Source organism: Magallana gigas, chromosome 8 (genome assembly GCF_963853765.1).
Source record: "Magallana gigas chromosome 8, xbMagGiga1.1, whole genome shotgun sequence".
Classification (NCBI taxonomy): Eukaryota; Metazoa; Mollusca; class Bivalvia; order Ostreida; family Ostreidae; genus Magallana; species Magallana gigas.
In genome coordinates this window covers 9,816,475-10,104,832 of record NC_088860.1, presented here as the reverse complement: position 1 = coordinate 10,104,832, position 288,358 = coordinate 9,816,475, and the positions used below count along the sequence as shown (strand labels likewise).

Genomic DNA, 288,358 nt, shown 5'->3' with positions numbered 1-288,358 from the left:
ATTCAAATAATGTTTTTAATTAAAATATAGTTTGAGAATAAATTAGTGAAATGAAAACATGTAAGATCAGAAATTCGACATGCGGCGCAATGTCAAAAACAAAAATTTAAAATCAACATAATGAAATGAAAATTGCGAGGAAAAGTACTTTTCGAATGAAAAAATTCAATAAAACATACATTGATATTTGATAATAATTCTATTAGTTACTTAGAAAATGTTTTGGCTATAACAAAACTTTTAAATAATTTATAGCGCTTTTTGTGACAAGTTGAAAAGTTAACTCGTAATAAAATGACGATGTCAGCGTTTAAGGCGGCGCAGCAGTAACTAATACAATTTTGTAAAGACCATGAAATAAATCCTAAGCTTTTTTGGAAGTAAAAGAAATTAACAAAATCGATTAAAAATGCGTTTTGTGAATAAATAGTTAAACAACATTAAAAATATTTGAACAAATATGATAACAAAACCCCGAAAAAGAAACCCCTAACGATATCAATGGACGTCAAAATGCTGAACGACACATTTCGGCAAGACGGACGTTAGACAACAAATAATACAGGGCAAGTTTGGAGCCGACAGATCGTTTGTACTAAGAAAATATTAAAAGAAAAAACAAAACTAGAAATACATGTTGAATGTGTACTCAGGTTACTTTTTCAAAGATAATATATATATAAAACTTTTTCGGAAATAAAACGTAAATGTTATCGTAAACGATGTGGAGGGTTTAGCAACAACGTAAAACTGGAAATTTTCGACGTCGCACATTGCGCCGTGTAACAAAACTAGTTGTTACTAATTATTCATTTTCTCGAGAAATAAAGTACAGATTTGAATTTTTCAGTATTGTTTGCCAAAGAGTCTTTGAAGAAAACATAGAAGTCTAATGAAATTGCAGTGAACAGATTATAAATTATGTGTCCTGTCTTCGCTATTTTGGGACAACCCTCGTATACCTAGGGTACGACTACGTTGATTATGCGCTGAATTAAGTTTACAAGAGCTTACACTTTGATTTTTGTGAACTCTGACCGCACTTGAAAGAAAATTGCATTATTTGCTATCGCTGTTTAAACCTGAATAAGGAGCATGTGATCAAGCAACAAAGATATTCACTGAATGCGTGTGTTGTCAATGAATCATGATTTTAAAAAAAATGAAACATTAGAACATTAAATATTTCTTCAATAGTATGCACTGTTCATTTCCAGTAATTAGATCTTCCAACATACATGTATTTGTAATATTAAACCCGTTCGCTGCCAGAAGAATTTTATCGATAATTTACGAGATAGAGATATTAATTGTATGTACATGATACAATGACTGACTTGCTAGAAGATTTCTGAACAAATGAGAGATAAAAATAGCTAGTCCCATTGTGTATGTTTGTTCAATGTTTTAAAAAAACACCAGAAGAGTCAAAGATGGATTTTGGTGGGAGGTCCAATTTGCAATAGGATTTTAGCTTGTATTTTATCATTTTCTACTCTTTTTTATGTTTAGCATGTCATTCACCATTGCCTTGATTTTTTATGTTTTACTATTGGGGGTCAAAACAATGCATAAAATATTGTCAAATACTTTACAGAGTAGTAAGTTGAGGTTTTTTTCTCTGCTCTATGCGGACCATTTTGATGATGTAATTTTTTAAAAAAATTGTCATCTATTTCAACCTATTTCTTCTGCCATTTTCATAATTTTCCCCTTTAATTTTCATTTGCTATATCTGGCGTGTATTTTGTTATATTCCACCTTTTTCTTCTAAATATATTTGCGTTGTCAAGTAAATCAAAACTGTTTTGAGAACAACAATGGTTAAGAAATGGAAGGAAACTTCAACTCAGTTGTTTGAGATATGTAAACTAAGTTAAAGGCGATTTTTTTCAAGACCTTTCTTGTTTCATTTTTGATTTTCATAAAAAAAAACAGATATATGAAGCACACATTGATTATGAGTGCCCTTTGGAAAGATAATCTTTCTCACACTATCAATGTTGCCCTTAATTAATTAAAGGCACTGCTTGTTTGAACCAACATCAAACACAGTCTGTGGCATTGTATTTAATAAAATTTCTAACGTGTGCACATTCCTTATTCATTTTGATTAACAATCATAAATGCATGTGATATGACCTTCACTCGTTGAATCTTGAAACGCGAACATATATTTCTAACACAAATGTAAATCAATGCAACTACTATTTACCACATTTTGTGACATTGTTACAGATTACTCTTTGTAGAAAGGGCGAAAAGGTCTTTTTGTGAACCTCCAACAATAAACGAATACAATGATAATCACCCTTTTAAATGACTTTTTTTCTTAAGAATAATCGAAAGATATCGAACGATGAAAAGGGCGATAAGACTGTTGCGTTAACAAGTATCAAGAAGGTTATCCATATCAAAATATATGCTGATGACAAATATTTACACTAGATTTTCGAAACAAATCGAAGCTTAACATTGGAATACGTATATGCTAAATCAAAAAGATTTGACACCAGTTTTTCAACTTACCTACAACTTTGTACCGTCACGAATGAAAATAAACCAACACGTACTTCAGTCTATAGGTAATAATTGTTATCAACAAAAGTTGCAAGCACTATCTTTAATGCAAACCATGTGATAGCGTGCGCAAGCGAAGAAAATGACACTTTACACATATATGGGTTTTGTATGTTGAACCAGATTTTTGAACATCGTTTTCTTTGAATAATGTGTGTCTGAAATTATTTTTTCATAACCATTTTTTGAAAACTTAAATTAATCAAAGTACTGAAGTACTGACGGGTGATGATTTTATCGATTATCATTTATTCAAAATCAACAATATGTGATTTTGCATGGCAAGTAGTATCAATAATCGAAATATTTCTGAGAAATTGTATGGATCCAGGCAAGATTGAACTCTTGTCTTGTTCAACCAAACGCTCCGCTGTCACCGTTTATCTCCCACAAGCAAGAGAGACTCTGTTTTGTCGGATTTTAACGGAGACAGCCAAGCGTCTGGTTGAACGAGACTACATTGAACTCTACTGAGCGTAGGAATACATATGACTTTAAAAAATATCTAAACTGTTTGCACAATTTAAAATCTTATTATTTTCATGGTATTAATAAATAATTTTCTTGAAAAACAATGCTTCAGAATACATAGCATCGAATTTATCGATTATTTACAAGAACTAAGTGTTATCAGCGGTATTGAATTGTGCTTAGGTCCAAACACTGTTTCACTTTCGCTTTGCCTGAATAAGTGCATAGGAGAGTTGATTAAAATCAACTCCCGAAAAGCAACTGATGTTGGTATTTAAAGTAGCAAACAGGAATGGAAATCTTAACTTAATTTGATAATTTGTTGTACAATTTCTTTTTGTTGCAACTGACTAAAAATTAAAAACTTTTTTGTCCTTTATTACCATTTCTACAAAGAGTAATATGTAACAATGTCACAAAATGTGGTAAATAATAGTTGCATTGATTTACATATGTGTTATAAATATATGCGTTTTAAGATTCAAGGAGTGAAGTTAATGTCACATGCATATGCATATTTTTATTAAAAGCAATGCCACAAACTGTATTCGGAGTTGTTTCAAGTCCAAATACTTGGAGATAAACGTATGTCAGGTGTCCCATTTAAGGCGGGGTTAATATTCAAATCTCTTGTATTTTTTACGGGCACGTAAAAAAATAAAATATATTTTTTTCATATCTTGTATCTTTCTTATGCGATTGACTAATTCAGCGTAATTTATGTTAATGTCCTATCTTTTAATAAGTAAGGAAGCAAATAATCCGATTTTATTTTTGTTATTCACTAAAAATACGCCACATATACCTTTAAAAATATTAATTAAATTTCAAAAGTCAGTCATCTCACCTAAAAGAATTACCCAAGCCCAACCATGATCAATAGGAACCACATTCTCGTTCTTCATGATCTTTAATTTTTTTGATACAACTGTGATTAAAATGATTAGCAATTTATTGTAAACTTTGTGTTGAATGTTTTATCAGGAAATTGTTGAAATTGATAAATGAATGATATATTAATGATACTGATGATATTAGCATACTTTTTGAAAAAATACCAGTGTACAATCAAAATCGGGATGAGTGACTAGCATTTTCTAAAATGTAGGCCATTTAAACAGGTATTCTTCTATTGAAATATAAATGTATTTGTATTATACTAAAAAAAAAAATAAAACAGTAAAATCAATATGGCAAAACGGAAATTTAGAGACGATCTCGTTGCAGTCACGGAGGAACTATACTGGCATACCAGCGATTCTCGCCAAGGATTATTTCTCTCCACTGCATTGTTTCGTCATTTTATCAACACATAAAATTATATGCGAAAAATGAATAAACAGTGCATGCGTACTGGCGAGAAATAGTCCTCGACGAGAATTGGTTGCACGCAAGAATGGTTGTATTTATAAAGAATACAAATTAGGATACTCACTTGAAAGTTTGCTTACCTTGTATGATTCGCTGGAAGTACAACAACACGGTCAAAAAATACCCTTGTCCAATAATTATACTAGTCTGAGGTTGATAAATGATTGAGAAGGGAAAATTCAAGAAGGGGGATAGAAAGGGAGTGCTCGTTTGCTGGGTTTAAAGTTAAAGGCACGTGCTGATGTACAGGAATGAGAGTACCAATGCACTCGATGTTGACATCAGAGGAAAAGTTATAGAACATTGTAACACGGAATAAATGGTTAGGCTCAGGCGATTGGCTGAATTCAGGTATGTAATTATTTTCATTTTAAAGCCAAAATATAAATGTTTGAAAGAAATGATGGGATGAGGGAATATTGCAGAAAATACAAAAATGCCAGATGAGATTGTAGGAGTGGGGGTTAATTTTTTATGCAGGGTGCCATTTACTGCGGATCGCTGTAAGTTGTAAACAAGTGCAAATTTGACCTATAAACGCCACGGGACCATGTATTTTTTTTGGGGGGGGGGGGATTTCTGAAAGTGCTTAAAATAAAGTTTCAAATGATACCAAAGATTTGGCTGCTATTGTCATAGTAAAGTACCGAGAGGTCCCAAGGTTTGTATAGAGTTCTATGGGAAAATAATTGGTAGGCTTTTGCCTATAGAGACCCAGTTTTTGACATGTCATGTGACTTTAAAGAAGAAAGTAGTTATTTTTAGTTACAGAATCCATGATGGAGGACGTTTTTAACAAATTGAAAAACAAATTAGAAGCAAAGAGTGAAAGGATTTGGGGTCTGGGGGTTGTGTCATATGGAAAGGGGGGTTGGAAGAAATGGTTATGGGTATATAAGGGTTTTTTGGCCAGATGAGGGGAGCAAGGTTGAGAGAGTGCATCGGGTAGCTCTTATGGTGGAGATGCTTCTGACGAGGTCACAGTAACCAGGTGCAAACCTGGAGGTCAGCCATCTCCGCCATAAGAAGCTGTGCGTCAACCCGATGCACCTCTCACTGGAGCCTCATGCCACAAATCAGGAGAGGATCCATTGCATGCAGCAGGGGGTATGCAGTGGGGCACACCATCCCCATCCAAGATGCATATTTTAATGTAATTTGATGTTTTTAAAATATAATCATAGAATTATTGATCTTGTTTGGAATAATTGTGTTCTTATGAATTTATTTGAGTGGTAGAATGTTTACATTGGATATGCCGACATGTTACTTAAATTAGAGTTAACAATGGTAGACATAAATATTTCCGGAATTGAATTATAAGCATGGTTAAAAGTCGGTATTTGAATTGATTAATGGGATGTTTTCATGTGTTTAAAAATACATATAAAAAATACATATACAGGTTTTTTTCAAAATACGTAATTATAAACACAAGTAATTCGGACATTGTCCTTAATAGTTTTTAGTGTAAATGAAGAAAATTCAGTTATTTTCCGGAGTCACTTGGATCATCTAGTTTGTTAACAAGGTCACAAACCAAGTTTTCCATGATGGAAAAACGGGCTGGGCCAATATGCGAGCGCCCCATCCATCGCGTCAAAACAATTGCAACGTCGTTGATCCGATTGTCTTGGAGGTACCTTAGCATTCTCTGTCCTGCCCCATGTTCCCGATCGTCGTGGTAATTTTCGATAGTTTTTCCACTTTGGTCGCAAAACCTGTATATGAGGATTCTGCTGTCGCAACTTGCAGCATAAGGGTCTATTGATGTTTTTTGTAGATATTCAGGGCCTCGTCCGAGGACTGAATATTTGCACCAACCGCCATAAATTCAGACCCGTGTTTCTTCCCCGGTTCCGCAGAGACAACCACAACGTCGTCCAAGGACTGATATTCCTCAGAGGAAATTTGCAAGGAGTCCGCACTGGAAATAAGGGGCACCTCTTCCTCGTATTTCGTACCGTTTGGCATTATTATCTCGTTTCTTTGAACTTTAACATTAATGTTCTGCTTGCGAAATGAATCCGCTTTGTCAAAAAGTTTATTTCTAGCGGAGGTAAGGGGTGTGGGCTGTTGCGAAGTAAAGAAGAAGGGTAAACGCTGTTTTGCTAAAAATTTTTGAGCCTCTGCGTGTTGAAAATCTCATCCTTTTTTATTGCGATCCTTCAACTTAGCGGTTATTGTGACCGGTTTGTCGTTGAACCGTGGGCGGACCCCGTTTCTGTGGATGCGGACGAACTCAACATCGACACCCAGTGATTGCTTTATAACATTGGGTATCGCTGTGGCCAAGTCCTCTTTTTGGGTATAAGGATAGTTGTGAATCAATATATTGTCTTTCATCGATCTCAAGCGAAGATCCGTTATGTCATCATCCATGTGTGACAGTTTTCTGTCCATTCTAATAACAACCGACTGCAGGAGATCAAGTTCACGCCTAAATTGAGCATTTTCGGAGCGCAAGGTCGTAATTTCGATGTAATTACACTCGTCCTGGTCCGATATGGTTTTTAGTTTGTCACATAATGGACCCTGGTCACGCTCTGCCGAATTTTCGGTTTGTTTGGCTTTGGGTGAACTGTTATCAGAATTTTTTTTTTTTGATATTCTTTTGTTTCGTGTTTCCATGTTTCAAACCAATCCATGTTGAAATTCCTCTTTTTTTCAAGTATATATCAATACAGAACACTATTTGACACACAATAAATCAAAATAGAATCCCACTTTGTATCAAAAAACACCTCAATAAACCAAAATCACCAGCACCAAAAATTTACGTGGTCATGGCCTCGGGTGTCACGTGACTGTCTCTCTTGTGTGGTTTTTATTACATTTGCTGCTTTTAAATGTGTTTATGAATTGACGATGTGATCATCAGTAACAAATAAATTTCCATAAGTTTCTATTACTGAAACTGTATGCTTATTAAAAATAATTTCAACTACGTTCGATGCATTTCTGTGCCCGCTACGTCTTTTAAGGTGGAAGGCTACATCGTCACAATATGTCTGACGTCCGTTTGAAACGCCATTTTGTTCCGGATTGATAGCATTATCTCGTGGTACAAAATAGCTATACACCGTTCAATTGAACTCTTCTAACGAGGGAGATGAGACAGGAATGAAATCATCAAAACGCTTAGAAAATATGTCAATTTCCTTCGTGATTAAAGCTTTTAACTAACATTGATTATCAGCTGTTATGTTCAGACAGCGTGAAATCGAAATAATATACTGTTTCTCTGCTTTTGGCAATACATATTTGTCATGTCATCTGCAACAGACGATCATATATATGTGACGGATTATCGATAAAAGTGAGCAGAATAATTTTTTTCACTTGAACCATATTAAATGCATGATTAATATGAAACTAAAGTTCCGTAGTACCGTATCTCGTATAATTGATCCCAACTTCGCAAATTTAAAACATTTGGGGCCCGTTTCTCAAAAAGGCGTAAATCTGGGCCTAAGTTAGTCCGACTAACAAAGTTACGCCAATATTTAGTCGGGTCTGAAAGAGGCGTAAGTAAGGGTTTAAATATCGAAGAACTTAGACATCTCCGCTGAGTACTAAGCATGCGCATATCGTATTTTGATTTGCTTTGAGGCTATGCTTATAGTGGTGGATCAATTTTCCAATTCATAGTACATGTTGTACCCGAAAGTACGCATGTTATACTTTACCACTGAATGTGCATAGTTCAAGTTGTTCATAACAGTTTATATTAATGAAAGTAGAACAAATGCCTATATACACTTCATAACATAACGAAATTTAAGGGAAAACAGTTGATATAAAAGAGGCATATCTTAAAGGTTTCAGAAACTAAATATATGACAATTAAATGCATTGTAGATGATACTGAGGCACAATCGTAAATATTAATTGAACGAAACAATGCATAGAAATTAACCCCAATGTTCGTGTAAACTTCAAATATTTATAGAATACATGGACAGGGTACAGTAGATAGGCCCGCATAAATCTGCAGAATGATAAGTATGCTTCATATAAATATTTAGACACTTTCAGTTGCTGGGATAAGGCTTGATTCTTTTTTACCATATCACTATATTATTTATAGAAAATAATATGACCATGAGTTATAAACAGCAACCAACTGAAATCTAAAATATCTACTGTATAAATAACATTACATGAGCCTTGTCCATGTCTACAGAAGGAAGAAAAGTTCCATCATTTGTTCCAATATCGAAAGAATGTAGACAATGACATGGAAACAATTCTTGATTTTCTGCGATTAAAATGATAATAATTTTGAAATATATTGTCAACAATTATCAAGACAGGAATAATCAACATTTGAGGCCGGGGTCTCCCCAACTCCCTTTCCTGTTTTTGGTTTAATCGATTGATTGTTTTGTTTTGGGTTTTTTCGGAGAGGGGGGGGGGGTGAAAGTAATATATACTGTAAGTATAGAGGGAATTATTCACCCCGTTTAATTTTCAATCATTTAACCCTCGTTGTCAGCGGACAAATTTAAGACTTGTTGATTTTCACTGTCTAATATCAAGTAACTTAAGTAACAACTGTGACTTGGTGAATTCACAACAGAGCGAAACTGTTTGCAAGTGTAGAAGGGCGGAAGTTACGCGAGACGAAAATAACCCTGTACACAGTATCTTGATTAAGATAAAAATATAAAAGCAGTCATTTGAGAACACCCTACCTATCTGAAGAAAGTTTTATAAATAAAAGGTTTCTAAAAGTTTAATGGAAAAGACATCTAAATAATCCCCCACCCCCCTCTGGCTAAGACATTCTGCACCTTAGCGGTTTTAACAAGTGCATTTGAGTTTTACTTTTTTCCCTATCTGCTTTGGGTTATTGGAGTGGGGGTGTATACAATTCTTTATATAATAAGTATGACAAATGCAAGCTAGTTAAATGTGTAAATAATGCACACTGTTGTAAAACTTCTAATACAACGCTTTTGTATTGTAAGTCGACAACTTCGGGGAAAAAACATCCCTTGATATACATACATCTTAAATATGATGAAACAAAACTATCATCAACTCGAGTAAATAAAGATCTATTCAGTTAAATGATACAAATAAACAGCACATACATATGCACGAAGATCATTGATAGTACAAGTAAACCATACCTATTTAAAAGAATTACAATCGATGTTAAATATGAAGGCAGTTATTCACTTAATCCTAGAATAAATAAGATTAATGAATTTGATTTCCGAAAATTCAAGGAAGTGTGAATGTGAAATTTTAGAATCTTGACAAACGCTTGTCAATAGATCTGGAATTGATACACACTCTGCACGCTTTAAAAACACATATTTTTAAGTAATATTTTAACAAAAATTGTACATGTTTCTAAATGCGAGTTTATAAACAATCAAAATACATAAGTTGTAAGTAATATGGGTAAAAAATATACAACCACACACAAGGACAAATTACAACTGTAAACGTTTTGCGTTGCTCCTATTCAAAGGAATATTCTCAATATTTTGAAATCGGTTTCGTTTCATAGGTTCAAATTTGATTAGAAACATTAAATTCTAGTCTATGCTTACTGAGTATTGATTTAAAAATCAATAATCTATTCGTACATATGTATACATCTATCTTGTTGGGGAATACATGTTCATTTTAGAATTATAGCATCTTTTTAATTATTGTGTTTATATCATTTATCGGGGTATACCCATCTTTAATTCTTCATACTTAAAGTAGATTTCTTTAAAGAGTAGTAATGTATATTACACGCTTTTAATAAGGTAAGCCCATTAATTATCAAATTGATTTAATCTTAATTTATTTAGAAATAGGAACAGTTATCGAACAATAGGTATTTTTTTAAGTTTTACGTACATGTACATGTACAAATATTTCGATAAAGGAGAATTAATAACACGTAAAACAAACCAAAAATTTAAATTCTCTGTTTATTTTGCCTTAAAAACAAAACACTCGCCATTTTTGTGCACAGACTAAGGACTTACGCCTACCCATAAGCAGGCGTAGATTTAAACCCAAATTTAGTCCCGACTAAGTTTCCGCCTTTTTGTGAAACGCAACTTAGTCTGGTTTTGATGTTTAGTCCCTGATTTAGTCCGGACTAAGCTTACACCTGGACGTAGGCCTTTTTGAGAAACGGGCCCTTGGGAGTATAAGACTTGCATTGAAAGTTTGACGCTTAAATAATGTATTTTAATTAAAATAGATATAGCTAGGTAGTAAAAGTAACGGAAGCCCGGATTTGCAAGCCAAATGAGGGAACGACAGAATCATGAAAAAGAGCATGATTTTATTACCACACGTACATGTGTATCACTATGGACATCTAATGTATGTATAAATATGCATATGGTTGCTTATAATTTGTATTGTATATAAAAAAAAAAAAGTAAAAGGCAATGTAACTACTTACATTTTGTTTTAAAGAGTTAAATATAGATATAATGCATTCATTAACAATATATAATTTTTCAGATTCAAACATTATCATAAGCACTCCTAACCTTATTTCTACATTTAAGCATATACTTGTACCTTTTTAAAATTTTCATTCGTGATTTTTTTTAATTAGAAAATTGGTCCGAAGATAAATCAAGAAAGACAACTCTTAAACAGGATCTTTCAAACCAAGATTTTTGCAATAATTCAGTATTTCTTTTAATTTTTCAATTTTATTCAATTTCTTATTTTTCATCTCTTTAACCAACAGATATTGTTTCTATTTTCAGATTTTTGTGGGATTTCATCCAGCAGTTTGCCTTAAAAGAATTTATTAATATTTTAGTTTCATATTTATGTGGATTCCAATAAAAATCATACAAACTTCGAATTCATTAATGATTATTTTGTTTTTCATTTTCAAACTTTATAAAATTTCACTTTCTTAAGAGTTTTAGAATAGAAATGTTTAAAAATTAGATATATAAGGGGTTATCTGGAAGCAGACTGATATTTTAAAAATTCTCTAAAAAATAGAGTATTATACTTTGAGGTCTATTATTGTTGAATACTGTGCATATTATTTGTAACAAATGCATGCAACAAAAATCTCCTACACTTATTTGGTGTAGACATTCCCCTTAATAACACATCTCGATGGCTATTGCTTTTAAAACACGTAAATTAACGACATTAAAGCTGAAATGAATATGTTGCAAATGTTTCACAGATTGTACTTTTAGGAATTGTTCCTACATATATAGTCATTGGCAGGCGATGCGCAAATATTTAGTGAGTACGAGTAATATTAATAGTCTACACGCATCTCTTAACGCCTGTTATCATACACCGTAAAATAGATCGCTGTTTCATCAAGCCGTTCACTTTCATGAATAAAAGATTACTTTACTTTAAATGTAATGGATTCATAATGTGAAAAAGTACTTGTCCTCAGATTTAGGTCTCTTTGTAAAGAAACTTGGTACACTAAGACTTAGTACTAGAATAACACTATAGGACTTAATTGCTTGAATACGTAACCACATCAAATTGGAACAGACCTCAAAACAGTGCTATTTGTGATAGAACAGGTTGCAAGTGATTTTAATTATTGGTTGTTTTAATAAATTTATGATTGCTGCCGTATGTTTCCATATTATACAGTTTTATTCAAGTTATTTATTTCGTAAAGTCACTTATGGGTTTCCATACATGTTGTAACAATCACTTGTATACTAGCACCAGGCTAGCTTCGTTACCCTTTGATTTTGTAAGGCGGGTTACCCTTAATTCTTTGCAAATGCGCAGTCAGGTAGAACCGCTGACACCTGGTCATTCCCGGCTTGGCTGCCGTGTGACAAGACACGATTTTGAGGACAGCTCTTGTTTGCTCTACTGAGCGATATTGCAGTATGCATTGTGCATGAACCATGTTAATAAGTGGGCACGGATAGCAGATCATGGTAAGTATATGTTATCAGTTTTATTCAGTATTTTTGCGTATTCGGCTAGTAATTCTTGTTTATTGAGCTAAATATAACCTTGGCCAACGTTCACCTCTTAAACTTACCTGTGTGAGCAGTCGAGCGTATCTTTTGCGTGGAAGTTTAAATACCAGTTTTATGTTATCGATAAAGCCCTGTATTAGAATTGTATAGCTTTGAACGTTAGTCTAGGCGTATTTTTGTTTGTATTTGATAAAACTTGCTGATTTATTTAAATGTCTTGGGCGGAAGTGTTTCTCCGGAACTTATTGACCGGAAGTGTGCGCCATTTTTATTTTGTTATTTACATGTTGATACGAAACATAACTTTGTTTACACATTAGTGCCAGACACTTATCATATGATTATTTTCTTCAATTACCATCAAATCTTGCCACACTCAGGTTGCCTACATGTATTTATTACTGTAATAAATTGTAGCGTTTTGACTTGGTCATACAACAATGAAGGTCCAGTGGGGATAACCACACCGATGTTCAACACCACCACGGTACCTAAGTTCTAGGACTACAGCCCTGAAGGATTCCACGGTGGGGATACTGAAGAGAAGTGAAGTCTACTCCGTGACATCGGCGATGATTTGAAATAAAAGCAGATATCCGATCGAGATAAGTGATCGCGTGACTTGGAACACGAGTGATATGATAGATATTAAGTGATTGATATGTGAACAGTTGAAAATAAGTTTTGGAGTGGCAACCATGTTTAGAACTTAAAGAAAACTATTATATACCGGTTCGTCTGTCTGTCAAAAAAGGGTTTTTTTTATATTCATAGATAGTATTTTTTTTTATATAAGTTTGTTAAAGTAGGGTTATTAATTACTGCAAATTGAATGAGTATGGGGTGTGAGCGAGTATGGGTGTGAAAGTGTTATTGTAAATATATTTCATTTGTTCTTTTGTAAATAAATTTATAAAACTGAAGTTGTCTTAACTGTTATTTGGAGAACGCCTGGCTCATCCACGTTACACATGTAAAGTAGAGAGTATTCAGATTGTTGTTCATGGTCTAGTGATTCTTAACTTTGGTTGGTTGGTTTTAAGGTGAAAGGTTGAATTCTTTGAAGGTAGAGTGATTTTGGGTGTTTGATTTAATTTCTCCAGTGACTACTGTTGAGAGCGGTCTGTTATATTTCATTCTATACAGACTTGGACTAAGACCTAAAGTAAGAGAGTTTATTAACTTTATTAACTTGTGTGAAAGATAAATTATAAATTAAAATAAATGGTTTGAATGCTTTTTATTTAAGTAATTATTTTATCAGTAATCAATTATTTATTTGGTTGATTTGTAGAGTCATTCCTACATGAGTAATTTACAGTGATGTCAATTGCAGAGGTTCTGATACCGTATATCTGGTAAGATCTATGTTTTGTGTGACTAACATATAAATGTATGTGGTGTCTAAATTGTCTAAACTGTGTCTATATTTATTTTTGACATTTATGTCTAAAAGTCATAGTTATGCATAAATATATGCATATTTATATGTGATAAATTTACATATTGATCATTCTTAATAATAATGATGAAATATGAACAATTGATTGGATTTTAATTTGATCTATTTTCCATTTCATTAAAGTAGTAAATGTGATTGAATTATGAAGTGGAATTATTGTACTTGATATATATGTGTTTGTGTTGTCTTGTGATGTGTATGTTTATGTATGTTTGTGTATGTTACAGAGCCATATATCATTCATCAGTATCTGCAATAAAACCTGTTACAATACATGTGTCCAGTGATTAAATCTCGTAACAGATTCTTCATCAATGTAGACGAAATTCTGCGACCTCTGTCAGTCGGAACGGGATCATTTTCCACGTGCCGAATATCCCTGAAAAGTGCATAAGACCCTGATGACATTACAAAATGTCAGTAAGAAATGCAACTTTGCAATGGCCTACAAACCTAGAGGTTAATAAATTCATACTCATGCAATTCTGGACAATCTTTTATTGAATTATTCATTTACACCCATGATTCTGCACACCCAGGATGCCACTTAATGGTTTTGAAATTACAGTCGTGCAAACTGTTTTTTAAGTAGATACCAGGTCAGCTGATCTCGGGAAGTGTGACTACAATATTCAGATCTTAAATAAAGATAGATTTGGCTGCAAGTTTCTTGGAAAGACTCGGGTTAAGTTATCATACTCGGGAATCGAGGAGCATTGAGGGGCGAAGTCAACTTTAACTGTTAGTCATGTGTGTTGCTTTTGTTTTTATGTTGAACAAATTTGTTCCAGTTTTTACTCTGATTGGTTATTTCATTTCTTATGAACTGGTATAAACCAGTGTCTATCAGAACTCCCGCACCGACCTAAAGCAAACTGTTTTGTTATATATAGAATTTGCTTACCTTAGTACATGTGGATGGTATAATCATGTTCAACTTTAGGAAAAGTTCACCTTCATCCGTAGATAGAGGCTGGGCCTGGATAATACTTCTGGGTGGGTATTGATGTGTATTATTGGTAAATAATTTGCTATCTATACATCATTTCCTAAAATTTTGCGTTAATTGTGAACAATATTTTGGACTTATTTCGGAAATATAAAATTTACTCAACTTGTTAATAAAATTATATATTTATAATTGTGGAGAAATGACATGCTATTAGTTAGAAAAAAATCCGATTTTTTTAGGGCGACATTAAGTAACGAGCTACTAACGAGTAAATTTTAGGATGTCGAAGGAGCTTTCCGGAGTAGGGAAAACAAAGATGAAGTGTATAACAGTGATATGTCAAATAAATGTAAAAATAACAACTGAAAATAATTTTTCATAGAAAAAAATTTATAAGGAGCAGAGTTTAATATTCAATTCATGTTGTTCATTTAAGTGGATTGGACTGATTTCAAATTCAAACACAAACCTCTAATTTCAAATTGTAAAATTGATAATGACCATCTTGAAAATCGTTTAAATTTTTTTTCCTTTAAGTTGTGTTACAAACAATTCATCCACGCGGTTTTTATACTTTGTAGGATGCTTCGTGGAATACTTTGTCGTTCTTGGAATGTATAAATCGTTCGGGATATTTTTTGTACAATATCAGAGGAAATACAACACAAGCGCCTCTGTCCTCTCCATGATTTTATCGGTTCAGAACATAATAACAAGCATCAGTTGTAAGTACTCAATGCACCTAGTGCTATTAACCATCCCGTTTGTGTTCAAATGGATGTAAACGGAAAATTGATACGGAAAGAACTATTAAAATATATTTAAGACAATGTTATTTAATTTTTTACAAATTATGGCTTTATTACATTGGTACTTAATTTTGAACATTTCATCTTTTCGCCTTTATTTTATAGTCATAAAAGTAGGAACTTATTATTTTATAATGGTTTTACTTCGTTAGTACTTAATTAATTTTGACCACTTTACTTTTTAGCCCTTATAGTCATGGGAGTAGGAACTCGTTATTTCACAGAAAGAACAATGGTAATGAGTGGAGGACTTATAGGACTAGGCTGTTGCATAGGAAACGCCTTTGCTCCGTCAGTAGAAGTTTTGTTTTTTACACAGAGTTTTCTGTTTGGTATGTTTGTTTTTATTTCCCTTTACTTAATAATATGTGTGTGATCTGTACAAGAAAATCAATTTTTCAAATTAAATCCATTTTTTCTGTATTTCAAAATTTGTTTCAAATTCTACATTGTAATTTAGATAAAAGGATCTAAAATATCGCTTAAAATACTAATATTTTATGCAGGTTACCGTTTTTTGTCGGTGAAAAAAACCCAACAACAATATTGAATTCAATATACATGTACATGTATGGTGAAAACTCTTAAATTGTTTTCTTTCACACATTCCCTCTGAATATCAGAAGAATTTTACGGGAACAAAAATGCGTTTATTACGGTGATTTAGGATGGAAAAGTTCGACATCTTTAATCCTTTAAAAAATTATCGAGGCCCTTTGCACGTTTTCTTCCATTAAAATTCGGGTACTTTTCATATCATTAGCAATGAAAAATACCGGTAGTCTTTTTTTTTTAGCTGTTTATGGAAACCTTTTGCGATAGAAGGTGATTTTAAAAACAGAATAAAAACTTTTTAAATTCTAGTGGGTGAATGTACCTTGGGCGTAAAGGTGTTTTTGATTTGAAATATTAAGCACATCGTTTAGAAGCATTAACTTGGAACAGGATATTGTACGAATAGAAATGATCTTTATCTTCCTTCATGAACCTAGTTAATTAACAGTAAAGTGGTTTTTTCTTTTGTTATCACTATTATTCAAATGCTTATGTACAAGGAAGCTTAAATAATCATTTTTTTTTTAAATCTTTCATTTCAATAATTTCTAAAATCAACATTGGTGGCTTCTGCGTAGAAGAGGTGGTAATAAGAATAAGTTAAATTATTGGAGAAGGAGCTTTGCTTCTTAAGAAAATAACAAGCAAATCACAAAAAACTAATGTCTAATTTGATATTCTTTCAATTTTGTGTGTACATGTAAATCTAATGATAATTATCTTCAATTTTTGAAGCGGTTTCAGCAATGGCTGCAACTTTACCAGCAATGTTGATGGTCGGCAAATACTTCGAAAAAAGACGAGGAATGGCGAATAGTATTGCCAATGTTGGAGGGAGTTTAGGGGGCTTCGTCTTGCCCATTTTCTTGACTTTTCTATTCAGCGAATACGGCTTAGAAGGCACGCTTATAATTGCTGGAGGGTTATACCTTCAGTTTTTACCTGCAGGACTAGTAATGCATACCATTGAAAGAGATTCGGCTTTGCATGAAGACAAGGAGTTTACAGGCAGCCTTCTGTCAAACCAAACAGACAAGGAGAATGTTATCGAGTATGAAATCCAAGATGCATATAATGGGTCAAGCACTTCGCTAAATAAAACAGTAAACACAGAATTAAAAGCGAAATCCATGGTTAATATTAACTCGAGCCAGAAGAACTGCTCATTAAAATCATCCGCACTACACGGAAGTTCACTAGATATCGAAAGCACCGTATCTGTAAAAAACATCAATGCAGGCAGGTCACAACATTGTTCATTGTCAACGCTGTCGGATGCGAAAAGAAAATGTCTTAAATTTTTATTTACATTATTCGACTTTGCTTTGTTCAAAAACCCAAAGTTTATTCTTCTTATGTTGGTAGCATTCTTAGTAGCGCCCGGAAGTACCATAGTCGTGACTTTTATCGCGCCTTTTGCTATAGACAATGATCAGTCCATTAACATGATCGGGTACCTCCTCACACTCTCTTCGGCAGGTGACTTGACAGGAAGACTCCTTTTTGTATTCATCTCAGACAACAAAGTTATTCAAAGGTATCATATGCTATCAATAGCGATGTTGGCAAATGGTTTGACATGTCTTCTGGCTTCATTTTATGATACCTTTGCAAAGCTCGCAGTCTTTGGATTCTTGCAGTCTTCTTTCGGTGGTACATACTATTCATTGATAAATGTACTGATTGTGGATTTTATTGGCTTGAAGAATTTGCATCATGGATTGTCAATGACTACGGTTATGCGGGGAATATCAGTGGCTATTACTTCATCTGTTATTGGTAATTAACTTGTTTGTGCTGCTATCAAAATCATCACTTGAAAGAAATCAACTAAAATAAGGCTTTAAGTCGATATCTATATTCTTGACTTGCAAAAACTTAAACGGTTTTAGATCTACTATATATTAATCAAATGTTAAAGTTGATAAACAGTGAACAGCAACAGATGATTGATGAATCAGTCGTTATTTGCAGGTTATAACTCTTGTATATCAATATATTTTTTTAAATAGAAATTTTGTTACTTGCAGGTCATCTGCGTGACCACACCGGGTCATACGTCAGCGGATTCTACCTGATGGGCACCTGTTTGGTGTTGGGTGGTTTGCTTTTGTTGTTTAAACCCTTGATATCAAAATAAAGGCGGGATTTGTCAGAATCTTAGAGAATTTAATGTGTATTCAATTTGGGATCTTTTTTTATCAATGGTACAAATTTTGACTAGTTCGTTTCTCAGCATTTCTCTATGTTTTAGAACATCCTAAAGACCCTATATACGATCTATCATTAGCTTGCATTATGTGTTAAGGAAATGCAGTTTACATAATCGATTTCGTGAAAACCATTGCAAGCATAATTATCCCACGAATATCTACACAGTATTACTTATCAACTATAAAAAATGATATATATATATATATATATATATATATATATATATATATATATATATATATATATATATATATATATATATATATATATATATATATATATATATATTTATATATATATTGAAACACAATAAAATCCACAGTGGTCGGCGAGTTATAGATAAAAATTAAATAAGAAAACACGAAAAACGTTCAATATAGCTTAAGCGCTTTCATTTTAAAATCTTCAGCTTCTGAAGATTTTAAAATGAAAGCGCATAAGCTATATTGAACGTTTTTCGTGTTTTCTTATTTAATATATATATATATATATATATATATATATATATATATATATATATATATATATATATATATATATATATATATATATAAATACACACACACTCTAGCCTTTGAGCCGTGCGTGCACGGGTTGGCATTGCATATGATATCGGACATTTACGAAAATAGATACATCGACACACCGTATTAATTGTTGACATGTACATAACCAAGCTTTAAGCCTTCAATAATGCTATTAATTTCACTGCACTCTGCTTAGTTATAATAATCTAACTGTGTCTCGGTACAGGCCTTTACCCCAGTAAAAATGCCTCCGTGTACCCGTTATGTAGCAAAACATTGCAGAATCGCTCCGAAACGATTTTGGAGAAAATGAAACTGCATTAAAAATAACAGTCAAATTATTCATTGCAAAGTTGAAACCATTTTGAGGCTGTAAAAACCTTTAATTAAAAAATTTATTTCATAATAATAAGAAATTCAACACTTTTTCACCACGGTTTTTATACTCGCTTCGAATTTATGTTGACATTCGGAACTCTCGGAATTTTAAATAATAAATGCACAGAGTTAGAGTTATCTTCCGTAATCCCTTTGATTGACAGAATATATGACATATTTAAAAAAAAAATTACAAGCATTTGTAATATCGTTTCTGAGTTTATCCATGCAAATATGATATTGTGGGAACATAAACTAAAGAGCCTCTCATGATTAAGCGTGAATGAAATACGCATGCGCAAGATTGTAAAATCAAAAAAATTCAGACATTTGGTTAATTATTAATTAGCGAAGCTTCATTGAGAGAAATAAAAACAAATTGGTAACCTTCAAGTACTAATGATGTTTAAAATACATAAAACAAAAGACGGTACTATTCCGATTTCTTGGTATTAAAGCCCAAAAATTCGAGTCTTTAAGAAATGAAGATAATAATTTTTCTATTGATCGACGTATCAAAGAAAAAATTGACCGGAAAACTTTTTCATCAATGCGCTACAAATTTTTTCTTTGATACGTCGATCAATAGAAAAATTATTATCTTCATTTCTTATCATTTAATAAAACATTTTCAGATCAAAAAATGTGAAGTGTCATTGATCAAAAATGTAAATAATGTAAATGAAGCGGCGCGTATGAATACAAAATAACAACAGCAACAATATTCAAAATGGATGCGCCTTCAGCTGATGCAGAGCTATTGAACTGAATTTAATGGATTAAATACAAATAGTGAGTTAAAATCTGAACCGTTTGAATTGAAAACGAAAGGAAAATACATGCGATAGCTTGTGATATTATTCACTGTGCAGAAAAATTCGTAATAACACTAGTTTTCATGTGAGATCGATGGAAAATGCAACTGGACGTAACCATCCAAGGAGAGGCGATCGTGGACGAAAATAGTTGATATGTCGACAAAGAATAGTATGTATAAGCGACTTTTGTAAACATTGTGGTAACTATATAGCCAGTGATGTACTTAAATGGTATACTATAGTATCTGCCGCTTGGAATGCGCCGAAGGAGTTGATGCATTGTACTCAAAACGATGCTTATTCTGAATTTCTGATGACCGATCATGTAGGGTACTGTGTCAGTTTAAAAATCATCGTTACCAAGTTTGAACAGCAGTGTTACCGTGAAAGTGTATGGGCCTATATGTTCGTTATGGTTATTCTGGTAAAGGAACAGCCAGCCTCGCAGTAATGTTGATTGATCTGTTCAAGCAGACGAAATCGTGAGAAGACGCTTAATTTTCTATTTCGTGAACAAGATATTGTGTTTTGTTTATTTTTGAAGGTTAGACTTTCAAGTTTTTATGTTTATAAAGTTGTATTTTATTTGCTGACAATAAAACAGACACAACTTTACACTTTGTTGACAGTGTTTATTTTGGAAATTCCCGTTCTATAAATAGTGTTAGATCAGAACAGTTGAGAAAAGTAGATCCGGCGAAAATTTTATTGATGCAGGTATCAAAGAAATTTTTCGACCAATCAGAAGCGCCGATATCTCATCAAACGAATAAATATTAAATGATATTATTTTAATATAAAAAAGCTATCTAATATTTAGATATTCATTTTTATGCGTCATTTCCCTCAAAGCGGCTGTATATCAATATGTGTTTGTAAATATTGAGCAGCAGTTCGTCTTATTTCCATCCGTCTGCATAGTGGTTCCAGGAAAAGAATAGCACCACTGATAATCAAAGTTGTCCCCATTAGGTAAAATGAAGCATGAAATGATCCAGTCATGTCTCTCAGAAATCCTAAAATGAAGAAAAAATGAATGAATAAGGTCCTAAAATTAGCTTTAAATATTTGTTGAATTTGAAGAATCTCAAACTATTTTTACCCAGTATTGGATTTGAAATAGACAGTCCCAAGCCTTGCATTAACATGTTGATAGCCATGGCACCTGAGAGATGTTCTAATCCAACGAAGTCAACAAGCACCGCCGGAAAAAGACCAAAGTAGACACTTCCGAAGACCCCAAATATCACTGACAGTATGGTCATTGTCACGAAGTTCGTATAGAACGATATAAACATACAAGATATTCCAGTTATGATCAAAGATAGGGCAATCAGAATGTGCTTGGGCATTAAATTGATGTATATAAAGTATGCTAATAAAATCTTTGAAATAAGGTTTGAAGCCCCGACAATGATCACAAGGAGAGTTATATCAGTGTCTGAAATCTGAAGATCTTTTGCATGCGGAGGTATGAAAATCACGATTTGTACACATCCTATTATTCCCAAGAAGCACACCGGAATCCACATTCTAAATAAAGCGTTTTTCAGAACTTTGAAGTGGACAACTTTCTTGCATAGATGTTTTGTTGTTTGTATTCGTTTGTCTAAACCTTGCAACTTCTGCTTCTGAGTCGAAGATGTCTGAATGATATCACTGTTCTTTACTACATTGCTAAGATTGTAATAATTGATTGGATCAGCTTTAATAATGTGGTTTTCTTTTTCATCATTTGATGGTATTTTAACGTTATTACTATCATAAACATCACTGTTGGTTGACCAAACTTTTTGGCCATGATCTATTTTATCAGTCTTGTCTTGATAAAATGTCACTGGTCTCATTAAGGCACCAGCAACACAGAGGTTTAACAGTATTCCTCCAATCACTGCCAGAGCACCTCTGAGTCCATAGGAATCGAGTAATAGTCTGATGACTGGAGGAAACACCAAGCTTCCACAGCTCACGCCCATGTTTCCTAAACTTGTCGCAATGCCCCGTTTCTTGTCAAAATACCTGCCAAGAACCACGAGGGCCGGCCCGTAAGAAAATCCATACGCAATACCTGTAAAACAGAGAAAAATATATTATTCAATTGGCAGGGCTACTTTCGCTTTCATTATTATTTTTTTAATGTAAAACTGTTTTGGTGGAGATTGTATCCTACAGATATTGATTAACAAAGATAAATGTGAAAAATAAAATTGTAATCGAATGTGAGATAACAAAGAAAACAAAACATCATTAAAATGTTATATTCATTATCTACATGTCTCATTTCCCTATATAACAGACTAAATGGAGCACGAAATACTCCTTTCTTCATTAAATATGAATAAACTTCTTACCAAATATCACACCTTGGGAGAGTATCAGATATGAGATGTCTTTAATGACGGCGCTGATTAAATATGCAGAACATCCGAAAAGTCCGCTAAGGATGATATATGTCCGATTGGATGCAAGACTTGATCCGATATTCAATGCAAATAAAGCTGAAAGATTGAATGAATACATTTTTACTTATTTTACGTACAAAAAAACAAAGATAAGGTGCAAAGTTGTAATAAGTATGGTATTCAATGAAAATCAAGAGCTTGATTATATATTTTGGAACAATGAATACTCCTTTCTGAATATCGTCATTCATTTTACTTTACGTCTTGGAAATTTTATTTTTGTAATTTACACGAGTGTCTTCGGTGTATACGTGGCAATTTGTTTGATAAATGGAAGTCATTTTTATGTTAGAATTCTTAAAATACAATAAAAAAAATCCAAGATTGTGGGGAATTTAGGCCGTAAATATATAAGTCATTATCAATCAGTTTGAGCTGTAAATTAATAGGATTTAATTCGGTTGACAAGTACGGTATTTATGTCAGCTTTAACATTAAGTACATACAGGACACACTGAACACAATGGTTTGCACGGAGAGCGCTATGGTAATACTGGAAGCAGGTGCCCGGAACTCGACCATAAACTCCGCAAAGAAAAGTCCAAACGATGAGGTACATCCGATGACCAGAAATACAACCATGAAGTTACCTGTTAGTAAAAAAAGTTTTGTGTAATGCAGTAGTAGCCTTGTCGTGTGACTGATTATGACATTGGTTGTGTGACATCCCTTATATCTACATACATTGTTGTTTATGTTAGAGGATTACGGTACGATGTAAAAGTGATTCAAAGATGTGGTTTATGTGAATTACTGAAATATTAACGGTAATGAATGCACTTTTAAAGATTTTCTGTGGCTGCAAAATGTTACCATGAGGAGTCGGCATTAGAAATTAGTTTTGAAAAAAAAACTATTTTTTGAATTATAGGAATGTAACTTTGATTGAATATTAAGCGGAAGGAGTCTTTTCTGGTTTTCGACTTGTCAAACGTAAATTTAATTGTTCATTAAATCAAGATGAAAGGAAATTAAAATAGTATATCTTTCTTTCTTTTTTATTATCATACAACTTGGCATAGAAAAAGTAATCAATGTTTGAAATCTAACAAGGACTATATTTTTGGCGTAACATTGGCGTAGGAAAATATCACATGTTTCGCAATTCAGAATTGCTGCAGATTATTGAGTCTGTTTTAGCATTTTAAAAACAATAACATTAATGTTGGATTTTTTTTTACTAATGTCAACTAATGAAATGATACTTGGGTTTCAGAATATGTTTTTAAAATATGATTTGCCTATCAAATTACATTTTATAAGCTTTTTAAAGCGCCCATTCTATACATTGATTTTTCTGAAAAAAAATAACTAAAATCAGTTTTTCTCTCTTATTAAACGGTCAATAATATATAAGCTTTTCTGTCAATTTATATCTTTATTTAAAGTCTTCATTATACATAAAAATCAGAAAAATTTTGTTTTTGGAAGCGTATATAAATAATCAAAATTTCTTCAAAATTTAAGAAAATTAGAGGAAATGCCGGCTAAGAAGTATCAATTTTAGTTTAAATATTTATTCCAATTTAGCAGTATAAGCTAATAGGCATTATCATATTCTATCATTTCATTGAAGAATAGAATCTTCAAATCTTAAACAAATGTCTACAGAACTACAAAGAGCTACACTTATTTTTATCATCCTTTACGTTGAGAAAAAAAGGTAGTGACCTTGACCTGACCTTTATGCAAAAACAAAAAGGTCAAATTTGATAAAACTGATAAAATCATTTGGTAATATGATCCGTTTGACTGGGTAAAAATTTTCATGAATTGCTTGTTTGATAACGAGAAGACTCCTTCCTTAAAGCAAATACTCGGTCATAAGGTCTGTGTTTTATTATAACATGTTCTGAAATACTAAAATGAATATCATGGCCTTTTCTCAACAAAAGAGATTTCTGTGCCCTGTAGTAAAAGACCAATTTGCTTCAAAGAAAAACATATTATGCTATTGTGCTTCCATCAGAACCACTACATTGTTTATCTTTCAAAAATGAATATAAAGACATATAATGAAATTATAATTTTGTGTAGTCTTTGTCGTAGGAAATTGCAATTTATTTAGTATGTACATGTATATACTGTTTTTTGATCATGACAGACAAAACCAAGAAACAAAAGCCTTGGTACATTGAATATGATTTAATCATTTTAGACATTATAAGCATTCTTCTCCTAGGTTATACATTTATGTTCAAATTTTTATCACGATGTAAAGGCATACAACAATTGTTTTAGTTATGGTAAGGAAAACAACTACCGTCAGTTTACCTAGAAGTATGATCCAAGCCCACCCTCTGTCTACGGGCAGAGATTCCCCAGTCTTCATATGCATCCTCTCTTAATGTTTGAACACGTAGTTATCTGTGATTTGTTGCACTGTAAAATCTGTAACATTTTGAATTTTAGATAATTTTGTTTTATCAAAAACCTAATAAAAATAATAATAATAATAATTTTTTATATTGTTTATATATTTGAACGAAACACTGTTGAAAAAAGGACCACAGAATGATCTTATGATATTATAATCATTGGCACAAGGTAATAAAAAAGTTCCGATAGCGTGTGATGAAATTAATGAGACAGATTAATACATATCCCATTCATGTTAATAGTGACAATTGATCTTATTATATTTACTTAAATATTAAAATTGAAGAAACATACATTATCAAAAAGAAATAGATGTCTACCTATAAGTATGTTTTTGAAATCTATGGCTTACACAACGGGTTCATATACAAAAGGAAAATTACATTATATTCCAATATATTTTAGGTAATATTTATTTTTTTAATAAACAAAAAATTGTGTTAGCGACTCATTTTCTAATTAAAAAAATTATTTGTACATTCAAATCAGTAATTATGATGTCTAAAAGTCAAATTCATATCAGTCATCCACATGAGTTGACTTGACAAAATTCAAAACAGCGTCGAACAAAAAGTGATAGTATAAAACAATGTTGCGTAAAAAATAATAAACATATTCAAAATATATAAAATATCTATAAACATTTAGTTTTACATTAAAATGTTGTAAAATAAATATGCTTAGTTTTAACATATGATATTTTATATATAGTCACCTTATCTTGTTTTTCTTACGTCCTAAGGGGGAAATACTGCCGTTCCTAGATGTCTAACTTTTGCTTAAATAAAGTTGCTGGGAATTTTTACACTAAATTGGTAAACCTAAACCTTGGCTTAAAAATAACCTTTAATTTTTTTCCAAACTATTAATTAATCTTTACAAATTCCTATTTCATAAATTTTGCACAGGAAAAACCAGGCATTGCTGTAAGCCACAGTAGAGGTAATGCTAAGTAATTATGGTAATTACCTGTGCGTCAATATAATTGATCAAAAGAGGTCGACCCTTGTCATTATTTGTAAAATATATTATATCGAATACACTTGATAAAAATTAAATGAATAATGCATGTGCTGTTGTTTAAGCGTTCCAAATGAAAGAGTGTGCAAAAAAAGTACAATTAATTAAATCTTCATATCGTGATAGTTACGTCTTGTGTTGCATAATCCCGCTCATGATTCTTGCTCATTGAAATCATTATTTAGATCCGGGCCGAAAATATCACCTCATAATACTAAAAGAATGATTCCTTATTCTTTAATAAAACAATGTTTGCAATCTAGAAAGAATATCAGATGTGTGAAAATAGATGCTATAAAAATCATGCTAAATAATACTCAAAGAACCATCGTCCTGGTAATGAATATACTTATATAAGAAATTAAAGTATATGATTAAAATATAACTTATAAAGTCTTGATTAAAATTTGTTTAAACATTACTCCATGATAATATATGTTGGACAAAGGAGGTAAGGAAAGTTTCTAACATACAAATATCCGGTCTTAAAAACTGTTCGTTTGGAAAAGTACATATATTGACCGTGTGGTTTCTGTCCTTTTTTGATTTATTTCTCAAAAACACGTGATTTTGTATGTTTTAATCATTTTTGTATATTATACATTGTTGTATGTTTGTTGCAATGTAAGCTAGTTTTTTGTAAACTAATTGTGCTATCCTGAATAAATACAACAATATTATTATCGCCATAACTGGTAGACATTAGCAGTGTGTGATGAATGATGTTTAAGATCGTTTCCTGTTATTTAGCGGTCCAGTCTGATTAATGAATTCAGGCTCGGTTTACGTGCACGTTTTAAGGTCATCAATACTTTTGGGAGCAGTCAAACTAAACTAATAAAAATTATACTGAGATATTTTATACTGCACATATCTCCACTTTTAATTTCTGATTAATAATCTAATAATACTGCACTCTTACTTTAAATGACTCTCTATGCGCACATTAAAATTAGTTTTCAAACTTTGAGAAATTCATTTGCTGTCAGGTAGCTACGTTCTCCTAATTCATTTTAACAGAGTTGATGCTATTTTAGAAAAGTACGTATGAATGAAATCGGTTATCTTACATCTATAGGGGGAATACCTGGTTGATATCTAATTAAAGTTCTCTTTTATACTTATATTGGCTTAAAACTAAGATCAACACTCCCCCCACCCTCTTTCATTTTAAACCAAACAGCTCTAAATACCCCAAATTACACTGAAATCTTTGTTTATTGTACAGACGTTCTCTGGATTTTAACATATCATATCATATTAATGCCGTACATTGATTATAAAAAGCAGTTTGATCATACATGTATTTAATTAATACTCGGTTATTATTAAGTTATCAAAATGATGAATACAATAAAGTTACATTAAACAAAGGGTTATTTCATTTTTTTATCCAGCACCATCCAATGACTGTCATAATCTCAATTTAAAATATCAGACTGGCGTCTGTTCCGAAAGAGACGGCAGTCAGAATTGTTCAGTCTTAACGATTCTCCCTGCCATCAGATAACGGTAAGTGTAAACTAACATAGGAGCTCATCTAAATGCAATTCCTAAAATCAACACTTGTCAATACTCACTGTTCAGGCCTTTTACCAACATAATACCCTCATGCTTTATCCAAGATGTTTTAACGAATTAAAACTGCGTTATACATCCACAAAAATCGTGATCTAGGTCACATAATTGTCGGATTCAGGAGAGACTGTACTTATTATGCTGCACATAGCAGGGATGAATGTGTTGCTGCGCGCGGCGCACTGTGTGTGTGTGTGTGTGGATGTTTATACATACGGTTTTTTTTTTTCGAAATAAATAGTGTCTTTGTTTCAGAAAATTGTAGGGTAAATAGATGCTATCTAAGTAATGAGAGTACATAATGCAATTTTATGGACATGACTGAAAAACAACACGACAGTCACTCACTATAATCACTACCAGTTGTAGTGATTTTTATATATACACTGTACCATTCATTTTTAAAAATTGATAATAAGATTTTGTTTCTAAATTTCAATGAAAATAAAAGATTATTAGATCTGAGAATTTAAAAAAAGCTTGTAATAGTTTTAAAAATCTCTCGAGATAAGTAAATTTATATCTATATGATATTGCATTTAAAAATGTTTTTGTTTGTGAGGCCTGTTTCAGAAGGTGCCAATATCGTTTTGGTTTGATAGTTCTGGTAATGAAGCGAAAATGTTAGTAAGATAGGCAAGTAGCTGCAGCTAGAATAAATTCAGGGCTAAGAATAAACTCATATATATCTGATTTGTATTATAAACTCAAATTTAGTCTTATCAAAAAGCAGATAAAATATCAATCGTCAACTTATATTTTCTATAAAATAATTCATGGACTCGCTCCGATATTTACAAAGGTTACTATTATACTATGTCAGCAACCTCTAAGCAAATTATCTAAGAAATCGAGAGTGTCTTACCTCAGATAAAAACAAGTGCCCAAATGAATGGAGTTTTTTACGTTTGAGACTAAATACCTTTATAAATTACCATTTTAAAATCCTGTTATATTGTCACGATTTTACAGAAATGCACAAACTAAAATATCGCACTCACTCGGGGGTTCATCTACATCATAGTAGATCATTATAGAGAGATCGCAGCAAATCGGGGGATTTTGGTGGCACTTAACAGGTTACTGTGACTCAATAATTTAGGAAAATATTTATCTAGCGCTTCCAAAATGAGAGCGCAGCATTGTAATAATACTACAGTTTAAGCTACTTATACATTTATGTTCATTCATATCTTAAGATATGTACATGATTATATTGTCTTGATATGTCCACTCACTTACTGCACATTGCACATTTGTATATAATTTTATATGTATTATAATTTGTATTCCGATGAGTTGTAAAGCTCAAGGATAATAAATTGAATTGAATTGAATTGAACAAGGGGAAGTGTAAGGCACGCCAAATTCACAAAAAATGGGGCTAACCATAGTTTCCTAGTCTATAAACTAAGTTTATCGGTTGCAAACTATAGTTTACGAACCGTAAACTTTAGTTAATAATGTTAATCTATATTTCACAGTTGTAGACCTTTGTTAACGCGATAATCTATGTTTAAGACTTGTAAACTAATTAACACTGAAAATCATCATTAAATTTTCCTATTTCAGCTTATCTGATAAATAAATTTCACGCGTTGTGAAACTATGATTAGCAACTCTTTACTAAATGTATAGTTAACTAAATAAATGTAAATCAAAGTTTACAGATGTGAACTGATATTTATCAACAAAATCTATCGTTAACTTTTATTTACAGAAAGATTAACTTGGATAAGCATTCATAAACAATAATTTACAACCGTTATGTGTGGTTTTACATATAAAAACAATAGTTAATGAATCGTGAATCATAGTCAATATAATTATCTAGTTTATCAAATGTGAATTAAGTTAAGCCTATTTTAAGAATTTGGTGTTCCGTAGCACCATGTTCACAAAAATGAGTAAAACATAGTTCAGCAAAACACAATGAAAAAATCTTAGTTAATCTGCTGTTAACTACATGTATGTGTAAAGACGTGAATTTAAACTTCACGTCTTTATAGTTTTGCAATCAGTGAAACTATGATTATTAATTCTTAACTGTGATTAACAAATGTTAATCATCGTATACAGATGTAAATCTATACTAGTTTCTATTAGCAAATATCTATTACAGACAGATAAACTAAGATTAAATTTTACAAACTGATTCTATTGTCTACATCGTATGTGCGGCCATCTTGTACATTTGAGGATAAAAATGCAAGCAATTCTTGAACTGTCTTGTTTTTTCCCAAAACTGGCCAAAACTGTTGTCAAAATATGAAAAAGCAATCAATATGACGTTCTACATGTTGTTTTGTATGCAGATTAAGCATAAAAGAACAGAACAATGCCTTTTAAACACTTAAAACACCCATAGAACTACGCAGTTGCAGACTTAACGGTATTTTGAAGGTTTAAAAATCTAAAAAAAAGTAAGAAAGAATTTCATTGATGTCCTCCTTATGGTTTCAGATAAATAGCGATAACAAGTATTTCTTATATTAAGGGAAATAACTCTATAATTATTTCAAAGTTAGACTGACAACCTACTAAATTTTCAAATGTCGTTAGATGTTATACCTCATCATTGAAATATTTTTGGATACCTCTTTATTAATAAGAGACATGATAACTCAATAATTCACCTACATTTTTATTTGATTACCTTAACCTTTGTCATTTTGAACGGCCAATGTAGATACTAATCTTCAATAACTTTACGACATACAGTTAAAAGGTCGCAAGTGTTAGAAGGGAATCTCAACTCCTTTATGTATGAATAGATTGAAGTACTTTCGTGGCTTTATCTCTTTTGGTTTCAGATGAGTAGTAATCACCAGCATTTCTGACAAAAGGGCAATAACCTTATAAGTTCTGGTAGTTATAAAACAAATGGTCAATTGGTGTCATAACTTTTATTGCCAATTACATTAAGAAGAAATTGTTGTCATGTTTTAAAAAACGACTCACACGAAAATCATATTTTTAAAATCAATGATATTGTATTTCAATATTTTTTTTCATTTTAGCCGAAGTTCAGTAATAAAGTAAATCATACCCTATATACCATATAGGTAAAAACCATATATAAATAGATCGAGAGTTGACGGTTAAGCGATGAAGATTATGATTATTCTTTGGTGTGTAAATTGTTGGCATTTATTTTAAAGTGCTTTGATATTTAATAACTCAACGTTATCTGATTTTTTTTTCAAACTGTGTTGTTTTTGTCCCAAAGTTAAAGTACTTGAGAACATCTCACAGTGCGCTGTAGCAATGGAGGCAAACATTTATTTGAACATGTTTGTAACATTACATCTGTGTGTGTAATGTTTAAGTATTAAAATTAAAAAGGGAGGGTGTGATAAAGTCATAGTATAAAAAGGAATGTCTGATTGGCAACATTAACATCTTTACTTTTAAATCCATATCACTAAACATTAAATTAACTGACCATCATGCTTTACAACATTGATTTATTGTGAAGACAAAAATCAGTCGCAATTTTTGTGACATTTTCAAAATCGTATCAAACAATTATTGACATCATTTAATCGTTGCTGTAGTTAGTTTCTTCACCTCTTTGGGTATTTCTTGAACGTTCTAATTTTATCGTGTAAAAGTGGAAAAGTCCAAGGACAATAGGATCAGCTTTTAAAATCAATCATTTTCGTGATTTCTATCTTAAGTTTTTATCATTGATAATAATAATTATTTTTTTTTGGGGGGGGGGGGTCTATTGTTTCATTTTGGGTGTTTTTTAAAAGGTATTTTCTATAGATTTTAATGCTATGCTTTTGAAAGATTTCTTGTACGTGTAACTACCACATACAAGTCTGAAAAACCTTAAAAAATGATTTCAAATATAGTACATATATCTCTAAATGCCGTTAAACCAATAATTGATAAATTAGATGAACAATTTTATTTCCTGTAAAATATATAAACAATAAAATAAAATTCAATCTTGTTGCAAATCATCATCATGTTAACCATAGGAAACAAGTAGGTTAATTTGACACGTGTAGACTGACAGGCGAGGCCCCGGGCGGTGCTTGTTAATGACAACCATGCTTAAATCTTTGCACGCGTATGCTGTTTAACAGAGAAAGGACAGCCATATTGTACTCCATGACGAGGTTCGTTGTTTCATTTTTTATTACGTGTAGCGAATATGGGGAGATCGGTGTTTATTTGAATATTTGTGACAATGAAAAATGATATCGTGCACTATTAAGTGTTGTTTTTACCTTGTTTTTAAAGAATGCTCTTTTTTGTTTTTCTCAGCATGCATTAATGAAAGGGCAGCCTACAAGTTTTCTCTAGACGTATCAAGGTACAATATTAATGTGCTTAAAAAAAAAAGATAAATATCTGCCTCTTGATAATTATTGCAGTAATAGTTCATAATATGTAAGGATTGTAACATACATGCTATTATTTAAATAATGAAAGGCTTAACAGTGTAAAGAAACTAATTATCTTTGACCCACAGTCAATAATAGCGGAAATAAATGTTATCAACTACAACTGTACAGTATATCAAAAACGAAACAGAAACTTACAGAGCTATTAGTGTTCTTTATTCACGAGAGCTGGATGGATGTAGCCTAAAGACCATATTAAACTCATTTAGCAGAGCTCTTTATAAACATATAAAAAAAAACATTCAAATTTGTAATCTAAAATATTTGGATTTTTTTCCACACTTAATAATAGTTTATGGTAAAATATATCATATTTTAAAAAAATCTTATAGGTTGACTTGTTGGTCATCCAGCCTCTTTAATACTTGTTCGCCACTAAGTGGTTCTCAATTTAGCAAAAAACAAAACTTTACCGAACATGGCATCATGAGCTACAGTTTCATTGTGACCACTTAATAATGCGCGTTAACAAACTATTGTTAAACATGTCATATAAACAACCGCAATTCATACATTAATCATACTCATTAGAAATGTTATTAATTTTTGTTAAGGTATTTTTTTCAGAAGCTTTGTTTTAAAAATAGTCATTAGGTAGGCTATTAACAATTTGATTGATCATGATGTTATACGAGTAATGTTAGGTTTGAAGCCTCTTTTCATGCAAGGTAGGTTAAAATGCAATTTTCCACGATAAGAAATGTAGTATTTGCATGTTGATTTTTACATTGAAATCAAAACTGACATATATATTTATAGAAAAAAGAGATGGTGAAGACTGTACCATTGGTTATTGGAGCAGGGGTCTTGACAGCCACCATTCTTGTACTATACAACATTAGCCAGCCAACCAACAACGTTATAAAGTTTCTCCGATTCAATCTAACGAACAATGACAGGAATATTGTCTCTGGGTCGAAACCGAACATTTTAGTGCAGGAATTCCGTCCACAATTTCCCAAGTCAAAATCTTTGGCACAAAAATTGTTTGATAAAGAACTTTCTAGGATAAGCAAGAACTTAAAGGATGGGAATATTGCAGACTACGACCCCGAGCCCCCCTCTGTTGTTTATGTGAATTCAAACGACGCTAAGATTGGGGGATTCGCCCAAACCTTTCAAGATTTACAGAACCATATTGCAAATGGACAGCTTAATGGTTTCGAACCTCATCCGCAACTGGACCAGAACTTTCACTATATGCAACTGCCAAATATCCCCGATAACAACCAAAACATTTATAAACCTGTTCATGTACTATCTGCTCCCAAAGACCAGAACTACCAAAATAGCCAGTTAACGAATGAAAATCTACAGAATCCGTCGCCAAAAGTCCCTATTGAACAAACTAACCAAAATGTTCCTGTACAGCAGAATAATCAAAATGTTCCTAATGACCAAAACAACCAAAACGTACCGGTAGAACAGAACAACCAACAGATACCGGTTCAACAAGACAACCAAAATGCACAGGTGCAAAACGATCCTACTCAACAAGGTTGGAAAGTTGTAAATACAGAAGAGCAGGTGCCCGAGAATCCAGAGGGACCTCACAAAGATCAGCTCCAGATTCCAGCAGCCGAGTCAAACGGACAGAGGCCGCCTGACCAATTCCATTACGGTCCTCAGTCTCAGGGGGTGTGGCAAACGATGAAACCGGCCTCCCAGCTAGCTGGTCTCGTCCAACAGGCTGATGCTGTCTGACATGAATTATGGAACTTTATCCAATTCATTAAAGCATGTCGTGCTCCATTTTTGAAAAAATGGTGTGACTTTTTTTACCAGCTAGATATTTTTTTAAGGCTGTGAACTTTTTTTGTAGGATAGAAGTTAATTTTCCAGGCCCGATGTTAAGCCAACAGCTATTTATTATAAGTGTTTAATAATTTGATTAAGAGTATTATTTCTTGTATATTTGTTGCATACTACATAATGAACGTAATATTCATCTCCGTTTATCGCTCGATCATGACCTATTTTCCAACTTCTATTCAAATATAGTTTGAATAGTCACCCGAAACTACGATTAGTGAAAGATTTCATTTGCGAAATATTAAGGGATTGGCCTAATGTTGTAGAACTTGTTTCAAATCCTTTTGTCAATTTGTTAATTGACAATTTTATTAATGTGATTTCATTGTGAATGTCAAAATTGTCCAAAAAGATGAAATGAACAAATGGAATGAAAGAAAAAACATTAAATCAGGGGAAAACATCATTCAATAAAAAAATCGTGAATCAATCACATTTAAAAGTGTTAACAACTCGCAACGGTCTACTTGTTGCATCGGTAAAAAATTTACTTTCTAATTATATAACGTGACAACAAATATTTTTTAACAAATAGAATCGATGATGTTTTATCCTTTGAGGATAAAAATTAATTCTATGCTTAATTATACGTGTGTGGGAGGACTGTGTGAAATAGGCATCTAGTCAAGGTCAAGAAGTAGAACGCCCATTTTTCTTGTTTATAAATTTGAATGAATTTTGATTTCGAAATCATCAACTCCTGTAATTGTTGGTAGGTGTATTAAGGTGTGGGGGTATTCAGTAGATAAGATATCAGTAACTTTGAGTTTTTAGATTCCGAACCATTTCGTGCTGTGTTCCTCGATATAAGGGACGATTAGTGGATTTGTCAAGTTTCTTCAAAGTTTGCGAATAAGAGAAATTTTCTAACATTTATGTTAGACCATAAATTTCACTGAATGCAAATACAGGTATCAAAAGTCACCGATAGCAGCTAAAACATTTACATAAATACTTAATGTAAATGAAAATAAACTCAAAATAACTGCTCAATTTATCAAAAGACAAGAAAAAATATCAAGTCGTCCGATTCACAAATCAACACATCATACTCTAGCGAACGATTTTCAATCGTCTTTGACGAAGTATTTGTATATTTGTTGAAAGTGTGTTTAATTTTACAGGTATCCAATTGGGGTGAACGAATTATATCAGAGACAATTTAATATCTTATTTATATACTTTGTCACTTTTATGTTAGTATGAAATTTAAAATTAGGTGTCATAACTAGATTTCCTGTACAAATGCTCTATGATTCTGTTGTTAACATATCACAGTATTCTATTTATAGAACTTTAACATGCATTTAACATGTTTTTAACATGCGTTGTCTTCAGGTTTGTTTAGAGAGAGAGAGAGAGAGAGAGTGTGTGTGTGTGTGTGTGTGTGTGTGTGTGTGTGTGTGTGTGTGTGTGTGTGTGTGTGTGTGTGTGTTTGTAAGCACCTGAATACCACTACACTAGTATGAATACACACGTTTTATCCCACTACATTTTTTCTTCCCACTACATGCACCCGTGTAGTGGGAAGTAAAATCATTCGGAAACGTTATTTCTCATCGTACTTGATTCAAAAAATATAAAATCGGACTATGTTTGGGTTTCCGGTGTGTATGTGAATTTTTTAACACGCATCTTGGAGTCCATAAGAGTACTTTACACACTTTCCTCCATTGGATATAAATAGCGCATGCGCAATCGGAACTTCCTATTCGAAGATGGAAATAATTGTTTACAGTAAGTATCATTTTTTTCTTCGATATCTAGGGAATTATATCACTCTATTCTAATAGATAAATCTGATAAACGACTATAACAAGGTCAGGCATTGTCTTTCCTGTTAAGTTTTTCACTGATAAGAGAACACGAGATCTAATTTTGACATCATGCGATTGCCATATTCATAATCAAAGAAGGGATCGTAACTTATTTAGAATTAAAATGTGTCTATTTTATTTCAAGATTTATTTAATTATGGAACAGATTATTACTTATATTTAAAGGGATATATCAGTACCTTCTTAGTAGTCGAAATTCGGCCCCATTCTTAATCAAAAATAGGTGATATTACTCTCAATTTAGCGGTATTTTTTCCCAACTAGTTAACACTGAGCCTATATTTAATTTTTTTAAATAAATAATATGTATTAAAAGCAAAATATGTGATCTTTTAACCTCAATTAGCAAAGCTTTTATCACAATACCTGTTTAAAAACATTCTGTAAACAATGCCAACTTTTAATCCTAATTTCCTCTATCTTTCTAAAAAATCGTAATGCTGTGTTCTGTGGAATCGTTATGCTGTTTCCACATACATGTACTTGATTGAAATTTGAGTAAAATAAAATGAAATAAGCATCATGAGTTATTTTGGATATAAATTTGATTTCAATTAGTGATATGTATTCTTTCATCAAAGGGCAGTACATATACATCAACGATTTTTTTTTCTGGTTATTAGAATCAGATTTCTGGTAAAATAACTTTTCAATTGTACAATTTCATTAAAAATACGGATGAATTACGTTACATATATTAATACAAACATATTAGGGAAAGTTACTTTAAAAAAGTGATTTAGTAGGAAATACTGATTTTTATCATTAAAATGTATGAGTTTTCTCATGGGGTTAAATTTCAAAATAAATGATATTTTACTTAAGCTAATGGTGATTATTTCTTTATATTAGTATGATCTAAGATAATTTTGGGTACAGATAATGATCAAAAAGATTTAGAGAGTTCCCTAAGTGATTAAGTGTACAGATTGATTTTAGAACGTTAAAATGAAAAGTACAGGTTTCCTCATTGGGGTCTAAGTTCAATAGAAAAGGATTTTTACTTAAACTATTGATGATTATTTCTTAACATTAGTGTAGTTTAGGATAAATTAGGGTACAAATATTGATTAAAACAGATTTAGATGGTTTCCTAAGTGAATAAGTATACTGAATTCATAACGTTTGAATTAAAATTATGGGTTTCTTCATGGGAGTCTAAGTTCAATAGAAAAGGATTTTTACTTCAACTAATAGAGATTATTTCTTAGTATTAGTGTAATTTAAGATAAATTAGGATACAGATATTGATTAAAAAATTTAGGGGGGGGGGGTTCCTAAATAAATACTATACTGATTTTAGAACGTTAAAATGAAAATTAAGGGTTTCCTTATGGAAGTCTAAGTTTAATAGGAAAAGAGATTTAACTTAAACTAATGATGATTAATTCATAGTATTTGTGTAATTTAAGATAAATTAGGGTACAAATATTGATTGAAAAAGATTTAGGGGGTGTCCTAAGTGATCAAGTATTCTGATTTTATAACGTTAAAATGAAAATTATGGGTTTCCTCATGCGATTCTAAATTTAACAGGAAAGGATTTAACTTAAACTAATGGTGATTATTTCTTAGTATTAGTGTAATTTAGGATAAATTAGGGTACAAATATTGATTGAAAAAGATTTAAGGGGTTTCCTTAGTGATTTAGTATACTGATTTAAGAGCGTTAAAATGAAAAATATAAGTTTCCTCATTGGGGTCTAAGTTCAATAGGAAAGGATTTTTACTTAAACTAATGATGATTATTCTTAACATTAGTGTAGTTTTGGATAAATTAGGGTACAAATATTGATTGAAAAAGATTTAGATGGTTTCCTAAGTGAATAAGTATACTGAATTCATAACTTTAAAATGAAAATTAATGGTTTCCTTATGGAAGTCTAAGTTTAATAGGAAAAGATTTAACTTAAACTAATGATGATTAATTCATAGTATTTGTGTAATTTAAGATAAATTAGGGTACAAATATTGATTGAAAAAGATTTAGGGGGTGTCCTAAGTGATCAAGTATACTGATTTTATAATGTTAAAATGAAAATTATGGGTTTCCTCATGGGAGTCTAAATTTAACAGGAAAGGATTTAACTTACACTAATGGTGATTAATTCATAGTATTTGTGTAATTTAAGATAAATTAGGGTATAAATATTGATTGAAAAAGATTTAGGGGGTGTCCTAAGTGAATAAGAATACTGAATTCATAACGTTTAAATTAAAGTTATGGGTTTCTTCATGGGAGTCTAAGTTCAATAGAAAAGGATTTTTACTCCAACTAATGGAGATTATTTCTTAGCATTAGTGTAATTTAAGATAAATTAGGATACAAATATTGATTAAAAAAATTTAAGGAGGGGGGGTTCCTGAATAAATACTATACTGATTTTAGAACGTTAAAATGAAAATTAAGGGTTTCCTTATGGAAGTCTAAGTTCAATAGGGAAAGATTTTTACTTTAACTAATGAGGATTAATTCATAGTATTTGTGTAATTTAAGATAAATTAGGATACAAATATTGATTGAAAAAGATTTAGGGGTGTACTAAGTGATCAAGTATACTGATTTTATAACGTTAAAATGAAAAATATGGGTTTCCTATTGGGGGTCTACATTTAACGGGAAAGGATTTAACTTACAATAATGGTGATTATTTCTTAGTATTAGTGTAATTTAGGATAAATTAGGGTACAAATATTGATTGAAAAAGATTTAAGGGGTTTCCTTAGTGATTTAGTATACTGATTTAAGAGTGTTAAAATGAAAAATATAAGTTTCCTCATTGGGGTCTAAGTTAAATAGAAAAGGATTTTTACTTAAACTAATGATGATTATTTCTTAACATTAGTGTAGTTTAGGATAAATTAGGGTACAAATATTGATTGAAAAAGATTTAGACGGTTTCCTAAGTGAATAAGTATACTGAATTCATAACGTTAAAATGAAAATTAAGGGTTTCCTTATGGAAGTCTAAGTTTAATAGGGAAAGATTTTTACTTTAACTAATGAGGATTAATTCATAGTATTTGTGTAATTTAAGATAAATTAGGATACAAATATTGATTGAAAAAGATTTAGGGGTGTACTAAGTGATCAAGTATACTGATTTTATAACGTTAAAATGAAAAATATGGGTTTCCTATTGGGGGTCTACATTTAACGGGAAAGGATTTAACTTACAATAATGGTGATTATTTCTTAGTATTAGTGTAATTTAGGATAAATTAGGGTACAAATATTGATTGAAAAAGATTTAAGGGGTTTCCTTAGTGATTTAGTATACTGATTTAAGAGTGTTAAAATGAAAAATATAAGTTTCCTCATTGGAGTCTAAGTAAAATAGGAAAGGATTTTTACTTAAACTAATGATGATTATTTCTTAACATTAGTGTAGTTTAGGATAAATTAGGGTACAAATATTGATTGAAAAAGATTTAGATGGTTTCCTAAGTGAATAAGTATACTGAATTCATAACTTTAAAATGAAAATTAATGGTTTCCTTATGGAAGTCTAAGTTTAATAGGAAAAGATTTAACTTAAACTAATGATGATTAATTCATAGTATTTGTGTAATTTAAGATAAATTAGGGTACAAATATTGATTGAAAAAGATTTAGGGGGTGTCCTAAGTGATCAAGTATACTGATTTTATAATGTTAAAATGAAAATTATGGGTTTCCTCATGGGAGTCTAAATTTAACAGGAAAGGATTTAACTTACACTAATGGTGATTAATTCATAGTATTTGTGTAATTTAAGATAAATTAGGGTATAAATATTGATTGAAAAAGATTTAGGGGGTGTCCTAAGTGAATAAGAATACTGAATTCATAACGTTTAAATTAAAGTTATGGGTTTCTTCATGGGAGTCTAAGTTCAATAGAAAAGGATTTTTACTCCAACTAATGGAGATTATTTCTTAGCATTAGTGTAATTTAAGATAAATTAGGATACAAATATTGATTAAAAAAATTTAAGGAGGGGGGGTTCCTGAATAAATACTATACTGATTTTAGAACGTTAAAATGAAAATTAAGGGTTTCCTTATGGAAGTCTAAGTTCAATAGGGAAAGATTTTTACTTTAACTAATGAGGATTAATTCATAGTATTTGTGTAATTTAAGATAAATTAGGATACAAATATTGATTGAAAAAGATTTAGGGGTGTACTAAGTGATCAAGTATACTGATTTTATAACGTTAAAATGAAAAATATGGGTTTCCTATTGAGGGTCTACATTTAACGGGAAAGGATTTAACTTACAATAATGGTGATTATTTCTTAGTATTAGTGTAATTTAGGATAAATTAGGGTACAAATATTGATTGAAAAAGATTTAAGGGGTTTCCTTAGTGATTTAGTATACTGATTTAAGAGTGTTAAAATGAAAAATATAAGTTTCCTCATTGGAGTCTAAGTAAAATAGGAAAGGATTTTTACTTAAACTAATGATGATTATTTCTTAACATTAGTGTAGTTTAGGATAAATTAGGGTACAAATATTGATTGAAAAAGATTTAGACGGTTTCCTAAGTGAATAAGTATACTGAATTCATAACGTTAAAATGAAAATTAAGGGTTTCCTTATGGAAGTCTAAGTTTAATAGGGAAAGATTTTTACTTTAACTAATGAGGATTAATTCATAGTATTTGTGTAATTTAAGATAAATTAGGATACAAATATTGATTGAAAAAGATTTAGGGGTGTACTAAGTGATCAAGTATACTGATTTTATAACGTTAAAATGAAAAATATGGGTTTCCTATTGGGGGTCTACATTTAACGGGAAAGGATTTAACTTACAATAATGGTGATTATTTCTTAGTATTAGTGTAATTTAGGATAAATTAGGGTACAAATATTGATTGAAAAAGATTTAAGGGGTTTCCTTAGTGATTTAGTATACTGATTTAAGAGTGTTAAAATGAAAAATATAAGTTTCCTCATTGGAGTCTAAGTAAAATAGAAAAGGATTTTTACTTAAACTAATGATGATTATTTCTTAACATTAGTGTAGTTTAGGATAAATTAGGGTACAAATATTGATTGAAAAAGATTTAGACGGTTTCCTAAGTGAATAAGTATACTGAATTCATAACGTTAAAATGAAAATTAAGGGTTTCCTTATGGAAGTCTAAGTTTAATAGGAAAAGATTTTTACTTAAACTAATGAGATTTAATTCATAGTATTTATGTAATTTAAGATAAATTAGAGTACAAATATTGATTGAAAAAGATTTAGGGGGTGTACTAAGTGATCAAGTATACTGATTTTATAACGTTAAAATGAAAATTATGGGTTTCCTATTGGGGGTCTACATTTAACAGGAAAGGATTTAACTTACACTAATGGTGATTATTTCTTAGTATTAGTGTAATTTAGGATAAATTAGGGTACAAATATTGATTGAAAAAGATTTAAGAGGTTTCCTTAGTGATTTAGTATACTGATTTAAGAGCGTTAAAATGAAAAATATAAGTTTCCTCATTGGGGTCTAAGTTAAATAGAAAAGGATTTTTACTTAAACTAATGATGATTATTTCTTAACATTAGTGTAGTTTAGGATAAATTAGGGTACAAATATTGATTGAAAAAGATTTAGACGGTTTCCTAAGTGAATAAGTATACTGAATTCATAACGTTAAAATGAAAATTAAGGGTTTCCTTATGGAAGTCTAAGTTTAATAGGAAAAGATTTAACTTAAACTAATGATGATTAATTCATAGTATTTGTGTAATTTAAGATAAATTAGAGTACAAATATTGATTGAAAAAGATTTAGGGGGTGTACTAAGTGATCAAGTATACTGATTTTATAACGTTAAAATGAAAATTATGGGTTTCCTATTGGGGGTCTACATTTAACAGGAAAGGATTTAACTTACACTAATGGTGATTATTTCTTAGTATTAGTGTAATTTAGGATAAATTAGGGTACAAATATTGATTGAAAAAGATTTAAGGGGTTTCCTTAGTGATTTAGTATACTGATTTAAGAGCGTTAAAATGAAAAATATAAGTTTCCTCATTGGGGTCTAAGTTAAATAGAAAAGGATTTTTACTTAAACTAATGATGATTATTTCTTAACATTAGTGTAGTTTAGGATAAATTAGGGTACAAATATTGATTGAAAAAGATTTAGACGGTTTCCTAAGTGAATAAGTATACTGAATTCATAACGTTAAAATGAAAATTAAGGGTTTCCTTATGGAAGTCTAAGTTTAATAGGAAAAGATTTAACTTAAACTAATGATGATTAATTCATAGTATTTGTGTAATTTAAGATAAATTAGGGTACAAATATTGATTGAAAAAGATTTAGGGGGTGTCCTAAGTGATCAAGTATACTGATTTTATAACGTTAAAATGAAAATTATGGGTTTCCTCATAGGATTCTAAATTTAACAGGAAAGGATTTAACTTACACTAATGGTGATTATTTCTTAGTATTAGTGTAATTTAGGATAAATTAGGGTACAAATATTGATTGAAAAAGATTTAAGAGGTTTCCTAAGTGATTTAGTATACTGATTTAAGAGTGTTAAGATGAAAAGTATGAGTTTCCTCATGGGGGTCTAAGTTCAATAGGAAAGGATTTTTACTTAAACTAATGGTGATTATTTCTAAGTGTTATTGTAGTTTAGGATAAATTAGGGTACAAATATTGATTGAAAAAGATTTAAGGGGTTTCCTAAGTGAATAAGTATACAGATTTTAGAACGTTAAAATGAAAATATGGGTTTCCTCGTGGGAGTCCAAGTTTAATAGGAAAGGATTTTTACTTATACTAATGATGAATATTTCTTACCATTAGTGTAATTTAGGATAAATTAGGGTACAAATATTGACTGAAAAAAAATTTAAGGGGTTTTCTAAGTGTAAACATACTGATTTTAGAACGTTAAAATAATAAGAATGGTTTTTCTAATGAGGTCTAAGTTCAATAGGAAAGAACTTTTACTTAAACTAATGGTGATTATTTCTAAGTGTTATTGTAGTTTAGGATAAATTAGGGTACAAATATTGATTGAAAAAGATTTTAGGGGTTTCCTAAGTGAATAAGTATACAGATTTTAGAACGTTAAAATGAAAATATGGGTTTCCTCGTGGGAGTCCAAGTTCAATAGGAAAGAATTTTTACTTAAACAAATGATGAATATTTCTTAGCAATAGTGTAATTTAGAATAAATTAGGGTACAAATATTCACTAAAAAAAATTTAAGGGGTTTCCTAAGTAAAAACATACTGATTTTAGAACGTTAAAATAGAAAGTATGGTTTTTCTCATGGGGGTCTACGTTCAATAGGAAAGAACTTTTACTTAAACTTATGGTGAATATTTCTAAGTGTTAATGTAGTTTAGGATATATTAGGGTACAAATATTGATTGAAACAGATTTTAGGGGTTTCCTAAGTGAATAAGTAGACTGAATTCATAATGTTGAATTAAAAATATGGGTTTCCTCATGAGAGTCAAAGTTCAATAGAAAAGGATTTTTACTTAAACTAATGGTTATTATTTCTTGTTATTAGTGTAATTTAGGATAAATTAGGGTACAAATATTGATTGAAAAAGAATGAAGGGTTTCCTTAGTGATTAAGTATACTGATTTTATAACATTAAAATGAAAAGTATGAGTTTCCTCATGGGAGTCAAAGTTCAACAGGAATGGATTTTCACTTAAACCAATGATTATTTGTTCTTAGTGTTAATGTAATAAAGTATAAATTGAGGAATAAATATTGACTTAAAAATATTTAGGGGGTTTCTGAAGTGAATATTAAGTATACTGATTTTAGAACGTTAAATGAAAAATATGGGTTTCCTCATGGGACTCTAAATTTAAGAGGAAAGGATTTTACCTAAACTAGTTGTGATTATTTTTTAGTATTAGTGTAATTAAAGATAAATTAGGGTACAAAAATTGATTGAAAAAGATTTAAGGGGTTTCCTATGTGATCAAGTAAACTGAGTTTAGAACGTTAAAATGAAAAGTGTGGGTTTCTTCATGGGGGTCTAAGTTCAACAGGAAAGGATTTTTACTTAAACTAATGGTTATTTTTTCTTAGTATTAGTGTAATTTAGGATAAATTAGGGTACAGATATTGATTGAAAATGATTTAAGGGGTTTCCTTAGTGATTTAGTTTACTGATTTTATAACCTTAAAATGAAAAGAATGATTTTCCTCATGGGTGAGTAAGTTTAATAGGAAAGGATTTTTACTTAAACTAATGGTAATTATTACATAGTATTTGTGTAATTTAGGATAAATAAGGGTACACATATTGATTTAAATAAATTTAGGGAGTTTCCTAAGTGATCAAGTATTCTGAATTTATAGCGTATAAATTTACTCATGGGGGTCTAAGTTCTAGTAGGAAAGAAATTTTACTTAAACTGTTATGGTGAATATTTCTTAGTGTTAATGTAATTTAAGATAAATCAGGGTAGAAGTAAAAATCCAAGAATATTTATGAGGTTTTTGGAGTGTGAAAGTAAACTGAATTTTTAACGTTGAAATGAAAAGCATGGGTTTCCTCATGAAGGTCTATTTAGTTCAATAGGAAAGGATTTTTATTTAAACTATAATGGTGACATAGGTTTTTTTTTAAATAATCAATTACATGTACATAATATCTACTGATTTTTTCAAGTTAAAAGCAAAAGATATTGGTTTCCTCATGGGGGTCCAATACTATACAAAAGGATTATTTTATATACTCACGGTGATTATTTCGTTGCATTAGTGAACTCAATATGTAACCGATATTATTCTTCTTTTTTACATTTTCTTTTAGAGACTCTCAAAACCAAAAATTTTGTTTGCAAATAGTGACTGATGTGCCTTATGATGTAGATCTTGGATATTGTGCTTTTCCAGGTAATGAACATTTTTTTTTCTTATTGTAAACAAACACATGCTTAAGAGAGAGAGAGAGAGAGAGAGAGAGAGAGAGAGAGAGAGAGAGAGAGAGAGAGAGAGAGAGAGAGAGAAATTAGATTGAAGGGGAGAAATAGTGAGATGACTTAATACAGCTTATTTGTATAAATGAAGTAATTTTTTTTATTTAGATATTTTACCTGAATGTCACTACATGCGTGTAAATAACTAAATGTGATGTCAATTTGAAAGAGAAAGAGAGAAGTCGATAGACACTAAGTTTGATTTAAAGGAATTAGATTAGAAGGGAGAGAGGAAGAGAGAGAGAGAGAGGAATTATTGAAAAAAAATAAATGAAGCATTTTTTCTATTTAGATATAATACATGAATGTCACTACATATGTGTAAATAACTAAATGTAATGTCTATTTGAAAAAAGTCAGAAAACTTGATAGAAAATAAGAAACAAAGGAATTCGATTGGAAGGGAGAGAGGAAGTGAGAGGACTTATTACAACTTTTTGTTTAAAGTGAGGCAATTTTTTTCTATGGAGATACTTTACCTGAATGTCACTACGTGTGTGTAAATAACTAAATGTTATGTCAATTTGAAAAAGAGAGACAGATAACTTAATAGAAAATATGAGTAAAAAAATCAGATTGGAAGGGAGAGAAGAAGATAGAGGACATGTTTTTTTGTTCAAATGAAGCAATTTTTTTCTTTAAAAATGTTTGCCTGAATGTCACCACATGAGTGTAAATAACTAAATGTGGTGTTAATTTGAGAGAGAGAGAGAGAGAGAGAGAGAGAGAGAGAGAGAGAGAGAGAGAGAGAGAGAGAGAGAGAGAGAGAGAGAGAGAGAGAAGTTGATAGAATTAGATCAAAAGGGAGAGAGGAAGAGAGGGGAATTATTAACATTTTGTTTAAACAAAGCATATTTTTCAATTTAGATATTTTACCTGAATGTCACTACATGTGTGTAAATAGCTAAATGTGATGTCTTTTTGAAAAAATTCAGAGAAATAGATATCAATTTAGAGATAAAGGAATTAGCGAAAGGGAGAGAGGAAGTGAGAGGACTTATTACAACTTTTTGTTTAAGTGAAGCAATTTTTTTTATGGAGATACTTTACCTGAATGTCACTACATGTGTGTTAATAACTAAATGGAATGGCAATTGAAAGAGAGAGAGAGAGAGAGAGAGAGAGAGAGAGAGAGAGAGAGAGAGAGAGAGAGAGAGAGAGAGAGAGAGCTTAATAGAAAATTAGAGAGAAAGAAATCAGTTTGGTAAAGAGAGAGAGATAGATAGAGGATGTATTAAAACATTTTATTCAAATGAAGCAATTTTTTTCTTTTGACATTTTTAGCCTGAATGTCACTACATGAGTGTAAATTACTAAATGTGATGTTAATATGAAAAAGAGAGAGAGAAAGAGAGAGATGTCAATAAGAAATAGAAGATAAAAATGTCAGAGTGGAGGGGAGAAAGGAAGTGAGATGACTTAATACAACTTTTTTGTATAAATAAAAGAATTTTTCTATTTAGATACTTTACCTGAATGTCACTACACACGTGTAAATAACTAAATGTGATGTCAATTTGAAAGAGAGAGAGAGAGAAGTTGATAGACACTAAGTTAGATTTAAAGAAATTAGATCAAAAGGGAGAGAGGAAGAGAGAGGAATTATTAACATTTTGTTTAAACAAAGCATGTTTTTCAATTTAGATATTTACCTGAATGTCACTACATGTGTGTAAATAGCTAAATGTGATGTCTTTTTGAAAAAGTCAGAGAAATAGATATAAATTTGGAGATAAAGGAATTAGATTGAAAGGGAGAGAGGAAGTGAGAGGACTTATTACAACTTTTTCTTCAAAGGAGGTAATTTTTTGTTGTTTATTGAGAGACTTTACCTGAATGTCACTACATGTGTGTTTATAACTAAATGTAATGTCAATTGGAAAATAGAGAGAGAATTTAATTGAAAATAAGAGAGAGAGAAATCAGTTCAGTAGAGAAAGAGAAAGATAGAGTGTGTATTTAAACTTTTTGTTCAAATGAAGCAATTTTTTTGCCTGAATATCACCACATGAGTGTAAATTACTAAATGTGATGTTAATATGAGAGAGAGACAGAGAGAGAGAGAGAGAGAGAGAGAGAGAGAGAGAGAGAGAACAAAAGGAAATAGAAGATAAAGAAATCAGCTTAGGGGAAAGATAGGAAGTGATACTTAATACAACTTTTTTGTATAAATGAAGTAATTTTTCTATTTAGATACTTTACCTGAATGTCACTACACGCATGTAAACAACTAAATGTGATGTCAATTTGAGAGAGAGAGAGAGAGAGAGAGAGAGAGAGAGAGACACTAAGTTAGATTTAAAGGAATTAGATCAAAAGGGAGAGAGGAAGAGAGAGGAATTATAAAATTTTGTTTAAATAAAACATGTTTTTTAATTTAGATATTTTACCTGAATGTCACTACATGTGTGTAAATAACGACATATGATGTCTGTTTGAAAAAGTCAGAGAAATTGATAGAAATTAAGAGATAAAGGAATTAGATCGAAAGGGAGAGAGGAAGTGGGAGGACTTAATTATTACAGCTTTTTCTTCAAAGGAGGCAATTTCTTTTTTATTTATTGAGGTACTTTACCTGAATGTCACTACGTGTGTGTAAATAATGAAAAGTAATGTTCATTTAAAAGAGAGAAAGAAGTTGATAGAAAATAAGTTAAAGATAAAGAAATTAAAGCGGAAGAGAGAGAGGAAGTAAGAGGACTTATTAAAACATTTTGTTTAAATCAAGGGATTTTTGTTCTATTGAGATACTTTACCTGAATGTCACTACATGTGTGTAAAGAGAGAATGTAGAACATAATAACAGCTACAATATTTGAACACTTTTATAAAGGTTAATTATACGTTTCTAAAAACTTCCTTGTATAACAAAACATAACCTTTTTTTATATAGAGTAAAAAAAAGTAAACAAAATGTTTTTTTTTATGTTTATTGTTGTCTTATGCTTTCAGGAAAAATATCCAAGCGACATGAGGTTTCCTGAGAAAAGTGTTTGTCTCACATGGAAAAGCCATTGTCTAAGATTATACATATTAAGGTAAATATATAAATTAAATGTTCTTTCTTAAAAAGAAATATGCACGAGAGAGAGAAAGAGAGAGAGAGAGATTATTATCTATATTATATTGTATTATTTATATATATGTCATAGAGTGTAGAGCGGATACGATGCCCCTGTGAACTGAGTTAAGGCATTAAAAAAATTTGAGAGATAGGGAAAAGTTAAAATAGAGAGAGAGGGAGATAGTGTGTGAATTTAAAGTTTAAAGTGAATTTTTAACTTAATGCCTCTACATGTGTTTTTCATTGATAGTTATGAGAGAGAGGGACAGAGAGAGAGAAAGAGAAAGACAGATAGAGAGAGAGAGAGTGAGTAGTGATACCTTTTAGTGCATAAAATCTGAAAAAGTACACTTAAAAGTCTTGCTTTACAGAGATGAAACACATTCTGAGAATTTTTATTTTGACAAGTATTTTTGTGTTGCAGCACCAGTGTTCAGACAAAGGTTAACTTCCTAGATAGACGATTGAGGACCAATAGTGTCAACGGAAAAAAATCTACGCCATGAATATTGCTTTAATCAATACTGGTTTAGAAATGATAATGAAATTCTGGTACATTTTTTATTGATCGTGTGGTTTCATGTATTCTCCCAAAATGATGATATGAGAGAATCAATACACTATTTACGTGTACATGTACGTGTAAATTGACAGACAGTAGCATTGAAAGTTGGGTTACACAATGTACATATTTTGCTGTTTTAATGTTCCTAAACGATCATATTGCCTTGTTCACATTAATATTTAGATGTTTTAGTAATACTCAATAAAAAGTCTAATGTTATGTCTTAATTACTTTCATACTCATTGATATTCATTTTTATTTAATGTATCAACATCACTACGTCAAAAAAATACATGCGCGGATCAAAAAAAAACTTCAGGGGGGTCGGACGGTTATTTGAGTTTGTCCGGAGGGGGGGGGGGGGGGCAGGCATATTTTTGGTAATTTTATAACGTAATTTAAAGAAATTTGAATTTTGCAAGGGGGGGGGGGGGGTCCAGACCCCCCTGACCCCCCCTGACCTCCCTCTAGATCCTAGCATGAAATAAGCTTAGCTAATGCATGATCTTGTTTTTGTATATGCCTTGCAATATTATGTAGAAATAATCCATGTGATTGAGCATTTTGGTGTGAATAATTGCATGAATTTTTATATTATAATCTGTAATTTCACCATTAAAACTAGTGTTCTACTCAGTAGTTGTGCCGTCAATCTGTCTTTAAATAACCATACAGCTTTGGCTGAAAATGAAAGATGATGGATGCTTGTATATGCGTGTGATATACATGTACATGTAGGTAGAAGTGGCCTGTGATAGGATTTCTCTTTCAATAACTAAACTGCCACGGTCCATTAGTTGTTCTAATAACAACATTCGATTTTAGCTATTCAAAAATTAAAAAAATAATTGAAAAACAAATAATTGGGTTTATTCAAAGATTTATAGGTTTGTTACATGCACCTTGAAATATTTCGCACTTTGAAAATAAATCAAAGTGTGTTACTAGTAATTTTGGAACCAGTTAAACGCGCTTTTAATTTTTTTTCAAAGTGCGTTGATATCGTCGATATTTTAAAAAACTGTTCAGAATTTGGTCCAAATAATTGATACTTTTATTGAAATACAATAACTGATTGTTTTAACCTTGGTTTGATATTGTTTAGCTCAATGGGATATATTTAAAAAAAAAAGAACCCAATGCATTCTCAGCTTACTTTATAAACAGTTCTCGATTAGAATTTTTTTCTCATAAGCTTACGTAGTTTGACAATTTACACAAGAACAAATCAGGAGTTTTAAATTATCCAAATATGACATAAACTGCATCGCGTAGCAATTGCATTTTCCTTTTTTGTCTATGCAGCAAAATTAATGTACTTCTTATCTGATACATTGGGCTATATCAGAAACGTTTACTTCAAGTTGCTGAATATCATACGTTTTGGATAGAAAGATAAGGGGTAGGCAACCTTCTTCCTGAAATCAATTACTAGTAAATGATGCACTGGTAATTGACCTGTATGATTGGTTAACCCACACCCACCCCCGTTCTCAAAGACGGTTAATGAGATTTACTAGTGTTAACAATTCATCATACTATCAGCAAATTAGAAATTCAATTCCAGGTTTTTTTATTTTAACATATTTTTTCAAAGTGCGTTAAGTGTTTCGATAATAAAAAATGTTGAAGTTCCTTCATAACGCACTTTGAAATTTTTTTTTTCAAACTGTGTTTGCTTAGTCCTAAGTATAACGCGTTTTAATTTTTTAAGTGTGTACTTTTCTCAAAGTGCGTTGCCACATACGTTATTTAAAATCCACTATCAATCACAAAACTTGTGTGCTATAATTCTTTAGAAACTGTACAAAGAATGTATGGTGTATCAAATCATTTGATAATGAGAAGATGGGACAAATAAGTAAAATTAATGTAAGTAGTCAGTTTCATGTGTGTATTTCAAACCTGACAATGTAGTGAGAATCATGTGTGTCTAAATGGTGGGTCACGTGGTCTGATGTAGTGGAGTTCAGGGGGAAACCCAAATTTTTAATATAATGTATTTACGAATTATCAGCCCCCTAGGCTAAAAAGAGTAGACAGTCTTTTATAAATTTGCTCAAATTTTTTCTTCACGACCCTTAGAAAATAGTGTAGTGACTTTCTGGTGAAAAGTCATGTGTAGTGAGTTTCATGTCTTTACAAGTATGTGTGTGTGTGTGTGTGTGTGTGTGTAAACCACTTAACATGTAATGCATATTTGTAAATCTATCATGGTGTCATAAGTTAAAAAGTTTAACTAAATTGGAGTTGGAATGTATATCGGAAAAATAATGTTCAAGGGCAAATGTATTATTTTCATTGATACCTCATGTACATACAATCTGAAAACTAGATCTACTGTTGCATTATTTAATTCAAAAGAATTTGACGGAAAAAAATAAAATAATAATGATGACATGTTTGTTATGTTTGTTATGACAAGATTTCTTCAAACATATCTCTACCATAGCTGTATGAATCAGTGGTATAACAATTAGTTTAAATCAAATCACATGAAGAAATACCAGCTCATTTTCATATATTTTGTCAAAGATGAATAGATTGTTGATTTCGTTAGTATTTATTTATTTATTTATTTATCTAAATTAATGGTAGTTGCTTCATAGTTAACTTGTTTTTGGGGAAAAGACTGATTTTTATATAGTTTCGGGACATCGGTCTTTGTAGGTTTGTATTGTAATAAACTGTTACACAGTATGTGATTACTGAGGAAAGTACTATACATGTATAGTGTTCTCGTTCGCTTACACCTCGTGGTTGTGGATTTACCGAGTTAATTCTTTTTTCTTTTCAACTTTCCTTTCCTGATTTGTGTATTTTCCAATTTTTAACTAGTTTTTTACAATTCCCCTCCCTGGTTTCCTAATCATATTTTTTTTCAAAAACCCTCTCGATTAATAAAAAAAGATGCGTTCTCTTCGCTCCTTTATACAATTACATGAATGCATTGATTTTGGAATGTGTGCAAGAATTGTTGTAAAAGCAATACACACAAGATAATTTTTCCTAAACGTTATTGATAAAACTTGATCGATCATTTGACACGTTCAAGCCTGAGGCATGATACTAGAATTTCTATGTATACATGCACCCAACTCTTAAAGTTTCTCACGAATCTATTAATGACTTTTTTAGTGTCAATGAAATTTACCTGTAAGCATGATGCAATGTATGAACATATGATTATGTAATTACAATGAACACGTGCTCTTCATACATTCGACTGGGGTGGAAGGGTATATGATTTTATGAAATTAAGTTCTTTAATCCAATATTCATATTACAAAAAGTTTATCTAGAAACTTGGGTTGGGTAGGACGTTTAAGTTGATAACCAAAAAAAAAAAGCAAATTTGATTTTGAGGAGGCTAGGCGGTCTACTAGTTCACCATCAGATCTTCGTAAAAGTTAAGTTGTAATTTGTTTGGCTATAAACTAATACTAGTAATTTAATTCTGGTTGTAACGCGGCATTTGATTGGCTAAAAATTTTAAGTTAAATTTGTATAACCTGGTGTGCACGTCACAATACATCAACGTCAAACAAGAGGCCCATGGGCCACATCGCTCACCTGAGGAACAATAGGTATGATAAAATCAGCTTAATGGAGTCATAATACAAACAATCTGGACAATTTACAATAACACATGTAGATCCTGTATAAATAAAATCCATTTTCCCCCTTGGAACTCGGATAGCCCTGATTGCTGCCAACATTTACAAGAGCAGACTTTAATCACCGCTCCTGCACATATATAGGGACTCAACGTTACGCAGGCAGGGATGACCACACACACCTACGCAACTCAACAGGTACCAACGTTAACACAAGCAGGGATGACTGCACACTTGCGCTAGAAAGGCCAGAAAACCAGCAGGGATGACCATATACTAGTGCTCCACCGCAACTACCACCAATACAAGCAGGTTTGACCGCACACTCGTTAATCCAATACAGGGCAAGAATGACCGCACACTCTGTATCGTCGGTTAGAAAACACAAACATTAGACAGAGCAGGGATGTCCACACACTCAAGCTATTTGTACCTGTTCAAGTTTAACCCCAAACTGTCCCTGTTAGAAATGCAATAGACACTGTCCCTATATACGTGCCGGCCTAAAATAATTCATAGTATCTAAAAATTGGAAATAAAAAATAAACAAACTAATCTTGCCTAACCCAAAACTACTTATGCAGAACAACTTATATAGATTGAATATTTATTATTGTATAAAAATAATCATCACAGTAATTGGTTAACAGTGGATGCATTAATTAAAATAATCAAGAATCAATAAATCAAGGGCAATAACTCAATACAGTAATACAAAAAGATCCTAATGAAAAAATAGCTGCCTGCTTCTATTTTATAGTCATATCACATGTTGAGTATTGCAGTTCTCAAAAAGATCCTTTACAATTGTTTATATATGGGATATTTAGCTACATCATACTCTGAACCTTCTTGTGAGGCCGAAGAATTGTCCTGGAGACAAAGTCTGAACAATTATAAAGAATCATCTTGCTGATTAGTTTCTGAGAAGAAGATTTTTAAAGATTTACTCTATATATTCCTATGTAAAACTTTAACACCTCCCCCCCCCCCAATGTGGCCTCACCCTACCCCCAGGGATCATGATTTTCACAACTTTAAATCTACACTACCTGAGGATACTTCCACACAAGTTTCAGCTTTCCTGGCTGATTAGTTTCTGAGAAGAAGATTTTTAAAGATTTACTCTATATATTTCTATGTTAAATTTTAACACCCCCCCCCTAATGTGGCCTCACCCTACCCCCAGGGATCATGATTTTCACAACTTTGAATCTACACTACCTGAGGATGCTTCCACACAAGTTTCAGCTTTCCTGGCTGATTAGTTTCTGAGAAGAAGATTTTTAAAGATTTACTCTATATATTTCTATGTTAAATTTTAACACCCCCCCCTAATGTGGCCTCACCCTACCCCCAGGGATCATGATTTTCACAACTTTAAATCTACACTACCTGAGGATGCTTCCACACAAGTTTCAGCTTTCCTGGCTGATTAGTTTCTGAGAAGAAGATTTTTAAAGATTTACTCTATATTTTCCTATGTAAAATTTCGACCCCCCATTGTGGCCCCACCCTACCCCCAGGGGTCATGATTTTCACAACTTTGAATCTACACTACCTGAGGATGCTTCCACACAAGTTTCAGCTTTCCTGGCTGATTAGTTTCTAAGAAGAAGATTTTTAAAGATTTACTCTATATATTCCTATGTAAAATTTCGACCCCCCCCCCATTGTGGCCCCACCCTACCCCCGGGGGTCATGAATTTCACAATTTTGAATCTACACTACCTGAGGATGCTTCCACACAAGTTTCAGCTTTCCTGGCTTTCTAGTTCTTGAGAAGAAGATTTTTGAAAATTTCTCGAAATTTTTTATTAATTTCTAATTATCTCCCCTTGAAAACGGGTGTGGCCCTTAACTTTCACAACTTTAAATCCCCTTTGCCAAAGGATGATTTGTGCCAAGTTTGGTTGAAATTGGCCTAGTAGTTCTTGAGAAGATGTTGAAAATGTGAAAAGTTTACGGACAGACGGACAGACGGACGGACGGACAGACGGACGACAGACAAAATGTGATCAGAAAAGCTCACTTTAGCTTTCAGCTCAGGTGAGCTAAAAACGTACTAATCTGCTTGACGTTACTTTTGAATTTTGAACCGATTATTATCATTTTTAAAAATAAAACGCACTCAACTTGTACAGTAAATTACAGAAAATTAAATTCTTAAAATAATCTAATTCTGTTTGTAATGCGACATTTGATTGGATAGAAAAATTAAGTTAAATTTGTATAACCTGGTTTGCATGACACAAGACACGTCACAATGCACTAACGTCAAAAACGATCTTATCCACTTGACGTTACGTTTGAATTTTGAACAGATTAACATCATAATTAAAAGTAAAACGTACTTAGTTTGTACAGTAAATTACAGAAAATTGAATTATGAGAAATGAACTCAATATCTACCAAACTTATGCTCGAATGTTTTATGAGAGCATAAAGGAGATCTGATCAGTCTAAACATGCCCCCCCCCCCCCCCCAAAAAAAAAAGTTATTCTGATGGTTCGCAGTTAGTGGGACCTGTAATCGTGTTCTCAAATGCGAATTTTACGATTCGCCCTATATTTGCAACTGAAGTATATTTAGTCATTACCCATCAAAAGCAAACCGGTTTTCTCTTATTATTATTGGGCTTTTAAATTTAGATTTTCATCTTTGTTTTTTTTTTTTTTACATTCATTTATTTTTTTTGGTCAGGCTTGGAACTGTCTTTGAGGGAGGAAACCGGGTAGTTTTCGTGATGTTTGTACGTACCAGGTGGGTTTAGTTGTGTAATGGGGTGAAAAATTGGAACGATGAGTTAACTCTCTTGTGTCGTCAAATTGTTAAAAAATAAGGAGTCGTCTGACTTTATCCTTCCTTAAATTCCAATGAATTCTACTCTTTGTGAAGATGAGCAGTTTGGCATTATTTTAACTGGATGGGTGGTGAATGAAAATTATTGCAACATGACATCCTATTTTTAAAGTCAAATGCATTAAGTGGACATTTGGTGACATCAAATTAATATTGAGTCAAATGAAAACATGCAATCTAGAAATGATCAGAAAGCTAGCCTATGTAGATAATTATTACTCTGACCATTTGTATAATTCACGTGTTAAAGAATTAAAGAATTGAATACGGGTGCAATTGAATTTCCTTCATATGAACATGCGTATTTCTTCCTCAAATATCTACTGATTATGGACTTACTGACTTTTGAAAATTGTTTAAAAATTACTAAAAGATCAATGGTATGGGCTAAATATAGCTTTAAGACAACGTGCTTTCTTCATTAAGGACCCCGGCCAGGATGTTACAAAGGATAATCGGATGGTCGCCCCTTAAAATAAAAAAAAAATAAGCCATAGCAAGAGAGAACAAAATATTTTGTCACCAACTGTCAGCAACTAAAACAGCAACTATGGTCAGTTTTTATATTTCCAATTCACCCCCCCCCCCCATTCCTATCCACATACAATTAAATTCCAGCAAACTTCCAAATGACAGTCCTTAACCTTATTTACTTAACCCTTTTTTCAACCATTGACAAGCATCAATTGGTGTCAAATGTGTGAAACTCTGCCTCAGATTTCTTTAACTGTTTTGTTGCCAGGTCGAAGTAAAATCAAAGGACTCCGATTTCCACAGGTAAATGTCCGCAAAAGTACTCTTATTGAACAGACTTTGTTTTGTCAATTCAATCTTATATTTGAAACAGCGGCGAATTGAGGATGGGTGGGTGAACTAAAATATCTTCGGCCATGAAACACAATAGATAGGACAGCCAACATGAATACTTTGGGGATTTATTGAACAGTCAGAGAGTCATACAAAATGCACACAACTGAATGCAGTTATCATTTTTGGACATTACTTTTTGGGGGTTCCGTCTCTGGTCGGTTATATATACAGTTTTACTCATATACGAATTAAAAGAGAACAAACTATGAGTGGCAAAATGCGCTTTGTTGCTCAAAGGGCAATGAAGAAAACTGTATTGCCAGAAAAATTATGAAACCTCCATGAAATACCAAAGAATAAATGATAAATAAAGTATAGTAAACAAAGAAATTGTTTTGAGTTTAGATCTTTGAGCGATAAGCTCCTTTCCTGATGTACTTATTACAGTTTTCACGTATTTGTTGGGAAATTAAGAATGTGAAGATTTGTGAAGTATTTTTATTTCTCTGTTAACAAGTTCTTTGTCATAGTGACTATATCGTGTGGCAGTGTTTGCATAAATCTACTCGTGTATTATAATGTCCTGTTTCAACTAATGTTTAAAAACGAAAATTCTCTATGATTCATTAACATGTGAGGGTTTTAAAAATAGTCTATAAGAATGGTTTGATCACGATCTTCACCGGTCTCTCTTTAAAGGTCCCAAGTCAAAGCAGAAAATGCTATGTTCTCATTCACATTCTACTATTTCACCTCTAAAACAGCTGGCAAAATCTCACATTTTTCTGTTATATATTGTTCCTGATTATAGTCATGAGTACATGTTTGATTCTTCGTGCATATAGAATTTTTGCATAGTTTTCTTATTCACACAAGTTTTCTCTTTTCAGATAAACTTTCTTAAATTGATATTGTTATCTATATTGGATAAATGATACGAAGTTAATTATCCTACACATTTTGTATGTTATGAAATTATAACTGGTATATTATATACATTACTGGTATATATAACTATTTCATGTAAAAACTTAATTAATATTCACTTTATTGATTCAACCGCGTGATTTTGTTTCCGCTAGACATTGATAAAGGGATTGTAAAAAATTGTTGTTTTGTTTTATTTTGTAAGTAAAAAAGTAAAAAAATTTTTTGCAAAAGACCAGTTTAAACGAATATGAACGCATTTTGCAAAAGAGAGAAAACTTTGTGTATCGTTAAGTAATATAGTTTATCCCTCTCGTGGTATTCCAGTTAATTGTGTTTGTGTTATGATCAATATTAAAAAAAAACAACTTTTAAATAATTGAAGCAGGATTCGGCGATACAAGTTTTTCATCCACAAGTCTGTACGCATTCGGACCATGCATTCGGACCATGTCAGGTTTTCCTTTTAATCTACTCCTAAGTGTCAATATTGACCATATCAGTATATATGTTCTCAATGATCGAGCCTTACTGACATAAACAAACTAACTACACCCTCCAGTAATCCTGCATTTCAAAATCCAGAACTACCCCTTGTACACCATTATACTGAAAAGATGTAGTCGCGCCGAATCAGAACGGTTCACAAGTACCCCGCTCTTCCTTTTAAATTGCGAGAAGTGGCTCCGTATAAATTGAGTCAACCTGTTCTATAACATCACTCCCGCGAAGGGTATCGTATCTGTGGGGTGTGGGAGCTACTGCGGGTATATATATATTGACCATAGCTTGAACTGAGCATCTACGGGAGTAGTTATCGATAATGCGGGTGAAGTCGGTGCCCCCCTTGGCGGGGATTCTGTGTATCGGCCTCCTCTTTTCCTGGGCTGCTGCTGCTGCTGAAGATGGCGAGGATGAAATGGATGATATGATGGAGGATTATTTTGAGTATTATATGCGAGAGTCAACTCGATCAGGTAACCCATGTTCTAAACTTAATTATCAGTGCATTTTCCCCTACTCTTATTTTTTTTTCTTTAAAATTGCGGGTCCTCGATCGGAAAGGATTCGGTCTCTAGAACATTTGCTTTATCTCAGTTGCTTTAATCAGGCTGTGCAATTGCTTCAAATGCCAAAAAAAAAATGTCATCAGAAAAATGGACATTACAAAAATAAAGAAAGACAGAAAACGGAATAATATATAGATAGTAGTAATGTAGAGCAGACATCGCTTGCTCGTTGTAAAGGTTCTTTTGTCCGCTTTCCGTGAATATTTACATTTGAAATTTTAAAAGTAGGGGGTGCATTGAATTTGTATTGACATTATAGAATTGTGTCCAGCGATTAAGGGTCAAGGCAATGGCTAACTTGATTATAAAAGCCCACGGATGAGTGGCTTGCGGTGGGAATCTGGCGGAAATATCTTTATTGCAATTTAATGTGTTTTCAATGCTCAAATAGCTCTGCATGACTGGCCAAATCTTCTCCTGTGTGAAATCAAAATGTTTAAGTATTTTTTGAAAATGTAAAATAAATACATTTAATTGAAAATTATTTTTTTCAGATTCTTATTCCCTTCCTTTACTCTGTATATTTAAATGGGCAAGGGAATGGTATCAATATATTGATACCCTAATTCATAAGTTTATGAATACATGTACAGTTTAGGGTTAGGTGCAAAATTATACTATATTAATAACTTTTAGAAACACATAAGTATATTTTCACAACCGAGGGTTATATACTATTATCATTTCTATTTAAGTTGATGCCACCATAACGATAAGTTATTTTCACCCCACAGTTAAAAGTTTGTATACATTTAGTGGCCAGTTGGAAGCACCACATATTGCTTACAAAAAGCTTAAAATCTTATCAAAAATATGTACGCAGTGTAATTGCATAAAATTAACACCGTTCTACTAAGTTACAGAACTGTAAAAAATAAACAGTTATAAATCTATACAGATACTGCATATTGTCAAACCATTAAATTAGAAAATAGGAAATTACACACCTAAAAATAGGGACCGGGGGGAAAAAGATGTCCTGAATTATAAATGTATCATACATGTAGTTCTTCTTGTCTCTTCTAACGTTTTTTATCTATTTCATAAAAAAATTAAATTTCTAAACACCGATAACGATGTGAAACTATCTTCCTTATGGTTTCTTCTAACATAATTAGCTACAGATCTGTTTTTCAAAAAAATTATTACAAAAAGTCGGTCAGGTCTCAAGTCTCGACACGGTTTAAATAAATGTGAGAGGCCGACTAACCTTCTGCGGAAAGATCTTTAAAAAATGGTATGACATAGCACCTGGCGAAGACAGTCAACTTGGTCTAGGCTATGACAAGTATTTTTTGTTGTATAAACTTTCAATCTCGATCTTCACTTCTGTAAGAGTTCGGTGCATTCAAACTGTATATATATACACCCCCCCCCCCCCGGTTGAAAAAGTTTTGCAATCTTGACACGGTTCAGTCAATAAATACATGGACAGGCCCTTGTGTACTACAGCTTATTAGCAAGTTAAGCAGTTGTCAAAAACATCGATTTTTTAAGAGGGCTCTATGTTCAGGGCCATTTTTATACTATATTCATCTCCTTTAAAAGAAAAGCTCTAAATAAAATATAGGAAAATTTCAACGTCAAAAGTTGTGGGGTTTTTTTGTGTTAATAATTTAAGTTTGTAGGTAAACAAAGCATATCTTAATTAATTTGGTAGACGTTATGGTTAATTTGTTGACTGATCCTTGAATTTGGAAAATGTTTCTTTATATCTATCTATTTAAAAAAAAAAATGAATTAAGAGGAGGTGGGGGTGGGGCGGGTGGGGTCAATGGCTTAGAGCGGTTTATTTCGACACCGGCATGTGTTATACAATATACATCCAATAAATGTTATACCCCTGAAATGTGAAATTAAGACGACAATTAATCGACTAAAGTGTCCCCATTTTAATCTCCACAGTACATACTCATCGACTCAAAGCCAAAAACATATTGACATATATGTTCAAACCAAGCAATGCACTAGTGTCTTGTTTGATGGAATGTTTGTTCGGGGTAAAGGCTGAATGAGGTATTTGGATTGGATGTACGGGGGGTTAGAAATGGAACCTAATGTTCTTTTATAAGTCAGGACGCTCATTTTAGAAAACGTGATTTGTCAATTTGTTTTGAAGGGATAAAGATTCTGGGCAATGGTGCAGAAGTTTATAAAATATCAAAGTCTATATATAATCCCCGTAATTTTAATCAAATACAGTAACACACACAGAAGCTAAAGAATTGAGACAGACAAATATCGGAGAGTTTTTATATTGAATATACATATTATTGTTGTTCAATGAATAAACTACCACCACCCCACCCCCCCCCCCCACCCCCCCCTCCCTTCAACCTTTTGAGCCATATAACACTGACACCAGTTATAAGTATTTTTGCGCTTACATGATAAGTTATTTAAGCAAATTTGAAGATGGGGGAATAAGATGGCGCAACTGCCCATTTGGTTTAGTCGTAAAATACAATTTCAAATTCACAACAAAGTGCGTTGTTTAAATGCTACATGAAACGTTGGCCACGAATTTACGGACTTGTATTTTTTCCCCGTATTTTTTCTAATTGTTTTTAATTGTTGGGCTACAAAATGGTATTTTTAAAGTATAGTGGGTCATCTCTCCCCATTTTTGTTGATTAAAATCGGTTTAAATTCCATTTAACCGCGTTTAGACTATGACAAAAATATGGAGCTCAGACCCACTCTATAAAAGAAAAGGCATTGAAGTTTTTAAAATGACACTATTTGGAGGTTTTGACACGCATACTCCTGTTTAAAATCAACCTATTGCTAGTAATTAAAATATTTAAGGGTTACAAATCGATGTTACGTTAAATATACATTGTTTTCAATTATTTCTTTAAAAAGTATCAGATTTAATGATATTTTAATTTTGCAGTATCATGCATTCCTTATATGGGCATTTTACACGCCTTATATTCACCCATCTTCTTTCCTTTTTAGTGATTATTCTCTTTTTTCGAGATGTAAAGAAAGCATCATTCTGTCGGTGTGAAAAAAACCCCAAATTAATAATCAACACAATCCCTCGGAAAACTTTTTCTTCTTCAAATATACGATGTAGCCTCATCTTTTTGCGTATTTTTTTTTTAATAGAGGGAGGGTGCAATATGGAACTTGCCAGAATGTGTTTCTTAGGATTATCGAATGGTACTCTGACAGCAATGGTATCTAAAAATAAAGAGAGGAGAAAACATGCCTGCGAGTAAGTATCAAGCGCTGTGATAACTTAAGATGTGAAGAGAGAGAGAGAGAGAGAGAGAGAGAGAGAGAGAGAGAGAGAGAGAGAGAGAGATGAATCAATTATCAATTGCTTATTACGTTTTCTCTAGAATGGTGTGGAAAACCAAGATGTGTCTGGACGGTGTGATGACGTCATGTCCAGAAGAACGTCATGGAAAGGACAAACTCCTGGATCCATTTGTCCCTCTTCTTATTTCCGTTGCAGACACCGTTTGCGACAAAGGAATGAACGCAGAAAATGATGGTTGGTTAAACCTAAAGTATTTTTACTCACATGCTCATTTCAAATTTCTTCTTCTAAAGTCTTTCTGCTATCTAACGTTTACACTCAGGTGCCAAAAGTATGTCAATTTTGAAAAGACCTGGATCATAAATTCAAAATTTCTCTAACTTTTTGGAATCATATTTAAATATTTTCTCAACCTTCTGATTCTGAGATTTCAAGTTTACAATCCAAAGTAAAGATTTTTTTTTTTTGCTTGCATATTGTTAAAGATATATAGTAGAACTCTTTTAAATATCTTCATGTTGTGTTTGAAACAGCAAATTTTATAAATGAGTCTAAATAAATGTCAAAAATTGCAAATTGAATCTACTTTAATCGAAGTAAATTTCTTTAAACATGACAAAAATTAACACCAGAAAAGGTTTCAAAAATAAGTCTTGTTTTCAATGAAATATAATGGGGAAAAAATGACATACTTTTGAAGTATACCAGTAGCCCTTTTCACAAAAAAACTTACGATTAATTTTTATTGTAAGTGAAAACTTAAGTTTTTGTACATCTTATGAGATTCTTACGTGTAAAGTTTGTAGTAGAATATCTTTGGAACGAGCTAATGAAAAATCGGTATCACGTGATCTTCTGATAGATGGCGCGGGAAGTTAGACATTGTAAGAAATGTAAACAAAATATTTGACTGTAGGTTTGTATTTTAAAATCAACATTACAAACATACTTATGCAAGATAGCATTTATATACATATATATGGTATATGTAAAACCAACGGTATTTAATCAAAAATGCACACGATTATGATAGTAACGTTCTACCAGGGACCCTGATTTTACAGCAGAAAATGTTCATGACAATTATTTGACATCTACATATTTTCATTTTGTTTATTTCATATGTGACTGCCAACATAAGGCTACATATTAAATCTCGCTAAAGTATCTGTATGATTTACAGTCAAGTCGTACACAGACCAACTCGTATACAGGTCAACTCGTATACAAAATTTTCCGCATAAAAAACGAGAAGTCAACTCGTATGCAAAAAATTCCGCACATAAAATAGGTAGGCAATAGATTGCTAGCCGTATATCTGTCTGTTTAATTTTTAAAATGTTTTTATGGAATAGGACCAAAGTCACATATATATATAATTATTTTTAGAAATTTCATATGTGACTTTTATATTCACTTTTCATTTTTCACTCATTATATGAATAAACAAATTTTTAACTTATAAATCAATGGTATATTACTTACAGTTCGTCGACAGGAAACACACAGGTGTCGTATCATGTTGAAAGAAGTTTGGGAAATTACATATAATTATATATAACAGCAGAAAGTTGGATATATTTTTTTTTCAAACAAAATAATGAGGAGTATTTTAATTAGCCTTTGAGAAGTTTTCCGTTATCTGTTTGGAGAAGCAAGAAACACGGCGCTTGTTGTTTTAACAATTATTGTTTTGATGTTTAGAAATAATTACCAAATAATAATGATTGGATTGACACAATGAATTATTGTTATTTTTATTTTATTTTTTGTAATTTCACATCGTTACCGAGTTTAATGATAGTGCACAATTATACCTGTATGAATTTTGCAATCTTTGTAATAGTTGATAACATCCATTTTATTCTTATATGTCCTTTTTACGCTGAATTACGGAAGCAATATATAAAGATATTTTATTACAAGAAACCAAGTGTTTTTAAGTTACTTTTAAATTTCTTTTACGTTTTGTTTCTAACTTTTTGTATACGAGTTGACTTTCGGTTAGGTATACGGGATTTTTTTTGTATACAAGTTGACTTTCGTTTTTTTATGCGGAAATTTTGTATACGAGTTGACCTGTATACGAGTTGGTCTGTGTACGACTTGACCGGACACCATCTGTATTACAAGATTTGTGATAGTTTGAAATCTACATGTATGATCTTTTAAATGCATGTCAATTTGCATATTTGTTGCATGCTAGTACTATAGTCTGTCCCAAGATATTTATGCTGCACATTTGGACGATTTTTAATAAAAATACACTTACCTGTGAAAGAAGTGCAATTGAAATAGTTGAAAGGGATATTTTCCAAGATAATGTCATTGACACATTATCATCTTTCACTCGGAAAAATTCACAGGAACGAAAACAGATTCCTTACGGAGATTTACAATGGGGAATGTTTACATCTTTTCTTCATTCGGAATACACTCGGAATACATCGCGCAATATTTCAACGTTATCATCCGGGCTTGCTGCAATGCAAAATCTCCGTAGACATCACATTTTTTAGCATTGTATTGAAACCTGATAAGTTAACAGGGGCGTTTTGACTGAGAAATCTTGGAAATTTTTCATACTTTTGAATGAACATCGTTTGAATCCTGAGGTATTTATAAATATCAAACAATTATGCCAAACGTGAATCCAAAATATCTTGGGACAGAGTATAGTGTCATTTCTGCCACAGTCATTAAATCTATATTGTTGAATAGTTTAAATAATGATAACATATGATATGATTATACATGTATTGGAGAAATTTTAGGAAAATTAAGCATTTTTCTTTTCTTTTTTGGGGGGGGGGAGGGGGGTAAGGGGTGCACTGAATGTAGGTCACTTAATATTCAGAAGAGGGGAATATTAAGGACATTCTTGTCAAGGTCATCAACCCAGCCAACTTTTGAATTGCAGTATTGTATTTCTTCAGACCTTGTTCTGCTCTATGTTAATGTGGTCTATGACCCAGGAAAAGGCAATAGACATTTAAAAGTGCTTCAATGCACCCAGACAATGAAAGACTATCCATCAGTCACGATTTTCATGTGATATTTTCTCAAAGCAAGTTTAATTTATAATTGTGACTAAATAAAGGTAATTTTGAAAGCTGAGGTACGTGTTTCAAAACTTGAGGATTTGAACATTTCCAGAAATATTTTGAAGAATTGTGAAATTGTTTTTTTTTTTAATCCATGCTGAATTTTGGTCATTTTTATTGTTTATAATGCTTTCAAAAATGAAATGCATTTCTAATGACAAACCAAAGTTTGAATGTCAGTTGTAGAGTTAAAAGCAAGATGCATAGCTCACAATTGTTTGTCATGTAAACAAGGCTCGTGCCCTTACTATTTTTGTTTACATTGGTTCAGTTTACCACTAAATTCTATTTCAAGCTGATTACTCTCTGTTCTAATCCATTTTAAGCGTGAATTAATAGTTCTTAGCATTTATCACATTCATTTTGAGTCTAAAACTGGAATTTCTACTTTAACATTCCAAGCGTAGACAAAAACATGATGTAAACTTTGTTTGCATGACTAATGATTTTGAGCTTTTTATCTCACTTAACTAATAAGATGAATGATGCTCAAATTTTGGATGACTATTAGAAACGACTTAGAAGTGCCTTGGAAACATTATAAATGAAAAAATAATTTTTGACCAAAATCGCAACCGTGTCCTTTCAACCCTTTGATGACAAATAAAAGAATAGTAATTTTGTATGTGCCATTGGAATATAAGGCATAATTAAGATTATTTTTATGTAAGTGGATGTAATTCTTTGACAGAAAATGAGGAAGAGGAAGAAGATGATGAGAATGATAATGGTGTTGATGATGATGATGATGAGGAGGAGAGAGAGGGAGGAGGTTTGGGCTCTGAGGGTGAAGACATGGGCTGTGACATGGAGATGGTGGGGATGTGTTTCTCCGAGTTCTTCTACACAGCAGCCGGCCTGTCCCATCTCACATCACCCTTCGCTTTCACTGATGGAATATGCTGGTAATATATACAGTTTTATATTTATGCATTGTTTAGCAGGTTATTTTGGGCAGGTACAAATATTGATGATTTTAAATGGTAGGAGTTTGTCTTTTAATTATTATGTGTTTAAAAATTTTCCCCATTACAAAGTTTTCATAAGCATTATTTTGGAAAAATACTGTTGCAGAATTTAGCATAGCCAGTAATTTTCTTCTGGTACATTAATTTTCGTTCTGAGCTTATTACAGTATTTCTACTTCACAGGCAAGCTGGAACTAGCCTGTCATGTTTGTCATCCACAATGCCAAAATGTCGTGATGAGAAAGTTAGAAACCTTGTCGCCATGATCGCAGCTCAACTCAAAATCACTCAGGAGTCTGCATGCAAGAAATCAAAAGGATGTAACTTTGACAGAGCTATGGAAAACATGAGGGCCATGAAAAATGCTGTAGACTCCCCTTTAGTTCAGATGGAAGGATCCCCACTTTCATGCAGGTTTGTAAATAATTAATTTTGATGTTGTTTTCATGTTGTGCAAATTTATTTTTGACTAGTGCACTAAACTTGCCAATGTACAGAATATGTCTTTTATTTCAATATCACTTTTCTGAGTAATAATGCTATTCTTAATATTTGTGGACAAGTCTTTGGTTGCAAATATATACGGTAAAATTAAACCATCGATATGTCATATATTTTACCCTCCCAGCATTTTATATGTCAAAGCAACATCTTTATTGAGCTTGTTATTTTGTGCATATTTTGATAAGAATTATGAATTTTTGAGTTTTAACAGTTGCATGTTGAATGCCTGGTATCCTAAAGAATGCTTTAAATTACACATTTAAGTTATTTTAACGATGACACAGAGCAAAACTGCAAAACTTCACAACTCCAGTTGAAAATGTAACAAATTAAATTTTTAAAAATTATTTCAGAAAAATCATGCATTGAATTCTGTTTCAGTATTTTTGATGTAACATTGGGAATGGTTATGGATGATTTGAAAGACTGTCCACAAGATGTCTACTCAAAGGTCAGCGGAGGGATTTTTCTGATTTCAAAGACCAGAGAGGCGTTGTGTGTAGGGAAGCACCCCTACATACCTGTACCCCCAGTCCCAATGCTTGATGAAGTGACCACCCTGGGAGCTATAGTCAACAGTCCATTTGCAACAAAAGAAACAGTTTGCCCGTGAGTTTTAAAATTGTAAAAATGTAATGATTGTTGTGAAAACTGCAAACATTTATGTTACTTATTTGCATTTAACAACAAAAGGCTCAGAGTTACATTTGTATCAAAGCCTGTGTATTTGTAATGCATATTTAACACCATTAATTGCTTATTTACAAATAGTTGTCTATATGATAATTGCAATGTGAATGTGCAGATTAAATCAGGATTTCAAATCTTTACCATTAGGATTTCTTCTACTTTGGAATCATATTATTCATGGTGGCTCACTTTTTGTGGTATTTGTTAGTAGCACTCCCCGACGAATTTACATTCTCGACAAAAACAAACTTACAAAAAGTTATCTTTTTTTACTGAAACTGAAAACCAAAACATCCACAAAATTTCATTCCCACAAATAAGCAAAAAACCAAAAATCCTTAAAAATTTGCCCCCCTAATTTTAATGATTCCACAGTATTAGGGACATTTAGCATTACTGTCTTGTCAGAAATAATGAAAACTTGGAAGATTTAAAGGCTATGTGATGCTAGCAAAATGTATTTGTATGATAACCTAGCTAACATCTGTGTAATTGCTGTATTGTAGGTTGTTTGAAATTGCCATGAAGAAACTGATGACGATGAAGTCCGATGATGTCTCCTCCGACACAGTCATGCATTTGATTGACAGTAGCATGAGAATGATGGGAGAACTTTGTGCGGATGAGCAAATGTGGGCTCACCTGATTAATCTGACCATGATGAACGACCCCACTCGACCGTGCTCATTTAAAGAGTCAACCATGTGTGACGTGGATCGAGCACGGGTGTGCGTCAGACAGTCTCAGCTCGAGTATCTAATGGGGGATGTGGAAATGTTTGGTTGGGAACCAGTTTGTCAGTACGTCAAGTTATAAGTTATAACTTAAAGTTATAAGAGTTGTGAAAAAAGCATGTAGATGCCTAAACCTTTACACTTATACTATGGTCGTGTGCCATTGTTTATTATTACACAGTTCAGCATACCCATGCTGGGAAAACTTTAATAATATAAGGATATGATGGAATTCATTTTCTGTAATGAAAGTTATTTCTCCTAGTAGAAAGACATCTAGATTTAATGTGTAAAAATGTTTCATGTTGACTAAAGAGTGTATTTTTAATCAAATGTTTCACTTGGAACTGTTAGTATCTGTCAAGTGGACACACATCACAGATGCATGTAATCTTATTGTTTAACTTGTATACGCAAATAATTGATGATATAAAGGATATACGTAAACTGCTTCTGCTTAAATTTATTTTTGATTTTGTGCATTTCTTTAATATAACAGTGGAATTGAAAAGATGACCAGATGTGTTCAGTATATGATAAATGGATGCAAAAATCCCTCGAATATGACCATAGAGAAGATAGATCCAAAAGTACGGCAGATTTTCTCCCTGGCCGCGGATCACTGCCCAGTGAAGAGCCTGTTGGAGATGAGGGGGTCCTGTTACCCCAGTAAATGTGATATCAACCAGGCCCTGGGCTGCTTTGCGATTCCAACAGAGAGTGACATTGCCTCAGGACAGACATGCAGGTAGATATCAGCTTTAATGGAGAATTATTGTATACATTTAATGTTCTTTTCATCTAGTTTAGCAGTACTTTGTTGACTCAGGTCAGTACCGTAATGTTGCGTGTATAACACACACTTTTTTTCAGCCAAAATTTGATCAAAAGTGGGGGGTGCGTGTTATACATAGGACTAAAATTTTACCCCATTCTTTCAAGCTTGATTCTTAATACCTCGGGAGACGTGAATGCCGATATAGCGTGTTATGCAAGTTGTATGAGTGTATATTTTCTGCTGATATAGCGCGTTATGCAAGTTGTACGAGTGTATACTAAATACTAAATTTACTGCATCAGAAATACCTTATTCTTAGTTTTATTTCCATGTATTGAAATATTTATCCACTCTCAACACTATTTCTTGCATAAAACAAGTTACGTAAGCAATCACCTGTTGACTCGGCGCGTGGTCAATGTTTGTTTAACAATTTCCGGTGTCAGAAGCATGCACCTGTCTTGTGTCGGACTTCACAAGGTGTTTTCAAGTGCATGAAGATTAGCGATTATTCTGATTTTATTAAACTTGATTGCTTCGTGTCCAGTTATGCAGTTAAACGTTATTGCTTTACAAAGACACTGCTAAAAATACATCGATCATTTGTACGACTTGATAATGACGATATACGACATACATATGTTTCTTCAGAATGTTTATTTAACTACAATCAATGAGTTTGACTATAATTAATCAATTAAATCATTTCTTTTGATGTTGTTTTGGTTTATATCTGTAAACATTATAACTTTTAAGCTCGGTTGCGGTTCTTCCCTACGTATGATGATCTTCAACTTTTCCACTGTTTTACGAAGTTTCTAATGATATTTGATACCGCCCATGTAAATCATGCCGTCCTTTTTAAGTAAAATTGTAAGAACTTTGACTCTAATATCGCTTGGGCAATGTTCCGATCACAAAATTACAGTAATTGCGCTTGGGTTACAAAATTATCATTAAACATCGATAGTTATTTGGAAAAATGGCGGCCGTCGATTTTCATCATTGTGCTATGTTCCGATCACAAAATTAAAGAAATTGCACATGGATGATAAAATTATCACAAAACATTGATTGTTTTGGGGGAAATTGCGGCCGTTGATTTCGCCATTTTTTGGGTGCGTGTTATAAATAGGACCTGCTGTTTTTTCGCTATTTTTTGGTCAACTTTGGGGGCTGCGTATTATACACGAGTGCGTATTATACACTATACATTACGGTATGTTTGTGCACACTATTAAAGTAACAGTATTTCTTTAGACATCAAAAATTGAAAGTTTTAGAATTTAGAATGATAAACATATACACAGTCTAAAGTAATAAATGTATAGATATTTAAATAAATAGTTTTACAACTAAGTTTATTATTTTTGAATTGTCTGGTTAAATTGAATTATCTGCATGTATGGTATTCTGTTCATAGAATATTTTTCAAAATATAATTTTAAAATATCCAAATTTAGATGGAAAATTTCAAGCCAACATGAAAAACTTGACTTTCAAAACTCAAGCTTAATGGAAGACTCATTTGCAAATCTATATTTTAGTTTTATGAATAAAACCCTATCCTGTATAATGGAAAAGACCAATGGCTGTGGAATGTTGGAGGCAGCCCAGCCAGTCGCCTACGCACTGAAGCAGTACGTTGATTGGTTGAAGCCCTACTGTATGAATGTGATGGTCGATCAGATGTTACAGTCTTTACCTAACTGCACGGTTCAATACCTGGATGGATTCAATTTCCTCCTGGTCCATTCCACCAACTTTACACAAGACTTCTGTGCCCTCCATATGCATGTTTCCAGCCATTGTGAAGATACGAAGAATTTGCCTGCACTACCAAGATATAACCAGGCCAAAATGTACGCCAGGGGTGCTATGATTTCGTGGATGTGTGAGCGCAGTAAGTCAGTTAAGGAAGGAAATGTGTAAAGTTTGGTGTAGATTTTGTCGAATGGGGCAGTTAGCAATACCAATTGAAACTAATATTTAAAGAAAAAATCTAAGGTTATTGCTCAAATGTGGCAAGATTAGAATTCATTATATCAAACTACTCTTAAGCATTCTTTGAAGTAATGTAAATCACAAGGTTAAATAGACATTGTGCATCTGAATTATGACAAGTGTTGAGACCTTTGACCTCTTTTTTGTAGAGGGATATGGTAAAGTGATGAATGAAACAACGATGAAGAAAAGAATAGAGGAGCTATACATGGAGTCCAAGGATCTGACAGGTAAATCTACTGTAGGTTCCTAATTAAACGTGAGGAATTAATATCCACACAAAATTGCAAGAAGCCCGTGCACATCTCGCAAATTTTATAATCTCGCTTTTATTTTTCGAGCATATGTAAACTACATGAAACTTTGAAAAAAGATTTAGCATTCGCAATTTTAAGATCTCACGATTTGATGGAAAACGGTTGAATCGCGGAATTAAGTTCTCACGTTAAATAACGAATCTACAGTATACCGTGGTTTCATCAATATTTGTTGAATACCAATTTTCATGGATTCAGTTATTCAGTTGATCCAGGAAATTAAGTGTTCATTAAAATGCAATTTCTATTTACATTTTGTATTGATAGGGTCATTGACCATGAATTTACTTATCCTTGAAACTGTGAATTTCACTTTATCCACGAAAATTGATACCCTTGAATATTAATGAAACCACAGTACTGCAGTTGAAATTGTGTAGCATCCTTATGCATTATTTTTTGGTTTTTGTGGCTTAAAGTGATTGAACCAATTAGCCAAATTATTGCAGTCAGTACTTGTTATTGTTGATATATTGGGGAAGTAATGAATTGCAATCATAAAAGAAATTAGTATTAAACTATTTGATGAAGAAATGTTACATGAACAGGATATTTCAAAGAAAGTTGTGCTCATGTCATTGTGAAGCTATTTCTATAAGGTATCAAATAAAACATTCTGACTCTTTCAAATTGGTAAAACATATGTAAGTATTCATACCAGATGCAAAATGGATAAATTGTCACAATGACCAGAAATGTTATAATTATGTTCTTTAAATGTAGAAACGGAGATGATGAACTATGGAATGGCTGGGTCTTGCTTGGTTACATACTTTAATCGACTGATGGAGTTCACCTCTCTTCCCATCCCACAACGCAAAGGACTTTGCAGGTATAAACTCAGTTTTATAGAATTTACCAGCATATTTTACTATAATTTACAAATCAAGGCATCGATAATTCCGGTTGACCTCCCATAGAAAATAGAAGAAATACAGACATGCATTATTATATATGAATAATTTGTATTTTTTGTCATTCACAGTGGCATAGAGTACACCCAAAAATGTGTCCACGATCACTTTGCTAATGCGACTGAAGCCAGAAAACGGACAGCGATGGATGCAATGAGTGTGGTGATGATGTTACACAAGCAGGTCTGTCCGGTGGAGATGATGGATAATATGGAGATGATGGACAGAATGGACAATAGGGAGAAGATGGACATGGAGCCCACCTGTAATGTCAACGCCAGCATGTGGTGCCTGGGTAAACTTGGTCAGTACCTGTCCACCGCCTCAGCCTTCCACCCCGACGCCCAGTGTGGGTAAGTCTAAGGTCAAAGACAGGGGGGGGGGGGGGAGGGGGGGCACACACTTCAGGAGGTGTAACTCCTCAAATCCTTCTCGACCAACTTTGTTATCAATATTCATTATCATGGTATACAATATACAGAACACTGTTTTGTGTACTGGTGAGCAATTATGGTTCATTTAAGATTTTAATGTGCATTTTCAACAAGTTATCAGCCAAGAAAAATGCAAGCCATGTTAATAATGGTAATGATACCTTTTATTCATTATGATATTAAGTTACTGATTTACATTAATCTATTGCTCATTTTTGTAGGATTTTATTTTTGAATTATGGTTATGTACATATATATGTACCTTTTGTTTCAAATACAAGTACCATAAGTAACTATAAATCAACATTTCAGAGCTGTGAAAATGGCAATGCATTGTGTTTATAACAACGCAATGAACTGTACCGACTCTGAAAAAGCAGTGGTAAAAGAAGCAATGGATCCCATTCTGAGCCTGTCTGGGTCGTACTGTAAGGCCGACATGGAGGAGGACTGTAATATAACCAAGGCTCTGGTTGATCAGTTCATTCCAAAGACATGTGACACGACCGCTGTTGACAATTGCTTGAACTGGTACAACAGTGCGAAGGATTATTATGCAGCAGCCAATAACACCAAAGCTATCTGCAGGTAATGGAGAGTCCCATAAATCACAGTAACTGCAAGGTTATTGGCTATTTATTGCCCATACATGTAGATTCAATTAAAGTTTATGTAAAATTGTTCATTTTTTAAAAAAAAGGTAAACAACCTATTTAAGAGAAGTGAAATTTGCAGAAAAAATAACCTGTTAACTTTTAGTTTTGAATCTAGCAATGAATGTATGACTTTATTTTTAAACATCCTACACTTTTAAAATATGAAATAATTCCAGGATTTGTTTTTTGACAGCATGGGGCACCAGGCTATGTTGTGTATGCAGGTTCACTCCAGAGGCTGTGAACAAGTATACCTAACCAACATTGTAACTCCTCGAGTAGAAATCCTAAAGGCAGAGCTACAGCCCAAGTGTATGGACATGATGAAAAATGAGTCGAGTGAACAGAAAAATTCCACCCAGAAATGTGAGATGCAGCCTGCCCTAGTTCCATGTGTTGGTGATATTGAATTGTGTTTCAACAGCATGGATCCAACAGAAATATGCTCGTAAGTACAATCATCACACTGGCAGAAACAAAGAATAGGTCTCTCTCAACATGTACCTGTATGGAGATTCTGTGCACAGTAAAATGGTCAGGGTCCATAGTTGACCCAACAGTAAATTGTTTTATTTTCGGCCCTTTGGGTTGTTAACCTGCAGATTACGTTTTGTTTTATCTGACCCAGTTGCAGCAAAGCAAAGACCAAAGATTACTTTTCCACTTATTATTAAACTCTTTTAAAGTAAACTGATATGGCAGAGAATTTTGTTTCTTTGTTGCAGAAATCAAGCACATCTAAAGTCTTGCATCAGCTTAATGATGAGAGGCTGTGACAAATACATGGTGTATTCCTACTCAAACTCCATCAAGATGAACCAAGAGTCACTGGAAGCTGTCATCAATGGATCATGTGACCTCCTCCCAGCATCCTCTCTTCCCACAATGCCAAGCAACTTCTCCCAAGACATGAAGTGCATTGCAGGAAATCATGTTTTTGAGAAGTATCTATTCAATAGTTCTGCATCTCAGAAGAACTTATGTGAAGTGTTCATGAAGATGTCAGATTGTGTCCTGGACAACAGTGGCTCTGTGGCTCTTCCTTGGAGGAAAGCTTTAGAGTCTGTCAGCCATTTGGTGAAGAAGCAAGTCTACTTCAGATGCAAGGTTGTAGGTGAGCTCAATGGATACAAAGGAATACAATATGAAACAATTTGCTTTTGAAGCTGTCGTAATGTTCATTTTAAATCAGCTCAACTTTTTCCCATTTATGTTTTATCTGCATTGTTCTTTTGTATAGATAATTGCATCTTCACTAGCCAAGGGTTTACGAACCATTATGCTCTCTTGTAGAGAAATGGAATGGATTGTTAACCCTTGGTTAGTGAAGGTGAGATAATTTGGGTAATTACATATAAATGGAGTATAATATTGTTGCATGTTCATCAAAGAACAAAATACTTAATTTCTGTGATTTACTTTAGTTAAAAAAGTTTGGATATTTTATTTTTTCTCTTCAGATAATTTGAAATTGGCATACCAGGATGATGGACTGAATGCAACTGAATTTGAAATTCCAAAGAGTATGTTTTTAATTTGATTATTTGATTTTTTTCCTGAAAAAAAAAATGTATTGTTGGTTTTATTTTCTCATTCATAAGCATAACTATGACTATTAATGCTACTAGAGAAAATTCTTACATAGCTTTTTTTTTATTCATGTTTGAATTGTAGTATTGTTAAATGTTGTTATCTCAAACTAGATGGGACTGGTTGAAAATTTCATGATATATGAGTACTCGAGATATCAAGGGTGAAATAATTAAAGTATAAGTAATTTGGACTTAAAAATTACTTTGAATATCCATTGTATTTTTGAAATCAGTGTTAGAGATCCCAAGTTCAACTTTATGTAGTCAAAACAGAATGCAAAATAATATTCATATATTATAATGTAATTTTACTGATTGATATGAACATTGTATAGATGCCTCCTGTGATGTCATGACAGCGTCAATGTGTCTGAACAACTACGCCGCCTCCAACATCTTCCCAGCATTCTACCCAATCAAGGAGAGGGAGATGACATGCAGGTAAATCGAAGATATTGGAATAAGAAATCAGTTTATTGTCTGCATAGAAAAAAATGAAAATGGAAATAAAGTGATGGTTATTGTTTTAAATTCTTTTTATCAAAGAGAAACAATAAAGAAATATAGTTTGGAATGCTCGAATTTATTTTCCAGGGATTTTAATTATGATGACAAAGTGTTTTTGTTGGAAAAAATTTTTTCAGCAGAAATGAATTCACTGTGAATGTATATATACTGAAATACTGTGCTTCCTGTTATTTTAGGAAACGCAAGTCAGACGTAGCCTGCATCCAGAAGAGTTTATCAGGCTGCCCGGCTGCCATTAAGATGAAGACCCTCCATGTTATGGACTGGTTCAACAGCATCGGTAAGAGTGGGGGAATCTGTAACGAGGAACCACCAAGGAAATGTCAGCCCAAGGAGGCCATGAAATGCGTGAGCATGCTCAGTGAAGGGGTCATGAGATTTGGAATGACAAAGGAAGCGCCTGCTGTCTGCTCGTGAGTAAAATGAAATCACTGGCAAGGAAAGAATGCAGATGATGATCTCAGTTCAATGCTTAATAAAGTTTGATCATTTGTCAATGTCTCTTTCTTGTAAATCCTAGTTTGGATTTATAGTTTGTTATACAGTTTACGTCTAGAAGTTATTACAGATTAGATGAAGTATTGTAAATATAATTTAACTTTTAAAAAACATTAGCAACCTATGAAAAGGGTTCTAAACAAGTTGATGCCGCAGGGGTGTATTTTCCACTGTATAATGATGTTAAGCATATTGAACAGCTAATTAAGTTGATGTTTGTGATGTTTTTTCTGCAGAGGTATATTTTCCACTGAGATGTGTGTGATAGAGTACACAATGGGATGTGAGGCGGAAGTCAGAGCTTCTGTGGAGGACGCTTACAGAGATGTGTCGGCCATTGCTGTCAAAACCTGCCAGATGGACGGCGAGAGACTGAAGGAGGTCACAGTCAGAGGTCAGCGGAGACCCAACCCTAATTATCTTCATCTTACACATATAAATAAGCAGATAGAAAATATGTATCTCATACAAATATGTTCAGGTAAATATTTGATTGACATGTTATATTTGTGGAATTGTAGAAGAAATGTGTGATATGAAGAAAGCCAAAATGTGCTTGACTGGAATGTTTGATGCAGTTGCTATGACAACTGTTGCTACGGAAGCTGTGGATAATAAGAAACTTTGCAGGTAATTCAAACACATTTCATAGTTAGTCTACTGTAAAGTCTTGTGTATAATATGCACCCTTTTTTTCAGCCAAAATTTGATCAAAAGATTGGGGGGGGGGGGGGGGGGGGGTGCGTATTATACCTTTTAAGAACAAACTTTCACCCCATGTTGATGAAAATTTTCTTAGAGTGCAAATTATTCAAAGGAACAGCAGTTTTTTGAGCATTTTTCACCCAACTTTGGGGGTGCATATTATACACGTGCGTGCCATACCTGAGACTTTACATAATTAGTATATAGTGGTCTATGATCATTTAATCAATATTAAGTAAACAAAATTGGATATAAGGAATGTGTATGAGAAAGTGCCAACTTCAATTACTCTGGTATATTAATTGTGTTTAACCATTAATTTGTGATTCAGTGAGCTGCACATGATGGCTGAGTGTGTGGAGAGGAGCAGCATGAGTTGTGGGGAGATGGAGAGGATGAAGATCTCCGCCCACAAACCACTCATCATGGCTCTGCTCATGGGAACCTGCTCCGAGCAAAAAGGTGATTCATTCAGATTGTCTATTTACTCTCTCTTTTAAGTGGCAGAATTGATATTCTGATGTCCAAATAAACGTGTTATGTTTCTAGCTTTTCTGAACTTCTCTTGCTTCTATTTTCAGAGGAAATGGAGACTTATGGTAGGATACCTGTAATTTTAAGTTATAAAATATAAACCAGAGATTATATTGATTTCAAAAATTTATGAAGCAATAAAATTGCTGAATTATCATTGTGAATAGCCTAGTTTTTGCTGTTACATATAGAGTACATGACATTTTATTCCAAGCACCTGTTGCCTTTCAGAGTCTGGCCACTGTAAGATGACCGCTGTGCGGTGCCTGAGGGATTACATTGAGATCTCGGCCATGGACTCTCTCTCAGACTACTGCAGGTAAAAACTGACACACAGCATTGTATCAGGGTCTCACCATGAAGGGTCTCAAAAATCATTAGGAATTACTCGATGAATGGAGATTTCAATGGCTTGCTTGGTAACATTTTGTGCAATTGTGTATGTGTACAATCAAGTACGTACTGGTATGCTCCAAGATGAAAGATTAGAAGCATTTAGATTTTGATCTCCCCTTTGGTTCATGGACTGTTAAGGGTGAATCATTTGGCAAAAGTCAAGCTTATTCATCAAGATCAAAGTTAAAATCATTAATTTATTTACCAGAAAGGTTTTTCCTTGATGTATCCAATATATTGAATTAATATCGAACAACTGTATTTGTTTTTTTCTTAATTTAAGACAAGTGCCCCCCACCATGAAGTGCCTGTCTGAAGTGATGCCGACCTGTGACAAGAAGATCAAGGGCCTGCTTAGTATGGCGGTGGATCACATCGGGGAGACATCCAGGGGGCTGTGTAAGTCCGAGGGCTGTAACATGGAGCTGGCCTCCATGTGTATGACAGAGGTGGGGGCCCTGTTAAAGATGCCTCCCCAGACCTATGCCGAGTCTTCTCTCTGGTGTGGGTAAGTATCGATGGAGGAACTAAAAATTAATGATGGTCTGTTGTTTAAGAAGTACTTTGTCTCAGTAGGATGATTTTTGAAGTAATATGGATAAACTGTACAAAATATATTGTCAAGTAAAGAAGGCAAAATTCACTTCAAGTGATATTTGATGGAAATTAACATTAAATTCTTATGGGTAATAAAATTGGGGGTTTGAAATGTTTATACTAAAACATTCTATATACTGCACTAATCATGAAAACTTGTTTTGGTCAAGATGTGGGTTAATTTTGTGCATATAAGATACTATACCTAGTATACACAAAACAGTATAAGAATATACATGTAGAATAAGAAGAAAAGATTTTTCTAAGTCTGATTATTAGTGGTTTGTTCTATAGATTTGTGAAGCAGGCCTTGAGGTGTACAGAGATGCATGGACATTCCTGTGACATGAGACGGAGCCCTCTGTCCGAGTCCTGGTACAACTCCAGTGTGTGGATGGTCCATGTCCTCTGTAAGGACGACCCTGACCCTAATCCCATCCTCTCTGTGGCCCCAGCCTACCAGCTGGAGGGACTGTTCTCTCTCCTGTCTCTGCTGGGAAATCCCTACTCAACTAAAGAAACCATTTGTCCGTAAGTTGCTCAGAGTCAATGTTCATAACTTTTATATGATTAAAGACATTTGAATTCTGAACAACTTTTTGATAGGTATAAATAAGTTGAATCTTATCATATTTTATTTTATTGAATTATTCATGTTGGAGTGTCAAAGAAAACAAGTAAATATAAGATGGTTGATCATAAATCTTGATCAATTTCCAGGCATTACAGGCAGATGATGATGTCAGTGTATGAGGCGGGCTTTGTCCTGAGCCCCGAAATGTATGCCCAGATGATACAGGTTTACAGTCTCCCAATGAAGACAGTGGGTTACATGTGTACCACTGGAGACGATGACTATGTCATGTCAGACAGGAAGGCCACCTGTGATGTAAAGGCTGCCTATAAGTGTGGGGAGGAAGCCACGCTCCATTCTCATATCACTAACAGTATTTTCTTTGGCTGGAAACCAGTTTGTGAGTAAGTATGCTTTTGATTTGAAATTATAAATTAATTTGTCTTCAAAAATATGCAAGGTTTGTAAAAAAGGCATTCTATATACTTTAAAAAAAAAAAAAAAAAAAAAAAAAAAAAATACTCAGCTTGACAACATAAAATTTTTATAATTTGTAGATTTGATGGTCATAATTCTTAGTAATAAATTGTTTGTAGCGCTTTGGAAAAAATGACATGCTGTATTCAGACCGTGACCAGTGAATGCATGGACCACAACTCGGTACTCGCCGTCAGCTCAATGTACCATGAGATGTATGCCATTGTCGGAGATAAGTGCTCTCCTCGAGACATCTCGGCTCGAGTCATGAAGACCTGTCCTATCCCTATACCAAAAAAGTGTGAGGTTGCTAATGCTGTGAACAAGTGTCTATTGAACATTGTTTCTGAGGCTGATAAAAGACAAATCTGCACGTAAGTTTGTGAATAGTTGAAAAAATGTAGAGTATCGGTAGTTGATCTTTGCTTTAAATTTAAAGTATGCAATACTGTGGTATTGTTCGAATTTATGATAGACCAATGTTTTTGGATTTTGATGTTGCCCAGCCCCTTTCCACAAATTTAGTCCCTTGTGAATTCTTAAACACTACATTTTTGTATTACTGAATGATGAACCATATAAGAAAATAGTCCACCAATGAAGTATTGTCTCAAATAATTTTAAAACTAAAAATGTTAAGCATTAATCAACAGTGATCTCCTCCCCACAAAATTAATGTGAAGGGGTTCCTGGAATATTGTACTAATGAATGTAAGGGCTTCAAACCTTATCTTTGAATAACAGTGCTGATAATTTTGCAGTGAGCTCCCAAATGTTATAAAATGTGTGAAAGAGCACACGGAGGGCTGTGCAGCTACCCAGAATGCCCCTCTGGAATGGATCGTGAGGAAGTACAAGGAGTGGCAGCAGTCTTCTTGTGACCTAAGTCGTGTGGATCCCCAGGTGATGGCCAAGGACGACACTTCAGAGCTGGCCAACTGTAGCATGATATTCATGGACAGCTTCTACAAGGGTCTGACTACACGAACCGACATCATGCAAGCTTTCTGTATGGCCATGGAAGAGGAAGAGAAATGTTTGAGACAGGCCAAGCATATCCCCCTCACTATACAGTTCAACCTGGCAGAGGACATGAATAGACATTCAGAGTACAGGAAGATGTGTAATAGGAGCTTCAGTAGCCAGCCCGCTCCTAGTGGTAGGTCTATAAAATTTTGTTAATCTAACCTTTCATTGTAGTTTGGCATGGAGACATGCATATTTTAAAAAAATAGTGAATATTCCTTTCATTGGTGTTTTGAAGCTATAAGTTCAATCAATTCAACAACAAAATATTGACTTCATTCATTTGTTAGCGTATTTGAAAGTTATGGCACATGTATGGTACATGTATGAAAAATTATGATGGATTGTTTTAGGGCATATACAAGTTTTTTGTTTTTTAAAAAGGCCTCAATATACATAAACTAGTCATTTCTCTTCACGAAATGTGCATTTTTATGTTAAGGCAAAAAAAAAAACTTGGATGTTGAGTTTAAACATTTCTAACCATTGCTGTTGTAGAACCAGCAGGCTGTATGGTAGACATGGCTTCCCTGTGTTTGGTGTCGTATGGCACAAGTCTGATGAACTGGAGGATGGTTCCAGTGTCTGACCGGGTCTCCATGTGTGGGTAAGGAAGATTTTTTAGCATTGAACATTTATTACACATATATATAAAATAAATTCAGAGCATTCATTACAGAAGTAAATGTATTATCTACATGCAGTCATTATTGTAAAAAATATCTACCGAAGTAAAAATTATTCAGAAAAAAAAGAAATTGTAGCACTATGTAAATGCGACAATTTGAAAAAAAGAAGCTTATGTGACATAATTTCTTCACAAAAATTATTTTCTTTTTGAATATGCAAATTATCAAGAAATCAACAGTATGATAAAAGGATGCTAACAGGACATATATTGTTTTGACAGAAAAGCTCTGGACATCTACGGCTGTGTCAATGCCAGCGTACAGGCGTGTTCCCAGCAGAGACAGGACTTGTTTAGGGAGGGCCTGTCCACGCTGACCGACCTCCATCTTGAGGTGTGTCCCTCCATACTGCCGGCCATTAAAAAGATGGACTATGTCTGCAGCCCCGATGTGGCCTCCATGTGTATCCAGCACTATGGAATGTACCTGAGTGGGGCCACTCCCAGCAAACAAGGCGAAGCATGCAGGTAAGGGATGTAGGATACCCCTTTGTCTGTTTCTTTTTATAATCTTTCAGTGAATAATGTATTTAGGGAACAAAAGATTTGTACATTGTTCCTTAATTTGAAGGTCTTTAGTCTCTATAAAAGATAGCGAAAATCTCTTTTCTTTAGAAATATTATTTAACAAATTTGCTTAAAAATTCTTATTGTATGCACTTATTTTCAGTGACATGTTTTAATCCTTTTATGTTGATCAATATAATTGATATTTTCCTCCATACATGTATACACTGTATATCATGAATATGGCACCAAGTGAAAATGATTCAAATATGTGTCCATTTTGTAGTAAATTCCACAAGATCTTGGAGTGTGTGCACATGTCCACTAAGAACTGTTCCGAGGCGGTCAAGGAGTCGTTCTCTTCGTCTCTGGTTCAGGCCCGTAACATGCTGGGTAACTCCTGCCCATTGTTGTCCAGCGTCATGTGTAACATGGCCAGGTGGGAGACCACACTCAGTCACTCCAGGTGTGAACCGACCAAGGCGAACCATTGTATGATGGATCTGGAAAGTTATTCCAGGGCCAATATGACTAAAATGGACGGAATGTGCATGTAAGAAACATTTATTTAGTAGAAAGCTAATTTTTAAATTTGCTGACACAGTACTTCAGACTTGATACAAAATTGTATAACATACTTATATCAATATCAATTCTGAGTTATTTTGTTAATCAGGAAATATGCTGCCACAGTCGAATGTGTTCTACAAAACACTATGACCTGTGACCCTGATGATGTCAAGGAAATTAATGTCACCATGCATGTGGTCATGGCGACCCTTGGTGAGGAGTGCATGAAGCTTGCTGCCACACAGACAAACACCGAGATGCCTGAGGCAACCTTCCCCTTGCTGACAGCCCTCCATGACTGTCGCCCCGAACCAGTGTGTACCACGCGGTGGTTGGACTGTGCTCCAGATATGAATGTCACTGTTGTTTGCAAGTACGTAACTGTTAATATTAAAAGATGTGATCGTAGAGTTTAGCTACTCATTTGAAAAAGGTTTTTTGTCTAATGAAAATTGTTTCCTGTAGTTTATTTTGCTGATTATAATACTGTAAAAGTGGTTATATATGCATGGAGAAAAATTACTCTAGTTACGCAGAAAGCTTAAAACTGCGTAAAGCACCCACATGTGTATGGTAAAAAAAATCTAAGATTTAGTGTAGTTATTCATGCATTTGCGTATTTAGTGCCGGCATGTATAGTTTGTCTTCAGACAAGTTTAACACATACGATACTTAACCACCAGCATTAATAACCACATTTAGTTTTTGAAGCAGATAAATCTGATATCTTACGTTATGAACAATTTCATCTTGCCTTCTTTTATTGAAAGTTCTGACGAATCTACCATCTTCTTTGAATTCTGAGGATTTTTATATCTTAATTTCTTGATAATGATATAGCTTTTACATAATTGTACATCTACTTTTATCTCAATTAATGCAACTTATCTTCTAGAATTGAAATACATATAGACTTCAAATTCAGGTTGTATATGATGTAATTATGTGGTAGAAATTTTATTTTGTGTATTGATAAAGGAATGTAAAGAAGATTTGTTACCATGAACAAACTTTTTTTGCAGTAATGGAGAGGAAATTGCCAAATGCATGTTAGAAAAGACTGTCGGCTGTGACAATGGAACGAGGTTGTCAATTGCCCAAGACATCCGTATGTTTGCTGAAGAATTGGGGAAATACTACAGGGGTGGGCGCTGCAACTTCTCAGAAATTGTAATGGAACATACCAACCCACTGGTTCCCTACATGCACACCGACACCTGTTACCTGCGGTTTGCTGACAACTTTACTGCCGTCATGAAGAACTCCTCCGCGACTCACTGGGACATGTGTCAAGTTCTGAACCAGACCAGGCACTGTCTGGAGAGGGAGAGCACGTACTTACCTCCCCTGCTACAGGGTGTGTGGAGGACAGCCGCACACAAAATTGACCTCAACAGTTGCTATTCTGGATTTGGTAAGTATTAAAAACAAACTATTTACAAACATGAGTCATGATTCAGATGAGCTTTTTAGTAATTAAATTTTGCTATTTTATCAACAGACAAAATTTTATGAAATGCATATGCGTACAAAAATTCATACTTATGGAGAAAGCTGTAATTTCATGCTTGTTTACCTTAAGTTTGAATTGTTTAAGTGAAAGTGTGAATAAATATATACTTGATGATATTTCTACTTTGTTGTCATATTTTGTAGCTGAGGCGATGATGAAGATGAATATGACAAAGGAAGAAAAGAAGATGATGGCTATGGAGAACTGGAATATGTCTCAGCTCTTCAACAGAACCATGAACGGTAAACTCTCAGATTTATATGCTACAAATTCAATGTTGTGTTAAAAAAGATCACACAATATTGCTAAATTTCATGTAATAGCTTCTTTTTGTTATAAGTGATGATTTAAATTCAATGCCACTGTGACATTACTCACAGATTCTTTTAGGCAGTAACCTTCCTAGTGGAGTAGAGGCCAAAGATGTTTGTCAGTAAATATTAACTATTCTAATTGTGTAAGATTGAGGTAAAGTACATTTTTTTTCAGAGTCATCCTACTGCATGCAGGAGGAAGCCTCTCGCTGTACGGAATATCTAGGAGCCCTGGCTATCTTTGGTGGAGCCAACCCCATGGTAGATAGGAAACACACCTGCAGGTAAAAATTAAAGGGGGCTGAGTAGTCAATGGTCATCTTCAACTTATTAAAGCTACTTTATTTATCATAATTGACATCTTGGTACAGTGAGAGTCACTCCATTGATTTCAAATCTTCTTTGAAGCCTTTCATGATTGTGCTTCAAATGATTTTGCATACATTACTCACCAATTTCATACACCATTGGGCTATTTAACATTTCTACCTATATGTATTTCTATGTATTTGAAAAACTTTCATGAGTGTATTTGATAGTTATAATTGCCTATATTACATTTTTGTAATTTGTAAATTTGCATTTTATCTTTGTTTTGTCAAAAATAACCAGAACAGCTGTACATATCTATATTCACATATTTATTTAATATTTTACCGATTTTTATTGTAGAGACATTGAGTTCTTGCAAAAATGCATCCTTCGGTCAACCATGCAGTGTTCAACTAAGATGCGCATGAAATACCTGAACACTGCCAGGACCTTGAACAACCTGGTCCAATCCCAGGGCTTCTGTCTGGAGAGCAAGGAAGTTGCCAAGGACTCCTTCAGGGCTGAGGTGATGAAGATGGAGTGTAAAGAAAAAGAGGCTATGCAGTGTCTGGGCATGCTCAGTCTCTCCATATCCCAGCAGTACTACTTGAACTCCAAGAGTGCTGTCTGCTCGTAAGGGAACAATTTTCTCTTTTTTTATATTTGATAAGTACAGTGTCTTTAATGGTTGTAAAGAAATAAAATGGATTATATTGAAATGAGTTAAGACAGAAGAAGCTTTTATTCAACTAATCAATGTGTAATTGTATAAAAGGTTAAATATGATTATGAAGCTTAATAGATAGTAAAAAAAAAAATAAAGGGAAAATTTAGTTAAAGAATACTATAGAGAAAAGTGTTTAATCTATACTCCTAAAGTGAATTCAGATCAACATTCCTGTCGTGAAACTGTCTAAATATATTTTTCTTTCTCAAATAGGCATCTTCTTCCAGTTGAGATTTGTATAGCAAAAAACACCGTTAACTGTATGCCTCACGTCAGGAAGAACATTGAAGCTACCTACAGGGACCTGAAGACCATTGCTAGAGGTCTCTGTAGCGCTAACCGTAGGACCGAGTCGACAGCCAGGGACAATGACCACTGCCTGGGTGACATGCAGATGGAGAGCACAATGTGCAGTGTCCCTGATGCTTTGTATTGTTTGAATTCACTCCATACCAGAATGCTCCAGACAGACGATAAGGAGTCTGTCTGCAGGTAACTTTCTTGACAATACTATAAATTCCTTATATTACACGAGTACTTAGTTCCGTGATTCTGCTGTTTTGTGTCAAATTGGGAAAATATGAAATCGTGAGCACAATTTTTTTGTAATAATTTTCAAAACTGTCTGAAAAATAAAAGCAAGATTTTAAAATCCGCAAGGGTTGCTTCTTGTGATTTTACAAGGATATTAATTAATCGCTTTTAATTAGGAATCTACAGTATGTTGATTACAAATCCTTCTGAAACTTTTACAAATTGATAAATAGTGACAAGGTAAAGAATAAATTAAAAGAATGGTGTATATATGTAGCATAAAAGTTGTTTTGATTTACAATGTTGTGGTATGCATGAAACGATCACCCCATTTATTTGACCATTTTTACTGGCTATATTTAAGCAAGGTTTACTATTCAAATTTTTATATGTTTCAATAAGTCTCTTCAAACACAGCTGTGTACAGGAAAAAATAGAACAAAGCAAAATCTTGGGCATAAATAGCCAAATACAGAGTAAATCAAGTTTGCTTCCTGTGCTTGATGTGTTACCCATGTGACTGATTTCAGAATGTTGCCAGAGTTGAGGCAGTGTGTCTGGAGACACGCCGGAGGATGCGACAAGTGTCAGCGGGACTCTGTGTACTGGACCATGCACGACGTGTTTCAGAGGCTGACCAGGCTCTGCCCCACCGCCACCTGTGACCCCTGCACCGCCCGCTGGTGTGTCGATCAGTTTAATATGACCATGAGGGAGGGGGACAGGAGTCAGATGCCTTGTGTGTGAGTAGACGTCTTTGTGTAGTCTCATGTTGAAATTGTTACAGTCATTATTGTAAACCATAATAAGTTTTATATTGTACAATTTAAGTATTGATACATTGTATATTTGATACATATTGCATATTCACTACATATGCTTGTACCTTCTAGGCTAATACAAAAATGTTTTAGAAAATAAATCAAGCTTATAGGAAGAAATACTCATGAAAGAGTCATGATAATAATCTTCTGTGAGCTAAGATAGAAACTTTGTTTTGGTGATAACCATCGATCATCATGTTACTTTGTTTGTGTTGTGACAGGGATGTGTGGAAGACTCAGCAATGTATGGACATGAGTCTGACTGGCTGTAGCAATGAAGAGTCCCACCATGTCAGGGAGGAGCTGGGAAAGAGGCTGAAGCCTCTGGTACCCCCCTCATGTCACGCCGAACTCAAGGCCTCCGAGTGTGCACTCCACTTTGCCGTCATGGCCCAGAAGATCTTAGGAGTGTCAGAGGACATGATGCCAGAAGGTGTGGTATAGCTACTGTAGGAATAATCATTGGTATAATTGCTGAAGAATACATGTAAGTGCTTAAAGAAAAACAGCATGGGTATGATTATTGCAGGAATAAGAGGTTATGCTCAGGAAAAACTGATATCAGGAATTTGAGCAACATCAGGGAACTTGTTTATTGAATGGGAGAAGGTTGGTTTACTAGTGTTCAAACAAGAAATATAATAAAAACACTCAGTCTGTTTTTAGCTCATCTGAGCTGAAAGCAATGTGGCTTCTGGGCCTCTTGTTTGCTATTGTAGGTTTACTACAAAATACTGAGTGATTTTACAAGTTCTATCATTCTTTGGACATATAACAATCATATGTAGATTGGTAGATGAAGAAGTTTTTCTTTTTTGTACATAAACCTATTGCTACATGTATTAGAGGTGGATATATTGTATTATCTGTAATTAATATTTCAGCTGTAACATCAGAGGTAAAGAAAATGACTGAAGAATACATGAAGAACATGCCAAAACCTCCATCATACGCAGAGCAACTGAAAGCCCTGCAGAGACTGGTGAAGATAGTGAACAGCATGGAGAAATCGGAGACCTGTCCCCAGGAGTCAAAGGGCTGGCCCTGGGGTCTCCCAGAGGACCGACCCACACAATGCAAGGAGGCATTGTCAGCAGCAGCGTGTCTGGGGACACACATACAACAGCTCCCCAAGGAAAAAATACCAATGGTCAATGCCTCACTGCATCTGATTGGTCAGCTTCTGATGGATGAATGCGATAGTAAGTAAATTATGATTTATCTGTTAATCCATCATTGAATTTACTTTTGTTTTAAAGATAAGTCTCGATTAAAAAATAGTTATAACGTTTTCAACTCTGGCTGTTTTTTTTTATTAAAATGATTGCATATGTGAAGATTGGCCAATATTTCTTTAACATGATTTTTTGCAGAGAAACCATTAAAATGCTTCAGTTGTAAGAATGCCAAATCAAATGAGGAGTGTAATATGCAGCCAATGGAAACATGCAAAGGGCATAACCAGGTATCTGTGATAGCAAATGAAACTGATAAATCCAACTATCTTACATACACTTAAAAAATGAGAAACGATACTTAATGGTATTGAAACAAAATAAATGTGTTGAATGATATACTTAATATTTCCTGCTTGAAATTAATTTCATGTGTATGAGAATATGGTAATATTTTTAATAGATGTGTTACACTGTAACCACACTGAAACCAATGAATGAAACTGATGACCGAGCTACCAACGCCACAAATAACAGACAGAAGAGGCAAGCCGTGGACCAGAGGGTCAAGCCAGAGGAGCTGGGGTGGATCAGTAAGGGGTGTGCCCGGAGAATCCCGCTCCTGAATCAGGAGACGCAGTGCTTGAGTGGAGGAAAGTGTGAATACGCCTGCTACAAACCCGACTGTAACTACATGTCTCACTCAGCCATCAAAGGTTAGTAGAAAGTGGGAATGCTATGTGCATAGATCTGTGCAGCTAGACCTGGTCATATTGCTTCTTGTACCTAATAAAGGGAGATTTTTATGCATGGTTTGATTTCTGTTGGCATTTAGAATTATTATTATTATCATTATTAGAATTATTAGATATTTTATTTATACAAATGCATAATTATAAGACCAGGCCCAAAATGACATTAATTTGGTGCTTACAGATGACAAGACCTGTGATCCAAAGATGGCAGCTGTTTGTGGAATGCATGCAGTGAGTGATTTATTTTCAAAGGAGAACACAGACTGTAGGTAAGTTATCTGCTTAATTACTAAAAATCAAACTGCATGATTCTAAAATACTTAATATCAATAATGAGTTACAGAATCAGATGTTTATGTTTAGAGGATAAGCATGTTTAGAATATAAATAACATGTACCAGTTACATGTGTCAAATTTAGCATATCTTGACTAAACCATTTATACAGACTACAAAGATATCAGATGAAGGGTCAAACTGTTATATACCTCCAGTTGGTACTATAAACATAAAAATCTAAATAATCATGAACATCCAACTTTGTATAAAATTGTAAAATTTTAATGTACAGGTAGTATTTACAGGAGATGGGTTCTTTACATACTTAAACAAGCTTCAAGCTAGTATTAAATATCGACAACTTTTACATTGCAGGAGAATGAAACAACTGTTGCAGTGTATGCACCACCACACCTCTAAGTGTGTGTCCAGCGGTGGCCAGCAGATGTATAAGCATGTCCTCCAGTTTGCCAGTACCCACGGAATGGTCCGCTGCTTCGCCGAGCCAGAGATGTGTCAGTGTGGCCGATGTCTGACCCTCGTCTTCACCAATCTGGCTCAGAACCCACTGCTGTCTCAGGACCAGATCTGCATGTAAGGCTTTATTATCCATCACTGCTGTAGATGTTATGTTTACATATTACAAGATTGGTGTAACTCTATCACATTTTAGATTTTTCCATCGTACTGGTGTCTGACCAGTTCTTGCCGAGTACCATTTCTGGCCAGTGCATTGTTACATCATTTATCATGTATTTTTATGAGTTGATAAAATGATGTTACAATGCACTGGCCAGAAATGGTAATCGGTGGGAACTGGTCACATACCACGCCAGAAGTATGTCATATTCAAAGTTCACTCACATGTTTTCATCTCATACAGAAGTTAAAAACTTTAAAAAAAAACCATGTGACAAGGGTCAAGGTCACTATTTGGCTTAAAACCTGACCATTAAATTGAAGTCAGGGTAATATTGATTTACTGTATGCATACTGAATTTGAAAATTAAACTTGCATTGACATGGGACAACCAATTGACTTAAAAAATAAAACTTTGAAAGATTTAATAATGATAATTTACTTTAGATAGTCTTTTGAAGCCCTCAAGATCAATTTGTATATCTTAGTATGCCGCACTTTAGCTATGCAAGTTTCGTACAAGAATGAGGTTTAGATGTCGATATAGACGGTTCGTGAATTGTTTTCAGGGCAGCAGCTGAGGCTCAGTCAGCCATTGTGAAGTCAGTGATGACACAGGAGTGCACAATGGAGGACATGAATAACCTGTACGAGGCTACAAAGATGGGCGTGTCCTTGCTCGGCGACTCCTGTGCTCCTAAATTTATTGGCAGTAAGATATATTTTTTTAAGTTGATAGACTTTTTTTCTAGGTTAATCTTATATTTGGTCTTTTATTACCATAATTTTTCTTTTCATTCTGAATATTTTGTCATGGAGAATTTATTTCTGTACATTCAAATACAGAATCACTCCTCGTGAGTATTTTATGTCATGATATCAACAGAAATATAGTTGATGGTTTATGACGCGATTTTATATGTATGTTTTCTGTAGCCACACTCGGGATGCCCAAGTACAACAAGACCTGTAGTATGAGAGCAGCTGAGATGTGTAAAAACTCCACACCTTGGGAAGAGAGTGCTCGACGAAACGACAGCCGTACATGTGGGTAAGTGACCAATTGACCAATCACTGACAAATTAAAACAGGAACTTATTATAAATGTATTTATACATGATAAATTTATTATACATTTTTAAGGTAATGGAAATGAAACAAACTTTGCTTTAAGCCGGAATTTGATGTGTAATCGCTGTAATTTTGGTTTACTTTTTTTGTTTCCATCAGCATGGTGGGGAGGATGTTCCTCTGTGTCCACCTCCACACTCAGGACTGCCCCGTGACCCGGGACGAGATGATGGCGGCCGTCAGCTGGATGTCCTCTGTGGTGACGCCTCTCAAGCCTCTGTGTGAATTCTCCACCGTAGAGGCGGCCATTAACGCCACCCTGAAGAGCAAGGACCAGCTCACTGCTGATCAGATGAAGACGAGGATGATGGAGGCATTTAGAGAGCAGTCAGTGAGAGCCAAAGGTAGAGGCTTAGTAAAATCAAACATTTTAGTTTCTTTGCCAAATTGTCTTCTTAGTGTGTACAGATACCTGATGTACATTATTATATACATGTATATATGTAATGTAGTGTACTTACTGTAGATATACATGCACAGTTAATTTACCATACTTTTAGATATACAAGTACATTTAATACATTACATTGTTGTAGACATGCTCAGCAACCTGAAGGTCCTACAGAAGACAGTGGATGTTATGGAGAGGGAACACATTTGTAAGCCGTCACTAGCCATGCACAACTGCTTCTTCAATCTCGAGAACGTAGCACAGTCCCAATTCTGTGGGTAAGAAACCATACATGAACATACACAATGTACTTACTTACTGATGTTATGATCACTGGATACCCACATCCAATGTGAAATTGAAGAAATTATATTTGTGATCGGGATCAAACCTTTTAGTGCTTCTTTTTGATTGAAATTTTCTTAAATTGATTATTAGGATCAAATTGATAAACAAGTATTTTTAAAATGCTGTTTCCTATTTCAGAGAAGCTAATAAAACCCACACCTGTATAGAAATAATAACTCGGGATTGTAACCCAATCCAAAGGGCACCTGTCAGCTACGTCTTTGCTGATGTTCTGTTACGGGACCCCAGGCGGTGCGGCATTCCCAAACCTAGAGACCCTGAGGTCGCTAGAGATCCCCTGTTTCAGCTGTCAGTTTGTGCATCCAGCTACAGTTTGGCTGTACAGAAGGCGTACTCTACCCCGCCCACCAAGAACCAGACCCTGGAGATGTGTGCAGCAGCAGTGGTACTGGACAGGTGTGTGTATTACACAGAAGTCACACCCTCTGCCAAGGTCATGGCAGGAAGCATGGGCATGCTGACTAAAGCTCTGATGGACGTGTCCTGTAACCGAGTTCCTATGGGTAAGTTGTGTTAATTTAGTATGTATGTATGTAATTGTATCAATTTCTTTCGGTTGAGATTAGCAGTTTTTAAATATCTCTCAAAACATTGTTCTTGTAAATAGTGAAGCTAGTTTTGTACTCTTTGGAATTCATTGATTGTACAGAATATGCAAACAGTTCATGAAGAATGTCCAAAAAAGTGTCTATACCATAACACCAGAGTGCAGCAGGATTTTGCCTTTGGCTCTAAGATACAAAAAGATAATTAAGTAGCATTCAGTTTTATGTGATGGTTTGTTTACTGTATTTTCAGACTGGACTGGTGTGGTTTGTGATGAGGACGATGTTGTCTGTAAAATAGCAAGGAACATGTCAAAACCAGTGGACTGGCAGGAACCGCCCCCAGGTCTGTTTCTAATCTGTAGATTCTTAATTGAATGTGAGGAATTAACATTTACATAAAATCATGAAAAGCAACCCTCACAGATTTTAAAATCATGCTTTTATTTTTCAGTTTTGAACTTTAGGAAATTATAACAAAAAATTGGTGCTTGCAATTTTACATTCTCGCGATTTGATACAAAACAGTTGAATCGCAGAATTAAGTACTCATGTAAAATAAGGAATTAACAGTTAGTAGTTTTTCTGTTTGACCAAAATTGAAGTCTATACTTGAATTTCAATTTTTGTTTACAGTTAGAACTGAATTATGGCATAACATTAAAGCATGATGATAAATGCTGTTCTAGATGAAGAGTTTTGTACATTGTTGCACAGAGAAGATGCATGGTCAAATTTCATGTTTATTGTGCTGTTTCAAGCCTGTTCTGGTTTGTTATAACATTAGTTGGGATGTTTCAGAGCCCAGTAGCTGTGAGTCTGCCCATGCTGCAACATGCATGGCTAACTACGTGATGAGACTGCTGACCTCCTCGTTCGCTCCTATAGGGGAACATGATGATATCTGCTGGTAAGCAATATGTATTGAGTATCTTTCTAGATACCCATTTCTTTAAATCTACATGTATATGAATATTTCAATTACTTTAAAACTGACCTCTCTTTAAGTTATAATTCATTATAAGCATGTTCACTGTAACAGTACTGTGTTTTACTTTTATTAATTTCTTTTTTCCCCACTTAAGCCAGAAAATGTGATGAGCTGAAGTAATGATATGTTCTGCTAATAAAGTATATAAATTAATTATATGAGACCCTAGTCTCACTCTGTCTGGGAGGGACTCTACATATATTGATTCTACAGTACAAAATACATTAGACTGGAGTGTTTGTCTATTTCAGGGAGAGGTTGTACATGGAGGAGTGTGTTGTCAGTAAGACAGCCACCTGTACCTACAACAGGAAGCAGACGTTCCTGTCAACTGTCGACTGGTTCAAGAACGTGACCGAGCCCAGCTGTTCTGTGGTGACCAGCCTTGAGATGCCCAACTGTTCCCTGGCCCACAGGTGTGTGGAGAGAGGCCTGCACTACCTGACCCAGAGAGAATCATACCAAGACATGGACCAGTTCTGCTGGTAAGACCCAATAGATGATTTGTTGTTGGTGTAATGGGATAAGAGAAATGATGACAAGATCATGATTTGAACTTGAGCCCCCTGAATCAGTAGTCAGGTTCAATACTTACCAACTGAGCTATCTGGCACCAGTGATCAAACTGGCCTGACCATCACAAATTCTGTGAATAATTGCTGTAATAGTTCCCAATTGCAGAAGAATGATATTCTTGATATCATATGGTTTAGTTTATCCATTGGCAAATAAATTTTAGGTATAGATCTACACAAATTCCTTGACTTCATTGGTATTAATTAATAAAGTATATGATAGTTATGTATAAAATAGTAAAGTATGATCACAGATGATATGGTCTATATATTTTTAAAACTGCCCTGTAGGGGAGCCTCAAAGATTGCCCAGTGCATTGAACAGCATGCACCTAACTGCACACACCAAGAAATGATGAACGTGAGGGAGGGAGTAGAGATCATGGGCAATGTGACCCACTTCTACTGTCCCCACCTGGATGCCATGATGTGTCCCCTAACCAAGATGGCAGGCACCACTCCTGGAGCCACCTGTCAGATCAACAACATGAGGATGTGTGTGAGCAGGTTCTACGAGCTGACCATGGAAAACTCGGCCATGACTGAACAGAAGTACTGTGGGTCAGTAGCTGTGAACACTTACTGGATTATTGTTTTATAATTATAGCAATATCTCAACACTAAACAAGTTCTGAAGGCAAATAATTAACAAACACTGGAATCTATGAACTGAACTGTACATGTAGTATGCCAATCTCAGATACATGTATCTTGAAATAGAACCAGTGTATCAAAATGTCAACATGGATGAGAAAAATACAATACTATAAACATTACTATTTTAATTTTGATAAAATACTGACTGCCGTATATTTTTACAGACTGGTAACTGACACCATCAACTGTGTAATGAGGAACTCCAGTAATTGTCATCCTGCTTCTGTCCATGAGATCCAGGGGCTGCTGCGGCCGGGCATGCTCATTGCTAACTACAACTGCTCAGTACTGGCTCAGGTCTACGATTCCTATACTGTGTGTCCTATCATAGGAAACTGCTCCATTGCCATGGCAATGGAGAAAATTACGGACGCTGTTGCTCAGTCTACAACAATGACTGGTTCCCAATGCGGGTAAGACAGATCTTATGTAAAGAGATGAATTAATGTAGATGAGATGAAAAAATGATTTACTGTAATGATTGAGTGTAATGTAAAACATGCCAATATGGAAGTGCCAGGAACGGGCAATTGTGTTTTGTTTCAAGCATAGTTTGTTTCATCTGTCAAGTTTTCGACATGTAAGAAAGTCACGGTGAATGAAAACAATTTCGTTGCATGTGTCAATTCATTATAAGCCTGTTTGTATAACCATGTTTCAGTGTATTTTGTAAAATATCAATTACGAACGAAACAATAATTAAATGGTTTAACGTGTTCAAACACCATGGTGGTGTAAAGATTCTGCCGTATGAGTTTATAATTTTTGTTTGTATATAACTCTACAGCATATTTTCTGTAATTGTAGTTTGTTTAATTCCGTTCAAAATGAGCTGTCCAGGCAGACCTGTTTCCCACTAGAGACCTCCATCATCAACAAAGGTCTGCTTCAGTTCGCTGATTACCTTACCAGACACTTCAACTGCCAAAGGCAAACCACAGGGCTGTATCAAGCCTCGGGGGTGACCTTTGACAATAGCGACCTGGCCAAATGTTCCGATGAAATGGGAGTGAGCTTAGGAAGCGCCCTCACCAGTCCAAAGTATGGAGTGTGGGATATCTGTGCATCAGCTCAGAGGTATCACAGCTGCCTGAAGTCTTTGTTCAGCAAGGCCAAGAGCACCCGAGAAAAGTTTATCATGATGACCATGAAGAAATCATACATGGATATTGAGGGCTTTGTGAACGGAACATGTGCTAAATTAAGTAAGTTATGATGATAAATGTTAATCAACTTTTATATGTTAATTGGAGGAATTTGATGTTAGGTAGTGTACATAAGATATACTTGTGGGTTATAACACTGAATACTTTCGATGTTTTACATTTTGGTCTCTTTTAGATATGACCAGACTCACACCCTTATCTGCTAATGCTGCTGATGGTGAGTTAAATACTTTTATCTTTATTGCAATTCCTGTATTATTCTAAATGAATGGAAAGATAATACATCTTTGTTCAATTTATAAACACATTACAGCGAATTACAGAATACCGGTAGAGTTTTCAATAGCTTGTTGGATTGCTCAATAGGGTATTCAATTTGGTCAGCAAGGTATCACATTAGGTTTAAATCTAGGTCATGTGATTACTCAGGTATGACAGCGATAAAGTGAGTTAATCTAGTAAACATTTGCACATTTGGGCCTTTTTTGTTTCTCCCTGTTGTCCTACATTACTGCTATAAAAGTCTAAACTAATTAAGCAGTCACAGCACAAAAATACTCTTAGTGCTGTATGTTGCACCAGGAATTGTGGAACCAAAATGTCTAATGATTTTTTGCAGGAAAAAAATATCTCCGTAATTCTTAAAGTTATGCTTTTCTCTTTTGTTTGTTTCTTCAGAAATGTCTTTTGAATTACATTTTTTGAAAAACAAAATTCAAATTACTCCAAGCAGAATTGATGCTCTATAGAATCCAGTGCTGTTCAGGTGAACATTCTGTTTAAAGGTCTATGAATAGAATAGCTAACAATAGGAGAGAGTGTTCTAGAGGTTTTCTTTGTGCCAAATGAATTGGTTGCGTGCAAAATAACAATCTACACTTCGGTAACCACAGGACCTAGATTTAAACCTGATGTGATACCTTGCTGACCAAATTGAATACCTTATTGAGCAATCCAACAAGCTATTGAAAACTCTACCGGTATTCTGTAATTCGCTGTAATACTTTTTTAGATGCAAGTATGTATTGAAATTATATTATTAAATGTAAATTTTTATTGTAATTTGATAAGATATTGGTTTGTATTTGCAGAACCTGAAACATGTGCTAAGGACTTGGCGGTGGGCTGTGTATTGTCCTTCTCAATGCAGGCGATGCACATCGGCCAGCTAAGACCTGCAGACACCGAGGCTTTGTGCAGGTTAGTAAATGGTGGCGGTCAATACAAATCCTGTCAAACCTCCTGATATAGTGTCAAATTTATACCATTTGACTCTCAGGAAAAGATGAATTACACAGTATTTTTCATTCTGTGTGTTTTTCAGGTATCGAATGGGTTATTATCAGTGCATGAAGAATGCTTCAGCCACATGCTCGTATGGATTCACCTCACAGTTGCAGACCATGTTCGAATTGTCCAACTCCATGCTGATGCACTCCGAACAGTGTCCAGATGATGTCAGGGAACAGAACCAGCGCATGTATGAGGAGATGTATATGGACATGATGTATGGGGAGGCCAGGAACGACCTCTCTATCAAGCTTGTGATGGGAATGATTGCCGAGAGGGTGCATAGCAAACAGGGCTCTGATGGAGAGAGGGAAGAAATGGACAAAGAGGAAAATGATATGATGAAGGATAAAGATGAGAAGGATGATAATGAGAAGGATGAAATGGAAAAGGATGAAATGATGAAAGACGATGATGATGAAACTTACAAAGAGAGGTAACATAAGCAATGTCTTTGGTATGACATTGTTTAGAAATAATCGAACATTTCAAAGAGCTTGACTTGGTTTTTTCCTTCAATATAATTATATGTATATTAAGACTTGAATTTTATTTAATGAAAGAATGATGGATGAACCTGCTATGGAAGATATGGATGAGATGACAGAGGATTGTAATCCAAGACATGCATCCTGGTGTATGATGCATTTCTCCTACTCTATCCTCCAGATCAACAAGTCCAACATCATGCATATTTGCAAGTAAGTTAAACTTTGTAAAATAAAAGTAGAAAATATAATTTAAGACTATTGATTCTTAGTAATTAAGGTTTTATATGGTATTCATTTCTTGACTTGTGTAAATGATGTAAGTCCTGCTTTGTTTCTTTGTACTTACTTAAATTGTTTGACTTGTGTTTGCAGAGAGTTGAAATATGCCAGTCCATGTGTTTGGAAAAATGTCAAGGGATGCAGCCCCACAGTACAGTTCATGGCAATGGATACGATCAAACAGGTGATGCATTATGGGAAGGGAATGTGCAAGATGGCTCTCTACAGAATGTCAATGTCAGAGGAGATGTCAGACAAAGAGAAGGAAGAGGTCAGAGAAATGATGATGTCCCAGGGCATGCTGGAAAATATGATGGAAGACATGGAAGAAAAGAGGGAAGACTCTGAAGAAGACTCAATGAGGAGAGACATGATGGAAGACAATATGGATGACATGCAGAAAGCAAAGATGGAAATGGAGAAGATGCATGCTGAGATGAAGAAGATGTTTGAGAGCTCTGATTATGTTTCTGAGATACAGAAGAGGGTGAGGGACTTTATGTCTGAGGGAGGAGCCATTAGAGAGAACATGGATGCCCTGATGAAGCTCATGAGTGTGGCCCCTGAAGATGGATTCTGCGTGGACCAGGCCAAATACCGTGAGTTTGGTCGCTGTGATCCGGCAACTGCCATGGAGTGCATGCTAAGTATGGACAGGGAACTCTTAGACCCAATGTCGACTAGGGATCGACTCTGTCTGTAAGTGGACAAGGCAGTGTTTTATTGAAGTCTTTCTTGCATGTTTCATTTGGTCAGATGTGATGTTCTTGCTCATATCTACTCAAATCCAAGTCTGAGAATTTTTCAAAATAGCCAATATAAGAATAAAAATGATTCATCAGTTTATTGATTTTGGTGATTATCAATATTAAGAAATGAATTGCATTTCAAAGTGAAAAAATCTATTGTCAATTTTTTTGGTAAATACCACTGGTAGAGTAGAATAAGATATCAATGATATTATATGATATGTATTGGCCAAAAAATCAATGTGCAATGAATTATTATGTAGAGGAGGTTTTGGAACTTAAATGTGTAGTCAAATTATGAATTGTCAATAAATTTTCTTTTTCAGAAAACACCATGTTGCTGTCCGTTGCTATGCAGCCATGTCAGTTGGTTGTGATCATATGACCAGCTCCATGCTGGGCAGCAATTTGGCGTTGATGATGTACAAGGTGGGTGACAAATGTGAGACAACATACACTTCACCTTGTCCCAAGATGGAGAACGCAAAGTGTGAAATGAAAGAGGCAGAAGAGTGTTTGGAAGATCTCCATCAAGTAGTGTTGGCGGGTCGTCACTTCTTGCCATCCTCAGCCACCAAGATGTGCATGTATGTAACTAGTTTAAAATTCAATTTCTGCAAAATATATTGAACATGCTTAATATAGTATGTTTGCAGCAGACATTTTAGAAAGAGAAAATTTGGAGAAGTCCATAAAATCAGAAGTTATTTTATTTCAATTTTACATTAATTGACTTATTTCAGGGTTGCTACAAAGACAAGAAAATGCTTAATGGACAAGCTAGCTCACTGTGATGTGAAGACTAGCTATGGTTTCCATGATGCTCTGAGACCAATGATGGAAACGTTGGATAATGTTTGTAACAGCATGCCAGCCCTTGGTTGTGTCACTTCCTTCCTCTGGAAGACAGCCTCCTCAGTGCTCCTGACCGCTGATCTAGCCAAGGTGGGCTCTGTGGTACAGACCATGAAATTCTACAGGGACCAGAATATGAGTATTCCTGATGCAATGAATGAAAGGTTGCAGAAGGAGATGGAAGATAAACTGAATGGATCCAGAAGCGAGGCGATGACAATGTTCGCTGGATGGCTTGGAAGAGTGGTCGGTAAAGCTCCAGAGTGCAAGAAGGAAGATGAAGGCAATCATGGAATGGAAGATGTGCTTATGGGTGTTTCAGGGTTGATCAAGCTCACCATGATGGAAGGAGGTTTAGTTGCTCCAGACATGGCATTCGTTGAACACATGGAAATGATGATCAGTATGGATGACAAGGACAGCGTAATGAGGATGGCCATTGAAGTCATCAACAAAACTCTAGTGGAGCACAAGATGCATCTCAATCACTCTCTTCTGATAAGGACAGCTGTCAAAGAAGTAATCCAGATGGGAGACAGTACAAAAATGCTGCAGTTCTTCTATGCCAAGATGACCAAGGCCATGTTAAAGAAAACCATGGAGAAGATGGGACTGAAAATGAAGATGGATGAAGAAGCTGAGGAAGAAATGGACATGGAAATGCAGAGATGGATGATTGCAGAATTGGGAGAAAAAGTACGTGAGATGATGCCCAACATGACGAAGATGGTCTCGCCTGACTATACTATTTCTTACTTGTCTAAGTCAATGGAAGCAATGAAGATGAAGAAATGGGCTTCCTGTGCCGAGCTTGCAGAGACAGCGAACTGTCTGCAGCAGCATGCTCAAATGATCCCATCCGAGTCCCAAGCCACGCTCAACGTGACCATGAGTGCACTGTTTGCAGTCGTCAAAGAAATCTGTGAACGTAAGCAGCATATCCATTCTTTACAAACAGCAAAAAATAATCTATGGTAAACCATGAATGAATGCCAATGATATTTGTTTTTTCTTGATAGCTTCCAAATGCTTCCAATGTAATGGGATGACAAAGAATGAGGAATGTAACCAACAGGGGATTGCCAGCTGTGAGCCTGGACAAGGGTGTACCACCACCATCATCCAGGGAAAGATCTACAAGGGCTGTTCCTATCCCGCTGATGACTACAAGGATGACACCATGAACTTCATGACCTGCTACGGAAGCTGGTGTAACCAGCCTTTGATGACCACACACAAAGGTAAGGATGGATATTGATGGAAATTTTTGTACACTTTGTTTACTAGGTATTCTATGGCTTTCATCAAACATTGGCTTTTGAATATGTGAATTTTTCAGAAAAAGATCCAAGGTGTCAGCCATACACAGCCATTCAGTGTGGCATGGACCTGGTGCCCAGTCTGGTTTTGAACAGGATGCCCAATCTTAGGTAAGTTTCTGACTAGTGAGAGTTATATGATAGTTTAGGATCTCCTTAGTACTTTATTGTCTATAAAATTATGTTGATTAACACTCTGATGGCAATGATTTATTTCTAATTCTAATTGATTTGTGATGAGCATTAAGAAGGACATATCTTACAGTATTGGCATTTTAGTCTATGGAATTATGCGATTTAACATGCTGATTGCAATATCTATCTTGTCTACTAAATAATAATGATAAACATTAAGAGGGACGTATTGTTCTTTATGTGATCTTACTCTTTGATTCCTACCCTTATAAAATGATGATGGTCATTAACACAGGGATGTGTATAAGGCTGCATGGTGTATGGACCAGCACACTTCCCACTGTATGTACAGACACAACCAGGCTTCCGGTCAACTTGGACAGATCATAAAGCGGACCGCTCTAGAGGGCGCTTGTGCCGGTGACGAGTCTCAGTATGAGTGTGGACTACGCAGTGTAATGGCTCTGGCCACGGCCATCAACAAACCAACAGTGTCACGGGCAGCTATCTGCTAGTGAGTGTTCCTTATGTACATATTGTTTGCTCGTTGTTAATTAATGTGCACTAGTCTCATATTATTATATTCAAGTAATCCCATAAAGAGAACATAAATTGTGATATCTTGATACAGGGTTTGCATTTGTATAATGTTTCCAAATACTATGTAAGGTTTTTTTTATATGAAAAAGTGGAAATGGGGTCAATATTCTGTTAAAAAAAGAAGAGAAATATCTATTTAGGATTAATTTTTTTATTTTGTTTACAATTATCATCCAAATTTATTTCTAACAAAACATTTATATAGTCATACTTTTAAAGTTTTTCTTTTTAAACCAATTAAATTATATCCTTTTAAAGGATAATTATTATTTTTAAACCTTACAATATCTGCAAGAAAATTTCTGCTTATAAAGTTATTCTTTAGATATTCCAAGCTCAAAGGTATTAAATTGTTAAGAAGATGATTTTCAGAATCTTCTGTTTTCTTACATGGAATATTTTCTTTACACAGTGAACTGAATGCCACTCTGGCTATGATCAGGACAGCCCAAGCTTACAACAGGTGCGGTGAATACGACTCCATTGCCGTGTACGAGGGACTGAAAACCATCATGCAGACCCTGGGCTACGATTACTGCCCCGGGATGATGGCCCGAGATAACGCAACCTGTGAGAGGATGAGCCAGATGATGTATGGAGATCAGAAGGAGGCGCAGTGTGAGGTGGAAGATGTGGCCGAGTGTGTGCAGGATCATCAGATGTTATACAGCCTGGTGATGATGTCAGACATGGAGAAAATGAAAGCAGCCAAGGAGGCTAGGCCCAGGGATTATGATCAAGTGTGCATGTAAGTCTTCTGAGATGAGTTAAAGAAAGCTGAAAAAATTTCACTCTATTGAGCATGTAAAGCTTATTCATTGCAAGTTCTCTCTGTCATGATGAAATTCTTTTGGGATAGATAGGGTTTTTCCCCTTATAATTATGTGTTTGTACAGGTACAACCACAAGCATTGCTTTATACGTTTCTATTTAAAAATATAAAGTTTCATTATATTTTTAATATCACCAACTTAATCCATGTATTGTGTTACTTAACAGGGAGTTGTTCTTGGCCTCACAGTGTATAGCCTCCAAGGTCCGGGGCTGCAGTCAGCCCCTACAGAACCAGGTGATGACCAATGTGACTAAGAAGCTTGGGTTCTTCATCAGACACTGCCCCATCTCCAACATGATGCATGAGATGTGTAGCCCCAACCCCCATACAATGCCAGTCTGCGATATTGAGTATGCCAACATGGCTTGTCTTAGGAGGTTTGATGTGGAAAGTGATATCTGCAAGTAAGTATTTACCAGGTGTACTTTATATGTAATGTGGTAGAGGAAAAACTTGATATTCAAAAAAGATATTGTGCCACAGTCTGTCAGATTATATAATTATGTAGATAATGTCTTCAAAAATAAAATGTTGCCCACATATTAACAAATACATGTATTTTATGTGCAAAAAGAGCTTAACTCGTAGCTTTAGTCATAATGAATAAATATGTAAATGAAGACATAAAAGTTGTTTATAGAACATTGTCAGGTACATGTAAATAAAAATTTACATTGTCTTTAGTTACAATATTGCACTGATATCTCTTATTATACAGAGTGAACAGTACTCACCTGAAGACGACCCTAGAGTGCCTGTACAATCACACCACCGGTTGTTCAGCGGTCCAAGGCCTACCTGTGTTCAACAAGATGTTTGACATCATTGCCACCATGACCATGAAATGTTCTGTCCTCACCAAAGTCGTCCAAAATGACCAGGTACTGAACTAGTGGGACACCATTATCAATACCATATTTACGCCAGAACTCTATTCCTCACTTTTTTGACTGTTTTGTATCGAATTGCAACTGATAAACTTTCAAAGATCTTAAAGTCTGCGAAGGGTGCTTCTTTTACATGGATATTAATTTCTTATGTTTTATAAGGAATTTACAGTACTTTGCAAAGATTTCTGGTGGTTTCCCTTATCTTGAAATTGATATAATTTCATATTAGGAGTAATACTTGAAAATCCTATTCACCATAGCATGGAATGATTTCTGATAATATTTATTATTGTGAGAATAATGTTTTTAGTTTTTGTAAAACTCTCTATTGTAGGCAATGTACAGGATGGCTAAGGAAATGATAGCCAAGATGGTGATGGAGTACAATGTGATGATACCCGGGGACAGTATGAGGGACACCAAGCCAATGTCGGGGGTCCTGGAGGCCATGTTAATGTCTAAGTATGTACAGAAGACCAACAACCTCACCGGGGAAGTCGTGTTTGCCAGTATGTCACCCATGTTGATGAATGTCACTCTTACAATGGAAAGTGCAGCACAGTAAGTCTCCCATCTGTAAAAAGTGTGGCTTTATTCTATAGAGTTATGAGATACAATAAATATGAAATAACCTTTGCAACATTTTACATGTGAATCTTGTACACAGATTTGAAATAAAGCAGAAGTGTAGCATGTACTTTATCATGAAGTCTTGCATGTCTATTTACTATTAAAAATGTAATTTCAGGATGGCTTTGTTTGGAGATGAGACCAAAGGAGTAGCCGCCTGTCTACTGGACCATGAAGCCAGTTTCCGTCGGGCACTGATGTACCCCGACTGGTTTGGACTATTACACTGTGAGTCTCTGGCTGAGTACCAGGCCTGTCTGTCTCGCCAAAGCCTCTCCCCCGTGGCTCAGATCAACGTCATGAACTCGCTTAACGAGGTGAACCAGTTCATGGACATGGCATGCAAGGACTACTCCACACAGGTGATGTGGAAGGGATGGATGCTATGGAATATGACCCAGAGTATGGCCAAGATGCCAGTGTACAAACAGTTGGAGGAGCTGTCGAAGCACATGGCCAACGGTACACAGAAAGAAATGAACCTGACAGCTCACCAGGTGGCCAGCATGCTGAACGCCAGCATTGAGGCTGTGGTTGATCGCATGCTGCATGGTGAGTTCTAGTTTCTATGTAACTATTATTCAAATTATTGGTATTTGTTGGGTCTCAATTTTAGTTCATTTTGTGGGTGTCCTATTACCCATGAATGAACATCCCCAATGAATAGTATAAAAAGTGTCAATTCACAGAAATAGACCAAGGAGGAAATAAATGCTTCAAGTTTTTATCCAGTCAAAAAAAATGCATAAATGAATAAATGATTAACTAGAGGATACCAAGGGGTCTTTTATGCTGCAAATCTGATTTATTAGGGTTTTCACTGTTGTTTCTAGGAGGAAATGAGACTTGTGATATTTATGCAATTGCCACTAAAATCTCTGAATTCTCTGTACAACTTCTTGGTCCATTCACACCAAGGTCACAGTATCCTCTCCTGTGCGAGTAAGTTGCAATTTTAATTTAGTTTCTTCTTTGTAAGTATTAATTTGCAAAACTTGGAGTATATTTTACATACATATCCTAACTTTTAGATGAAAAATGAAAGATTTTTCAATGATAATTAAAGATTTTTCAACGATAATTAAAGATAATAAATATTTGATATGGATTGCGCCAGTTTGAAAATTCAGAATGTTTGTTGGTTGGAATGAATGGATTTACTGTTTTCCAGTATGTTAAACAACTCTGTTGTTCCGGAGTTGGAGCTTCTGATGAGCAGGTGCTCTCCCAGTCACCAAGGACTGTACAGGGCCATCCTAGGAGTCATAGTCAATCAGACCAACCCGATCTGTCACCAGCCGGCCATGAACAATGTCAGACCCCTGCCAACCTGTCAGGTGGATCAGGCCTTCGCCTGTTATCTAGGAGTATTCCCCTACCTCAGTGGTGTCAATGCTCCACAGGATAAACTATGCAGGTAGGGTAATGCCTAAAAGGTGGGGATATTTCATGGCAGAAAGAGTTGCAGAAATGCCACTTGTCTCTGTAAACTCTTTTATCAGTCAAAAATATATTAGCTGGTTATTTTGTTCAATCGGAAATTTCAAAGGAAACTTCCAATTGAAAGTACATGTGTGTAGTAATTTAGTGATTGTTAAAAGTTTATGGTTGGGATGATTTCAGAGCTTACCACTACGCGATGGACTGTGCAGAGAGACACACAGCTTGGTGTAGCTCGGACCAGAAACAGGGCCTGACCTACATTCAGGATTATGTCCAGAGTGTGGTCGGGGAGACCTGCCCCTTTGTCCAAGCTCTCAAGAAATGCTACACTGGCATCAGTAACAATAATGAATGTAATATCAGGAAGGCTAAGGAGTGTATCTCTGTTCTGGGAGACTACAGTAGAGGAGTCACCAAACAAACCTGCAGGTAAAGTAAAGTGAAACATGCATTCACCTAAATATGTCATGTTTAGTTTTTGAAATGTGTAATCTTTCTGTTCAGATATTTCCATCGCTCTTAGTCAATGAACGGTGATGACTACATGAATAAATTATATTATTGATTTTGTACAAAAGATCAGAGTTTGAAAATAAGTTATCCACTACTTCTGTATTTGAAAAAAGAGTTAAACTTAACATATTCTTTTTTTTGGCAGCAAACTTCCCCAGATGATGCAGTGCTTCAGCAGTCAAACAGCGGGCTGTTCATCGTCTGAGACTCACGATGCCGCCTCCTACATAGAGGTCCTGATGCCCGTGTACAAGGTCTTCCCCGTCTGTTACAGTCAGGACGTGGCCACTGAACTCTATCAATCATGCCAGGCCCCGCCCACTTGTTCACTGAAGGAGGCCGGACTATGTTACGCTTCTTTACTGAACAAGATGACTTGCAGGTATGGTGTAAAATTGTTTCGTATTCATTGAATATTATTTGCTGTCAGTTTAGAAAACATGAAAACACTTTTTATTTCAAAAATTAGCGAAATTGCTAATGTAATTATACATTATTGATGCGTTTTCCTATAGATACTTTAATATCTGACATAGTAAGTGTTGAAACATTGCATGATTATATAATGTTTTAAACTTCATATATGTGTTTACTGTAGAAGCACATATATTCGTTGGGTTAAAACTTCGTTGTTTTTAAACCAATTAAAATTTCGTTCAGATTTAGTTTTGTCATATCGTAATCTCTAAAATGTATTACATATCAACTCTGTATTTATAAATACTTGGGTTAAACAATCGTCATGGATTTAATTTTGTTGATAAATACTCCCAACAAAAACAATGAAATTTAATCCCCAATGAATATTTCTGCTTCTACATTATACATCTATATACTTTTATGGAGTTGCATGTTACAAAGTTGCATATTTGAGCACAAAGATGTTCTATGATTTCTCAATACATGTAATGTATGTTCATGCATGAATTTAATATAGGTTTGTGGCATGACTTCTATGGACTGTTAAAGGATAATTTTTTTTAGAGGAAATAAACTTGTAAATGAGTAATTGGAAAAATTTCAGCTAATTATTTAAGCCAAAAAATGATTGATTCACTCATACATTACTTTGCACAGTTCTATTAAAAAATAAGTTATTTAAGGAAAATAATCTCTCATTTCAGAACAATGCTCCTTTATATTCTTATTAACCTATTGATCACATATGCATTAAGTTTTTAGAATACCATGCTGCAATAGAATGATAGATATATTACATTATTCATATTGCTTACTGATAAATAAGCATGGTTAATATTACAAATAAAAATATACATGTATCTATGGTTGATGTGTTCGCAGTGACCAAGAGGCCAATAGCATCAGAAGCTGTGCCACCAGCCATCTCCGCGGCTGTAACCTGATTCAGCTTGAGATATTCGACTCTCAGTTATGGCTGGGCCGACAACGTATGCCCTCTTGTAAGGCCTATACCTTGGACAGCTCTCTCTACCCTCTCTCCATGACCGCCGAGGCTCAGGGCTTCAACCAGTGTAAGGACACTTTCCTCCAGAATATCACCTCTGCCCTGGAAACTGGCAGTAACAATGTTGAGAAAGTCTGCTTTAGTGTGCTGATGATGTATGAGTGTCTGATGTACAACCAGCCTCAGGATGCCCGGGATTTCCTGACCGCGATGTATGGAAACTCTTTCCTCGTAACCAGTACCCTCACCCAGCAGATCTGTATGGAGGTGTATCAAGGAAAGGCCCCCCCTGAGCAATATTCTAGTAAGCTGAGAAAATCTTGGTTCTTGTTCATCTTGTAGCTAAATAATCAAGATTTAATGTGCCATCAAATAAAAACATGTACTTTTATGTCTTTAGAGTAGCAAGGTTTCTTAATTATCATTTCATTCTTGTACAATACTTTTTAAAGTAAACCTAAAACCTTATTAATTGACATATAGTTGAACTTTGATATCTCGAACACTGATATCTTGAATGCATTGGATATGTTGAAGTCATTTGTATATTTCAATCACTTATTTTACCTTCAATATCTCCAATACTCAGACATCTCAAAGTTTTTGAACAGTCCCATCTAGTTTGAGATAGCAAATTTTGACTGTATGTAGCAAATATTGGTTAATCGTACTAGAAGATACTTGCAGCAATATTTGTCATGCAAACTTACATGGAAACTTGTGAAAATGTTGTGTATGCATATGTATTAGATGCAAAATGTCAAAGGTTTGTATTGATTCATACACTCCTAAAATGCTTGGGTTTGAATTATGAATTGGCTGATGTTGTAGGTGCTGACTCATCCTGCGACACTGTGGCAGCGGCTCAGTGTTTGGCCACTTACTCCGTACCAGTCATGTTCTCTGCCAGCCTGAACAGAGACGACAAGACAGCGTTCTGCTCGTAAGTAGCAATTTATTACTGAAGGCTTATTCCTTGTTAGTAGGTCCCTATAGGATTCCAACCAATACTGGTAGACTGACAGATTTCTAAACTAGAAGTTTTAGAATTTTTAGAATTCGGAAAATGTTTTCTTGTTTTTAGCTTGAACATTAACTACTAGGTAATTTTAAGTTCAGTGTGTCGGTATTTGTCCATGTACGCATATAAAAAGAATTTTTAGGAAATTGCTAATGCTAGAAAATACTAATTTCTTACTCATCATTGAATGCATGTAAATGTTTTTTGCTGCAGTGACGGGGCCTTCCAAACATGTTTGTCTGTGGTGAAATCCACCCTGGCTGGATGTACTCATGCAGAAACGGAGCAGCTGAGTGCTTACCATAGCTATCTGGAGACCATCAGGGAGTTCTCTGGAGTGTGCGAGGGCCACTTTGCCGCTTGTGTTCCAATGGACGCAATGACTTGCAGCATGGAAACATCCGAGAAAATGAAGACCATGATGGCTAGAAACATGACTCGTGATCAAGAGAGAAATCTTTACTGCAGGTAATGATCAAAGTTTTTCATATTTCTCAATTTTCTCAAAAGTTTACAATATTTTCAGTATTTCATTTAAATTTTTTTTGTTGTGAGTTAAAGTTAATGGAATGATGTTACTTTTGACAAGAGAATTGTAGGCTCCCTGCAATTTTTTATTCAAAATTTTTACAGGAAATCTGGCTGTAGTTTATTTATCAATACTTTAAAAACCTGGATATATAGAAATAAATGTATCTTCTGTATTTTACTTCTTTTGTTTTATAGTCATTTTGAATCCACAATGAATTGCGTAAGATCCACAATGTTTGGATGTGCCAAGGAGATTAAGATGGAGGTTCGTAGCGCCACCGAGGAAGGATTCTGTATTGCTAGCGACATTCTGAAGTCATGTGACATCCTTGAAATGGAGGAACCTAAGATGGACTTACCAAGCTGTATGAATGACAAACAGAAGATGTCTTGTAACATGACGGCAGCCTATGGATGTCTGAAGCATCTGTACTGGGAGTTTGAAAATCCTTTTGTTGATTGTAATACAATGCATGAGTAAGTATGATACATAATTAAATCAATATTATCAGAGAATAAAAAAATAATTATTGTAATTAAAAGTACAAGAATGTAGAAAAATTGCTTTTAATGATTTGCTTTGATTATTAACTTGAAGAGATATTGAAGTCAGTTTGTTACAGATGATAGACAGAGTAATGATGAAAATTAATTTTACACTTATTCAAAGTACATCGATAAAGATTGCCTTTTAATTACTTTCTTGAATTATTTATTTGAAGAGACTGTTTTATGCTGCTGTTCTGATAAAATGCTATCTTTAAAGTCACTTAATTTGATTTTTTTATTCACTATTTATTTTAGACCATACACACATGCCATGCAGTGCTACATTGAGAACATTGGTAACTGCTCCATGGGACAAATGATGGTGGCCAACAAGATGATGGGTATGATACACCAGCAGGTGGGCAATATCTGTCCCATGATTCCTGGCCACGCCTGCCGTGAACCACCGAGCTGCGAGGCTGATGAGGCGCATTACTGCATTGAATCATTGGATCTCTTGTTAACCAAAGGAGGAGACATGGAAAATAATCACATGTGCCTGTAGGTCTTGATTGTATTTTTATGTTTTGAAACTCTTTATGTTCTAAAGTTAAAGACTTGCTGAAAAGAACGAGTCTTATTCTGCCCAATTTAGTCTGAATATTTAAGAATGATTCAAAAGCAAATTTTAACATATTATTAGCGTAATAGTCATGAAAAAATGAAATATTTTTTTAAAAGGGCTGTGGAAATGACAGAGGCTTGTGTGTACGACAAGACCCGCCACTGCTCTATGTTCAGTAAGGGGGCACTTGATATGGCTCTGACAGAGGTCAAGGACAAAGCAGCCATCTCCAGGAGGTTACAGTGCTCCAATAACCTTGACATGTGCATGAGCAAGTTCTACTACTCTTCTCTTGGAGTCCTACAAGGAGAAATCATGATGGCTAATTTATCTAAGTTACGGGACCACGTTACATCACAGGTAAGGTTAAGGAGTGGTGATTTAGTCAATATTACATGTACTAAAATGTTTTAGCACTTTTGAATTTTATGACATATAAATAGAAATATACATGATTGTACAATAATTAAATATTGATGTATACTATGAAAGAGATAACAAGTATGAAATTCAAATGATGAGAGTAATCTTCATTTGCTTTACACATAAAGTTCAATTAAATTTAAAAAGAAACTTGAGTGGATTGAAATTATATCCGTTTGATGGATTAAATTCTCCATTCTATTTGATTGTAATTCCTTCCCCCTTTGATTGTTGAACTTTGTTCGGGTTCCCTACATTGTGTACTATTCTTTCTTGCAGATGATGTTTGACATGACCATGGGCATAGACCCCATGATGAAGATGAGACAGTGGAACATGTCCCTGGACAATGTGTCCTCCTCCATCATCCACATGATGGCTAAAGAAACCAAAATGTACATGGATGCGATGATGAAGGACGGCATGAGCAGCGAGGAGAAGATGATCGCCTTTGACATGCACGTATTAGAGCTGATGACTCGAGGCATCAAGAGCCACCAAGATAAGTACCTGAAGGTCAAAACCATGCAGTGTGCTGGAGCCACACAGGCCTTCACTTGTGTCGTCAATGAACTGCAGAGGTCAACTGGTCTCCATAGTGATGCTGTGGGCTTTATCGCTAGTGTTGGATCCAATCTTTACGTTGTTGTCAGTGACATGTGTACGAAGGAGAGAGCCTGTGATCTGGTGCAGGGTGAGTAGTTACCCCTGACAGGTACCTGTCAAGGATTTGTGGGCTATTCTTTGTAACTTTACACTTAAAACATGTAAGCATTCTAATGCTTTAACATCATTTCAACATATATTGGGTAAGACTATTGAACTGTTAGATATGTCTAATACATATGGTGTATCGATTAATAAGATGAATACTAATTAGATTTTCAGTGCTTTATATTACATTCACTTGCAAAGAGGTTATTCTATTTATAATCTGATTGCCCTCAAATTGAATGTGAAATAAATACCAGTCGGACTTTATTATGAAATTCTCCCTATGTTGTTTCAGAGCCAAGCACCTGTCAGATCCTGCCAGCAGCCACTCTCATCATGCACCAGGCCGGGGCAGTCAGAGACATGAATACGTTCTGTGGGTAAGCCTTGGAGTTGCTTATTGAATTTTTATTTAGATGATGAGAAATGAAAACAAAGCCGCCTGTCTTTTCCAACTTTCTTAAGGGTTTTTTTTTTGTTTGAAATGTCAGGTTATTAAGTTACACACTGTCAAAATTTACAAATTCATATTGCATTCAGAATGAATGTAGTGTTAGAACAGTAACAGATTACAATGGAAGTTTATCTGTATTCTTCAATTTCTTTCTGATTTTCATTTTCACAGCATGCTACCCCACACCATAGAGAATGTGACAGCCTTGATCCAGGGCTGTATGGATGAGGACATGGCACGTCATCTACAGCATGCCGTGACGGATATGAAGCAGGCCAAGGACACGATGTGTAGGTCACAACAACAGTGTCAACTCACCGCTGCCAAGAAGTGTGTGTCCGAATTCCAGGCCAATCCTACCTGCAGGTCTGTTGTCATGTTCTATCCCACAACAGGCGTTAGCTAACCAGTAATCTGTGTCTAATGAGGACTCAAATTTGATGTCTTTTTTATTCTTAATGGCAATCCATGTTTAAATCTTGACGTGTTTTTTTTTTAAATGTAGCTCCTATGAGAGTTCCTTGCAATGTGTCACAGCCAACCTGAAGTCCTGTGATTCGGAGACAATTCGTCAAGTTGAATTGGATTTACAGGTAGCCTATGCAAAGATTGCAGCCGGCTGTGTTCCGATGCCTGATCTAGTGGTAAGCATACTGTGCTTTTAATAATCAAATATCTATATTCATATTTTGAGCTCTGTTAATATTATAATGCATTTTGAATTATTGCATATCTTCCAAGGTGTATAAGATTTTGAGTAAATGGCTGTGATACTGCTTGTTGTCAAATATTAATTATGGATAATATCAGCAATTTTTTTCCTATTGTAGTCGAGCATAAGTTCAAGGTCTACCGTACGTCTGGTTGAAGGAGGGTCAGAACAGATGCTAAATCTGAGACTCTCAGAGTCTCCAAGTGACCAATGTGGGTCGGGAAAAACGTGTCAGGTCAAGGTCAAAGTTCAACTCAACAGTGACCCCATCTCCACACCAAAGTAGGTCATCAGATTGTAGATGATAGGAGTTTAATTATGATAAAAAATTGAACTGTTTTGAGGAATGCAAAAGATATGCATAAATTTGATGAATTATATACTATTTTGTGAATATGATAGGCAAATCCTCTTGTTTACCTACAGATGCATTGGCTCTCAGAAGCACATTCCTCAGGTTGTTGTCCACAAGGATTCGTCTGTTGACGATCCATGCTCCTTTACCTTCACCGCTGACAACTGGGAGAGAGGGACGGGTATACCTCTGGTTGCCAGCAGTGACATGCTGTACGACAAGGTACAGGACGTCAACCTGAGCATGGTGGTCGAGAAGTACATGGACGATCAGCTGGTTCACACCCGCCAAATGTCAGACATAAAGGTACGCCAGACAGACTTAATGGAATGATAAAAGAGGGATAAGAGAGAGTTTTGTTAATGGAGACTACTTTGATTTACTTTATACTTTCAATTGGTGCTTAAGGAATTGCACAGACATTTTGTATGAATGTGATAGAATGTAAATGAAATGAAATGTATAGGTAAAGTAATATGATTGAAATAATACACCTGTGATTTACCTTTCACTGATATAACACACCTGTAATTTACATTACAGCTGGTGGCAGCGGACACAGATCAGCCAGCCTTCTGTTCCGCCTTTGATTCCTATATTCTGACCTTTGATGGAAAGTAAGCATAGGCTAAACTGAATACATACCATCAACTTTAATGATTTTCATTATTCAGTAACATTGTGTTGGGTTTCACATTCATTTAATACTTTGTGTGATAAATTCTTTCTAATATCTTGTTACTTTGTTTTTATAATGGAATAATTGAAAGATTTTTATGTGGTTCATTACAGAACAATGAAGAACAGATATCAAGGGGAGTTCACTCTATACAAACACAGCACCATGCCATTTGAGGTATAAAAAACATGCTTAGATTAGAAGTATATTCAGCTTATTGAATCTTTAAAGGTTACAGATCATGAAAACAGAGTCAATTTTTGTAGGAAACACAATACATTCATGATCCATAAGTAAATATTAAAATACATGTAAAAATATCTCAAATATTGTTTTAGGTACATGTACTGAACCAGGCGTAAAAGTCTATTTTTAAAGGGGTTACATGTACAATATGTTATTCATTATAAATATTGTAATACATGTATTACATATACTGTTTTATGTTTTATAGAGGGATTACATGTACAATATGTTATTGATTGTAGATATTGTAATACATGTATTACAAATTCTGTTTCAGGTGCATGTACTGAACCAGGCCTGCGGCTCACGGGCACGAACCTGTACTTGTGCAGCCATGGTGAAGTCCGAGGACGACGTATTAGTGGTCGATGTGTGCAACAAGGTGGGTGGGTCCCCAGGGGAACAACCGGTCCGACTGTACAGGAATGGGAACCTGACAGAGGGAACCAAGATCTACCAGGACAACGACGGAAAACTCATCACTGTAAGTCTCGCTGTAAAGGTCACAAATGTCTCTATATATACAGATTAGCTGTAAACAGATAACTGTAAGTCTCGCATCACTGTAAAGGTCAAGACTGTCTCTATAAACAGATTAGCTGTAAACAGCTGTGTTGCTGTAAGTCTTGTATCACTGTAAAGGTCAAGACTGTCTCTATAAACAGATTAGCTGTAAACAGTTAACTGTATCTGATTCACTGAAAGTCTCGCATCACTGTAAAGGTCAAGACTGTCTCTGTAAACTGATTAGCTGTAAGTCTTTTATCCCTGTAAAGGTCAAGACTGTCTTTTTAAATGGATTAGCTGTAAACAGTTAACTGTATCACTGTAAGTCTTGCATCGCTGTAAAGGTCATGACTGTCTCTATAAATGGATTAGCTGTAAACAGTTAACTGTATCACTGTAAGTCTGGCATCACAGTGACTGTAAAGGTCAAAAATGTCTCTATAAACAGATTAAATGTAAACATCACTTATATTTTTCAGTCAACTGTATCACTGTTAATGTAACTTCTGATTCTATTGAATATTCATACTGTATATTCCTTATTTACTCGAGTTCTTAATTTCTTGATTGAACCTTTGTGATCAAATCATGAGAATAAGAAATTGTGAACACCAAATTTTTTATCACAGTTTTTATATGTAGTTTACATATGTCTGAAAAATAATAGCAAGATTTTAAAATTTACGATAATTATGTGCTGCTCGCGATTTTACGCGCCAGATATTTATTCCTCGTGGTTAATTAGGAATCTACAGTAGCAAATCAAATGATTGGAGCAGAGAATGTTGTTAATTTGAATTCAGTGGAATATATTGGATCAGTAGGATTGGTATTCCTAATGGTTTGTCATAAAGATTAATATTACATATATATATATACTGATATATTTTACAGGTGGAGCTTCCTACTGCTGGATTCGTGATGATACAGACGGAGAAGAACAACAGACTGAGTGTGTTTGTGGTCCCGTCATCACTGGACTGGCTCAGATCGGAAGGTGTGTTGATGCTGGTGATAGTTAATAGGATCTGTTCATCAAATCAGTTTGAAAGCTTATTTTATGCAGTGATGTCAGAGATTAAGATCAGAGGTGTGTTCAGCAGCTAGAGAGAGCGCTCGCCAAAATTTGTGGTGTGGGTATAGGGAATTTTGATGAGCACTCTGTCTGTTGAACACATCTCTGAAGTTTTGTCTCTTACATATTTCTGTAAAAACTGTAATGTGTATATGCATGATTTAAATGTACGGTACTGAGTTGAAAAATGCATACCCGAATTGAAACTAATGAAGTTCTAAATAAATTAGATGCACTGTATTGAATAGTTTTATACATTTCAACTGTGATTTGTAACTCAAAAAATGTTACTAGAATTAAATTAAACATAAAGAATCTTGATCCTTTCAGTCAGTTAAATTTATCAATATGGCCTTCAATGTGGTTTGTAGGTTTGTGTGGTGTGTATGATGGCAACAAGAACAATGATATGGCTATGCCAGTGACAGGAAATCAGGCCGGCAAAGTGGCTCATTTCATCAAAGGATGGAGGTAAGTGACACTCGTACATACTGTATACAACTTGGGACTAATGCTTAGCTAAATTTTTATCTGTAATGGGGATATATTTTCTGAATTTTAAGATAATAATCCTGGTTTTAAAAATGCTAAAAAAAAATTAATCTCTTCAAAATTGAGGAGATAGACACTAAAACTATAACCATATTTCTTTTGCCATTATTTTAAACAGGTTAAATTTCCACAGGTAAAATGTTATAATTCTTTTGTTCTCTTTTTTTAGAAATAAGGCAGGAGACAGCTTGTATGTGGGAGCATCAGCTGATCCATCATACCAGCCCCCAGTGTACTGTACCTGTAGTGGGGACAGCAGCCTGGTCCAGAACCACTGCCAACCCATGCTCATATCCAACACCTGCCCTCTCAACGCAGGTAAAGTCTCACCTGTGTAACAGACTAGTACCCATTTTAAACAGGAAGCATAGTTTCAAGTTTATAATTCTTGAATTTTTTATGAGTTGCTTTTAATTTTAAACTTAATCAAAACAGTCATCATTGATCAGTGAACTTAAAAACATATTTCTCTGTGGTTATATGCTTTTTCTTACACTTCAGTTGAGATGATTAATCATGCTATATTGATAATGCCATATATTGACCTATGACCTATGATTGACAGACAGTATTTTTTCTAGGGAAAGACGTTACCGCTGAGCTGGTAAAGCTTTCTATGGCTGCTGACAACAGGAGAACCAAGAGAGCTGTGACCAGTCCATGGGAAGGACTGTCTGGTATTGACACAAGCTATGACCCTCAGGTAAGTACCGGTACAGTTAAAATTGGTACTGGGTCAAACCAGGCAGCTAATATTTGGAATGTGCTTTAAGTAGAAATTTTCTAAGATGGTGGTTGGGATAATTGGAGTTGGAGGTTAAGGGTTTTATTTCAGTACAAAGTTATTGGCTTGACATGTTTAGAAATTTATTATGTAACAAATTTTAAAGTCCAAAGTGAGTCTTTTTTGGTTACATGGTATATGTTTTGTAGGACACGGAACTTGTGGTATCTGCCTCGGGTAACTGGACCCTGGTGACGGCCGGACAGTACTGTGACAGTGTGATGTCATCAAGCTCTATCATGGACAAGTGTCAGACACTGGTGGGCACCAGTTTCACCGAGGCCATCACGGACATCTGTGTCCAAACTGTACTGGTGAGTGTATCAAACTGCCATATAACAAATTCTATAAAATTCTATTGTTATAAGTACAATTAGTGATAAAACATATCAGTTATAATTGTTAAGGGAAAAGCATGATAAGTATAGGTCAGAATAAAAAACCTTGGCGAATTGGTCAAGTTTAAATTTCACCCATATACAGTTAAACACGCTTGTAACGAAGTAGCAGGAACGGTCAATTTCGCTTCGTTATAAGCATGATTTGTTATATCTGTCAAGTTTATGACGTAATAAAGCCATCGGGAATGGAAATCACTTTGCTGTAAACGTCAATTCATCAGAAGTTTGTTCACTATAAATATGTTTTACTGTACTGTAAACATATTTTTTTCCTCTTTTTCAGACAAATGATGGAACTGCTGGTTTGTCTGTGGATGAAATTATCAAGATTCAGTGTGAGGCTCAGCTAGACAAGATGGCACCAGTCAGTAGCACAGACCCCTCCTTCCAGACCCTCTCTACTGAAATCATGTCCCTGGTCTGTCCCAATGACTGCAATAACCATGGCCAGTGTAGAGAAGGTAGGGGCCAAGTCAAAGCATTGCATCAGTCAACTCACTGTAATAAAGTTAAAGACTCTTATCTGCCCTTACCAGCAGTGAAACCAACAAAACCCCCCATGATTTTTTGTAATTCGCATGCTGCCTTTAATGTTTATTAAGTGACGAAGAACCCTATTGCATTTTTTCTGAGATAGTGAATTATATGAATAGATTGATGCTTAGCCTCCTGTAACAGTCATGTTAATTTCCTGCAGGCAAGTGCATCTGTTTCCAAGGCTACATCGGAGCCGACTGTTCCATTCAGGAGTCAGTAGCGCCCTCTATCAGCAGCCTGGAGGCCGACGGTCTGTGTTCTCTACAGAGTGGAGGCTGCTCCACGGTGCTGGTGTCTGGTGGTCCATTCGCTGAGAGCGAGTCCCCTAGGTGTCACTACCAGGCCACAGAGGTATTATCACTCGTCATAATTATAGCAGAAAACTGTCTTTATGAAGCATCTGTACAATAGTTATGTTAGTCAAAATGGCAAATCTTAGGTGTTCAGAAAGTATGCTTTTCATTTTAAGTTTTTGAGTTTATTTGGATTTAGAATATTTGCTAATTATATTTTTGTTTGTGTGTGATGTTAGGCATGTTTTCCATATATTTTTAATTCAAAGTGTATTGTACAAAAATATTAAATAAAATATTTGATTTTTTTTCTAGTAATGAAAAATAGTCTAGTAAATTTTTGTGTTTTCCATCAGATGACCACATCTGGGTTCAGAACCACAGGGAGTGTCATAAACTCCAATGCACAGTTCATGACGTCCACCCTGCTGGTTTGTACCATCCCTGACTCTCTGCTGGCAGCTACTGGTGCCGCTGTCTCTGCTGTCAGTCTGTCTGTCAGTAACAATGGACAGGCTGTCAGTCAGTCCAAGCTCTTCATCGCCTACCATCCTATGTGTTACAGCTGTGACAGCACCGGACAGTGTACAAGTCTGGTGAGCTCTTACAAATATTAGAGAAATACGTGTATCTTTATGATTTATAAACACGCTCATATATGTGTAACTGTAATAAATATATGCATGGAATATTATATGTATGGGGAAATGAAACGTTTACTCTCTGTTGTAGAAATGTATGAACCATATATGAATGTATATTTATACGGTATACATGTAGAACACCTAGAAAGAAATTAATTGTTCACTGTCCTGTTGAGAAATATATGATCATTATTTTCGAAATATTTAAGGGGCTTCTTTAGTAGTTTTAAACCTAATGTTTTTCACTCTTGCAGACAACTGGCTGTGTGATCAATGATAAGTGTTACACTGCCAATGAGGTCAACCCCCAGAGTATCTGTGAATTCTGCGATCCCATCACAACCACTACAGGCTGGACCAGGAAAATCGGTACGTCTCCATGAGGAAGCACATGTCTTGATTATTAACGTTACACAACCATACTATTTTGAATTGTCGTTTTTGCATTTTTTCTACAAACCATGTTTGCAACATATTTATCATAGGATATTCAGAATACAGTATGAAAAATTGCTACACAGTTCAATTTTTTAGGGTTGAAAATTCTCTTTAAAACATGTGTAGTCAAGTTAGACAAAACCAATGAAGAAGCATAACTTCACTTTACTCATAATACATTCATGTATGCACATAGATATACCTGCACATACCTTGGACATAAAAGAAACTATTTTGAAGCAATTTATCTGATGTTGAATGCTGTACATCTTTCAGTTCCTGGATGCCCAGGGTCAGTAACTAACCCACCCACTAGTAACCCAACGAACCCACCCACCAATAGACCCACCACCCCCAGCGACCCTAACGGGCAGGGCAATCAGGGACAGGGCAAGGAGTGCTCTACCCCAGCCCCTGTGGTTGAGCAGGATAAAACACTAGCCACAATCCTGGGAGCCTTCGCTGGTCTCTTCTTCCTCACCACCATGGTGCTTGGATGTAAAGCTTGTCGTAGTAACGGGTAAGTACTCTGTCGCCTGCTATTATGTAGAGTAGTCTGTTTGCATGCTAGTACATGTAGTGTACCTGTATTTTATGTATATGTAGTCCCTTACCACTGGGTCTTGGCACAGAGAGATTTTAAGTTTAACTTCAAATTTATTTCTTTGAAATTTGTTAAGTATCTAAATGTTCAAAAGGACAAATACAAGAATGAAAGGCAATGAAGAGAAATTAAACCTCTGTGATGACTCTTTGTAGTAAAATATAGATAATCCTTTAACAACTTTAGTGTGTTAACATATTTGATGCTTGCCTCTCCACAGCTTAACATGTGTACATCAAGGTTGTGCTTTTTTCAAACAATTTAAAAAAGAGATTCCTTTTACCCTAAGCCCCTGCTTTTTCATGCTAAAATTGCAAGTACTTGTGCATTGGATTATCATGTCAAAAGAACTTTGCACTCAATGTCTGGAAGCTGCAGTTCATCAAGGGAAAGAAACCTCTTTTGGTGAAAGTTTTCTATACCAAGAAGCAGAACGATTGACAGATAACTGGAGTGTGATGTGATCTAATGAGATGTGGATCCAGGATGTGAAAAAAAATACTTTTCTGAAGCATGCCAGTATTATGGTGCCAGAGAAAATCTACACTGCCGGAGTCATCTACATTCACTAATGATATGGAACTCAATTTTCACTGCATTATAAAATTGTAAAACTTTTCATTCAACCTGATTTGCTATCTTTATATTTTGAGTTCTCAATTTTTCTGTCATTCATTTCATATTGTTGGATTCCCACAACACATAAGCGCTACTCTGAAATCTTTTTCTCTCAAACTCTAACAGGTAAGTATGATGCTCGGAGATAATTTTCTCAAAGGAAATTTATATTTCTTAGAAGTTCTTTGTATTGTTCAAGTCATTCATACTCATTAATACTACCCATGATGGAAGTTGCATATTACTCTTTTTTTAAGAAAAATTTGTACATGTATTTTACTTAAGTTTGCCTCTTCATCAATAAAACATTGTTAATTTTCTCCAGGATTTGTTTCTTGGGATCAAAGCTATAATTGTCTTTGCCAAAAAAAAGTATAGATTATCTGAATATCCTTAACAGCTTTAATTAATGATCACATGCTTGGCCATTCACTGCAAGAATCTACAGTAAAAAAGATCCTCTTTTCTCTGACTTTGCCAGAATGGTTAGTTTTTGCTAAACCTGCATCATTATTTTGTATGACAATTTCCCAGTACATGTAGTTTAATTTTAACATTTCACAAATGTGTGTTCCCTTCCTTTTCCAATCTTACAAAGTCCATTCACAGCCACTTCTCTAGCTAATATTAAGTCTATTATAAGATCTTTAAAATAATGTAATTTGCTTTTAATCTTTCTTTGCGAAATTGTTAACCAAAAGTAAAAAACTGTGTGAAGATTGTAAATTTCTGACATTTGGATAGTTTGTGGTAGTTTGTGATTCTGACTAAACTCCTGACCTTGCAGGCAAACAAAAAGCAATACACTAATGTCAGACGACAAGGTCTCCAGTTCTAATTCAGCGTCTTCCATAGAAGAGAAAACTAATCCCGCTTTCAGCAATGACATGCACAACGACAGCATTAAGGATGTTGTTGTCGACCCCAACTCTAGTTATGTGTATGGCCCTGTACCCACCAAAACTGAGCCCAGAGCCAAGGGAGGCGACCCTACAACTCTCTACCCTGATGCAGAAGCATCCCTAAGTAGAGAACAGCTATGAGGCCTAACAACTAACGCATAGAAAGTAATGACTTATTATCTACTGACATTTTTTTAAGCTAACTCTTGTCTAGTTTGTCATGCAAGACATGAACCCTCCTGTGTTTTTATTAATTCATTTAATGTCGAATTTGTATGTGGTGGCAGCTATTTATGTTAATGTACTGTTTGTGTATTAGAAAAAATAGAAGTAAGTCTGTCTCTCTACTTTGGACATACAATAGCTACTTGATCAATGAAGTTCCATGCCCAGCTATTTCTAATACAGGACATTTAGATATGAAACTTGTGTATACAGTATATTATAATTGTATAAATTAACAAAATTTTTAATACTTATGGCTTTTGTATGCATTGCTGTTTTATAACACATTTGCATTATTCAAGTATAGCAGTACAGATGTATATGACATATAATCATTTGGATGCTGCATATACAGCTGGTAATTCTTGTACAGGGTTTACAATGGGAGCAACTGTTAAAGGTGCATTTTGGAACTAGATTCTTTAGTTCATTGACCTCAAAAGAGAAATCACAGTTGTTTACTTCCTTCATATAGAAGTATTTTGTTTTAAACTTAATAACATCTTGAAAATGATTATTATAGAACTAAGCTGTTCACTTAATTGATGTATTAAATTTTATTCTTTATTATTACAAAACTGACTGTGCATTTGTATTGCACTTGTATTGAATCAAATTCATGTTAAAATTCAATATAGATACTATATTTAAGTTAACATGGCCCATGGGCCTTTTTAAAATGATGAATTGCGTCCATTCCATTGGCTACAACCATTTTTGATTCATTTTTCAGGTCTTCTAGTAGCAGTGGAAACTCTTCACGGCCTAGTAGTGTAGAAGATCCCAAGGAATATGATAACGTAGGCTTCTCCTCTTATAGTAAACAAAACGTGTACAGTGCGGGTCCTATAGTCGAGAACCCACCCTCAGCTCGACCTAATCTAGGCTCTTTCGGCAAATACGAAGATAGCACAGCCTTTGGAAAGGATGCCTCTTCTACTCAACTGTGATAGTGAAACAAAGTGCTCTTATATATACGCCTTCCATTTTCGTATTCCTCAAAACATTTTCATTCCTGTTGATACATAGTTTATTTTTTTTAAATGCAAGTTTAATGCTCATTTTCATGTTCTCTTCATAGTAATTTTTACCTCGAAATGTCCATACATGTTTGTATGTATTTTTGTAGAACCGAAGGTTTCTGATCTTTTTTATTGCATAATAAATTGTATATTTTTCTACTCTTTTTCAATAAAATGGTTACAATGACCTTTGTGATTGCATGAACTCATTTAGAAGTCACATGTATTGAATATTTTATGCAAAGATACAGCATATATATAGTAGACATTATATATTTACAATTAATTAATTGATTGAGGTTTGTTTAGCATCACTTAATTTTAATATACAATATGACAATACTATCTATCGTACAAAGTTGGATTTTTTTTTCAAGTACTAGATTCATGTCACGTGACATTAAGGTAAAACTGTCTCACATCCAGGCGTATCTCTCTTCTGAAATATAATTGAATTTTTTGGTATATAGGTTAAACTCGATGTAGTATTCAATTTGAAGCTTAAAAATAATGAAATGACTCCCGTATTATATTGGGTAAAACTTACCTCTCCTGTATCGTTTAGGAACTACTTTCAGTTCTTCCAGTCTCTGAAAAAAGTTCAGTTTACCGGTATGAACATATTAAGAAAAAAAAGTTTTATGTTATTCATTTTTTTTATGTGAACCAAAAATTAAAAATCCGTTGGAGACAGTTTTATTAAAAACTTTTTGTAATAAAGAAATCTTGAAGTCATTTATGCTTAAATTCCTGTGTGCATGTACATAATGAACAGTAGGAGAAACACTGGTATAATGGGTATTATTTCTGCCAACTTCAGACTTTTTAGCTCACCTGAACCGAAGGTTCAAGTGAGCTTTTCTGATCACCCGGTGTCCGTCGTCCGTCCGTCCGTCCGTCTGTCTGTCCGTCCGTCTGTAAACTTTTCACATTTTTGACTTCTTCTCAAAAACCTCTGGGCCAAATTTAACCAAACTTGGTACAAAGCATCCTTATGAAAAGGGAATTCTAAATTATTAAAATAAAGGGTTCAACCCTTTTTAAAGGGGAGATAATTACGAAACAGTGAAAATAGGGTGCATGTCTTTGAAAATCTTCTTCTCAAGAACCATTGCACCAGAAATGCCAATTTTTACACAAAAGCTTGTATATATAGTGAAGATTCTAAATTATAAAAATCGTGACCCCCAGACCAAAACTGGGACCCCGGCGGGGTTCAAAATTTGACATGGAAATGCATTAAAAAAATGTTTTAAAATCTTCTTCTCAAGAACCACTGCACCAGAAATGCCAATATCTACACAAAAGCTTGTATATATAGTGAAGATTCTAAATTGTAAAAATCGTGACCCCCCGGACCAAAACTGGGCCCCCAGGCGGGGTTCAAAATTTAACATGGAAATACATTGGAAAAATGTTTAAAAATCTTCTTCTCAAGAACCACTGCACCAGAAATGACAATATTTACACAAAAGCTTGTATATATAGTGAAGATTCTAAATTGTAAAAATCGTGACCCCCGTACCAAAACTGGGGCCCCAGGCGGGGTTCAAAATTTTACATGGAAATACATTGGAAAAATGTTTAAAAATCTTCTTCTCAAGAACCACTACACCAGAAATGCCAATATTTACACAAAAGCTTGTATATATAGTGAAGATTCTAAATTGTAAAAATCGTGACCCCCGGACCAAAACTGGGCCCCCAGGCGGGGTTCAAAATTTAACATGGAAATACATTGGAAAAATGTTTAAAACTCTTCTTCTCAAGAACCACTGCACCAGAAATGCCAATATTTACACAAAAGCTTGTATATATAGTGAAGATTCTAAATTGTAAAAATCGTGACCCCCGTACTAAAACTGGGCCCCCAGGCGGGGTTCAAAATTTAACATGGAAATACATTGGAAAAATGTTTAAAAATCTTCTTTTTAAGAACCACTGCACCAGAAATGACAATATTTACACAAAAGCTTGTATATATAGTGAAGATTCTAAATTGTAAAAATCATGACCCCCATACTAAATCTGGGGCTCCAAACGGGGTTCAAAGATTAACATAGAAATAATTATGAAAAATGTTTTAAAATCTTCTTCTCAAGAACCACTGCACCAAAAATGCCAATATTTATACATAAGCTTGTATGTATAGTGAAGAATCTAAATTGTTAAAATTGCGACCCCCTGGCAAAAACTGGGCCCCCAGGCGGGGTTCAAAGTTTAACATATATAAGAAAAATGTTTAAAAATCTTCTTCTCAAGAACTACATTGCATCAGTTTGGGATATTACTGTGCATACATCCTTGGCAATTGTAGATTCTAAAGTGTTAAAATCATGACCCCCGGACTAATACTGGGGCATCAAGAGGGGTTCAAAGTTTAACATAGAAATATATAGGAAACATGTTTTAAAAAAATCTTCTCGAGAACTACAATGTCATTCTTTGTGAGATTACTTTACTTGGATCCTCAAATAATGAAAAATTTAAATTATAGAAGCAATCTAATACTGGGGCTCCAGGAGAAGGGGTTCAATGTTTCACATAAAAAGATAGAAGGGAACATGTTTAAAAATCTAATGGAGGAGAACTACAATACTTCAATTTGTGAGATTACTATGCAAGCATTTTCAAATTGTAAAGTTTCTAAATTGATGAAGCCGTGACCCCCAGACTAATATTGGGGCCCAAGAAGGGGTTCAAAATTAACATAGAAATATATAGGGAACACGTTTAAAAATCTTCTTCTGAAGAACTACATTGCAACAGTTTGTGAGATTACTTTGCAAGCATCATTGGCTATTGTAGATTCTAAATTGGTAAAACCGTGACCCCCCAACTAATACTGGGGCCCCAAGACCCCCAGACCAATACTGAGGCCTCAAGTGGGGTTCAACGTTTAACATAGAAAGATATATCGAAAATGTTTAAAAATTTTCTTCTTGAGAACTACAATGCTACAGTTTGTGAGATTACAATGCAAGGGTCCTCAACTAGTGTAGTTGTTAAAGCCAACCATAAACCCCGGACCAATACTGGGGCCCGAGAAAGGGGTTCAAAGTTGCAAATAGAAATAACATATGCTAGGAAATAGAATATTACAAGGAACTGTTGTTCAGGTGAGCGATGTGGCCCATGGGCCTCTTGTAATATAGAAATGATCGCAAATACAGTGTATAAATAACGGCGTTTATAATGCACTTTTAACTATTACTTGTTGTCTGCGATCCGTCCATTCTGAAGTGGATCCGGGCCAAAAGTCACTGGTCGAGCACGTGTTACGACGTCGTCTTTCATTGTACTTCTTCCGCACCTGAGGGAAAAACACATTTAAAATACAATACCCTTTGTTTTAGAACCAACAATTTTTTACTCAGCAAAATTCATTAGTCTTAAACTTGTTTCTCGGCTTCATGATTGTATAACACTAGTTGATATAGTAAAAACCGGTAGTTGGAGGAAAACAACATGGTACACTAATTAGAAACTAGGTTGTTATTTTTTAAATATGAATATTTTAGTCCTAGATTATCGAATAGTAAAAGAAAATCTCAAACATTTGATTCTGGGTGTAAAATTCATATGATTTTTGAAAATACATATTTTCTTTGGGTTAAATTGTCTATAGGTAGCGATGACTATGTAAACGTTGATATTTTTGCATATTTTAAGATTATCAAAAGAAAGTGACTGAAACAAAAAAGAGGCGTAACATTATTGGTGCCACTGCAGTGATTTATACATTCATGAATTTATGTTTGAAAAGATTCGTTAGCTCTATTTACTTGTATAAACATACTTACAGCGTTGTTGCACAAGCAGTGCAGTATAAAAATCATGGTGCCCTGCACAAAAATAGAAAAATCTGTCTTTACAATTGCCTATTGGTAACTTAATCATTTGAAACTCCATAAGCAGTGTGTTGTGATAAATAACCCTGACTTGTAATCTGAATCATAGTTCTTCTATATGAAGATTTGCCATCTATTTTTACAATTTTTTTAAAAAAAAGATCATAAAGGTTCCGACTCGTATGTATAATTTTGGTATGTTCATTATATAAAAATTGCAATTATGCACTGTTTATTTTATTATACTGCATGTCGTAATTTTAAAGAAAACTTTAAATTACTGCTTTTAAATTTCTTTTAATAAATTCTACGGTGAACCGTACGCGCATAATTTTCGCGCATGTAACAATTCGTTGTGTTACCCGTTGCAAAGCATGTTACTTTCGCCTAGGGTAATAAAATAGATTATAAATAGATTATAAACCAATGAGATATTAGCATGGAAGTATAATAAGATTTAATATGAAGTAATAATTAATAGACCTGCATGGAGGTGCCGATGATAAAGAGGTAGTGGAATACGTCACTGACGGGGACGAGGATTCCCAGCAGCCAGGTAATCCCCAGGATCGGTAGGAGGGTCACCATCACCTTAAAGCTGGCGCTAATTGGATAACAAAAAGTCCACGTCACAACTTTATTTATGAAACGGAATAGAACTGTACTGTGTGTTGTCACTATTACATCGAATTTAATTTTAGACATATCAGCTTTTTAAAACAGTTACGCACATTGACTGGAAAACATCGTGGGAAACGGACGGTCAGTCTCGCATTATGCTTAATGACCGTGAGCTATCTTGTTGAACTTTACTTGTTTTCATGAATATTAATTTTCAATCATCAATGAGAAAGCAAAAGCTGTTATTTTCATTTGACGTATGAAAATGTCGTTATGAAAACATGACATGTTGATAGATAAATGCTAAGACACTTATAGGATAAGTGATACTAGTATTTCCTCCACGTAGATATGATGGAGCCAATCGTAATAGAGCATGAATTATTCATGAAAACGAGGAAAGTTCAGTGAGTTATCAGTCCTATCGCTATGCCAGAATGACTTTGTGTTTCCGAAGATGATTGGATGATCACCTTTAATCTTTGACAAATGTATTTAAATGCATTGATTAGGTAAATGCGCTAGTTGGTTAAAAATTACATGAATATTTGGATTATTGAATCCTTATAATTAATAGACCATTTGGTTAGAAAATGTGGATATCTATATTCACCGACATCTGGTTGAAAGTATATTTGTTCAACAGTTTTTGGTATTGACTTACAATAATCTAGCTGCCTCTGTTTTCTTGGAATTTGTTCGCAAGGTCAAAAAAGCCTTCAAAACCAAACCAAGGACGAGAATGTTCATCTGGAATAGAGGGGAATTTTGGATTAGTTTATGGTCTTTTTATTGAGAGCAGATTATATTTTTTAAGTTCTTAACAAATTATTTAAAAGAAGATTAATAGAAATTAAGTGTTTTTCATTCCATAAAACTTACCACAACAATAATTATCATAGGCGCCATGAACGACCAAATCAGTCCATCATCTATTGACAACCAACAACTGCCAAGGGAAAATGGTTGAAATGATACCAATATAGCTATTACTTAAAAAGACATTTACTTAGCAAACTGTCTTCGATAAACGAAACATTACCTGCTGTATTCACCCTCGCCGTAGTCCTGAAAGTTACTACCGAGTGTTATCAAAACGATAATGGCGGGAAGTCCCCAGCCAATCAGCACATAAATCATGCGCATGTCGCCGTAGGCGCTGATTGGTCGAGTACAGGAGAGATAAAGCGCCAGTCCTTCCACCATCATCCAGGCAAAGGCGGACATGAACAGAAAGTGGATGAGAGCTGTCACTATTTTACAAGCAGCCTGGTTGTCGAAAAAACAACAACATACAGCTCATACGAAAATAAGATATCACTATCAAATTTTAAAAAGAATGAAGATTAATATTTAGAAACGCTTCGATATTGAGGACCAAGATATGAAGATGTAACAGTGGAGTTTACTCTTTAAAAGAAGAAAGCAATACTCTGAAAAGCTTTTTATTTCAAAAAGGTCAAAGTTTGGAAGGACAGGACAATTTCACTATAGATTTTTGAAAAGGAAGGCAAAAGAATATTTGAGACAGACGAATTTCAAGAGACACTGTGTGTTGGATGCTTTATACCATGTACTTGGCGGCACCGTCAGAGGTGACCAGGACGAGCTGTCCTAACAGTAGAGCCACCGACAGGTTGGCGTGGATCATCACCGTGTCATTGTTCAGCACCCTGTAAAGCATAATAGATCCGCCACAGCATGGCCACAGAAGGAAGCATTATTACATATATATGCACAAAATATTGTGTAGATCCACCTCGTTACGCAAGCAAAAACGTATATGTACAACAAAAAAGGGGTAGGTCCGCTGTATGTAACCAAAATCTTTAGAATGTGTACTACAGAATGGGATAGATCTATATGCCATACTCGGACCACAAAAAGATAAATGTTCGACAGAATGATGAAAGAATATGATTTCATGAATTTTTTTCAACGTTTTGTTAAAGGTACGAAACTAAAAATGTAAGATATATGTACATGTAATTCATTATAAATTTATTTAGTAATTTGTCATGTCAATTAAAAATCAATACTAAACAACGGAAAAACATTACCAACCAAATTATACATAAAATCTAAATTTAACAATGGATGCTTATACCAATATATTATGCTAAGTACCTCAAATACACATATATTATCAAGGTAAGAGCGAGGCAGGCAATGGATATACTGCAACCCAGAGTTGTCATTATGTACAACACTCTCTCGTGCTTCTTTGTCATCTAAGAAAACGATAAGACATACAATTGTAGAGTGTAGCTATTGTTTTGGTCATCCTTTATCATTCCTTTCAATTTACTAGAACCAAACCAGATTCAGATCAATGTTTGGTCTCATGTGGTCAATAGCAAAATGGTCAAAGATCACAAACACATCTTGTTATTATTATACATGATTATATTTCATACAATTTCACATTTTTGTTTATATTTCTAACGCACAAAATATACAGATAGATAAAATGTTTTCCCCTAATTCCATGAATTGACTTTTATGATAACTGAATACGCCATGTAACTACAAACTGAATGGGTAGAAATAACTGAGATAACCAGTTTTTACTAATACAGTAAACACACTTATAAAGAAGTACCAGGGACAGGAGATTTGGCTTCGCTATTTACGTTATTCGTTATATCTTTTGTTTAAGACCCACGGGGATTGAAAATCACTTAAATTCGCTATAAGCGTGTTTTACTGTATACCATACAACTGATAATACACATAAATAAAACTACAGTAAAAACACGGTTATAGCGAACACGCTTGTAATGAATTGACGCTTACAGTAGCAGCAATAATGTAGCCCTATCCCGATTTTTTTTTTCAGTAAACATCAGATATAAAAATCGGAGAGGGCTACATTATAGCAGCTAGTTTACAGTAATGTGATTTTAATCCCCGTGACTTTATTTCATTTTGTAAACTTGACCGATATAATGAATAACGCTTATAGCGAACCAAAATCGCCCGTCCCTGGCACCTCGTTATAAGCGTGTTTTACTGTACTTGGCGGACCATCAGTGTCATAGTGCCCCACAATAACACTACTCGGCGGACCATCAGTGACATAGTGCCCACAAAAAACACTACTCGGCGGACCATCAGTGACATGGTGCCCCACAATAACACTACTCGGCGGACCATCAGTGACATGGTGCCCCACAATAACACTACTCGGCGGACCATCAGTGACATGCCCCACAATAACACTACTCGGCGGACCATCAGTGACATGGTGCCCCACAAAAACACTACTCGGCGGACCATCAATGACATTGTGCCCCACAATAACACTACTCGGCGGACCATCAGTGACATAGTGCCCCACAATAACACTATTCGGCGGACCATCAGTGACATAGTGCCCCACAATAACACTACTCGGCGGACCATCAGTTACATAGTGCCCCACAATAACACTACTCGGCGGACCATCAGTGACATAGTGCCCCACAATAACACTACTCGGCGGACCATCAGTGACATGGTGTCGTACTCACCGGATCCTCCGTCCTATAGTAGATGACCAACACCGCCAGGTTAGTCAGGTGGTCGTAGGTACACTTGGTGTGGGTGTCATTCTTGTCCACCACCGTCCCCCCATACGTGTCCCAGAACCTGTCAGCAACCAGGTAAGACGACAACGGAGGTTATAATTCAAATTTATACAATTTTATAAGCAAAGTTACCTCTCTGCGACGAGGTGATAAGGTCAGGAATGTTTAAACTCAAAGTCATGGAGTTCTAACCAAAGTTACCCTTAAAAAGCCTTAGAAATGAGTAGATGCATGCAGTATGTAAATCGATAAAATGTATACTTCTATTGCAAATCAAACCTCTCATCGAAATTCCAAAATGTGCAATATCGCTCTTTTTCCATCTGCAAAACATTAAAAGTTTATTTCATGAATAATTATTCAAAATGGTGTCAGACGACGATGAAAATGATGACGTCAGCGATAAGAACGTGATGTAACGTACTCCTGTCACATTTGTAGGTAGGACCACAGTGATGGCGCCAGTGACGTTGACTTCCGCTTTGTGGGTCTTGTTTTGGTCCAGGTTTTGGACGGACACGGACATGACGTTGCTGCCTATCTGGGCGTTGTGGTAGCCCTTCCTGACGCTCCACTTCTGGTTGATCGTCTTATAGATGATGGTAGAGACGCGGGCTGGTGAGTACAGACAAGAAAGTGACAAACATTGAAACGTTTAATAGCTTTGAATGTTAGAGACTGATGCTTGATGATATATTTCTAGAGTGTATACATATAGGTCTATGTAAGGTCTGTAGAGCTTCCCTTACAGGGATATATAAATACCAACAAAGAAAGGCCGCTGTTACGTTGATGAATAAGATGATTTGTTTTCATATACTAAAGGAAACGATATTCTCTAGATCTGTATATCTGAAATTCAAATAGCGTATGTACAATTTCTAATTCATAAATTAATTCATTTTAATGTTAAGTTTGCGTACTTACAAGTTTTCCCGTCGAACACTTTTACTGGCATGACAATAGTTCCAATGAAAGAGCTTATCGTGATGACGTCACCGTTACTCAAATTACGCTCCACGTAAGAAACAGAAATATCTGTTCAAAATGTAAAGAGAACACAGGATTTACTTATTAATAAAACGTGCACTTTATAAATAAATTATTTCTACATTTTTATAATTTTACAGAGTATTCAAGGCATTGAGATGCAGTTCTTGTTTAAATAGAATAATATGTCTACCCATTTCTGACGTTTCTATGGTAATGTTTTCATTGGGAGACGCCGATGACAAAACGTTTTCCATGGAGTAAAGTAAATCTGGCATAACAATCTAAAAATGTTACACAAAACATAAGAATTAACGTTTACGTAATAAATTATCACTTAAATCTATTTTTTTAGAAGTTCGGCATAAACAGCTAGTTTTATTTTACAAAATATTTTAAAAAAATTAATTGAGTATCGATTCAACGTTTTCATGGACAAACATTTGCTCCGATAAAATGGTCAAATAGATGATAAATATTTTTTATAACTTCTTGACCTTATTATACTGAATGCAATTGACAATATGATGAACTTTTACCTCAGAACTCTCTGTATCAGTGGAGGTCTCGTTATATGTATGTATCACTGTTGTCGAAATTCTTGAAAATGTCTGAAATAAATACAAATAAACTTTGGATACGTGTATATAGGAGTTATACATGATGTAAATTTTATAAGACATAAGTCAAGTTTAACCATAAAAATAAAGGTTAACAATAAGGAAAAACATATTGCAATTAATGAAAGCAATTTCTGAAACTTACCTCCACAGTCTGGGAGTTGGTGATCTCGATTTCAGACATGTGCGATAGAATCTGGGTCACGGTCTTAGTGTCTGTCTCGCTGCCATTGACAACGACCTCCAGCTGGGTTGCCAATTCGTTGACCTTTTCCAAGGTCATGTTTGGATTCAGCGTTCTATTAGATTGTTCTTTTATCTGAACAAAATTAAACATATCCATGTAATCAGGAAATTCGACTTCGATACTTTTGAATTCAAAAAAGGTTCTTCCAATTTTTAAACTATTTTTCTTCTATTTTTTTTTTGTTTGTTTGATATTACAACTTGCCTTAAGAAAATTTGTTAATATGTAAATCTAAATCGAATATCTAAAAATATACTTTTTTTCTCTGAATCTAAAAAAAGACACGATTTTTAAATTCCTTAAATTTTGCATACAAATACATTGCACCATATATGTCTATCTGTCGTCTTACCGTTTCAATATCGATAAGCGAGGATTGTGGGGACACACTGGTCGCCATGGGGGTAGTGGTAACCCCCGGGGTCGTTAGGGAGGGGATAGCAGAGATGTTGATCCCCCCAAACACGTCTTTTAATTCATAGTACAAATTCACTGTGTGAATTACATCTATAAACAGAGAGAAGGCTTTATTAATGAAATCGAACTGTTTCTTACATATAATGGCTAATTGTAAATTAAATAGAATAATTTAAAAAAAAAACGTTTATATCCTATGGTGTAAATCTATCACTGTTTTAATAATATCATTCACAAATCTTTACTTTGGAGACCATAAACTCAGGTTAATCATATTCATGTTTGTTATTAGTTAATGCTTTTTATGAATTCATAAACGTTGAATTTTTTAAAATATTAATTGTGATCGAAATTCTTAAAATCCGCGACGTCTTGTTTGAATCTTTGAAATTAATTTCATTGAAGAACAACTCTTGTTCTCAACATACTGTATTGCATAACATAAATTCATAAAATGTATATAATATAAAAAAGGTTTGAACAAAATCTCTTACATCTTATGAAGGTCTCACCTTATTGAATTCTAGTAACTCTAAATCTTGTATCCATTGACTATTTAAAATTATTAATAGATAAGTCATAACTAATTACTCTTAATTAATGGATTTTTTCTACCTCTAGTAATGATGTTAACGTGTGCTCACCTGAAATATTGGAGCAATTGTAGCTACCCAGGGTCTGCTTGTTAATGGGTTGTTGCGGGCTCGTACAGTTGGCTGACTCTAAAGGTTGTCTACGTTTAAGATGGTCCATGAAGCACTGAAGTTCAGTCTTGGCGGAGTCTACGATTATATTAATTTGTGCATAAACTCACAAAATTCAACTTATTTGCAAAAATCATTGAAAAGATCGACTTGCCACTTAATTTCTGTCTACTAAAACACTACGTTTCAAAGTTAAAATTCATAGTGAAGATACTGAGTACATGTAGTTCTACCATTCAAATGAAGACATCCATATGACGTCAGTGGATCGTCTGCTACAGTAGGGTATGGTGGTGCAATGTTATCTAAATAGGAAAACAGAGTATTGAAATTCATAATTTCATTTAAAAGAAAAGTTTCCAATCAGATTTTTGTTGTTGAAATAAGTATAAAATAGTTCTTGCACGGATTATGGTAAACTTTGAATAAAGAAAATAGTGAGATCTTTTAGTTCTGACTTAAAGATTTCAGTTTCTAGATCAAGAAGCCACATGGTGAGATGATAGCAGTAACACACATGATAGAACTCACTACTGAGAGGGTTCAAACAGCTGATTTTATCCTTGAAGTCGGTGCTTGATGCATTCTCGTCTGTTTTGGTACTGTTCAATACGTGGGGAATCAAACAGGCGAGCTGATGGGCTACGTGTATATAGAAATGGAACGGAACATAAAGGCTAGTTCTTTTTTCATTTTGGCACAACCGTGCATTCAAATTTGCGAATTCTCATAATTTTAACATTGCATGTATCTAAGAATCATATGCATGCATACTGTTTACTTCAAATATATATATATACACAATCACGCAGCTGAATTAGGAGCCTTTTATACCTTTAATTCCAACTTAGAACTGTACGCATGCAAATTGCAGAACAATTCTCTTTTTAAGTGTAAGGGATGAGCACTTTTTTCAAATCCTATTTTTTATTTACGCAGGAGAAACGTTCACACTTATTACTGGCTGTTTATAAAAAAGAAGTTTTGCGACGATCGAATTTCACATCAGAATATTTGAATGTTGGTTTCTTTCAATAAAATGTTTTTTCAGTGTATTGCAGTTGATCTTGCATGATATTAAACTTTGTTTTGCCTCGGACTAGAATGTCGCGACGTCATTGGATGAAACCCGTCACGTGGCTGCCTTACAAATCTCTTTAAAAGGCAAGCGTCAAAATTTATAGCGCAACATGGCGGACGTAACGTTATTTGAACTGATTTTCTACACAAACGTTTGTTTACATATCAAACTTAAGGTCCTCGACAAAACAAAACACTTATTAGGTTTGTTACTGACTGTTTAAAAAAATTTGTGGGGTCGGTAAAGTCCATAGAAGGCTCGGCTCCGCCTCGCCTTCTATGGACTTTACCGACCCCACAAATTTCTTTAAACAGTCAGTAACAAACCTAATAAGTAATAATATAAAATTAATTTATCTTCCATGATATTCGATAGCTTTGTAAGAAAATAGACCTTACCAAAATCTTGTATTCCCTTAGTAGTAGTTTCAACATCCACTATAAATTAAAAATGGAAGCGTGAAAATGGCATTGATTCAAAGAAAACAGAAATTATCGGGCATTTTAAAGATATAAATTGGTGTTAATTAAAAAAACCTTCACAAACAATGATAGGTATCCCTTTCTCACCTGTACTGTATGTAGTGGCGTTGAGAGAACCAGTGTCGTTGATCCTGACCTTTGGCAGAACCAGTTTACTGATCAGGTTATCCAAGTCCAGTTCTCTGAAGGCCGTCTCATCTTTTTTATTAAGTTAAACAAACACAAATGAAAGCAAATTATAATGCAAACGTATTTGTAATGTGAATTTTCGACTAATTTTGCAAGTCGTTTTACATAGTACTAGTAAAATGTTATGATCTTGACATAGCATAAAGCGGAATTAGGGGTGTACATCTAATGATTTAGAAGATATCATTTTTGTCAATTATTTTTTTTTTCACTAAGGCATAAAAAGCAACCCACACGGTATGTAATGATTTAGTCATGCGTTGCATTTTGTATATATACATGTACATGGAATTCTACCAAAATATAAAAAAAGATTCTAGTGAATGGGTCAATGTTCAATTTGCAACGAAATATAAGAATGGTTGCGATGAAGGTCGCTTACTCAAAGAACCAAAATTGCATTGGATTAAAATGTACGTCCCAAAAATCAAATTGTAAGGAGTTTATTTTAGAATGAGAGAAGTGAATGAAATGTTGAATTACACATGCTTTTTAATGATTAATATTGTACATGAACTGAACATGCTGATCGTCTTTACATTCAATTCGGTGTTCACTCCTTTCCCCGTTAAATAACTGTACTACAATGTATATGCGACAAAAACACATCTAATTAAATGAGAACTTTATAAACCGGTGATCGACAAGTTCAAAAAATGAAAATAATTCTTCTTCTTTTTTTACACAAATCTTCGCTTTTACTATTTTTCCATCAAAACTGAGCTTGAAAAAATTGCTCTAATCTTGTAAAACACTTGTATGTCATGGTAAAAATTAATATATTTCTATTTGATTTAAATTTACGTATTATAAAGTACTAGTAAAGAAACAGGCTACATTTGTAAATCACCCGAATATCATAATTCTATGAATCAGAAAAAAACTGTTACAATATAATTTTACCCTTGATAAGTCACTTGAATCATCTTAATAATTTTGTCAGCTGTTCGTCACGAAATTCTATCAGCCATTTGGATAACTGGTTATAAATGGATTAGTTAATATGTGTTAATTATTGCCTTATTCGATATAGATAACGTCAATTTAACAGAATCTTAAATTACACAAAACTCTACCAAAAATAAAATTTCAAAACTTACTTAATTGTGCATAAACGAGATTTCCAAAGAACAACAAAGATGTCATTAGAATAAGCAGGTGTTTCACGTGCTGCATCTTCCTGTGCATGAAGTCAAAGAGTTCACACCGTGGCTGATGATCACATAGTGACGTCATTGTATGTTTGGACTCTGGAGATTTATATGTGAGCAGGCCATGTTCAGACAACAAATATTGGAACTTTATCTCTTTGAAAAAGACAATACTTTATCGATATTAACGCTTTGATCTTGGCGAGGTGACATGTATCCAATATTTTAGTTTCACGCCCATTCAATAACTGATGCTGTCACACGAATGACCAACCCTTTTAAAAATTAGCCATTTCCACTGCAATCTTATTTATGGCATTCAGGTTCCTTAGCAAAGAAAGCAAAGAAAGTTCATTCATAAATTCAAAATCAAAGTGTGTACCAAACATTAGAATTCATTTTCAGTGATTACTGGTGCAACGACATTTATAAGTAAGTAAATATTATGCATCGAATATCAGTTTAGCGAATATGGTACCAAAGAATTTGGTCAGTTATTAAAAGAACCTAATCTTTCTGGCACCCTCTTGCGTTTAACTGAGAATATCCTTCTATCATTTTTAACACGAAAAGACATACAAAGCAAGTTTGGGGTAATTACATAAAGTTAGAACAATCATTTCAATGTGCGACAAATTCTCCTTTTCACAATTAGAAAAAAAATTGGGGGGGGGGGGGGGGGGGAGAAATTTCATTAAACTATTTCTTAATTAAAAGAAAGGTTAGTTAAAGGAATACAAGTCAATTTTTAATTCATATTTTTATGAGGCATTATAAGTACATGTATTCTTTTGTTTTGTTTTTTTAATTTTGAATGTTTGATTTATTTTGGTTTCGTAGAGTAATTGATATTCTAGATCTATATATTTTTCAGGAATTTCTCTTTTATTTGACATATTTTAAGTATGTCTCTTTGCAGTTAAATCAGAAAGTGGGTTAAAAAATTGCAGTTTTTCTGTAACATGTAATTTTACAGCAAAAGAAAACACAATAAGAGCAGCTTTAAAAATGCGAAACAAAAGTAATAGACTACACGTACACGTTTTTGTAATTTATCAGTTGAGATTTCTTAATTTGTAGGATATAAACGTGTACGTAAATCGACGCAGTTTTGTGACACGAATTTATTTAGTTAATTCTAAATAAATGGTAAATTTCTTCTCAATTTTCATGCAAATGAAGTTTAAAAATCTATATAATGTGTCACAAGAATACATTCACTCGTCAATAAGATTTTATTTGTTGTAAAAAGCTACACGTTTGTACTTACGTGTAGACGACACTCTAAGTTTAGAGCACTTGTAGAAACCATGTCGTCACAAAAACTGAGGCCTGTTCAACAGAGCGAGCGCTCGCGAGCGCTCGCCAAAATTCCCTATACCCGCAACACAAATTTTGGCGAGCGGTTGACATATTACGCGAAGAATTTAGGTAATTCCCCTAGTACACGTAAACGTACCCGTCCACGTAAACGTACCCGTTTGAAATCTCAACCTCTCTAATAAGTAAACAAAGACGTGTTTTTGTTTTGTTTTATCCAGTTTTAATTAAGCATTTTTTTGGTTGTTGTTGCAAAAATGCAAATTGGGAAAAATTTTACCTTTAGGTATAAAAAAATGCATTTTGTATAGATAAAGTTAATCAATGTATAATATAAAATTAATTTGTTGTTAATTTCAACATTTATCGTTATCTTGTATTTTCAAATACATGCATCATATCCTAATACTTTCATCATATACATTATAATACATTTATCAGAATATACAGTCCTTAGTCAGAGGAAAATCACTTAATCACAATTTTGTAATGAAAGGAAAAGAAAATAATTCAGCCAGTATTCTCTCTTACACAGAGATCAAAATTACAACGGACATTTTATGAAGATGAATTTAACCATAAAACAAGCTTAACTCATTTCAATATTTATTCTTTAAAACAGTCATCCACTAAAAACACTGCATAATTTATGCCAATATTTAATAACTGTTCTGCTGCTTTTTCTAACCATCTCTGCTCCATATGTTATGTAAAATCTAAAAAACAAAAATTAAAACAAATGTAAAATCTACCAATAATATATGCTTTTGATTAGATTTAGAAATTTAATCGAACAGTCCAATCATATTCAATCACATGAGTACTATATATTTTTTTCAACAACCAAAAATGTTTAATGACCCTTTACAAAAACTTTAGAATCATATAAATTAAGCTATTTCCTTTAAATCTGTTTAATCTATACCTGTACTTACATGCCAAATAGCGTTCCACCTAAATGCGCAGCATGGTCGAACATTTTCCATCGTAGCACCAACCCCAAGGTATCAAATGTTAGCAACGCAAGGATACCCTATTCATGAGAAAAATGTTTGTATAAATATTTTTATTTAAACGGTTGAATTAGGCATATTAGGCATATTTGAATTTTTTACCAGTAATTATCCTTTTCCATTCAGCAGAATACCTTAAAAAGGACAGATTAAACTTTAAGATAAACATTTCCATGAAAATTTTTACTCACTGACTTAGCTGAGAATGAGTGGGGATAAATCTGATCGAGAAAGGCGATGCTGAACCGGCTGTCAGGAAAGGCACACCCAACCACGCCGATTATAGCACACATGGCACCAGACTGAAAGCGCAACGATGCAAAAAAATAACCAAAAATCATACACATATGGTAAAGTGGTGATTTATGCTGGTGGTTAACGTATTGTCTATAGTTAAACAATACATGTGGGTATTAAATAAGTGGATGCATGATATACCACTCTTAAGTTTTAATTCCTTAATCATATGCGTGTGGGTATTTTCAGCAATATTAATCTTACTGTGTAATTAGAGTAAATTTCCCCAACATGTAAATAACACAGTACAGTAAAATATTCTGAAGATAATATAATGAGCACTAACATTAACCAGCACTGTCTGGCCCAAAGACGATGATTCAGTCTTGGACTAATGATGGAGTTTTAAGATGCTTTCTCAGTACATTTTGTCAATCCCAAAAACCTAGTGTATAAGTGTATGAAAAATCAGAGAGAGAGGGAGAGAGAGAGAACATCCATATTTATTCACACCCTATTATTACTTTAAATGTCATGCACATATGTATAAGAATAGTCATATTCAGGAATACGCTAATTCAAATCCACGCCAACATGTTCAAAAACTAATTTTCCGCAAAATATTGTACACGCCATATTTAACATGTTTACAGTATTTAGTCCTACACATTTCAATTGAAGTTACAGGAAGGAAGACAACCTGTCAATGACCATTTATTGTACTGTAAATAAGAAAATGAAATTGAGAAGAACTATGTTATCTCTGTAAGCATAATGCAATTATAAATTTCTTCCAGACAGAATATTTTGAGTCCTTTGCAAAATAACATCAGATAAATACCTTCCACAGCTTGCAATAAAACCTTTATTTTGTTCATGTCCAAAGATATAAATCTCTCTAGTTTTCGGCAGGCTATTCAAATACTTCCTTTTTAAAAAAATATTACCTCTCTCTCTCTCTCTCTCTCTCTCTCTCTCTCTCTCTCTCTCTCTCTCTCTCTCTCTCTCTCTCTGGTCCTGTAACTTAACCTGTTTGGTTACAAGGAGTGTTCTGTGGTATCTCAGAAAACTAGCTTACCGCTCCGAGGGAAGGGTTGGGAATTCTCCTCAGAACTTTTGTTGCGAGACTAAAATAGCTGGACACAGCAGCTGATAAAAAAAAAAAAAAAATTAATGACTTAACATACACTGTATAAACATGATTTGCACATTTCATTCCTTCAGATTCTCTTGTAAAGATGAATTTTTTTAAAGTTATAGAGTAAGATGAACAAAAGGCTTACCTCCACTAAAATAAAGTGCAAGATAATGGGAATTGCCAAATGTTGGAGCAAGGGCATTAGAAAAACTCCACAAAACATACATATTCAGAAAGAAGTGAACAGGATTCTCATGGCTGAAAGAGGAGAGAAACCCTCCTAGCATGGACTGCTCTAAAAAACAAAAATATTTAAATTAACATCCAAGTACTTATACGAAAGTATTCATACTATACTCTGTCCCAAGTTTCTGCATCTACCACTTTTTGATTGAAATTTTGATAACCATTCTCACCTTTGTGCCCAAGCTATTAAAAAAAAAAAAGGCACCTTTTTTGTTTTGAAATGCCCCCTCTATCGCTTCAAGATTCAAAAACGAAAAATCTTCAGGGATTTTGCAGTTATTGTTCCAAATGATCCCTAGATTGATGAGTTTTAACAAACTTGGCAATTAAATTTTTGTGATTTTAGAAGAAATTGCAAAATTTATTAGCAAAGATAATTAAAGCACCCTGCACAAAAATCCTGCTATATGTCAACTACAGCTACACAAACCTTTACAAGGAGCAGACACTAGCAAAGATGAGTTAAGCACCCTGCAGAAAAATCTACAAAGTTAAATGTCTCCTACAGCTTTACAAACCTTTACAAGAAGAGGACAAAAAATATCTCTGCATGAACGGAAGTAGTCGGGGAATTCTCCACATGGCGAAGACCACCGTGTTAGCCAACAAAATATAGCCATACATTTTTGCCTGTAAGAGAGGAGTGAGTTGAGAGGTACAACCATTAAAATCAAAATAGTATAGAGTGGTAGAACTAATAAAATCATTGACAAGTAGATTCGATGGAATCATTTAATTTTGTGGTGAACAAGTTTTAAGAATTGTCAATTATTTACAAGTTTGTGGGGATGTAACTTTGTGATTAAAAAAAATTGAATTAATATATATGACAGTGTTTCATTAATTGTTGAGAATATACATTAATGGGCAAGCGGTACCCAGGAAGTCCACCAATATTAATCATAGTAATCATAATATATTTTTACATTTAAATAGTATCTATAATTAACAACTTAATGCAACTGTACAATCATGAATATTTATTAAGTACCTAGTACTACATAAATATTTCATGTTTGACAATTTCCACTAAATGTCAGTGCTGTGAATTAAGCCCCTACAAATCTTGAATGGCTGATTGAATCAAATGATAATTTAATTTAACAAATTTTCAGCCAAACATCTTAATTGAAATCATGACATTTTCTTCATAAACTACATGTAACAGACGGTAGAAAATGGAAAACCATTACTAAGTTGAACATATGCCCATTATGTAAATAATATGAGAGCTATATTGAATGAATTTTAGGGTACAAAAGTATCAAAATTTTCAGATTCAGAATGTAATGTTATGTGTAACTATCAACATGATTTATGTCAAGAAAAAAAATACAACTCTTGATTCAAAAATAAAAACTCTGCCTGACACATAAAAAATCTTGGTCTACAGAGTTAACTGACTACGGTAAGTCACTTACAAAACTGATGTGGAATCCCTTGTATCGGATGACATACAGGGTCGGGATTCTCCTCACCCCCCGGGCCACCTGTATGTGGTCCCAGACTATTGCTCCAGCAAAACTACAGCCGCATATCTGAAATAAGGGAACATCTGCGATAAAAAGTAACCGAACAATTCATGGCGAGACGTGATTTTATTCCAACTGGTGTTTGTATTCTTTCCCCTCGCAGGAAGTGCTCAACAATATAAAACACATCATATTTATATATAAGATCATAATTCATGAAAGATATGCTGTATTCTTACTGTGGCTGTCATGAGGAGATGTTTGGCAAGGAAGGGCCAACCTTTCTGCATTTGATGCTCAGCAGCATCGTTGTGTCGTGGGAGTCCTCGGATATACTGTTTCTGTATGAGAGAACTGTTATTCCCTTTCTGTAACAAAAGTCTTCCTTGGCAAACATTTTTGAAAACATGACTGTGTTTGCAAACTAGCGTCACACTGGAAAAGAAAAGAAAACATGAGTCAGACTCCATATATTCAGCGATATAAAACTTGCTCCATTTATTTGTAGAGCTTCCTGGAACTAATATAATCATAAAGTAGTAATTGTCTGAAATTAATAATGTGTATACTTCACAATAACCATGACAACTTCTAACTCAAAATCACCAGATACAACTTTCTAAAAAAAAAAAAAAAAGAGAGATAAGGAAGGAATTAAAATTGAGTCTGTACTGTATTTCTAAAGCTTAATCAAAGTGTAGTGGGGCTTAAAGTCTATATAAATTGCATGAAAACAGTTTACTTCTACTATAAATAAAGGTTAATTCTATGCATGTTGAATTGCTGGTCAAAGAGGAATGACAAATAAAGTCAAATTAAGTAAAAACCTAGCCTTAAACTCTGCTCTCTTTGTGAGAGAAGCTCATGGCTTGGTTATTACTTATTTTGACTTTTTCATATATATTTATTGATAAGACAGCTGACTTCTCTGCAATCCTGGATTTTGGCTTCTATAATAGCACCATATTCTCTTGTGAAAAGTGAACAGGCATAGTCTACATCCCCTCCAAGTGTATGTACATGTAGGCTATGCATGTCCACTTCTCAAAAGATAAATTAATTACCACCATTGTGTAACCTTCACAATGCTGCTATGTTACATAAATAAAATTATCTGAACTCTAGTCTCACTCAGCACAGACAAAAAAAATCAGTTATAGTTACAAATCTATAATTACATCTCAGGATAAACAGTCTTTGAATTTGATTAAGCAAGAACTGTGTTATTTCTAGAATATACTATATCACTGTATACAGATAACTGGTTAAACAGCACATTACGGTATGCTTTGCATTCATTGCTAAGATTGCACTCTAATAATAAAATAATTCCGATGCAACTTACCTGGACGTAGTTGGAACTCTACATAAAATTAACAAAGATCCTAGCATTTTGAAATACAACAATATGACAATTTTTAACTACATCTTCTATCCTCACATTTCTTCAACTTGTAAACATGAGTATCAACATTCCTAAGGTAAAATTCTGAAAAATTCCGAAAGGAAAAATTAGATCAGCAGAGCGTTTTACTATATAATTTGATATGATGAATCACAAAACGCTTTGATAACCAAGGAGCTTCATTTTGACACATGACAAATTCGGGCAGTCAAGATGTAAACAAGACGAATATTTGTTTTGGGTAGTTTTAAAGCAGGACATATCCTCTTGGATCATAAAAAGATGTCTGATGAAGTCAACGCAGATCATAATTACAGGTTGATATCAATATTTCGTTGCATATTTGGTGCAAACATAAATTTTTATTGTAGAGTAAAGATCAGAGATACTCATGATGGGCGGATCCTAAACAATGACCTATTGATAGCTTGAAAAACTGTGAAAAAGGAAAATGTTTCACATTTGTATTTGTTGAATGAATTAAAGATCCTTAAATCTATCTATGAAAGGATGTGTTTTCATTTAAGCTCCAGAGGTGCTGAAAAACTATTCTCTTTTGAGAAGTGGGCAGGCAGAGCCTACATCCACTTCTCTTCGCAAGCCCTCAATGCCCCTCATATTTTGATTCTTGAAAACGTGTAAATGTAGGAACCAAAGACGAATTACGCATCAACCCATGTTTTGACTCCAGTTTCCCTATATTTACGAAAACATGTCATTATATTATCATGACAATAAAAGTTAATTGAGTTAAATATTAGAATGCCTCTGACATGCATTTATGTATGATGAAATTAACAAGAACTTATGTGTGTGTGTGTGTGTGAGAGAGAGAGAGAAAGAGAAAGAGAGAGAGTGTACTTTAAACATAAATTAGGCTATTTACATTAAATTTATTTTCTTCACTATCATCTTCTTTATATTGCTCTCTTTATTACGATGAATTACAGACATTACAATATATTATTATTTATTCAACATCAGGTCAGAACGTCAAAGCCTACTGTTTGGATTGAAGGCAGTTACAGAGGGGCTTTTATCTGGACAGAGCAGCAATGTTTGGAACATCCATGGAGGACTTAACAGAATGTGTGTTCAACTGGAACACATTATGTATCATGGTTTGAAGAGTATCAAGGTGGGTCTGAGTTGAAGGTGGTAATTAATTAAAAATAGATGATACGAATTCACCTTCCTCATATCCTGTAGTTTTATGAAATTCTCAAAAACATTTTATTATAAGCAAAACGTGATGTTCGATCAAGTAAAATCTTAGAACAATGTGAGTACATTTAACAATAAACATTACAATCTTTTTTTGGATAGGGAAATTTGGGGATAGAGTTGGATTTCTGGCCATTTGTGTACAGTCTTAAGATGTTGAACCCAGTCTTGGCCCCTGCCTTAGACAAGGTCAACCGATCAGGAGGAAATAAAGGGTCAATGTGGCTGAGAGAAAGTTTAAGGGATCACACCCTGTCCTCGCAGTTGTCATCCTTGGTGTGCAACAAATCACTGATGAAAAGGTTTTACAGTGGTAAGCTTTAAGCAATTTACTTTCTACTTGTATGTTTTAAAAGATGAAATTTAATTTTTTTTTTTATTATGTGGAGTTACATGTATTAGAATATTGTTTTTTATGACCATTCTTTGTTTCAACAATTTTAACATGCAATGTAGCTCATCTCATCAAAAAGTTTTTTGCCAAAGTGCTATTAAAGGTATGTACTCATACTGATGCAAATAAAACTTGTGTGATATTTGTAACACTTACCGTTTTATTTTGTAGACTTGGCATTCCTGAATGATGCACAATACTTCAAAGCTCTTTGTGTTTGCTTAAAAGCTATTGAACTCAACCAAATTTCCTTGTTGGCTGAACTAGACCTAAAACTGGTACATGTATATTAATTCAATTGATTTCAAGAACAAAATAAACAGAACTAAGTGATAATGTAAATACTTTTGGGTAATAAAATGATGCGAAAAATTTGAATTTTACAATGTGTGATTACCAAAGTCAATATTTTATTTTACATTTACGGAACATTTTGTGCATGGATAATTGAACTGTTTATTAAAGTACATCAGCATGAAACGGTGAACTGTCTCAAAGGTAATAAAAATGCATAAAATGTTTTTGTTTGATTAATTACAGCTTAGTAATAACCATGAACCTAACATGAGGGGGTCGAGGAGTAGATCTTGGGCTGTACCAGAAAGAAAACATCACATATCGACCAGTGAGGGAAAATCAAGCTCCCATGGTGCCATGGCTTTGGCACCACCATTTGCATCTCCAAAAAAGGAGAGTATCTTGTGTATGTCGGATGAGCATGCTGTTCCTTCTTCAATCAGTAAGAGCTCTATTATGGTACTAATAAAATGTTTAGTAGCTGAAAATCAGCAGTATGTAAAGATTAAAATACACTTGCTTTTTTGGTTTTAATATCTATAATGCTATAGACCTTAATTTTGAAAACAATATAAACTGTCTTTTGAATATATAATTTGAATAATTACACTGGGATCTATTTAATTAAAACCATATCAGGTAATGAATAAGATAAACATATGAAAATATTTAATGAAAATAGTGGAAAGATTCTAGAGCTTTTTGTGAGTAATGAAGTTTAATCCATCTTCATGTTCTAAAGGAGCAAGCACAAGCCCTGAGGACACAAAAAACATGGCTCGTGAATCTTTGAGAACAGTTCTGCGGAAATCTGGTTCCGACTCCCCAACTGGGGATGCCCCTGACTTTAGTTTCTATGACAACCTCAACAGTGACCCATTATTGAATATAGAGTTTAGTGAAAATGCGGCCACTGATAGTGAGAATTCACATGCAGAAGTGGGATCCGGTGAACGCATTGTCAATTCAAGTGCAAAGAAGGCTATAGTGAGGAGCCAGTCAGATACAGGGATGTCAAAAACTTTAACTGTGATTAAAAATATATACAAAGACAACGAGGACTTTGAGCCCGGAAAGTCAGGGACTGTGAACAGGCTCGAGGATATTTTTTCTGACTCTGAGTGCCCCAAAAAGGGGGAAAAAGAAAATGTCAAGGTCAAAGCAAAATCAAAAGGGCATAAAAGGTCAAGGTCAGATCATGGAGGTATAAAAGTGGAGAAAGGACCCCAGAAAGAAAAAGGAAAAGTGCCAAATAAAACTCAGAGAGAAGATTCATCTGAACCAGCAAGTAAAGGTTTGCATTAAATACTTCTAAAAATTAAAAATTGATACACATATATTTTTTTTTTAAACTTTCATGTTGCATGAGATTTGGATTTTATACCATACATCAACTACTTATTGATGTAATTTGCTGAAAATTCATTTTTTCAAGTATAATAGTCTAAGTCTAATATGTGATTGACTTTTTACATTCATTTATTTCATCCACTTGTGTACACGTGCAAGTGTTAATCCCAATACAAGTACTGAATTATAACTTATGTCATACTTTGACAGATATACCAGGGGAGACAACTTTCAGGCAGCCTGTACATGGTCAGTCCCTCATCAACTACCTGTCTTCTCAGGATTTCAACACCTGTGCCAATCTAGACAAGGTGTGTATTTTATTAACATCCATTTATTGTATTTTTTCCCCTATAATATAACTTCGATCCATTGAAAAAACATTCTGTTAAATTTTAAAGTCTTTGACTATTTTATTTAACAAAGACCAGAATTGGAATCCAAAGACCAGTTCTATGATGGTTTACATGTATGTATGCACATACTGAATGTTTTTCATCCAGTAGTGCTTAATGGATTCTTTACTTTTTAGCTCACCGAGACGAAGTCAGGGGGAGCTTATGCTATACCCTCGGCGTCGGCGTCGGCGTCGGTGTCGGCGTCGGCGTCGGCGTCCGGACCTGGTTAAAGTTTTTGTTGCAGGTCCTGTATCTAAGCTATTACTTGTCCTATCTTCACCAAACTTTCATGGATGATGCATCTGGACCTACTTATGGACTTGAAAGACTTGGATGCTGAATCTAAGTCCTAAATTTCAGATGCTGGAGGAGGTTAAGGTTGTTGGACCAGGTTAAAGTTTTTGTTGCAGGTGCCCTTTGATAGCAATATCTAAGTTACTGCAGGTCCGTACTTCACCAAACTTGCATGGATGGTGTGTCTTATGATACTGATGCACCAGACAGGCTTGAGTGCTAAATCTGAGCTATAGGTTTCGGATGCTGGAGGAGGTTAAGGTTTTTAGAGCAGGTTAAAGTTTTTTTGCAGGTGCCCTTTGAAAGCAATATCTAAGTTACTGCTGGTCCGTACTTCACCAAACTTGCATTGATGGTGTGTCTTATGATACTGATGCACCAGACAGGCTTGGGTGCTGAATCTGAGCTATAGGTTTCGGATGCTGAAGGAGGTTAAGGTTTTTAGAGCTGGTTAAAGTTTTTGTTGCAGATGCCCTCTGATGATTATATCTTAGTTACTACTTGTCCTAACTTCACCAGACTTCCATGGATGGTGCGTCTTATGATACTGATGCACCAGACAGGCTTGAATGCTGAATCTGAGCCATAGGTTTCGGATGCTGGGGGAGGTTAAGGTTTTTAGAGCTGGTTAAAGTTTTTGAAACAGGTGCCCTCTGATGATCATATCTTAGTTATTACTTGTCCTAACTACACCAGACTTCCATGGATGGTGCGTTTTATTATACTGATGCACCTGACGGGCTTGAATGCTGAGTCTGAGCCATAGGTTTCAGATGCTGGATATGGTTAAGTTTTTTGGAACAGGTCACATGTTTAATAGATAATAGTACTATTTCAAACTTGCATAGTTGATTAAACTGTAATATGAATGAATCACAGAGGAAGCTTCAGATGCAGAGCTTGATCTCCATTATCAAGGATGCTAAAAAATATATCTTAGTTAATACAGGTCCTAACTTCACCAAACTTGAATGGATGGTGTGTCTTATGATACAGATGCACCTGACAGGCATGGATGCTGAATCTTAGCCATATTAGGTTGCGGATGCTGGAGCAGGTTAAGGTTTTAATTGCTAGTGCCCTCTGATGATAATATCTTAGTTATTACTGGTCTGAACTTCACCAAACTTGCATGGAGATGCGTCTTATGTATACTGATGCACCTGACAGGCTTGAATGCTGAATCTGAGCCATAGGTTTCGGATGCTGGATGAGGTTTAGTTTTTTTGGAACAGGTCACATGTTTTATAGATGCTAGCTTGCATAGTTGATTTAACTATATTATAAATGAAACGCAGAGGTTGCTTCAGATGCAGAGCCTGATCTCCATTATCAAGGATGCTAAAGAAATCTCCCACCTCACTCAAACCTGCTCGATAGATAGATGTGTTTGTTGATAAATGATATAACATGATTCCTATGATATAGTATTGTATGGTATGAAACAATATTGTTTAATATGATACAATATAATATCATATGTAATATTATAAAAAGTGATATGATACGATATGATATTGAATCAATTTTTCTTATATTTTATGTTATGATATATATGTATAGCATTGTATATTATGATACAATATTGTATAATATTATATTGTATTATTAATTTATTATTTTATCACATGATACTATTACATAAGATATTGCAAAATATAATATTGTATCCTATGATACAATATTGTATATTCTATAATATTGTATCATACGATATTGTATAATATGATATTAGTTTCTGTAATATAGAATTATATCACATGAAATTGTATAATATGATACTGTTATATTATATAATATCGTATCATACGATATTGAATTATATGATTTTGGTTTATAATATGATATATTATCACATCACATGAAATTGTATTGTATGATATTGTAAAATATATTATTGTATCATATGATACAATATGTATAATATAATGTTGTATTATATATTTTACTTTATCACACAATATTGTATCATTTGATATGATACAATGTTGTATCAAATTATATTGTATCATACAATATCATATTATGTTTCAAAAATGATACAGTATCATACAATATCATACTATATTATACAATATAATATCATATGTTTCAATGTTATGATGTATTATGTAATATGATATTGTAATATAATACTATATTGTTTTATATATTATGATATGATTGTATTATGTGATCAAATACAATAACGTATAACACAATACAATATCATACCATACGTTACAATATCATATCTCATCATTGTTTATTATGGTATTTTATTGTATTATATGATGTATGTTGTAAATATGATAGGACGCAATATTGAATTTTATATTATTGTATTGATTAACATATGAACATATGATTATCATTCAATTTTTTAACAGATGATATACGATATTGTGTCAAAACAGAATCCATGAATATCCAAGATCATAAAGTATGATTTTCATTTAATATGATAAAGGTGGTCTCATAAAGGTGAAGTCTCATAAGGGTGATGTCTCGTCTCGGTGAGCTTTGTAATCTGTGATTACCTATGTTTCTCCAAACTGATAATGAAAGTCTTTCAATTGATCGCATGTTCTTCACCCACAGGAGAATGCACATTTCAGTATATCTGAGGCATTGATAGCAGCCATAGAACAAATGAAGTGGAACCACGTCATAAGTCCGAAGGACCGTGAGGATCCTGAGGAAGAAGACTCGGATGAGGAAATCAACAAACTAAAGCAGCGAATCCGCATCCGCAAACAGCAGAAACTAAGGGAGGTAAGTCCAAATCCAAAGTGTATTCATATTCACTATTATGTATAACTTTAAACTGTATTAGCATTAACTTTGACCCACAATCTGACCAACTTGGGCATCAATTCTTAAACAATCATTGTTTTATTGTGAGAGTTTTAACTACCCCTATGTAAATGTATATATGCATGTACAAGTAACACTTTTGTATTTATTTCACAGAAAGCCAGATTTTTTCCTACATCCAGTGATGGACTTACTGACAGTAAGTAAATGTGTAATCTACTTGTATTTACATGCATCATCAACATTCAAGGTATTTATGTACATGTACACATCTGAAATTTAAGTAGCACTCAAACGCTCTTGTGCCTTGACTGTGTATATACCTATAGGTGTTTTTAATAAAATATATTTTACTTAATTTTATTTTTTTATAATCCTTTTTACTTCTTTTTTTTCTTCCTTGAAAATACCATCTCACAATCTAAAAATTATGTTTCCTGTTTTTGTGTTCATGCACATTTCTTATCACATTTGTTGTTTTTTGTATTTGATTTGATATTTGCTTTCGTTTCCTTAGCGGCTACAACTAGCAAGAGTCCCTCTTCAGTGTTAAATTCTTCCTGTCAAGATAACACAGGTGTGAATCGGTTTTTGTTTCTGAGAAATCAAATGTTAATTCATTTCATATATAGAGGTTAAAATAGCAATTTATAATGATATCTTAAAATGTTTAAAAAATGATTTTACTTTCCAAATATGTTACAAAAAAGGCTATAAACCAGTGAAATATAGTGTTACACAGTGTAAATATAAGATATTTGAATTCCTTGGGTGGGGGGGGGGGGGTGTGTTCAGACCCTTTGGCCCCCTCATGGATACTTAAACTGGTGTTTGTTTCATTTATACTTTGTTTGAATTTTAATACATAAAATTACCCCTTTTATAGATAGCAGTAATTCAGACATTGAGGTGGATGAAATCAATCTAACAAGTAAGTTACACAAATACTGTATTACGGTATATGCTATCCCCGACACTGCAAAATGCACTGATATTTAGATTATGTTACGCAAGAGTTTTCATTTTATTTCTGAATTAATTTTGTTTGTTAATACTGATTTAAGATATTTTTTGATAAATACTTTCTTGGTATGTAATAAATTTATTTCATAAAATGTATTTATCAAGGTTGACATTTCTGAACCAGAATTAAGTCTGTCCATCATTATTTTTTTTATTGCTATGGTAGAATTATTTACATGTAAACTAATTTTCTTAAATTTCTCATGCCGACTTCTGAAGTAGAGTTTAATATCTTACTATATTGAAATCTTTTATCCATGTATTTTGCATACCCAATATGCTTGAGGTGATGCATTGAGATTCAAAATGAGTAAAAAAAAAAATCATAATAATGTTATCAAAATTAGATAAAGTAAAGTTTCTTATTCAAACAAGAAAGTTTATTGTGTGACTGATTCAGTTTCAGACAATGAGCAAGACAATGAGACCAATCTGAGTTTGATCAAATCTGAGGGTCTTTCACTGTCCCTTGCCTCCCTGTACTCAGGTATGCACTTGCACTCAATCCTCTCACTGCTTACGAGCCAGTCTAAAAAAAAAAAGGAAGATGGAATTTTTCTTCAAATTTTTTTTGGTCAGACAGTGATATATCTAATTATAAAGTTTAACATTTAAAGTTTATATAGGAGATAAAAAATCTGCAAATATTTTCTGTGAGTTCTGAACTTATCTGAATCTCTTGCTAAAAGTAATAAGTAAACAAGATGAATTATAAAGTAAAGTTTTCTGGTAATCCATGTTGAACCAACATTTCTAGTATCACAATAGGTTTCTTTAAACAGGTTACTGACAGACCAGTCATATTCAGTTTGTTGACTGTTTTATTTAAGTAAGAAATTAAAGTTTAGGAAATGACAACAAATGCCAAAATACTGTCCTCACTTTCAAGAAACATGTTCAGTGCATAGCTTCTATAGCTGTTAATTTAACATGAACCCTTTGTTTTACGTTAATGTTAGTTTGAGCTAATATATTTATATATAACTAGTTTCTTAATTTGAGAGAGAGAGAGAGAGAGAAAGAGAGAGAGAGAGCAACTGTATTTTATGTAGAAATTAATGTTACATGGATCTTCTTAAAGATGCAGATTTACAGAAAGTGAAGCCAGATAGACAAAGGTACAGTATGAATATGTTAATATGATGTGTACAATTTTTAACAAGTAAAAGTTGGAAAAGTTTTTAAGTCAATTTCAGCAGATATTTTAATCTAAGTATAGTTTGTCAGCTGTGTCTTATTCACCATCCTTATTTGTACAGCTCTATGGAGATATCTGACCAATCTGGCATGTCAGCAGAGTCGGTAGCCATTTTGTTGTTAAAGAAATTCTCGGAAAAGCAGCTTCCAAAGGCATCCGAGCTGGAGTGGCTGGTACCTATATCTGAGGCTCCACAGGAGGTGAGTGAGAGGAAGAGAATCAGGTTACTTTAAATATATTTTATAACGTGCATACAATATTTGGCGTAAATTGATTTTTTAACAAGTTAGCGTGGATTTGAATTAGCATATTTCTTGATTCACTTGTTCCTAAACATATATGCTTGGCATTTTGTGATAAACTTGATGTAGCAGAAGCTGCTTTCTACATAAAATGCCAAAAGGAATACACACTCAGACAAACGTTATAGGTTACAGTAAATCTGAAGGTTACCTGATGTAAACTTTTACACTTTATTTCGTTGCTTTTGTTTGACAGTTACTTCCCTTACCAAAGTCATATCCAGTATCTCCAGATGATATTGAAAATGAGATTGGAGGATTCACAAACTCGCTGTTTGGGGTGAGGACAAAAGTAGAAATATCACGTATATTACTGTTCGAAAAAAAAATCAATGATGTCTAATTCTAGGTTTCATTTGAATTTTTTTCTCTCTTCTTTCAGACATTGAGATTGAGAGGGAACAATGAATGGGCTCCTCCCAGATCACAGATCATCTTTGACATCCATCCATATCAAAAGTAAATACCAGGACTAATGTCTTTGTGATATACATGTACTATTTAGAGAAAGACTCTCACGGTTAACAATGTTCACAATCCAAGTTAAATATGAAATAACTTATGGTAAAAAACAAACCCAATATGATCATAATTAATAAAGATTTTTAAATTCATGGCATCTCTTTTGATTATTTTAGTTCCTAATGAAATACTGACACTTGCTAGAATTAAAAAATTGTGCTTTTGTACCCGTGAATGTAAGGATCAGTGCATCATAATGATGAATTTCCTCAATTTCAGGAGAGCTGTTGTTATGGCAAAGCAAAATTTCCGGTGTGCTGGATGTGGAACCCGAGTTGAACCAGGTAAGCAAATAAGGAAAATCAGTTTTGAACCAGCCACATAATGCATAAAAAAAAGGTTCAGTTAAGGAAAATTTAACTGGTTTTCAACCAGCCAAATATTGCAAAGAAAGGTTAAAACTCATGGAAACTCTATAAGGGTCTTTAGACAACAAACTGCAGTCCTTTTATATTTTGGTGTCTACTGTAAACATACAATTTAATCCTTTCCTGTTGAGCAGTATGTATTCTTCAGAAAAGAAGTTATAACATCTAGGACCATGAACTTATAATATCAATGACTATGAGCTGGGGCCAGAGTAAAGGCCTACCTGTGATAAATGCACCATACCTGATAAATCAGATTTATATTTTAATGTTATACATGTTCACTGAAACATTTGTTTTTTGTTGAATCAGAAAGGAAGAATGTTCTTACTGATGAACTTATGACCTCTGACAAAGGGGCCCTGCATGGGTGAAATTATAATATCTATTCAATGTTCAGTTACAGAGCTCTTTCCGTTAATTATACAGTGTCATTTACCATACTTTCAGATACTTGTTTTATGATTTTCACATGTTCTTCTATAATTCAAATGGATTTTGGAAAATATATGTAAATATGCTGTATGTTTATATATTTAACACACGTACAGTATACTTTTTCTTGTATTTCAGCCTATATTAAAAGATTCCGATACTGTGAATATCTAGGGAAATACTTTTGTCAGTGTTGTCATAGAAACGAAATCAACTACATTCCGGGGCATATAATCAGGAAGTGGGATTTTAAACAGTATCCAGTGTCCAATTTCTCTTGGAGATTACTTTCAAGGATTTTTAATGAACCTTATTTTAACCTAAGTACAATTAATCCATCACTGTTCAAACGAGTGAAGTTGTTGGAGACAGTCCATGCTTTTAGAGTGCAGCTCATGTATCTGTGTAAATTTCTCAGGATTTGTAAATATTCAGAAAGGTGAGTTGAAACCATTGGTTTACTTTTCATGTCTCTAATGCCTTTCATCATCTTTAATAACAAATGCATAGCTGGTGCTTCTCATCTAAATACATGTATGTAGATGATAAAAAATCTTCCCTATTGGCCTACTATAAAATTAACAAGACCACTTTAGCCTCTTGAACTTGACTTAGATTCATATAGACATAAGTGATAATTTGTATTTCCACATGCAGTTCACATCCCTAAATATGCTACATGTAAAGCATTTATTACATGTAAGTTAGGAAAATAGACATGATAAGGGTATAGGTTTGTTATGCACTGATGAAGATGGAGAGTGCATATGGAAAAATAATTTAGATGAGGTATGGGGAAAAATTATTGTTTGCCATATAGTAACATGTGATTAATGCTGAAGCTCTTTACTTTTAAATCAGATTGGACTTAAAAATTGTCTTGTGAATTTTTCTTGCATCTGTTTGTTTTAAGATGGAAAGATTGCCATATAATCTTTTCTTCAGAAAGATAGATCTATGAGTCTTCATTATATTTTAATAATATATTGTTTGCTTGATTTAGCACAAGTACATATCGTGAATTTGTACTCTGAAAAACTGCATGTTTATTGGTCACAACTTTATAAGGTATGATACTGAAATATACAAATGATTATATAAATAGGGGTAACAGTTGAATTGACAACCCTGTGAAAACCATTGTCAACTGATGCGTTGAAGAGGGGTGTCAATTTCAACTGATGCCCTCCCAAACAGGCAATATTTCTTTTATTACATTGTATTCTGAATGTCTTAATTTTTTTGACTTTAGGAGTAAGTTGAATTCTACGTAGAACCGTACGCCCATAATTTACGCGCATGTACCGGTAACAATTTGTTGTGTTACTTATGCCAAGTGTATTGCGAATGCTGAGGGCAATAGAACAAATTATAGATTGCATCTAAACCAATTAGATTTCATTATTTAACATGAAAGTATAATAATGATATTTATTTCCAGTCTGGTTGGTGAGATAAATGCAGAGCCCTCGCATTGGTATGAAGATGTGGACGTCTACTCCATTAGTGACCTTGTTGGTGTGAGTATTGATGGATTTGAAAATTGTTTAAACATGTATTAAAGGAAATCGTTTTTGTATGACATATTATTTTTTTTCACAAATTCCAGTGACATACTGTACATTTCTAATTACTGGTAAACCGAGGAGTTAATGTTAGCAAAAAATCAAGAGAATCGTTGTCAGTGAATTCTCACTTTTATTTTTGACAGTTGTAAACTGTGTAAAATTACAACAAAAGTTTGTAACTCTGGCTGTTCAAAACAAAACTGCGGAAAAATGGAAATACACTCTTGCATAAAATTAGAAAAGTACAGTACTTGAGCTATTATAATGTGAGTGCATCTATTGCTTATTATGTTTCAGAGACAACCTTAGATTTCAGTATTGAGTATATTAGTTTTGTATTTTGTGTAGATAAAGAACAGTTCTATAGTGACAAAGCTGAAGGATTTAGTGACAAAGTCCATAGATCACGTGGAGCAGTGTTCGGTAAGACAGCACAAATTTTCTCGGTCAGCCTGAGCAGTCCTATATAGAAGTCCTCTTTTATAAGTCCACTTTGCTTGATCCGCTTATTTCATCTATATTGTTCTTAGGAGGCAGTCTACGATAGAACCATGCAAAACCAAAATTTTATGATGAAGGGTGTTGATTAGTTTTCACAGTTTTTCTGGATATTTCAAAAGTATTTGTAGTTCTATCAGGGCTGTGGCTACATTATGTTTACTATTTATTTTTAGTTTTGTTGTTTATTTGTAGTTCTGTCAGGGCTTTGGCTACATCTGTGAGCTGTGTGGAGATGAGAGTGATATCATCTACCCATTCCAGTTGCAGACTGTCGTTGTTTGCAAAGGTTTGTTAGTTTTTATATGAATTGAGATGGATTTTACTCATGTCATTACCAAATGCTTTGACTCGATTTATATTTTGTCTCAATTGTAAAAAAATTATCCAGTCATGTTAATGTTGACATTGCCTTATCCTTAGAAACACATGGCCATTCTTGCTCACTGATTATGAGCCTACTTCCTAAATTTTTTTCTCATTCTCATGAATACTCTATTCCATATTCTGATTGGCTCTTTCACATGGAGGAAGTCTTAACAAAGTTTCTTTTAAATAAAAAAAAATGGCTGCGTATTTTCATAACATAATCTTTGTTTTAAGTCCTCTTGTAACTACAGAGTGGCACATCTTATATAGTTGGAGAATATTCATAGAAATGAGAAATTTAAATGGGTTGGCGCATGGTCTATAAAATAATGTAAGACTGCCCTTAGGTTTCTGAAGGTGGCATTTTCTTAATTTGCTTCAATATCTGTCCAGGTTCCCATCTATACTGTCTTATTTAACTTGTGTCATAACTTTACAGTGTCAAGTCAATTCAACATACTTATTCTTCCTTACTTCCATTCATTTCTTTATAAATGAATGTTGAATGCTAGTAAATAACAACACATTGGAATTAACACACTTCAGCTATTTAATGTTAGACAAAATAAATGTACAATTACATATTTGCATATAATAATGATGGGATTAAGATTATTTAACATAAATAAAAGATTTCATAAAATTCAAAATTGTGTAGCTGTCCAAAACTGAGGTGTGTTCAGCAGAGCGGGTGTTCGGGACTACTTGCCAACATTGTTTGTATAGTCAGTAATATTTGATTAAGGAAAAGAGAGCTAATATTGAAAAAGTGTGAATGATTTTTACGAAATGAGCTGGCCTATGGTCACTTCTGAGAGATCAGCCTTGGGTTTACTATAATTAAATCCTTGATAAATACAAATAGATTCCCATTTACCAAATTAGTAATAAAGTTTTAAATGTGTATTTGTAATGCTCTTTTATTTTACCCATTTCAGATTGCACATCATGTTTCCATAAAGCGTGTTATGTAGAGGGAAAGTGTCCTAAATGTATCAGGATTGAAGCAAGGTAACTGAGTATGGTACAATTAACAAAACAAGCTTTGTTATATTCATCTAAATCAAATCATACACTACACAAACGTGGGTCCTGGCTTAGAACTGTTGATTTTTCTAATACAACAAAAAAATAAGGTGTTAAAGTAGAAAGAATTTTTTATTTTACAAATTAATGTTGATTTCTGATCATAAACGTGTATCAAGGGCTTGGAAAAATGACCTTTTGGAGAATGAATACCGGTTTCGTTTTACCGTTAATATCCCGCAAATATATTAATATGGTAATTTTATCTACCTTGTAAGTTTGCTTATTACAAAGAGTTTCCATCAAATGTTTATGATTTCTGATGTAAATTGACATTCGATCTTGAGAAGGTAAAAATATAAAATCATAAGGTTGCAGTCAAAATGGTTTGATATTGTCAGCTGTTTAGCATATCTTTTTGATAAGCTTTTTTGATTTATGTACAGATAATAGAAACTTTGTTAAAGATTTAGCGCAAGTTTTTCCAGCAATTCTGGTTTTAATTTTAGAAGGCAGAGACAATTGCTGGAAACGAAGATCTTTGATTCCTCAGAAGAAGAGAGCGGAAGTTAAGACTGCAACTAATAGTGAAATAGTGCAATTATTGTGATATTTTTCTTTGAATTTAATCTTTTAATTTTTTGTTGTTGAAATCCTGTATAAAGTTTATTTGTTTTTTTTTTATAATATAAGTGAGTGATTTTGTCCTTTTAACTATAAAAAAACCCCATTGATTAATTAAATCAAATCAAACTGATCACTCAGTAATACAATTAAAAAAATATGCTTTTTATTTTCATTTTGAAATGTAGCTTTTTTATATATATCATTATGGAACATTAACAGCTGTTTATTATTATTGGCTAGCTTTATATTTAAGGCAGGTTAGAGTAATATGATTTATATACCACGTACCAGTTTTCATTTCTGCAGACATTGTGTGTTGTTGGTTAATGAAATCAACATACTGCAATATTATTCAAAATCAATTTTTGAAATAAATTATTCAATTTACTATCGTTTTAATTTTTTATCATTTTGAATTTACATCAAATACTAATATCAGTTTATAGTTAAGCAGCAGATTTCTAGCTCTCTGGGAAAACCTGTTGAACCTGAGTAAGTGATATTGTCGATAATAGTGATACTGTGGATACTAGTTATTCATCTACTAGATATGTGATACTGTAAAAGTGGTTATTTACGCTGGAAGTAAGGTACGCTTTTTTTAGTCAAACAATGCGTGTGGGTGTTAAATACGCGGATGTGTGATTTACCATTCTGAAGTTTTCATTATTTTACCATACGCGCGGGGATTTTTTAAGCGGTTTTAGCAAACCGTGTAACTTGCCCTACGCGTAAATCACCACCTTTACAGTACTGTAAATGCAGATACTAGTTCTTTGGCTCTGTAGTTATTAGAAGTCAAGTCGTGGGTGTTTCTACATGGTCCTGGATCTGCGCTAGAGTACTACTTGAATGTACTATATCCAGTTCATTTTGAAGGGAAATATTAATTTTTCTTATTTACAACAACTATTCATGATCTACAATCAAAAAATTTTGTTATATAAAAATCAGACTTTTTAAATCAATAATTATGACTTATTTCAAACAAAGCACAAAATTTGAAAATATTATGGATATGGATCTTGAAACCGGAAAATATCTTTTACTTGCGACAAATTGCGGGCTGTGCATCAGTAGCTGAAACTGAGATATTCCATAAATATACTTTTCTTTTCTCTCTTATTTACATGTATAAAATTAAGATATTACTGCGTAAATTTTCAATCATTTTTTTATTTGTAATTTTAAATTTTTGAAATTTTAAAAATTCACTTTTTCATATTTCTCTATATGAAAATATCTTACTAAACTCCGTAGAAAGAAGCAATTTGATTGGTCCAGACTTTGGTCCACACCTGCTGCACCACCCAGCGCACAGGAAGGATATCTGAGAACCGTCAGCTGATCTGATGAAGTCTTTCATTTCAGCCATATGTTGCGCAAGTAAACCAAACGTTATCTGAAATCGATATTAATTTACTAGACATCAATTATTTTATACTTTCTAACGCCCCAGGCACGTGTTTGTCTTTTTGTTCCTACTTTTAATTATTTTGACCATAACAACAATTAAGTTTAAAGAATACTGTAACATGGCATTTAAAAAAAAACTCGATCGAACTTTATTTAAGGACTTTATAAAAAAGTAAAGGTACCCTACCATATAAAAATCACAACAATAATACCTAGTGCGTTACCCAATCGCAAAAAAATCTCCTAAAAGAGATCACACAACTGAATAAAATTTGTAGTTTTTGGAAGATTATTCCATTTGTTATTTGGTCTCGTTCGGCTAAATTCGAATGCTGAGGAACTGTATCACTCTCGTGTTTATCTCGTCCCATACATACTATGGATGTGTTTCAAAAGTTTGTCTTGCAGTTGCACGTGCCGTTCTGTGTATTTCAAAGAGGTTAGTTACCCTAATGTAGCGTTCATGTTGACGTGTCGTTACATGGCGTTTTGGCCTTCATGGTAGTGAAAGCCTTCTGTCTACTTCAAGTTAACGTCAGACAAATCTAATGTTAGTTGGTACTAACACTTTTATTTTACAACGTGTAGATATCAATTTATAGTCTTGTCTCCCTCTCTGATCTAATCTCTGATTTAATCTTGAACTTCATCGCAATCTCCTTCTCTCTCACTTTACAGAGGGATATATACTTTCATACTCTTGATCGATAGATCTGATTGGCTCTGCCCACCTGTACTGATCATGAGTGAACATATATTTACATTCCAGAATTATGTTTTGTTACCAAATACAGCAACAAGACTGTCAGAACTGTCAATCAAAGAGTATTGGGGTGCAGGTTTTGAGTGTCCTGCATGACGATGATGCACCGCTTTCGTACAATATTAAAAGGTCATAGCTAGAGACATTCATTCATACATGACTTAAAGGTTGCAAAGGTTAATTAAGTAGAACATGTATTGCATGACTAACTTGCAGTATCAGGGCTATCGATGCAGACACAGAATCGCCAAATATGACAATTTGTTGATAACTTGTTTATATATTTTCAATTTGGATTTTACAGTGCCTGCATTTCGTACCTGGTTACATTTAGGACTACTGCGCAGGGCTACAAGAGTCACATAGTTCATTTTATTAGTCATCATTACAACAATTAATTGTGCAGTACATTTAGTTTCAAGACAAGGTATATATAAGTATCATAATGACTAATTTGTCATACTAACAATTTAAGGTCTAAGCATGGCTATCCGGTTACAGTAAGTATTTAATACTTCCGGTTGCATTAAAGTTCCCGGCCAACCTTAGAATGATTTTGTGTTGTCTGTAAAGACCTCTAAGTGATCTCTGATGAATATTATGAATTTAGAATACTGTTTTATTGTTTAGCACATCATTTTAACATATTGTGAAAGAAAAAAAAAATACCTATCGTGAATTGCGCTCTGATTAGACCTCGCCAACTGATCTTGAAGGTTCTTGGACAGACATACGCCGGAATTTACTCAATTGATTGTATGTTTTTCTTTATGAGCACTTAAAGACAGGGAACCTATCGTATCGAGTTATTTTGAAAAATTCCTCCGAAAAACATTTCGAACACTCGCTCCATGCTTTTCAACAAATACGGTCATGTTCGGGAAATTACTTACTCTATTACAATTTTTTGACATGAACAGTTGAGCATTTTAAACACTATTGTGGTATCGACTTTAAAACTGATGTTAAACTTTTTTAAATTCTAGAATATTAAAAGTAGGGCGTTATAAACGTTGACCAGTATAGGATAACACAATTGTTATTCCTGAATAAATAGTGAAGCGATTAATTAAAATTTAACTAATTAGTGTATAGATTGAAATTCAAGATAGTCACTAATGAAGATTCAATGAAATTTAAGCATATTAAAATAAAACTCCATCTTACGCTAGGGTCAACAATCAGTCCAGTTCCTCTTGTGTCAATTACAGCATGTCCAAAATGAGGACATGGATTAAGATAGTACTGCCCGTTACAATCCGTGGATTCTCCATATTTAATTGTGGGTGATCCTGTCACGGAAGTGAACGTGTAATCTGTTCCATTTACCACCATGTCCTGTAAAACAACAAATAAACTGCATATGTGTTTTTGACACAGTTATACCAACAGTTATTGAACAAGAAACACAATATTAATCTACAATTAATTTAGCAAATTTCCATACTTTACTGAAATATGTATAGTGTAATGTATTAAACTGTTATTAGTAAGGAAGCTTGAGATAACCAGTTTTTCCAGCCGCTCATGACAGAAAGCAAGATTAAGTAGATTTTACAATAACGACTAATGCGTTTATTTTTTATTTTACATTGATATATTTATGCAACATATTGTACTTTTAAAAAAAACGCGCGCGCAAGTGTGTATTTGTGGTTATTTCGTGCAAAAGAAAAACATAAAATTCATTCAATATAATAAACTGGTACCAAGTTTCCCTTTGTTTCAAATTCAATTTAAAAGCATTTTCTTTTAAAGAAAATTAGACAATTTGAATGCAAATTGCTCCATTTTTTTTTCATTTTTAATGTCTAGAATAGTCAATATGGGTGTTTTTAATACCTTGTCAAAATCTGAAAGTCAAAAACCGAGTTACAAGCGAGCTACAGAGGTTGGAATTCTTTGTTTTTTAAACAAAGCTCAGGTCTTTTTATTTTGTAAATTTGTGTTACATGTATAATGGTATGAGTTTCAATCTAATGTTGCTTTTTTTGTTGATAAAATTATTTATGAACAAATTAAACCAGTTTATCTTGTTTGCCACAATATTTTGTCAGATACATACGTTCAATGCACGTGTCTATATCATTATTCTATATGTGAACTAATCGTTATCTATATAAAACACCAAACAAGAAAATATCGGAATGAATATCTGCAATAACGTTTTCTAAAATACTTAAAGCCTCATGATTAATGTATTTGCAATTAAGAAATATACTGTGGTTTCATCAATATTCGTTGAATACTAATTTTGTGGATTTCGTTATTAAGTTGATCCACGAAATTAAGTGTTCATTGAAGTGCAATTTCTATTAACATCTTGTATTGATAGGGTCATTGGCCACGAATTTACGTATTCTTGAAACTGTGATTTTCACTTTATCGACGAAAATTTATACCCTTGAATATTAATGAAACCACAGTATAGAGTACATGTATTGATAAAAAAAAGTTCGAAAACCTCTATTTGTATTTTAATTTTGGTAAACTCCACTCGTTTTAAAGGAGGATTCAGACTGGATTGGCATGTTCGATCAGAAACTATCCAGTTTGAGCCATCGTGTTGAACAAAGCTGTTCGTGTTTTTTAAGGTGATGAAATGTGAAGGTTCATTTGCCATGTCGTGACAAAAGATCTTGGTTCGCCTCCCATTGGCTGCCATTGGATAAATCCAGTAATCCCCATCTGTCGTTATGTTAGCGTATGTAATGATGTCCAAGCAGGATGCTGGCACTGAAAAATATTCAAATAATATTTAAGATAAAATAAATATGTTTAACATCAGCATTCCTTGCATTAGTTTCAATATTTACTTTTGCAAAAATGTTTCCTTCTATGAACCTATGGAATAGCGAAAACGTTAAATTCTATGTGAACTTTTTCATGACAGCACAATGATTACTGCACGCGCTTATCGTTTGGCGGTTGCATTATTTCATACTAATAATAATAATAATGCTATTTTATATCTTAATTATTTACATTAATTCTGAACGTTTTGCTTTTCTCAGACTTAAATATAAGAAATAAGTAAAAAATGCAAACACGAGTAGGTAAAAACACACGGTCTGTAAGTATGTTCATTAAAAACTGTAATTTTAAATTTGAGAGAAAATTCATTGATTAAAATACTTTTTGGGGGATTTTTGCAACATATATTTCTATATTTCAAAATCGTTGAAAAATATTGTGATTTGCAAATACATTTCCTTATATGAACCTATAGAATAGCAAAAACGTTGAATAATGTGTGAACTTTTTCTTGACATCGCAATGATTACCACACGTGTATATCAGAAACCTGACTGGAATAAATACAGGGTCTTCGGCTCAATGGATGAATACAGGAAACTATTCACCCCCGTTTTATTTTCGTCCCTTTTGCCATTGTTGTTGCAGAGACAAAATAACCCATTAAATGATGAGAAAATATTTCAGTCAACATATCTTGAACTTTCCCAGCAATCACCTTTTTTGTTAAGTGTTTAATGAGCCTGATTGGAATAAATACAGTGTTTCCGCCAGAAGGGTGTCGGTGAGGAATAATAATAAAAAAAATTGTCTTAAGCATTTATGATAAATTAAAAACAATTGTAAGTCCCTGCTAAATTATAAATGACATATGTTAGCACCGGTCTGCTTGCAATGGAACCCTTTTAAGATTTGTTTGGATAGTTTTACTCTTGAATGTTGTACAAAATGTCTGCATTTGATTTCGATAGTATCAAACGGGCCAGCAGTATGATGTATATGTATACATCTTTAGAGAAGGAGATGGTACAATATTTTAAGAATATCGTTGAAAAAACCACCCGTTCAGGATTTTATCAATATCCATAATTTGAGAAATAAAAAATCATTTCTTATCAATTAACTTTAAAGTATATATGTATGTGTTCTGATCTTTCCAAATGCTAGAAAGTGTGTTTAGTTAGAAGTTTATCCCATTTCGTAAAATACAAAATGTCATATCAACATTGTTTCACTAACGTCCTTCAGACGTAACATCAGGAAGAACAAATATGCTAAAGGTTATATATGAATAACTTATCGATAACCATTTGTTCTTTCGATTGAATCGTGCACATGAAAATTGAACTGTTTCAACGTTGTTAAAAGGGATTTTCTTTTTAAATTGAAGCATTAAAAACTGTCAATCAATATCATTTTTAGAAAAATGTACAATTGAAAATTAATTATGAAAACCTCGCTTGGGTCCTAACAATTCGTCATTTGAATATTTTGGACTATATGTTACAAAATCGATTCGTAGTGTTATCACAGACAAAGACACTAGAAAATGCAAAATATTGTTGTAATATCATCAATAGCTCTCTGTGCTTATGTGGTAAATCTAAAGATACTTATCACTATTTTATTCACATGTGTAACATGTAAGTAGGCAGATATTGGAAATAATTTGTTTAACGAAATATTTCAAATTATAAATTGAAACTTTGTAACACCAATATTTTTTTCTAGGCTGACAGTGGATTATGTAAGAGTGATACCAATTTAATCATTTATTTTCATTTGTTCATCGCTTTATTAAAAATGACGAAAGATTTACATGATCTCAAATTATATGTACATCTGTAAAATCACAACTGTTTTCTATGCTAAATGTGATTCAATTTGCCTTGTTAAAATTTTATTGATCTTTATGTGTTGTGTAATTAATATTTATTTCATTGACTTCTATATGTTATGTAGTCAATAACTATATTGTATCATGATTTTATTTGTTTAAGGAGAGGAAGATCTAAGTTTCAGAACTTGTGCCCAATCTCAACTGTACACAATAAAAACACAATAAAAATATGATCAAATCAAATAAGATATATATCAATATCAAATGCATACATTTTTTCAGCATTGTCAAACCTCGTTTTCTTCGTTCAAGAACAATGACACCTCGGTATTGTTTCGGCAAGTCACGCATTGTAAAAATCGGAAGCAAATCAAACTTGCTAATTGATATTTTTAGTGTTTATGTTTTGTTGTTCAAGGCATGGTGATATTATATAAAAGTTGACTAATTTTTATTCTTGTCTCCCAGTTTTCAGTGGTGTTTGCGCAAAAATCACTAATTTGATTTAAAAAATCGTAAAATTGTTTAATCAATTTCTGTCGTTTTTATATAAGACCAATAGAATATGTCATTAGATCGTATTATACAACAAAACCTTTTGTTGCAATCACCTTAAGGATGGGCGATTTTGATAGCTTGATCAACTGAGATAAAAAGTAAATTAGTTGTACTAGCATCTCAAATAAAAGGATTTAATAACTTAATTTTATAACTAATTCAACTTACCAAACCGTGTACTTTTTCCACTTATGATATAGTAATTCTCCACGTTTCCACTTTCGTCACCATCGTATATTACGTTGAAAAGGTTGCAAAATTTTGTCGTTTCGTTGAACAGTAATGATACACATTGTGGTTTCTGTAGGCAGGTAAAACTGCATTGGAATATCCCAAATATAGGACCTGACCAAATCGACAAGGAAGGTTCAACAAGATCTAGCCTTGTTCTAGTTTTTGTAAGGTAAACCTCATCTGGAAAAGCAAGTGAAAAATACTGAAAATTGCAAAGACATATTTGTTTAAAATTTTACATACATATAAATGAAAGCTGATACAGTATTTCTTTTGATAACTAAATAATTCATTTTTTTAATACTACAGAGAAATAACATACCCAGTTTTCCAAATGAAGCTCGTAACAAAATTAAGAGCAATGCGGTGATTTTTCCTGTCCGTGTCATCACTCTTCAATGGGACGAATGAAACTTGAGTTCAATTTTTTGAGAAGACACTTATCATTGATCTTTTGCACTTCTCCAAGAGATCCCGTAGATATTTAATTAAGGTTCCTGTTTTCAAAGAAAGACCTTATAATTTTGTTTCTAATTAAGGTTTCCGTCTTCAGCGAAAGAGCTTACTGTTTTTCTTTTGTTTTTCATTTTTCATTCTTTATTAAGGTCGTCCATTTTTCAAAGGAAACCCCTTCTGTTTTAGCTTAGTTTCTTCTTCTTATTATGCTGCAGAGACAAAATAACTAGTTGAAGGATGGGACAATATCCTCCTTAACTTTACCAGCAATCTCTTGAATTATGACAAAACATTTCGTTAAGGTTACTGAAGACAGGAAAATATAAACCCCCGTTTTATTTTCGTCACGTTACCGTTTGTTGTTAGCAGGCAAATTTAAGACTGGGCTAATTGCTATATTTCACATTATTTTTCTATAAATACAACTTTGTCTGAGCGAATTCAAGACAGGGCAAAACAGCACACAGTGTCTCCGTTCCAAATGATGTCATATAGGAGTTATGATAATTTAGTGCACGCAAATTCTCGAAAATGGCTCCCCGCTTTTTAGGAATTATTTAAGATTAAACTAATAATGTTTGGATTGTTTTGCTGATGAGTCATTTATGGTTTTGAGATATTCACGTTTTTATGAATTTCAGAGGGTCGGTTTGTCCATGAGTGTTTTCATAAACTGTGAAAGATTTAAGTTCAAAATTGCAGAGATGATGGACATTCATATTTGTCTAGCACAAAAATCGCCGAAGCTTTTAAGGTCTTGAAAAAAGGTAAAAAGCGTCATGATTTTGTATGGCTTTCTTACTTTATTTCGTTTTTCGAAAATATTTCTTTTTTTAAAGACATGTAGAAGAAAAAAAAACTTTTATATTAACAAGATCTTTTGTTTGATATCAAGAAAACTGTTAGATGTTAAAAAATCAAACATGTTTATCTTTCAGTTAATTGCCAATCAAAAGTAATTATTTCTCATGTCTTACATGTAGGAATTTGAAAGGGCCAGAGGTCCAAAATTTGATCTTAAATATCCCAAAACTAAGAAATATTTGGAAAATCGATATTGAGGAAGAGATGTTCAGAATAATAATCTTAACAAAATTCAACCTATTTTTTTGTTAATGAGCTCCTATAATGGATAGATGGTCGACCTTTTAAACGTTCTATCTCAGATATGTCAAGAGAGCAACGACTTGATAAAGTAAACACATGTTCCAGTATTCTCTTGTTCAATTCTCAACAACGACAACCCCCCCCCCCCCCCCCCCCACGGATAAGGATTTTCAAGATCGTCTTTTTTTTGCTTGTCAAGATTTTAAGTTTTTTTTGGATGAGTCAGCCCCCCCCCCCCCCCCACTTTCAAAAACGATGCTGTCTTGTACTTTTTATTGTTTTTGGTTCTGTCCTACTCTTTAAATTCTTTAATGGGTGCATAATGACTTAGATGTGTTAGTTCGCGGAATTATATGTAACTTAGATTCCATTCTTAATATGTTTCCTTAACAAATGTTTTCAGAAATATCAGGATTTTAGGTTAAGCCCCTTGCACCAAGGATCTATAGGCCCATAGGTGCCAGAATTCTTTTCTTAATATCTCAAAAAAATTGATTTGTTAAGAATTATTGAGGAAATATTATTTATCTTAATTTTCAACTGTTGATACTAAATGTCGATATATTACGTAAAAAGGGATTATTAGGGACCAGCCATTAATCTTTAGAGATGGTAACATTTTTTGTTAAGCATTGTAAAACATAAAAAGTTGTATTGATGATCTAACCGATTACACCATGTTGACCCCTTTTTGAATCTATAGGGCTGATCCCTAATATATTTAATCTTTTGTATCTCAAAAATAAAGAACAGATTTAGATAGGTGTAAGAACATAAAATGTTAGTTTTTAAGGGACATTTTTTATGATTTCATAACAAATGGCCTGATCCATTAATTTTGGAGTCAATGGACTTGAAAAGACTTTAACCAAAAAAAATAAAAATTAAAATTAAGAATAATCAAGATTTTGTAATGCATTATAGAAGAAAAGTTGTTGATTGTTATATCAATATCTGTCTAAAACAAATTATTGTTCCGCCCATTTGTTACGTAATTACGAGATAATTTGGGGACCAACTTTTTATGAATTTATTTTAATGTGTCGTATAACAAAATAAAATATTTTGTTGAGTATTGCAAAGATATGACGATCCTATACTTTATCTTAAAGAGGAGGTATGAATTTTTTTCGGCATGGCGAGGACATCGTAAGTTGTTCGAACTTGTGTCCAAACCATTCGTATATGTATGTTATATATGTGCTATAAAATATATTCAAATCAGATTGGTATTGCATCGTTTCGTTTTAAAAGTAGGACGGAGAATCTACTCGTTTTTCGTAACGAGATGGTATCTAGGTTTATTTATTTTTTGTATTATTAAAGAAATAACGTATCGATTATTACCCTATCGAAGTCATCACTAAAAGTATTTTAATTTAAACGCTGCATCCATTGTTTTTCAACACTGGGAGTGCTAAAAATTAACACCCCTTTTGTTTATTTTCTAAAGTGTTCAACACTAAAATAATATCTAATGGAGGGAACTAACATATGCTATATTTGCACGTGTTTAATATTTATTCACAAAATTTAATGCATATTAATTGTAGTTAAAATTACCGCTTAAACTAATACCAAACTGCAAAATTAACATAATGTATAAAGTTTCAATCGGTTTTAAAACAATTGTTTAAGGATAGTAAATAACAGCAACGCAAACATTTTTCTAAATTAATTTTTATTTGTACGTAACCAGCTTGTTATATCGACTGTAAATATTTAAAGTATAAATAAATATGACCGTAAATTTTTCGACAACATTTCTTTAAACATAAAATATCAATTGCTCGTCAGTTGAGTGTAAACTGGAAAATTAATTGTAAGAATTTTCTTTGCTGTTTCTTTGCCAAAAACCTAGTAATGAAGATATATAGAAAGTCATTTATTCTGCCGTTTTACAATTTAGTATTATGGCTGTTCAGAATTAAAATGAGTACTTTTGTAGATATACATGTATATTGTACGTCGAAATCCACAAAAATGAGCTTAATTAACATACAGAAATTTATATCTAATGACCATGATTAACACAATAACTTTTCAAAAGTGTAAACTGTCGTTAAAGCTAATGATCACTCATAAATAGGCACCGACACGCAATTATATATTTCCATCGATTTTGTCACTTAAGCATTGGATCCTTATTTTTTTGTTTTAAATAAAGTCTCATAACTGCAGCGATGTGTGCATTCAAATTGAGTAACGCGCGTTAGCGCATTATGAAAATTTGTATGCCCAAGCCGCTGCAGTAATGAAACTTTATCTTTAAAAAAAAATAATTTATGCAGCACTGATTTAAGGTTCATAAAACGATGCATCTATTATTACAAAATACATGTATATACATGAAGTTATTTTATAATGATATGAAGATATCAAATGAAAATCATTGATAGTAAATGCTACTTTTGTATGATTCTAAATGTGGTCCCCTAAATTGACAGTCAATTCAATTGATAATTCTCCCTAATGGAGGTCATAATCAAATTTATTTCAATATCGCAAGGACATACCCCTATTAGAATAAAAAAATGATAATTTAACTCTACTCTGACTCTGAAAATTGCTGCTGCTTTGTATAGGGTTCATCTTTATTAGATTAGATATCAAAGAAACGAGCTCCAATTGAAATTCATTTGACCTTGGCTTAATATTTGACGTATTTATAAATTAAATATAAAGAATTCGAACAATTGTTGTTATGTATGATGTCAAAGTTAGCATTTTCCGTACTTTCTGGTCGGCGCGACAACGAAGTAAGCCTTAATGTGGAAAAACACATCGTCACAAAATGGCTGACCTCTGATCGAAACGACATTTTGTTCTATTAAAAGGATTTTATCGACGGCAACATGTACCTTACCTCATAGCTGGGTGGTTAAAGTGTTCGGCTTGTGATCCGTAAATTTCGAATTCATTGGGGGCTTTTGCTGTTACTTACTAAATTGATTTTTTTAAGAATTCATTTTTTATCCCCAAACTGCAAATTTTCGCTTATTTGACATATGTATAGTTTATCTATCATAATATCTTTCATAATCAAATTATTTGCTGTTAATTCGGGTGACTTTTTCCAGGTGTGTTATTTCACCTTAAGAGAGCCGCGTAATGCTTTTATTTACATTTTTTCACTTCTTGTCTTGTCTGCAAATGTGGTTTATACCTTACAAATCCGATTTTATACTAAGGGTAATTTTATATGAATTGAAGAGCGATTGTAACAGCCACAAGCGTGAACATTGATTTTCTCTTGTGATGCTGCATTTTACAGCGTTACAACGTTTGCGACATCATAAGACACGACATTTCAACGTTACAGTGTTAAAACTGCAATGGCTTTCCAAACACTTTACAAGCAAAACATTTGCAGAATGTAAATATACCCGACTGCACACCTAAAACTCGAGGTCGACGTGTATTGTTTTCGTGTTCTTAGATTTTGTGCATCCATTTTTGTTTTTTGTGCTGTTTCTGTTCGTTAACAATGCATTAGCCTGAATAACTGATGTAAGTATTAATTCGGCTTGGAAAAAGCGCATAAAAATCGTCTACACAGGCGAGACCTCTACGGTCATTAAGCCAAATTACTCTAAACTGTGGCTTATACACTACCCTCCATAATTATGAACACATTTTCTGGTAGTTTTTTTTAACGATGTTCAAGTAAAAAACAAAATGTTCTCTAAAATATGCATTTGACAGCTTAAAAGAAGGATAGCCCTTGTTTTGCAATTTTGAAATACAAATCAAGGGGAAATTTAATTTTGGGTAAGAAATGAAATCCTAACATTAGTTGTCAAACTTCTTTTCTCTTTTGATTAAGGGCATAAGTATTCGTAAAACATTCATGTTTTACAAGCTGGTTTTGAATAATGTGAGTGTAAAATTTCCTGAAGGACATAAGCAAATCTAAATACTATCAACACTTCAAATCATAAAAAGTATAAATCAAACGTGTTAAAATGGTCAAAATTTTTGAAAACGGGGTGACTTTCATTTGAAGATAGGGTCAGTTGTTACCTGATACATCAACAAAGAGTAACAGTATATTTGTAATTCTGTCAGTGCTCTGGCTACATGATGTCAACTGTTTATATGTAGTTCTGTCAGGGCTTTGGCTACATTATGTTTACTATTTATTTGTAGTTGTGTCAGGGTTTTGAATACAATGTCTTCACTATTTATTTGTTGTTCTATCAGGGCTTTGGCTACACTGTCTTTACAGTCTATATTCAGCTCTGTTGTCTATTTGTAGTTATGCCAGGGCTTTGGCTACATTATGTTAACTGTTTATTTGTAGTTTTATCAGGGCTGTGGCTACATTATGTTAACTGTTTATTTGTAGTTCTGTCAGGACTGTAGCTACATCTGTGGGCTGTGTGGAGAAGAGAGAAATATCATCTACTCATATCAGTTACAGACTGCCGCTGTTTGCAAATGTTTGTTAATTTATTTATAAATTAATTTTACCCATGTCATCAACAACTGCTTTGAGTTGATTTATACCCTGTCTTAATTGTAACAAAATTACCCAGTCATGTTAATGTTGACATTTCCTTATCCTTACAAATCCATGGCCATTCCTGCTCACTGATTATGAGCTGACTTCCTACATTTTCCCGTTTTCATGAATACTTTATTCGTTATTCTGATTTGCTCTTTCACGTTGAGAAAGTCAAATGGAACAAAATTGCTTTTAAATCAATAAATGGCTGCATGATTTCATAACATTATTTTTTCAATTCCTCTAATATCTGCAGAGTGACACATCGCACAAAATTGTAAAATATTCATAAAAATGAGTAATTCAAATGGGTTGGCGCACGGTCTATAAAAATATGTGAGACTGCCCTTAGGTTTTTTAAGATGACATTTTCTTACTTTGCATCACTGTCTGTACAGGTTCCTCTCTATATCTACTAAACTTTTGACATAACTTTACACTTCGAAGTCAATTCAACATGCTTATTTCTACTTAAATCCATTCATTTCTTTCCAAATGAAAGTTTAATACTTGTAAATAACAACACATTGGATTTAACACACTTTAGCTATTTAATATTATACACATAATAAATATACAGTTAAATCTTTGTAAATGATAATGATGACATTAAGATTTTGTCATAGAAATAAAATATTTCATAAACTTCAACCTTGTGTTGCTATACATGCAGTCCTTAACTTAGGTGTGTTCAGCAGAGCGGTTGCTTGTGGCTACTCGACACCATTGTTTGTATAGTCAGTAATATTTGAATAAGGGAAAGAGAGCTATTATTGAAAAAGTGTGAATGATTCACGGAATGAAGAAAATTTCATGAGCTGGCCCATAGTCATTTTTGAGAGATCAGCCTTGGGTTTACTATGATTAAATCCATGATATATACAAATAGATTCCCATTTACTCAATTTGTAACGCTCTTTTATTTTACCCATTTAAGACTGTACATCATATTTCCATAAAGCGTGTTATGATGAGGAAAAGTTTCCCAAATGTTTCAGAATTGAAGCTAGGTAACTGAATGCGGTACAATACGGTGTAATTAACAAAACAAGTTTTTGTTGTATTCAACTAAATCCACATCGATAGGTGTACTAGGCCCTGGCTTAAAACTGTTGATTTTTCTAATAAAAATGAAAATGAATTGTAAAACTAGTAAACACTTTCTTTTATAATTTAATGTTGATTTCTAATCATACACGTGTAACATGAGCTTCGGAACAAAGACTTTTTGGAGAATGAATGCTTGTTTTGATTTACTATTATCCCGCAAAAAATATCGCTTTGGTGATTTTATCTAAGTTTGCTTATTACAAAGAGTTTCCATCAAATGTTAATGATTTCTAATGTAAATTGACATTCGATCTTGAGAAGGTAAAAATATAAATTCATAAGGTTACAATCAAAATGGTTTGATGTTATCAGCTGTTAAAATATGTTTTTAAGGTGGATCTCTACACCAAATAAGTGTAGGAGATTTTTGTTGCATGCATTTGTTACCAATACTAGGCACAGTATTCAACAATAATAGACCTCAAAATACAATACACTATTTTCTAGAGAATTTTTAAAATATCAGTCTGGTTCCAGATAATCCCTTATTTATCAAATTTTTAAACATTTCTGTTTTAAAATTCTTATGAAAGTGAAATGTTATTAAGTTTAGAAATGAAAAACAAAAAAATCATGAATGAAGTTTGTATGATTTTTATTGGAATCCACATAAATATGAAACTAAAATATAAAAAAATTCTTTTTAGGCAAACTGCTGGACAAAATCCAACAAAAACCTGAAAACATAAACAATATTCGTTGGTGAATGGGATGAAGAAAAGAAATTGAATGAAATTGAAAAATTAAAGGAAATACTTAATTATTGCAAAAATCTTGGTATGAAAGATCCTGTTTAAGAGTTGTCTTTCTTTATTTTACATGGTCTCAAATATCTTGGGATCAATTTTTTAATTAATAAAAATCACGAAGAAAAATTAAAAAAGGAACAAATCTATGCTAAATATGTAGATATAAGATAAGTAGTGCTTATAATAATGTTTGAAGCTGAAAAATTATATTATTGATGAATGCATTATATATATTTAACTCTTCAGAACAAAATATTAATAGTTAATTATATTATAAATTGCCTTTTACTTTTTTATATACAATAGCAATTATAAACAACAGCCATACGCATATTAATACATACATTAGATGTCCACAGTGATACACATGCATGTGTGGAAATGAAAAACATGCTCCTTTTCAGAATTCTATCTTTCCCTCATTTGGCTTGCAAATCCGGGCTTCCACTGCTATTGCTACCTAGCTGTATCTATTTTAATCAAAATACATTAGTTTAATGTCAAAGTTTCAGTGAAAGTCTTTTACTGCAAATGTTTTTTTTTTAATTTGGGAAGTTAGGATCAATTCAAGAGATCGTACTACGGTACTTTCGTTTTATATTCATCATACATATATAGTTTAAATGAAAATTTGACATCTGCTTACCTATATCGATAATCCGCCACATATGTATGATCGTCTGTTGCAGATGACATGACAAAAATGTTTTGCCAATAGCAGCAGAGCAGGGAAACGGTATATTATTTAGATTCCACGTTTTCCGTACAAAACAGCTGATAATCAATGTTAGTTAAAAGCTTTAAACAGGAAGAAAATTGACATATTTTCTAAGCGTTTTGCTGATTTCATTCCTATCTCACCTCCTTAGTTAGAAGAGTTCAATTAAACGGTGTATAGCTATTTTGTACCACGACATAATGTTATCAATCCGGAACACAATGGCGTTTCGAACGGAAGTCAGACATGTTTTGACGATGTAGCCTTCCACCTTAAAAGCTTTTTTGGTTGATGTATAAGTAATAGAAACGTTGTTGAATATTTAGCGCAAGTATATCCGGCAGTTCTTATTTTTATTTTAGAAGGCAGTGCCAATGGCTGGATACGAAGACCTTTGATTCCTCAGAAGAAGAGAGTGGAAGTTAGAAACTGCAACTCTGTTCTTTGTGAAATAGTGCAATTATTTTGATATTCTTCTTATTATTACATTCTTAAATTTTTGTTGTTGAAATCCTGTATAAAGTTAATTTGTTTATTAAATTTAAGTTAGCGATATTGTCTTTTAACTCGGAAATAAAACCATTGATTAATTAAATCAAATTAAAATTATCACCCTGTCATAATACAATTAAAAATATGCTTTTGTTTTCATTTTTGAAATGTAGCTTTTCTCTTCATTACGTTAACAACTATAATAGAAACATGTATAAAAATTTATATACAAAACTTTATATTAAACATTAACAGCTGTTCAGTTATTCGGTAGCTCTATATATTAGACGGGTTAAAATAATTTGATTAATATACAACGTACCAATTTTCATTTCTACATACTATGTGTATTGTTTGTAAAGAAAAGCAAGGTACTGCGATATTATTCGAAATCTATTTTTGAAATAAATCATTATATTTACTATTGTTTGTATTTTTCAATCGTTTTGAATTTATATCAAATACTAATATCATTTTATAGTTCAGCAGCAGATTTCTAGCTCTCGGGAAAACCTTTTGGACCTGAGTTTGTCAGTGATATTGTAGATACCAGTGATACTGTGGACACTGGTAGTGTGATACTTAGTTACTAATAGATGTAGATTTCAAAGTACTGAGAGTACTGAAAGACGGGGTCTTGAAAGATTGAATTTGTAACTGTCCTCGAATATGCTTCCAAAATTTATGAGTTTTAATTAGTTGTTACAGTCTATGTTAATTCGGCTTTTTTGCAATTGTCTGATACCTTGTCTAAATTTTACTCAATAGCGGCCTTCATAATTGTAGAAAACCTATTTAATTTGTAAAACATCTGTGTATAACCCGTCCCGATTTTAACTTCGGCTTGCGCATGAAGTTTGTTAGTATTAAGGTGAAAGATTGTCAAAATAAAATTCACAACTTTTCAAAAATGGCACATTGCGTTCAGGAACTTTAATTTCGATTCCACCATCAACCTCTTCTATTGATTAATGAGCTCGTACACCAACTGAATCGTCAAAGGCGCCGTGCATTCAGTTACGTAACTCATTCAATATTTGAACCCGTGCAAGAATATTTTGATCAATAAAACTATTTGTTTATTTTCTAAATAGAATTTTGTTTTTACGCAGAGGACTTAAAAAGATTTAATTATGCGTGTTTTTATAATACATATTTACTGAAATGCATGAAAACTTCCTGCACTATTTTCTTATGCGTATACTCAATTCATGTGTTCTACGCGTGCCTTCCAGTTTGAGACTTCGGCTGACAGTAAACCACGTGACCCCGTCCAACTAGTAATACGGTCACAGTAGATACTAGTAGTGTGAAACTGTATATTCATGTACTAAATTTAGATATGTGAATCCGTAAATCTATGATACTTAGATACTAATAGATACTACCAATACGGTCACTGTAGATGCTGGTAGTGTGAAACTGTAATTTCATGTTCGAAATGTAGGTATGTGATTCCGTAAATGTAGATGTAGATACTAGTGCTATAGTTATTAGAAGTCAAGTCATGGGTGTTTTTATACATGTTCATGGATCTGCGCTAGAGTACTGCATGGATGTACTACATGTAATAATTTTCAACAATAACTCATAATCTACAATCAAAATTTTTTATTATACGAATCAGACTTTGCATTAAAATTATCTTAAAATCAATAATTAAGACCTATTTCAAACAAAAACAAAAGGACTGCTAATGCTTACACCCGTTTCAGGCCTACAATTTACATTCAAAATTATTCCGTCAGGTATTCAAAAACAAAGTTATATATCTAAAATATAATTAATTCCTAATTGATTCATATTAAACTAAAATTTGTAGTAAAAAATCATTCTCCAAACTATCGCTTACGGCGGGGGGGGGGGGGGGGTATTTTTTAATGACATTTATATGTATAAAAAAAAAACTAAATAATAACATGTTTACATGATATTAAGGTAAATTTTCATTTCAATTAATATTCGTTAACTAAACTTTGAAACGTTACAATGCATGCAAAATACATTTTTTTGTTATTTACTTTGGTCTGTTGACATATGCCCCCCCCCCTCCCCGGTGAAACAACAAACCCTTTGTTATGCTTAATAACAAGATATAAAACCCTTCAAGAGGAATTATTGTTTATTATCGTTTCAAGGGGGGGGGGGGAGGGGTTTTAAAAATTCCGTTTTCCGTTTGTTTCTATTATAAATGAGTTATTTTAATTCAAAATCTAAAGTTATCTCTATTTGACAAAATTATTTATATCTTATAAAAATATACATAAATATTTTCATTATTTAAAATATATAAATTTTATAATTAAAAGACAAATATCTTTTCGTTAGGCGGCTTGACAATGCTATCGTACATAGTTCTTTTAAAAATGGTGGAAATGTATCCTGCTCACGACTCTGCAACTGAAACCTGAAAACATCTTTTACTTGCGACAAGTAACGGGCTGTGCATCAGTAGCTGAAACTGAGATGTTAATAAAATATACGTTTCTTTTCTATCTTATGTATATTTTATTAACATCTCAATAAAATTAAAATATTACTGCGTAGAATTTTTAATGTTTTATTTGTAACTCTGAATTTTTACAAAGTTTTACTTTTTGTTATTTCTCTACATAAAAAAATCTTACTAAACTCCATAGAAAGAAGCAGTCTGAGTGGTCCAGATGTTGGTCCACACCTGCTGCACCAGCCAGAGCACAGGAAGGATATCTGAGAACCGTCAGCTGATCTGATGAAGTCTTTCATTTCACCATCATTGTGGTCAAGTAATCCGAACGTTGTCTGTAATCGGTATTGATTTTTTAGACATCAGTTAAATTATACCAGTCAAAATTTCCAACGCCCCATGCAAGTGTTTGTATTACTTTGTTCCTAATTTTAATTATTTAGACCATAACAATAATTAAGTCTTAAAAATTAAGAATAAAATGGCGGTTTAAAAAAGAAACTCAATTAAATTTATTTAAAGGCTGTATAAAAAAGTAAAGGTACCCTACGATATAAAAATCACAACAATAATACCTAGTGCGTTACTCTTTCCTACATATAACATCTCCTAATAGAGATCCCACAACTGAATAAAAATCTTAGTTTGTGGAAAATCATTCCATTTATTATGTGGTCTAGTTCTGCTAAATTCTAATGCAGAGGATCTGTCTCACTCTTGAGTTTACCTCGTTCCATACACGGGGGCCATGGATGTGCCTCAAAAGTTTGTATTGCAGTTGCGCGTGCCGTTCGGTGTATATCAGAGAGGTCAGTTACCCTAATGTAGCGGTCATGTTGACGTGTCGTTACATAATGTTTTGGCTTCATGGTAAATCTTAAACACTTCCGGTTGCATCAAATTTCTCGGCAAGCCGTAAAATGATTTTTTGTTGTCTGTATAAATCTCTAGTGATTTGTGATGAATTAGAAATTAAGAATGCTGTTTTATTGTTTAGACAATCACTTGAAAGGTGATAAGTAAATAAAGGAAATATTGTGAAGAAAAAAACTATCGTGAACCACGTTCTAATTGGACCACGCCAACTGATCTTGAAGGTTCTAGGGCAGACGTACACCGCGTTTTACTTATTTAAATTAGTTTTAACCTTTTTTTATAAGCACTTAAAGGCAGGGAACTTATCGAATAGTTTTGAATAATTCCGACGAAGAACATTTCGAACACTTGCTCCACGCTTGTCAACAAATACGGTCATGTTCGGATAATTATGTGTTCGATTACATTTTACATGAACAGTTGAGCATTTTAAACAGTAGACTATTGTGGCATCGACTTTAAAACTGATGATAAATTTATATACTGTAGAATATTAAAAGTAGGGCGTTAGACACGTTGTCCTGTATAGGATAGAATAGTTATTATTTATTAATAAACAGTGAAGTGATTACTTAAGATTTTAGTCATAATGGTATTATATGAAATTCAAGATAGTAACTAATGATGATTTAATGAAATATAAGCAGATTAAAATAAAACTCGATCTTACGTCAGGGTCTACAATCAACCCGGTTTCTCTTGTGTCAATGACCGCATGTCCAAAATGAGGACATGGGTTAAGATAGTACTGCCCGTTACAATCCTTAGATTCTCCATATTTAATTGTGGGTGATCCTGTCACGGAAGTGAACGTGTAATCTGTTCCATTAACCACCATGTCCTGTAAAACAACAAATAAGCTATATATGTGTTTTTGAAACAACTATACCAACAGTTATTTAACAAGTAACAGAATATCAACCTACAATTAATTTAGCAAAGGACGAGGGCACTTTAGCTATAGAGAATGGGCCCCTTTTTTTTTAGTGCCGTTTTTATGTAGAAAATAACAAATTGCTTTTTTCTCGTAATAATTAAGCACTGATGGATACTTCTGATTTATATGCACGCTTAAATATACCAAAATTAGCATACAGTTTAAAAAATTTAGGATTTTTTAAATGCCTATGAAAAATCTAATTCTGGAAAATCGAACCGAACCTACTTGATTTGTGTCTTTTTAAATCAGAGAGTGGGATATTTAAATCAACATTGTTCTGTTGGTGGATCGATCGGCGCGTTTGCTGAATTATACTTTATGCATTATTTTACGTCTGAAAAAAAAATCGAATAAAGCTTTGAAGTTGCATATTACAAACAAACATTCCTGACCATACAAAGTTGATAGAAAGCGATTTAAAACGTATCAACGTTTTACAGTGAGCACATTTGACAAACGTCTACCTGGATAGAACCCACGTGATTGTTTGAAATAATTTATTCCATGCGTGGGTTCATACATGGGTCACGCAGGTAATAGCTTTCGCTTGCTATAGGAAAAACCTTCAAATCTCATACGTTTTTCATTTTTTAGGTACCAGCCTAATGTAGTACAAACTTCTTATTTTCACAGAAGTTTTCTAAATGTATAACACGTATTTTGTTTTTTCCACAAGTTTGTACTCGGTTAGGCTGACAGTAAACAAAGGCTTTGAAATGAATACCCGTCGTCGATTTACTATTCAAAATCACGAATGTCGGCTGACCCCTACTATGTTGTAAAGCTTCGTGCTTTTTATATACAATAAATTCAGTGGTAAAACTTGTTAATTCTTATGGAATAGATATCAATAGGTGATGTTAGGGGAAAATATGCTTAATTTGAATCTTTACTCATCTTTTGCACAATTTACTGAAATATATTTATTAATTACTTAGTGTAATATATGAAAATGTTATTAGTAAGGAAGCTTGAGATAGTCAGTTTTTCCAGCAAGATTTAAGTAGAGTTTACAATTATGACTAATGCGTTTATTTTTATTTTACGTTGATATATCCATGCAACATGTTGTACTTAAAAAATACGCGCACAAGTGTGTATTTGTAATTATTTCATGCAAAAGAAAAATATGAAAAGGCACTAGATTTTTCCCTTGTTTCTAATCCAATTTAACAGCAAGCACATTTTAGCACGCGCATTTTCTTTTAAAGGAAATAAGACACAATTTGAGCTTAACTTTTTAAACTTTTTCCCTTCATTTTAAATGTTTAGTATTGTCAATATTGTTGTTTTTAATTCTTCTTAAAAATTTGAAAATAAAATTTCGAGTTAAAAGCAAGTTACACAGGTTGGATTCAAACTTTGTTTTGTAAACAAAGCTTGTATCCTATTGTTGTTTACAGGTATGTTTTATTGGTATAAGTCTCCATCTGATGTTGCGTTTTGTTGCTGATAAAATTATTAATGAACACACTGAACCAGTTTATCTTGTCTGCCACAAATCGTTTTGTAAAAGAAGGGTAAATTCTTTACTTTACATTATTTGTGAACAAATGTAAGACCCGGACTTTGTTTACATAACGACATCTCTTCTGTATCTCGATTTTAATCCAGCATTACTTCTAAATAATTTAATTTTCGTGTAAGACGCTCTCTGATTGGCAAACAAATTATTTTATTTCGTTTTAAGAATGTTGCCTACTCAAAGTAAGACAAATGTCAAAAAACATATCAATCCGCCTGAAATGTGGATCTATATTATTCTATATATGAACTGATCTTTGTCAATCTATAAACAAGAAACAAGAATATATCTGAATGAAGATCTGCAATAAACTATTTTAAAATAGTTAGTCTTATGATAAATTTATATTCTCTGGAGAGTATTGATAAAAAAATTGTTAAAAAGTTTAAAGTGTTGAATACCTCTATTTCTATTTTAACTTTGGTAAACTCCACCCGTTTTAAAGGATGGTTCAGACTGGATTGGCATGTTCGATAAGAAACTATCCAGTTTGAGCCATCGTGTTCAACGAAGCTGTTCGTGTTCTTTAAGGTGATGAAATGTGAAGGTTCATTTGCCATGTTGTGACAAAAGATCTTGGTTCGCCTCCCATTGGCTGCACTTGGATAAATCCAGTATTCTCCATCTGTCGTTATGTTTCCGTATGTACTGATGTCCAAGCAGGATGCTGGCACTGAAAAATATTCCAGATCTTATTTAAGATGAAATAAATATGTTCCAAATTAGCAATCCTTGCACAAGTTTGAATGTATAAGAAATAAAAATCAAGTTGAAAAGTTCAACGGTATATAAAGTTGGTTGGTCACTTGATTAACTTGATTAAATCCTGTAAAGCCCGAAGGAATTCTCAGAAGATTTGATCATGCAGCAAGGAAGTTCATATTACGACGAACTTTTTAACATACTGTTTATTACTTATATATATGTTTGAAAATTACAAAATAATAGCTCAAAATTATTGACATATCGGTGTTTTTATATTTACAATATTGCAACTGCCAAACGATAACCGCATGCAATTATCATTGTGACGCCATAAAAAAGCTCGCACAGAATTGAACGTTTTCATTATTCTATAGATTTATACTAAGGAATCAGAATGAAAAAAAAATCCACTGTTGATAATGAAAAAACATCTTTAGTGTGTTACCGACCTTACATAGTAGTGTTTCTACTTTCAAAAAAGTAGTTCAATGATTTTCTTTTTTGAGTTAATGGCCATTGAATATTTTTTGAAAATTTAAGAAAAATTTTACACTATCTTTGAGATTTTCGTAATTGTGAAAATAATACAAATTACGTAACTATTTCAAAAATAAATACAGTTAACGAATGGTAGTGACACTAGATAGATATAAAGCAATAACTTTTCATTCACAATTTTTATAAATATTCCATTCCGAATTTCCGTTATCAGTTTTCAAATCCCGAATCCCGACTCGTTTTTGATTCAATTTAACCAAAAAAAAAAAACCTTAGTTATAATGATACTAAAACATTAAGAGTATTTAAATAAGTATATTTACCATACTCTGTTGGTAAAGAATTCATTAGATATCAATAATAAAAATTTCGAGATATGGTGTCTTTCATCGTTTTTTAACATTTTTCATTTTTTTTAAAAGTGTGTGCCATACGATCATATAAATGCTAAATGTGAGATAAAATCAACCACAAAAATGCAAAATTATGTTGACTAACAAATGAAATCTAAATTTTAAATATTACAATACTACAGAAAATATTTCAGTGAAAAAGAAAACCTGAATAATTCAGTCCGAAGTTCCTCTGTTTTGCTAAAAGTCTGTTTGTTTGGCCTAATTCCATAATTGAGTAAAAATATCGAAAGTTATGTCAATAATAATTCATTTCAAGAATAATTTTTGTGTTTAGAACAAATTTTACTCGTGACATTGAAATTCGTCCTTACTTTCAAAGAAAAAACAATTAAGCGTCGAATACGATAATATTGTTACTAGTTACTCAGCACTACTTTTTTTTTTTTTTTACCTATGGTGATTAATATTTTTTATTAAATTCTATTCATACAAGACAAGAAGTCCGACACAACTGTGCACTCAAATATATATTTTTTTAATGATATGGAATCTTCTTTGAATATTATGAGGTGATGATTTTGGTCAGAGCATGATAAAATCCACTAAAGTCCGAAGAGATTTATGATGGATTTGATCACGTCCTTACTGAAATTATTTAACAACTTAATATTTTCATAGAACGATTACTTATTATAACTCATATTAACATAATTTCTAGGTTATTTGAATTAATTGACTGTACGTTAAAAAATCGATTCGTAGTGTTATCAGACACATTAAGACACTGGAAAATATAAAGCTGTAATGTCCTCAATAACTCACTGTGCTCAAATGGTAAATCTGAATATAATTATCATCATTTTCACATGTGTTACATGTAGGTATGCAGATATTAGAAATATTTCAAAATTTTAATTTTAAACATTGTAAACACTCATATTTTTAAAGGTTAATTAATTAATTTGTGATCTCAATCATTTTTTATATACACTATATAATGGCGGAAAATTGACCTACCCTTCAATTATATCTACAAATTTAAATACAACTATTTACTATGCTAAATGTGATTTCATTTGTCTTTTTATAATTTCTTTGACTTTATATGTTGAATAATTAACAATTATTTCATTGACTTATATACGTAATCAATTACATTGTAATATAATCATATTCATATATTGAGAGGGTGAGATAAGTTACAGAACGCGTGTCAAATCCAAATTGTAGATTAATGCAATAAAATATGTTCAAATTAAATTAGATATAGACTAAAATCAAATGCAGACCTTTTCCCAGCATTATCAAACTTCACGTTATTCATTTAAGAACAATGACAATTCTGTGTCTCGGCAAGTCACACATTTTAAGAATAGGAAAGAAACCAAATTTTCTAATTGCTGTTTTTTGTGTTTTAAAACTCAATTTAATTGTTTGTATTAAGGCATGGTTATGTTATAGAAAGTAAACAAACTGTTCTCCTCCCCCTCCCAAAGTTTTCAGCGATATTTGTGCAAAAAACCCATATTTTGACTAAAAATTGTGTATATTAGCAGATCAAATTCTGTTTATTTCTTTTATAATCAATGAAATATGCCAGTTGATCGGATTTTACAAAAAATCCTTTGTTGGAATCAGTTTAAGGATGGGCGATTTTATAGCTAGATCGACTGAGATATAAAAAGTAACATATTTGTATTAGCATCTTGAATAAAATTTCATGTCATAACTTAATCAAAATCAACTTACCAAACCGTTTACTTTTGCCACTTATGATATAGTAATTCTCCACATTTCCACTTTCGTCACCATCGTATATTACGTTAAAAAGTTTGCACAGTTTTGTCGTTTTGTTGAACAGTAATGATACACATTGTGGTTCCTGACGGCAGGTAAAACTGCACTGGAATATCCCAAATCTAGGACCTGACCAAATCGACAAGGAAGGTTCAACAAGATCTAGCCTTGTTCTAGTTTTTGTAAGGTAAATCGCATCTGGAAAAGCAAATTCAAATACCAGACAATTGCAAATATACATTTGTTTAAATTTTACATATAAATGGAAGTTGATATATTATTCCTTTTGATAATTCTAAATAATTTTTGTAATACTGCACAGAAATAACACACCGAGGTTTTTTTTTCAAATGAATTTCGTAACAAAATTAAGAGCAATGCGATGATTTTACACGTGTGTGTCATCATTCTTCCAGGAAACGAATACAACTTGATTCAGACTTATCATTGACTTTTTGCACTTCTACAAAAGACCCCAACTATTTTAGGTCTTTTTCGTTTAATCAAAGCCCCCGTTTCCAAAGGAAGACATAATTATTTTCGTATTGTTTCTTATTGAAGTCTTTCGACCTTTCGACCTTCTGTTTTTCTTCTGTTTCACAGTTTCATTAATATTAAGGTCTTCCGATTAACATCAGAACACCCTTCTGTTTATGCTTTGTTTCTTTCTATTATTGTGTTGCATAGACAAAATGAAAAATGAGACAATATTCTCTTATACTTTCCCAGCAAGCACTTCTTTGTAAAGTGTTTAATGATCCTGATTGGAATAAATTCTGTGTCCCCACCTCAAAGGATGTCAGTGATGAATCATGATCAAAAATAATCGTAAAGGTTACTGAACACAGGAAAATATTCGTCCCGTTTTAATTTTGTTTCTTTCGCATTTGCTGTTAGCTGGCAAATTTAAGACTGGACGAATTGCAATATCTCAAATAATTTTTCTATAAACACTACTTTGGGCGAAATCAAGACAGGGCAAAAGAATGTCATTGATGAGTTATGATAATTCATTATCTTAACGGTTTTCTGATTTTTTTAATTTTTTTGTTTGAATTCTTGAAAGTCCCTTTCCATCATTATTGACATATCTTAGCGCCAAACTGCTTACGATGGAACCATTTTAACATTGAGTTCATGCCTAGCTTTTATTTTCCTTATTGTTAAGGTATTTTGTTTCCAACGTAAGATTTAATTGTTATTTTTTCGGTTTCTTTTTCTTTTTCGTTTTTTGCTCGCAATTTCTCAAAAAATGGCTAGTCCTTTTTTAGCATTTTTAAGGATTGAAATGTACCTTATCGGATTTTTTTTATGATGAGTCATTTATTGTTTTTGAGGTATTGACCTTTTAATTAGTTCCAGCGGGTCGGTTTGTCCCTGAATGTTTTCATTAACTTTATAAGATATTATGTTTAAAATTTCAGAGATGTTAGACATTCATATTTGTCTAGAACAAAAATTACGGAATCATGTAAGGGCTCGAAAAAAGTAAAAAGCGTCATGAATTTGCAAGTTTTCGTTTATTTCGTTTCTCGAAAATATATTTTTTAAATGTTTTAAGACATGTAGAGGAAAAAAAACTTTTGTATTTACAAGATCATCTGTTTGGCATTTTTTCATGTGATCAGAAAGCACATGTGGATTTGAAAAAAACTTTAAGAGCTGTTCATCGTAGGTCGTACTATTTGCATTAGATCGAGCTAACCGGACTTTGGTTGACTGGTCAATTGTACTTTGGACTGATGAGTCACGGTTTACTGTTTTTCAAAATGACGATCGTGTGTTTGTCAAGAGAAGAAAAAAAATGCTTACAGACACAGTTGTATTGTACCTACAATAATACTTGGCGGTAGTGATGTGACTGTCGAGGGTGCAATGGTGTACAGGGAGCACTTTATTTTTAACTCCACTTAAGGGTAACCTTATAAATCAAAGTACTGAAGTACTGACGGGAGTTGATTTTATCGATTATCATTTATTTTAAAATCAACTTATCTTGCATGGCAATTTGTTTCTAGTCTGTATTTGAATTACGCACTTTTTTATTATATGAATTTTTAGATTTTTCCGACAAGAATTTCGAGAAACCCCATATGAATCATGTTGCGTAATTTTTTAAAGATAGAATTCAAACTATGCATTAGTAATCGAAACAATTCTAAAAATCGTATGGATCGAAGCACTATTGATATCGAACTGTAGTGTCGTTCAACCAGACGCTCGACTGTCTCCGTTAATCTCCGACAAGCAAGAGAACCTCTCTGCTTGTCGGAGATTTACGGAGACAGCCGAGCGTCTGGTTGAACGAGATTTTATTAAACTCTGGCGTAGGAACACATGAGACTACAAAATTATCTAAATTGTTCGTATTATATAAAATCTGACTATTTTCAAAGAGTTAATAGATAAGTTTCCTTGAAAAACAATACTTCAGCATACATTACATCGAATTTTTCTATTATTTTCAAGAACTAAGTCTTGTCAGCGTTGATGATTTGTGCTTATGTCCAAACACTGTTTCAGTTCCGGTTTGCCAGAGTAACTGCGTAGGAGAGTTGATTAAAATCAAACATTTAAACATCCTTACTAACTCTGCCATTCCTTCGGCACATTTTCTTTGATATAAAAACTTTGTTTTCCAAGATCATGGTGCCCCGTGACACAGGGCAAATACAGTGACGCAATAAAAATATGTCCAAATCATGCAGTTGTTTGAGCGACCACCACCAAGTGCAGATCTTAAGAATTTTTGGAGGGACCTTAGGATTGATATAAACAAACGTAAGGGGGCTACGTTGGGGGAAAAGGTGCTCAACAATACCGATCCTTATTCCCAACGAAGGTTCAACAAGATCAAGGCTTGTTGTAATTTTTGTTAGAAATCTCATCTAGAAAAAATGATAAAAATTTACTATCCAATTAGTACTATCTAATTAAATTTCTTTTTTTCTTGTTATTAATCAGTGGAGACTTTGCTGATGGTTTCACAATTTCAAGATTGAAATAAAACTTGATTTTTTCTATAATATGAAATATTCAGATGAAGTTTATAAATTTTAGATACTTTACCAAAGCTTACTTGTGTTTCCAGGTGAGATTTTCGTTGAAATAAAAAACAACACGAGAAGTTTTGCGATCAGATTCATTATTCTTCTTATGTCGTATGTTTAGGAGAACACATTGGCTATTAATGTTGTTTTGTGCCTGCAGAGGATGGGGAAGTTTGTGTAATAGCCATTGTATTGCGTTATAAAGTTAATGTATTGGTCATTATCAATACTTGGTCAGTAAATATTTAAACAAGTTCACTCAATAAAAGGGAATCATTTCGATAAAGAAGTCTTTATGTCTGGTTACTTTGGCTATACATATACGCAAATTCATTGTAAACAAAACGAACAAAACATTAAATGGTACAATGAATAGCATGCATCTTAGGATGATGATTCTTCACCAAATGGCTGAAAGTGCACATCAATGTTCAAATAAACAAGAGGTTAACAGATCTTGACGGTCACTTAAGTACCATAGGCGTTCAATTGTCAGAGTGTCTCATGTTTGCATTCAAAACTTCATAATGAGGTCTAAACCCTTATCTATTTATTGGTTCGAAATACATTTATTTATCAGGAGGAGGAATCAAGAGTCGGAAGAATCTTAATTATTACATCCTAGCCTTACATGCCAGAATTGTAACCCTTGGTAAAAATAAACCTACATGCCTTAAATGGTCAATCGTTTATAATATTCAGTTTTATTTATAATGAAAAGAACATGCACACAGTTTACCTCTACAAACATATACCGGAAACTAAAGTAAAATTCCTAAAATATGGCGGTAATAAGTTAATCGGGTGACTCAGGTGACCTAAAAATTACTTGTTCACAATACGGCCACATTTATGATGGTCCAATTAAAAAGCCTTCAACCTTGCCCCATGGCATGAACCGTATCCTAATAAATTATGAAAACAAATTGATTTAGTTTGTCTCCCATGATTGTTAGAGTGAATTATACAAAACTCAATACATTTTCACCATGTGGCTACATTCGCCCTGCAAAAAGGTCCTGAAGCCCTTACGCAAGGGTAATTAATTTTACAATTTCGGTAAAGTGTTTCATAAATATCATAACCTTGTATACAATTTATCTCCACTGCTGTGGATGGAGATATTTTCTAAGATTAAACACATTTTCACTATACGGCCTGTATCCCCGACACAGGGTTATAAATTTCACACTTGGTGGAAGACTTTAAACACATTTTCATTTTCGCCACCTTCGTATATTACGTTGAAAAGGTCGCACAACTTTGTCGTTTCGTTGAACAGTAATGATACACATTGTGGTTTCCGAAGGCAGGTAAAACTTCATTGAGTCTTCCAAATCTAGGACAGGACCAAATTCCCGAGGAATGTTCAACAAGATCTAGTGTTGTTCTTGTTTTTGTAAAGTAAATCTCAGCTATAAAGCAAAAAAAAGTTAACTGACGTTTGCAAAGTCTTGTCTTAATGTGCATGGTTTCGATTATAGTCAAAATATATCATTTTTTTTATTGTTGATAATGCTTAAATGATGCATTTGTATTTATGATAAAAACTTTGAGTGCCAGTCGTAGCGATATTAGCAAGATACAGAGCTCACGACGCTTTGTTATGTAAACAAGCCTCGTTCCTGGTTTTTGTTAACATTGGATTAATATACCGGAAAAAGTCTTTTACAGCATATCAGTTTTGAACATAAATAGATTGTTCCAATTTTAGATTTTAGATGTCAATGGCAACTTTTAAAATAAAAACAAAAGCATTACACGATCTTTGTTTTTAGAACAAAAAATATGAGCTCTCTATCTCGGTTATAACTCGACGATTGACTATAGACTTTTTGCTAACTATCAGAAAGGCATTACTGAAACATTGTAAACATTGAAAAAATAAGATAAAAAAAAGATATTAATCAAAATCGTGACCATGCCTGTTTAAAGATGTTAGAATGTAAGACGAAGTAATTATATAAATTTCAAATTCTTTAATAATTATAGTTCACTTTTTGTAATACTGCACATAAATAACATACTCATTTTTCCAAATGAATTGTATAACAAAATCAGGAGAAGCAAGGCGAGTGGTTTTTCTGTCCGTGTGATTATCTTTTCATGGGACGAGATCATGTTGAGTTCAGTTTTTTTTAGGAGAGTTTTATCATTAATTATTTGTACTTTTTCAACAGGTTCCTACTTTTCAGGTCTTATTCTATTCATTCATTTAAAAAAAATTGAAGTTTACAAAAAAAAAAAATTGTGTATCGATTGTTATTATGTTGTTTATTCCGTTACTACGTTTATTTGATACATGTACATTTATATTATGCTGATAAATTTTTATCAAAATCCAAATGCTTTAATTTCGATAAGGGATCTATTGCTTCAAGTTTTCGTCTTAAATGGTAATCCATAAACGATCATATCATATTAATTTACACTAATTTTTTTCCATTTAGAAAACATTTAACTGAAAATTTTGGTTTGAAGGGATGTTGGCGAAAAATGTGAGGCGTGATTTTTTTTAACAATAAATATACTATGTGTACAGTACTGGGTTTTATTCTATAGAACAAAAATAAATAAATTATAGGAATACTGCGGCCTTTCTGTTGTTTACTATCTAATGACCAATTAAGAGAAAAAATAATTGATACTTCATGCCATATGTTAATAGCTTATAAAAGTGTTGACCTTATATAAACAATCGAACAGATGGTTTATTTTCATCAATCCCAATTTTGAAAAATAATGAGTTTAGTTAATCCGGTCACCACCTTAATATAGTAATAATCGATATATTTTTTTCTTTGTAAACTTCGATCTTTTTTAAATTAATGATAAAACCTAAATTGATAAGACCTCAAATGTAGGGGTCTCTAGGAGAAGTGCAAATAAATAAATAAAGGATAAATCTTTCCTTAAAATTAAATTTAACCTGCATTTGTCAAATGGAAGGATAATGACACGGATAGGAAAACCGCTCGCCTTGTTTCTCCTAATTTTGTTACAAAATTCATTTGGAAAAATCAGTATGTTATTTTTGTACAGTATTTTTTTTGTAAAGACTTTGAGCATAATTTAATTACTTTGTCTTACATTACAGCACCTTTAAAGGTGGATTGTCGCGATTTTTTTTATTTTTCCTTTTTTAATGTTTACAATGCTCCACTAATGCATTGCTGATAGTTACAAAAAATTGATAGCCAATCGTTGGGTTATAACCGAAACACAGAGTTCACAATTTTTTGTTCTGAAAACAGAGCTCGTGTAATGTTTATGTTTTTGTTATAAGAATTCCAAATTGACACCTAAAATGAATGCAAGAAACGCTTGGAACTGTGTTTTTTTATGTTTAAAACGATTGGGTGAATAAAATAATTAGCTTAAAAAATATATTAATTCAATGTTTAAAAAAACCAGGAAGAGGTTTGTTTATATAACAAAGAATTGTGAGTTCTGTCTCTTGCTTACATTTCTATGACTCTCACTCAAAGTGTTGATTATAATAGAAATACATTACTTTATAAATAATAATACATTATAAACAATAAAAAAAAATTTCACCAAATTCCAAACCATGGACCTTACAACAAATCTTTTCAAATGTCAATTAACTTTTTTTTGCTTCTTCAGCTGAGATTTACTTTACAAAAACTAGAACAAGGCTAGATCTTGTTGAACCTCCCTTGGGAATTTGGTCCGGTCCTAGATTAGGAAGAGCCCAATGCAGTTTTACCTGCCTTCAGGAACCACAATGTGTATCATTACTGTTCAACGAAACGACAAAGTTGTGCGACCTGTTTAACGTAATATACGATGGTGACGAAAATGGAAACGTGGAGAACTACTATATCATAAATGACAGAAGTACACGTTTCGGTAAGTTAATTTTGTTATGACATAAAGTTATCGGATCCATCCATTTGAGATGCTAGTACAACTAATTTACTTTTTGAATATTACTAGGAACCTTCTTTTATTCATAATCAATTGTATTAAATATTCTAGAAACCGAAATATCTCTCTCTCTCTCTAAGTTCACTCATTAAACTATAGTGAAGGTATCGAAAGAAATTCAATGCATATTATAACGTCCTTTTTAAAAAAAACAAAGCCAATTCAGAACTATTATTAAACTACATGTTTTTTCCTTTCAGTCTTAATGTCTATCAATAGTGTGCAAGAGAGTAAAGCTACAGGTCTGCAAGCTTGAGTTCAAAACCCAATTATCAAATTGGAATAATACTATATAAAAAGTATTAAAATGTATTTTTACCCCAATGCTACACTTTGAAATTAAAAATGTTTTATACCAACAAAAAACCCCAAACATATTCTAAGGTTTACTGTGCGTGCATGAATTCCCCGTTAGAATATTTTTTCAGTTTCATTATTCAGAATTATAATAATAAATGTTTCAAAAATTTGAATGAAGGGAAAACATTTGGCTTCTCTGTTGGCTTCTATGTTATGTTATACCTTAAACGTCAAGCTTATGCAAATTCAAATCTGAATTTGCATTCAATCAAACTCATGCGGTAGCTCTAATTTCTTAACATAATTATTCATCTTAACCCTTACCAAAGTAAAATTGTTGCTGCAACAATGCGGCAATATTGCGCAATATTGCAGCAACACATTTTTGTTCCAGAAACCAGATTTTGAGACTAGTGAAATGTTGCCGCTAGCTGCAACAACTTCTGGTAACATTTAGGCAATACTGCTGTAGTGTTGCCGCTAGAGGCAATAACTTCTGGCAACATTCTGGCAATACTATTAGAGTTATTTCTGTAAAAAATTATATTAACATGCACCTAGAATATTACCACTAGCTGCAACGACTTCTGGTAATATTCTGGCTATACTCAGTATCATACTGCCAGAAATAATTTCTGGTAACATCTACATGTATTTGATCATTTAAAATCATGAACTAATTAATTTATACATAATATATAATTCTGGCAATACTGCTAGGCATCATATTTGATTTCTGCATTAATTATAACGAGCTGCATTCCAGCTTGAAATACTTCGTGTCAAATCTTCTCTGATCAGAAAGCAAACATGCGTTTAAATTAAACCACATACTTAACTGAAAAAATAAAATAAATGCATTATAAAGTAATGCAATAAAAATTTCATTTTAATTTTTCTAACAATAATAAACATTTTAATTTAAGGAGAAGCCGAGCAGTGGAGGGGGGTTAACAAATTGTCAATTATTTAGATGATTTAATTCCCCAAAATTTGCCAGAATTTTACCACAAACTTTTCTTTTTTCCCTGATTGATTATGCTTACTGAGCTTGCAAAAGCTTTACCTGATTTTAGACTTATAAAATTTTACACATTCATCACAAGTCTAAAACTGTCATTGATTATAGTATTGCATGATGCTTTTGTATATTTTTCCCAAAAAAATAATAATAAGTCGAAAAAATTAAATCTAATAAATATTTTATGATTAAGGTCTTATTCTAAGAAAGTCTCAATTAAAAAATCCAATGATATTCCCTTCAATCGCATATATAACTGTTATGCATGGTTACGATGTTTCACTATAAAAGACTGTTTAAATCACCCCCCCCCCCCACTCATATTTTACGTGAATACCGATATGTCTGTTCTTTTGTAACGGTATATTCTTTTTATTAAGTTAAAATATCAGTCTACTTAGATTTGAGTATCTTAACTGCTCGATGCATGTTGAATTAAGAATTTTCGTATGCTGTTTGTTTCCACTTTTACTTTTGTTTCAATGTTAAGTTACGCGCGCGCTGATTGGTCGATCAAATCGCTAGCCGCCAATTTTCACATTCGATGCTGCCATGTTGTCTGCCATCGAGCCTCCTGCCATTACTGGAGATGGTGAAATGAATGAAATACGGAAATTATCCGTAAACAACAGGCACGTAGCATCAGGGGGGGGGGCAGGGGGGCCTGCCCCCCCCCCCCCCACTTTTTCTCGCAGGAACACATTTTTTAAAATTTACATATATAAAAGTGAATTACCATGGAGTTGCCCCCCCCCCCAATTTTTTGGAAGTATGTAAAAAAATTGATATGAAATTAAGGAAATGAGGAGTGACATACTCCTCTCCCCCCCCCCCCCCCCCCCCCACGGATTAGGAATTTCATGATTTGGGGTGAGAAAAAATAATTTTTGGTAGGTAAGAATTTTGTTTTTGGAAGTATAGTTTACCCCCCCCCCCCCCTACGGATTAGGATTTTGAAGATTTTTGGAAACTTCTTTTTTTTGCTTGGTAAAATTTCTTGGATTAGTCTGGCCCCCCCCCCCCCCCCACTTTCAAAAACGATGCTACGTGCCTGAACAAGGTTGAAAAAATACGCTGTCAATGGAGTGTTTATCTGTGAAAAAAAACAACGGCTGAACTGAGGACGAAACTGAGTGAATGAATCGAGCGTCGACACCCCCTGCACCATCTACATGAGCACGTTTTTGAAGAAGTAAGTTAAGAAATAAAAATATATTTATTGAGTGGCAGTTTAAACATGTTTGTTATAAGAATATAAACCGAAAGACTGCGATCTACCTTTATACCAATGGGTTTAACACTGTTTAAGACCAATGCGCAGATCCAGAAATTTTTCCAGGGGGGGGGGGGTCCGAGGCATATTTTTGGTAATTTTATAATGTAATTTAAAGAAATTTGAATTTTGCAGGGGATGGTCTGGACCCCCCTGACCCCCCCCCCCCCTCCAGATCCGCGCTTGAGACCAATCCTAAGACAATACCGAGGATCGGATCGAGCAAAACGCCCGTTATTTTTTTGTAATGTTTACTTGTAGGAACATATAATCTAAAAAACTTTGTTTTAATAAGTTCATAGAAAATTATAATTGGAAAATGTATTACCATACAGGTAATTGCATTTTATAAAATATTAAATCTTCATTTATATGACATAAACAAAAAAAGAATTCATGTTCTTCTCTGAGTTAGTTGAGCAATTTAATCGTAGCTTTAAGAATGGTAAGTTAAATTTTCTTAGAAACTGCTTAAAATATGAGAACAATTGTCTATGTGCTTATATGAAATCCATTTATCTGCCCTGGGTTACACAGACCTAAAGGAAACCATGAAAAAAGCTGTCACCAGTGACCTTACTGATTATATGAATGGTGCAACTGGCAACCAAAGAAGAATAATGACGTAATTTGTTTAAGATTATGGAGAGGAACATATAAACAACAGTGCTGAATTCCAACGTGGATATTGTTGTGATATTCTGATAGCTGTTTTTGTGATTGTTTATGTGTGAAATCAGAATGCCCACGAGACTGTCAAAAAAACGACGAATGCCTTGATCAATCATAATACAGCAAGTGGTTGTGCAGGACTTGTGAACTATATGGTTTGAGCTTTGCTTACGGTAAACAGTGAACTTTTGTCCATATCCGTCTGTGCGCGTTGCGTCAATCAAACTGCAATACAGTTTTATCCAGAACAAATCGTCACTGATCGGCTGAGTACATTTTGTCAAGTTTCATCATGATTTGTCCATCATATTTGTGTTTATTGTATTTATAAAATGTGTTAAATTTAAAGATTATTAATTTTAACTGGTGTCCTTTATAAGCATGTTGAAATTCCAGTTTCAGATCTCTAATATTATACATTATATTTTTGATTCAATACTTATTTTGTGCATATTATGTTGATTAAAATAATTTTTTTTACTTCTTTAATATTGTGTAATCACAAACTGTCTTCTTCTTTTCTGAAAAGTCCAAATTTAATGCAAAATGTTTGTCTTGTAACCTTTTTGCATCTGTTAAAAAAAATAAAACTGTAATGGCAATTAATGAATTTTTTTCCATTTTGGTTGTAGATTAATATAATATACATGATTGCTTTAATGTATACATTTATTATTTATAAATATTGCATATATTGTACCATTGATTCCAGAGCACAGAAAATGCATTGAACCAATATTTCTGCAATGTCATTGTATTGCCAGAAAGGTGTTGCAGCAAAATTTTTGCCGTAATACTTTTCTGGCAATATTGCTGCAATCTCAAGTATTGCCAGAAAGATGTTGTCGCAACAATGTGTTGCAGCAAAACTTTTGCGGCAACATCTTTCTGGCAATATTGTCACAATCTCATTTGCATACGAAAAACGTTACAGCAGCGATATTGCCGCAATGTATTGCCAGAAAGGTGTTGTCGCAACAATATGTTGCAGCAAAACTTTTGCGGCAACATCTTTCTGGCAATATTGCCGCAATCTCATTTGCATACGAAAAACGTTACAGCAGCAACATTGCCGCAATGTATTGCCAGAATGTTGCTGCAATATTGCTGCAATAATGCCAGGATGTGTTGCCAGAAGGTCAATATTTTGGTAAGGGAAATGAAATAATTTAAATAATCATTTTTTCAGTGCCAGCATCATGCTCGGACATCAGTTCATGCTCCAACATAGCAACAGATGGAGAATACTGGATTTATCCAATGGCGGCCAATGGGAAGCGAACCAAGATCTTTTGTCACGACCTGGCAAATGAACCTTCACATTTCATCACCTTAAAGAACGCAAACAGCTTCGTTGAACACGATGCCTCAAACTGGATAGTTTCTTTTCAAGAATGCCAATCCAGTCTAAACCATCCTCTAAAACGGGTGGAGTTTACCAAAGTTAAGATAGAAATAGAGGTATTCCAACACTTTAAACTTTTTAACTATTTTTTTATCAATACTCTCTAGAGACATCATTACATACGCTAACATAACGACAGATGGAGAATACTGGATTTATCCAATGGCGGCCAATGGGAAGCGAACCAAGATCTTTTGTCACGACCTGGCAAATGAACCTTCACATTTCATCACTTTATCTAATATAAATAACTTTATTCAACATGATGCATCAAACTGGATACCATTAGATCGATTCCAACAATGCCAAGCCAATTTCAAAATGCCATTAAAAAGCGTGGAGTTCAGAAAAATTAAAATACGAATAGAGGTCATTCAAGATTTGTCCTATTATTATCAATAAATGAATGCTATGAATATTTATTATCTTCGGTCATGTTCGTATTTTTGCGTTTACATGTTTATCACTATAAGCATTGCAACAATACCCTTTAATTCATTTCTTTTCCAATTGGAAATAAATATTTTTTTTAAGATGTAAGATAATAAGGATAATTTCATCTAGAAGAGTAAGTCTACTCTGATAGAACATAATCGTTTTCGGTTATTACTTGTTATAATTTTAAAAAAGTCAAGATTCGGTACATGATAGGGACATACAGTTTCACTAATGACCTTGCGTAAATGAAGTATTTACATTCTACTTATTTATTTAACTGCTTGCTTGTTCAGATATGATTCATGATCTTACTGCATTTAGAGTCCTTTTATGTTCTGAACAACTTCTTCATTTTTACACATTGTACCGTCTGTTTATTATTTTGTACAGTTCTGCTAAGAATAACAATTATCTATATAACTGAACTCTTGTAATTTAAAATACGCTCTAGTACATGTTATTTGTTGAATTTAGGACATGGAGGTGAACGGTACAGATTATACGTTTACGAATATATCAGGATCTCCAACAATTAGTTATGGAGAAGCCACAGATTGTAATGGACAAAGTTTTTTGAACCCCTGTCTACACTTTGGAAATGCAACCATTGACACAAGAGGAACTGGACTTATCATTCATCCTACGGTATGTCTTTATTTATGAATATCTCAGAATAATATTTTAAATGGCCCGCTTGTTGTTGTGTTTATTTTCATGGCCTTTTTCGGCTTTCAAGTTTATTATCTATGCACCATGCCAAAAGTAGCTTTATGCACTTTTAGATTGAATTTGGCGTAACTGGTGGATGGAGTGCAGAAATACGAAACTTTATCCGATCAGCTGACGGTTCTCAGATATTCTTCTCATGTGCTGGCTGGTGTGGTTGGTGTGGATCAATATCTGGACCAATAGGACTGCAGCATTCGACGGAATTTAGTAAGTCGCTGATTGACATGTTGACATGATTAACAGTTTCGTAAGTTCTTGTACTCTTCTCTCTGTCTGTCTGTCTGTCTGTCTGTCTGTCTGTCTGTGTGTCTCTCTCTCTGTCTCTCTCTGTGTGTGTCTCTCTCTCTCTCTTTCTCTCTCTCTCTGTGTGTGGTGTGTGTTAAAAATATCTTTTAAAAGGACGAATAAACAAATAGGAATATTTTAATATAATAGATTATTTGTAAGAAATAGTAGTGACAAAGCAATTTGATGTAAAGCATTGAAAAAATGTCTATAATTTGTAACATCTCAGTTTCAGCGATTGATGCCGAACCTGTCATTTGTTACAAGTAACGTACAGCATTCAGCGAAGCTATGGTAATAGTTGACCGAATATAAAATAATTTTTTAGATAACTGTTATACATTGTATTTATCATAGTTTTGATTTTTGAAGTTTATTATTTGCATTTTTCCATTTTCATTTGCATGCTGACTGCAGAAGTATAAATCATTCTCTTGGGCGCTTCTTTTCGAACGAAATTTTATCAAGCCGTTCATGTATATGATTTGGTTAGTCTTACAATACTTTTTGTTAATGTTTTGAATATTTTTTTCGTAATTCAAAGATTTCCCAACAAGTTGTATTTTAATCTAGACTTAGATTGTCAGATCTATTTGTTAAAGTATTGTGAGTAATATTTATCTATGTTTGTTTTAATTTACCATTATATGTGTGAAATTTAGCAATTTGGAAATAAAAAAAATATCAAAACGAAGGTTGAAAAAATACGAGAATTGTGGTTAGAGATGGAAATACAAAAAAAAAAAAACATGTAAAGAAATTAAATTAACATGTACAAAGTGTTGATTCTTCACATTAATTTTTGCAGGCATGCCATAAGGTATATATGTCTGTGTTTGATAAATAATGGCCTAAACATAAGTATTAAAGACGCCAGTTAGCATTCAACCTAGCGGAAGAATTTTCTTGCTGACAAGGTTTTTGTATCGACCACAGAACTTACAAAATGATGACTTCAATCGAATCTATCGATAATCTTGTTTTTTCTACTTGTCAGTAGCTTAGAAATTGTTTATAATGTATGTTTAGATCATACAATGCATATCGAATTAACCGAGAGGCAAAAACTTCATATGCAGGTGGGGAAGGTATTTTGATACATAAGTAAGGAAAGCTGACGATCAAAAATTGAAGTCTTCACATTAATCATATAAAGTTTTTTGTTAGGTTATCATTAATGTCTTCTTGTAGAATATTTAATTTAGAATATGAAACATATGACAGGTTTTGGCATTTTACTTATTTCAAGTTCACTGGGATATATCGAATCGACGAAAGAATTGAAGTAAAATTGTTAATTCATAATTCGTTGTCAATTAACCTAAATGTTGAGTTGAAGGCATCAGAGACTGATTTCTTTTTTCATGTACATGTACGGAGCTAAAAAGGAAAAAAGAGCCAATTAAAAAAAATCTTTGTTTTTACTTCCAAACATGTTTTTAAACAAAATCTGATTATAAAATTCATGGCTCCTAAGGCAGGGGTTCAGGCGTTAAGGCCGAAAAAATATGACCATTTACAAAGTGAGATTTATTAAATCTTAGAAAAGTTTTCTACTCCACAACCATATAAACTCGAGAAAAACTAAATGCATGGTTATAACATCCACGAAGCCTTTTGCCTTAATTGTGCAATTCGAGGTATCTGGGTTAGGAGTTCAGGGTGCGATCAATATGGCCATATAGTGAAAATGTATTCAATAAAAAAATCTTCTTCTCTACTCTTATATACATTTGAGATAAACTTAATGCAATGTTAAGATAATCATTAAACTTTCCACCTGAATTGTGAAAAGTAATTAAATCATTGTCACTGTGTCGGGGGAGTGGAGTGGGCTCAGCCCCCCTAGATCGTGGTTAATATATGATCATATAGTGAACATGTATTAATTCTTAAAATATCTTATTTTTTTCTCTACCTACCTATTATTTACACTTGCGTAAGGGATTCAGGACCCATTGGAAGGGTTAATATGGGCACAATGTGAAAATGTATTGAATTTTGTATAATTTACTTTCACAATAAGGGGAGACAAATAAAATCCATTTTTTTTAAATAATTTTTAGGCTACGTTGTACACTTCTTAAATTGTGAAATCCACTGCCCATGGGTAAAGGTTTAAGGCTGTTTAATGGGACCCTGATAAATGTGGCTGTATAGTGAACAAGTAATTTTTAAGTCACCTGAATCACTCGAGTAACCTATTACCGCCATGTTTCGGGAGATTTACTTTAATTTCCTGTATATGTTTGTAGAGATAAATTTTGTGCATGTTCTTTGCATTATAAATAAAACTGAATATTATAAACGATTGACCATTTAAGGTAGCTCGCGGGTTTACTGTTTGTGAGAAAACCTACCCTGAAATTTTTTCCGCGTGATTGATAGGTGTCAGAGTTTTATATTTAAAATTTATTTGAGATTCGTCTGCGTAGTAAAAATGTTATTGTGATTAAAACACAGTGTCGGTGATAAAATCATGCAACGCCATTTCAATGAAATATATAGTAAAATGCATATCGAAGTCGAAAACCGCATTTCAAAACTATGTTCCAAACATTTAAACGATCTAGACGAATTTAATCTTACTCAACACAATAACAGAAGGGTTAATTTTGAATCAATTCATAAAAAATAATTAATATGTGTTTTCGGCCAATTTTTCGCGAAACAACTTTAATGATTTAAAAGATTTTACAAAAACCTATTTTTTCATCACGACATTAGCCCGACGTCATCCATTTGTTACATCCGAGAATTAAACATGAAAATGCGCTGATTGAGAGCCGATTAACACATATTACAACATGCAAATCTAATTAATGTAAGGTTGTGAAGAGAAGAACATGGCTACTTTTCTTTTCATGAAACTCAATGAGTCAATCATTCAATGCAAAATAATTACCAAACAAAAATTGACATATTAGTAAGTTTGTAATCGTAACTATACGATAACTAGCTAAAGCCAAAATAATTTTAATAGTAGATCGGTATTTGAAAATACAGAATTTATTCTTGTAAAACGAGCGAAGTTCATGCATACGGTTCAATTCAATTTATTTACAATGTACTTGTCTAAACATGATTTTAGATGAAGGAGTTCCAGCGCACACTCATACCCTATAGAACTAAATACGAAAATGTATGCCACGTATCTAAATTTTTAGAACTTGATAATTATAAGTGTTTGTATAAACTGCAATTTAGCTTTTTGAAATACTTCATTTTATGTTTTTAAAGATCATTTGTTATTTTTAAAAGAAATGTATGATTTTGCTATGACGGTCAACTGTTTACGTCGAATCCTATTGTGACGTAGGCAAACCCGCGAGCTACGTTAAGGCGTGTAGGTTTATTTTTACCAAGGGTTACAATTCTGGCATGTAAGGCTAGGATGTAAATAATATTAGATTCTTCCGACTCGTGGTTCCTCCTCCTGATAAATAAATGTATTTCAAACCAATAAATAAATAGGGGTTTAGACCTCATTATGGAGTTTTGAATGCAAAAATGAAACACTCTGACATGTCAATTGAAGGGCTATGGTACTTAAGTGACCGTCAAGACCTGTTAACCTCTTGTTTATTTGAACATTGATGTGCACTTTCAGCCATTTGGTGAAGAATCATCATCCTAATATACATGCTATTCATTGTACCATTTAATGTTTGTTCTTTTTGTTTACAATGAATTAAAGTATATGTAAAACCAAAGTAACTAGACATACAGACTTCTTTGTTTAAACGAATCCTTTTTATTGAGTGAAATGTCGTGGATAATGTGTCTTAATGTGTTGGATATTACATATCATTGATTAAATAAAAGAATAACCACTTTATGCTTTGTCTTGTATGTTTATTCGTAGACATAGGCCATATAGCAAATGCAAGTATATTGATAACGAGATATTGATTTTATTAATCTTAAATATTTACAGACCAAGTATTGATAATGACCAAAACATTAATCTTATAACGCAATACAATGATTATTGCACAAACTTCCCCATGCTCTGCAGGCACAAAACAACATTAATGTGTTCTCCTAAACATCCAACATAAGGTAGGATAATGAATCTGATCGCAAAACTTCTCGTGTTGTTTTTTATTTCAACGAAAATTTCACCTAGAAACACAAGTAAGCTTTGGTAAAGTATCTAAAATTTATGAATTTTATCTAAATATTTCATATTATAGAATATATCAAACTTTATTTTAATTTTGAAATTGTCAAACCTTCAGCAAAGTCTCCACCGATTAATAACAAGAAAAAACAGATGTAATTAGCAATGGATAGTAAATTTCATTATTTTTACTAGATGAGATTTCTAACAAAAATTATAACAAGCCTAGATCTTGTTGAACCTTCGTTTGAAATTTGGTACGGTGTTGTTGAGCACTTTTCCCCCATAGTAGCCCCCTTACGTTAGTTAACTTCAATCCTAAGGTCCCTCCAAAAATTCTATATGGGATTAAGATCTGTACTTGGTGGTGGTAGTTCAAACAACTGCATGATTTGGTCAGATTTTAATTCTTTCACTGTATTTGCCCTGTGTCATGGGGCACCATTATCTTGGAAATGGAAAACAAAGTTGTCGTCATATCAAATATAATGGGCCGAAGGAATAGCAGGGTTAGTAAGGATGTTTAAAAACCAGTATCCATTTTTGATAAGGTTATCCCTAAGTGGAGTTAAAAATCAAGTGCTCCCTGTACACCATTGCACCCTCGACAGTCACATCACATCACTACTGCCAAATATTATTGTAGGTACGATACAACTCTTTCTGTAAGCATTATGAGACCTTCTCTTGACAAAAACACAACTGTCATTTTAAAAAACAGCAAATCTTGACTCATCAGTCCAAAGTACAATAGACCAGTCAACCAAAGTCCAGTTAGCTCGATCTAATGCAAATAGTACGACCTACGATGAACAGCTGTAAAAAGAGCTTTTTTTCAAATCCACATGTGCTTTCAGACAACATGAAAAAAATTACATGGTATTGGTAATTATTGTTAGATAAAGTTAACATGTATGCTTCTTTAACATCAAATGTCAAACAGATGATTTTGTAAATACAAAAGGTTTTTTTCCCTCTACATGTCTTAAAATATTTTGGAAAAATATTTTCGAGAAACGAAATAAACTTTGAAAACTTGGAAATTCATGACGCTTTTACTTTTTTCGAGCCCTTAAATGATTTGGCAATTTTTGTGCTAAACAAATAGGAATATCTAACATCTCTAAAATTTTGAACTTAATATCTTATATAGTTTATGAAAACATTCAGAGACAAACCGACCCGCTGGAACTAATTAAAAGGTCAATATCTAAAAAAACAATAAATGACTCACCAATAAAACAATCCGATAAGGTACAGAACATTATCATTTCAATCTAAAAAAAAAATCCTAAAAAGGATGAGACATTTTTGAGAAAATGCCTGCAAAAAAAAATGAAAAGAAAAAGAAACCGAAAAATAACAATCAAGTCTTATGTTGGAAACAAAGGACCTAAACAATAAGGAAAATAAAGGCTAAGCATGAACTTAATGTAAAAATGCTTCCACTGTAGGCAGTTTGGCGCTGAGATATGTCAATAATGATGGAAAGGGACTTTCAAGAATTAAAAAAAAAAATAACTAAACCAGAAAACCATAAAGATAATGAATTATCATAACTCATCAATGACATCCTTCGGCCCTGTCTTGATTTCGCCCAAAGTTGTGTTCATAGAAAATGATTTCAATTCGACCAGTCTTAAATTTGCCCACTAACAACAAATGCGAGAGAGACAAAATTAAAGCGGGGCGAATATTTTCCTGTATTCAGCAACCTTTACGATAACTTTTTATTGTGATTTAACACTGACATCCTTTGAGGTGGAGACACTGAATTTATTCCAATCAGGCCCATTAAACACTTTACAAAGAAGTGCATGCTAGGAAAGTTTAAGAGAATATTGTCACATCCTTTTATCGGTCACTTTATCTCGGCAACATAATAATAGGAAGAAACAAAGCATAAACAGAAGGGTGTTCTGAAGATAATATGAAACTTTAATATGAATGAAAATGAGAAACAGAAGAAAACAGTAAGACGAGAGACCTTAATAAGAAACAATGCGAAAATAATGATGTCTTCCTTTGGAAACGGGCACCTTGATTATACTTAAAATGGTCGGGGTCTTTTGGAGAAGTGCAAAACGTCAATGATAAGTCTCTTCCCAAAAAACTGAAATCAAATTGCATTCGTTTCATGGAAGAATGATGACACACACGGGTAAAATAATCGCACTGATTTTAATTTTGTAACGCAATTCATATTATAAAAACAACTGGGTGAGTTATTTCTGTGCAGTATTACAAAAATGATTATTATTATCAACAGGAATGATATATCAACTTCCATTTATACGAATGTTAAATTTTCAGCAAAGATGTCTTTGCAATTGTCAGGTATTTTCATTTTGCTTTTCCAGATGAGATTTACCTTTAAAAAACTAAGGTCTTGTTGAACCTTCCTTATGGAAGGTTCAAAGCTGTTTAATTGACCCTGATAAATGTGGCTGTATAGTGAACAAGAAATCTTTAAGTCAACTGAGTCACTTGAGTAACCTATTACCGCCATATTTTTGGAGATTTACTTTAATTTCCTGTATATGTTTGTAGAGATATATTTTGTGCATGTTCTTTGCAATATATATATAACTGAATATTATAAAAGATTGACTATGAAAGGCCTGCAGATATCTTTTTACCAAAAGGTTACAATTTTTGGCATGTAAAGCTAGGATATAATGATATAGGATTCTAACGACTCTTGATTCCTCCCTTGGATAAATAAATGTATTTCGAACAAAGTTTAAACTCCATAATGCAGTTTTAAATGCAAATTGAGACACTCTGACGTGTCAATTAAAGGGATATAGCACTTAAGTGACTGTCAATACCTGTTAGCCTCTTGTTTATTTGCACTTTGAGCAATTTGGTAAAGAATCATTATCCTTAAATGCATGTTATTTATAGTATCATTGTTTTGTTTTCTTTTTGTTTATAAAGTATTTGAGTATATGAATAACCAAAGTAACCAGACACAAAAGACTTCTTTGTTAAAACGAATCTCTTTTATTGAGTGAAAGGTCATGCATAATGTGTTGTTAGGTGAGACATATTATGGTTTGAATAAATATAGGTAAGAATAACCACTTTATGCTTTGTGTTTTATGTTTATTCCTAGACTGTGTCCATATAGCAAATACCAATATATTAATAAAGAAATATTGATTTTATTAATATTTCCTGACCAAGTATTTAAAATGACCATTACATTAACCTTATTACACATTACAATGCCTATTACACAGCCTTCTCCATCCTCTGCAGGCACAAAACAACATTAATAGCCAATGTGTTCTCCTAAACATACGACATAAGAAGAATAATGAATCTGATCGCAAAACTTCTCGTGTTGCTCTTTATTTCGACGACAATGTCACCTGGAAACACAAGTAAGCTTTTATAAAGTATCAAAAATTTACAAACATTATCTGAATATTTCATAGTATAGAATATATCAAGTTCTATTTTAATCTTACAATTTTTTAACAATCAGCAAATTCTAAACTGATTGAAAACAAGGAACAGGAATGTAATTAGCAATGAATTAGAAATTTTATTATTTTTCTAGATGAGATTTATTTTACAAAAACTGTAACAAGGCTAGATCTTGTTGAACCTTCTTTGGGAATTTGGTCCGGTCCTAGATTTGGGACATCCCAATGCAGTTTTACCTGCCTTCAGGAACCACAATGTGTATCGTTATTGTTCAATGGAACGACAAAGTTATGCTATCTTTTCAACGTAATATTTGATGGCGACGAAAGCGGAAATGTAGATAGTTATTGGGTCATCAACAACGGAAACACACGTTTCGGTAGGTGTAAAGCAATCTCGACTTTTCAATTATAGTGAAATATAAATATAAAAATATAAAAAAATCTTTGTTTGGTACCTTGTTAGCTGTAGGTTTGCAGATCCCTGTATAAAAATTTTGTACTAATATTTGACTCAAATGTTCCTTGGACATTCTACTTCTGATTCGTCACTTTGATTGTCTCTGAAATTCTTTTGATCACCACCACCATGTCCGTAAAGTGGTGCAATGGTGATATGATTGTGAATTAAATCTACTTCATTTTCGGTTGATTATCTTGCTTAAGGTGCCTTGAAATAGTTTCTCAAATCAGCAGAAAATTACTTGATTATAATAAAAAGCATGATGGATAAGAAGTATATTTATCAAATAGGCGGAAAAAAGTGCAATTTTAGATAAAAAATGGTATTTTCAAAAATTTCATTCAGTAAACATAAACAAAAGGCCCAGGTGGATTCGAACTCATGACATGCGGTTCACAAGTCTGATAGTTTAACCACTGAGCTATGACGATATACATCTGAATCGATTGATACAAACAGTTTAACAAAACATTTAAATCGCCATCTTGTGACGTAGTGTCTTAAAAAGTATAAGTCTCGGTGTAGTGAAGTACCTTAAGAGAAAGAGCCTAAGGTAATTTAACAATTTCAGTAGTGAATTGCCCGAATAATTTTATGGTACTATTTTTCCTACAGAAATAAGATTAATCAGTCTTAAACTAGAGCAAATATTTTTGCGCTGTAAATTGCAACGTTTTACCTCTTACGGAATTGCAGTTCCCAGGTCGACAATCCAAGTTTTTAGAACAAGTGACAATGCCCTGCAGCTATTACCTTGTTTATCTATTCAGAACATTTTATTTCTCATGGAATGGGTTGATAAATTTTAAAATTGAAAAGAAATGTATGAAACCATCATTTAAAGTGATAACGGAGTTCAGTCTAAAATACAATTAAACATTAGACATACAAAATTTTTTTTTTCATAAGATCACAAAAATAATGTACATTATTTTAAATGTAACTACTAGATATGATTTTACATTTCCGATTATTCTCCAACTTGCTCAGTATATGCTTAGCTTATATCTTCAGATTTTGAATAATGAAAACACATAAACTAATTTATTGTTTTTGTAGTACCAGCATCATGCATTGATCTTTTGTCTTGTGCTGTAAATACATCGGATGGAGAGTACTGGATTTATCCAATAGCAGCCAATGGGAGACGAACCAAGATCTTTTGTCATGATATGGCAACTGGGCCATCACATTTCATCACCTTAAAAAACACAAATAGCTTCATTGAACACGATGGCTCAAACTGGATAGTTTCTTATCAACAATGCCAATCCAAATATAAATCTCCTTTGAAACGAGTGGAGTTTACCAAAATTAAGATACGGATAGAGGTTTTGAAAAATTTTGATTTGATGATTTCTCAAGAGAATATATATATATATATATATATATATATATATATATATATATATATATATATATATATCGTTATCTCGTTATCTATAGTGTCAGATCAAAAGATATACGGTTATGAGATGAGGTATAAAAAGCATTAAAAATAACCAACGACACGAACAATAAAATAAAATATTGTCAAATTTTCGGGACAACCCGTCCCTTCTTCAGGACAACAAATTGTAACTACATATGAAAGAAGAAAAAACATCTACAAAACTAGCACTAAACTAAAAACTAAATAATATATAAAAACTAAATAATATATAAACACCGGATCGAAACGTCGCAACGTCATCTTAGTATTAAAGATTTCAAGCCCGAGAAAGAAAAATCCCGTCCGACGCAGCGGACGGTCTCTGTAGAAGTGCTGAAAGATAACGCAAACGAATTAATTTGCTAATTGCTGTTAATTAAGTTGTACTAGTAAGATAATTCGTAATGAAGGTTTGTAGGGAAGGCAGGCTCTGTAAAAGACCACATAAATATACATGAGTGTAAAAACTAATGGGAGTTAAATAAAGAAAATAAAATGGATGAAAACAATTCAAAATAACAAAAAAGAAAAAGAAAACAAGAAGAACCCGTACAGATTAAATTGATTAAGGAACGAGCTAATAAGTTGAACAATTAACATGAATGATAGTTTGTACATGGACCCAAAAGAATGATGATGGCGATATTGCTACGAAAAAAAACCAGTACTTAGTTGATGTTCATTTTGGTGAAGTCACTTTATTTGTTCATGCCGTCAGGGCGGAATGACTGCAGTCTATGCATCCAAATTTTTTCTTTATTTTATCTCTCCGCATCTGTCCAGCCTGGGTTGTGAGCAATAACCAAAACTATCATTTACTTTAAATTACTGTAAACGTATTATATTTGGCGTGTACGATATTTGCCGGAAATTAGTTTTAGAATTTGAATTAGCGTATTCCTGAATGTGACTATTCTTATACATATATGCATGGCATTTAGCGATGTACTTGATTTAGAGGAAGCCACATTCCGTAAAAACGCTAAATAGAATACACAGCAAAATCTAGTACTTTTACAGTATTTTGTACGGGAGTATGTCAAATTCTTTCGAGGGATTTTTTTTCCATAAAAAAATGTGTTCTGTAAACAAAACTATCTGACGAGTAAAATTGACCTTTAAATAATGAATATAAATGATTAACACGCTGTCTCTCCCACAAACTCTTTCCTTATCTTTCACTCCTAAACTGCATTTTTTGCAGGTAAGGAAATTACAAATTTTATGTAAATTTGGTACAAATTAATAAATCATAAAACACTGTTAACTGTTTTTACTTATGAATCAAATAATGTACGATTGGTTTGAAAAAATACTCAACTTTTTTACAATAAGAAAAATGTTACTATTTTTCAACATATGTACAATTGTTATTTGTTTATTGATTTTAACATAAATACTGTTACGACTACTAACAGTTACAAGACAAACTAGTCTACATTAAATATTATTCTAATGCGATATTTCCTTTTCTACAAGAATAAAATGTGTTGGGTTTTTTTTTTTGGATAATGAGTAATGTGTATGCGGTTGCACTCTTTTATTATTTTTATGATAAACTATATCAATCATTGGATATTGAAGTTTGAAGCCTACAATTCAAATTCAGTTTGCTTGCCCTTTTGCAGGACATGGAGGTAGAAGGAACAGATTACACGTTCACTTCTGTGACAGGATCACCCACAATTAAGTATGGAGAGGCCGCAGACTGTAACGGGGAATATTTTAGAGACCCCTGTCCTCATTTTGGACATGCAATTATAGACACTAGAGGAACTGGACTTATTGTTGATCCTACGGTATGAAAGTGTGTTTCGGCAACATTCTGTTTACGTATTGTTTTATCGTCAATCGCAAATATGAGTGCATGCTTGATTAAACGCAATTATTTTACTAAAAAAATTTTTTTTTTTTAAAATGGTCCCTGGGCATCTTTGAGAAAAATCATATTATATAAAAATTCCATAGTAAAAGAATTATATAAGTACAAAAACTTCCGCTTTTAGACTCATATAAGGTATAAACATACTGTGAAAGGTTATACAAACACAAATTTGATAAAAATATTATTAATATATATAATATAAATATATTATTGTCCCGATGATGGATATATGTTTGCCTTTTTCAGGTTGTATTTGGTACAGATGGGGGATTTGAAACTAGAGCGACCAATTTCCTTCGTTCAGCGGACGGTTCTGAGATATCCTTCTCTTGCGCTGGGTGGTGCGGCGAGTGTGGTCCAGTGTCTGGACCGATCAAGCTTGTTCATTCTGTAGAATTCAGTAAGACCAGATGAGTAGAATTCAGTAAGACCAGATGATAACCCACGCAATTTACAATTTACACATTAATATAATTCAATGTTTTATATGTTGAACCATATTTTGCGAGGGATGGGATGTATATACTGTGTCTGAATTTGTCCTAATTGCTTTCCTAACATATTTTAAATTAAAGTTGTCAGATTCAAAGTATCTGTCCGATGGTTAATTCGTCCTACACTTTCCGCCATGTTAATTAGACAACCCTCGTTCCTGGACACCCCGTTTCAGAAAGTTCTTTCCAACAAAACTAAGATCGCATCAAATAGTTGCAATTTATTTATAAATTAACTTTTTTTAATAACCAAAGATGTCCGATCCAAGGTATCCGCCATGCATGATGAACCCGTCATGTATTTTCCCCATGACGTTAATGAGTCAACCCGCGTTTCTGGTTACCCGTTCTGGAAAGTTGTATTCCATTCTCTCACCAGAGGCTGTGTTTTTGCAAGCGCTCTATCCATCAAAACTTAAATCGCGCATTCAACAGAAACGAATTGCGTTATTTTATTTATTCAATATTTGTCAAATCTGAACTTCTTATACTCTAAGTAAGTTCCCAGTAAATATATTCATTCTTTACGTAATCTTTCAATATTATTGAAGTAGGCCGTTTGGGGGTTTTTTGCGGAAAAACTACAAAATCCAAAACTTTTTAACTGTGTGTAAATTAAACCAATTCTAGTCTATCTGCAAAGTTTCAAGAAAATCGACCGTCTGGTTTTCTTTAGGGGCCATCTCAAAATACAAGTACATTTTCTATAGTAATATACACAGTAGCGTGCGTTTGATGTGGAATTTTAAAAGATTAGAGCCAAAGTTTCTCCATTTGTCGAGATACTGTTGTTGTCATACTAGGCAAAAACCCATCGGGAACCCTGGACCGGTAAATGTCCGGAAAAAATAAACTGGTGACCTCGAAAGAATATGACGTACATCTCCGCTATTTCAAGACGCATCAAATTGAAATTTGGTGTATCTGAGACATCACTTTTCTGAAAACTAGATGCATATTCCAAATAGTACAAACATTAATTATTTTTAGGCTTTTGAGGCGAGCTGGTATTTTTTTTTTTATCTTGGTCAAAGGTCGACCCCTTACTTTATGGTTACATTGAAATTAATGTTAAAACGGGCTTGGCCCCTGTGGTAATACGGTATATAGAAAATTGTCATTTTCCGCAATTAAAAGCAGAAAAAAATACTACAATAGCTTTTTTGGTAAATTGTAATATGTCATTGGTAGTATCATTTTCTTCCTTATATATAAAAATACTACAGTTTGGTTTTCAGTGGGGGCCATCTCAAAATATTAAAATGCACCAAATTTTGCTCTATAGTAGTAGTATTACATATTTAGATTGGTATTATGGATTTAATCAAAAATTAAGAAAAGTATCCCCGAGGATAGCACTGTGTATAGATTTTCAACGGCGTAGGATTTTTACCTTTTTTTATGTTATTTCTTATAACGCATTCTCCCAAAACTTAATTTTACCATAACGTCATAAAAGCCCACCTACCGTGCAACGGAAAAAATCGTTTACAAAATTAAATTTCCCTAAAAAAATCCATCTTTTTTTTTATCTGTACTTTGTTTACTGTGTTCAATGTTATTAATGATATCGACAATTTTATCATAAAAAGTATAAAAACACTGTATTTTACTAGAATGTGCAAAACATGCACAATGAAAACTAATGTCGGTCTCCTTAATTTCAAGTATATATTTTCATGCTAAAGGCTACTGACTTGGGTTCACCAAAGCGTGCCACCTTACTCTTATTTTCGCTATTTCGAGCTGGTTCATCGAAAATGAAAATAGGTTTTTGATAATTACTTATCAGGTAAAATTCAACTATTAATAGCTTATGGACAACATTTTACCCGAGTTAATATACCAAAGGTGTAAGCAGTTACTGGTTTTTTAGTTTGTTGGCAAAAAGACTTCATTTATAAGTATAGATATTCTTTAATAAATATACAAATTAACCTTGTAACAATGTTGAAACTGATTGTTAATAACAAAAGCAAAGGATATGTAAATTAATTTTGTTACATTTCAGTTTCAGCTACGGATGCTCAACTCATTGTGTGTCACAAGTGAAAAAGATTTTTCATATACAGTTTGGTAGGGCGATAGTTACAAAATTTATACATAACATAAAAGGTGATATGATTATCACATCTATGTTTAACAGATGCCTGTGCACGTGCGTAGATTGCTTTGTATGATTTATTTTTGTGAAACGTTTACTTTTTTCCATTCATTTTTATAATTGATAGGGTTTAAAAATGATGTTTAATGTTACAAGCAATGGGATAATAAAAACCACTGTTGTAAATGGTAGAATTCAAATGATACATTATTTTTTAAAGATGTGGTTTGTTTAAATGTCATTGATTATCGTACTAAGGGTTTTCATATTTGTTCATATGTCACATTTAAATTCTTATAACAATTATCTTTTTACCTTTTTAACTCTGCCTTTCAATATTTTTTTCAGCTTAAGTCTAAAAATTCTGCATTATGTATTATGGTGTAAAATTTATGTTTAGATTTGATGTACTAATAAATAGTTGAATGTTTTTCTGTGATGGTTTACTGCATACTTTCTTTAAAAAATCTAAATTCTTTTACAATTTCACAATGTAGTGTACATATGGTACAAATGAATAAATAAAAAAATAATAGTTTGTAAAGAGTTGTCAGTTATCAAGGAGAAAAGAAAGAAAAAGAAAGACAGACAGGCAATCACATCCTGCATATCATGTAGATTTAAAAAATAATGATCATTCTAGTTGTGATGTATATTGGGCTAAAAGACACCATTAATAGCTGATGTTTAGCCTACAATATTTCATAAATTGTTTTCCAATCTCTTCCTTATTCTAAATGTTTGCAATTTTTCAACAGCATAAATTTCTGATTAAGGAATATATCAACAATTACATTACTTAAACTAAAAAAGTCAAGTTTTTGGACAGATTTGAAATTAATACATGAAAAATGTATTGTTGAAAGAATTCACAATAAGTATCAACAGGATCTGAACTCGGTATAATTTTTATTGTTATATTTACCAAAAAAGCATGTTACTTTTTATAAAAAAACAAAAAACAAAACAAAAAAAACCCCCAAAAACATTGTATTCTGTTAAGAACAGCTCTTCAATTCTATATCAAATACCCCGAACTTCAGGACATTCTGTAAATAAATGTTCTATCGTTTCTATGTTTAATTTACAGAACTTACAAAGAGGAGAGTCTATAAACTTAATTTAAAAAAGATAATCGTTTGTGGGACCTATCCTATGCAGTATTAGATATTGTATCCATCGGAGTTTAGATACAAGATAACTTTTAAAAAATCAAAAATACTTCCCCAGTCAAATTGATTTATACCGTATCCTTTTCCACTTTAACACAGAAGTGATTTCCTTTTTCTTTACTCTAAATAGTATACTTTACAAATCTTCTAAAATGTGTATCGACTTAAGTGAGGAAATGAAGGAGTCTTCTCATCCAGGTTAACTTCAATGGGAAGGCAGCCATCTTGGCTAAAACAAAAAATCCAACTGCTGTCGCATCAGTGCATTATGTTTTTTTATGCAATGATCGCAACATATAGAGTCCTATTATGTGTAACCACGAAAGAAAACATTATAGAGCAAGGACCCTGATGTCCATGCAGAAATCAAATAAGCGAAAGTAAACCGGGTATTAAAATGGATAACAGTCGGCATTCGCTTGTACCAGATTATCAACCAAAATCGCCTTTTGGACAACTCGCCCTTATGTCAATGCTCTGAAACAATCTCTAATGATCCAGTACCCACTAATGATATCGAGTTGCAATAGTAGTCAATATTCTGATCATTAATGGTTTAATTTTATCATTACCCAACTACTACTATACAAATAGTGCCTGTTTGGGAGGGTAACAGTTGAAATTGACACCCCGAGAAAACCATTGTCAACCGACGCAAAGCGGAGGTTGACAATGGTTTTCGAGGGGTGTCAATTTCAACTGTTATCCTCCCAAACAGGCACTATTTATTTTGTTATACTGAATGTCTTAATTTTTAAGAAAATTTTACTGCTTTTATATAGGAATAACGTGAATTCTACAGCGAACCGTACGCGCATAATTTTCGCGCATGTAACATTTTTTAATGTTACCCGTTGCTAAGTGCGTTGCTAACGCTGAGGGTAATAGAAAATATTATTAACTGCGTCTTAACCAATCAGATTTCAGTATTTAACATGAAAGTATAACAATAAATTATATCATTAGTGGTCAAAATTCACATCAGTCTCTGCTTTGCCTTTCCATTTCTTTTGGTTGAATAAGATTCAATCTCTTAGGCAGAGACACTTATAAGAAGCATAAATTCTTACAAGTCGGAAGCTCGTCTACTGCGGAATAAAGTGCTTGGTAATATAAGATATATTAAATACATGATAAAAAATAATACATGAAAAAATGACAATAACAAACTGTCAACCATCTCAAAAATCCATTAAACGAAATACAAATTCAAAGCAGAGCAATACGGTCCTCAAAAGAGATAGAGGTAGGATCAGGTGCCATGGAGGAGTGAGCATCCTCTGCTGACCGGTCACACCCGCCGTGTGCTCTTTGTCGTAATCGGGAAAAAACCCCGGAAAACTCCGTAGACAATGAGGTGATTAATTATGGTCTAACAATTAATATGAAAAACGTCAGTCAATATGCGACCCAGTGGAAGATTGTATTTGCTGACAAGGTCGTTGTATCGACCATATGCATAGAACTTACGAAAAGATGACTTCAAACGAGACTGTTGATAGTCCTGTTTTATCAACTTTTTTGTCAGTAGCTTGCCTCGTCTTAGAAACTGTTCATTAATACGAAGAGCATGCCCTTGTGTATCGAATTAACTGAGAGACAAAAACACCATATGCAGGTGATGAAGGTATATTGCTACATAAGTAAGGAAAGTTGACTATAGAGAAATTGAAGTCATCGCGTTTATCATAAAGTTTTGTTGTTAGGTTACCATCAATGTCCATTTCCAGTAAAATATCTAAATATGAAACAGATGACGCAGACTCAGTGGTATCTTTTATTTCATGTTCACTGGGATATATCGAGTCGAGGTAAGTATGTGCATAGTATAGTGCAAGTATAGTGCAGAATTTTTAGACTTAAGCCGAACAAAATATTTAAAAGAGAAACAATTAATAAACATCTTTTACAGATTAGAAATTGGTTTGCTCTAGTTCATTTAGCTTTTTTTTCATTTTTAAGACTTGATTTGTTTTATCGTACTTCCTGTATTCTGTATTCTGTCAGATGAATTGAAGCTTACCAAATGCATGTGAAACACTGTTTAACGTCACTTAAATGTGAATTCTAATAAACAGATAAAACAGATAAAACATGTTCAAGATTCAACTGTTGTAAATCGTGAAAATGGTTGGTATACATTCTGGAAATTAAATTTTATAAATCTTACCAGTCATACTTGTTTAACTATATGCAGCAGCTAGCATTTCAATAAATAAATGTTTCTGAAAGTCTATCAAATTTGATATAAGTTGTCACTCTGTGAGAATTAAAATTCCATTGCAGAAACTCCTTGAATGAAACTTAGTATTTTCAACTTTTAAAAGGTGCGTAATTATTCCAATACCGCTAAGAAACTACTTGTCTTGCGAAATCACATACTGTGCTTTGATTTTCTCTTATGGTCACATTCCCCCTGAAAATTGAAGATGGGTAACACAAATAAAGTGATGATATAGTAGACACAGGAAAAAAACTCACTCAAGTAATCATAGGACTCGATCAATTTGATTTAGTCCCATTTGCGTCTTATGAGCAAGGTCATACTAGTTTTAGAATTTGCTTCAGAGGCTTGGGGCATTGTTCCCCAAACCAACCTGCAAATTTTGTCAAAAACAAAAGAGACAAATGCCCTTGTGTCTTTATAGCAGGCTTGGGGCGAATTACATTGTAAAGTAATGCATTACATTACCATTACTTCATGAATTTGGGCATTAAATTACCATTACCATTACTTAATTCTATTGAAGTAATGCATTACATTACCATTACATGAGTAAAGTAATGCATTACCATTACCATTACTTTGTGTAAAGTCGACAATAAGTTTTGAAAAAAAAGTAATTTAATTGCTGATTAAAGGTTTTTGCAAATGTTTTATATATAAAACACGCTAAAACATTTTTACAAGTTCATGTTTACTATCAGGCTCAAATTTAATGACTTCAACAAGATTGCTGTTGCACTTTATGATCCGCAAAGTTTCAAAGGTTTCATTTTTGAACTGCATCCTGTCGGGTTTGAAAATCTAAGATATAAGTGTCCGGACAATAATAGAAAAAAATACACGAATCTTGTATTCTCTATCAGTCCAAACTATTGTACATAATATACAACAGAGAGAGAGAGAGAAAGAGAGAGAGAAGAGAGTAAAATTATTTTCAAATGGGTTATAATACTGGAAGTTATTTTTAAGCTTTCAGAGAGCATGGACGGACAGTGCATTCTTTTTAATGCATTCATTTTTGCTTTTAAGGGTGTATGTCTGTTTTTTATCCAAATGGAACACAGTGACGAGAAGGGCGGAGATCAGGATGTTTAGCACCTAATAAAACAATAGAATGTTTTGATACTACTTAGATTGTCCTGGGGGCATTGTGTGTTGTTTACACAATCTTCACACTAGAGAATTCATTGAATGCACAACTAATTGGAGTAAATTTTTCAAATGATAAAAAATTCTTAATAACAACACTCTTAAAATGTTATGAAATTGTGTTGTTACAGCTAGTTATATTGACAATTTAAGAATGGATTTTAATTTTTTTTTAATCTGTTATCATACAACCAAAATATCTTAATCTCAAGAATGACTTTTTCTTCTTTAAAACAATTTTTAATCCAATACAATTTCAATTATTCAATTCATCACAATTTTAAAAATGAACATGCATCGAAAAGCATAGTAATGCAAAGTAATGCCATGTAATGCCAGCATTACACTAGATTTTGGAAAGTAATGCATTACATTAGCATTACTTGTAATGCTAAATTTGTGGCATTACACATTACTAGCATTACTTTGAAAACATGTAATGCATTGCAATGCATTACCATTACATTTAGCATTACCCCAAGCCTGGCCTGCTTTATAGTTATCTCTTTCAGAAGGTTTGGAAGCGAAAGCTGCTGAATAGCAGAAATGAGGTTCCGATATTCGGGAAAAACCATAAAGTTGGCGGTTGTAAAAAAAAAATATAATCTTAATTAGCTGCAAGATAGCGGTAGCTAATAAAGTCACTAGAAGTATATGTACTTAATCTTTAAACTCCTTAATTTTGTTAGAAGGTTCTCTTGATATTGTTGTTATACATTATAGTATTCACGTAAGTACAACTGATGTCAATGAAAATCAAATCATGGGTTATGCAGCAATTCAATCTGTTAAAGCCAGAATATTTAAGAATGCTGTGAATACGTATAATTGTTGAAAATAAAAGTCAAATTAGATTCATGCGTTGATAGTCGGTCAATAGCAATCAACATTACAACGACAATGAATAGAATAACATATAACATTTCCCTCAAAAAATCCAATTTCTTTTATCTGTATTTTGTTTATTGTGTTCAATGTTATTAATGATATCGAAAACAATTCATAAAAAGTATAAAAACACTTTATTTTACTAGAATGTGCAAAAACATGCGCAATGAAAACTAATGTCGGTCTATTTAATTTCAAGTATACATTTTGATGCTAAAGGCTATTGACTTGGGTTCACCAAAGCGTGCCCGCCACTTTACTCTTATTTTTGCTATTTCGAGCTGGTTTATCGAAAATGAAAATAGGTTTTTGATCAATTTTACAATAATTATTTATCAGGTAAAATTCAACTATAGCTTATGGACAACATTTTACCCGTGTTGATGTACCAAAGGTGTAAGCAGTTACTGTTTTTTTTAGTTTGTTGGCAAAAAGACTTTATTTATAAGCAGGCTTGGGGTAATGCTAAATGTAATGGTAATGCATTGCAATGCATTACATGTTTTCAAAGTAATGCTAGTAATGTGTAATGCCTCAAAATTAGCATTACAAGTAATGCTAATGTAATGCATTACTTTCCAAAATCTAGTGTAATGCTGGCATTACATGGCATTACTTTGCATTACTATGCATATTTATGCATGTTCACTTTAAAAAATGTGATGAATAAATGAATAGTTGAAATTGAATTTGATTAAATTTATTTTTAAAGAAGAAAGAAATAATTCTAATTTATAAGAAAAAAATGTTTTAATTTTATGTTTTATTTAAAAAAGGTTTTTTAAAATTCATTTTTGAATTGTTTTATTACTAAAGATAACAGCACAATTTCATAACATTTTTAAGAGTGTTGTTATTAAGAGTTTTTAATCATTTAAACAATTTACTCCAATTAGTTTGCACTTAAGAAATGTGTCAACAACACACCATGCCCCCAGGATAATCTAAGTATCAAAACAATCTATTGTTATAAGAAGTGCTAAACACCCCAATCCCCTTCCCTTCGCTATGTCACAATAGAATAGGAGACAGACATGCACCTTTAAAAGCAAAATGAATGCACTGTCCATCCATGATGAAAATCAATATCACTTCCAATATTATAACCCATTTGAAAATAATCTTACTTATTTTCTCTCTCTTTCTCTCTGTCTCTTTGTCTCTCTCTCTCTTGTATATTAATTACACTGTACATTTGTTTGGACTTATAGAAAAAACAAGATTTATGTATTTAATCTATTATTGCACTTAATATATCCTAAGATAAAGATCGTCAAACAGTATTTTCCAGCCCAAGCTTTGACTGCTCCTGCAAAACATTTATTTAGTATAGCCCGGAAGATGGATGCATTTAAAAGATGAACCCTTTGAAACTTCAATCATAAGTGCAACAGCAATCTTTTGTCTTAAAGTGTCCACCGTAAAAAGAAATACGATTAAAATATATTAAGAAATATAACTGGGAAAAATCCTCTGTTTATAAATTAATAAAATTAAGTGTCCAAAATTATAAAGATTTGTGTAATCTGGGGATATATCTATATTTAGCTTTTAAAAACCGCAACATTATTTCATAAATTGTTTTTTGTTACGCATGTTATCCCGTGTCTCTATTTCATATCTGATATTATATCATGCCAAATGTCTATAAATATCATTTTACTTATGTAATATGTTGTTCATATTGCCACAATATGATTATATATTGAGCAAATAAAGAATGACTCTTATTTATTCATTGAATTTGAACCTGATACTGAGCATGAAGCTGTAGATTTGTAAAAGAGTGTTGTATATTTGAAACATTTGCAAAAACTCTTTATTAGCTTTACTTTAAAAAAAAAGTAATGGTAATGGTAATGCATTACTTTACTCATGTAATGGTAATGTAATACATTACTTCAACAAAATCAAGTAATGGTAATGGTAATTTAATGCCCAAATTCATGAAGTAATGGTAATGTAATGCATTACTTTACAATGTAATTCGCCCCAAGCCTGTTTATAAGTATAGATAATCTATAATAAATAAACAAATTAACCTTGTAACAATGTTGAAACTTATTGTTAATAACAAAAACAAAGGATGTGTAAAGTAACTTTGTTACATTTCAGTTTCAGCTACGGATGCTCAACCCATTGTGTGTCACAATTGAAAAAGATTTTTCATATACAGTTTGGTAGGGCGATAGTTACAAAATTTATAAATATAAATAACATAAAAGGTGATATGATTATCACATCTATGTTTAACAGATGCCTGTGCACATGCGTAGATTGCTTTGTATGATTTATTTTTGTGAAACGTTTACTTTTTTCCATTCATTTTTATAATTGATAGGGTTTAAAAATGATATTTATTGTTACAAGCAATGGGATAAAAAAAAAACACTGTTGTAAATGGTAGAATTCAAATGATACACTATCTTTTAAAGATTTGGTATGATTAAATGTCATTGATTATCATTCTAAGGGTTTTCACATTTGTTCATAAGTCACATTTAAATTCTTATAAGAATTATCTTTTTACCTTTTTAACTCTGCCTTTCAATATTTTTTTCAGCTTAAGTCTAAAAATTCTCTATTATGTATTATGGTGTAAAATTTATGTTTAGATTTGATGTACTAATAAATATATGAATGTTTTTCTGTGATGGTTTACTTCATACTTTCTTTAAAAAATCAAAACTCTTTTACAATTTCACAATGTATGGTACATATGGTACAAATGAATAAATACAAAAATAATAGTTTGTAAAGAGTTTTTAGTTATCTAGGAGAAAAAGAAAGGAAGACAGACAGGCATTCACATCCTGCACATCATGTAGATTTAAAAATAATGATCATTCTAGTTGTGATGTATATTGGGCTAAAAGACACCATAATAGCTGATGTTTAGCCTACAGTAATTTACAAATTGCTTTCCAATCTCTTCCTTATTCTAAATGTTTGCAATTTTTCAACAGCATAAATTTCTGATTAAGGAATATAATAAACAATTACATTACTTAAACTAAAAAAGTCAAGTTTTTGGATAGATTTGAAATTAATACATGAAAAATGTATTGTTAAAAGAATTCACAATAAGTATCAACAGGATTTGAACTCAGTATATTTTTTTATTGTTATATTTACTTTTGGTAAATGTAAAAGCATGTTACTTTTTATAAAAAAAAACAAACAAACAAAATACCCCCCCCCCAAAAAAAAAAAACAAACAAACATTGTATTCTGTTAAGAACAGCTTTTCAATTCTATACCAAATACCCTGAATTTCAGGACATTCTGTAAATAAATGTTCTATCGTTTTTATGTTTAATTTACAGAACTTACAAATAGGAGAGTCTATAAACTTAATTTTAAAAAGATAATTGTTTGTGGGACCTATCCTATGCAGTATTAGATATTGTATCCATCGGAGTTTAGATACAAGATAACTTTAAAAAAATACTGCAGTACCTCCCCAGTCAAATTGATTTATTCCGTATCCTTTTCCACTTTATCACAGAAGTGATTTCCTTTTTCTTTACTCTAAATAGTATACTTTACAAATCTCCTAAAATGTGTATCCACTTAGGTGAGGAAATGAAGGAGTCTTCTCATCCAGGTTAACTTCAATAGGAAGGCAGCCATCTTGGCTAAAACAAAAAATCCAACTGCTGTCGCATCAGTGCGTAATGTTTTTTATGCAATGATCGCAACATAAAGAGCCCTATTATGTGTAACCACAAAAGAAAACATTTTACAGAAAGGACCGTGAGGTCCACGCAGAAATCAAATAAGCGAAAGTAAACCGGGTATTAAAATGGATAACAGTACCAGATTATCAACCAAAATCGCCTTTTGGACAACTCGCCCTTATGTCAATGCTCTGAAACAACCTCTAATGATCCAGTACCCACTAATGATATCGAGTTGCAATAGTAGTCAATATTCTGATCATTAATGGTTTAATTTTATCATTACCCAACTACTACTAAATTATATCATTAGTGGCCAAAATTCACATCAGTCTCTGCTTTGCCTTTCCATTTCTTTTGGTTGAACAAGATTCAATCTCTTAGGCAGAGACACTTATAAGAAGCATAAATTCTTACAAGTCGGAAGCTCGTCTACTGCGGAATAAAGTGCTTGGTAATGTAAGATATATTAAATACATGAAAAAATGACAATAACAACCATCTCAAAAATCTATTCAACGAAATACAAATTCAAAGCAGAGCAACACGGACCTCAGAAGAGATAGAGGTAGGATCAGGTGCCATGGAGGAGTGAGCATCCTCTGCTGACCGGTCACACCCGCCGTGTGCTCTTTGTGGTAATCGGGAAAAAAACCCGGAAAACTCCGTAGACAATGAGGTGATTATTTATGGTCTAACAATTAATATGAAAAACGTCAGTCAATATGCGACCCAGTGGAAGATTGTATTTGCTGACAAGGTCGTTGTATCGACCATAGAACTTACGAAAAGATGACTTCAAACGAGACTGTTGATAGTCCTGTTTTATCAACTTTTTTGTCAGTAGCTTGCCTCGCCTTAGAAACTGTTCATACGAAGAGCATGCCCTTGTGTATCGAATTAACTGAGAGACAAAAACACCATATGCAGGTCATGAAGGTATATTGCTACATAAGCATGGAAAGTTGACTATAGAGAAATTGAAGTCATCGCGTTTATCATAAAGTTTTGTTGTTAGGTTACCATCAATGTCCATTTCCAGTAAAATATCCAAATATGAAACAGATGACGCAGACTCAGTGGTATCTTTTATTTCAGGTTCACTAGGATATATCAAGTCGAGGTAAGTATGTGCATAGTATAGTGCAAGTATAGTGCAGAATTTTTAGACTTAAGCCGAACAAAATATTTAAAAGAGAAACAATTAATAAACATCTTTTACAGATTAGAAATTGGTTTGCTCTAGATTATTTAGCTTTTTTTTTTTCATTTTTCAGACTTGATTTGTTTTATCGTACTTCCTGTATTCTGTATTCTGTCAGATGAATTGAAGCTTACCAAATGCATGTGAAACACTGTTTAACGTCACTTAAATGTGAATTCTAATAAACAGGTAAAACAGATAAAACATGTTCAAGATTCAACTGTTGTAAATCGTGAAAATGGTTGGTATATATTCTGGAAATTAAATTCTATCAATCTTAGCAGTCACACTTGTTTAACTATTTTCAACTTTTAAAAGGTGTGTAATTATTCCAATACCGCTAAGAAACTACTTGTCTTGCGAAATCACATATTTTTGATTTTAAAATGAATAATAATCAATAAAATCAACACCCGTCAGTACCTCTGTGCTTTGATTTTCTCTTATGGTCACATTCCCCCTGAAAATTGAAGATGGGTAACACAAATAAAGTGATGATATAGTAGACACAGGAAAAAAACTCACTCAAGTAATCATAGGACTCGATCAATTTGATTTAGTCCCATTTGCGTCTTATGAGCAAGGTCATACTAGTTTTTAGAATTTGCTTCAGAGGCTTGGGGCATTGTTCCCCAAACCAACCTGCAAATTTTGTCGACAAAAACAAAAGAAACAAATGCCCTTTAGTCTTTATAGTTATCTCTTTCAGAAGGGTTTGGAAGCGAAAGCTGCTGAATAGCAGAAATGAGGTTCCGATATTCAGGAAAAACCATAAAGTTTGCGGTTGTAAAAAAAATATATAATCTTAATTAGCTGCAAGATAGCGGTAGCTAATAAAGTCACTAGAAGTATATGTACTTAATTTTTAAACTCCTTAATTTTGTTAGAGGGTTCTCTTGATATTGTTGTTATACATTATATTATTCATGTAAGTACAACTGATGTCAATGAAAATTAAATCATGGGTTACGCAGCAGTTCAATCTGTTAAAGCCAGGATATTTAAGAATGCTGTGAATACGTATAATTGTTGAAAAGAAAAGTCAAAATAGATTCATGCGTTGATAGTCGGAAACTTTAAACATCAATAGCAATTAACATTACAACGACAATGAATAGAATAATATCATCTGAGATTGCATGGAAATCATTATGTCTCAACATATGTATCTATTAACCCAGTATGTATCCTCTTTTTTCAGATACAGTCGTTTTATCGGTAACGAACCCGTATGCGGTTTCGTCGTGCATGCGACTAATATTAACGGAATTCCAAATGTTTTTATTTTTTGTTTAAATCACGTATCTTTGTCCTTCTAAACTGTAGTATCAAACTTCCGAAAATATGAAGGATGAATTATGGAGATAGTAATTTCAACACCCCCTCCATTTTCCTAGTTTTGAATTCGTTTTCCAGTATCGAATTAAGTGCCCTCTATTACTTCTGACCGAATATTTTCAGGCGAATTAATTTCAAAAATATACTAGAGGAACGTGTGAATAGACTTATAACTGAAGAAGGAAAAATAATTGTGGGAATATGTCTTTTAAACAAATGATATGATCGTTATTTTTGTCATACCGTTTTTCCGTCAAATTGAAACTGGACTTGCAGAATTTTTATTTGCGTTACTTTATGAAATTGAATTTTCATAGAAACACTCTATAATAGTAATTGATGATAAGTAACTGTCATTTGCCTTTGTTTAGCCCGTATATCTGTCAATATATCCACCCAAATGATACTTCTATCGCAATGAACCGTTACTAGGAAAACTACACATGGTTCAATTTGAAGTCGTAATTTCATTCAAAGCGCAGTAATTATTTGATATGATGCATAATCTTATTAAATGGATCATAATTAAAAATTATCCACTAAATAGGGGCCAATAACAAACTTATTTTCTTAGTTAGGCTTAATTGTTTTCCACACTTTCGTTTTTCCTGCCTTGCACTTCCGGCAGCTCATATCTGGGTCACCTTTTTAATCTGTAAACAATACTGTAAATAATCGTGCAAATGTCAAACAACTTCACACACTGATAGAATATTTATTTCTGTTTTATAATTACCTATAGTCTGTCCCAAGATATTTATGCTGCACATTTGGACGATTTTTAATAAAAATACACTTACCTGTGAAAGAAATGCAATTGAAATAGTTGAAAGGGATATTTTCCAAGATAATTTCATTGACACATTATCATCTTTCACTCGGTAAAATTCACAGGAACGAAAACAGATTCCTTACGGATATAAATTTATAATGGGGAATGTTTACATCTTTTCTCCATTCGGAATACACTCGGAATACATCGCGCAATATTTCAACGTTATCATCCGGGCTTGCTACAATACAAAATCTCCGTAGACATAACATTTTTTAGCATTGTATTGAAACCTGATAAGCTAACAGGGGCGTTTTGACTGAGAATTCTTGGAAATTTTTCATACTTTTGAATGAACATCGTTTGAATCCTGAGGTATTTATAAATATCAAACAATTAAGCCAAACGTGAATCCAAAATATCTTGGGACAGAGTATAGCTAGGATTTTTTGAAACCTTAACTTCGTCTTTCACCAATAATTTTTCTAAATATTATTCGTTACTAGCAAATATTCGTTACCGGGAAAACGACTGTACATATTTCGTTCAGAGTAAATTATTTCCTATTTCAACGGTACATTTGTTAAAATTAGTTTTAATCCATTCTTTAATTGCAAAATTCGTCCATTTCAGGTTTTTTCTAAATGAAACCAGCTTTCAACACATGTATCTTAATGTATGCACCAGAGATATTCGTAACATTCATTAAACAAATTCAGTCTGACTTAACACCGAACTGAAATAGATATTCAAGTTCAAATCAGTATTCAATATGAAATCACAGGAGTCGGCGATTTTATCCATTTCGCGGCTATGTTAATAAGGCTGCCCGATTAATTTCACAGCGATATGTAGAAAGTCACTTGTCTGTATTTCATAAGATATGACGTCATAGTCAACTTTGACGTCACGATCTGCATTCCTTCGATCGTTCTTAGGGAATGTATCGTAACGTAATAAGTGAAATTCATTGTGCATAAAAAACCCGCTTCACTCCTTTACATAGACACTGTTGTAAATACTAGTGATACTAAATTCAATATCACCGATATGGAGTATAAAAAAAATCAACAGTTTTAAAGCTTCGTAATAGGTTAATAACTATTCATAAACTAATAGTTTTGAGACTCCCCCTGCTACGAGTAATCTAATGAATGGTAATATGTATATGCATATAAAAAACGGCTTGGCGCAAGTGAAAAATAAAAACAATCTTAGTATATTTTATTTGAAATCGGTAGAGAAAATAAGTACCAATGTAAATCTTGCTGGGGGAAATCTACTGATTGACCCGTTTTTGTGTAAATCGAGCCTAAAAGTAATTTTAAATGTGCCTAATTTCGATGGCGGTGCGAAATATTTTGACAATATTTCAAATAAACGAAATATTTATATGAACCCCCAGCAAGAACTGCAAAATACATTACTTATCGAAGGATTTTTCATTTAAATATTTTTGATTTAATGTCATTATTCACTTGTGCCGATGCGATTTTTGTAGATTATTAACCGTGTTAGAATACACCCGTCACGTGCTTAAGAAAAATATATGACGTCACAAAAATACATCAAATATAGTGTTGGTTGTCACTGTTAATTTATGTAATAAAGTTTTAAAGAAACCCGCTCGGTTAAAGTATTTTTCGATAATTAAAATAGTATCATTTTTCGATATATATTTAGCTTCGGACAGCCTTAACATAGCCGCGTTGTTGTAAATAAATGAGAAACAAGCAAAACCCTACCAGTGAGGTTAGCGAGAGTAGCGAGCGAAGCGACAGGATTGCAACGAGTTTTCTAGAATTTCTTTATTTCGCTATCCACTGATATTGAACACCAGACATCAACTCCGTGGTGTTATTTTATCAATCCCTCGAATTTATTTCCCTAAAATTATCCTTAAAATTCATTTTAAATCCATTTCTGCACATCTCGATCTTAAACAGCGGCCATTGCCAATTTCGTGTGACGTCACACTCAGAGTCGAAAATACTTCATTCGTAAAATTGAAAGATGCGTTATTTAGACAAAAATAATTATAAGTGCATTGATGCTTTCGTTTTAAAATAATCAAATAAACAGTAAGATAATTCAAAATTTTACCTTATACTATGTTAAAGGGGCATGGTCACGATTTTGGTCAAATTTTATTTTTCTGTTTTTATAAGTTAAAATGCTTTATGAATGCATTTCTAATGATCAAATGAAATTTGGGTGCCCGTCGATGAGTTTTAAGCAAGATACAGGGCTCACAATTCTTCGTCATGTAAACAATGCTCGTGCCCTGTTTTTGTTTACATAGGTTCAATATACCAGTAAAAATATTTTTCCAAGATGATTTGTCTATATTCTTATTAATTTTAAGCATAAATAATCAGTTCCTACCGATTAACACATTCATTTTAGGTCTTAAACTGGAGTTTTCACTTCAACATTCAAAATGTAAACAAACGCCTTGTTTATATAGCGAGGAATAGTAAACTCTGTAACTCGCTTATAACTCAACAAATGACACTCAAATTTTGGTTGCCTATTAAAAATGCCTTACTGAAGCATTATAAACATTAAAATTGAAAAAATAATTTTTGACCAAAATCGTGACCATGCCCCTTTAAATCCAACATTCTTGTTTGAAAAGTAAGGGAGGTAATCCAGTGCTTTCCTTTGCGGGGACTTAAAAAAACAGATATGGAAATCGTTTTGATCGGATGATTTTAAGACACCTAAAATGTCACACAACTTTGGAAAGTCTCCATAGTAAGTGGATTTCCTTTCTTTTTATCGCACAATAACATATCATGTTAAAACGCATGAGAAAAGAACCAGTGTTGACAAGTACGGCAAGTCCAGTGAGTGTGACGTCACACGAAATTAGCAATGGCCGCTGTTTAAGATCGAGATGTGCAAAAATGAATTTAAAATTTTTTTGAAGGATAATTTTAGGGAAATAAATTCGAGGGATTGATAAAATAACACCACGGAGTTGATGACTGGTGTTCAATATCAGTGGATAGCGAAATAAAGAAATTCTAGAAAACTCGTTGCCATCCTGTCGCTTCGCTCGCTACGCTCACGAAGCTCACTGGTATGATTTTTGCCTGTTTCTCATTTAATTTTCCAGAAATTGATAAAATCGCCGACTCCTGTGATGAAAAAAACAGAAATACAGAATAACATTTGAAATTATGTACCGGTGTTGTATAGCAGTTTTCCCCCATAGTAGCTTTTCACCCCGGAAAACCTACTATATAGTAGCCTTTCTCCTCGAGGGAAAAGCTACTATATAGTAGCTTTTCCCCCTTGGTAGGGTTTCTCCCTCACGTTTTTGGATGGAGCAGATTTTATAAATAATATTCATGGAAATCCAGTAAGGATTAAAATCATTGTTTTTACACTCTAGGTTGCATACATGTATATCTGCATTCATCTGTACAGGTTAAGTTTCGTTTTGCCGATTTATTATTTCTATAGACAACCCTGAAAATTGAACATGTGTGTAATGGAATTACACATAGAACTTAATCTAGGTAATTTATTGAAAAAAGTACTTGGTTTTACAAGTTATACACTTATACGCATAATTCTGTGTTCTGAAATTGTATTAAGCGAGAATGTTTTAAGAATTTTTTGATCAATCTATCAGACTGTCTGTTTGTGAAAATTTCATCCAGGCTAAACCTCTGTTTTAGAGAAATTTTGTTTCCGATGTTTCAGAGCCCGATTTTTAAAATCCTTTTATAATAATTATAGTGCGTATTCTTTAGGGTCCAATGTCTCATAAACTAGAGATGACCATATCACCATATGTTTATAGTGGCAGTGATTTACCACTTACCACTCTGAAAATTTCAGCCCTCAGGGTAGGGGCCCTTGATGTTTCAGGGCCCGATGTTTAAAATCCCATTATAATGATTGAATAGTGTTCTATAAGTGGGGACCCGAATATCAAGAGATGACCACTTAACCATATTTTCACAGTGATAGTAGTATACCACTAGTAGATGACACCGAAAATTTTAGCCCCCATGCAGGGAAGGGGCCTTTTGTTGTTTTCGAGCCCGATGTTTGAAATCCAATTATAAAGAATATGTATTTTTTAGGGCCCCATATATCAAAAACTATAGATGACCACATAAACATATTTTTATGGTCATTTAAAATTAAAAACATCAATTAAAAATACACAATCACTCATATATTTATTTATCAAAATGATCGAAAATTACGTTTAATTCTGCTTTTCTTTTTAAATTTTTTTTTTTTAAATTACCCTTGTTTCATTGTTCGAAGAAATAATATGGTACACAAGTAAATCTTTTTTGCAAAAATATGAAACAAATAGTTTAAGTTTTTTAGGTAATTGAATCGTATATCTTGATTTATATGGCATCGTTTTCAAAATTGTATATTTATAAATCACGTTGCAAACTTAAAAGTGGAAAATTAACAAATAGTGAGTGACAATATATACATAAGGTTAGTTCAGGCTCCATTTCACATTTTCAAAAGTAACCAGCAAAGATACCGACATTGTTTTGGTTGTGAAGACATTTCATTGTTTTTTTAATGTTTACACCATAAAATCTTGCGTTTCGTAAAAATGTGCTTAAAAATATGAATATGCGTAACTTTAAAACGAAATGGTAAACACTAACTTTACACATGCTTTTAACTACATAATTAAAATACCCCTTACCCATGATTTAGAACCCCATCAATCAAAGTAAAACTGAAACATTTCAGTTTCTCATCATATCATTGCACCCCGTCTCCCATATGATAATTAGAAGAAGATATATATTATATTTTTTAGATCGTCAATTCTAACGGTATTAATTCAAAATTGATAGCCTTTCGGACGAAGGGAGTAATACATTTCCACTTTTTATTCCCTTCCTCTACAAAATTAAGTCAAGATTGGTCAGTTAGTTCCCTGGGAGAAGCTTATACATTGATGGTAATACATTGGAAAATTAAAGTTCCAAACCGGCGTATTTTCACTCAAATGTGTTCTCACGTGTTCATAACGTCGAGGTCAAAACTGTAAGCATCGATTAGATGAAAAAGATTCGAGGTATTCCGAAATCCGTGTAAAAGGTGTTCCAAAAAGGTGTGAGAACAGGTGAAATAAACGATGATGACACATGAATGTTATGGGGGTTGAAAAACCATGTATTTTATTCTGTGTATTAATAAATGCAATAATTATCCTTTTTTATGAGAAATTAATATCATATCAGTTATTGCAAATTATTGCCACGAATGGTCCACCATATACATGGCCGGAAAGTAAAAATGGGGGAAAATCCACTATAAAGTAGGTTTTCCGTGGGGGTGATCTGGCTATAAAAAGGGGGAAAGCCCACTATATAGTCAGCTTTCCCTGGGGGAAAAACTGCTATATAGCCATTTTTCCGGGGGGAAGAACTGCTATATAGCCATTTTTCCGGGGGGGGGGGGTCTAGGGGGAAAAGGCACTATATAACACCGGTATAAGTTTGCTTTATTATTCTACAAATGTGACGCACTGTAGAGACTCGTTGAAATTCCAATAATTTCCCTCTAATGATAGTAAAATAAGCCCAATATATCCGTAGAAGTAATTGAGGAAAAGGTCAAGTCCATTCATGATAAGACGATGACAAAACGTAAATAGGATGTAAATCAGACTTAAGCCATACCTTCAAATTTAAAATTCCATTTGACGTATTTTTTCCATTTAAAAAGACTTTTAAATCGGGAAATACGACCGCAATATCTTAGCAGTATAGTAATTCAGACCTAATAAAATCAATGCCTTTATTATCGTTCTATGGAATCGTCACACGGTACACGCTAGTGCCCGATTCCACGCATCAGTTTATCCGGAATTTCCTATTGTTGTCTTTAAGAATCAATGGTTTTTAATAGTGTATCTCTGACGAGTTCTACTTTTAAAAACCAAAACATCAGTTAATCATAAAAATACTCAGGTGTTGATTTTTCCTCTGCACTGATATACAAAGGTGTGGAAGCGATATCGAGATCGAACCATTGTGCGAAGTTGTAAGTGTCAAACGGACGCTACAGACGAATATATATTTTGGGCCGAAATTTAAAAGTATGGATTAAAAGACTTCGTATGTGTTAAGAAGTCTTATGAAGTGCAATAAAACCCATGCCCACAAAGTGTATCAGAAAAGCTGTTGATCGTTCTTTTTGGGACTAACAATAACGGAATTCATACCGGATTAATATCGCGATCTGTGTATTGGAGATTAAGTTAAAAAAATCAAGTCTCTTTATTCATATCGACGACGTTTGTAAACGGGAATAGGTTAACAGGGTCTGACATATTCTGAAATAGTTAAGATTCACATGGATATAACTTTTCTACTCCGTTGTCACTGCTGAAACCGTTGTTCTGTGACGACTTACATTACAAAATGGATGAACGTTACCGACACATAATGAAGCTTCACCGGCCATTCCTGACCAAAAACATCGTCTGGACTGAGAACCTGGTGAAGGCCTTGAAAGACGATGGATTGCTGCCGGATTCTGTATTCAGAGCTACACAGGTAAAATTCATCGGTTTATGTTAAGGTCGGGGGGGGGGGGGGGGGTAATTGAATAAACAATGTAGAGGTACATATATGTAGGAATTTAGCCAATCTTTTTTTTTTTGGTAAAATTAAAGCAAAACATCTCTTTTTTTATAAATCAAAGCAACACAAGTAATAAATTTTGAAGCCAACTTTTTGAACAGTTTAAGCAAAAATATCTTTATAATCATTTATCAAATTCGACAAATGATAACTGCACCAGACATCTTGGTAACACAAAAACGCTTTTGAATTTAATTGGACACCGAAAGATCCGGTGTTTCAATCCCTTACCTAGTGTTCCTTATGCAGACCAAAATAAAAAAAAAACGCGGAAAAGAGTGTAAAGAATCTGTCAGTTTGTTAATATTTATCAAAATCTGTAGAGATTTATGGAAATCAATATTAAGGTTTCTACCCGCTTCCCGCACCCCCAGATAGACTGACGTTGTTTAAAATACATCTAATATCGATGACTTCTTATCTTGTGACAGTGTATACCATTAACACTGAACATAAATCAGACGGTTTTATCCTGTTTATCAAATTTTCCAAGTAGGAACAAAGTCAATTATTTACATCTTATCATGAGTGTTAGGAAAAAAAAATGTCATTTCAATAGTGTAAAAAAGATGAAAGAAATATACAAGCAATTACACCATCTTCATTTTTATTCAATAAATCAGGATCTGTGAAAATAGGATAAAATAAATATCATGTTTTAGTTCCTATTAGCACAGTTTTGCAAAACCCTATCATGCGTGCATGCATTTATCTATTGCATAAAAGTAAATTATTGCAAAAGTAATTAAAAACTTGCAGATGAATAAAAACTGTACAAATATGTAGCTGATGTACAACATTATTATGATTCAATTGCCATTCTGCTCTTTCAAAAGGACTGAGATCTTGTATGAAATAATCCTGTTTTTCAGTTTATTTGGTTCTATCTGTCGAGTATCGTGTTTACACAGACAATGCATCTATTCTTTCAACGACGTGCACATTTAATAGGGACAAATCTCTGCTGTGCAAACAGTGCTCTCGAGCACAGAGACCGAAGCATTCAGACAATCCTGCCGATATTGCTCAGACATTTCAAGATGGATCGAAAATAAAAAAAAAAACATATCAATTAAATTCCGCAATGAATCAGGCTGTTGTCTAAAATATTTGGTCGTCAAGATAAATAAAAAAAATCATACTGCGGTAATTTTTCGGAATATATACAAATATAGGACATAGAGAAGTGTGTATTGTTGGTATTACACGAACATTAATGTTAAACTTTAAAATTCACAAAACCAGCGCCGTCTTTGGTAGGATTACCCTTACAAGTAACATTAATAGCTTGACTCGTGCAATTGTCATAAGCGTATTAAATATTTCCTTCAAATTTATTTCAAAAAGTGAAACTCAAACCAGTGGGGCTACAACCTTGCCGCGGATTTTCTTTTTTCTCGGGCCAGTACGGTCACTGCTCGCGAAAGTGTAGATACCGGTATATATTCCCTCCCTTAACAAAAGAATACACCGATTTTAATTATGTCGGGTTCAAACACTAGACATGTATATGCTAATATTTACAGAGGGATTAAATTCTCGTTTTCTCAACTTGTGAATGCCTTTTGTATTTGTAATTCGAAAATATTGAATCGATGTGAAATGCTTTTAAACAGCCAATAGGATGCCAAAAGTGCGAAGCTGTTTCATTTTAAAATATATCAGCATTTGTCTGAATTCCATTTTTAAAAATCTAATGTATTGCCCTGCATTTAAATAGTCGCCTTTATCATGTTGAAAAGACACAGAAGAAAACTGCCGATGAATAATCGTTTAAACTTTCACATGATTTATCTCAAAGCAGTTGTCTTTGAACTAACATTTTTTGTCTATCACATACTATTCAATTCAGAATGTACTTCCTTTTCAACAGTACATCGGAAGTGACGTTTTGTTCACCAACAGAAACACGCACCTTATCTCGATTTGGGAGTGAGATGATATGTCTTATATACTGTCAACAACAAATACATGTACTTAGTCATCGAATAAATGTGTGAGAGATGTCAATGTATTTTGAATTACGGAATTAAAAACAAATCTCTTGAAATACTACTTAACTCTTAACACCTCAACTTAAACGCTAAAATTCCTACGAACTCTTTTGAAGGACTGCGATGACAAACAATTTGAAACTTGGCAAATAACATTGTAAAGATTTTCAAATGAACGATAAGAATAGCATGTATTTATGGAATGAGAAGTTAAAATTGTTAAAAACATTTTGATGTCTGACGTCAAACGAGTGCTCTCAGTTTACTGTTTGCATGGAGTCCTTGATATGCCCGTTGTTTTTATGAACAAACTCGTATGACAGTTCATTTTAAAAACCGTTATATAACGAATATATATCGAACAACTTACATGCCCTTCCTGTCATCTTATTATGTTTGATCATCAAGATATTTTTAAAAAAAATGATATCAATCGTTCTCCGATAAAGAAAAAAAACTGCCTCCTTTTGTTTCAAGAATCCCAATAATCGTTACATAATCTAGCTGTTTGTATGAACTGTCATTAACTAATGAATAGACTATCATAATGACCATTGGAATCTACTTAGCGTGATTGTATTTTGCTTCCGGTCTTTCGGCGCTTGGTTTTATATTTGAATTACAACTTGAGTCGAGCTGTCATGGCACTCCATAACTAAAATTTGATATTCAAGAGACATCATCGTGACCCCACGGGAGAAGTATTTATCTATATGTCGACGCAATTCAAGAATACGAGATTTATAACCATTTCTATGGCAGTCCAAATAAAAACGCTCCATAGAGAAATATGGATTATTCAGGTTTATTGTTTAACGCGCATCGCGATTAAATTGCATTTCATTGATGTATGTTTCCATTTAACAGGCCAATGTTCCCTATATCTTTAAAAAAGAACGAAAGAAATCCCTGGTTGTGCGCGTACCGAGCGATTTAGTGGCTAATCGGCCCCAGACGCGATCAAACACTTAGCTGGTAGGATTTAACGCCGAGCAGTAAATGTTTTTCGTAATTTAACTGGATGGTAATAAAATGAATTCAAGAAACTTAGCAGAGCAGAAAGCTTACACCTATTAATTGCTTATAAAGTTTAATCTTGTATTGTAATAGGTGACCACAGGGTAACATTCTCAAACTTATACAATTTAGTGAGAACAGAAAAACACTCCACTGGTTTCTAGTAATGAGCGTTCCCCGATCTTTGTTGACCCCCCCCCTCTCCCCCGTGTCCGTAATTGAGGCACATGCTGCAATTTTATATGTATATATATGTATAATTAGAATTTCTGATATTTTGTTTCAAATATTTTTTTAGTCTAATAAATGCAGTTAACTACACGGCACTTGTATACACAAAATTTCAAAGCAAACAAGTAAATGTTAGTAAATTTTAACTACAATGATTATGTACTCACACTTTCCACACTTTTAATTCTTAATTCACCTCAACATATCATTTTAGGACGCAAAGACTCGAGAGGAAAAAGTCGGATGTGTTCTGGATGTCCTCCCTATTCGGGGTGTCTCGGACTCTTATGGGAAGTTCTGTGACGTCCTTCAGAAATGTGGCCACGATTTTTTAGCGGATTTTCTCCGGGATGAAGGTATTTAATTGATAAAGTAATATACAAACAAACCTTTATCATCTGTTTGGAAAACATGGAATATTGAATACATTATAATGAAAGACATTTTGCACAAAATAACTCATAGTGTTATATGCATTTATCATTCATAGCATGATTTTTTATGCATACTCACTTTAGGAGAATTGGATCTTGGTAAGTTTTCACGTCACTTCTTGACTATAATTTATATCTAATTTTGGAATGGGAAATTTTGTCGCAACTCAAAACGCATGCGTAAAACATCTTCATGGGCAATTTCAATGACTCAACCATTAAATCCTTCTATCAATAAAAATGAGAAATTTTCAATCCTACAATAAAACATAGATATATATATATATTTTATTTTTTTTCATTTGATTCATGTTGCATGTATGTATACATTTTACAACTCACTTGCATGGTTTAGACGACGACGGGGTCGATGAAGCGGACCTTAGTAAGTGACCATAACAATGTTCATGGGCTCTTCATTCCCTGTCACCCTCAGTAGAGACCACCGACACTAACACAATACTAGTACTCATCTTAGTACACCAGTACAGTAGCTTAGAGTACTACAAACTAACAAACGTTTTACTAGTCCTGTTATTTTTGTAATGTACCCTGGTTGTCAATCTGTTGGTGTGGTTGGATGATGGGTTGTTTGTTTATATGCAGTACGTGTTCAGATAAGGTTGGTATCAACTAAGTTGCATTCATCATTTAGTTTGAACCTTTGTGTTGTTTTAACATCCTTAATTGTCGCTTACATATTTTTTTTATTGGAATGTCCATGTAGTCATGATTATAGTCTTATTTAATGATAACGAACTTGTTCAATATAAATTCGTAAAATAAATTGAAAATGATAAATCTGCGTGTTAAATGTGTGCAGGTGTGTAAAAGATGATGTTTGGTAGTAAAGCTAAACTTAATTATGAAATAAAAATAAAATTACTATTAAAACTTCTAGCAATATCATATAGGATAAACGGCAGTGCATAATCGCAATTTACAGATAAATCGCATTTGATTGTGGAATTTAGAGTTAGATTGATGGATGACTCGTAATATATAGGAATGAACTTATTTTAACAGCTCTAGACGAAAAAATTGAGAGAATGATAAAACAGCGCGAGGCCAAACAAAACCAAGGTATTTGGTGTGCCCCCCCCCCACTCCGTGCCCCCACCACTATGCTCTCTAACTGTCTCTGATGATACCCCTTCTTTTCTGTTACAAACGCAACTGAATACAAAAATGCACAATTTCTCTGTTGTCTACAATAATACAATACTAACAATCAGAAAATATATACCAGTGAAAACAGAACAGAAATGTTGATGTATGTACAGGAATGAAAATGTAATATTATATAGGCACACTTGTTTTTACTTTAATAACCGCTTGAAGCTATGACCGATTTATCTCTTTATGATAAAAATGCCCAATTTGAAATGACGGATTAATCTATCCATATTAATAAATAAAAACATAACATAAATCAAAAATTGTAATACAATAAATTATAACTTAGAATATAAACAGCGCTCAGTAATTGTTGTTTGAACAGTTCTTACAGTTAACCATACTCGTTCTAAAGTAACAGACCATTGCGCCTTAAGTTTCTTTGGTTGTGATATTTCCTAAACAATAAGTTTTTGGGAGTTGATTTTAATCAACTCTCCTATGCAGTTACTCAGGCAAACCGAATTTGGACCTAAGCACAAATCAACACTACTGACAACATTTAGTTCTTATCAATAAATTCGATGTAATGAGTTCTTAAGCATTGTTCTTCAAGGAAACTCATTTATAGATACCTTGTAAATAGTCAGATTTTAAATGGTACGAACAATTTAGATAATTTTTGAAGTCGTACATTTTATGTATTCCTACGCCAGAGTTCAACATAGTCTCGTTCAACCAGACGCTTGGCTGTCTCCGTAAATCTCGGACAAGTATAGTCTCTCTTGCTTGTCGGAGATTAACGGATACAGCTGAGAGTCTGGTTCAACGAGAGTGGAGTTCAATTTTGCTTGGATCCATACAATTTCTCATAACTATTTCGATTACTAATACGTAGTTTGATGGAATAATTCTTTGAATATTACACAACATGATTGATATTGAATTTTCACGAAATTCCTGAAGGATTCATATTATAAAAATGTGCGTAATTCAAATATTTATAGGAATTTACTTGCCATGCAAAATAACATATCGTTGATTTTAAAATAAATAACAATCCATAAAATCAACTCCCGTCAGTACTTCAGTTCTTTGATTTTTAGATATAAGTAGGGTTAAAATAATTGATAAAAAAGATATCACTTCTTTCGTTTCTCACCAACGAGTCATATGGTTGAAAAATTTGTTTTAGTTTTATCACATCAAATCAATTCATTTCTAATTTATGAGGTTTTTTAAATTTTTTTTTTTTGCATATGTCATATTAAAAATAATGTGATGATGATGATGATGATGATGAGTTGCTCGTATGTAATCATGACGTCATAGTTCAGGCATACAAAAATCACTATTTCATTTAATCTGTTCTACATGTTTGTGTTGAATGTGAGTTTTGTGTTTGGTTTGAATATTTAGCTTAGTTAATATAGGGTATTAATAGTAATCATCGATGAGAACATTATTATAAATAAATATTTTCTTTCACTTTTAGATGTGCTGGCTACAAAATTCGATGCTAGAGAAATGTTTAAGAAGCTACCATTTCTTGAACGCCTCCGAAATAATGAGAAGGATGGAATTGAAAGATTTTTTGTAGACAAGGTATTTATTATTATTTTTTTTGCATTGTACATGTAAATTTATTGATAAGAGCTAAACTGTTTAAATGTCTCTATGAAGTTTTATGGGGAAAAAAATCTCGTTTTTCGAACAACCCATTGAGTGACATTATACATTATACAGTGCATGTATTCATTGCCACTTTTGACCTCTCCCAATTCGAATGCACTGGGAATGGCTCTCTTTAATTTTAGATATGTAATCTTCAAAACCCACATCGATAGCAAATTCTCTTCCTTACTTATCTGTTAAAAACTAACTGATGCACCCGTGTATAAGGTGATAACCACACGAAAACAGGGCTGATAGTTGCACGATTTTGCAATTGTAACTTAATGGAATCATCAAGTAAGTTATAGGATTTTAATTCCTTCCAAGATCGAGGAGATGTCATGAACAAACACTAAGCTGCATTGCAAGCTGTCGGCAAATTATTTTTTGTTTAGTTATTTTAGTTTACTTTTAAATATATTTTGAATGTCTTTCGAGTACCTTGTCTTTAAAACGTTCTTGTTATATTGTTTGTCAATTAATTAGTAAATCCTTGTAGCAGTGAGTTGTATACTAGTAGTGAAATTTGTACTGCGATGCAGACATCGGTAATTTACAGTTTATGCATACACAGTTGTTCCATTCTGTACTTACAAAGAACAGTTATGAATGTTAAGAAGTGTTCTTCAATCAGATCATATTCAGCTTCATTCATATTTGTTTGACCATCAATATCGGTTAATCGGTCTCTCTATACTAATATTGTCGTGGCGTGAAAGGACCTTGTGAACCGTTAAGAAATAAACTTTCATGAGCTCACAGCTCGTCCCTTAGACAAGAATGCAAGTTACAATTTGTTGTTTTAAAAAAAATAAAATAAAATAATTGGTTTTGTGCGTTTATTTATTCTGAACATTTTTAACTATTGTTGTTTTAAGTTTCATTCACAGAACATTCGTAGAATATCATTTCTTGCATATTTGAATATTATCTTAAAACGATTCTTTTCATGTGTCTGTCAAAACCCTAAAATTAAATTTAACGGGTATAGTTATACATATACCTAGCCATTTTGCTTTCTTCCATAGCTGAGAGGCGAAGCGTTGAAAATGGTATGGAAAGACGACGTCAGAGACAAAGAGAAGGCTGTAGAGGCTCGGCGGAAGTTGATCGAACAGAACGACTCTCATCGAGACGAGGCTGCGAAATGGCAAATCGTTGTAAAGAAGAAAAATGAAGAGTTAGAAGAAAACAAAATAGAAATTAGAGGACTCCAAGCCCAGGTGAAAAGCCTGGAAAATAGTTTAAAAGAGGTTTCTTCCAAGCACAAAGGGGACGTAAGCTCGCAGCTTCGTTTTAACCAAGCCAATGAAAACCAGTTACAAAAAGCTAAGGATAAACTGAGCAATGCCGAGGCAACACTAAGAGACATAAGGAAAAAATTGAACGAAGCATTGCAGAGTCGTCCAAAACGGTTAACACAGAAACAAGAGGTGGAACTTCACGTAAATGAATTTGCATTTCTCTCCGAAGATGTGGATAGATTATTAGAAAAACATGATGAACTAAAAGCAATTGGGTTGAAATATTTCGACCTCTGCGAACAAAGAGACTACTGCTTAACACACATGGGTCATGAACCTGGTCTTGATGCCCCTTCTCTGATAGACGCTTACAGAGAGTATGCAGTTCAATCAGAGGAAACGATGACAGAGCTCAAAACGAAGCTGGAGGAGTATGGCGAAATCGTGGAAAACTCCAAGAAAAAAGCACAGGAGGATGATAAGAAGAAAAACGCCTTCCAGATGGGAGCTACTGTTTGGCAATCCGCTATAATGAACGTCATGCGAAATCAGCTGCAAGATGTTAAGCTGGAAAACCGCAAGAAGGATACTCGAATACAGCTTCTGGAAAGCGATGGTTCTAAATCGAGAGCCAGGATAACAGAACTGGAACAAGAACTGAAGAAACTGAGAAACTCAAAAACCCCTCAAGAGCGATTAAGCGTGGAAACTTTTAACGGGGCCCCGTCCATAAGTACAGATAGAAGTGATCGTCTTGAAGATTTTGACGACGACAACAAAAGGCATACCATTCTTCCACAGATACACAGACAAGTGTTCCCAGGTCCCCAGTACACCGTCCAGGTGAGTACTACAGGAAGAAAGCCAAGTGACGCCACTGGTAGGCCGTTAGGGATGCCCTCAAATAAATATTCCGTCTTCCCCGAAGGACTAACAACAGCTCCCATCCGATTTGAAAACAAATCTCAGAACAAATACGTCTCAAAAAGTATACCCGGACTTGGAGACCTAAAGGCAATGAATTCGAGAAATAAGTTTGAAAAATCTCTCAATCCTTCCAAAGTTCGAAATTAGACATATCACATATATAAAACAACATTATACCAAAACTGAATGTTACAACATACATGTAGTAGTGCCAATATGACATAAAGCTACAACGATTCACAGCGGTTTCTGTGTGAATATTTTTTTTCGAAATGGATCTTCTTTCATATACCAGCAACACCTGGACAGGATAACTTATTGGGTTACATAATTTTATGCATATGCCTTTACCAAGATGTATTTATAGTAAAACTCTGTGATATTTATGTGTTGAACATTAAATTTGTCAAAAGTTGATGTTAGATGTTTTACACTTTAATTTTACTTCCAAAATATAATAGCATTACACCCCAGATCTTCTTTAAGTATATTGTAACAGTGGTTTTGTTAGATTTCACATAGTTGATAGATATAGATTCATCATTCTTCAAAAGATTTACGCATCTAATCCCTTGATTTTTATCAAATATAATACATTTTAAAATACGCATGCTAAATACCGTATGTCATTTTCTCTCGGCGTTTTGAAAATTTGATAATTATCGCTCTTAAAAGACAATGTGCCAAAAAAATCTTTTCCTGACAGATTTTATAGCAATTACATTAACAAGATTTATAAATCATTTACGGTATTGGTCACAAATACGTCTATTTTTGTTTTGTTTATATACGGGGACCAAATTTTGTGAACCAACTTAATAAGATATGAATTATAATTCAATGTTTGTATTAATTTTCGGAAAATAATAATGAAATAAAATATTAAATTAGCTACCAATAATCTATAGCCTACAGTATAACATATGAAAATCAATGTTTTTTCCTTTACAGTGCTTGGCTTATAGGATTTAAAATTCTAAACATAAGTAACAAATTAAGACTACGTTTCATGATGAATTGCTACTTAAAGTTTAGTTATACAATTTTTATTTTTAATTCTAGTTTTTCTTTTAAACATGATTTGTACGCTATCCCCACTATGATATATGAATTATGACTATAATCATTATAAAATGTTAATTACCAGTCATGTTTTAGATGAACCCAACACCTGCTAAACATGTTAAAAATATGTACATAAAATTAATTCGTCATTTTTAGATAGAGTAAAAAACTAAGATCCGTTAATTTTATATTATCTTTACGTATACTGAGTCGATAATATCTCAAAAATGCAAAGTAAATTTCAAATAGGGCGCTGCACTTTTCACAAAAATAATGTTAGACAAATATAGATTATCATAGATCTACACGAAAATACATTTAACACGCACAAAATTGTATCACTTTAATATTGATTGGATCTTTAAAATGTTCTATTGTAAAAGCCGTATTTTACACATGAAAGCATTAACCTACACATTTCGAGAAAAGGAGTTTATATTCCTAATAATTTAGTAAAGATTATTCTACATCCTTATAATAATATCAAGTAAAAAAAGCTTAGTTTTGTGAATTCTAACATTCTACTACATTTTGTTTATGCTATTACAAGGCGTATTAAACTTTACATTTATTTAAAGTTGATTTAGTATTTTCAATTGCTGAAAGAAATTGTGAGTTGAGTTGTTCATTTAAAAAAATAACAAGTTGTAACAATACAAAGGCCTTTATAGTTTAATATTGGTTAAGCAGCAACGTCAATCATATCATTGCATCGACTGTGTATTGCACAAATATCTATCATAACGCAGCATAACTGCAAAAACAATGACATATTCAAACAAATATCGTATCAATATTTAACAAAATTTGACATCAAGCGAACAAATAAACGAGAAAAAAAGTACTTGTTTTTCACTGTGAATCATGTCTTTCGCAAATGAAATGCTGGGGTGTCATGCAGTCGACGCGAGCAACATTAAACCCGGTGCTCTTCTCGAGAGCAAGACAACCACTCTGTTGGTTAGTCGATAGTAGCATTCCAGAGAAGCTTGATTTGGTTGGATCTGTGGCGTTGAACTGGTCAAAGTCAATAGTTTGCTTATTGGTCACCCATTTCCAGTGTCCCTGGAGATCCGCCGAAGTACCAGCCGTCCAGAATCCGGAGGAGATGTATCCACCTGAATTCGAAGATAAGTTGTCTATTCTAGATCGTGGAGTGTTTTGATTCTGCCAACCGAAACGCGACCTAGAAGAATACGGGCTGGGGGTGCCAAATCGCGACCCATAAAAGTAAGGACTGGGGGTGGTTGATCTTATTTGAACCTTTGAGACGTCTACAATAGAGATGTTCTTGCTTGGATCTTATCAGAATAGAACTTAACGGACTATTAAATTAACTTTCTACCATGCGAATTAAAGGAAAATTAGAAAAAATATGAGTTGCTAATTCTCATGTTCCTTTCGTGTGTGGTTTTATTTTTTGTTTCCTTGGATTATTGTCTTATTTATGCACTACATTGCAATGGTGGCTTTACATGAACAAAAAAAACTATATAAAAACAAGTCCTTGCCTGAAAAATCGACAATATATAACAATTCACTTAACATTATTTGTACCTTGCTTTTAAATGATTAATGATTATTATTCCGTTGGATTGGAAATTGCTAATTTAAAAAAAATGATGAATACATCTGAATACTTTTAACCAGTAAGAAATTTTGTCGTGATTTTAGTTATTATAGGGTTTTTACACCCAGACACTTTTTCAAACATCATATAGAATTTAAATGACAACGATGATGGAAATCAAACAAAATGAACAAGATTGACTTTTTATCAATGGACCTATATCGCAAGGAAATATTTGGAACGACCTGCATCGATCCATGTCAGCATCAACTTCATGCATTAAATTCAAATTAACGGTCGGCTTTTGCCGATTTAATGCCCAACAAATTCAATTAAAGTTACGGTTTTAGTTCTTGAAACTTTATTTCTTGAGATAGTGACGTTAAACATTCTTCTTAATAATAAATTCAATACAGTAAAACTGACACGTGTATGTCCAAATACCTGTAATTGTGGTCAGATGACCTTTTATGAACGTGTACTGATCGATGGTTGTCAGGGTAACTAATGTATAGTTGAATGCTCTGCAGAAGATCTACAAATATTTACGTAATGTTATTTTCTTAGAAAAATATCTACAATGAACTACTAAAACATAAATTTCTTTAATTTTCTTATATTACATACAATGACTGTATATATCTATTCATAATTAATAAGGACATGCCAAATACCAAAGTGAAAATAATTCTTTCAATTCTAATTCTGTGCTATTGAATAAAGGTTTATGTTTAAGATTCAATAAAAGAGTAGGAACAGTTAACATACCAGTGCCTCTGGCCAAGAAAACTTTTCAGAGTAGAAGTTGTAGCAGGAGTCTTGGAATCTAACAAAACCATCGGGACACTTCTCCACTGCATCTTTGTTCAGCTTTCCTGGTGCTGAAACAGTATCCAAATCCCGGTATTTGATAGACAGCAAACAGTTTTAACAAGTTCTGTGTTTCGTGCACATGAAGGTAATGTGTTTTAAATTTATGAACCAATCGTGAGACATGTTTACTTTTAATGAACGTTGTTAACATTCAATCGTAATCAATGCGTTTAAATGCTTGTTAAATGATGTCTTTGTAAACTCTTGAAAAATATTTCTATTTTGTTTCACAGGGGAATAACGCTCTAACATTGAATAAAACGATGTGACAAAATATTAAATATTTCATAGATATTTAAATACAGATTTCTTCATTTTACGTGCCCCTAATTTCACAGCCCCGTAGTAAAGTAGTGTAATTCGTTTAGACTTTTGATCTGCACGTGATTTTGACCTACTTCCCCGGGTTCTGTTGCCAAATTTTAGCATGTAAAGCAGTTCTCTCAGTAGTATTTTTTGAAGAATGTTATTATATTAAGTATTTTCACGGAATGTGTCGAGAAATCTGAAAAAATCAGCCCAATACAAGCGCAATATTTTTGAGCCGTAAGTTTTCTTTGTGTGTGACGAACTGTAGTATGTATCTACGAAAGCCGAGAAGGATCATTCGAGATTCGAGATTCAAAATACGAGATTCGAAATACGAGATTCAAGATTCGAAATTCGAGATTCAATATCTAAATTAACCAATCAAATCATGGATCTGAAACCTGTATCCTAGCAACATCAAACTGTTCCAAATAAAGACCATTCGTACATGCTCTTTCCTACAAATAAATGTCTTAATAGCTCTTATGTAATGCTTATAAAAGCTATGAAACGAAATTCAATGATTAATAATGATTTACAACCTCAACGACAACAATCCAGATAGGAATACTATTATACTATTAGTGTATTGTAGGGTATCAATGTCATTGTCGATATGAGAGAGAGAGAGAGAGAGAGAGAGAGAGAGAGAGAGAGTTGTAGTGTCATATTCAATTTTGATTTAGAATTTGAAATTGATTTGATTTGATACAAGCATACATAGACAATTAAGCCTCTCAAAGGAGAAAAGAGAGAAGGTAGCTAGGGTAGGGTTGACCAACTAGCAAGCTTTAATTTGAACGGTGTTAGCGCACGTGTGGTTTACATCGACTCTCTCTCTCTCTCTCTCTCTCTCTCTCTCTCTCTCTCTCTCTCTCATCACCTAGCATTTCCTTTTCCGGGGAGGGGTTTGGGGGTAATTATGATGTCTTACATTAGCTAGCGAGAATGATAAAAAAAAGCATGAACTTTTCTTTAAATTGTGTGCGGATGTTGTACTCAATAATCTGTTTTCAGAGGGGGGGGGGGGGAGGGGACTATATAGTCCTAATTTAATTTGTCAGTTATTCTGTCCCCACTTCGTTCTCTCTTCAATTCCAGGTTTTTTTTTATTTGCTTGGCAAATTAATTTCAAACTTTCTGTGTAGCTCCATAACGATGTACTATAGATAAATTATGAGTAGTTTTACTTTTGATAAACAGGTATATTAAGGAATAAGGAATCATTCTTTGAGTATTATGAGGTGATAATTTAGGTCGGGGCGCGATCAAATCCAATAATGATATATATATAATATGATAGATTTGATCACGCCCCGACCGAAATTATCACCGCATAATATTCAAAGAATGATTCCTTATTACTTATATTTATATAATTTTAAGCCATCATAAGATTAAATATATAAATATAAATTAGCAAACCCCGCTGGCGCCTCAATTTGGCGTAATTTGTATTATGGGTTTTATAGTACAAAATCGATACGTAGTGTTATCACAGGCAAAGACACTGGAAAATGTAAATAAATATATATATATATTTATACTCCGTACTCCGTACTTGATTAAATTTGACTCTTATAATCGGATTTAATGTTCCAATAAATATAGGGTAGGAAAGAGTAGACGGGACTTTTTTGCGCATATCCTACTGTACCATTCATTCAACACAGGTATTAGCACTCATCGAGTTCGACTTTAATTTTTTTATCCACTGGTTTTAAAGCTATTAATTTTTGAAAATATTTCGAATTTTATATGGCCTGATTATATATAAATTAGAGCTGCGTTGGTGCATCTATTTACCCAAATGGACAAAATATAACCAAATGAATCTAAAAAATTAGTTTTAAACGACTCATTTTTAAATTCTAATCGGGTATGTCCTTTAGAAAAATCTTGAACCACATACATGTTTAGCAAATAAAACGACTTGTTTAATTTTTTAAGGGGAGGGGGTGGTGCCGGTAAAAGACATGTATTGTTTGTGGCAGTTAGGCTATATTCTCATTTGTTATAATAGGTAATACTACATATTGATATAAAATGAAAGTTTCCAATTACACTGTACATAGCTTCTATTATGCAGTTTGACCCGCGCGATAGTTTAAAACAGTTTTCAAAGCATTTAATGTAATTCAACCGATCATTTTTGGAAATATTTTTTCTGGATCCCCGCCTGATACGCCCGCCTCCATGTACATTAGAATTACATGTACGTTGACTATATGTAAACATTAACTTAATCGGCTATGTTATGTGAGGATAACATTTTTTATCAATGTATTTGCAGGATAGGTAACAAATTACAGCCTATTTGTTGGTTTCCGCACTGGTTATTTGAGATAATTTGCCGCCATCTTCTATATATTCCCCACACCACACACAGTTTCTTTATTTGGTGTTCTGTGTGTATGGTGTAATGTAGTAGTATATTTAAAAGTACACACATCTTTGCAGTGCTTATTTACATCTTTAGAGAGTTACTTACATACAACGTAAACTTTTGTATGATTTATATGCAATTATTGTCAATTTTGGTGCGGGGGGGGGGGGGGGGTAGGAAACTACAGAGAAACTCAACTACAACAATAGATTTTGAAAAATTCATGCACAATCAAATTTTTTAAATTTTACTGTTCTCTGCACAAGATATCGGCAATGTGAGCAAATTGGCACCTATTATCCCTACCTTTAATTGTACAGAATATGTATCCTTCTATATTGAAAACAATGCCAGAAGTAAGACTCATAATAAGTTGTTGACTCAAGAAAAGGGGAAAAATTGTATTAATTAATAATTCCGTATGATGTGATAATATTTCAATGATTAGTTTATAATCATAGAACTATTGTATGCCTGTATACATAAAAAAATGCTTATATTTATTGGTGAAACCTGGACTGATTATTTATATTTAGATTAAAACATATTTTAGTTACTATAATCTTCATGCGCGGAGGGGGTCTATAAAGGAGGGGGTCAGGGGGTCTGGACTTTTCTCGGGAAAATTGAAGCTTATTTAATTTACATAGTAAAATTATTGAAAATTGGCCTAGGACCCCCCTACCGAAAAAAATTGGCTCCGCTTATGATGCTCTCTACCATAACCGCATTTTTACACAAAAAGGGTGAATAAAGCCGGGGTTTAAACTATTGGTGGTGAAATACCCCAGGGTTCAAACGCATCAGGTTGAAATGCACCAGGGCAAACAAAATCACTTAGATCTGCGAAACACACTGCATTATTACTAGTCTACTTGAATATTCTGTGTAAAAATAAATACAAACAATTATTTAGTTAGCTAGGGAGACGTGAACATAGCATTTATTTGTATATAAGAGCTTGGACTAATGATCTTTATTTAGAACAGTTTGATGTCGCTAGGATACGTGTTTTCAGATCCTTGATTTGATTGGTTAATTAGATATTGAATCTCGAATTTCGAATCTCGAATCTCGTATTTCGAATCTCGTATTTTGAATCTCGTATCTCGAATGATCCTTCTCGGCTTTCGTATGTATCTCTTAAGGATTACAATCTCACATCTCGCAACTAAAGACCATTTGATGCTCTTAGAAGTTGAAAGCTTTTAAAATTTATGTCTTTTGTCCGCAATCTCTCAGGTAAACCATAATATTCTCACAGTAACTTCTATACTTTAAGGATTTGTGATTGACATATATAACATAAACAATCCTTTTTCATCTTGCAATTTTTAAAATAATTTTTCCTTCAAATAGAAAAGAAGATTTTAAGAAAAAAATATTGAAATGTTTCAAAGCAAAAAGAAAAAAAAATATTTTCTCTTTTAAGCATTGTGTTGAAATAACAAAGAAAAACAACTCAATCAAATATCAGTTAAGTGTGAATTTGACTTTTATTATGTTGATTTCATCTTATTCTTCATAATTGTGTTGTGTTTAACGCTGCGATTTCATGGATTTCGATACTTTCCATATTGTATTATTCCAAATGTATATTTTTTTCATAATACTTCTAAGATCACGGCATTAATTCGTGTAGAAAAATGTTGTGTTAGACTATACGTGATTTGAGATACGTAACTTTGTATGTGTGCTGAATGCTGATGGTGACGGGGAATTTGAGATTTATGACATAGAATATATACTTCAAACTCAGTAAGATGGTTCCGACAGAGAACTTCTACTTCGACTTCTACGACATATTCAAGAGATATACATTACCAGGTATGGAATCGACGTGATTGCAATTAAAACCAATGCCCCTTAAATTTTAATTCAGCCATTGGTATGTCATAATCATATTAATTTTGTGTCATTTAAAAAACAAAAATTGCCCTGTGATTATCCTTTTAATAGTATACTAGTATAAGCAAGCTTAAGCTACAGAGGGAATGACTGGAAGTGACTTAGTGATTTATTTACATTTGATGTTGAGAAATGGCACTTCAATGCGGCTGTTATAGGGAATGACTGGAAGGGACTTGGTGATTTATTTACATTTGATGTTGAGAAATGGCACTTCAATGCAGCTGTTAGAAAGAAAGACTCTCTTGTTGTATTTTAGATACTGGTAGCTGATGTATCCAGAGTTGGTAAGCTAGATTTAACCAACGCCACTGTACTAGCTATTGGGAGCATCAACGGCGATACAGCATTAAAGTTTTTGGTCACAAGTCGGAGTCATTACTTAATTCATTCTTTCATTGTCAGTTGCTGAAGAAGAGTATGGTCTCTGTCACCATAAGCCACACACTTGGACATCGGTTAGAATTAGACCCATTCCCTCAGATCTTGGTCGACTATCAAATATTTTTGCGAGCTAAAGCATATAAAAGATATTCAGCAATGTGATCAAATCTCCACAAGGTAAACACTGGTTCTGTTAAAAGCTGAAAACTGAACTTTATTTATTTTATACCACTGATAAACATGTTATACGACCTATATTGACAAATAAAATCACACATTATAGATGTCCTCTATATGCCTAAGTTTCTAAGCATCTAAGTTTCAGTATACTTTTCTCTTAATATTTTCTACAAGATTACACTTATAAATCAAAGTACTGAAGTACTGTCGGGAGTTGATTTTATTGATTATTATCAGTTTTAAAATCAACGATATGTTATTTTGCCTGGCAAGTAGTTTCTAATCTGTATTTGAATTACGCATATTTTTATAATATGAATTCTCGAACTTTTCCGACAAGAAATTCGAGAAAACCCAATATGAATCATGTTGTGTAATATTTAAAGATAGAATTAATTCCAAACTGTGTATCAGTAATCAAAATGTGTCTAAAAATTGTACACGTCTGGATCCAATCAATATTGAACGAGACTATATTGAACTCTGGCGTAGGAATACATACAACTACAAAAAACAATTAAATTGTTCGTACTATATAAAATCTGACTATTTTCAAGGCATTTATGAATACGTTTCTTTTGAAAAACAATGGTACAGCATACCGTGCACCGAATTTATCTATTTTTTTCAAGATCTAAGTCTTGTCAGCAGTGATGATTTGTGCTTAGGTCCAAACACTGTTTAACTTTCGGTTTGCCAGAGTAACTGCATAGGAGAGTTGATTAAAATCAACTCCCAAAAAGATGCTCAACATCTCAACAACAAGGGAATGTTCACAAAGCGAAGTGATTCTATGTTCAATCTTCTCTTCTCTGTCGCATGTGTGATTTTTTAACACATTGTTTGATTTTTATTTTAATAAAAAGATTATTGATTTAGTGTTTGGGGGATACGACGACTTGTTTTCTTTAGAACAATTTATGAGTTTTCCTTTACCACAATGCAATAAGTGTACTATGTACATTGCGACTTAACTTACTGAAAATAGATTTTTTCTTGGGAACAGAGGGCTTATCAGTGCTGTATGTCATTGAAGAAAATATATCTGTAAAAGGAAACAAAATGGATATGAAGAATGAAACAGCGTCAAATAAGGTGTTCGCGATTTTATATATAATTTGCTGACATACATATATTTGGTACCATATGTGTTTGTTTTAGTTTTTCTAATTTAACAGAAATGTGGTATACAATGTAGATGTTTGTACTGGTTTGCATCCATTCTCACATGAAATAAAAATTAACTCGTATGTTGGTTTCTTCAAGTGCATCGATCAATTAAATGTCCGTATCAAACGTCATACCCAAACGATGTGAAAGTGACTTCGGTTGAAATCTTGACGCTATTTGCCTCATGGCTTTTCTGTCACCCCAGGACAACTATTATGGGAAGTTGCCCTCGAAGCAATGTAATGTATGTATAATGATCTCATGACACATTTTTTAAGAATAAAAATATTGTAAACAAGGTCATAAAACTAAAATTCCGCTGGAGTTAAACTAGCATTAATCTCTAAATCTAAATGTCCTGATGGTCTGATTGTGTGACCTCCGGACTATAAGAATATTGTACTTCCCGTAGAACAGCAATAATATATGATTTTTGCTTTCTTAAACTTTGAGGTCAATTTGATGATTTAACTACCCAAACTGTACTTTGAGGGAAACTAAATCATCATATTGAAAAAAAAAAACCAGCAATGGTTGTGTTACCATATGATTATATTTATGTTGTAAAACAATTATTGTTGGGGTTTTTTTCCAGCTATACCATGAGTTAGGGAGCCAGGAAGTACAAATTTTCCAGAACCGAAAGTGAGTATTATTATATGATTGATTAATTCTTAGCTTTATGATTGGCTCATATCCAACTATCTAGAAAAAAGGCGAACGTTATATTCACCCGCACGTAACCTAGGAGATCAATATAACATTTGATTTTCACTACATTCTACTAAAAAGAGATCGTCCAATGAATTGTCGCCTTTCTCAATTTGTTCGGCAATGGCTTCACACTAAAATCCTCGCTTAATAACAGTCAGTGAGATATGTCTGTATAAATTCATCGCTGGTCATTTGATAACATAATTTTTAGCTACCCTTGAAGTACAATATTCATCTCGCCTCCACCTCGGTGAATATTGTACTTCTCGTGTAGCTTAATCAACGCATTGACCTCAAAAATAGCAATAATTGTATGTTATTCAACTTTTATCGTAGCTAAAACATCATATTGAATGATGACTTAAACACAACAATTGTTTTATTATATGATTCAAGGACGAATTTACACAGACATATCATATTTAGTGTTATCGAGATTTTTGCCGAACAAATTGCATGAGAAACACGATACATGTATTTCATTGGAATCTCTATATTTAGTCCAATGTATGGAAAATCAAATGAAACAGCACTCTATATATATATTATGACGTTAACGTAACATTATTTTTTTTTCTAGATTGTTCGATATCAGCCAATGAGAGAGCTAAAATCATTCAATCATATAATAATTATATTTATTTTACTATTTTCTAGACGTCAGAGCCTGATTTGATTAATTAATAATGTAAAAAATTACTCGTTCAAAACCATTCGATTTTGGGTAGAAGTGAGCGTTATATTCTAGATCAAAGTACGAGCAAATGAATTTCGTAGTAGAAACATGTAATGTACACACTGTTTAACTACTGAAAAGCATGTTCAAGTGCCGAAATTATAACCAAATCTTAGGTTTCAACCAATATTTTTGTGAACTTTTAAACAATCTTGCTAAAAAAGAAACTTAGTAAAGAGTAAATAAACAGGTTGAATTGATATTTCTATTGACAGGCTCAAATCAAAAGGTCCTCCAAACTTATAACGATAGTGAATCATTTGATTTCAACAAGTTAAAATCGTTTTCCTGCAAATACTCATGCAAAGATTTTATTATTATTTTAATGATGTACCATGTAAAATGACATGATGATATAAAAAACTGTCTTACCTGCATTTGCAGAAATTAAAAACCAACAGCAAATAAAGGCATGGATGATAGACGCCATTGCAGTTGCCTTCAAGAAGTTGTCCTAATTGGATGCAGAACAAAAAAAACCGAATGCCTTGCCAGAACCTGAGCGTGTAGTCACATGATTAGATTTTCTGAAAACAACAGATGCGCAGATTTCCCCCAGAAATCCTACATTTTCTGAAAACCAGTGACCTAAAATACAACTTCATCATCAATATCAGAACACTGCCATTTTTCTTTTAATGAAATTATTGGTATTAATCGAGCACTACACATATCGTTATTTCAGTGACAAATCAAGCTGAGCATAGTCAACAAACGTTAAAAAAAACCTGACAAAGTTCTTAATAGACATTTCTTCAGCATAGTGGTGGACTGACTAAAAACCAAACAGAAAGAAATATATATAACATGGGTCAATAATATGGAATATATATATATTCCACATGCACATTTATTTTTGCGAACGTTAACCCTTCATCAACTACTTAGTTTCGGTTTTCAAAGATGATCACTTTGATCCATTGAGTTTTCTCAAAATGAAATGTTCTTTTGTGCATTTTAAATTAGCAATAACCGATCGAGTTGGTTGAGATAGTAATTAGTTTATAATAATGATAATGATAAATGCATTAAGTAGAACTAAATATTGTCAAATATTCATGGTATAAATTTAATTGTTGACTTCAACACAGTAAAAATTAAGATACAAGGGTTTTCGAATGTGCAAATAATTTATCTGTTTATCCATCAAAATGGTTTATTTTCATTCACTGGCACACTTTTGCAGTTCATTTTCGCTTTGTTTTCAAATAATATGCACGTTGTTTTGTGCGTGCTGAGCCGTTGATTGATATCTGGATCCTATCTCTCTTTCGCTTTCGTTCTCGATTTTTTATTTTTCTCTGTCGAGAAAAAAAGCCGCACAAATATTCAAGGAATTTATTCAAAATTAAGGAAAAAAAGAAAAAAAAGAACTCGCCCTCGGTTCATATAAATTTATAGTTTTTGTGGTCATAAATATTGATTAGAAACACGTTCTTTGGTGTGTGTGTGTGTGTGTGTGTGTGTGTGTGTGGTGCAGCTAGCATAGTTATGGTAACTTTTGCGTCACCTTACTTTAGATTCTCACTATGGTCCCCGTTACGCTGTGTAACAGAGTCTCATTACAGTGGTTTCAGTATACGATTGTCTAAATCATGATAATCCAAATAAACTGTAGGAGTATCGTAGTATTTATGCGAATTAAAATTAAATAAGCATTTTCTGCAACAGGATTTAACTAATGTCGGCTGATTATATAAACAATTTCGCAATCGCTGAATATTCATCTGTAACCGCGTTGGTATTGCTTTAATTTACACACGAAAAAAGTCTGATGCATGGATTTTTTTTATCGAAATTGTATACTTCCATCTCTCTTTCCAAAGCATTTGTACAGAAAGCAGTAAATCGTTCACAGTTATATAATGTTCTGAAACTCAAAACAAAAGGTTTTTTTTAACTTTATTGTAAGTCTCACAATAAGCCCAAAAGAAATGACACTTTTACTTACCAATGTTTACCCTTGGACACGTTAATTGCAAATTTGATATATCGACGGGTAATAAATGATTGGACCAATCAGAAGTTCTAAAATGTATTGGGTTAATCTTTCAATTAAAAAAATCCTTTAAAAATAAGAATTAGCAATTAATTGTGAACCTTAAGTTGCAGTGTATAACAGTAATGTTTTCTTGTTTTATGTGTTCAGTTTGTGTATTTTTTTTTTTATTTTATTGTACAATTTTTTGTCGTTTATTCTTTCACTGGTCAACTTTGCATCACATATCTTTTAAAAGTGTTGATTGTTCACAGATTGATACTTCTGTGAATGTTTAGGTATGTACCTTTCATTCTTAATATCTGTCCTTGATATTGAGTTTCTGTTGATTAAAATTTTAGAGAAACTAACCACCCGTGCTCCAGTTTAACCTCCCTATGATTGAACAATGGAATCGTGCATCTGTCATGGATGGCTGCACAACCACCGTCTACATTCGTGATAAAGATGTTTCAGCTACCAATAATCTGGGTATAAATGTTTGAAACCACGTAATATGTTAGGCATAGTCGGACTTACTTTCATTCATTAGGTATGTTGTGTATTATAAATATTAATAGTTATAATGTCTTTTTGTAGTTGATTACTACTGAAATTAGTATAATAGTATATCAATAACTAAGTAACAGTGCTTGCAATTTTAAAATGGTGATTTAAGGAAAAAATAATAAATCTTGATACCTGTAATCCTTTAAATTTTAAATTTTGCATTAATATTATTGATTCTTTACCATTCACTTCAATAAATTTAAATGTTTAAATTACTTTATCAAGAAAAACTAGAGAAAATAAACGTACCATTAAGAATAAGTAAAACGCAAACATTACCAGTAAAATTTTCATTTTATTTAAATTTATATTTCTTCAGTGTCTTTGTGTGTGATAACATTACGAATCAATTGAAATGTATAGTCCAATATATTTTATTAGTGACGCAAATGACGGGCTTTATGAACAAGATGATCATGCCCCGCCCATAATTTTCACCTCATAATAATCATAAAATGACTACTTGTTTTGCTTTTTTTATTATCAATCTTGACTCGACTTTAGTCAAACCAAGGAAACTAGAAAATAAACATGCCTTCTGCTAATGCTACATTTGTTTTCTATCTTCTGTAGAAAAATTCAACGATGAGAGGTGCCACCATTTTCATATTTGTTCTAATGGCTTTTGATCCAAGCCTTCTGATCCTCTCCTCAGCTCGACTAACGAGGGAAGAAATTGTGCAGTTCAATACCACGGGAAATTATGGTGCCTCGGTCGCCGTGTACGAGAGTGACAGTGCTGTGTAAGGGTTTTCTGTTTTATATAGAAAATAAATACAAGTAAAAAAAATTAAATTCCTTTTAAAAAATATTGCATTTTTAACTAAATATTTGCTTGTTGAGTTTCCATTGATTAAGTTTTTACAGCATTCCAATTTATAGCATGACAATTCGAAGGGAAGTATTGATGATACAATTACCGTATATCAGGGGTTTTTTCCGCGTGTATCTAATTTCCGCTTTGTTCGCGACGATTTCCGAATCGCGGAAAATATATCAGCGTAAATTTGATACAAAGTTTCCTTTTTGTAATAGAGTTCTCTCTTTTCTGATGAAGTGTACAGGTAAATTAAAGTCCGGTGAACTGGGTTCAGATAGTTTACTTAGAGGTACAAATTGTGGGATCGGAGGACAAGCGCCAGATAATGACAATGACAATTTCTTTATTCTCTGAACTGCATAAATTACAGTGTTGAGAAAAATCACAAAAAAATTTGAACAATAATACATATAATACATACATTACATGCATTGGAGTGACAATACAAAAGTGAAAAAAAGGGAAAGAAGTATGATTAGCAATTAACCTAGAGAGCTTACTCTCTCAATTATAACTTTAATGAATTTACACAGATTAATCAACAATATTTTATTATTAGTATAAAAGAGTGGTTGAAATTTGTAAACATTTGGTTGTGTGTAGAAGTATGAAGGTATTATAAAACTCCCTTATCTTTGTTATATCTGTACAATGAAATAAATAATGAAATTCATCTCCTATCTTAATACTACGGAAGTGTATTAGTGCCACATATACACTTCACATTTTTTTATTTTCTACACTTTAAAGTGTAAATTGTACACTTTAATCTGTAAATTTCACACTGTAATCTGTATATTTTACACTTTAATCTGTAAATTTTACACTTTATATTGTAAAATTCACACTTTAATCTGTAAATTTTACACTTTAATCTATAAATTTTACACTTTAATCTGTAAATTTACACTTTAATCTGTAAAATTCACACTTTAATCTGTAAAATTCACTCTTTAAAGTGTAAAATTCACACTTTTATCTGTAAAATTTACACTTTAATCAGTAAAATTCACACTTTAAAGTCTAAAATTCACACTTTAAAGTGTAAAATTCACACTTTAATCAGTAAATTTTACACTTTAATCTGTAAATTTTACACTTTAATCTGTAAATTTCACACTTTAAAGTGTAAAATTCACATCCTAATCTGTAAAATTTACACTTTAATCTGTAAAATTCACACTTTAAAGTGTAAAATTCACACTTTAAAGTGTAAAATTCACACTTAAATCTATAAATTTTACACTTTAATCTATAAATTTTACACTTTAATCTGTAAAATTCACACTTTAATCTGTAAATTTTACACTTTGATCTGTAAATTTTACATTTTAATCTGTAAAATTTACACTTTAATCTGTAAAATTCACACTTTAATCTGTAAAATTCACTCTTTAAAGTGTAAAATTCACACTTTTATCTGTAAAATTTACACTTTAATCAGTAAAATTCACACTTTAAAGTCTAAAATTCACACTTTAAAGTGTAAAATTCACACTTTAATCCGTAAATTTTACACTTTAATCTGTAAAATTCACACTTTAATCTGTAGATTTTACACATTTATCTGTAAAAATCACACATTAATCTGTAAAATACTATATCAACACCACATGGCTGTTTTAATTAAATGTCCGACATTTCTTTGATTTTGCTTTAATCATAAACATTGCAATCGAGAAATGAGTTCTCATTAACAGTATTCAATTTTTCAAAAACTGAAACAGTTATGATTAAATTTTCTTAGACAAAATGTATCAGTCTCACATGGCAAATAAATGTATAACGCTAATCGCTTTTTATAATGCAAGCCGTTTCCCTCGTCTCTTTCAATCAGATTAAAATTTAACCTTAAACTAAAAAAAGTGATAAGTCAATGGACTAAAAACTAGCGATCACCACTTACACCCCTGCGAATGTTATTGTCATTCAAATTTTAGACCACGTGGTTTTATTTGACTCTTTCAGTTTCGCAGTAAAAATCGTACCTCGTGTATAAAGTCTATTTCACAGTATCTAGGTTCTAGTAGTCAAATATAAAATCTAGAGGTTTATTGATTTTAAACTTTATCTTCATTAATTGGTGAATAAAATGTGTTCTAGAAATAAATGTAACTATACAAAAATTAGTTTTTGTCTGCTGTTGCAACAACTAACATGCTTAAAAGAGATCCCTCCTGGAGATTAATTTTCGATCCGCGCCTGACCTAGTAATAACATCAATAGTGAAACAGACTATACCATTTTATGCAGAATTTTCCTTGAAAATGGCTCGATATACTAAGTTTTAATGCAAAACAGACACCCATTATTTTTTTTAAAACATTGTATTGCACACCACAAGCATCAAACATGGCTATGGTTTTATTAAGCAACCCAATGTTTATATTTCCAACCACTCTACACGTGTTTGAACACGAACGATAACTCTGTTCTGAATATTATCGTTATATATAAATAACTGCTAGATGGTAAAATAAGACATACATCTTGAAAGCTTTTCCCGTTTTAACATAAATCAAAGTAGGATATGATATGAAAAAACACCAGTACTTACGTATTTTGAGAATATTATCCGAACACTTATACTTCCGCTCGAAATTTCACAGGAACTGAACAAATATAGGTGAAGTCTCGTAATCTTTCATTCGAGCACCTCTGGATTTATTACTTCCTTAGCAACGATAAAGATAACATTCCGAACACATTCGCAGGGGTGACTAATTTATCTGACGGCCAGCCGGCCACCACATAATTATATGGTGGCCGCAACATAAAATGTAGAATTATTTGTAACTATGTTTTGGAGTTTTGACTTTTTGTTCATTTTTATGTTTATGTTTTTCCTCTTCTTTGTCTTATTTTTGTTAACCTTTTCAATAGATTTGTATGCCTCGTTGTTTATTTAATAATCCATTGACAAGCTAATTAAAACGTTCGCTTTCCTTGCATAAACCGATGTCTAATTATACCTGATATACTGGTATATGTAACGGTACATGCCCTATTTATTTATGACTGTTTGCATCTCCGAAAATAATTGTCGGTAATTATTTCACATCAAGGAAAACGTGTAAATGGGTTAATTGTCCGAATTTTTCATTACAAAGAGCGACAATTTAGATACTTTTCGCCACTTTCCTCACAGGTTTAGACAATCGTAAATTATATTTACAATGTGACTTTGAAATAGTGAAAATTAGATTCGCGTAAATTTTATATACCCTTCTAGGCTCTGATTCGCGGAAAAAAAACATGACGCGGAAAAAACCTGATATACGGTACTAGCATATCATACAAAATTTCCAGCAAAACATACATATTATTGATAAATAAAACTTACCTTTCCAGCAAAAATAGCATCGATGGCAAGAAAACAGTACAGTTTTCCAGTACGGCATACCAGTAAACCGGTTACAAATTGGACTTAACTAGATTTTACTTACTACCATTTTTTTCGCAGTATATAACCAAGGTATTAAGAACTTTAACAATGCATCGATTCTGTCTGATAAATATTTTTATATGATTCACTCTTAGGTTCTACATATCAGCCAGTGGTCTACCTGATCATGAGACAGAGAGAGTAAACCCCAATACCGCTACAGCCCAAAACTATAATGTGTCTATTCCAAAAGTTCCCGAAATAGTGTCCGTCCCTGGCTGTGTAGGATTAGGGATGATTGGGATCACAAGAACCGGTGTTGCCATCTACAATCCTCTGGCGGGAGATTTGTCTAACGCCGTAGAGGGGGCGTCTCCCGAAGTATTTGATAAATGTGATGGACATGCGAGTCCAGGTGGAGCTTATCACTATCACAAGATTCCCGAGAGCTGTATGTACAAGGGAGAAGTTGAAGAGTTCATTGGCGTGGCTTTAGATGGGTTTCCTATTTATGGACCGAGGGTAAGCGAGTCGCAGAATGTGACGGAATCAGAGCTGGACAAATGTCACGGGAAGGTTGTCAATGGGAGCTATAGGTATTATGTGACGGGTAAATTTCCGTATTATCTAGGATGTTTCAAAGGACGCGTGGTGAATCCAAACACAATGACACAGTATAACTGTTCCTCGAACAATACACGTAAGTTCATTTGATTAGCAAAGCGAAGTTTTCCAGCAGTAATCAGTTTTCAATCTATTGAATACATTGGTTTTAATTAAATTGGTCTGAAAAAAAACTTTTTGTAAAAATAATGAAAAAAATCTGACAGTGTATTGACACATTATTGTAAACTGCATTAACTTGTTTTTACAACATGTACATGCACGTGTGTTTCTTTGTAATCTAAAATAAAAGAACCTTTAAGTTATTACTAAGTCTGCACTTATTATTAAAGTTTCAAAACATTTGATGACGGTTCACTTCAAAATCGTTTACAGATTGGAATCTGGAGAATTATGGATACAGTTATTACCTCTGTCATTGTGAAAACTCCGGAATGGGGCCCGGGGGAGGGGGAGGCGGGGGTGGACCACGCCCAGAATGTGCCCCAGAAAATCCAAACCGTCCCCGAGACTGTCCACCGTGCCCTCGAGAGGGATGTCCCCCTTCCACGACGCCCACACCAACAACACCATTGAGGAATATCACTGGCGTTGAGGATGGGTCCAACGCAGCCGGTCACGTGGTACAAGAGATCGGAGTCATCGTGTTCTTCTTTCAAGTGGCATTTTTGGTACTTTTTACCAGATGATTAATCAGTCCAAAATGAATTAAGAGTTTTGTCGGTGTGTTCAGGAACAGTTGATATAACATGTTGTATACTTAATATATACGTGACTGTATGATTGTGATAACTGTTCAAGTGCAAAATCAATAGGATGTTATCTCAAATCATTTAGAAGTAAAAAACAGAAATTCGATCAAGCTGAATATGTAACGGAACAGTCCTATCAAAATGCTCGGTTTGTTCATTAATGTATCTTTTCTTTATAGCATGAGTTTATTTTACATGTATTTTCAATCAGTACCTAAACGGAAAATAAGCGTAATAAATCAACCAACATGCATGTTTTTTTCTTTGTGTTTTTAAATGTTCATGAAATGAACACAAAAGCATAATGTCATGATTTATTTTTGCAAAAATCATATAAGGTCTATGAACCAATGGTCATTTTTTATTCATACATTTTATTGACTTTGGTCTTGTGACATTTAGAATGGATCAGTGGGACAGCAGATGTAACCGTGTGTAAACGTGTAGCTTGATACAAATTGTATGTTGTTCCTCATTTCTCTTCATATTCACATTATGAATAGTTAATGAACGGCTAGGTAGTTCGTTAATGGCAAAACCACATCATGAATGGTCAGGATTCTTTACATTATTAGTGGATACAGAATCATAAGATGTTACAACACAGCAATAGAATTGTACGCGTATGAAAGTGTACATCATATCAAAACTGTAAAAGACTTCCTTAGATAATCAAACAAGATAGGACAATATTAATCGTGAAAATAAAATTTAACCCTTCAATTTCAAATTCAAATCAAAGGAATTTTAGTTTAAAATATGGGCTTGAAATCCTTAATTTGATAAAAAAAAAAAATTCCTGACAACATCAATGTACATGTAACTAACATTTTATTAAGATTCTTCGGAACAGGGACATTACGATACCTCTAGATTGGTTTATTTGAACATAACGTGAGGTAACTAAGGAAGCCTAAATTACTATACAATTCATGACAAAGTTTTCAATGTTGGCTCGTAAATTATTTTAATTCCTCTTGACAATAACTAACAGGACTTATATGTAACTTCTAAACTCTATAGCTAATTAGGAAAAGATACCGTAAAACAGATTATATTTCACACCCAATTAATTGATTTACAAATAATTTTACAAAGGAAAGAAGGTATATATTGTTTCCATGTGTTGTTGAGTTCTCTAAAACCTTAAAACTGGTTGGAAGCTGGGTTTTTTTATGAATATGTTTAGGAAAAAAAGGCACTATTATTTTGATATTATAAAGAATATGTATCAAAGAAAATAAATACACAGCTCTTTACATACGTTATGTTTCTTGGTGTTTTTGTTGGAGTTTTTTTTTGGTTGTTTTTTTCTTTATTTTTTTTGTTTTGTTGGTTTGTTTGTTTGTTTTTTATGACATTCCATCCATTTTTGCACTGGCAAACATCTGGGGTGTGCTCTAACTGTTCGCTTGTTATTTGACCTTAGGTTTTACTGCCCAAATCGTTGTATATATTTATTATTAATCTTAAAGGGTAGACTCGGTGATGAGCTATGCCTGTCAACCGTTACATTTGTTGTACGGTTAATTAGTGTTCCACTGCTTACTTCCTATTTTGCTATTGTTTCTGTGTATGTATATTTACTATACTCTATTATACATGGCTTGGAGTCTTTTTCATCTCCTCCTATTACTGTATTCTTATTCTTTTCGGTGAGTGTTATTTTCATTCCTTTAGGCATATCATCATGGGTCGACCATTATCCATGATCTAGGCACTATCTTGTCTTTACTGCTTTGTTTTTTGCCCATATCTTATGATGCTTCACCAGTATCTTAATATATTGTGCTGCACCCTTCCCCTCACCCCATTGTTCGTCGAATTAAGGTGTTCTTTTCTAGTTCTAAGTTTAGCAGTTTGTCGATCTTATATATTATTATAAACAATGAATTCAGAGATTCCACCAAGAAGGTTAGTGTACTAATATCTTGATTTTAAGAGATATCTTAAAAAAATTGGTTTGTGATGAGATATATTGGTTTTTGTTTATTGAAATCGTGTGTGCCCTTCTTTTTTCAAAGCACTATAGTATATAACGCAATCAAATCGGACCTCGCATGTTTTCTCAATCACTGGTTAGCGATAGGTCAACACAGGAATAAACATGCTAGTAAAAAAAAATGATAGTTATGCATACCGATGTATAACCTTGCACAAGTTAATTCCAAATTTAACATTTCGACGGGTATACGTAATGAAATTAATGTTTTGACCGATCAGAAGTCAGTCCCAATACGTATTTTCTCTTGGTAAGTCAATTTTCTTTGAATTGAAACAAGATTTTAAACATATGGACAATTTCTTGTAAATAACTCAACTTATGGCTACAATTTATTTCAGTGAGTATATATTAACTAAGGACGTTTTTCTTGTTCTGTGTATTTAGTTTGTATATGATTTTATTTTTACATCACGTATCTTTAGGTACGTTTTTGATGAATGGCAAAATCCCCTCGTATACATTTAAATACGGATCATATCTGTGTCGTGACGTTTTTGAAAATCTTTAAGGCTTGGAGTATCAAATACAATCATGTAGATCTAGGTAGCGAGAAAATAAAAACCTGCCGCTGTTACAATCCATGCACATTAAAGAATTTTTTGGGAAGTACTTTTCAATCTGGATAAAAACATTCCTTAATACTATACTAGTATTGAGTTTCTTTGTATCAAAATAAGTTGACAACTGAAAACCAACCTGACATAATATATATATACGTAATAACTGATAGAATCTCGAATTTCCTGAAACATTTTGTGCACATGGTGGCGGATATTTGTTAAAATAAAGACGGACATCCCTCCTACGGTCCCAGGGCACGTCCTAGAGTCGTGCATCTGTTGTGACTGGTTGCATAACCTCTGTCTCGATAGTCTGGGGACTATATATTCTTGGAGTCACTGGAACTACATTGTAATCTGTGAAAGGCATATTTGGACTTACTTTATTTAATGAGTATGTTGTATACATCAAAATATTAACCGATCGTTTTGTTTGTTTGTTTGTTTGGAGCTGACAATATAACGTCATGGTGTAAAAATAGAGCACGTTAGGGTTGTTTCAGTTTTTTGGCGGTGATTTTGTAAGAAGCAAAACAATTTGAATACCAGTGTAATTCTCTAAATTTAACATTTTCATAAACGTTATAGCTATTCTAATATGTACTTTCTTAGATTTAAATGTTATATTATTTAATCAACAAAATCTATTTGAAAAAAAAAACGACTATAGTAACGGAAGGTTTTGTAAAGCGCAAATACAGTAATATTTCAAACTATTTATGTCCGTCAGCCTGCTTGTTAATACCTGATGTTTCATTTACTTTCTATGTCATATATAAGAAATTAATGAAAAAGAATCACCGAGAAGATTAAAATAAAATAAGTCTTTCATTTTGCCATATCTGTAGAGATACCATAAAATTGTACACCAAGTAAATTGCTTTACACAATGTATATTTAGTCGACTGTACACGTGGAAGATCAAGTTAAAGATGTTTTCTGTATTTCGTACTACAGTTGAGTTGTGTTCGCTTTTTGTAGGGAAATATAAGATATGAGGAGCGCAACCATTTGGATATTTGTCCTAATGGCTTTAGGTCCAAGTCTTATGGTCCTCTCCTCAGCTGGACTAACGAGGGAAGAGATCGTGCAGTTCAAGGCCACAGGGAAGTATGGTGCCTCGGTCGCCGTGTACGAGAGTGACAGTGCTGTGTAAGGGTTTCATGATTTCTTTTGAAGGCTATAATTACCTCGATCCTTATGAAGAAGTACCCTGTTTAAAGATAAAGGAAAGTTAAATGTCTAAATTTAAAGATTTTTTCTTGTTAGTTTATTGGCCAAAATTATTATATAGCACAGTTTAAGTCAGATCTTACGATTAGTTATATAATTTGTTGATCACCCAGATCCTTAACAATGGGCAATACGGTGTTTCCAAATAATATATTGATAAAGACTTGATAAATGTAATGCATAATGATACAGTGTATTAATTACCGTTTAATTCCTAGATTGTACATATCCGCCAGTGGTCTACCTGATCACGAAACGGAGAAAGTGAACCCCAATACCGCTACAGCCCAAAACTATAATGTGTCTATTCCAAAAGTTCCCGAAATAGTGTCCGTCCCTGGCTGTGTAGGATTAGGGATGATTGGGATCACAAGAACCGGTGTTGCCATCTACAATCCTCTGGCGGGAGATTTGTCTAACGCCGTAGAGGGGGCGTCTCCCGAAGTATTTGATAAATGTGATGGACATGCGAGTCCAGGTGGAGCTTATCACTATCACAAGATTCCCGAGAGCTGTATGTACAAGGGAGAAGTTGAAGAGTTCATTGTCGTGGCTTTAGATGGGTTTCCTATTTATGGACCGAGGGTAAGCGAGTCGCAGAATGTGACGGAATCAGAGCTGGACAAATGTCACGGGAAGGTTGTCAATGGGAGCTATAGGTATTATGTGACGGGTAAATTTCCGTATTATCTAGGATGTTTCAAAGGACGCGTGGTGAATCCAAACACAATGACACAGTATAACTGTTCCTCGAACAATACACGTAAGTTCATTTGATTAGCAAAGCGAAGTTTTCCAGCAGTAATCAGTTTTCAATCTATTGAATACATTGGTTTTAATTAAATTGGTCTGAAAAAAAACTTTTTGTAAAAATAATGAAAAAAATCTGACAGTGTATTGACACATTATTGTAAACTGCATTAACTTGTTTTTACAACATGTACATGCACGTGTGTTTCTTTGTAATCTAAAATAAAAGAACCTTTAAGTTATTACTAAGTCTGCACTTATTATTAAAGTTTCAAAACATTTGATGACGGTTCACTTCAAAATCGTTTACAGATTGGAATCTGGAGAATTATGGATACAGTTATTACCTCTGTCATTGTGAAAACTCCGGAATGGGGCCCGGGGGAGGGGGAGGCGGGGGTGGACCACGCCCAGAATGTGCCCCAGAAAATCCAAACCGTCCCCGAGACTGTCCACCGTGCCCTCGAGAGGGATGTCCCCCTTCCACGACGCCCACACCAACAACACCATTGAGGAATATCACTGGCGTTGAGGATGGGTCCAACGCAGCCGGTCACGTGGTACAAGAGATCGGAGTCATCGTGTTCTTCTTTCAAGTGGCATTTTTGGTACTTTTTACCAGATGATTAATCAGTCCAAAATGAATTAAGAGTTTTGTCGGTGTGTTCAGGAACAGTTGATATAACATGTTGTATACTTAATATATACGTGACTGTATGATTGTGATAACTGTTCAAGTGCAAAATCAATAGGATGTTATCTCAAATCATTTAGAAGTAAAAAACAGAAATTCGATCAAGCTGAATATGTAACGGAACAGTCCTATCAAAATGCTCGGTTTGTTCATTAATGTATCTTTTCTTTATAGCATGAGTTTATTTTACATGTATTTTCAATCAGTACCTAAACGGAAAATAAGCGTAATAAATCAACCAACATGCATGTTTTTTTCTTTGTGTTTTTAAATGTTCATGAAATGAACACAAAAGCATAATGTCATGATTTATTTTTGCAAAAATCATATAAGGTCTATGAACCAATGGTCATTTTTTATTCATACATTTTATTGACTTTGGTCTTGTGACATTTAGAATGGATCAGTGGGACAGCAGATGTAACCGTGTGTAAACGTGTAGCTTGATACAAATTGTATGTTGTTCCTCATTTCTCTTCATATTCACATTATGAATAGTTAATGAACGGCTAGGTAGTTCGTTAATGGCAAAACCACATCATGAATGGTCAGGATTCTTTACATTATTAGTGGATACAGAATCATAAGATGTTACAACACAGCAATAGAATTGTACGCGTATGAAAGTGTACATCATATCAAAACTGTAAAAGACTTCCTTAGATAATCAAACAAGATAGGACAATATTAATCGTGAAAATAAAATTTAACCCTTCAATTTCAAATTCAAATCAAAGGAATTTTAGTTTAAAATATGGGCTTGAAATCCTTAATTTGATAAAAAAAAAAAATTCCTGACAACATCAATGTACATGTAACTAACATTTTATTAAGATTCTTCGGAACAGGGACATTACGATACCTCTAGATTGGTTTATTTGAACATAACGTGAGGTAACTAAGGAAGCCTAAATTACTATACAATTCATGACAAAGTTTTCAATGTTGGCTCGTAAATTATTTTAATTCCTCTTGACAATAACTAACAGGACTTATATGTAACTTCTAAACTCTATAGCTAATTAGGAAAAGATACCGTAAAACAGATTATATTTCACACCCAATTAATTGATTTACAAATAATTTTACAAAGGAAAGAAGGTATATATTGTTTCCATGTGTTGTTGAGTTCTCTAAAACCTTAAAACTGGTTGGAAGCTGGGTTTTTTTATGAATATGTTTAGGAAAAAAAGGCACTATTATTTTGATATTATAAAGAATATGTATCAAAGAAAATAAATACACAGCTCTTTACATACGTTATGTTTCTTGGTGTTTTTGTTGGAGTTTTTTTTTGGTTGTTTTTTTCTTTATTTTTTTTGTTTTGTTGGTTTGTTTGTTTGTTTTTTATGACATTCCATCCATTTTTGCACTGGCAAACATCTGGGGTGTGCTCTAACTGTTCGCTTGTTATTTGACCTTAGGTTTTACTGCCCAAATCGTTGTATATATTTATTATTAATCTTAAAGGGTAGACTCGGTGATGAGCTATGCCTGTCAACCGTTACATTTGTTGTACGGTTAATTAGTGTTCCACTGCTTACTTCCTATTTTGCTATTGTTTCTGTGTATGTATATTTACTATACTCTATTATACATGGCTTGGAGTCTTTTTCATCTCCTCCTATTACTGTATTCTTATTCTTTTCGGTGAGTGTTATTTTCATTCCTTTAGGCATATCATCATGGGTCGACCATTATCCATGATCTAGGCACTATCTTGTCTTTACTGCTTTGTTTTTTGCCCATATCTTATGATGCTTCACCAGTATCTTAATATATTGTGCTGCACCCTTCCCCTCACCCCATTGTTCGTCGAATTAAGGTGTTCTTTTCTAGTTCTAAGTTTAGCAGTTTGTCGATCTTATATATTATTATAAACAATGAATTCAGAGATTCCACCAAGAAGGTTAGTGTACTAATATCTTGATTTTAAGAGATATCTTAAAAAAATTGGTTTGTGATGAGATATATTGGTTTTTGTTTATTGAAATCGTGTGTGCCCTTCTTTTTTCAAAGCACTATAGTATATAACGCAATCAAATCGGACCTCGCATGTTTTCTCAATCACTGGTTAGCGATAGGTCAACACAGGAATAAACATGCTAGTAAAAAAAAATGATAGTTATGCATACCGATGTATAACCTTGCACAAGTTAATTCCAAATTTAACATTTCGACGGGTATACGTAATGAAATTAATGTTTTGACCGATCAGAAGTCAGTCCCAATACGTATTTTCTCTTGGTAAGTCAATTTTCTTTGAATTGAAACAAGATTTTAAACATATGGACAATTTCTTGTAAATAACTCAACTTATGGCTACAATTTATTTCAGTGAGTATATATTAACTAAGGACGTTTTTCTTGTTCTGTGTATTTAGTTTGTATATGATTTTATTTTTACATCACGTATCTTTAGGTACGTTTTTGATGAATGGCAAAATCCCCTCGTATACATTTAAATACGGATCATATCTGTGTCGTGACGTTTTTGAAAATCTTTAAGGCTTGGAGTATCAAATACAATCATGTAGATCTAGGTAGCGAGAAAATAAAAACCTGCCGCTGTTACAATCCATGCACATTAAAGAATTTTTTGGGAAGTACTTTTCAATCTGGATAAAAACATTCCTTAATACTATACTAGTATTGAGTTTCTTTGTATCAAAATAAGTTGACAACTGAAAACCAACCTGACATAATATATATATACGTAATAACTGATAGAATCTCGAATTTCCTGAAACATTTTGTGCACATGGTGGCGGATATTTGTTAAAATAAAGACGGACATCCCTCCTACGGTCCCAGGGCACGTCCTAGAGTCGTGCATCTGTTGTGACTGGTTGCATAACCTCTGTCTCGATAGTCTGGGGACTATATATTCTTGGAGTCACTGGAACTACATTGTAATCTGTGAAAGGCATATTTGGACTTACTTTATTTAATGAGTATGTTGTATACATCAAAATATTAACCGATCGTTTTGTTTGTTTGTTTGTTTGGAGCTGACAATATAACGTCATGGTGTAAAAATAGAGCACGTTAGGGTTGTTTCAGTTTTTTGGCGGTGATTTTGTAAGAAGCAAAACAATTTGAATACCAGTGTAATTCTCTAAATTTAACATTTTCATAAACGTTATAGCTATTCTAATATGTACTTTCTTAGATTTAAATGTTATATTATTTAATCAACAAAATCTATTTGAAAAAAAAAACGACTATAGTAACGGAAGGTTTTGTAAAGCGCAAATACAGTAATATTTCAAACTATTTATGTCCGTCAGCCTGCTTGTTAATACCTGATGTTTCATTTACTTTCTATGTCATATATAAGAAATTAATGAAAAAGAATCACCGAGAAGATTAAAATAAAATAAGTCTTTCATTTTGCCATATCTGTAGAGATACCATAAAATTGTACACCAAGTAAATTGCTTTACACAATGTATATTTAGTCGACTGTACACGTGGAAGATCAAGTTAAAGATGTTTTCTGTATTTCGTACTACAGTTGAGTTGTGTTCGCTTTTTGTAGGGAAATATAAGATATGAGGAGCGCAACCATTTGGATATTTGTCCTAATGGCTTTAGGTCCAAGTCTTATGGTCCTCTCCTCAGCTGGACTAACGAGGGAAGAGATCGTGCAGTTCAAGGCCACAGGGAAGTATGGTGCCTCGGTCGCCGTGTACGAGAGTGACAGTGCTGTGTAAGGGTTTCATGATTTCTTTTGAAGGCTATAATTACCTCGATCCTTATGAAGAAGTACCCTGTTTAAAGATAAAGGAAAGTTAAATGTCTAAATTTAAAGATTTTTTCTTGTTAGTTTATTGGCCAAAATTATTATATAGCACAGTTTAAGTCAGATCTTACGATTAGTTATATAATTTGTTGATCACCCAGATCCTTAACAATGGGCAATACGGTGTTTCCAAATAATATATTGATAAAGACTTGATAAATGTAATGCATAATGATACAGTGTATTAATTACCGTTTAATTCCTAGATTGTACATATCCGCCAGTGGTCTACCTGATCACGAAACGGAGAAAGTGAACCCCAATACCGCTACAGCCAAGAACTATAACCTGTCCATTCCCAAAACTCCCGAAATAGTGCCCGTTCCGGGCTGTGTGGGATTAGGGATGATTGGGATCACAAGAACAGGTGTCGCCATCTACAATCCTCTGGCGGGAGATTTGTCTAACGCCGTAGAGGGGGCGTCTCCCGAAGTGTTTGATAAATGTGATGGACATGCGAGTCCAGATGGGGCTTATCACTATCACAAGATTCCCGAGAGCTGTATGTACAAGGGAGATGTTGAAGAGTTCATTGGTGTGGCTTTAGATGGGTTTCCTATTTATGGACCAAGGGTGAGCGAGTCGCAGAATGTGACGGAATCAGAGCTGGAAAAATGTCACGGGAAGGTTGTCAATGGGAGCTACAGGTATTATGTGACGGATAAATTTCCGTATTATCTAGGATGTTTCAAAGGACGCGTGGTGAATCCAAACACAATGACACAGTATAACTGTTCCTCGAACAATACACGTAAGTTCAAATACGCATCAATGCATTCTTTTGCAAAACTCAGCTCTCCAGCAGAAAGCATTCTTTAGTATTAAAATTTTTTACATCCTCTGATCATGAGTATTTTCTCCTTTGTTTCTTAAGCAAACCGATTGTGATTCATATCACTATGGATAATGACAAGGTTAATATCTACATGACTCAGTTCTAACCAGTTTATTACAATTTGATTTTAAATTTCCTTCACGTTCGTTTACAGATTGGAATCTGGAGAACTATGGATACAGTTATTACCTCTGTCATTGTGTAAACTCCGGAACGGGGTCCGGGGGAGGAGGTGGAGGCAGGCCACGCCCAGAGTGTGCCCCAGAAAACCCAAACCGTCCCCGTGACTGTCCACCGTGTCCTCGAGAGGGATGCCTTTCTCCCAAGACATCTACACCGAAAACATTCACGGGAAATATGACTGGTGTACAGGATGGGTCCAGCGCAGCCGCTCACGTGGTACTAGAAATCAACGTTCTTGTGGTTTTCTTTCAAATGACATTTTTGTACCTTTTACCAGGTGATCATTCATAATGAACAAAGAATTTTATCGATGCGTTAATGAACAGTTCATATGACTGTATCTCATGTGTTCATGATTACAGTTCAAGTGAAAAATCAATTGCATATAACCACAAAACTCACACTGAACAAAGAAGATTTCGACCATGAATATACATGTATAAAGGAACAGTCCTGTCAAAAAAGCATGGATCGTCCATGAGTATTTGGTTACGTTGAAACATATTAAGAGGAAATTTTTCCATCAGTACCTAAACGATATTTTTGCGTTAAGAAATTCAACCAACGTGCACGATTGTAACTACGAAAGCCTAATAGGCTTATTTTTAAAAATGTTTAAAAATATCTAATTCGTAATAACGATATGATTACTATAGTATCTCGTAATAACGAGTTGGTATCTCGTTTTAACGAGATACTAACCCCTTATAACGAGATATTTCTTATTTGTATTGTTGGGGATTTTTTGTGCTATTAATTTTGTAAATGAATAAGCATAGACATAGTATACCTAGGGAGTTAGAAGAGATGAAACTGATCAGAAATAGTCACAAACATTAGGAGACAGAGTGCCATGAATGTTTCATAATAAAAGCTATTACTTACTATGTACCTTTTAATATGCAGGATCCAGAGATATACCTACACGAACATACAATTTGAAATCATTCTCAAGGTGACCGTACGACAGTATAATTGTTACAATATAGACTATTGTGTCAAAATACTTTATGCATGAAGAATTCGACACGAGAGGTCGAACTTTGTGCTGTTAAATTAGCAATTCGTGTACCTCTGTACACGCTTAAAGTTATTTATAGAACAAGAGGGGTACTCTGTCTAGTTTAAGATGAATAAAAAGAATTGTATAAAAGATTAAGATAGTGATAAAATAGATGAATAAAATGGGACGTCATCTGTTTCTTGCCAATTTCATTATAATTGTTTTTCTCTCTCCTTGTAATTTAAGTACACATACATGGTTATGATGAGCCACTTTCAACATTGTGCAATTTATATATCCATGGTAAGGGGTACTAGTGTTAGGAATGGACTCAAATGATCAAATTATTATGCAATTTAAAAAAAAATTTAAACATTTAAATGTATATTACAATATATAAATAGCTTCTTTAAACCCTCAATGCTCATCCTAACCTTTGCAAGAATCCCAGTACCAAAGAGGGCATTAAACAAGATAACTGCAAATTGGCAATATGACCAGTCAAGCCCCCTCACCATCCCGACATGACCTCTGACCCTAGGGTCAAGAACTTCCGAAATCTGCCAAGAGACCTCCTTCATCAACGTACATGTACATGTAACTGTCCAGTAGTATTTAAGGTTTTTGAAGAAGCAATTCATTTTATGAACACTTGAAGTCTATCCTGAAAGGAGAAAGAAAGAAGGGAAGGAAATGCATGTAGGGTCATCAAACGTTTTTGACAAATTCGTTTTGACCTTGGTCATTGACCTTTAAATTAAAGAGTTCTTCTTGCAATATTCTTTGTACTGCATACTGACATTCTTCATATTGTCTTCTGGGCATGAGACAGAAAGATCATAATAATATACATCAATACCAGGCAGGTGTATGAAAAAGAAGCTCTATTATTCATCATTTTTTTAATATGAAAAAGAAAAAGTGACATATAATCAAAATGAGTTAAATGGTTTCAGTCTACATGTATATAACAACATAATTATTTCTCCATCAGACTGCGTCCTGCAAACATGAACACAATATCACACACAAATTCTCTCTCAAACATCCTCATCAATAAAATTGAAGTCCATTCTTCATTGCTGCCCATTTACTCCACTGACTTTTACGCTTCACCCAATCCGATCTAGAGCTTCCAGTAGTATGATGCTGTTACCACGGACCACCTATATAAGAAAAGGTAGAATGTGATAGCTAGTTCAAATGGATGAAAATGTATAACCTGAATGTGAAAGTTCATAGTTAATTGACACAACATCAGTCTTTGGTTTTGTTTTCCAACTGCTTGAATGTATTTACCGGTAACATGCATTGATAGCTTGTTGTTTTTAAATACATAATAAAAATCTAGCCCAAAAATTTATAAAAAAGAAATATTTAATGCCAATGCCTGTGTTTCCCATGAGTGTTAAAAACCTACCACCATTCCTATTTGATTTCTCTCTCCAAGTTTTGTTTCTTCTATACATTCATCAACAACCAAGTTCATGAAGGGGTCAAAACCTCGTAGAATTCCTTGGATTTGTCTGCCTCCATTTAGTTTCACTAAATAAAAGATATTAATGTCAGAGAAATCAACGTGTACATGAGAAATGACACATTTTGATTTGAAAAAATGATTTACAATATATACCAGTACTAAAATTAACATCATTTATTGACAATTATAGGGTACAAGATTTTTCTTATATCATAAATAGTATGATCAAAGGGTGAATATTATATATATAGGTTCTCAGGCAATTATATTTGTTAATTGACAACATGTTGATGCACACTTACAGTTTATTTTCTTTTCCATGTACCTGTAAAGAAAAAAAATTACTATTGAAACAATGTAGTATAATATACTAGTCCATATTATATATTCTAAATATTTCACACAAAAGTTATACAATCTTTAAACATTATATGCAACTTGACTGAAATTATCGATATCACCTCATAATACTTAAAAAGTGATTTCTTATTCCTCAAATAAAGCAATCAAAGTTATTTACACTAAACAAGATGTAACGCTTTTTTCACCCTCAATTGAAAAATATCAAAATCATGGTAGATTTTTTTTTTTAAAATCACTGAATTAATGGGGACCAGTGACAAGTGTTTAGGGATTCATCCTTAAACTTCAAATATTCTTGAAATAATGATTAGTGTAATAACAATTTTCTAATTGGATAAAACCATAGCAAAGAAAAGGATATATTTCAGCATTGTCTACTAAATAAAACAATGTGCCAATAATTAGCTGGAAGCGTTTTTAAAAGTATATAACGTTCTTTTATTAAGTTGATCAAGTGTATTTATTCACTCAAATTAATTCCTACTTCTAAACAGAGACATAAATATTGTTATGTTACCTATGTCTCTGTTCTAAACATAGAGCCTGTAAAGAATTCAACATTTCTTGTGAAAATAGACATTTGACACTGTTTCTAAGCTGTTTTGTCTCTCAAATAATAATTTAGAATTAACGATATGACAGGCTAGTTTCGATATATGACATGGTTATATAACAAGATAAAGACAGGTATCCAAAGGGGGATAGCTATTGATATTGTTTCCCAAAAACGCTTCAAGCGTCCACCTTACGTACGTGAATAAATGCATTATACTTCAGAATAACTTAAATATAATAAAATCTATGACAGCTGAATATTCAAAAATACTAATTACTTTTTCAACTCTGGTGGATGGGCTTTACTCATTGTGATATTCTACAGATTGTCGGTCCTATTTTCTCTTTTCTGAAAATGCCGGCAAATCGCTTTGTTTACGTTTCGTCTGTGTCATTTGAATGCTTATAATAAATTATAAAGAATTAGTCTGTAAAGGTCAGTATTGAACTCAGTGATTGATAAACTAATATAAACTATTATCAAAGTAATAAAGAAAGTAATATTTGTTCCAAATTCACCCTAATATCCTTAAAATACAATACAGCCAAACGAACGACCTATCTAGTAAAAATATCCACATCAATAAAATGTTTAAATAATACGTCACTGTTTTCTGTGCACAGTATTTAGCGCCATATTTGATAAATATAATCATTTTTATAGAGAACGGTTTTTCATTTAACTGTGCTCGGATTCTTTCATTAAGTTCCTATTGATGAAGTGAGTACCTAAACAAATGTGTTATATCCTCTAGAATCTTATTATGGTTTCATTAGCGTGTATTATGTTTCGGTTTATACCTACTTAAACGTTGCATAGTTTTATGTTTAAAACTGTCAGTTTGATTTATGTTCCTTTTTTTTTGAAACAGTAGTGACAAAATTTTATTATGACTGAATTCATAATTACCTGAATACAATCTTTGTAAGGAAAAAATATGCTCGATCTGTACATGGTCCCCAATCGAGTTTTATAGAGTGCTTTTAGATATTATAGTTTTACAATAATACATGTTTTTGAGGGGTTTTTTTAAGTAATAGTTTACCATCTTTTATGCACATTGTATTTAATAATAATTTCAATATGAAAGAGTCACATTATACATGTATTGAATGCTTATGAAGGCAACAAATGCTTTTTGGAGTCAGGACCTGAAGACACAAATTTTGTCCAAGGCTCAATATATAGGAGTAAGGACACAGCAACATGTACAGTCGTTTGACCAGTTCCGAATTTTGCCCAGTTCGGAATAGTTCAGAAGTTATAAAGCAAAAAATTATTAAATAAAAAATGGAGAAAAAAATCAATACCTTTAATATATAAAACAGGTGTTAATGCTTGATTGAATTCTGCAGTTGTTTCATTTTTTACGGTCATATATGTATTTGATATCGGTCTTAGATTAGTTGACTTTGTATTAAATCCAGGTCATTGCAACGCTAATTTGTGCATAAAATCGTCTGTTGGTGCCTGAAATTTCACTTGTAACAATTTTTTTTTTATCAAACGTAGGTTTAATATGTATTTTAACATACCCAAAAGCATACAGGATAAAAAATAAAATACATACGCAAGTGGATGCAGAATTTTATTGAGTCATCATTTTACGAGTTCCGAATACCTAATTTGTTTCCCTCTGTTTTAGAATTGAATGAAGGGGTGGATTAAAACAAATACTTCTGGAATTCATTAAATGTCTTTCTCAGTCTTGAATAAATCATATTGTATCATAATAATGATAAGTGGAGGTGCTGCGAGTGTATTGCGACAAGATGTTAGAAACCAGGCGAAATTATTGTTACGGGGATTTTGTCTGTCATTTCAGTGCAAATCAAACTATATTGTTAAGAAAATACCAATAACTGAGATGTTTGCACTTAATTTGTTATTCAACTGGTTCAATAAATGGTTTTAGGGCCGAAACTTTTTTATCTATTTTCCATATGTATAGAAACAGTTATGCTATTCGGAACTCATCGGCTTATTCGCAACTGGTAAAATGGCTTCCTGCGGAATTAATTACAATAAAATTTTAATTAAAAAAAATTAAATGCAGTAATATTGCATTAATATCAGCAGGGATATGGTGTATATAGGCCAATAAATCAGATCTGAAAAGAACACCCAGGAAAATTTTCAACACCGCCAAATCTGTACCCTATTTGGAACTGGTCAAACGACTGTACTTATACAGTCAAACTTCATTATCTGGAACTCGATGGGACTTTTTAAAAACTTCATGATATCAGAGTAATCAAGAAATTGAGGGTAAAATACTTTAAAAATAAGTGGTTGGGACTTATAATCACTTCGACATATCCACTGTATTCGAGATATCAGTGTTCAAGATATCGAAGTTCAACTGTATCCATTAAATCAAATGTTGCCTGAATACCAATCAACAACTGTTTTGTTACACCCTCCTATACCTTTCACTATAGGTGCAACTTCATGCAAGTACAATGTACTTTAACGTGTTTAAGTACCAACCAGCCCTTCATGTTGCACAACTCTTTAGCTATTTCCGTTCTGATGAGATCAAATAAATATAGCTCTGACCTAGCAGTCTAAAGTTGAACTGGCAGACAGGTCAACATTGACTTTGTTAAACTGGTTGACTTAACATTTTGTTAGAAAGAAATATATGCATGATTATACAGATAGAGAATTATATTCATCATTAACATTTACTATAACATATACAAATGGGTATACAGTCTTTGATTTATCTTGGCTGAGGTTTACCTTAAAAATTGGCTCAATATTTTGATTGTCACCTTTATTGAATCTTGAAGCACTCTCCTTAATCGGACATATCTTAAAATTAAGTCAACTTAAGTAATGTGTCTATTAAAAAGGGTATACATATTAAAATCCCTTATGGCAGCTCGAATATTATCGTTATTTCAAATATATAACAATTTTCTAAATGATACTCCTATACCTATCTTGCTAGTAACTGTATTCATTTTGATTCTGCATCCATTTAGGCTCAGTACGGTATGTTAAGGCTGTGAAATTATATTTGATGAATGATGAGACATCTCAGTACATGTATCCCCATTTTAACCAAGACAAGTTATGAAGGAGTCAAAGATTGTGGGTAGTATGTTTATAAAGGAAGGATTCAGTCCTAGAATAAAGTTCAAAAACTGGTAATTCTCAACAGAGATGAAGTAAGACCTAGTTGTAATTGAAATGTCTTATTTAGTCTTACACTTAACTAAATGCTTATTTAGAATGTATTAATAAATACAGATAAATTATATGTATATACTGTATATATTAGGTCGGAAATGTCGGAGAATGATACCTACACTGTATTTGACTCGGAGACACAACAACCCCTAACAGTGACCGTGGCGCCCGGAGGCGGGGATGAGACACATGGTACGATACAGTACATCACACAGGACGGTGTCCAAATACAGCAGATCACCCAGCCAGGTGGAGAAATAGTACAGGTAAAAAAAATTACACTAAATGTTTTGCATGGTTTTCTGATAAATCATTATCCCTTAGTTTGATTTGAATATTGCATATATGTAAAGTGGTCATCTTATCATGGTTTTGTTGAATCTAGTTTATTTGAAGAAAAACTTTTGTTTGGTTGCTTAGTTTTTGAAGCTTTTTAAAGATACCCTGCATACTTAGAGATAGTAAAACATTCTTATTATCACGATTATAGCATGTGAACTTATTTTGATTATTACCATTTATCTTTTATAAAGTAGAGATTTGGAACATTCTTCACGTGGTCACAAATACACATAAGAAATCTGTAAATAAGATTTATATTTTAAAATGGTGTCAACACAACAAGTACAAATCACACCCTTCCTCCCCCTACAAGGGTATTTATTGCTGAATAACAGAAAATAAAACCTTTGTAAAACACCCTTTGAATTTTTGAGTTGTTTATCCCCTTACTTTGCTCTTTTCATTTCACAGGAAGAGCCACAGGTATGAATGAGATTATTTTGCCCATTGGATGATAGGGAATGTTCAAAACTTCAAATAAATTCAAACTAATTAAACCTTCATTTTCATTGGTTGACTGGTAGCCCTTTGTTGACTGGTAGTCCTTTGCTTGTCGATCCTTATGTTTCCCTCCAGATAAAATGGGCTGAGGGGAAATACCTCTTTAAACACTTTTTCTTCAACAAAAAATGTTTGTGTTGGTAAAATTCTGAATAGATTTTTCATTTTCTTGATATCACTTTGACAATGCGTACAACCTGTTAAAAAACTTTATTTCATATCTAACCTAATCTATCGTGCATGTAACAATGTGTAATGTAAATGGTAAAATGCTGATAAAATTGTATTTCATTTATGGATCAAATGCATGAGGTTTGAACATCGTATTTTTTCTGAAAATGTTTTCGGTTTACTGTAATCTGACTTAATTTACATGGGATTATCTGTGAGGTTTTAGTTACCGTCATCATCAGGCGTCCGAGTATTTGTTGTAGTAAAAGGTCAACCAAACCTTTCAAAGTCTTTTGTATAAGAAGGTAACATAGTTGTATCATGAAAATTATACCCAATGAATAAGCTTGCAAGTTAATTGCAGAGTAAAGTTGTCACAAATAAAAGTTATTGAAAATTAGTGAATCCATCAAAAATTGACAGTTGAAAATTAATTTTCAATTCTATTTTTTAGGTTGCAGATGGAACTCTATCTAATTTACAAAACTTCACGAGTGTCTCACAAGCAACACCCATTGCATCAGGGGCAGGTCAGATCGTACAGACTTCAAACATAGTACAGCAGCCCAACAGCCTGATGGTGCAGGGCTCGCCTCAGGTCAGCACCAGTGCCCAGATGACCCCAGCCGTTGGTGTCCCGCAAATGTTGTTCCTGAACCAAGTGACTGTGAATGGACAGACTTCATTCGTGCTTGTGGACGCCAACAACAAACCGGTGCAGCTTCCTCAAGGTAAAGTTGCTGGATATACTAATGTTATACTTTGTAAATATACTTGAATTACACCGTGGTAAATATATATATAAACAAAAAGAGTGATTGAGGCTAATATTGTCAAAAGTACATACATAATTGAGAAGGAATGGGATCTGATTTGTGTACAATGATTTGATGAAATGTGTTAAATATGATGTGAATGAAGGCCAATGTGTTGTTTCATAAATCAATGAAATTAATTGTAACAATTAAACATTGTATTTTGACAAGGTGATGATTAATTAATCAATGAAATTAGTTGTATCGTTGAATTTGTCAATAGTTGATAATACATTTGTTTACTCTTTTAGGTATCCAAGTTATAAACTTACCAACACAACCTGCAAATCAACAAGTACCTGTAGTAAGTACAAATAATGTATATTTTTTTACTGTTTTTCATCAAAAGAATCTGTTGGATGATCAGTGGAAATATAATTAGTGTGTTATTGTTGACATGTGAGGTACTTGTTCATACATCGGCAATTTTTCCTTGCAGAATAACGATACTGGAGAGGAGCCACTGTATGTGAATGCAAAACAGTACCACCGGATTCTCAAACGGAGGCAAGCCCGGGCAAAATTAGAAGCCCTAGGAAGAATACCCAAAGAAAGACAGGTTCGGGCTTAAAAATGAAATCACTGGAACCACAGTGAAATATTCAAGTTGATAAAATATATGATGATGGAAAACGTAGATTTTTGTGGTTCATGTGAAAAAGCAGAGTAATTGATGAAAATTCAATATTGAGATAAAATTTTTATAAATGAAATACAGTATAAGGTATAAATGTAGATTATGCTTTATTTACAAAATAGTATAGTTTTATATTGATTTTATTTTTTAGAAATATTTGTATGAGTCTCGACACAGACATGCCTTGAACAGACAGAGGGGGTCAGGTGGAGTGTTTGTAAAGGGACCCAAGGACAGTGCTGGGGGTGGAGAAGGAGGGGCAGACAAGAAAAACGGGAGGGACAACACCTCCTCCCCAGCCCCCATTCACACCACTCACGTACCAATAGCCATTGCCCCCAGTTCAGCTCAGCCCCAAAGTTCAAACTTTAATATGTCGCAGCTCGCTGCCGGCAATATCCCCAGCGTTTCTCTGAGTGGCCTGCCAAGTAATATTGCACAGCAGCTTTCCTCAGGCCAAATCACCATCTCTACACCCTCCGGCATTCTCAATGTGAACAATATCAATAACTCAAATGGTGCCGAGACTGTGGACACAAAAGGAGACTTTATTACCTCCCTTGCAACGTGAATTTCTGTGAATTTGCTCTTTAGCTTTTTTCTGCCTGTGTAATCTGTTCATATCATTTGCATGTATGCCCTCTGGATACAGTTTTAGTTTCTTTCATTTTTCATATTTGTTTACAATATTTTTTACAACAATAGATGTATTGAAGTTTTGTGTTGTTTACAATAATCTTTTTGACTTGGAAAAAAGAAACATCTGTTTTGGACACGCATATGTGGTTATTTTTAAAATATGTTGTTCATAACTCATCATTAAATCTATTAAGCAAGCAGATATTGAAACAGATTTTTTTCTTGTTGGGAATTTATTAGTGGGAAATATCAGTTATTTTCTTGCTTTTTAAACAAGTTTAATATTTTACTTGCCCAAAACGACTAGGGTACCTGGGAAGTGAAATATCAGAATCGTTAAAAAAAGTCAGGAAAATGTGTGATATTTCCGACTAGGTGTGTAATCCTTTTATCACAGCCTATAGCCAGCGAGCACATGCAACTGCCAGTCACCCTTTTGATTGATAGTAAAAAAAAAAAATTTTTATTTCAAAATTTTATATAAGAAAAATATGTACATATATACCAAATAAATTGAAATGAAAGAGAGCTAATGTTTCCCGGGAATCGGTATCCCCGGTGGAATCCGCCCTCAGGTCCACGGTAATCCTCGACATCCCTAATGCCCACTGGGTGCGTCATCATTCGTAATGTACGCTGTTGCCCCGACCATTGTACTGCCCCCAATGTCGCAACATCTATGGACTTCCAGTCCTCAAAGCACCAAGCTTCAGACGTCACGTCGACTGGCTAGGCCTCGGGAAGTCCTCCACGACCGTCGATAAAACTCTATCGCCACATATTGCTAAACTGAGAAACCCCCGGTGGGAAACTGATTAGAGATTCAGTTACCAGGAACTCAAAATCTACTCCTCAATGAGCCTGTCAGACTGAGCCACACTTGGTACCTGGAAAAAGTGCGGTACCCCAGAGGTAATTTACACCCTTTATATAGCAACTAGTACAGGCACGTAGCATTAGGCCCCCCCCCCCCCCCCCACTTTTTCTCGCAGTAACTAATTTTTTTAAATTTACATTTAAAAAATTGAATTATCATGGAGTTGGCCCCCCCCCCCAACTTATTTTGGAGGATGTAAAAAATTGATATGAAAATAAGGAAATTAGGATTGAAATTGAAGTTATAAACTACGCCAGCCCGCCCCCCCCCCCCCCCGCCCCCCGCCGCCCCCCCCCCCCCCCCGGATTAGGATTTTGAAGATTTTGGAAACTTGGAAACGTCTTATTTCCCTTTTTTTCTTTTTCTTTTTTTTGCTTGTCAAGATTTTTTGGATGAGTCTGCCCCCCCTTTCAGAAACGATGCTACGTGCCTGCAGTATGCCCGGATCAATGGGGCTACTTGCAGGATACTAGTAATACAGACAACATCGAGGCTCAAAACGGGATAAAACATCACTCAAATGCAAAATTTTAATATCTGGTACATGATTCATACAATGTTTAAGGAGGTTGGATGCCATGGTCAACAAAATAACCACCAGATCAGCCTTAAAATTTGAAACATGATAGTTTTGGTCATAAACTACATTGGGTAAAGAGAAAATACATGTAAAATGGGGTTAGTAAAAATATCTGCATTAGATTACCAAATATGGTGAAAACAATTTTCCATTACACAACTTTGGAAGATCAACTAAAATATCACTTTTTGACTACAGACTTCCTTAGTTAATGATAAAAGACAATTCATGTCGACATTGACATGGATCGCAACATATCACATCTAGCTGATAATGAACTGGAAAGTTTGTTTCAATATACCAAACGTCGTTGCATTGCATTACCTTGTTCATATTTTCACGTGCTCTACACATGTATGTGACTGATAGTAGATGTCTGAATAAATCAATTACCGGACTTTTTATTTTAAAGTGCACATCATTTTTTGAGTTACATATAAACTCTCCCTTTGTGTTGTTTAATCATGTCATCACTTTTTTTTTGTCTGGTGTTGGTAAATCTTTTGACAATTCTTGCGCGCAATTGAAATAAATCTGATGGCATTTAATGCCTTTGTAAGAGACAACGTCGGCAAAGATATTTGCAACTGTGATTCATACGAACACGAATCGTTCGATATGGAATATGTATTACAACATAAACAAAAAAATTGTTTAAAGATCCGAGGTCATGTACATTCATACATAGTTCTAGAGAATTCTCACTTAGTCATCGATGTTCACGCAAGGTACTCACTTTTACGTAACATCCGCAAAGTTTTATGGTACCATAAGCGTATATTTGCAACTCCATTGTTCTTTCCCACTGTAAGTCCATACGGAGGAACTGCAATTATTTTTCTATAATTGCAATTGCTCTGTCTGTATACTATGACGTCATAAAGGTGTGACGTCATACTTTTCCATGACGTTATAATATATTATATTTACAGTCTACTGTGTTTTTCCATTAAATTCTGTGATCTTCAAATGCCTCTAAATGCAACAAGTAGTCAAAGGTCAAATTGACGAGTTTTATTATGACGTCACAAACGTTGAACGCTGTAAACTGCAACGTCACAAGCGAAAATCAAAGTGCACGCTCGTGGCTGTTACTGTGGCTCTTCCATTAATATTAACTTACCCTTAGGATAAGATCGGAATTTTAAGGTATGAATCACATTTGCAGACAAGGCAAGACGTTAAAAAATGTAAATATAAGCATTGAATCATGATTTTTTTGAAGTATACACTCTCATAACTGCAGCGGTGCGTTCATACAAATTTTAATAACGCGCTAACGCGCGTTCCTCAATTTGTATGCACACACCGCTGCAGTTATGAGAGTGTATACTTCAAAAAATCATGATTCAATGCTATAATATTTACATTCTACTGTGTTTTTCCATTAAATTCTGTGATCTTCAAATGCCTCTAAATGCAACAAGTAGTCAAAGGTCAAATTGACGAGTTTTTGTTATGACGTCACAAACGTTAAACGCTGTAAACTGCAACGTCACAAGCGAAAATCAAAGTTCACGCTTGTGGCTGTTACTGTGGCTCTTCCATTAATATTAACTTACCCTTAGGATAAGATAGGAATTTTAAGGTATGAATCGCATTTGCAGACAAGGCTAGCGCGCATCATGGAATATGCCAACAGAGCAATTGCTTTTCATAACGCCATGTTCACTAAATAACGTTGTTTATTTCTTAAGGAAGGAGTCTTTTCTGGTTTTCGACTTGTCAAACGTAAATTTGATTAATTGTCCATTAAATCAAGATGAAGGGAAATCAAAATAGTATATTTTTCTTTCTTTTTTACTATCATACAACTTGGCATAGAAACATGTAACCAATGTTTAGAATGGAACAAGGACTATATTTTTGGCGTAGGAAAATATCACATGCTGCGCAATTCAGAATTGCAGCAGATTATATATATATTATGAGTCTGTTTTATCATTTTAAAAACAATAACAATAATGTTGGATTTTTTTTTACTAATGTGAACTAATAATATGATACTTGGGTTTCAGAATATGTTTTTAAAATATGATTTGCCTATCAAATAACATTTTTATAAGCTTTTTAAAGCGCCCATTCTATACATTGATTTTTGTGAAAAAATCACTAAAATCAGTTTTTCTCTCTTATGAAACGGTCAATATATTAGCTTTTTTGTCAATTTATATCTTTATATAAAGTCTTCATAATACATAAAAATTAGAAATATTTTATTATTGGAAGCATAAAAAAATAATCAAAATTTCTTCAAAATTTAAGAAAATTAGAGGAAATGCGGGCTAAGCAATATCAATTTTAGTATAAATATTTATTCCAATTTAGTAGTATAAGCTGATAGACACTCTCATGGTCTATGATTTCATTGAAGATTTGAATCTTCAAATCTTAAACAAATGTCTACAGAACTATAAAGAGCTACACTTATTTTTATCACTCTTTACGTTGAGGAAAAAGGTAGTGACCTTGACCTGACCTTTATCCGAAAACAAAAAGGTAAAATTTAATTAAACTGATAGAATCATTAAGTAATATGATCCGTTTGACTGTGTCAAAATTTCATGCATTTCTTATTATAAGAAGTATGTTTGATAATAAAAAGACTCCTTCCTTAAGTATGCTTTTCAGTATGAGTTATCTCTCTTTTGACCAAAGTTAGATGCATCGTTCTTCCTCCTTCTCCATCATCATCATTCTCGTCGTCCTCGTCAATAAATGTTAGTGCTTAAAAACAAAGGTGGACAGAGGTAATGCGAACCCTATATATTCATACAAAACTTGTGTTGTCAGTCGATTTTAATATGAGCTTCTTCTGTTCGGAAAATTTCCCATCGTACTGCGGAGATTGAGAGTGTGAATGCTGAATAGCATATTTTATTTTGGCAAAATATCATAGAATGTCATGTTTAGAATCGTGTTATTTAATAATAAAACCATAACAGGAAACAGACTGCATTTCATCACTATATGCAATTAACTTTGATATTTTCAAGATACAAAGATGATGATAGATATTAAATACAAAAGAATATACATGTAGCCACAAATTCTTGAAAGCTTATTTTCAGCGTGGTCCTTATATTAATGTTAATTTAATATACAAAAATCTACATGAACCATAAAGGATATTTCATGTTAGAATTGAGGCAGGGTTCTTTATGAAGAATTTTTATATATAGCCTAATGGGTTTTTTATTTGGGGGGGGGGGGGGGGGGCATATCTTGGATTATCAATTTTTAGTTAATACAATAATATACTCTTAACTCTATCCGCAACCCCAAACATACATGTTAGAAAAAAAAATTCTAAAGATACTTTAAAATCAAACTTAAGTACTTTGTCGTGAGCAACTTGTCCCTTGTTCATTCAACAATGCCTAGAAGAACAGAGATAATAAAAGATTGTATCGAAAGCAGAGCATAGTGTCTTTCTGTTGTGTGACAAGATTCAATTCTGTATTTAAAAAAAGATTAAGTCTGGCATTTACATTTTTGTATAATGCCTAAAACAATAGTTCTACATGAAAGAGACTTGTAATTACAGATTCCTAAATAATTTAACACTTCCAGAGTTTTAGATAAAATGTGTGCTAATTTCAAACAATGTCAGATCTTAACCAAATGATACCCGTTAACCATTCGTAGGATTTTTGTACCTAATTTTCTTGCATGGTAATAAAGTTTGTGTTCTATCATAGTTATAACATAGTAATTGAATTTTGTTTTATTTAGCCGGACAATTTGAGTCGTTTTCTCGCTTCATTTTAAATGATGATGTGTTTAAACTACAAAATCTCTACTAATTTCAATTTTTTCCAGACTCAGATAGTTTGAACTTGTGCAACACCATTTAAAAATTTCAAAAAATATAAGAGGAGTCTCGAAAAACTGCAGCTTTAATTCGCATACGATATAAATTCGTGAAGTTAGCGAGATCAATATTTATTCTCATTGTATTTTGTGTTAAAATTTATTACAGATGGTAAACACTGGTTTGGTCGTACTAGACGCCGCGAACCAGTTTGCCAGAAGTTAATGGCGAAATAGATATGGTGGTTTAACAGTAACCCACACATAGGGAAGTGTAATATTTTCTATATCAAGCAGTATCACGAATACATCTGTTCCCTTCCTGTTTATAACGAAAATAATAAAACAAGTACAGGGGAAACAAGATTACGTATCATACCAACTATTTCTGAACATTTTAAAATAGTTTTATCCACTTAACATAAAATCAACCAGTTTTGATTTTCCATTGAAACATCTATAGTGAATACAGTGTGTATTGCGCGTGTATAAGTGTACGTACATGTAAGTACGGCTTTAAAATATGGGGCGTACTTTCTATGCCGACATACACAAGGTTTGTTAATTGTCAGTATAAAGTTCAAATAAAGCTAGGCACATAAGCGAGGTGTACATGTATTTTTATGTTTAGAAAGATCTATAATTTATTCTTTTCATCGCCGAATATCAGATGATTTTTCATTTCATGGTAACATGTTATTAAATCGCAATACATGAGAGAGGAGGAATTCAACAGTCGGTCCTGATACCACGATCAGAATGGTGTTCACCCGGGCGGCGGAAAATTTACAGCTAAATGATTTTTTTTAACAAAAGGCCAGCGAAAAAATCCTTCTTTTGAAAACTGATTACCATAAGTAAAGTAAAAATATGTATAATTTGAGAGAAAAAAAATCAAAAATTTCATTTAGATCAGAGGTTGTGATTGATTATTCCTTTGGAGAAGAGAGGATTAGTACGGAAGCTTATTGAGGCCAGTTCAGTAAATAAATTAGTTTATATTGCGTTAAATCGCAATAGTTATTGCGTTTAAATGCAATCTTTTGCGTTTATTCGCAATGTATTTTGCGTTTAAACGCAAAAGATTGCGATAAAACGCAAAAAGTATTGCGATTAAACGCAAAGTGGATTGCGTTTAAACGCAAAGTTTTGCGTTTAAACGCAATGTATTGCGTTTAATCGCAAAAGTATTGCATTTAAACGCAAAACAAATATTGCGTTTAAACGCAAAGCTATTATTGCGTTTAAACGCAATATATTTTGCGAATAAATGCAAAAGTTTTTGCGATTAAACGCAATAATTTTTGCGATTAAACGCAATAATTTTGCGATTAATTGCAATGATTTTGCGATTAAACGCAATGATTTTTGCGTTAAATCGCAGTTTATTCATTTGCTTATATATACACTTCAGTATATGTACCAAGTGCGTAATTTGATGACAACACTTGACACATCACAAAGACTCAGTTTCTGGTTTTCACTTGGAATAACTTATAATGAAATAGTAAGTTAAAGCATCAGGCACTTCTAAGCAAAAAAAGGATCGCGCTATAAATAAATACAAGAGAGAGAATAAGTCTTTGCTTATATTTGTTTCCAAATTCTTCCTTAGAGATGACATGCGAAATGGCAATTGATGGATGCACCAGTGATGTTTGTTTGCCGGATACTTGGTATCTAGACTGTGAGAAACAGTTGAATTGAAAAAACGGAAAAGACTCCTTCGCAAAGAGCATTATGCCAAGGGGCCTTATTAATAGAGGCATGTCGATTCGTGTGACAAATTAAAACAATGGAACTTGCACAAACAGTTGCATTGATGGCTATACTATGATTAGTTATTGTCTCAAAGATATTACCGAATTGAATAGGTGATAAAACCTTTTCAAAAAGTAAAATCATCTATCTGAATAGGTGATTCCATCTATTCAAACTCAACAGTGATACATGTACCTTTTTTCAAATATGTGATACCCCTTCTTCAAATCACAAGATAAATAGGTGATTGATGGGTGATAATACCTATTCTAATAAATGCTATCACTTTTTGAATATGTGATATCACCAATTCAAATCAGTGATATAACAATTACAATAAATGCCAAATCAGTCCGTCATATTGAATAAACATTATCACTTTCATTTGACAATGATAAAATAAAGCATTATGGATGGCAGTTATACAGTGTATGTGTGGACTATTTGATTTTATTGAATAATTTAGATTCGATTTATGAGAAACAATATGAAAAACAAATTAGAAATAGAGGAGACAGCACGACGAGAAAAGCGAGAAATTAAACATTACGTTTAATAAACAGATTGACGGATGGTTGTAGCATAACATAAGTATGTCATAAACCTCTTCGTTTGGTCTGAATAGAAAAAGTCATGTTAAAAAAAAACAGTTTTGCAATAAAACGCAATAACTATTGCGTTTAAACCCAATACCTTTTTTGATTAAACGCAACGATTATTGCGTTTAATCGCAAAATCATTGCGTTTAATCGCAAAAACGTTTGCGTTTATTTGCAAAAAATTATTGCGTTTAAACGCAATATTACCTTTGCGTTTAAACGCAATAATTTTTTGCGTTTAAACGCAATACTTTTGCTTTTAAACGCAAATCTTTGCGTTAAAACGCAATGTTCTTTGCGTATATACGCAATAGCTATTGCGTTTAATCGCAATCTTTTGCGTTTAAACGCAAAACATATTGCGATTTAACGCAAAAGATTGCGATTAAACGCAATAATTATTGCGTTTAAACGCAAAAGAAATTATTCTTTCTGCTAAGCTGGCCTCAATGAGCTTCCGTAGATTAGAGATGACAAAAGATTTAATAAGACTACAAAACTGGATCTATGGAAATACACTTAATTGGAAATTAAAGTCACACAGCGTAGGATTCCCCAGAAAGGACGAAACGAAATTGAAAAAAAAAATACATTATTAGAAAAGTTCAAAAGTCTTTAAGGAACATGACTCTGGGATAGAATTTATCCACCATGAAAACCATAACTGAATTCACTTTGTTCTCTGTAATTGCTCAAACATTTCAGGGTGGATTAATAGAAAATGTTTTGTGGATGCATTTCTAGGTGAAATATCTTTATTCTTAATACTTTCTGAAACACTGAAAAGCTCTGATATTGAGCGTGACTTTTCCCATTTTAACAGACCATTTATCTCCTTCTGTTGATGGATAGTCCGATTCAATTACCCATCCATTCTAATGGGTAAAATATTCATTGCTTTTGATAACCTTGACATGATAAATTTATGACAGAAGTGAAAAAAATTCATAAAGATCCGACACGGCCTTGCTTAAGAATTCCCAAATGGTGTCATTAAATATTTTTGAAGGATGTGTACTTCTTCTTGCAAGGCTTTTCCTTCACGGGTTAACCAGATTTTGCTATCCAATATTTGTCAATACACAGCAAATAGATATCGGTCCCGGCATTAACACATGTTGCACTATTGTGTTATAAATTTACATTGTATGCTATCCATACAGCTTTTAAAAAACACCCTAAATGGAATATACAAAATGCAAAGAATAATATTTAAAATGCAAATTAAGGCACAGAACCAGCAGGCCGATAATAGCAAGCGAGGAGATTGATTGATTTTAGTTAATCCCTGCAATTAAAGTACGCTATTTATTTTGTAATCGTATTCCTTATGTCAAAAATATATTAAAATCTGGAAACATAGGCAATACAATAAAATATTCATAAAGGGATGAACAGACTGGATAAAAAATTGTATAGTTGAGCCAAACACGAAATATACCTCACCAAATGCAAACCTCTTGTTGGATATGATCATGACAAAAATGCTCACTTGTTATGTGGTTTTTTTTATTTAAAGAAACTTATCTACATCGAATATATATATATATATATATATATATATATATATATATATATATATATATATATATATATATATATATATATATATATATATATATATATACACAAATTATATATCATAATTTTTTTTGGGGGGGGGGGGGAGGGGGAATATTTTTTTTAACGCTTTCTTTCAGGGGGATGATGCGCTGTCGGGCATGAATTCGCTGAATAGAGAGGCTTCTACTAAGAAATGGGTATGGGAAACATGGGTACCTAGTACTGTACATGCAACATATTTATGTCAACATGCAACTTACTTATGTTGACACGCGAGATAAATATGTTGACATGCAACTTAGCTATGTTTACATGCGAGATAGATATGTTGACATGAACTTATAAGTTGTATGTCGACATAACTAAGTTGCGTGTCGACATAAATATTTTGCATATCAACATATTTATCTTGCATGTAAACAAAACTAAGTTGCATATCGACATAAATATGTTGCATATCAACATTTATTTCGCATGTTAACATAAATAAGTTGCATGTCGACATAGATACATGTAGGTAGCTTCTAGCATCTTTGATGTCATATATAGGCGATATTTGATATTTTTTAAAGATTTTTTTGTAATTCTTATTTGATTGCAGTTTTCTTGCATGTCAACAAAGTTATGTTGCATGTTGACATTCCTATCTTGCATGTCAACATATTTATCTTGCGTGTCGACATAATTAATAGAAAAATAACTTGCACACAGGGGGCAGAGGTATGGCACCATAGATAATAACTTAAAACGGATTTCTTTTTGGAATGGTACCCCCAAAGGACGAAATGCAATATGATGACTTTAAGTTTGCAAAGATGACGGATTAAGAAGCTATGGTGGTATATTTTTGCCCCCTACATGCAAGATAAATTATGTCAGCATGCAAAAAAATGATGTCAATCTGCAAGATAATTATTTCTACATGCACGAAAATTATGTCAACATGCAAGTTTCAAATCTTTTTAGAGATTGTGATTTTTATATGGATGAATCACTTACTAAAGCCGATATCTGACACCAACGATGCAAGATGCAACATAATTATCAAAACATGCGACTTATCATTTACATGTATGTTGACATACTAGAATATTATGTCAACATTCGACTTAGCATGTCAACATTCAAGATATTTATATGGATATGCGAGTTAATTATGTTGATATGTGATTTTTTTATGTCGACATACGACTTATTTATGTCAACACGCGAGTTAATTATGTTAACATGCAAGATACTATGTCAACATGCAAGTTAACTCGCACTTTGCTATAAATAACTTGAATGTAACCAGAATTATCTCTAATGTTGACAATATCATATATCTTGCACGTTAACATAATCAACTCGCATGTTGACATAAATACGTTGCATGTCAACATAATTATCTAGCATGTTGACATAAATTTCTTCCATGCTAACATATTTCTCTCGCAGGTTGACCAAAATTTCTTGTATGATAACATAATTAACATGCATGCTCACAAAGTTAAGTCGCATGTCAACATAAATAAGTCTATTTTGTCATAATCAGGCTGCATCTAGCATCTGTGATATCAGATACGGGCGTAAGTAAATAATTTTACCTATATGAAAAATCAGATTCTCTTTAAAAAAATGTATAACTTGCATGTTGATCTAGACATAAATTTCTTGCATATATACATAATTATCTTGCATGTGGACATAATTTATCTCGCTTGTAGGGGCAGAAATATGCCACCATATAAAGCCGTTCGTGTCTGTAATAATTTTTCTTTGCGAAACGTCAATCAATCAAAAAATAGATCTCTTAGTACACATACGTATGTACAATGAACGCGATGTCTACATGCATGTGCATGTAAGTGCAGAGATGTCACATAAAAGGTATGAAACCAGTCCTCAATAATCTGTTTGAATTCACTATGAGACTGTTTTCTCTTTCAAGCTTCGTTTTAAAATCAAATATTTGATTATCGATTTCTTCGTTGATATCTTTGGAAATCTTGTGTACTTTATTGGGTTTCACTATATAACACTCGGTCCACATATTAAACTTCTTCAATGTCACGTTTCAAGGTAGTGTAAGTGGCCTCTTTTTATAAAATGTCTAATGATAAATTTATAGAAACAAGCATCATCATGTTTAACAAACTTATTTTGTCTAGAAAGTAATAGATATGAGTATATATAAAGCGGTTTTTTGTTTTGTTTACATAATGATTACAAATTAGAGATGGTCGCGGTAAATAGCGAAGAAAACGCGCATTTCACCTTTTATTCATTAGTTTCTCAAAGTCGATCAAATAATGTAATGCAGATTCAAAATTTAAAAAAGAACAAATAGACCTACTAGTATATTGTCATCTTAACTTGCAAATACACGTTATAAAGATAAGTGATGAATACAAAATAGCAAGCGGCCTTCATCGCTATTTATTGATAGCGTAAAAAATAAAAATCTTATATACAAGCAAACCTCTTTCATCGATGTAAGTAATTTATGCTATATTTACCCATAATATACTCTGCTGCCATCGTGTGACACTGCTTTCACATTCAATTTAGGGGAACGAAAGTTCTAATTAAATCACGCCCCACTCATATATAACAAATTCAATTTTTCAAATATGTGAAGAAATTTTTATGATGTATTGCGGTTTTTTTCCACATACATCTTTTCATAAACTTTAAATAGCCTTAACACTTTAGCGTATTAATGATATGTATTTCGGGTTTTTTCATATACAATTTTTTCTCAATATCATAATAAGTAGCCTTTAATCGTAAGAAGAATCATCTAAAAGTATCGAAATAATTTGTGACTATGTGTAACACATTTTAAAAAAAGACATGAAAGGGCAACAGTATGTAATGGGATAACATTAAGACAGACATTGCTGTTTATCAGTAAAAATTATTACAACATGCAAATATTTGTTTCCACAAATAGGAATACTTTATCTATACACTTTTATGCACGATCAATATTCTGAGTGGTAAAAAAAGATCTTAAAGATAGTTTACAAATTGATTGGTAGTTCATGCATTCTTAAGTGGTGACAAGATTGTTTGTATTTTTTGCATGTTGCACTGTGCAATGAACTACCTCAAACACCTATAGCTATTTTCGTCTAGAAGGTAAATCATTGGACGCGTTCATAGTTCTGCCGTTGGTAGTCAAAAGTTGCTGCTGGTAAAATTAACTACAATGTACCATTGGCATGTCATTGGTAGCAATGTTTTTTACTAACGGTATATTTTTGTTATGTTGTAAATTTTGAATTTACTGGGTGGGTGTAAATACAAAATTTACAAGTTGTCATGTTGGAAATTTTGTATTTACACCCATCCAGTAAATTCAAAATTTACATGACATTTTTTTCCGCAGACAATCTAGACTTGATTGTGGAAAGTATTGGTACGACATGGCGGCAAAAAAGAAGACATTGGATCCCGGTTTTCAGAAAGCGGTTTTCCCTTTAACTATGATGATCTGGGTGCAATTTATGATAAACATGTTGTTGTTTTATTAAGGCTGTAAAAAGATGTTTGTTGTGTGACATGTTTACAAAACTGCAATCAATATGACCAACGTTTCCATTGGACTCCCATTGGTAACATTGGTAAAATCAATAGCATTTGTATGCCAAAACTGTTCAGGGTTTATTGCTACATGTACAATTGGTACCATTGTCATCTAATTGCACAAACGGTGTATTAAAAGTTGACACCAATGGTAAAACTATGAACGCACCCACTGTTTTGGTTTTATACATATTGGCACGGATTGATGATTGAAATCGTTCCCCGAAACATGATATACATCAAAACATTGTAAAATGCAAGTAACATGAAAAATATAAATAAAAAAACTCAGAAACTACTTCAGTTTTATCGAAATGACATTTACACCGCAGTTTAAAATATATTTTAATGAGTCAGACGTTATCGTAATGAATGTAAACAAATAAAATCTGATGTGGTCTCCACCCAATTTCTGGGTATATTACCTTGATTTGCAATTTCTAGAATGATGGCTAAACAGTGAACACTAATCAAGACGACAGTAGGTTTACTGATGTTGTCTTATTTGTCCCCTGCCGGCCTCTGTATCGCTATTGCTTCACGAATATGAATCTTTGTTTAGTCTCAGGTTTTTATGAGTGACT

The 288,358-nt window shown here is 33.3% G+C and overlaps 17 protein-coding genes and 4 long non-coding RNA genes across 36 annotated transcripts; 11 read left to right on the top strand and 10 right to left on the bottom strand.

The window, feature by feature from the left end:
* The first annotated feature begins 12,005 nt into the window (after positions 1-12,005).
* On the top strand, positions 12,006-13,303 carry LOC136271105 (uncharacterized). Its single transcript, XR_010708936.1, has 2 exons — positions 12,006-12,335; positions 12,798-13,303. It is a non-coding gene; the product is annotated as an uncharacterized lncRNA (long non-coding RNA).
* Positions 13,304-13,896: 593 nt separating this feature from the next.
* On the top strand, positions 13,897-18,329 carry LOC105332431 (monocarboxylate transporter 12-B). Its single transcript, XM_066070417.1, has 6 exons — positions 13,897-14,592; positions 14,736-14,838; positions 15,376-15,519; positions 15,789-15,935; positions 16,894-17,937; positions 18,189-18,329. Exons 2-6 carry the CDS (start codon positions 14,772-14,774, stop codon positions 18,296-18,298), a joined length of 1,512 nt encoding a protein of 503 aa, XP_065926489.1. The 5' UTR covers positions 13,897-14,592; positions 14,736-14,771; the 3' UTR covers positions 18,299-18,329.
* A 2,550-nt stretch (positions 18,330-20,879) lies between these two features.
* LOC105332430 (monocarboxylate transporter 12) lies at positions 20,880-27,720 on the bottom strand. Its single transcript, XM_011435044.4, has 6 exons — positions 27,537-27,720; positions 24,832-24,948; positions 23,004-23,147; positions 22,447-22,593; positions 21,198-22,163; positions 20,880-21,111 (listed from the first exon to the last, which is right to left on the bottom strand). Exons 2-6 carry the CDS (start codon positions 24,893-24,895, stop codon positions 20,942-20,944), a joined length of 1,491 nt encoding a protein of 496 aa, XP_011433346.2. The 5' UTR covers positions 24,896-24,948; positions 27,537-27,720; the 3' UTR covers positions 20,880-20,941.
* A 3,797-nt stretch (positions 27,721-31,517) lies between these two features.
* LOC105332429 (putative mediator of RNA polymerase II transcription subunit 12) lies at positions 31,518-35,187 on the top strand. Of its 2 annotated transcripts, XM_034473313.2 has the most exons (3): positions 31,570-31,664; positions 31,813-31,861; positions 32,712-35,187. In XM_034473313.2, the coding sequence occupies exon 3, from the start codon at positions 32,721-32,723 to the stop codon at positions 33,654-33,656; it is 936 nt and encodes a 311-aa protein (XP_034329204.2). In that variant the 5' UTR covers positions 31,570-31,664; positions 31,813-31,861; positions 32,712-32,720; the 3' UTR covers positions 33,657-35,187. The 2 variants fall into 2 exon arrangements, with proteins under 2 accessions (XP_011433344.3, XP_034329204.2); XM_011435042.4 differs by lacking the exon at positions 31,813-31,861 and having other exon boundaries at positions 31,518-31,664.
* Positions 35,188-57,117: 21,930 nt separating this feature from the next.
* LOC105332452 (uncharacterized) lies at positions 57,118-119,943 on the top strand. Of its 2 annotated transcripts, XM_066069463.1 has the most exons (101): positions 57,118-57,393; positions 60,601-60,709; positions 60,837-60,991; positions 64,553-64,766; positions 65,013-65,243; positions 65,715-65,942; positions 66,530-66,823; positions 67,257-67,505; positions 69,083-69,438; positions 69,689-69,769; positions 70,580-70,688; positions 70,842-71,123; positions 71,517-71,792; positions 72,054-72,308; positions 72,586-72,974; positions 73,321-73,383; positions 73,788-73,893; positions 74,157-74,393; positions 74,715-74,872; positions 75,000-75,108; positions 75,515-75,645; positions 75,765-75,782; positions 75,949-76,036; positions 76,397-76,621; positions 77,005-77,241; positions 77,431-77,688; positions 77,881-78,135; positions 78,523-78,920; positions 79,286-79,394; positions 79,698-79,943; positions 80,269-80,535; positions 80,659-80,925; positions 81,575-81,966; positions 82,209-82,307; positions 82,555-82,663; positions 83,052-83,324; positions 83,632-83,910; positions 84,483-84,695; positions 84,998-85,209; positions 85,661-85,978; positions 86,150-86,241; positions 86,415-86,667; positions 86,888-86,975; positions 87,360-87,578; positions 88,194-88,336; positions 88,561-88,675; positions 88,855-89,099; positions 89,292-89,424; positions 89,633-90,018; positions 90,314-90,406; positions 90,862-90,970; positions 91,303-91,536; positions 91,918-92,187; positions 92,448-92,696; positions 93,091-93,488; positions 93,625-93,666; positions 94,541-94,649; positions 94,774-95,175; positions 95,303-95,440; positions 95,603-96,208; positions 96,585-96,845; positions 97,002-98,041; positions 98,133-98,354; positions 98,453-98,543; positions 98,863-99,081; positions 99,580-99,915; positions 100,167-100,406; positions 100,721-100,883; positions 101,227-101,453; positions 101,641-102,074; positions 102,356-102,464; positions 102,694-102,939; positions 103,146-103,394; positions 103,624-103,860; positions 104,781-105,208; positions 105,736-105,847; positions 106,139-106,393; positions 106,652-106,933; positions 107,261-107,506; positions 107,687-107,930; positions 108,273-108,687; positions 109,003-109,087; positions 109,333-109,527; positions 109,667-109,805; positions 109,992-110,155; positions 110,300-110,534; positions 110,772-110,845; positions 111,021-111,084; positions 111,431-111,637; positions 112,555-112,657; positions 113,107-113,206; positions 113,457-113,605; positions 113,869-113,990; positions 114,221-114,385; positions 114,756-114,933; positions 115,170-115,360; positions 115,659-115,898; positions 116,201-116,315; positions 116,661-116,904; positions 118,394-118,673; positions 119,467-119,610. In XM_066069463.1, exons 1-100 carry the CDS (start codon positions 57,240-57,242, stop codon positions 118,647-118,649), a joined length of 21,855 nt encoding a protein of 7,284 aa, XP_065925535.1. In that variant the 5' UTR covers positions 57,118-57,239; the 3' UTR covers positions 118,650-118,673; positions 119,467-119,610. The 2 variants fall into 2 exon arrangements, with proteins under 2 accessions (XP_065925535.1, XP_065925536.1); XM_066069464.1 differs by lacking the exon at positions 118,394-118,673 and having other exon boundaries at positions 57,119-57,393; positions 119,467-119,943.
* Positions 119,944-120,053: 110 nt separating this feature from the next.
* On the bottom strand, positions 120,054-133,998 carry LOC105322504 (adhesion G-protein coupled receptor D1). Its single transcript, XM_066069465.1, has 24 exons — positions 133,627-133,998; positions 132,425-132,535; positions 132,254-132,292; positions 131,306-131,416; positions 131,008-131,079; positions 130,715-130,852; positions 130,006-130,160; positions 129,552-129,725; positions 129,326-129,397; positions 128,980-129,070; positions 128,724-128,834; positions 128,221-128,411; positions 128,076-128,119; positions 127,740-127,857; positions 126,355-126,458; positions 125,798-125,900; positions 125,270-125,496; positions 125,110-125,176; positions 124,892-124,977; positions 124,090-124,210; positions 123,559-123,600; positions 122,970-123,068; positions 120,303-120,345; positions 120,054-120,194 (listed from the first exon to the last, which is right to left on the bottom strand). Exons 1-24 carry the CDS (start codon positions 133,760-133,762, stop codon positions 120,172-120,174), a joined length of 2,478 nt encoding a protein of 825 aa, XP_065925537.1. The 5' UTR covers positions 133,763-133,998; the 3' UTR covers positions 120,054-120,171.
* Positions 133,999-135,586: 1,588 nt separating this feature from the next.
* LOC105322495 (presenilin-associated rhomboid-like protein, mitochondrial) lies at positions 135,587-140,607 on the bottom strand. The gene is made up of 9 exons (XM_011421235.4): positions 140,449-140,607; positions 139,343-139,538; positions 139,053-139,169; positions 138,150-138,261; positions 137,531-137,680; positions 137,326-137,396; positions 136,202-136,312; positions 135,933-136,030; positions 135,587-135,713 (listed from the first exon to the last, which is right to left on the bottom strand). The coding sequence occupies exons 1-9, from the start codon at positions 140,493-140,495 to the stop codon at positions 135,620-135,622; spliced, it is 996 nt and encodes a 331-aa protein (XP_011419537.3). The 5' UTR covers positions 140,496-140,607; the 3' UTR covers positions 135,587-135,619.
* Positions 140,608-140,666: 59 nt separating this feature from the next.
* LOC105322496 (run domain Beclin-1-interacting and cysteine-rich domain-containing protein) lies at positions 140,667-155,585 on the top strand. 5 transcript variants are annotated; one of them, XM_034473320.2, is made up of 23 exons: positions 140,667-140,825; positions 141,493-141,646; positions 141,835-142,045; positions 142,298-142,404; positions 142,667-142,865; positions 143,166-143,711; positions 143,984-144,084; positions 147,046-147,219; positions 147,418-147,460; positions 147,779-147,838; positions 148,148-148,192; positions 148,685-148,771; positions 149,366-149,402; positions 149,544-149,682; positions 149,981-150,064; positions 150,167-150,243; positions 150,526-150,590; positions 151,248-151,548; positions 152,551-152,629; positions 153,026-153,100; positions 153,371-153,464; positions 154,483-154,555; positions 155,080-155,585. In XM_034473320.2, the coding sequence occupies exons 1-23, from the start codon at positions 140,791-140,793 to the stop codon at positions 155,141-155,143; spliced, it is 2,850 nt and encodes a 949-aa protein (XP_034329211.2). In that variant the 5' UTR covers positions 140,667-140,790; the 3' UTR covers positions 155,144-155,585. The 5 variants fall into 5 exon arrangements, with proteins under 5 accessions (XP_034329211.2, XP_034329210.2, XP_034329212.2 ...); XM_034473319.2 differs by having other exon boundaries at positions 143,166-143,717; XM_034473321.2 differs by lacking the exon at positions 147,779-147,838 and having other exon boundaries at positions 143,166-143,717.
* A 580-nt stretch (positions 155,586-156,165) lies between these two features.
* On the bottom strand, positions 156,166-163,238 carry LOC105322497 (A disintegrin and metalloproteinase with thrombospondin motifs 9). The gene is made up of 6 exons (XM_011421240.4): positions 163,085-163,238; positions 162,697-162,942; positions 159,841-160,112; positions 158,544-158,714; positions 156,446-156,599; positions 156,166-156,283 (listed from the first exon to the last, which is right to left on the bottom strand). The coding sequence occupies exons 1-6, from the start codon at positions 163,149-163,151 to the stop codon at positions 156,243-156,245; spliced, it is 951 nt and encodes a 316-aa protein (XP_011419542.3). The 5' UTR covers positions 163,152-163,238; the 3' UTR covers positions 156,166-156,242.
* A 7,023-nt stretch (positions 163,239-170,261) lies between these two features.
* Positions 170,262-172,057, bottom strand: LOC136271081 (uncharacterized). Its single transcript, XR_010708893.1, has 3 exons — positions 171,338-172,057; positions 171,036-171,161; positions 170,262-170,619 (listed from the first exon to the last, which is right to left on the bottom strand). It is a non-coding gene; the product is annotated as an uncharacterized lncRNA (long non-coding RNA).
* Positions 172,058-174,136: 2,079 nt separating this feature from the next.
* LOC117690112 (A disintegrin and metalloproteinase with thrombospondin motifs 9) lies at positions 174,137-184,262 on the bottom strand. Its single transcript, XM_066069722.1, has 6 exons — positions 184,124-184,262; positions 180,997-181,242; positions 178,090-178,361; positions 175,894-176,064; positions 174,529-174,682; positions 174,137-174,362 (listed from the first exon to the last, which is right to left on the bottom strand). The coding sequence occupies exons 1-6, from the start codon at positions 184,188-184,190 to the stop codon at positions 174,322-174,324; spliced, it is 951 nt and encodes a 316-aa protein (XP_065925794.1). The 5' UTR covers positions 184,191-184,262; the 3' UTR covers positions 174,137-174,321.
* Positions 184,263-201,442: 17,180 nt separating this feature from the next.
* LOC105322498 (A disintegrin and metalloproteinase with thrombospondin motifs 20) lies at positions 201,443-209,006 on the top strand. Its single transcript, XM_011421241.4, has 6 exons — positions 201,443-201,680; positions 201,860-202,105; positions 203,248-203,519; positions 205,249-205,419; positions 205,752-205,905; positions 208,011-209,006. The coding sequence occupies exons 1-6, from the start codon at positions 201,614-201,616 to the stop codon at positions 208,049-208,051; spliced, it is 951 nt and encodes a 316-aa protein (XP_011419543.3). The 5' UTR covers positions 201,443-201,613; the 3' UTR covers positions 208,052-209,006.
* Positions 209,007-226,297: 17,291 nt separating this feature from the next.
* LOC105322500 (myosin heavy chain, clone 203) lies at positions 226,298-236,234 on the top strand. 4 transcript variants are annotated; one of them, XM_011421243.4, is made up of 7 exons: positions 226,298-227,093; positions 230,637-230,778; positions 230,941-230,955; positions 231,212-231,241; positions 231,883-231,939; positions 233,468-233,577; positions 234,675-236,234. In XM_011421243.4, the coding sequence occupies exons 1-7, from the start codon at positions 226,959-226,961 to the stop codon at positions 235,962-235,964; spliced, it is 1,779 nt and encodes a 592-aa protein (XP_011419545.3). In that variant the 5' UTR covers positions 226,298-226,958; the 3' UTR covers positions 235,965-236,234. The 4 variants fall into 4 exon arrangements, with proteins under 4 accessions (XP_011419545.3, XP_011419546.3, XP_011419547.3 ...); XM_011421244.4 differs by lacking the exon at positions 231,883-231,939; XM_011421245.4 differs by lacking the exons at positions 231,212-231,241; positions 231,883-231,939 and having other exon boundaries at positions 226,300-227,093.
* Positions 236,235-237,540: 1,306 nt separating this feature from the next.
* LOC105322501 (perlucin) lies at positions 237,541-247,647 on the bottom strand. Of its 3 annotated transcripts, none has more exons than XM_011421247.4 (5): positions 247,485-247,623; positions 245,472-245,537; positions 239,221-239,333; positions 238,897-238,987; positions 237,541-238,156 (listed from the first exon to the last, which is right to left on the bottom strand). In XM_011421247.4, exons 1-5 carry the CDS (start codon positions 247,540-247,542, stop codon positions 237,735-237,737), a joined length of 750 nt encoding a protein of 249 aa, XP_011419549.3. In that variant the 5' UTR covers positions 247,543-247,623; the 3' UTR covers positions 237,541-237,734. The 3 variants fall into 3 exon arrangements, with proteins under 3 accessions (XP_011419549.3, XP_011419551.3, XP_011419550.3); XM_011421249.4 differs by having other exon boundaries at positions 237,541-238,000; positions 247,485-247,616; XM_011421248.3 differs by lacking the exon at positions 245,472-245,537 and having other exon boundaries at positions 247,485-247,647.
* A 1,722-nt stretch (positions 247,648-249,369) lies between these two features.
* Positions 249,370-255,492, top strand: LOC105346834 (uncharacterized). 2 transcript variants are annotated; one of them, XM_066068289.1, is made up of 4 exons: positions 249,370-249,389; positions 250,234-250,403; positions 254,021-254,565; positions 254,865-255,492. In XM_066068289.1, exons 2-4 carry the CDS (start codon positions 250,246-250,248, stop codon positions 255,176-255,178), a joined length of 1,017 nt encoding a protein of 338 aa, XP_065924361.1. In that variant the 5' UTR covers positions 249,370-249,389; positions 250,234-250,245; the 3' UTR covers positions 255,179-255,492. The 2 variants fall into 2 exon arrangements, with proteins under 2 accessions (XP_065924361.1, XP_034329218.2); XM_034473327.2 differs by lacking the exon at positions 249,370-249,389 and adding an exon at positions 249,431-249,643.
* A 2,608-nt stretch (positions 255,493-258,100) lies between these two features.
* LOC136270529 (uncharacterized) lies at positions 258,101-260,729 on the top strand. The gene is made up of 4 exons (XM_066068287.1): positions 258,101-258,200; positions 258,788-258,958; positions 259,258-259,802; positions 260,102-260,729. The coding sequence occupies exons 2-4, from the start codon at positions 258,801-258,803 to the stop codon at positions 260,413-260,415; spliced, it is 1,017 nt and encodes a 338-aa protein (XP_065924359.1). The 5' UTR covers positions 258,101-258,200; positions 258,788-258,800; the 3' UTR covers positions 260,416-260,729.
* On the bottom strand, positions 258,616-259,327 carry LOC136270530 (uncharacterized). The gene is made up of 2 exons (XR_010708283.1): positions 259,244-259,327; positions 258,616-259,019 (listed from the first exon to the last, which is right to left on the bottom strand). It is a non-coding gene; the product is annotated as an uncharacterized lncRNA (long non-coding RNA).
* Positions 260,730-263,339: 2,610 nt separating the features above from the next.
* Positions 263,340-266,507, top strand: LOC105346835 (uncharacterized). Of its 2 annotated transcripts, XM_034473328.2 has the most exons (4): positions 263,340-263,437; positions 264,025-264,195; positions 264,495-265,039; positions 265,278-266,507. In XM_034473328.2, exons 2-4 carry the CDS (start codon positions 264,038-264,040, stop codon positions 265,595-265,597), a joined length of 1,023 nt encoding a protein of 340 aa, XP_034329219.2. In that variant the 5' UTR covers positions 263,340-263,437; positions 264,025-264,037; the 3' UTR covers positions 265,598-266,507. The 2 variants fall into 2 exon arrangements, with proteins under 2 accessions (XP_034329219.2, XP_011453859.3); XM_011455557.4 differs by lacking the exon at positions 263,340-263,437 and having other exon boundaries at positions 263,996-264,195.
* LOC136270528 (uncharacterized) lies at positions 263,853-264,622 on the bottom strand. The gene is made up of 2 exons (XR_010708282.1): positions 264,481-264,622; positions 263,853-264,256 (listed from the first exon to the last, which is right to left on the bottom strand). It is a non-coding gene; the product is annotated as an uncharacterized lncRNA (long non-coding RNA).
* Positions 266,508-267,194: 687 nt separating the features above from the next.
* Positions 267,195-269,109, bottom strand: LOC105346836 (small nuclear ribonucleoprotein G). The gene is made up of 4 exons (XM_011455560.4): positions 268,986-269,109; positions 268,092-268,114; positions 267,730-267,854; positions 267,195-267,475 (listed from the first exon to the last, which is right to left on the bottom strand). The coding sequence occupies exons 1-4, from the start codon at positions 269,015-269,017 to the stop codon at positions 267,422-267,424; spliced, it is 234 nt and encodes a 77-aa protein (XP_011453862.1). The 5' UTR covers positions 269,018-269,109; the 3' UTR covers positions 267,195-267,421.
* Positions 269,110-269,275: 166 nt separating this feature from the next.
* On the top strand, positions 269,276-275,209 carry LOC105346837 (nuclear transcription factor Y subunit alpha). 3 transcript variants are annotated; one of them, XM_011455563.4, is made up of 7 exons: positions 269,276-269,428; positions 271,998-272,172; positions 272,660-272,671; positions 273,375-273,651; positions 273,987-274,039; positions 274,175-274,294; positions 274,524-275,209. In XM_011455563.4, exons 1-7 carry the CDS (start codon positions 269,424-269,426, stop codon positions 274,941-274,943), a joined length of 1,062 nt encoding a protein of 353 aa, XP_011453865.2. In that variant the 5' UTR covers positions 269,276-269,423; the 3' UTR covers positions 274,944-275,209. The 3 variants fall into 3 exon arrangements, with proteins under 3 accessions (XP_011453865.2, XP_011453866.2, XP_065924358.1); XM_066068286.1 differs by lacking the exon at positions 269,276-269,428 and adding an exon at positions 269,876-269,898; XM_011455564.4 differs by lacking the exon at positions 272,660-272,671.
* The last annotated feature ends 13,149 nt before the right edge of the window (positions 275,210-288,358 follow it).

Coding starts and splice junctions, on each gene's coding strand:
- LOC105332429 (XM_011435042.4), top strand. CDS start 32,721: ATGGTGAAGACTGTACCATTGGTTATTGGAGCAGGGGTCTTGACAGCC.
- LOC105322501 (XM_011421247.4), bottom strand. CDS start 247,542: ATGGCGTCTATCATCCATGCCTTTATTTGCTGTTGGTTTTTAATTTCT. Junction 245,538..247,484: donor TTTAATTTCTGCAAATGCAG/GTAAGACAGTTT, acceptor TTCCTTTTACAG/ATATATTTTCTTCAATGACA. Junction 238,157..238,896: donor TCATCTGACCACAATTACAG/GTATTTGGACAT, acceptor TCTCTATTGTAG/ACGTCTCAAAGGTTCAAATA.
- LOC105322496 (XM_034473319.2), top strand. CDS start 140,791: ATGTCTGATGAAGTCAACGCAGATCATAATTACAG. Junction 147,839..148,147: donor TTCCTGTCAAGATAACACAG/GTGTGAATCGGT, acceptor CCCCTTTTATAG/ATAGCAGTAATTCAGACATT. Junction 148,772..149,365: donor CCTTGCCTCCCTGTACTCAG/GTATGCACTTGC, acceptor ATCTTCTTAAAG/ATGCAGATTTACAGAAAGTG.
- LOC105322498 (XM_011421241.4), top strand. CDS start 201,614: ATGAATCTGATCGCAAAACTTCTCGTGTTGCTCTTTATTTCGACGACA. Junction 201,681..201,859: donor AATGTCACCTGGAAACACAA/GTAAGCTTTTAT, acceptor TTATTTTTCTAG/ATGAGATTTATTTTACAAAA. Junction 202,106..203,247: donor CAACGGAAACACACGTTTCG/GTAGGTGTAAAG, acceptor TTGTTTTTGTAG/TACCAGCATCATGCATTGAT.
- LOC105346834 (XM_066068289.1), top strand. CDS start 250,246: ATGAGAGGTGCCACCATTTTCATATTTGTTCTAATGGCTTTTGATCCA. Junction 250,404..254,020: donor TACGAGAGTGACAGTGCTGT/GTAAGGGTTTTC, acceptor ATTCACTCTTAG/GTTCTACATATCAGCCAGTG. Junction 254,566..254,864: donor CTGTTCCTCGAACAATACAC/GTAAGTTCATTT, acceptor AATCGTTTACAG/ATTGGAATCTGGAGAATTAT.
- LOC105322500 (XM_011421243.4), top strand. CDS start 226,959: ATGGATGAACGTTACCGACACATAATGAAGCTTCACCGGCCATTCCTG. Junction 231,940..233,467: donor CGAGGCCAAACAAAACCAAG/GTATTTGGTGTG, acceptor TTTCACTTTTAG/ATGTGCTGGCTACAAAATTC. Junction 233,578..234,674: donor AAAGATTTTTTGTAGACAAG/GTATTTATTATT, acceptor TTTCTTCCATAG/CTGAGAGGCGAAGCGTTGAA.
- LOC105322495 (XM_011421235.4), bottom strand. CDS start 140,495: ATGCTAGGATCTTTGTTAATTTTATGTAGAGTTCCAACTACGTCCAG. Junction 138,262..139,052: donor AGGGATTCCACATCAGTTTT/GTAAGTGACTTA, acceptor CCTCTCTTACAG/GCAAAAATGTATGGCTATAT. Junction 135,714..135,932: donor GGTGGAACGCTATTTGGCAT/GTAAGTACAGGT, acceptor TTTGTTTTTTAG/ATTTTACATAACATATGGAG.
- LOC105322497 (XM_011421240.4), bottom strand. CDS start 163,151: ATGACACGGACAGGAAAAATCACCGCATTGCTCTTAATTTTGTTACGA. Junction 160,113..162,696: donor TGGAAAAAGTACACGGTTTG/GTAAGTTGAATT, acceptor AATATTTTTCAG/TGCCAGCATCCTGCTTGGAC. Junction 158,715..159,840: donor AAATTAAAATACAAATAGAG/GTTTTCGAACTT, acceptor GTTGTTTTACAG/GACATGGTGGTAAATGGAAC.
- LOC105332452 (XM_066069463.1), top strand. CDS start 57,240: ATGCGGGTGAAGTCGGTGCCCCCCTTGGCGGGGATTCTGTGTATCGGC. Junction 89,425..89,632: donor GCACAGTCCCAATTCTGTGG/GTAAGAAACCAT, acceptor TTCCTATTTCAG/AGAAGCTAATAAAACCCACA. Junction 110,846..111,020: donor ATTCTGACCTTTGATGGAAA/GTAAGCATAGGC, acceptor GGTTCATTACAG/AACAATGAAGAACAGATATC.
- LOC136270529 (XM_066068287.1), top strand. CDS start 258,801: ATGAGGAGCGCAACCATTTGGATATTTGTCCTAATGGCTTTAGGTCCA. Junction 258,959..259,257: donor TACGAGAGTGACAGTGCTGT/GTAAGGGTTTCA, acceptor TTTAATTCCTAG/ATTGTACATATCCGCCAGTG. Junction 259,803..260,101: donor CTGTTCCTCGAACAATACAC/GTAAGTTCATTT, acceptor AATCGTTTACAG/ATTGGAATCTGGAGAATTAT.
- LOC117690112 (XM_066069722.1), bottom strand. CDS start 184,190: ATGAATCTGATCGCAAAACTTCTCGTGTTGTTTTTTATTTCAACGAAA. Junction 181,243..184,123: donor AATCTCACCTGGAAACACAA/GTAAGCTTTGGT, acceptor TTGCTTTTCCAG/ATGCGATTTACCTTACAAAA. Junction 174,363..174,528: donor GCTTCTTTCTATGGAGTTTA/GTAAGATTTTTT, acceptor TTAACATCTCAG/TTTCAGCTACTGATGCACAG.
- LOC105346836 (XM_011455560.4), bottom strand. CDS start 269,017: ATGAGTAAAGCCCATCCACCAGAGTTGAAAAA. Junction 268,115..268,985: donor CATCCACCAGAGTTGAAAAA/GTAATTAGTATT, acceptor TTTTCTTTACAG/GTACATGGAAAAGAAAATAA. Junction 267,855..268,091: donor CATGGAAAAGAAAATAAACT/GTAAGTGTGCAT, acceptor TCTTTTATTTAG/TGAAACTAAATGGAGGCAGA.
- LOC105346837 (XM_011455563.4), top strand. Junction 273,652..273,986: donor ACCGGTGCAGCTTCCTCAAG/GTAAAGTTGCTG, acceptor TTACTCTTTTAG/GTATCCAAGTTATAAACTTA. Junction 274,040..274,174: donor CAAATCAACAAGTACCTGTA/GTAAGTACAAAT, acceptor TTTTCCTTGCAG/AATAACGATACTGGAGAGGA.
- LOC105346835 (XM_034473328.2), top strand. CDS start 264,038: ATGAGGAGCGCAACCATTTGGATATTTGTCCTAATGGCTTTAGGTCCA. Junction 264,196..264,494: donor TACGAGAGTGACAGTGCTGT/GTAAGGGTTTCA, acceptor TTTAATTCCTAG/ATTGTACATATCCGCCAGTG. Junction 265,040..265,277: donor CTGTTCCTCGAACAATACAC/GTAAGTTCAAAT, acceptor GTTCGTTTACAG/ATTGGAATCTGGAGAACTAT.
- LOC105322504 (XM_066069465.1), bottom strand. CDS start 133,762: ATGACGTCACTATGTGATCATCAGCCACGGTGTGAACTCTTTGACTTC. Junction 131,417..132,253: donor TAAGGGAATACAAGATTTTG/GTAAGGTCTATT, acceptor ATATACACGTAG/CCCATCAGCTCGCCTGTTTG. Junction 120,195..120,302: donor TCCTAAACGATACAGGAGAG/GTAAGTTTTACC, acceptor ATTATATTTCAG/AAGAGAGATACGCCTGGATG.
- LOC105332430 (XM_011435044.4), bottom strand. CDS start 24,895: ATGCATATGAAGACTGGGGAATCTCTGCCCGTAGACAGAGGGTGGGCT. Junction 23,148..24,831: donor GGCTTGGATCATACTTCTAG/GTAAACTGACGG, acceptor TTTTACTAACAG/GTAACTTCATGGTTGTATTT. Junction 21,112..21,197: donor TATTTCAAATCCAATACTGG/GTAAAAATAGTT, acceptor TCTTCATTTTAG/GATTTCTGAGAGACATGACT.
- LOC105332431 (XM_066070417.1), top strand. CDS start 14,772: ATGTTCAACTTTAGGAAAAGTTCACCTTCATCCGTAGATAGAGGCTGG. Junction 15,936..16,893: donor TACACAGAGTTTTCTGTTTG/GTATGTTTGTTT, acceptor CAATTTTTGAAG/CGGTTTCAGCAATGGCTGCA. Junction 17,938..18,188: donor TATTACTTCATCTGTTATTG/GTAATTAACTTG, acceptor TGTTACTTGCAG/GTCATCTGCGTGACCACACC.